At 46.2% G+C, this 288,358-nt stretch overlaps 1 protein-coding gene across 1 annotated transcript; it reads right to left on the bottom strand.

Moving 5' to 3' along the window:
* Positions 1-62,616: 62,616 nt before the first annotated feature.
* On the bottom strand, positions 62,617-228,696 carry RABGGTB (Rab geranylgeranyltransferase subunit beta). The gene is made up of 9 exons (XM_078668524.1): positions 228,581-228,696; positions 214,838-214,945; positions 188,646-188,843; positions 184,584-184,689; positions 167,688-167,740; positions 160,839-160,949; positions 157,593-157,718; positions 87,693-87,842; positions 62,617-64,059 (listed from the first exon to the last, which is right to left on the bottom strand). The coding sequence occupies exons 1-9, from the start codon at positions 228,581-228,583 to the stop codon at positions 63,919-63,921; spliced, it is 996 nt and encodes a 331-aa protein (XP_078524650.1). The 5' UTR covers positions 228,584-228,696; the 3' UTR covers positions 62,617-63,918.
* Positions 228,697-288,358: the final 59,662 nt, after the last annotated feature.

The raw sequence follows: 288,358 nt of genomic DNA on the forward strand, positions 1-288,358 counted from the left end.
ACCTGCGGCCCCGGTTCGGGCCTGTGTGGCACAGCCACAAACGAGACGATCTCCACGGGTCCGGCTGGAGTGTGCCCGCCTTTGTGCCGCCACCTGGGAGGGCTGAGAGCGGACCCAATCTGCAGAATCAGAGTGCCAGCACCCCGGCCCGACCGAGCGAAGCCCACTGCGAGAGGCCTGCGGGACGGTTGGGCGGCGCGGCCACACTGCGGAGCAACGACCACATGCTCAGAGGTGAGGAGGGGGGCTCTCGAGGGGCCTGGTGATCGTGCCCCTGGCGGGAGGAGAGCGGACACCCAGTCGTTATTCACCCCCCCTCGCCCGCTGGGACCTGCTAGAGGGGAGTAGACGGGCGGCAGAGAGGCCCGGGGAGTGCCACGTGGACACCTCACGAATTCCTGCGGTTGGCCCCAGAGGCGGTGCCATGCTTTGACTCACGCCGGTGCTCCCCGGCTGCTGGTTCTCCTTGGTGGCGGAGGAGGGAGTGGACTGACCCTCGCTGCCTGGATTGTCACGGCACAATGTCCAACGCTACCCGCAGAGGGGTCCGACCAATTAATGAGCTTCTCCTGAAGTCATCCACTAAAGGCGAGAAGCCCCAAACACCTGCGTCGCCATCGACATCTGCGACTACCCCAAACAAGTCCTCTGAGGAAGCCCCCATCACAAAGTCGTTCTTGGAAAGCCTGTTCAACACACTACGTGATGATTTCCAAACTTTGAAACAGGAACTAGTGAGTGACCAGAGGGAACTGCGCCGAGACCTGGATGGACTGGGGGAAAGAGTCGCGGCGGTAGAAGACTCCAACCATGCACGCGGTGACGAGCTGGAACACCTTCAACAAGAGGTCCTCCGCCTTCAGGAGCAACAGGTGGACCTCCAAGCTCACACGGAGGACCTCGAGAACCGCTCCCGGCGGAACAACATACGGGTTCGGGGAGTGCCATCGAAAACAGAAGGGAATAGCGTCACAATGTACCTCCAGGACCTTTTCCGCGAAGTCCTGGGAGAACCTGCTGACTTCCCCATTCGCATAGACCGGGCACACAGGGTGGGGATGCCCCGCCGGGCCCTGGCGCCCCCCCCCGGACATCTTGGCGTTCCTACCGGACTTTCCCCTGAAAGAAAGGATCCTTCGGGAAGCACGTAGAGCGCAACCCCTTCGCTTTTGAGACAGCCCTGTTGAACTTTACCAGGACTTATCAGCTATAACACTGCAGAAGCGCAAAGACTTTAGGGCGGTCACCGCATTCCTGAGAGAAAAAGGGGTGCCATACTCCTGGGGCCACCCATTTTGCTTAATCTTCAAATGGGAAGGAACCCTGCACCAGCTCCGTTCGCTTCAGGACGCCTGTACCCTACTGGGCCTTGAACTGCCCGACGACGCATCAGAGGGGTCCCCTTCCCCGGGATCCTCCAACATACCGGGACGCAATCTTCCAGAGACGGCTGGCAACAAGTGCGGAGACGTCGCACACCTAAGACCCGCCTCCGACCGGACCCGGGCACAATCGCCAAAGAACACACTGCGGCCATCGAAGCAGTGGTCAAAGACACCGCTATGAAACCCTGAATTTGATCCTGCTGGGGGTCCGCTCTTACTGCATGTTATCATAGTGGGGGGGGTGAGGGGCGGGGGGCCACATGGGTCGCCACTGCCACAGTCTCCTTCATCTTCTAAACCTACAGGCCTGAACTGACTCTGGATAGGCCTGGGACTATGACTTCTGGTTGGGGTCCTCAAGTTGGGGTTAGGGTGGGAAGGGGAGGAGGGTCTGGGGTGTTGTTCTCACTATCACTGACAGGGACTGTTTTTTACTTGTGCCTACGGTTTGCCTTTTGGAAGTTTGGGGAGGTTTTTGGGGTTGGGGGGGCTTCGAGGGCGGGAACCAGTGGACGGGATCCGGGAGGGGGTGCGCTGTTGTGGATGGGGCGGGGTGGGGCACTGGGGTGGGGACCAGTATGCCAAGGGACATCGTCGAATTTTGGGTGTTAACCATTGCTTGCTATGTGCCACGGCGGGCTGCGCTGCTCCGCTTTGCCGCCTTCATACTATCCCGCGATGGCTGACACGCTTAAGATATTGTCACTCAACATAAAGGGCCTCAATAACCCGATAAAACGAAGAGCTGTTATTTCATATCTAGAACACTCAGAGGCTGACATCTGCTTATTGCAGGAAACCCACCTTCTACCTAAAGACTGGCACAGGATGCGCTCCCGGATCTTTCCTCAACAATTCTTTTCTTCACTTCCATCTAAAAGAGCTAGGGTGGCCGTTCTAGTCTCCCGACGCTTTCGGGGCAGGGTGGGGGCCAAAACGGGAGAAATTAAGGGACGCCTCCTGGCTTACACCTTCCATATAGGGGACAATGCACTGACAATTGGCTCCATATATGCTCCAAACACAGGCCAGGAACCGTTCCTGGAAAACTGCACTCTCTGAAACATTTCAGTCACCTAACTCTCAGCTGCTCATTGGGGGGGACCTCAATTTGGTCATGGACACGAATAAGGATAGATCTAGGCACCGATATGGGGACACGGGAGCGCTATCTGCAGAGGGCGGGTCATGGCTGCGAGAGAGGGGTCTGGTGGATCTCTGGAGGACGGCGCACCCCACACAGCGCGCTTCACCTTCTATTCCCACGTACACCACACATACGCGCGTTTAGACCACTTCTTGGGCTCTTCGGATCTGGCCCCTCAAGTCACGGACGTTTCTATTGTCCCTGCGGCCCTCTCTGACCATGACGCGGTAGAGTTGACGCTCAGTATGCCCAAGACTCCACGCATCCGTGGTTCATGGCGGCTCAACGAACCCCTTTTGCAACGGCCGGCCGTTCATAAACAAATCCATCAATGCATTTTGGACTACCTTGCTATAAATGATAGCCCCGCGACCTCGGTGTCGGCTCTCTGGGGGGCCGTGAAGGCCGTGGTCAGGGGGGAACTGATCGCCATTGCGGCTGCTGACGCTAAGATCCGCAAAGAAAAAAGGGATGACCTCACAGCACAAGTAGCTGAATTAGAGAGAGCCCACAGCCGCACCTGCGCTCCGAGAACTTGGCGTCAACTGAAAGCCGCTAGGGCTCAATTGGCCAGCCTGGATACTGACAGAGCGGAATTCGGCGCCCTTCGAATTCGCCATACCTACTATGTAGGGGGCAACCGCACCAGACGCCTCCTGGCCAGTACCTTAAAGGCCAAGACCCAACGCTCGAAAACCACCACTTTTCTAGACGACTCCGGTGAAACCCTTACCGATGAGTCGCAGGTCGCCGATGCCTTTCGCTCCTTCTACGCCTCCCTGTACAGTGAGGATAAGGTGTCACCTGCCGCCATCGACGCATACTTGTGCTCGGCGGACATCACGTCACTGTCCCAGACGAACACAGAGGCCTTGGAGGCTCCTATTTGCCTGGATGAAGTCCTGGCCGCCATCTCACGCTTACGCCCGCTCAAATCACCTGGACCTGATGGATTTTCATCAGGCTTCTATAAACTCTTTCGCCAGGTACTAGCTCCGATACTCACGAGGTTATTTAATTCATTCGAAGGCCCGAGCTCCATACCCCCGAATATGCTGGCGGCAGAGATAGTGGTGTTGCCCAAACCGGGCAAGCCCCCGACACACTGCGCGGCGTTTTGCCCCATCTCCTTACTTAATTTAGATCTGAAACTGTTCACGGGGGTATTGGCGGCCCGCCTGGGCCCTTGCCTACCGGGTATCCTCGAACCGGATCAGTCGGGCTTTGTCCCGAACCGCCAATGCAGTGATAATACTAAGCGGTTGCTGCTACTCGTGGACAAGACTCACTTCCAGGACTCGGACTCGGCGCTACTGGCAATCGACGCGGAGAAGGCGTTCGACCGAGTCGACTGGACCTATTTGCAGAAAGTCCTACAGCATTATGGGCTGGGCGACCGATTTCAGGCCTGGATCGCGAGCTGCTACCACCACCCTATGGCCCGAGTCCGGTTAGGCAGCCTTAAATCAGAACCTTTCGAGATACAACGTGGCACACGCCAGGGGTGTCCTCTCTCGCCCCTCCTGTTCGCCCTGTAAGTGGAACCCCTAGCGCAAAAAATCCGGGACAACCCCTGCATCAGCGGCATTACCTTCGGCCGTGAACCTCACGCGGTGGGGCTTTACGCCAATGATATCATTGCCGCACTTGACCGCCCGTCCCACTCTATACCGGACTTCCTGGAAGAGCTGGAGAACTTTGGAGCGATATCTGGCTTCAAAATCAACCGGGGAAAGTCCTTGATCTTGCCGTTGGGTAGCAACGCCCGTCTTCACACCCCGTCACCGGACTTTGGTTGCGACTTACAATCCTCTCCGCAGCTCCCATATTTGGGGATCACTCTCACCTCCTCCACAGACTCGACGGTGACCCTTAACTATAAAACACTCGCTTCCCAGATCTGTGCCAACCTTACGCGGTGGTCGAAACAACCCCTCTCATTGCTAGGCCGCATAGCGGCAGTTAAAATGTCAGCATTACCTAAGATCTTGTATGCCTTCCAGACTCTCCCAGTGCTACCGCCCCCTGGCGCACTTGCTGACCTGCAGACCGCTTTCCACCAGTTCATCTGGGAAAAGAAACGCGCACCACTGCATAAACAAAGGGGGTCTCGGGATCCCCAATCTCCTACAATACTTTCAAGCCTCACTACTCCGCTACTTAGTGGAGTGGTACAGACCCGAGTCCGAGAAGAGATGGCTCTTTCAGGATAGAGCGATGGCCCGGACGTCACTGTGGAAGATCCCATTCCAAGGCCGCCAGCATAGACCACGATATCTCCTCCGCTCCCCCATCACGCGCACCATTATGAACACCTGGGACACGGTGGCAGTCAAGAGAAACCTAACAACTTTCCCCTCCCCACTCACTCCACTCTTCGACAACCCGGCATTCCCGCCGGGCACCGATCCTCAAGCCTTCCCACAGTGGCGTGGTACGGACTGCCATTCTGCCGGCCACCTCTTTGACTTAAACGGCTTTCTCCCCCTCACCGATGTCACGCAAGGCTACAGTGTCACCAGGCCCCACTTGTTCCAATACTTTCAACTCCGCCATTGGCTCACGGGCCCGGATTACGCCCCCCTAGTTAGTTGGCAAATGACACCATTCGAAAAATGGCTGGTGACAAAAGACTCCGATAGGCACCTTATTTCGGACCTTTATAAAATGCTATCTCCCGTGGCCGGCCCAGGTAAGACAGCGGGACAGAAGCGCTGGGAGGCGGAACTTGGCAGAGCACTATCGCCCAAGGAGTGGGAATTCATATACTACAGGGCTGCACACACGACTCGCAATACTAGCGCCAGAGAGGCGGCGGTGAAATTGGCCATGTACTGGCATCTTACCCCGGCTAGACTCAATCGAGGCAATCCACTTCGAAGTGCGCTGTGTTGGAGGGGCTGTGGTGGAAGAGGCACTTTGACCCATATCCTGTGGAACTGCCCCGCACTGCAGACATATTGGAAAGCAGTTCTGGACGACATCGACTCCACCTTTGACACTGAAATTCCGCGCTTCCCGGCATACACAATCCTGGGGCTGCCCAACGCACTTACATTCCCTTTGAGATCTCCTCGCGGCAAACAGATGGGCGTTGCCATGCAAGCTGCGTCACAACATATCCTGTCACTCTGGGGATCCGCCACCACACCCACCCACACCGGCTGGCTACATAAGTTATGGTTCACTTTAGGCATGGAACGCATCCAGGCCACGCTCACACACACAGCCGACTCCTATCAGAAGGTCTGGCAACCACTTCAGTCCCTCTTGTCCAGAGAATTTCATGAGATAACATGCCCAAAATATCTCCACATTCTACGGCTCACGGGCCCACCGGGAGAGCCCCATTGAGTTTACACACCCTGAAACACACCACTCTGAGCGTATCGCTCCAGAAGTTCCAGACAAACGGCATACTGGTCGGGGAGGGGGGAGGAGGGGGGAAGTTGGGTACAGGGAGGGGGGTTTGGTTCTTCTTCTTTTTGCTTTGTTTATTGGACTTTCGTACATGGCATTTTCACCGCAACATCGGCAGTGACTCTCTATGTTGGCATATTTTACTTGCTTCTTTGACGACTCTTAGAGAAGACGTGCCTGTCTGTCTCGCTCGCTTTATATGCCTGCTACATATATACTGTCTTGCTTGCCTTTTTTTTTGCCCTTAAAGCCAATAAAAACAAATTTGAAATTAAAAATAAAATTCTTTGAGTGCCAATTGACAGCACTCCATTATCATGTTTCTTGGTGTCTGATAATCCCATTCAGTATCGACTAAGACGTCTTCTATGATATTTAGGGTCTCATTGTGGGGAAGGCTTGTGTATAAGCTCTCCACATCACAACTTATCAATAGTTCTTTTTCTGGATTGAATGGTTGTCCTTCTAGCAGTTACAGGGCGTCTTTAGTATCTTTTAGATACATGGATGTTTGTTGTACTAACGGCCTTAAGAACGTGTCTACAAATTGTGAGTACCCTGTTCAAGGATGGATCCAATCCTAGACACTATTGGGCGGCCAGGCGGTGAGACCTGGTTTTTGTGAATTTTTGGTATAGTGCACAGGTAAGGTGTTTTTGGTGAGCTTGTGATTAGAAAATCTCCTTCCTTTTTAGATATCCACCCATGTGAGTGTGCCTCTTCCACCATGTTTGCTATTTTTACTCTTATTTTCTCAGTGGGGTCTTGGTTGAGGATTTCATAGTTCCTTTCGTCGTGGACGAGACGTTTGCACTCTTGGTCATATTTTTCAGCAAATTGTATTACAATTGCCCCTCCTTTATCAGCTGGTTTTATTACCAATTTTGTATTGTTTGCTAATTCTCTGAGTGTCTAATTTTCTTCTCTGGTGATGTTGTGAAAGACTTTTTTGGTTTCTGAATCCATTACTTCTAGGTCTTTCATCACAGCCTTTTCAAAGGCGATCAGTTCCACTGGTAAGTTGGCATCAGGTAGGGTGAAGGTAGATTTTGGTTTAAACCTGGTGTCTCCATCTTGCTGGTCATATCTTTGTTTGTCTTTAAAAAAGATTTGTAACTTGAGTCTACTCATAAATTCCTTCATGTCTTTGCATAATTGGAATTTATCCAATTTAGCTGTGGGTACAAAGCCTAGCCCCTTTTCAGGGACTTTGATCTGTGCCGGTGTTAGAATGTGATCTGAGAGGTTCACCACTAGATTCATTTCTTGCTGGTTGAAGCCCCTGTCATGCTCCTTGTCGCCATCCGGATGTGTTCTTCGTTTTGTTGAGCCCAGTTGACATTGTTCCCTCTCCGGTTCCTCCCTCTGTTTCTCCCTTGGCATTGCCCTAAAAAATGGGGCTGCTCATAGTAGGGATAGTCTTGCGGGGGGTAGTTCCATTGTGGGTAAGTGCCTTCTTGATGCGGGTACATTGGAGGTCCTAGGGGGTGTGGTGGGTATTGGGGTGGGCCTTGAAAGGGTCCCCATCCTCTTTGGCCGTGGAACCAAGGATGTCTGTTGTTGCCCCTCCAGCCCCAATATGGTTGGTATTTCCCTTTTCCTGAATCTGATCCACTGGATCCTGAGTCTGATTAATCATGACTGGGAGGAAGCCATTAAAAAAAAGTATGTGAATACAGGTTTTTCCCGCATTCATCCACTGGGGTTTCTTCTTTCACACTGTTTAAAGGGAGGATGGCTAGTACTCAGGTCAATCCTCTCTGGGTCACATCTAGGAGAATGGAAGTTGGGGGCCTGATTGACCGCACTGTGGGAATGGAAGGATTGAGAACTACAGAAGATGGAGAAAAGGAAGCTGGAGTTTGATATGAGAAAAGCTGTGAAAAAGACTATTGTTCAAGTTGGAGACTGGATTAGAGTAAGACTCCCTGAATGAAGGGTTGGCAAGTCAAAGTTTGGACAACCAAGAAGAGTTAGCAAACTTCTGGGGAACGCTGTAAAAACTCAAGATCACAGAGTATGGAATCTTAACAGGATTGTTAAGTGTCCTTCCAAATGTGTTGGGGAGAACTCCTCCAGTGGGCCATCTGCTCCTCCTGCTGCTCCTCCATGTCCTGTGGAAAGGAGACCTTGTAGGGTGATAAAAATTCCTCTTCATTTAAGAGATTACAGTTAGTGATTTTTGTGTATTTATTGACTGTATTTTATATTTTTTATTAGTTCATTAACTGTGCATCTTTTTCTTTTGTTGGTGAAAAGGGGAGGTGTTGTGGTGTTCTTGTCCTTCCCTGTTATGTATAGGCTATATTATGTATTCCTTCATAGGCTATTCTATGTATTCCTTCCTATTCTGTTTCCCAGTTCTATGTTGTTACCATGGAGCTGGATTCCTAGTTAGAATCTAAGAATGTTTCTGCTTGAATAGATTGTCAGTTTCTTGTGTCGGTTGTAGAATGAGGTCTGATGATATGGAGCTGTAAAAAGATCTTACCTAAGAGCCTACGCCTGCCTGTCTTTCTTCGGTGTTGGTCATCACCTCACAGTGTTCCTTCTTCACACTGTTCATGAGTATCTGCAGCCAACAAGATGTCATCGACATATTATATGAGAGCCACCGCTTTTGGCACAGGGAATGAATCAAGCTGTCTTTTCAATGCTTGGCTGTAAATGCTAGTACTCTCTGTATTCTCTTGTGGAGCTCTACAAAATCTGAATGATCGATTATTCAAAGTGAAGCCGAACAAATAATGGCTGTGAAGATGAATAGGTATCGAGAAGAAAGCATTCTTTAAGTCGATCACACTGAATGCAGTAGCAGTGGGAGGAACCATAGTAGGAAGTGTCGTGATGTCAGAGACTACTAGATATTGAGGCACTACAATCTTGTTAACCTCTCGCAAATCAATGATAAACCTGTATATTTTAGTATCAGTGTCTTTTTTCACAATTGGAAGAATAGGACTATTACAAACATTGTAAGGGGCTTCTTCTACAACACACACTGCAATCAAATCTTGAACAATACGAATTAGTGCCTCTTCACCTTCTCAATGTATATTTTATATTGAGGCACTCGTGGTAATGAAGCACCTTCCTTTACTTGAATGTGAACTGGGGAATAACCATTTGCCCCACATCAGTGTCGGACGTAGCCCACAAAGTACTAGGTAGTGAAGCCAAAGCAGTATCCTCTTTAAAGAGACAAGATCTTTCGACAAGAGGGTAATTGTCATTTAAAATTACTTGCACACCTTCTGGGGAACATCGTATCGTGGCATGAAAATGTTTCAGCATATCGAGACCCACAATATTATCTGGTGTGTTGGGAGAAAGCAAGAATGGACAAGCAGCAGTGAATTTACCAACATGGAATGAAAGCGGTTGTGACAGTGGGCTAAGGGAAGGTGTCCCATCGAATCCGATCGATGTTATTGTTAAGCTAGACAGGGGAGCCCTAGGAACCAATTGTTTAGACAGGGCACTACGAGTAGCTCCTGTGTCAACCAAAAAACAATCAGTAGAACCCAAAACGTTTGCATTAACATAGGGACCCTTCTGATCAACTGGGATTTCAACTGATTCCTTACCTCATCCTAGGCATTCCTATGCATAGTTAGAATCCTTCAAATCATTGGGCAAATAATCAGACATTTGATATTGATTACTCCTATCAAAGGTATTAGAAGAATTTTGAGCATGCTCTACTGCCTCAAACCTTGCACGATTATCCAGACCTCCCCTATTTCCTAAGTTCCCTGGGCAGCTTCTCATTTGTCCTCTACCACGCTGCTACTGCAGACCGTGCAAAAACCTACACTCAGAGCGCCGATGTCCAATCTCCTTACAATAAGCACACTAATCAGAAGACAAAGTAGCTCGAGGAAGAGAGGGTGTACCAGGACGAAACATCGCACGTCCGCCTCTTCGACCACCTCTATAAGATGGACCATAAACCTAAGCTAACATAACTTTTGTTTTTTAATTCTTAGTCTTTTTATCCTCCTTGCCCTTTTCTTCAAATTCCTGATGTTCATAATACTGGGCCATAGTCAAAAGAGAAACTGGGGAAGACGTAGTCCATGAACTCTCGCTGGCCTTTAGGCGACTAGCTATTTCTGGCAACATGTTTGCGACAAATTTGTCAACTAACAGATGCTTGCCCGTGTCATCTGTCAATGATTGCCCACTAAAGTCATGGAATGTCTCTTCAAACCGCGTAAAGAAATCAGAAACCGACTCATATGCCTTTTGCTTACAGGATGCTAACTTAGTCCAGTCTATCTTTTTAGGAGGTATAAGGGTTTTCAACTTAAAAATGATAGCCTTTGGGAGGTCTAATATCTCTTGTGGTTTTTACGCAGGGGCCCTTTCTGCATCTTTTCTCTCTATTTCTGTTCAAATATCTCCAAAATGTGTCTGATCATCTACTTTCTGAAACAATCTCCAAATATGAGGGGGTAAAATAAGCCCAAAAAACATGTTGATATCAGGCAAAGTCATAGTGCAGGAACTAATAGCCCCTTCAACTTCTTCATAAAAGGCAGCCAGATTTTTCCGTGGGTCAGGCAAGCGGCTTTAAGCGCCATGACATCCGCTCTACTCCAAGGAGTATAAACCCAATACTAAACAAAATATTCATTTGCATCAGCGGAATCTTTATTATCACTTGTTCCCGCACCCGTAGGAGGGACATATAAAGGCGCAGCTTCCCCCATTGGTTTACCATGGACTACAGTATCCTTATCTGTCCCTGGAACTTCCTCCTGTGGCACAGGGGTCTGAGCTGTTTGTTCAGCTGCAGCAGCTGCCTTTTTCTCCTCTCTCAAATGGAACGCATCAGTTCACACGTCTAATTAAACCGGCCACCTGGGAAGGGAGAAAAAGACTGTCACTCAATTGTTTATGATCATGTTTTATATCAACAGGCTCTAAATCTGTGGAATGTTTCCTAAATATTGCAATTACTTCTCTAGTAAACAACTGTGTAAAATATAAGTGCTCTGAGTCTAGCCATTGCTGAACATCTGCTATAATGTCTAGAGCAGAGGCATCACCACGAGCAGCAGATCTGAGAGTGGCTGCACGGTCAGCAGTCAAAAAGGAGCGAGTATGTTGTTTAGGGTCTAACCCTGTCCCTGTGTGATCTGGGGAAGATTTATCATCATCAGAATCATCTTCGGGGGCAGAGGGAAAAGTATATGGCGGCGGAGATCTACCTAACAAAATTAAATCATCTGATGGTTTATTAAGTAGAGGATAGAGAGGGTGCCGGACAAGGTATTGGCCATTTACCTGTAGACGGCGTTCCCTATCCTCTTTTTCTTTTATTTCCTTCATTTCTTTAGTTTTAATTTCTGCGCTTTTAGATAGATATTTGTGTGCTGTTCTTTGTCTGCTAAAGCTTGCTCTTTCCTAACTCTCTCATGTGCTTCTTTCATCCACATTCGCCCACAGTCAAACATATCTGATCACACTGTTCCACATACTGAATTTTCTAAAATCGAATGACCCATGTATTGGCCATCGTAAATCAGGAGCCTTCTTACTATATTTGTTCCATAGTGCACTATACATTATGGAAGAAATGCCATTGTTAATGTACATATCCCTATTTGGTGTCCCCTCAGGAGGAGCCGGCTGATTTAGTTCTAAATCCATATTGGTACCTCCAAGAAAGCAACACATCCTTCGAAGCATGCTTGAAACTGGCATGCCAAAAAATATTATAGTATATATAATATTATAACAAATGTGGTACTTAACATCAATATTGTAGAATTAAAAAATTCAAAATTGAGAGAAAAATCTCTTCATTACCTGCCTATATAAATTGCAATTTATATATACCCAAATCAAACCAGAATCTTTGGCCAAACAAACAAGAAGTGTCGCATTGAGCGACCTTCCAAAGCAAAAGTCTCCAGCCTCCAACTGCAAAGTTCTGAATCGACCAAACGGTCAATGTAAGATGAACCCCAAAAGGGATCTCAGTCAGAGACCAGCACCACCTGGAGGATCAAATAGGGAAAATCGGAAAAGCCCTTCGGCCTGCAAAGACAAGGGCCTCCTCATGCAGTGTACATGATTAGCGAGATTCCAAACCTCCGTTAAGACCACTCAGTCGGGCATCCGAGTCGCTGATGCGCTCCACGTAACGGGCGTCAATTTGTGGGGGTGAGCCTCTTCAGCAGCCCACCTGGTGCAGGGGTTCGCCCTTTTGCACACTGGTCCTTTAGACTGACAAAGTAGAGATTGGCACGGAAGTTGTAATATCAAAGGAGTATTTTATTAGTACTCATGAGTGGAACTACATCGATACAGAACCCTCAGGCAATGTATGAGTCAACACATAGAGTACAGAAACCATGGGCCTTTTATACTGTAGTAAGTGCAGTGTAAGCATGGAGGTTCAAAAAGAGGCAGTACAAGTGTATACACAAATAGATGTTCACTTACAAAGATACATGAGAATCGCTTAGTCAACAAAATGGGAGGAGCTGTAATACTGCTGACATCAGTTAAAATAGCCTGACAGTTAAATACATGACAAGTGCATCCTAACAGCTAAGGCCTCTCTGAGCAAGCGCAGTGCTAAGGTTCAGTGCTGCAGGAGCTAACTATAGATGATGACTCAGGCGAAATAGAGAAGCAGGCAAAAGCGAAGAAGGGGAAGCAACACGCATGACGGCTCCCGCTGATACATTTGGGAATTTGACGTGTGGAGTATGTTGTTAACCGGGCTTGCTCTTCATTGTGTGACCAGAGGCTCACCGTGCTAGCGCCATTTGTGCACACCAGGGTGGTCCTCTCTTTTTTCCACTCGCAGTGGCCCATCCAGCTGCAATTATTGCCTCTCTGAGTGCACCAACTCGGATTACCCTGATAATGTCCCATTTTTCTCCTGTAAGGTACCTTCACTATCGGTGCCTGTACAAGGGACAGACTGTTGAAGCGAGTAGCCAACCCTACTGGGTAAGCATTGCCTGCCTCATGATTTCACCTTGGCATCCGTGATAATGCATGCACCTGGTTGTCATTATCTCTTTATTTGATATTTTACCTTCCACATAGTTGTGGCTTTTATCACACCGAGTCCCTTGAATAAGTTCCACCCTCATTGGGTCCGGTGTTTCTAAAGGGTTTCTTTTGTCCAAGCACGTGTATATCCTTCAGAGGGTTCAGAAACATGACGTTTCCTTATGTTCTTTGTTTCCCCCTCTAGGTTTCCCCTCCGGAGCAGGACCGGCTGGCCTGCCTCGCATTACCCCATGGAAGGTAGTATAGCCCTTTCCTCAGTGTAGAACGACACTTAGGTCCTGATGAATTGCTTTAGGTAGCATGAAACATGTCGACCATTTACATAGGTAGTGGATACGGGACTGGATCATAACTCCAGTGGGTATCCCTCCTTCACTGTTTTTACTAAGGCAGGCAACCACACTATTAAAGTTTGATTGTGGATTACCTAACCTTTTTTATTTTTGCACACACTTCTCACGTCTACACCAATATTAGTGCCCTCATACCCGCATACAACAAATGGCTGGAACAAAAGATCTCCGATAAAGAGCCCCTTCGCGGGTGCCCGTCAGACATTGCAGCGCCAGTCTGACGAGGAGCAGAACCCAGATGATGAAGCATGACACCTAGCTCGCTGGGTGTGTGAGGGTTTTGGTTCCGAAAGGGGCATTCCCCCTTCTGTCTTTTTCACTTCCCTTTGCTTGGTACATTTTTATAATTCCCTAGGGAACTGTGTACTTTTTCTTGTCTTGAGAAGAAATTGTACCACCATCACAGATTTCATGATCCAAGCAGAGATCCTCAAGCACAAACGTATCGCCAGAGGATATCCGGCTAAAATTATAAAAGACTCTTTGAAAAGAGCGAGATACTATGATTGTGACAGCATGTTTACTGCCAATAACAAGCAACAGCAGGACAAACTGGTTTGTGTTACTAAACACTCTAACATCGATAGCAAAATTCGTCAAATCATCAACGCACAATGGCATCTACTTAACATCAAAGATAATGATCACAAATTGCCCAGGCCTCTCTTTAGCGTCAAGAGGGAGAAGAACTTAAGCAGTCACTTGTTTAGAGAAAAGAGAACAGAAAAGTAGAACTTCTGTCAAAAATCCATCACGGGGGATGACCCCATCAAAGACAACCACAAATGTGGTTCCTGTCAAACCTGCCCAAATGCCATCATGGCTGACAACATCAGGATAAATAATAGAACTGTGTTCCTCAAGGACATAACCAACTGTCGGCCATCCAACATCATTTATCTTATCATATGCCTGTGTGGGCTGGCCTATGTCGGCGAAACACGCTGTGAATGCATTCCGCTGCATTAGTCCATCACTGGAAGGAATTTAACCACACGGAGGGCGAGTTTAGGTGGAATATCTTGGAGAAGATAATATGCCAGTAGGGCAGGGACACCACCTCTATTCGTAGGAAAAGGGAAGTCTTCTGGATTTTCACGCTTCAAACTAAAGAAAAGGGACTGAATGAACAGGTCCTATGGGAAAATGTAATTCTATAGTGGTCCGCCCTCCTCCTCCTCTTTGGACCACCGCCCTATGTCCTGATGTGCGAGCTTGTTTGCCTTCCTGGTACCTGTGTTGTGGTAGGTACCATAGTGTTTGACCGCCCTTATCTCACCTTCATTTATCTTTTCATATTATTTTGTTTGTTGTAGATATGCCTGATCCACTGGTCTGGATCGTGCCTTGATCTTTGACCATCACCCTGAAGTGTGACCACTGTCTTCTCCTGTCCGGTCCCATGATTCTACTTTTTCTTTGTTGTAGGACTACCACACCCTGGTCTCCATCTTGATTACTTCCCGAAGTAGCCATCCCGGGCAGACAAGGTTTATGCCCCCCCCAGAATACTCTGGTAGGAGGCACCTAATTTGGCCCATGACCGGCCCGTTCCTGTTTCTATCTTTCTTTAGATGATTTATTACTTCATTTCTTCTCACTCCGATCATCTGGAGATTTGCATCATTGGGGGGCATTCTGTCCCTGCAGTATCTCGCTGGGTTATTTCTCTTGATGTTTACCCTTCTAAGATGGCCACACCCTCCTGCCCCCTGGATCTCTCTCTACCACCGGGTATTCATGACAGAGCGAGTTCTGCTCATTAAGGAAGGCAGGTTTGTTCCATGTGTAAATTTTGTATCCCACACGGTCTATCTTTTATTTTGACTGTGTTTAGGGGGTGAGCCTTCCCTTCTCTCGATACTCTTACCGTTCTTTGGTCATCATTTCAAGATGGCGCAATACATGTAGTGAGCTTTGAAGGTGGATGTTCCACTGTCCCCACATGCCCGGCACTATTTAAGGCCGCATGTGTGGTCTGGCGTCCGTACTTACAGGGGAGGAGTTCCTGCAGCCCCCGGTTTGACACTTCCCATGTATCCGTACGGGAACCACTGTATTTGTTCATCAGCTTCATCAAAGGTAAGTGCTGGGCTGTGTTATTTTAGCAATCTGCCTGCTGTTATAGCCCGGGAGGGTTACCTATGTACTCGCTGTCTGGGACGCCCAAGAATCCCACCCGTTAGGCCCCTGGGACCCTTTACATGGACTATCCTGGACTTTCTGTCCCTTTACGGTTTAGTTGTTAAGTCTCCTGATAGAGCTGTATGCCAGCGGGAACAGCTGCGCCTACCTGGCCCTTGCTGTTTGTGGTATTGTATGCCTTCCAGGACCATCCTCCTTTCCCGCTTTCTTATCTTTTTTGTTTTTATAGCAGGCGGGATGTAGATAGGAAGGTCCTCTTGTAGTTTTCGGTTTATTACCTATCACTGTCCATATTTCCTTCGGCTCATTCATCAGCCTGTGTAGACAATGTACCCTTCAAGCATGGAGGGGCATCAATATCTTTCTATTGATCGCTGCCTGGTCTTATTCTGTCTGGCTGCCTACCCCGCCCTCCCTCCATTCTTTATCACATCTTGGGGTCTTGGGATTCTTGTCACTTGAAGTGTATACCTCACAGTATCTAGCTTATTGTGGAGGTTGGACATTGATTCGTCCCCCCCCATTTTGTACTCCATGGGAGAATTTCTCCCCTCACCCCAAGACGGCTACTACCAGCCTGGACACGGTCATCACACCCCGGTCTTTTGGCTGACCCTGGTGGTCCCTAGTGGCAGACCGTCTTTCTTATTCAACCGCTTGGCTGCTCTTATCACGTCTCAGTAAGTGTGGGACAGAAAGAGAGGGGTTTTCCATGCTTGGCTAACTTTTGGTCAATAATACCGATTTCTGTGAGCAACTGTGTGTAAAAGATATTTTTGTTCTTTGTGTAGGTCTTCCTTTAAGGGACACCTTTTACTTCACTTTATATCCGGATGTCTACCTGGATCCTTGTTGTGTTGGATTAACTTTGTTAACTCAGGTATTGTCTATTGTTTTATAGATTCTTATTCACTTTACGGTGTACATGTGATGGTTAAGGTTTCTTATTCACGTTTTCTATTTCACTCGTTTTGGTTACATGTAGGTTAACTGCTTTCTGTCCTAGACACTATGGGATATATGCTTTTTTTCTTCTTTCGTTATCGTCTTATTCCATGCACGCCTTCGAATTCCTATTTTTTATAGTCATTTTATACTCTTGCGTCCACCCCTTCACATAATTTATTCTACAGTGTGGCTTCATTGAATATATCCTTCATTATGCTGTTTAGCCTTATTATCTGCTTTTCTCATGTTTTCCAGGCGCTCCTCCTTTTCTCACCTTGCCATCTTATCATACTGTGCCCTGAAGAAGGTGAAACCTACCAATTGGGGTTGGATACTGAAACATGCGTCGGCGCTGGAGTCCACTGGTCTTTATGTCTCCCCCAAGACTATTCAGCTGTGGCATCTATTGAAATTTGAAAATAAATTGTGTTAATAACTTTGCTTCACCCAATGAAATGATACTACCATAGGGTGATTCGATGTCACTATTATTAAACCACATAGTTTATTGTGGCCCAAGATAGTCGCCATATTGTTATTAGACTCTCTGGGGGGTGATCAATGGATGTGCTTTGAAGACTGTAGGACATGTGCGATTTTTATGTATGTGCGAATGAATGAGTATGAATTTGTCTGAGAATGAGTGGGTTTTTTGCTATTTTGAGATTTGGTTCAATAAATTTGATATAATTGTTTAAAAAAAATATGGTTTAAGTTTGTGAGCACCTCACAACATGTTTGGCCCTTTTGGCCTGTCGCACACTGTTCTGTCTACCCTGGGGTGAGGTGACTTTGCTGTTTTTGTATTGTATCCTTGACGAATAGCATTTTTTCTAAATACTTTTTCAGGCAGTGGGGTCCTTTCTAGTTGATGGCGCACAAATCGTGCCTTTCTCTATCAGCTCTGTCGTACAGTTTCCTAGCTGTCTAATTGTTTGTTTTTTGGTTGATTCCGGATATACAGGTCTTGAGGTTTGCATTACTCTGCAGAAGGGCTCAGGAATTGATAGCTTCATGGTAAGTGCCATACTCTAGGTGGAGTACTTTATGTATGCTATGTGAGCACTTCTAAATATATACATACATATGCTGAGTTGGGATTCTCAGCTTGTGCACTGTTAGACCCTCATTTGGGGGTACAGAGTTCCACCCTCTGTGTTGGGTTATTTCTCTGACGTACGATATAATACATACGTGAAGTGTGGTACGCCTTGTTAGGTGTTTATGAAATGTGTACCTCCATGGGAGTATCAGTATATATGATCATTGTTGGCCACAAGATTATCATATCATCTTCATAGGCCTCCGAAGTCATCTGCAGCGTCCCTCAAGGATCCTCTCTGAGCCCCACCCTCTTCAACGTCTACATGAGCCCCCTCGCGGCCACCGCACGCCAACACAACCTCAGCATAATCTCCTACGCCGACGACACCCAGCTGATCCTCTCCCTGACCAACGACCCCGCCACCGCCAGAGCCAACCTACACGAAGGGATGAAAGAGGTAGCCGACTGGATGACGACCAGCCCCCTGAAACTGAACTCGGACAAGACGGAGGTCCTCATCCTGGGCTCCTCACCCTCCGCCTGGGACGACTCCTGGTGGCCTCCCGCCCTGGGCACCGCACCCAAACCGACAGACCATGCACGCAACCTGGGCTTCATCCTGGACTCCTCCCTCTCCATGACCAGGCAAGTCAACAACGTCTCCTCGGCGTGCTTCAACATCCTACGCATGCTACGGAAGATCTTCTGGTGGATCCCCACCGAGACCAGGAAGACCGTCACCCAGGCCCTCGTCACTAGCCGACTGGACTACGGCAACGCCCTCTACGCCGGTACCACCGCCAAGCTCCAGAAGAGACTCCAGCGGATCCAGAACGCCTCAGCCAGACTCATCCTCGACATCCCACGACACAGCCACATCTCCGGACATCTGAGAGACCTTCACTGGCTCCCCGTCAACAAGAGAATCACCTTCCGCCTCCTCACCCACGCACACAAAGCCCTACACGACCAAGGCCCGAGCTACCTCAACAGCCGGATCAACTTCTACGCTCCCAAACGCCACCTCCGTTCAGCCAACCACGCCCTCGCCGCTGTCCCCCGCATCCGAAGAGCAACTACAGGAGGAAGGTCCTTCACCTACCTGGCCGCCAAGACCTGGAACTCCCTCCCGACCGACCTGCGCCTGACCCAAGACCACCTCTCCTTCAGGAAGAAGCTGAAGACCTGGCTGTTCGAGCAGTAGCGGCACCCCCCCCCCTCCCCTTAGCGCCTTGAGACCCTACGGGTATGTAGCGCGCTCTATAAGTGTCATTGATTGATTGATTGATTGATATTGTGAGCCTTCCAACACTTTGTGTTTTGCTGTTCAGGGTCTGTCTTATAGCCATTGGAATTTGATTGGCTCTTCCACCCCTTCTTGTAGACAAGGTAGGTGTGTAGGTCCCTTGGTCATGATTGTTTCTTTTCCTGGGTTTATGTCCTACTATTATTAGTCTCCAGGGAGACGTGTCTCTCCGTCGATTCTCCTCCTTCTCATATTAAGGGTACTTAATACTCATGACTCTTTTGGAGTTGTTATAATGCTTTGTGTTATTACAAAGATTTCTTCTTTCTAAAAGTAGTTTCCTTTTAATGAACTACCTTTTCTTCTCTCTTAAGGTATTCCTACACAGGGTCATGAGGGTAATAGGGGTCTGCCTTGTAGTTTTTTTTATAGATGGCTTTTGTTCTTTTCTCACTGGATCATTGATCTTCTAAGGGACAACTCTCCATCATTTACCTAAATCTAGCTGTTGTAGTTAGGTCAGCACACTGCAAACTGTGGTCCCTAGATGGCATATACATGTTGATGTTTATATTATAGATCGCTCAAATTCTTTTATTATGGAATTCTTTCAAATTCCCATTTCAGTTTAGGGATTGTTTCTACCTCATCTGTAAATGGGTCTCTATTCATATTTAAACATAACATAATAGCCTTTGGGTTTCATTAAGCTTCAAGGTTTCTTTTTCATACTTTAACTTATTTAACTTTATACTCTACTGCTTGCTGATGCAGTCTCAGGCAATTTGCATTACCCTGACGTTGTGGATGGCTGTTGCTTCCCTACATAGTATGATGGCCTTTATGATTTCTATACTATTATGTCATCATTGTCTGGCTGATTATTCTGCTTTGCTTTATTTCTGTGTGTTATATTTTCTCTTTTCTTTATGTATGTCATTTATTTTCTCCTATGTCAGTGTATTTCTTGGAGATATCCTAGCAGTCTTTATATTGTCTCTCTCTAGGGGTATGACTGCTTCTGTGCCCCTAGTTGATATTTTCAGGTCTGGTGTCATAGAGTTAGAGGACTATGCATCCATTGTAGGGGGCATGTGTTTAACCTTATGGTCTCAGGTTCATTATTTTTTTTTCATAAAGTTTTATTAACATTTGTAAGTATAGGCAGTACACTGACATACGTGGGTATCATTTACATTCAATTACCACATATTGACAGTGTGCTGACCCACATAGTCCTTTCCAATATAATGCACCTAGAAAATCTCATAAAACTAACCAGGATAACAATCTGCCTACTTAGTTTCTTGTGCTTTGGCATGGGCAATATTCCTAGCAGTGTTTGCCTAACATCACTGTGAATTCTCCAGCCCATGTCTCCCCTTAGACGTTTAAGTATTTCCTCCCAGTAAGGGAGCAATTGCGGACAGGACCAGACCATAAGGAGGAAGTCTGCCTCCTGCCTGTTACATCTGGGACACTCATCCCTGCGGGACTGGTAGATTATGTGTAGTGTGTGTGGTGTGAGGTACACTTGATGTATTAGATTGTATTGGAGGAGCTTAGACCTTGTGTTACTGCTAACCCTTTGTACCCCCTTGTGCACGTTCCTCCATTCGCTCTCTGTCAGGGGTTCCTCAACTAACACATCCAATTTTCGTTTAATTTTGTAAAAGATGGTATATCAGTTGTCTACCCCGTGCCATGTACATGACTTTCAAAATGTTAGTGATGGGAGGATACTCCGGGAACTCCGGCCAGAGTTCTCGAGCGACACTTGAGATTTTCCTGTATTGCAGAAATTGTGCCCAGTCCTAAATCAAAGATGTCCTGCGCTTCCTCCTGGGACATGAACCTCCCATCCTCATAAAGGTCTCATAGTGTCTGGCAGCCTCCCTACCTCCACCGGTGCACTAACATGGAGTCCGTGATAGCGGCGAATGGGCGCAGAGCCCAAAGGGGCATATCAGGAGTGAACAATGCATGCTGCACCACCCGCTGCACCACATTTTCCCATTCCGCAGCAACATGCTGTACAATATACAGGAATTCCTTGGGGGCTCCACATCCCAACATCAGCAGCTCTGCCAACGAGCAGGAGTATCTCCCAGTTATCCTCGGCTTCCAGCCAGTGAACCGCATGCTGCAACTGAGGGGCCATGTAATAAAATTCCAAGCGGGACACCTCCAGCCCTCTCTTTGCCCATGTCCTCTGTAGCATCGTTAGGCGCACCCTTCTGCGTTTCTTCCCCCCATAGGAGGTCCACCATTAGACTCTAGTGTGCGGAAGTAGTGTTGTCGGATTATGTAGAATGAGTGTTGCATTGCATAGAGACATTTTAATGATTGCAATGCACACCATGAGTGAAAATGGCAGGTCCGACCAGAAGCGAATCAACACTCGCAACCCCTCCACGACCCAACTAACATTAAGCTTGAGATATGTAGTGGCTGTATTCGCAAGGCGGACCCCCAGAGCTTGCACCCCCTCCTCCATCCATTGTAACTCAGTGTGCAGCAACTCCGACACTGGGACCATGGCCAGTCTACCAACAGGTACCACCCTGGACTTTCCAAGGTGAATGTGAAGTCCCGAAATGTCAACGAAGGTCCTTAACTCCCTGAGTAGCAGAGGTATAGAACTCTCCAGGTGTGTTAAATAGACCAGAGTATCATCTCCGTATAGAGAAACTATATGGTTTGTCTCCTCTAGCTTAACCACCCCAAGCTCTCCATAGCCATTGCAAATAGTAGCGGGGAGAGCGGGCACCCCTGACGGCAAAGGGTGAGCTGGCCAGACACCGTCCTACCAATTCAGACTCTGGCGACGGGTGCTGCATACAGCAGCTGCACCCATTTTTAAAAAAAGCTCACCTACCCCGAATCATTTCAGTACCAGCTATACGTAGATTATGAGCACTACTTCTTTGCAGAATAAATCCGGTTTGATATGAGTGGATAAGTTGTTGGATCCTCAAAGGACGTTCAGACATGATCCCACCGAGTATTTTTACATCAATATTCAAGAGGTGAACACACGATTTACGACTACACGTTATGTATGTTGTCTTTGACTCTTTTTTTTTTATATATAAAGCTTTCGTTATCCCCGGGTGATGGACCTCTCTTGCTGTTTCAGTGCAGGTCTGGCTTGGGTAGAACTCTTGTGGCACAGAGGTTTTCCTCTGTGACTTCACCTGCTGTTCCGTGCCTCCCAAGTATTGAACCTGCTGTTCGAATCTGGATATGTGAGACAATAGCTTTATTTTTGTAGTTTTTGGGAAGTTGTCCTACTATCATGGGTTAAGTTCTTCCTATGCCTCCTGTCTTTATGACCTTTCTTACTGCAGTTCCTTCCACAGTGCTTATGTAGTGAGCATGCATGTGTACGGATCCCCTTAAGGATTTGAGATGTCTATTCATCTTGTTGGTTTGCTTCTACAGTTGTCATGCTAACATGGATCATTTTATTACCATGCTTGTTTAATGTCTTTTGACTTTCCTTATCTGGGGGTTCTTCCACCGAATCTTTTGCTTTGTGCAGTATGTTAATGCTCACCTACATTATTATGGAGGTCCAGTCTTTTACTATGGTTCTAGATCGGTTTTATTATAGTTAGCAGCTTTTAGTGGTCTCAGTTCGCAAACCCTCCTCTGGGATGCTATGCTCTGGTATTTGATACTAAAATATGAAATCTGTGGCTAGATGTCTCGATCAGATGAACAAGTTACTTACCTACGGTACTGCTTTATCTGGTAGAGACAGGATCTAAGCACAGATTCCTAATGCCCCTCCCATCCTGCCTGCTCTCCAAACTGACTGCTCTTTGGTCTCTTTACTTTAATTATGAGACTTCACACATGGAACTAAGAACTCAGTGTTTATTGAGACTGAGCCCCTTTTAATCTCAATGTTTTCATTATTATATCCATATCCATATACAGAATTATATGTAGTACTTTTTTGACACAATGGTGTAGTGTAAGACAAATGTCCAACACGCATTCCTCTCCGCAAAGCAGGCATCGCAGAACAGGTAAGATGCAATCTTGCCAGATTGGTCTGAACGAAAGGAACCAAGTTGTGTTCAGATCCCTTAAACGAGCCAAGACAAGAATCGGTGTAATTCTCTCACGATACCTCATGGCAAGGAGGGCTTGTTCCATAGTAGTCTGGGTATCGCTGGTGACTGGATTTGCCATATCGGAGCAGAAAGAATAAAAATAGAATTCCTGCTACGAGTCCCAAGATGAGAGGCAGGCCGCCGAACAGAGTGTACGAAATTTGGAAAAATGCAGAGGACTGCTTCAAACAGTCCTGAAAAAATCGTCTTAAATACATGTGTGATGCCACTGGTATCAGACATATTTAAGATTTGACTTAACACTTCTGCGAAATGTACTGGGCAGTTTGTTGATAATAATGCATGTATCTCTGCAGAAGTCCTTGCAACTTGCAGATCATACGTTTCTCTAGACGAGGTCAGTGGCACAGTTTTGTGTAAAAGAATGACTTTCATTCTGCTTAAAGTATCAATTGGTATAGAAGAGATATTTAGTGAAGGCCATAACGCCGTCTCCCTTTCTGTCTTGCTTTTTGGATACAATACTTGCATACAACAAGTGACCCTGGATGACACACTAACTAGATACGCTTTTCCTGGCAACATGCCACAACAGCTGTGGTCATTGAGCATAACGTAACTGCCATTGGATAGCTGCCTGAAAATTGGTTCTATCATTGTGGAGGGTGAACCGTGCAGGTGGCATGAGAGATTATTTGCAGAACCTTCGCAGGCTCCGTGTAAATTAATACCTTGGCACAAAAGTGTACCACTTAGAGAGTTCTTCTAATTTTTATCACTAAGGAATACCTCCTTTCCCCCATTCCAACATTTGTGTATGTAAGGTGAAGTCCAGGTCGACTTAATGTATTCTTTACCCAACCTTTCATACAGGCCTGCTGGTATATGCTGTAGACAATACTGAAATTGGAAAATCGTCACTGGTATCATGATGGCGCCATGTATTATCCATTCAATGACAGGTTTCTCAGAAACTGTCAATGGTAATCTTTCCAGTTTCTCAATGCTCAGCACCGTATAGTCTGCTCCTTTTTGTGCCAAAGAGATTTGTTTATCTGTAAGGTTAAACACAGTAAACAATGACGTGGTATTGATTAAACGTCATGGCACGTAGCCTGAAAGGAGATTTTGTAACGTCCAGCCTAGCAGCATTATAGAACGTAATTGAGACTGGCCATGTTGTAACATTAGCACGTCTTGCTCTATTATGTCAATTGCAGAGGATACAATGCTGTCCAAAGAATATATTCAAGAGAACAGAGTCGTTAACCCGTTGTCCACTACAGAGAGGCTTTTCTCTAAATCAATACGATCAATTTCTCGTATTGTTTCTGCATTTTCCATTTGCGTTATTTTCCATGCTTCGTTGTAAGCAGCGTATATACTGGCGTTTATGAAACGTTTTTGACGTGGTTTGCGAAGGGCCCATTAAGAAATCTCGCAAATCATTGCGTTCTTTAAGTAAAGATAAGTGTTGTTTGATTTCTGGAAGTGTAGATTTATGAAGCCACTCAAGGCATAGCTTTCCTACACTGTAAGTAGTTACTATCCCTGGATGTTGTCTCTGGGAGTATCTTGGATCTGGCCTATTCACTGTGAACCCTTGTGTTTTGTTCAGGAATCTATCTTGACAGTTATTCATGTCTGTAGGCCAGATTAACCATTTTTTCCAATCAGGATTAGTTCTGTTTTGAATTAAAATCTGTTTTACGTCTACCTCCTCATCCCCAGAGTTATTGCGGTCAGGTGAGGGCTTTGGTATGGACGGTTTGTTTAAATCTTTTATCTTAGCCAGGCCAAGACAAGAAGTTTGTTGAACAGTGTCATTTAAAAACATTATTTGTTCTGGTATAAGGCAGGCTCTGAACAAAGCTTCTAAACCTGGCACCTGCCAATCTTTTGTGCCCCAGACAGTTTTTGTCTCAATGTTGTCTTTCCAAAAGTCAAAACCTAATGTAGACAGCTGAGCATAAAAGTTTGCAGAATAAATGTGTTTAGTATTGGTCAGCATTGTTTTCATTCCTGTCTTATTCTCATTTTTAAAATAAAACGTTTCTGGATTTGTAACATTAAACCCTGAGAAGTACGGAAACTTTTCATAAAATGTTTTTGAGCTGCCCTTTGGCGGCGTTGGACAATGTTCCCATTGATTGTAAGTAAAAACATTTCTAGGGTTTGCAGATTTATGCAAATAATGGTGACCATAATGATTAAAACAATACATTTGTTCATAATCTGATGAACCTTCTAGGTATTCATGTTATGTGAATTTAGCTGACATTTCTAAATCTCTCATCATGTTATTAACAGTTTCAAAGTCCCAATCATCAGAAAAGGTGCTGGTTAACAAAGTCACTCAAAGAAACCTTAAACTGGTGTGGAATCTTCAGCAGTCCCACCGGGCCATAGATGTCATAATCAGTTCTATCCCATGCTATACCACCAGGTACAGGGACGGCTGTGATGTTTACTGATGACAGGTCTCTTCTTTTACGATGAGATGATTTGTGAGGTTCCAGGAGCAAGTTGATTTTCTTACTTGCTGTGTCCATTGTACTGTATTTTCCATCTATCATCCTTCCCAAACTTAACACAAGTATGAGCCAAAGCAGGAGAAAAAGTACACCTAACACAATCCAAAACTCAACCCATGGTGAAACCAGATATGTTTTCTCAAGTTGATGAAAGAGTTCTGTTATTTTTTTTTGTTTAAGTTTTATTTGCTGGCGTTGCTTCAGGTTCACTGGGATCCTCAGAGAAGGTATCAAAGTTGATGAAATAGCCAGAGGCAGTTCTGTCAATTGTTGGAATAGCATCAGGATTGTTCGGAAATGTTGGCGCTGCTTCTTCCTTTGTAATATTTGTATAGTCAGAGGCTACATCATTGTAGACAGGTGTTTCTTGACAAACTGTTATTTGGGTATCCAGAGGCACAAGTTCCATGGCTTTGTTGCATAGTCCTTTTCTTACTGCAGGTTTATCAAAGGTGATAAGTCTTTCAGTTTGAACCTCTTGGATTGTAGCACGATTTGGTTGTCTGCTACATCTTGGGAGTCCACTGGGCCTACTACTTATTATCGGCCACATGATGTGGTTTGACCAGGTCGATGGACACAACTCTGTTCTCCCTTTTACCAGCAAGGGCCGGTAGTAACACTGATCTTGTTCCGTGGATAGCTAAGACGGGTACTGCTTTTCTGTAAGAAGGCCCAAATTCCTTCTTTACCGTGATCTTTTCCCTGACTAGATCCCCAATCTTTGGAATCCAGACAGGTCTTGCTGGGACAGGTGGTCTTTCTTCAGTGGTCGTTTGCTTCTGTATGTGTTACTCAGACTTCTTCTTGTTTCATTTAAGTCATGTAAAACAGCCAAACGATCTTTGACGTCAAAGGGTTTTTGTTCCACCACTGAAGTTTGACAATCGAGGTCTTCGATTATCATTCTAGTACCAAATAATAATTCATATGGAGTGATTCCCCCCAGAGAATTTCTTGGCAGATTGTTAAGACTACGTTGGACACTTATTAGATGTTTGACCCACCCATCACCCGAACCTAATACCTTAGCTGTTATGGATTGCTTTATGTCACGTTTTTTTCTTTCCACTACCGCATTACCCTCAGGATGGAAGGGACTAGAATACCGCAATGCAACGCCCAAGCTAGCCATGGCCTCCTTGTAAGCTCGAGAGCTAAACGCAGGACCCTGGTCAGAATGTAGTTTGCCGATTGCGTATGTACCGATAAAGACTTGCAAATCCTTTATAACAGTTCTGGCGTCAGCTGAGCGCTGGGGCCACATCCAAATAAATCTTGTGCAGGTATCCACTGCGACCATGATATATTTATAGTTACCATCCCTTTGTAAGGGACCACAGTGGTCCAGGTAAACACACGCTAGTGCTTTATCTGAAATCAGAAGGGGCGTCTGTGTAGGTCGTTTCACGGTTGAAACTTTAATTTGTTGGCAAATTTCACATTCTAGAACCTAATTTCTAGTTGGTTTCCTCATGTGCGGCCACTAATATCTTTGTTTTAATAATGATACTGTGGTGGAAATTCCTGCGTGTGCAGATGGCAGTCCTTTGTGTGCTGCTAAGATCAGTCCTAACCTATGTTCCATGTTTGGAATTGTCCTATCCCCCACTCCAGGGATTCGAGCAAATGGAACATTATTCGCATCAGTTATATACGAGTACTTTACTGGAAAGCCTTTCGGGAGTGTCCTACCACTGTTTTTAACTGAAGCAGTGACGTCTTGCATTATTTTTCTGTCTATTTTTGTTCTTGACCGAGTGATTGCAGCTACGGAAGCCGTTTGCACAGCTGCCTTCGCGGCTTCATCAGCCAATGAATTCCCTGCAACGTGAACGCCATCACGCTGATGACTCAGAGTATAAATCACGTGAGTTTTTTGTAGTTCTTTCTGAAACAGAACTACTTGTTCCCAAAGCATTTTATGCTTGATTGTGCCACCTTTTGTGTCTTTGAAACCGTTTTGAACCAAGTTCTGCCTATATCCATTGTAAGATTGTACGCAGTAATACGAATTGCACACTATGAGTGTGGGGAATTCGCGATCGGTATTTTCAAGCGCCATCTTGAAAGCCTGTAGTTCAGCTCGCTGAGCTATACAGTCTCCGAGTGATTGAGTTTAGGTGACCATAGGTCTAAATTTACCTTCGCGCCAGCGACCTTTAACAATCGCGCACGCAGCACTATATTTATTTATTTATTTATGAGTTTGTATAGCGCTAGAATCACTCCGCCAGGAGTATCTCTGCGCTTTATGCCCCGTAAATTAGCAACTACACAATGGAAGATGATTAAATTTCATTTTTAAACAGGATAGTTTTTAACTGTTTCCGGAAGGTTAAGTGCTCTTTACATAACCTTAGGGCCAGCGGAAGCTTGTTCCACATCTTGGGGCCCATAGTTGACAGGGCTCTGCCTCCGTGTCTAACTTTTTTAATATGCGGAACCACAAGGAGAAAATTATTGCTTGATCTAAGAGATCGTGCAGGAACATATGATCTAAATTTCCTTTCCAGGTAAGTGGGTCCTAGTCCATTCAAGCATTTGTGGATTAAACAGCATATTTTGAATTTTGCCCTTTGTCTGACAGTGAGCCAGTGCAATTGTTCAAAGAGGGGTTTGGATGCAGTTCTCGGGGGGGGCATTCAGAACAAGGCGAGCCGCCGTGTTTTGAACAACCTGCAGTTTATCCAGTAACCCTTCGTTGACAGAAAGTAACAACCCATTACAATAATCAATCCGGCTCAGGATAAGAGCCTGAACCAGAGTTTTTCTTGTTGAGTTGGGTAAGAGTGGGAAGATTTTCCGGAGTAAACCAATAGTGTGGTAGCATATCCCTGAAATGTAGCTGACATGTTGTTTTAAGGACAGGTCGTGATCAAGTCGAATTCCAAGATTCTTCACGACCTGTTTGGGTTCAGGGACTGCTCCCAACTCAGGTGGCCACCAGTCAGGGGTCCAAAGTATCTTGGCTTCCCCAAATAGCATAATCTCCGTTTTGCTGACGTTACATTGGAGATAGTTGTTGGACATCCAATTAGCCACTTCCTCCATACCAGATGAGAAGGAGTTCCTAACCTCAGCGGAAAGAGTTTTAAAAGGAAACAGGAGCTGTGTGTCATCTGCGTAAGATACGGGAACAAACCCGTATCTACGCAGCACTCCTGCCAGGGGTGCCACATAGATATTAAAGAGCGTCGGGCTCAAACATGAGCCTTGTGGCACCCCCTTAGAAATCTCTGTTTCCGCCGAGCGAAATGCACCCATGGTGACTGTCTGGGTGCGATCTGTTAGGAAACTCCTTATCCAATCAAGGGCTTTGTTCTTCAGGCCAGCGTTCGACAACCGTTGAGTCAAGATGGGATGTGACACGGTGTCGAACGCTGCCGATAGATCTAATAGAACAAGTATGACAGAGAAACCCTTGTCCTGGTAGGTGTGGAGGTCGTCGGTAACAGACAGCAAGGTGGATTCAGTACTATATCTGGGGCGGAATCCTGATTGGGATTCATCAAGGGCTTGCACTTGTTCAATGTGGATGGACAAGTGCTTGTTAACATGTTTTTCTATAACTTTCCCCAAGAAGGGTAGCAGAGAGATGGGTCTTAAATTACTCAAGTCAGACCAAGGTATGGTGGTATTTTTCCTAGTAGGTCTGACGAGTGCTCGCTTCCATTCCTTGGGGACAGTACCCGAAGTGAGTGATAGGTTTACTAGTTCTGTAACCAGTGGACTTAAATGTTCTTCCAAAATAGGCATTAACTTAGCAGGAATAGAATCCTCTGGACTTCCACTCTTAATCTGTTTTAAAAGGGTAGAGGTTTCTAGACATGAGATAAGGGGAAAACTGTCCAGGGATTGTGTGTCCACGATGGAATTCATGGGATCAGAGGGGAATGTCTCCTTGATGGATATGGACTGATTTGTACATAAAATCTTATCATAAATTTTATCAATTTTGCTAGTAAAAAAACAGGAAACTTCGTCACACAATTTTTGCGATGATATGTCAGGGGCTTCACATGCTGACGGTTTCGCCAGTGTCTGCACTATCTGAAAGAGAACTCTAGGCGAGTTCCCAGCCTCCTGTTTTTGGGTAGCAATATGTGCTTTCCGTGCACCCCGTATTGCTTTGTGATAAGAGGATAGGGCGGCCCAGTATCTTTCTTTATCCTCAAGAAGATGGGAAATTCTCCATCTTTTCTCCAGTTTCCTGGCTCCTTGTTTAAGAATTCGTAGATGGTCAGAGAACCAGACTTCATGCTTTTTTGCTGGCCTAGGTTTAAAAAGCTTTAGTGGGGCGATTTTATCAATAGTTATCCTTATTTCGCCACCGAATTTCTTGATATAAGCTTGTTTACCCCCAAATGCGGGCTGTGCTGATCCGTCTGTATAGATTATACATCCGTAATGTTCTAGAGGCAGAATCTCGGTCGGCAGAGGACATTCGTATTTGTATTGTAGGAATTCTTGTGTCTTCACGTAGGGGTCAAAGATATATTCAATGTCTGTTGCAGCAAGAAAATTAACCCATTGTATCCATCTCGGATGTAAAGCTTTAGCATTGGGAATGCTTGCTTTCGTCACTGCCTCTAGGGCAGGTACAGGTGTAACGATCATTATGCGTTTACCCTGTGTGAGAGCTCTCTTTTGCTACTGCAGTTTGAACCGCTGTCAGAAATTTTCCTGTAGAAGTGAATTTTATTTCAGCTTGTGTGTACAAGTGTGATTTGTATGCTATTGGTACCTTTTCACCTTCATTAAAGGTCAGGTATGTGAATCCGCATCTCCCTGGGATGTTTAGGATCATAAGATTGCGCGCATTATCGCGTGTTTCTAACTGTGTTTTTGCTAACATGTCTGTTTGCACTGAACACAAAATTTCTGCATGATTCTGAGTCCAATTTGTTGGTTTGAAATCAGGTTTGATTAGTTCGTAGAGAGGTTTAACCCTTTCTTGGTAATTCAGAACATAAGTTCTTCCGAAATTCAGGAAACCTAGAATTGACTAAGTTCTTCAGCGTCTTTGTAGGTTGGAGCAGCGCACATTTCTCTAGGAAGTTGGCTGCTAGGCTTTTGCCTTCACTTGATAATACGTATCCTAAGAATAGGACGTTGAGATGGACAATTCGTGATTTCTTAAAATTTAATTTGTAACCTTCAGAAGTGAACCCAAGTATTATGGTGTTCACTCTTTTCAAGTGCATATCCAAATCATCGTCTGTAAGATAGATGTCATCGACATAAGATAATGCCTCATCATCGTACATTTGTAGTAACTCTGTTACCCTGGCTGAAAATAACCCTGGACTATTCCTGAATCCTTGGGGGAGACGGCAAAATTGTCCTTGTGTCCCCATAATTGAGAAAGCGGTCAAATGCCTACTTTCAGGTGCAATGTTTTGACAAAAAATCCCATACGAAATATCTAATTTGGTTTTATATTTTTTAAGCACGATGTTATTCATCAGTGCTGCACTGTGTGCATTTTGTACTGCAAATGTTTTGCAACAGGAGTTTAAGTGTCTGTAATCCAAAACTAGACTATATGAATTGTCTGGTTTGGAGTCAGGAAACAAAGGATTGTTCATTGACGAGGTGCATGTTTCACTCATCCCTTGGTATTCACGTTGATTTAAAATCTCCCTGACTTGTTTTTTAGCTTCTTGCTTAACTGAATACTGCCTCTGTGCAGTAGGTTGATTTTTTTAACTGGATTTTATGGTGAGTTGTCATGTTTATGCGGTTGTCAGAAACTAATCCCTTCTTGTGAATTTGAGAAAGTTTCTAGTGATCTCTGAGCTAGCTGGCACTCACAATTAAGTCTAATAGATTCGATAGAGACCTAGTCGACCTCAGTCCTACGTCTAAACTACAGGATATATTATTCCAATGCGCAGAGCCTATTGGGAATATAGGAACTACACTACATGGCGCCCAACGTTTAGTAAGGTGATAATTTAACGCTAGATACTAGAGTAACTCAGTCGTACTTTTTACACAGTCCCCTTTTTCCCGTAAAATACTCCAATAGACGTCTGGAGTGGGTGAAAGGATAATATCCGCCAAAACTGAGTAGGACGAAAAATCCTATGTATTAGTTTTTGGTTTGTTCACGTTGAAGGATACAGTGTTCCAAAATATTGTGCACCTAATCTTTGTTTCCTTGAAACTTGTTCTGCAAACTCTTCAGTCAGTAAAATAATGATTACTGACGAAGAATTAGCTGCAGCTCAAGCAGTTTTAGAAGACAGAAATCTCCTACAGAATGACCCGGATGCTATAATCATCCCGGTAAATGTAAGAAGAACTATAACTTACAAACTCCTAAATAATGGAGTATCATCGAGAGGTGGTAAAGTAATATTTGTTATGGAGGCACATGAATATCGGCAGACAGAAGTGTTCTATTAATGGATTCACTTTCCTCCAGAAGATGGAGGGACACACGAGTTCCTCTACTACAAAGTAGAGGAACCTCCAACGGAATACGTTCCTTACGAGGACGTTGAAATTCCATTAAGTTACCAAGAGCATCAGCTCTGGATTTAAGGCGCCCTACAACATGAAAGTCACATAACCAGAATCGGTCCACTAGGTAGACCAGGAGCGACATGGCCGGTACTAGCCAGCTAAACACCACATCCTGACATTGAAAACATGACAGGTCCAGAACTGTTCGTACATCTAAAACGGTTAATTAAAATACATAGACAATTGGTTCAATATGTCATGTGGACCTTAACAGTCCAACCTACTGTGAGGATTCCAAAGCACACCCCTCACCAGGGGAACACAAACAAAATCACACCACAGACTATACAGATAGTCATTGGTAAATTGCCCGCAAAGAGGGAACAAATTCCGTTCTGGTTAGCTCAAAAAAATTACTCAAATTGAGGCAGCATTCCCTGATAGTACACCTCATGACAAACACAGAATTCTGACAATCTGTTTACCAATGAGGATAGCACCACATGCGGAGGACTGTGACACTTGGGGCACAGTCTTTGCTTGAATCTGCACAAAAACACATGGTGTTCCGTCCATGGCGGTAATACCAGACGTTCTGAGATAGATTCAAAATTAATACGGACCAGAACCTGCCTTAAATCTTGGTATGAAATTCCTAAAAGATTTCAAACAGGTCTCGGCTATACTATTAGCCAACATCAAAGGTGAAGCAGCATCCGTGGAAATCCGCCAAAAGCTAAAAGAAACAGGTATAACAGACCAACCATATGAGCTTGCAAGAATTATTGAAAAATCTTATGAAGAACTAGGTAGAGATAGTTTGGGTGGGAAACCATTAAAACCCCAACTAACAGAAAATCCTGAAAATATTTTTACTAAATATAATCTCACTACCCCTTAAAAAAAGTGGGAAAATGCTAAACACACACTTCCTAAAGAGAAGCGTTCTCAGTCCAGAGGAAGATCTTCCAAACGGGGAGGTATGTCTCCACAACGGGAGCCCTCTGAAAAAAGATATAACCTCAGAAATATGGATAATTTGAGAAAACCTAATAGATATCAAAATACTGATACACGTTCCTCTCGTACCTTTCATACTTCCTCGCAGAAATCAGAAAGGAGAGGACGATCAGAACAAAAAGACGAACTGCACGTTCCTACAAATAAGAAAACTCAATTCACCAAGAAGGTAGCAAGCGTAAAGATCAGACATGCCGAGGATCTTGAGGACACAACTCAAGAACGAGGAGTGGGCCAAGACAATGCTAGACAGCGCAGCAGAAGGATCAACTGGAGACAGTGGACTTGAATGAATGCATTTAAGTTGAAACTGCCAACACCAGGGTTAGTGTACCCCACAAGTTATATGAAATAACACTTCGGATGGAGGGGGACATGCCTAGAAAAATAAAAGCACTCTTTTGGGAGAAGCTATCTAAGGGTTATGACATTCTTCTAGCTGAACAAGACTGGCCACCTGAATTTGTCAGGGAGTGCCCACATGACGAAGAGATAATTATGCCAGCCTTCTCAAATCATCTTCGTAAAAAATACACATATGCCAGAAAATGGGATGTGGCCCAGGCTCCAGCATTATATAAAAATCATGTGGGATGGGATGAGTCCTCATCCCATCCCACATGATTTTAGACGTAGGACTGAGGTCGACTAGGTCTCTATCGAATCTATTAGACTTAATTGTGAGTGCCAGCTAGCTCAGAGGTCACTACAAACTTTCTCAAATTCACAAGAAAGACTTAGGACTGAGGTCGACTAGGTCTCTATCGAATCTATTAGACTTAATTGTGAGTGCCAGCTAGCTCAGAGGTCACTAGAAACTTTCTCAAATTCACAAGAAGGGATTAGTTTCTGACAACCGCATAAACATGACAACTCACCATAAAATCCAGTTAAAAAATCAACCTACTGCACAGAGGCAGTATCCAGTTAAGCAAGAAGCTAAAAAAACAAGTCAGGGAGATTTTAAATCAACTTGAATACCAAGGGATGATTGAAACATGCACCTCGTCAATGAACAATCTTTTGTTTCCTGACTCCAAACCAGAAAATACATATAGTCTAGTTTTGGATTACAGACACTTAAACTCCTGTTGCAAAACATTTGCAGTACAAAATGCACACAGTACAGCACTGATGAATAACAATAATATATCCTGTAGTTTAGACGTAGGACTGAGGTCGACTAGGTCTCTATCGAATCTATTAGACTTAATTGTGAGTGCCAGCTAGCTCAGAGGTCACTAGAAACTTTCTCAAATTCACAAGAAGGGATTAGTTTCTGACAACCGCATAAACATGACAACTTTATTTCCCAAGAATAAGAAATCAATCTCTAGAGTCGCGGAAACAATAGATAACTATTTTACTCAGTCAATCGTGCATGCTTCGTTTCACCAGAGGTGCTGAGAAATAGAGAGACGGGCGTTTTCAATAAAAAGTATTTATTGAACAGCCTTCTTTCTCGAGCATAAGAAATGTACTGCTACAATTGTAATACTGGTTATAAAGTACATGGCATATAATACGATAAGTATTATAAAGTAGTACTGTAAAAGCATGATATGGTTTCTAAGCCATAAAATACCTACAATACATACAGTGATAAAATAATGACTAAAAGTACTCAACTGGTGCTTATAAAATACGCCTACCCCGGTGTACCTAACCTAAGTCTAGTACAAGGGATAAAGCAAGTTTAGTATTCTTTGCCAAGAATTCTCTTAAGGTTCTAATCAGCTCCGTACCCTGGTTTTAGAATGAAGGAGGTCTTGTATCTGTCTCTCAGGACTCGATTTTCCAGAAATCCGCAAGGGTAGCCTGGAAACACTGGAGCTGGATTTCTCGGCAGGAGAAAAGACAGCGTCTCTCAGTGCGTCAGCTGGAGGGTCGGCTTCCTACGGCACTTGCTGCTGCAGGGCGTCAGGCAAGTAGTTAGTCGATCTGCTCCAAACCACCGTGTGTTTGTCTGGGCAAATGTAGGCATATTTATACCTTGAAGGTGCCGAGTTTGACGTATGATTGGACATAATAACGTCACTCAAAGACTCAGTTCTTTGAAAACTCCATGATTTCCTAGATAAATTAGTATTCAGGCGAGGGGGGAAGTCCCTAGCTGCTAAAGGCCGTTTTTTCTAAGAAATCGTTGTTGATTCTCAGAACTTAGTGGAAGTAGCCATGCCGTATTTGGGCTGCATAGGCTCAGTCTAAATATGGTAATGATTTCTATGCCTATATAAGGATCGAGTAATTTATACCTATATATGGGCATGAATCGGGAACATTACACTAGGGTCCTAGATTCCTACACAACACAATGCTTCAATAGGCAGTTTCTACATGTGGCTCCACGTTTTGAGAGAAGAAAACAGCCATAGCAGAAATGGATGGAGGGAGCTATATGGACTCCATCAACATTACATCGCATGAGAAAATCAATATGGAGTTGCGCAGCACCGACTTTCGACGCGCAGATGTGATGTGGGAAAAGTTTTGGGAACCAGTCTCATGCCTGGGGGAGGATTTTAAAGTACAGAATCTGCAGCTAGATCTGGTCTCTACCAGATAAAGCATTACAGAAGGTAATTAACTTGGTCCTTAGTGCATGTTCCTAGAGTAGCTAGGTAGATTCCATCCCCGAAACTTTGACTAGAGGCTAATCTCCGATTTTCTTGGACTTTTCTACATGAGAGGTTACTATAGCCATTTCCTTTACGTCTGCAGATTTATGACTGAGAATATTTTCCAGTCCGATATGCATAGACTTTATGCTTTAGCATTGATTCTCCCACCAGAAATTTTTATTGGGTATCTGAACCAAAATCTTTTTTCATTTTGTTCCAACAAAATTAAGATTAGGAAATGTCCTTTATGGAGAACACTTGTTGCAATATAACTACTATTATTCGGACTAAATTTTTATGACGTTATACTGAAATGTCAATTATTGGACTATGGTAATTTCTGATGCTATTGCCTACAAGATTCATCCTTACTGAATAACATTGAGATACTTGAGAACTTGAAAAATACAACTTTGCAACTCACACCAGTTCTTTTTATTGACTGCACTAATATCCTAAATGTTAGATTGTTATGTAGATAATCACTGCTTGTTTCCCTTTGTCGACGAACAAAGCTCCATACAACGAGTGGCAGGAGATATTTAATGATTATACCAGCAGACTGGCACATAGAAAACCCTGCTCCTTCTGTGTTGGATTTGTAAAGCGCACGGCTGCCCGTAAGCGTCCCGGCGCTGGGGACAGCTGGGGAACCCATCCTGGCTTTCCCTGTGAGATGGTCCCGTCTGGGTATCTCCAAGGTGAAACCAGACATCCCCGGCGTCTGTGGGGGGCCGTTGTAGAGATGAGGCAAGCTTAATGCCCAGAGTTGCCGAGTGTGATCTCTGGTTAGAGTAGGCACCGAGGCGAGAATTGTCGAGTCCGCTGACCCTGGTCCACGACCCTGCCGCGTCGGGAATTGAACCCTGGTCCCAGGCTGTTCTCTGCTTCCGGGTCTGCCGCCTCTAACCAGTGAGCCACACCACTCCTGTAAAAACCTAATGTTATAAAATCTAAAAACCACAGAAATTCACTACTTATAGTCATCTCAAGTAACTATAACTCATGGCCTAAAGGAACTATAACTTGCACACTTGTCTCTCAATAGATCTGGTGGCACGGGGCAGGTTCAGGTCCCTAAGTTCAAAAGAGTGCGAATGGGTGGACGGTCCTTTAGAGTCCAGACCGCCATCCAGTGGAACAAACTGCCAATGAGATTGAGATTGGAGACGTCAGAGCCCGCATTTCGAAGAGAGCTCAAAACAATTCTCTTCCCCAAAGCCTAAGACTCATACCTTAGAAAGACTCTACTTAGGCTGGATGTAAGCTATAGCTGAAGCGGCAACAGTTCAATAGCGTGGGGAAACACTTGCTAGTGTAACCATGCGCTTTACAAGCTGTATACAATAAATAAATAAAATAATTTAATTGCAAATGCTGCAGTGATATCAAATATGCCATAGAAGAGGTCGTAAGTGATGTAATTAAGTGGGGTAATTAGCAGAGTATGGCGACTGGGCAAGTTATAGTTACCTTACGGCACGCATTATAGTTACTTTTAGAAAACTATAACTGGGAAATTTCTGTGGTTTTTTGAGTTTGAAATGTTACGCTGCTACTGAACATTTCACCTAACTATAACCTTGCTTTAACCTTTTTTTTCCAGTGAATTACTAAAGTGATTTGAATTGCAAATACAGATATTATTTTCATACCTAACCAGAACTTAACTTTAGCAGTTGTTTTTTTACAGTGAATTTCAATATTTTTTTACGGTAAAGTAATATTTTATTACCATACGTAAAGCCAACTCCTCCCACCCCCCACGGGCGGAGGTTTAAATGCAGGGACTAACCCCCTCCTTTCCTTCCCTCCTCTACACCCAACACCCTACTTCTCTAAAAATTATGAATAATTGTTATCAAGTGTACATTTTAATAACGCACGCAATACAATTTTTTATTATTATTGATTACTTAAAAATATTTAATGTTTTTTTTAAACCACATCTGACTTTCTTTTTACATAGTTTGTATTACTACATTTTGGGGGTGAAAATATGAAAATAAATGGTCAGGGAAGTATAATGTTTTCTTTAAGAAAAACAATTAAACCAAACATGTCTGTGAGCCTACCTTTTAACATTTTACAATCCACAAAATGCAATCAAAGATAACCAAATAAAGGCCTTGTGTTTTATATTATACATCTACAGGCCACATAAAATGAAACCAAACAACCAGCCACACCAGCCCCTAGGAGGCACTGTAATCTCAGCTGTAGAGCAAAAGTTTCAGCCTGGGAAACGCTATAACAAATATGGTAAGTTCCCCTGGGGGGATGGCCTCACTAACCCAGGAGACCTTTTTTGTGTTGTGGGGGCTACAGAACTCCCTGCACCACCCCCCACAACATTAAAAATAATGTTGGTGATGTACATGTCCCTTTTAGGGACATCACCGAAAACAAAATATATGTAAATAGACCTTCTTGGGCATTTTGGGTTGCTCCTCGAAGGTGTAGTAAGTAATAAATGAGCAGCTGTGGCCACTCACTTATCACGTTTTGCTTAAAAAATAAAAAATATCTGGCTATCCGGGTGTCACCCAGGACACATTATTTTATTTTGTATAGGGGGCCACTGGGAGAGCCCCTGGGCCCCCGCTGGCTTCCTGGAAGCAGCCCTATGGAGTCGCGCAGGAGCTGAATTTTTTTTATTTATTTACTGGATACCCCAGTGCCCAACTGGGGCACCCGGTGCATGATTATTTATGGGGGCTGCGGGTGAAGCATGTCATGAGTGATGTAATTTGTGCAGTAATAGCAGTGCCTGCTGGGGCATAAGGTATAGTTAGTTCACTAAACATTAACTTTTGTATTCCAGTGTTTTATGTTTTTTTTTTAAATGTCAGATTGTCTCATTCCAACACCTAACTATAACGTCACTTTAAAAGTTTTTTGGTAGTGAATTTAATTTTTATTACCTAAATTAACATCTTAGCACCTAACTGTAACGTCACTCTAACCTTTGGGTTTTTAGTCTACATACCATTATATACTTATACAATAAATACATATTCCTAGCCCTTTTACAAACTGATGGGGGACATAAATGTTGTTAAACTGTTAATTATAAACTAAATATATATGCATATTTGTCTACAAAATGTTACTATTTTAAAATTAGGGATCTGTTAAGTGACTAAGAAAAAAATTACTTACCCTCTGTAACGCCTTATCTGGTAGAGACTATATCTAGCTGCAGAATCCGTACCATTTCCCCAGGCGTCAGACTGGATCTGGAAGATTATTTAATGAGCAGTCCCTCTACGCACAGGTAGATGGTGTTGATCGGCTCCGTGTCGGTCACTGTCGTTCTTGCAGGAAGTGACGTCATGGTACCTATATAGGGGCCACCCAGGCGTGCAGACGTCAGGTACTTTTCACAACTTTAAACACCAGAAGCGCAGAGCAATGAAGAACAATGACCACTGGTGTCAAAAACTAGAGCCCTGAAAAAAGGTCATTCCCGTCCCTAAAAATCTGTTCGTCGAACAGGGAGGATGAGTGGGTCAGTAAGCATAGTCTCTGCAAGAGAAGGGGTTACCGAAGGTAAGTAACTTGTTCATCTGATAAAGTCTTTTATCCGCAGATTCCTTACCGTACAACAGATACCCAAGCAATACCATCCCCAGATGAGAGCCTGCTAACCAATTTCAAATGAGAAAGTCCTGCAGGACCAAACAAGCAAAGTGCCCATCCCTGCGGACCGGACTGTCCAGACTATGTTTGATGAGTGTGTGCAAGGAAGCGTACATTGCTGCCTGGCAAATATAAGGGACTGAAACTTTGTGTGCTAAAGCAGTGGAGGCTGCTTCAGTTCTGGTGGCATGAGCCCGCAAATCTTCAGGTTGCTTCTTGGACAGTGCGTAGCAGATTTTGTTGCAGTGCACGACCCATCTGGAGATGGTGCGCTTCTACACAGCCCAACCTTTCTTAGAACCAACATACCTCACGAAGAGTTGATCATCCACTTTGTTGTCGCTCTAACTTGATCGCACATGAGAGCTCACTCTTTTTTGGGGCCAGACGGTTGAGTCACTCCTCTTCCTTGGAAGGATGTTGTCATAAGTCACATATATATGGATAGCTGCTAGCAGGATACACGACTCAACTGACAGCAAAGACATATATCATTCACATTACCCACACCCAAACACACCCACCACACAAAGACCCACCACACCATTCCTACACACCACACACCTGCACCTCCCCATTCACGCAAACCCACACCCCGAGCACCACACACCATGGCACCAAAAAAAAAAAAAAAATTCACTGACACCGAGTTAAAGGTTATGGTAGATGAGATAATCCGTGTCGAACCCCACTTATTCGGGGCCCTAGTGCAGCAGACCAGCATAGCCAGGAAAAACAGCATGTGGGACCGGATAGTCACCAGGGTGAATGCCTCCGGGAGCGTCCCGAGGACGAAGCAGGATATACAGAGGCGGTGGCATGATCTCAAGACCCGAGTGAAATCCATTCGAGCCAAGAACTATCTCCGGGCAAATCACACAGGCGGTGGAACCCCCCCGGAGCCCTTACCCTACACCGAGTGGGAGGACAAGGTGATGACCATCATCCACCCTGAGAGCCTTGATGGACTTGCTGAGGGAGAAGAGGCTGGTAAGTACAAACCAAGCACCACGACCACAACTACATGGTGTGCCTCACACAACTGTGAAGACACATCTCCCAGACCCCAACCCATGCATGCAGTCCACATACTCACCAACGTCGAAATCACTCCAACAGGCCCCCATGTCCATAGGGATGGCGGTGGTGGTGGTGGGTGGTGGGTGTGAGGGGACGGAACCACAACTCCCAACAGGCCCCCATGTCCATAGGGATGGCGGTGGTGGTGGTGGGTGGTGGGTGGTGGGTGGTGGGTGTGAGGGGACAGAACCACAACTCCCAACAGGCCCCCATGTCCATAGGGATGGCGGTGGTGGGTGGGGTGAGTACCAGTGCAGACAGAATCGGCAACAAAATGAAAACAACCTGTCAAGTCCACATTACTCATCCTCACATTATCGTTTTGCAGGTCATCCTAATCTGACAGCTGGAACCAACACCCGCCCTCCAGACTCACCACACACAGAAGTCTCAGGGGACGATTGGGCAGCCACCTCCGGGGCAGAGGATGATCCCGGCACAAGCAGGCAGCCAGGGCCATCTGGCTCCCAGGTCACACCTGCACCAACGACTACGGCCTCTGCCATTGTCACAACACCGGCCACTGTGACCTGCACAGCCACCACCAGCACCACCTCCACCACCACCACCACTACTACCACCACTTCTGCCCCTGCCACCCTGCCCAACCCACCGGCCAACGCCGTGCCAGCGCCATCCCAGCCACGCAGGGAGAGTGTGAGGCAAGGCAGAGATGCAAGGCCAGATCCGGCAGGCAGGAGCATAGGCCAAAGACGACATGAGGATACCAACACACACAATGCTGTGCAACAGTCATTGGAAGCACTGGCCAAGGTGGAGGTAAGCTATCAACGTGGTCAGGCACAGGCAGACCGGGCCCACCAGGACTTTGTTGACAACACTGCTATGTTGGGGGCCATTGAGAGGCGGCTTGGCCAACTAGTGGACATTTTTACCATGACAACCAACATGCGGATGCCATGTACATCCGCCAACACCACCCTCCCCACAACCCCACAAACAACGCCAACGCCACCGCCACCGCCATCGCCACCGCCACCGCCACCTGCGGCGGATGTGGTACCTGATGCGCCAGCGCACCCAGCTGACTCCGTACCGTCACAAAGACGGAGGGGCCGTCCGAGGCTGGAAGTGGGCGAGAGCAGTGTGGAAGCAGCTGGCACACGCTCCAAGAGGAACCGAAAATGACTATAACAGTACCTGAGCATGCCATTCACCCTGCCAACTATCCGGTCCCACCTGCCACAGGCCTGCTGCACTAGGCAGACACCACCCTATGTGGTGTCAGCACAGACTTTACATCTGCCATAACCTTCTACTCTCACTCCCCCACCCCTTCACTCATTTGTAAATATGCACCTACACCCATGCACAATTTGTAAATAAATGCCACTTACTCACTCAATCATGTGTTGCCTCCATGTTTATTCACATGAATGCATCAGAAACAGATGTTACTAGGTACAGGTATCCAACTGGTACAGAATCATGGCGCTGCGGGAGTGACCTAGGGAAAATAGAAACCGCAAAGACACGTCAGGAAACATGATCACACTCATCAGAACACACTGCAATGCAACATTGAACAACCCACACGCATCACAACAATAATGGATGAGACGACACACATCATGGAGACGTGCATAGACCAAAAATTAACACACACACACATGCATGCATGCATCACATTGCAGAACACAGAGATGAAGCACACCACAATGCCACAACACCAGCACACATTCACAGGGCATACCCAAGCAGCACAAGAGGAGCACACTCACAATCAAGGGAAGTAGCGATCAATGATCTGGCGCCTCTGGTCCACACCTTCCTCCTCACCACTATCCTCATCAGTTGACATGGGTGGGTCGGGAGGGCGAGGAACTTGCAGTTCATCAGGGTCCAAGAGCAGTTCAATGTTATTGCGCACAGCCAGGTTGTGGAGCATGCAGCACGCTATCACGATCTTGCATACTTTGCCTGGTGAGTAAGGCAGGGCCCCTCCAGTCTTATCCAGGCACCGAAACCTAGACTTGAGCAGGCCAAATGTTCGTTCTACCACTCGACGTGTCCTACCATGGGCATCATTGTATCTCATTTCTCCAGCTGTAGTGGGATTGCGTATGGGACTGAGCAGCCAAGGCCTGTTTGGGTAAGCCGAGTCGCCTGTGTTGGTGGAAGAGAGAGAGAGAGAAACATCACAACCTGCATTGTGGGGCACACCATGCCACACAGATATCACTCCTGTCACCACAGCATACTCACCAACAAGCCACGCTTGTGCCGGACGCAGATTAGCCATCAGTTGGGGGACAATGCTGCTCCGCATGATGTGGGCGTCATGTGCAGAGCCAGGGAATCTTGCACACACATGTGAGATGATGTTGTCGGCCTGGCACACCACCTGCACGTTGAGGGAATGGAAGTGTTTCCGATTCCTATACACCTGCTCACGTGCCCGTGGTGCAATGATAGCGATATGCGTGCCATCAATGGAACCCACAACATGTGGTATACGACCCAGGGCATAGAAGTCAGCTTTGACCGCTGCCAACTCCGCCGCCTGAGGAAAATGTATATAGTCATGCTTGTACAGCATCATGGCTGTCAGTACATCCCGGAGTACCGTGCTGAACATGGCCTGTGACATTCCCCCGGCATGTCCAACTGTGTACTGGAATGTGCCTGTCGCAAAGAAATGGAGTTCCGACATCACCTTTTGCGTGGGTGTCATGGAACCTGGATAGGTTCTTCGCAGCAGCAGGTGAGGAGACAATAGGGTCACAAGGTCCAACAATCGTCGGCGATCCAGCCTGAATTTCCGGATCACCTCCTAGTCCACCATATCCTCCAGCACAGTGTATGGGCGATGGACATTTGGAGCCCTCCTGTGTGGGAGTAGATGGAATGGAAGTCAATTCACATACAACGCATGTGTGTGCAACTCACTCACATGTCAACGCCCTCTACCAACATGTAGTATCCAGTGTATGATTGTCATATGTGTGACTTCTCTGATTGTCAGGACAACATGGATTGACGTAGCAACAATGTGCATCCACTAGCTACATGGTGTTTAGCAACATGTGCAATGCACAGTGTCTCACCTCATCATTACTGCCAACCAGACATGTGACATGACCCACATGTGTAGGCCCAACATCACATGCACACCTGCAAGTACATGCACACATACTAAAATAAACACCCCCCCCCACCCCCCATTTCATGATGCACCAATGGCAACACCAACAATGGTGGCCATACGGACATCACATGCATGGGGACACAATAGGCAACACACATGTACAGTACACAACAGAACCCCCACCATAGTCATCATCTGACACATACCACTCACTGACAACTGATTCACAGGTGCCCATACATATACGGGATCTACTGTGTAGATGTGAGGTACGACAAACTTGTGTAGGGTACTACCCGATGTGGACATGCAGACGTGATGGACACTTGTGGCTCACCGATGGCCATGGTATGGACACACATGGGATAGAGCATGACATGTGTAGCCACGCAATCACGCACACAACCGTCAGCAGGCAGCTGCAGACAATGGTACAAGGTGCATCATCAGCGAAGATTCAAACATTGACCCCGCCATGGCGGTGCACTGCTTCCGCTGTTTACGTCTGGGCATACGCGGCCCGCCTTCGACATTCACATTGTCTCCACGTGCACAGACCGTCACGCTCACACACCGGCAAGTGCATGTGCAAGGTTCCGGGACGGATGGTCGATTTGCAACAATGTTGTATCACTGGCGCCAACATGGCGGGGCACGTGTTCGGCGGGGGACGTGCAGGCCAACACATCCATTAGCTGATGTCAATGCACATGGCAGGTCATGCCCCCCCTTACAGTGACATTGCATCATCCAGCCTTCACCGGCCGGCCGGCCGGCCCTGCCCTGCCCAGGACCGCCGTGCCGGCCATGCCAACCACCGCCGTTGCACGGCCCTTCCACTACCGCCATTCCAGGCCCTGCCCAGGACCGCCGTGCCGGCCATGCCAACCACCGCCGTTGCACGGCCCTTCCACTACCGCCGTTCCAGGCCCTGCCCAGGACCGCCGTGCCGGCCATGCCAACCACCGCCGTTGCACGGCCCTTCCACTACCGCCGTTCCCTGGCGGACCGTGCAACGGCGGTGGTTGGCATGGCCGGCACGGCGGTCCTGGGCAGGGCCTGGAACGGCGGTAGTGGAAGGGCCGTGCAACGGCGGTGGTTGGCATGGCCGGCACGGCGGTCCTGGGCAGGGCAGGGCCGGCCGGCCAGTGAAGGCTGGATGATGCAATGTCACTGTAAGGGGGGGCATGACCTGCCATGTGCATTGACATCAGCTAATGGATGTGTTGGCCTGCACATCCCCCGCCGAACACGTGCCCCGCCATGTTGGCGCCAGTGATACAACATTGTTGCAAATCGACCATCCGTCCCGGAACCTTGCACATGCACTTGCCGGTGTGTGAGCGTGACGGTCTGTGCACGTGCAGAAATGGGAGGTGCGAACAAGGGCGGCGTGTGCCCAATAGAATGTACCGTATGCTGTGCAGCGCAACACCAGGGCCAGTCATTGGCCCATTTCCAAACACGCTTCTAGGGCTGACCAATGGCTGTCGCCGTATGCCTCTGACATGGCCACAGGGCCCTATAAATGTGTCATGTGCAACACCACACATTCCACGATGACCACCGACTGCTGCCTGTGACCATCACCTCCAACTGCTGCTGCGGAGCTGACCACCGACTGCTGCCTGTGACCATCACCTCCAACTGCTGCTGCAGAGCTGACCACCGACTGCTGCCTGTGACCATCACCTCCAACTGCTGCTGCGGAGCTGACCACCGACTGCTGCCTGTGACCATCACCTCCAGCTGCTGCTGCGGAGCTGACCACCGACTGCCGCTCTAGTGCCCTACTCCGTGACCTTGCCATGTCGAGAGTAAAAGAGATCCGGTCTCGTCCCTTCACCGCCGCGGAGCTGGATGTCCTCGTGGACGGTGTGCTCCGCAACTACGGACGCCTGTACGGCGCACCCGGACAGGTGGTAAGTGCAGTGGGGGACAAGTTGGTGTGCATGAGGTGTACCATGACACCTGGGCTCTGGGATCTTGGCGGTGTGATGTGGGACCAACACATGATTCGCAATGTGCATGGCTGCTGAGAGTAACGTGTTGCCCCAATCTGTGTGACTGGCCAACTGTCCACTAACTTGCACCCTTTTGTCTCCCATCATGGTAGGTCAAGCTGCACCTTCGCAAGGACGTGTGGAGGAGCATTGCACGTGATGTACGAGCAGAGGGGGTGTCCAATAGACGACATACACACTGCCACAAACGCTGGGACGACATTTCCAGGCTGAGCAGGAACGTAGCGGAAGTGACACTAGGGATGATTCCAAGAACGCCACGACTGGCCCGACGCTCAATGACCCCTCTCATGCACCGTATCATAGCTGTGACGCATCCTGCCCTGTCCGAGCGGTTGCGTGTGGATGACCAGCAACGTGGCGGTAAGCATACTGTCAGTGAATGTTGCTTGTGAGTGCAATGCATGTTATGTTGGCCAGACACATTAGTGACTTCCGTGAATCGTGCGTCTCGTTGCAATGCCATGTTGGTGACATTGGCGCAGTTAAAAGTCACTTTCCGGTGCGGCATGTTGAGACGGCACTCGCTAAGCAGTTGAGTGTTGATGCACATGCTGTAGTGCTCCGTCACCCCATGGCAAGACTGGTGTGCAGATGTAGTTGCTCATGCCCTGTCCGCATGCTGTACATGTCGCACGGACAACGCCACTTATTTCGTGTGAGGATGACTGGTAGGGGTGGCCCGTGTGCAGGTTGGGGGATCGAAGTACATCGTCAGCAATGGCAATAGGGATTCCGTACCAGTACTGTACGTCAGTGTGGCCGTGACTTACACCTCTTTTCTTTGAATTTCAGCTTTGGCAGAGGACACTCAGCCACAGACCGAGGAGACGTTTGAATCCAATGCATCCGGATCAGACGTCGGGCACACGCAGACTGACACAGAAGGGGGCAGCGCCGGAGAGGAGGACAGGACCGTCCCGGAGGACTCGCATGTGGAGACAACATCGTCAACATCTTCCGACAGTGTCGGTGAGTCAGCACTGTTGTCACAGACTGGGAGTGGGCAATCAACACCTTTGGTCTGGACACAGCACACAGGGCCCACCCTGCTGCCAACTGCACCATGTACTGTTCGTGCACGCAGGAGTAGGGGGAGCAGAGTAGCGTTCGGTGCCGGAACCGCTGCCCCGGCCTCCGTGAGCCAAAATTCTCTTTGTGCTGAGGCTGTTGATCTGCTGCGACAGCTGTGTGTGGGGCAGACCAATATGATTAATGCTTTCCAAGACCACGATAGGAAGTTGGGGCAGGTGGTAGCTTTCATGGAAGGTATGCATGGCGATCTGGCTGCTCTACACAGGACAGTGCAGTCATTGGGGAACAGTGTGTCGTCTGCCATTGTACAGTCGCAGGGACTGGGTGCAACTTCTGTTCCACCATCTACAACAATGGATGTCTCAGGGGGGAGTCAATTGTCTGACCAGGACTCGAACACAGGTCATTGCACTAGAAGCAGCGTCAGGCAGCACGTCAAGTCTCGGAGGGCTCAGACACCATCCCCTAGGTCAGCTAAATCTGTTCACAGAGACACCGTCAGAGACAGTGGAGTACAGACACGTGATCCAATAGAGGGTTTGGGTTCAATGGCTACACATGCTGCACAGGCATCCCACACACAAGGTACTCCCAAGGCAAACCTTACTCCCAGTTCCATTGACACTACCTTGGACATGGACAGTGAGAAGAGGAAGGCACCTCATGAGAGCAGGGACACTCCCAGGGGCAGGGAGACTAGGAAGGAAGGAGCCACTCCCAAGGGCAGGGAGACTGGGAAGGAAGGAGCCACTCCCAAGGGCAGGGAGACTAGGAAGGAAGGAGCCACTCCCAAGGGCAGGGAGACTGGGAAGGAAGGAGCCACTCCCAAGGGCAGGGAGACTAGGAAGGAAGGAGCCACTCCCAAGGGCAGGGAGACTAGGAAGGAAGGAGCCACTCCCAAGGGCAGGGAGACTAGGAAGGAAGGAGCCACTCCCAAGGGCAGGGAGACTAGGAAGGAAGGAGACACTCCCAAGGGCAGGGAGACTAGGAAGGAAGGAGCCACTCCCAAGGGCAGGGAGACTAGGACGGAAGGAGACACTCCCAAGGGCAGAGACAAGGACAGTCACAAGACATACGCATCTAAAAAGAGCACGGACACTCCCAGGGGCAGGGACACACACAGGGAGAAGGTGTGTCCTGGGGATGTGTACACCAAAAACAAGTCTGCTGCCTGGGACAGGGCACCATCCAGGGAACAGGGAAGATCCACAGACATCATTCCTCCTACGGAAATAGGACATCCAAGGGCAAAGGCATCTCCCATGGACAGTGGTGCTGTCAAGGACAGGCATACATCACCCCTTGATGCACTGCGGTTGCTGTTTTCTGGGAAACGGAATACAGATGTCTCCGCAGTGGAGTCACCCCTTACCTCCACTCCCATCAGGGCCCGTCAGGAGCGGATGGAGGTTGACCCTGTAGTAGCATCCCCCATGCCACATGTTGCAGAGGCCAGAAGGCAGCCACACAGCAAACGACAAGCTGGCTCAAGCACGTCCCCAGAGTGCATTTCCCCGCCAGCAGATGCACCTCCCATGGTGGGTGATATTTCTACCCAGTCAGGCCCACTTGCCAGTCCTGTCCTGTCCAGGGTGCAGTCACATGTCACCAAGAAACGGAAACACACACCATTGACACATGCCCAACCCGATGTCGGCCAATTGCAACTATCCCCCGCTCCCAGAGCCACCCTGCCTCCTGGCCCATACAGCCCTGTGGCTCATCATTTCAGTGGTCCCAGTGGCGCCGCTGCAGTTGACTCGCATGTGTCAGGTAGTGGCACTGTGTCTGTTGTTTGCTGTCATGCATCAAGTAGTGGCACTGTATCAGTTGTGCCTCATCCTGTATCAGGTGCTGGCAGTGTGTCTGGGTGTGTGGCGCATGTGTCGGTCACTCAGGCTGTGGCTGTGTCTCACACTCCTGTTTCAGGTGCTGGCAGTGTGTCTGGGTCTGTGGCGCATGTGTCGGTCACTCGGGCTGTGGCTGTGTCTCACACTCCTGTTTCAGGTGCTGGCAGTGTGTCTGGGTGTGTGGCCCATGTGTCGGTCACTCGGGCTGTGGCTGTGTCTCACACTCCTGTTTCAGGTGCTGGCAGTGTGTCTGGGTGTGTGGCCCATGTGTCGGTCACTCGGGCTGTGGCTGTGTCTCACACTCCTGTTTCAGGTGCTGGCAGTCTGTCTGGGTCTGTGGCCCATGTGTCGGTCACTCGGGCTGTGGCTGTGTCTCACACTCCTGTTTCAGGTGCTGGCAGTCTGTCAGGGTCTGTGGCTCACGTGTCAGTCACTACATCTGTGTGTCACACTACGGTTTCTGGTGCTGCCAGTCTGTCCGATGCGGGAACTTCACGCAATCCACCTGATAGTGTGATGTAAGGTGCTGTTGTCTTCACTCGCATGTAATTGGACATGGTGTGTGAATTGTCCATTGTACACAGTCTTCCACTGCTGTGGACCTTGTTACGGGTTGTTGGTGATTCGTACTTGTGGTGCCTCAGATACTGCTGTATGCCCTGTGATGTACTGCCTCTGATGTACCTGCTCTGGTGTCCACACTGCCCTGTTGCTGTTCTCATGCTGCTGTATGCCCTGTGATGTACCTGCTCTGGTGTCCACACTGCCCTGTTGCTGTTCTCATGCTGCTGTATGCCCTGTGATGTACCTGCTCTGGTGTCCACACTGCCCTGTTGCTGTTCTCATACTGCTCTATGCCCTGTGATGTGCTGCCTCTGATGGACCTGTGCCTTGCCAAGGACTGTAGGTGCACTTAGCCCCTCTCATGTGCTGCCTCTGATGGACCTGTGCCTTGCCAAGGACTGTTGGTACACTTGGGCCCTCTCATGTGCTGCCTCTGATGGACCTGTGCCTTGCCATGGACTGTTGGTGCACTTAGCCCCTCTCATGTGCTGCCTCTGATGGACCTGTGCCTTGCCAAGGACTGTAGGTGCACTTAGCCCCTCTCATGTGCTGCCTCTGATGGACCTGCTCTGGTGTCCACACTGCCCTGTTGCTGTTCTCATGCTGCTCTATGCCCTGTGATGTACCTGTTCTGGTGTCCACACTGCCCTGTTGCTGTTCTCATACTGCTGTATGCCCTGTGATGTACCTGCTCTGGTGTCCACACTGCCCTGTTGCTGTTCTCATACTGCTGTATGCCCTGTGATGTACCTGCTCTGGTGTCCACACTGCCCTGTTGCTGTTCTCATGCTGCTCTATGCCCTGTGATGTACCTGCTCTGGTGTCCACACTGCCCTGTTGCTGTTCTCATACTGCTGTATGCCCTGTGATGTACCTGCTCTGGTGTCCACACTGCCCTGTTGCTGTTCTCATACTGCTCTATGCCCTGTGATGTACTGCCTCTGATGTACCTGCTCTGGTGTCCACACTGCCCTGTTGCTGTTCTCATGCTGCTCTATGCCCTGTGATGTACCTGCTCTGGTGTCCACACTGCCCTGTTGCTGTTCTCATACTGCTCTATGCCCTGTGATGTACCTGCTCTGGTGTCCACACTGCCCTGTTGCTGTTCTCATACTGCTCTATGCCCTGTGATGTACCTGCTCTGGTGTCCACACTGCCCATGCTCGAGCCTACACTGTGATGTTACCCCGATTATGTGTAAATAAAGTTGTCATTCATGTGTCGTGGGTTGTCGGAGTCATTCTTAGCGCTGGGATACTCATGGGTGACTACGCGCTCAATAAAAACCTTAAATAAATAAAATAATAAATTCTTGCGTGTGTGATGCTGGTGTGTATTTGTTTTTCCTTCAAGGCAGTGTGTTCGGATAAATGTCTCTCCCCCCTACCTAGGTCACGACTCTTGCAGGTGCTGCCGACCACACGACTCAGTGGTTTCCGGTACATGTGACTCCCCCCTACCTGGGTGACGACCCTTGCAGGTGGTGCCCTCCACAAGAATCAGTCGTTTCCGCTACATGCCACTCCCCCCTACCTGGGTGACGACCCTTGCAGGTGGTGCCCTCCACAAGAATCAGTCGTTTCCGCTACATGTCACTCCCCCCTCTCTACGTCACGTCCCTTGCAGGTACTCCTCACCAGGCAGCGAAATGTTTGTAGCCTACCTGCGTCGTCCTCGATGGTGGGCCAAGACTAGGACGTGGTGGATCGCGTAGAGTATCGGGTATGCGTGTAGTGCAGGGTCCATGTCGGCGAGCGGCTCGTGGTGGGTATGGTCGCTGTGGTGAATCCGCTGTGTTCAGGCAGGTTGTTTTTCCGCGGCGCTTTTATGTGTATTTTCCGCTATCTTGATTTGGTGGACGGGCGTAGACGTCAGTCCGTACGGCGGCGTATCTGGATTGGTTACGTCCGCTGCGTGGTTGGGTGAGGTTGTGCGGCGGACCGTCATCTACCGCAGCGGACGGATTTTGACCTCTATTTGCTATCCTGATCTGGCGGATGGAGTGTCCGCGACGGGCGGACGGAGAATAGGCATGTTCCGCATACTCCGGTGCTGCGGAGGCACTTCCGTCCGCCATCCTAATGACCCCCTAAGGCTTTAGTCTAGTATTAACTCTATCTCTCAAGGTAACACCTCACAAAAGCTGTTCAAGTCCCACCCAACCTTTAGTTTTGTTGTGCTTTTGTTTTCATTTAAATTGTCCGTGGAGGCTCCTTTATCAAAATTTTAGAAATTGTAGTAGGATTGCAGCAACAAACACATAAGCACATTTGGACAGGTTTAGGTTCACCCAAGTCCTCTCTGGCAGAGCCCTGCCAACAGCATGTAGAAGTTGAACAAAATTGCTGGTTACCTTTGTTTGCAGCATGATGTTGCGACTGAGCGCCACGCGTAGTAAAATCAAGTCTGTTAATGCGTCTCCTTTTCTTCTTGTTCTTTTTTCCATCCAGGTGTGAGACCAAAGCGGGACGTTCTTTGCAGTGAGTTCGAAGCGAGAGGATCCAGTGAGCTGGCAAGACAGAGTCCTGGAAGCAGGGAAAAAGGTAAATGGCCGTTGATGAGGCTAAGTGAAGGGGAGGAGCGTGGACGGCCTTTAAAACGTTCATAAAGGTTTCATTCTAATTGAAACAAGGAACAGGTGCAGATACTTGACTTAATGAATCTATCTTCTAAAAGGGGTTTTAGAATGTTCACCAAGTTTGAGTTCTAATTGCTCATAGCAAGGAACAGGTGCAGATGATTAATTTGACGAGGCTGTCTTCTAGAAGGTGTGTTAGAATGTTCACAAAGGTCACATTCTAATTGCTTATAGCAAGGAACAGGTGAAGGGGATTATTTGAGGAGTGCTGTCTTCAGGAAGGTACACGTTGAGGTCATATTTGCCGGTTGCTTGTTGCTGATTCTGGTGGATTTTCTGGATGTTTCAGTGGCACTTTAAACCTTACTTGCATATGCATGATAAAACATTTGTAAAAGCTATTAAGCCTTTTCAAGCGAACTGGGGCACACCAGCTGCAGCTAGCTGTTACCAACAGCATGTAATATGGTCAAAGGTCAGGGTACAAGACTTTTGTTCCTCCTAAGTGTTGGGAGAAATGATATGAGTCATATCAGTATATTGTGATAGTCAAGAGAGGTGAGCTGTGGCAGAAATCCTGACAGATGTGGAGAAGCATAAAAGGTAGCCAAGGTGATAAATTCGCCTACATGAAAAGGGATGACTACTTTTGCTAGAAAGGAGGTCCTTGTGCGAAGCACCACTTTGTCAGGATAGATTGAGAGGTAAGGCAGCTTAGATGACGAGGCCTACAGCTCACTTACTCTGCAGGCAGATGTAATTGCCACAAGAAAGGCCGTTTTCAAGGTGAGAAGCCTTAGGGGACAATTGTGTCGAGGCTCAAAAGGAGTGCACATGATCCGTGAGGAACCTATGTACAACAGGTGACTTGAACAAAGATGGTTGATCAAGCAACAGGATAAAAGAGGAAATGACAGATCGCTAGCCCTTAAGAGTGCCCAGCGCAGAGCCCTGCTGGGCAAAAGAAAGAATGAAAAACAGAACCTCAGAAAGAAGGGCAGAAAAGGGAGCAACAGATTTTTCTGCACACCACGCCACAAATTATTTCCAATGGCAGGCGTACACCATCTTGGTGAAGGGGAGCCAGAATGCCTAGATGACATTACATACTTCGGGAGGAAGGTCAAAAGCAGTCAACTGTCACTGCTCAATCTCCACGCAAGAAGGAGAGTGCACAGGATCAAGTGGAGAACCTTTCCCTGTTGCTGTGACAGAAGATCCTCCTGAAGGAAATTGCTAATCTGCACCACAGCAACAGAATATTTGACCACCTTCATGTCCCATGCTAAATAAATTGTTCTAATTATCAAAATAAGAAGCAAACTAAATGGAATAATTACTACCTTTTTTTATTCTTCTTTTGTTTGTACCCAGCTCACATTTATTTATGTCATTATTCACTGCTATGTAATGTGAAAATATAGTCTGCTGAAATATATTCATGATTTTCTGTATGGATTGAATTCCCTTTTCATGATTTTCTGTATGGATTGAATTCCCTTTTCCGGTGATATTTTTTTAATAATGTACAAGTTTTCACAAAAGCTGGAAACTTCACATCTCTCTTTTTTTAAAATAGGCAGTTTCACAAACTGCAAGTGAATTATACAAACTAAGAACAGAGTGTAATAAGATAGAGAGGAACCTCATACCAGAGTCTTAAGATAATGGCCATACATATCTGCAATCATCTGACAGATTCATTTACAGATGGCAACCTGGATGTACATTTATCCTTTGCTCAGAAGGCTTACTGGCATTCCTAACAAAGCAGTCAAGAATAACACATGCTGTCACTTTGCTGAACTTTGGATCTATTGTTCAGAGATGTGCAGGTATGAATCATTTTTGAAACTCGAATTTGGCCTATTTTTGCTGCCAAATACCTTTGCTTATTTAGCAAAGAGAAAAGCGACTGGGTTGGAGATGTTATAACAATCCAAATTTGTAAAGCGCACAATCACCCGTTAGGGTCTCTTGGCGCTGGGGGCCGTCGGGAAGATTAAGCAAGCTATTGCCCAGAGTCACATGGTGCTGGGCTAACCTGCCACCGGCGCTGGGGATCGAACCGTGATCCCCAGATTCCAGCGTCAGTTGCCCTGGCCGCGGCGCCACACCTCTCCCATTATGAAGAACGCTTTAGGATTGCACTACAATGTTACCATATGTTGCTTTATTGACCTTTTGATAAACATCATTGCCACTATTTTGATGATTTGTATAATGGTTACTGTTAGAAATTGGGTTTCTGGTTGGCAGAGATATGCATCCTGTCCAAACAGAACCACATTCCTAGTCAAGATAAGTCAGATACACACTTTAACCTCACCCTCTCGTAGCTAGGCACAGAGCAAGCAGGCTTAACTTAAGAGGCAATGAGTAAAGAATTTGTCAATCAATGAATCAGGATTTGTAGAGCATAGTTGTATCACCCGTGAGGGTCTCAAGGCACTGGGCCATCTGCTGCCTGTTCTATTGGTTGAACATCCAGGTCTTGAGGTCCTTCCTGAATTGCTGGAGTTAAGGTGAGGCTCCGAGGTGTAAGGGGGTGTTGTTCCAAGCCTTAGATGGCCTTATGCAATACTTTAAACAGTAACACAGTGAAAAAAACTACACAAAGACTCCACACTAGTTTAGAAAAGTTTATGATTAAATACATAAAACAAGACCAAAAATCCAATGAAAACTTGAGATATGGATTTTCAAAGATTAAATGTAAATATAGCACTTAGAAGCAATAAGCACCTATGGGGTTTATCTGGTCACGCTGGACCGAGGCAACGTCCAGCGTTCAGGCTGAAAGCGATGGAGCGCGGGCCGGATACAAGAGCCTTGCAAGGCCTGCTAAACAAAGTACCTTGATCCTGTTTAAAACAGCAGGAAGCAGGATGCAGCCGAGCGATGTGTCGGTGTCTATCCCTACAGTTCAGGTGATGCATCAATTTTCTCCACGCAATTATGACTGTGCACCAGCTGTGAGAACTTAACGCTGAAACCAAGATATATTGGTTCTAAAGCTAATGTGCCAGATTTGTCCATGCAGTCGAGGGGATGCGTCGAGCTTCTCACACTGCAGCCAGGAAGATGCAGTGGTTCGGATGCTTTGGTTCTGGAGGCGAAGTTTTGGCTCAGAGTGTGATGTGCCCGTTCTTGTTCTTGCAATAGTGCCGATGCATCAGTTCTGCTTCATGCAAGAGAGGATGCATTGGTTCCACTGGAACAAGCCCCTGCATCCACTACCAGTGGACCAGGCAGGGAGTAGGAGGTCAGACTTTGATATCCCAGAGTCTCAAAATAGAAAGCAAGCCAGCAAACCCTTGGAGATCACTCTGGGGTCAAGAAAAAGTCCAGTTTTTCCTCAGCGGGGGCAGAGGGAAACAGGCAGAAGGGTAGCACAGCAGAAAAGCAGTTCTTCCAAAGAAGCAGATTTGCAGTCCTTGGAGCAGCACAGCAGTCCTCCCCACTGGCAGGGTTTCTTGACAGATCCAGAAGTGTCTGATTTGGTGGGGTCAGAGACCCAGTACCTATACCCAGTTGTACCTCTGAAGTGGAGTGGACTTCAAAGAGGGGCTCTGAAGTGCAGAGAAGTTTTGGCCCCAGACTCACTACTGGGGGAGGGGGGTAATCAACTGTCCATTCAGGTGTGTCAGCTCCTTCATCTCATCCTGTCCAGGAAGAGCCATCAGGATGCAGAAGGGCACTAAGTCACACTTATCCTTCCTTTATGTGTGGCTGTCTAGAGGGAATGCACAACGTCCAGTTGCCACCCAGGCGTGTATTGGAGACAGGCTGCAGGGACACTGCGCTTTAAGAGCAGAGAAATGCCATCTTTCAAAAAGTAATGGACAGAATGCTGAACAATCCCAAACACTCACTGCCAGTCAGGCATTTGAGCCTAAATCCATCCTTTCCTTTCTCACCATGCCATTACAGTTTGGACCCAGCCATATGCAAATCAGTCTTGACTGTTTCCCCTGGGAACATTCCAGCCGGAACTGCTTGACCAGGTGCTTCCTAGGACCAGTTTCAGGGTATCACCCCTCATCAGCCAGGTTAGCTTGAATCCAGCAACATGCCAAGGATGAGACCCACATCTGGCATACTCATCCCACTCGAGGTGACAAATGCAAAAAGAACAACTGATGGACGGAGTGCTAAACAATGTTGTCAAACACTCACCCCCAGTCAGAGATTTGGGTTTATATCCATTGTTTTATTGCTCACCACGAAATTCCAGTTTGGACTCAGCCATCTGCAAATCAGTCCTGACCATGCTCCCCATGCAAACAGTCCAGCACAAACTGAGATGGATTTAGGCCTAGATCTCTGTACTGGGGGTGAGTGTTTGACATTGGTCGGCATTCCGTCCATCAATTGTTCTTTTTGCATCTTTCTAAAAGTGGCATTTCTAAAATAGTAATGTTAAATCCAACTTTACCAGCAAAGCGATTTATCATTACTATTTCAATGATGGCAATAATGACAGAGCTACTCCTCCTCTTATCAGGAATTACAGTTTAGACGTATAATAGGGAATTCCCAATGTTAACCTAGGAGAGGGGTATGCCTACCAATAGTGAAAAACACTAGTAATGTTAAATCCAACTTTGCCAGAAAGGAGGAATCATTCCTTTTTCAATTATATTAATCATGACAGAGCTACTCCTTCTCAATCAGGAATTACAGCTTAGAATTAAATAAGGAATTCCCAATGTTAACCGAGGAGAGGGGTAGACCACCCAGTAGTGAAAAACCAATGTAGGTGTTTTTCACCATCGTGACATTCAAAACTTAAAAGTAAACGCCCTACCTTTTAGTTACACAGCACCGTGCCCTATGGGCTACCTACGGCCTACCATAGGGGTGACTTATATGGAATAAAAGGAGTTTAAGGCTTGGCAATGGGTTTTAAATGCTAAGTCGACATGGCAGTGTAAAGTGCACACACACAGGCTCTGCAGTAGCAGGCCTGAGACATGTTTTAAAGGGTTAACTGTGTAGGTGGCACACTCAGTAAAATTTGAATTTACAGGCGCTTGGCACAGGTAGTGAACTCTACTAGGTAACTACAGATAAATTAAATATATCAATTGTGGATAAGTCAATGAAGCCTGGACGACAGTGTTTGCGGCCCTGCTGCTACCTAAAAGAGCGATGCGACCTCGGCCTGCCTGTGTTCCTCTGTGTGCTGCACCCGGCCGGGGATGGCCATAGAGAGGGTCCTAACAGGACATTTACCGTGGTACACATCAACGTCGAGGCTCGCAGCACTGCTCTGCTTGTGGCCCTTCTGAGGGTTGTGGTTGCCTGGTGCGACCGTCGCGGCACACGCATAGGAGGTGGTGTGAATTATCGCAGGCCAGAGCCTATTGCTGGAAGTGTGAGTGTGAGATGGATAGTTTCTGGCAGATCGTACTCGGTTGGGCCGTTGGCCCTCCCTCGTACGAAGCATCTGTCCTGAAGCCTCTGGTGGAGGCATTCCACAACCCAAAAGACTTTCTACTGCAACCTCCTCCAAGATGGGTAGAGACAAACCCAGCACAGCGGGCCCCAAACAGGGCACCCTGTACCAGTTCACCACACCCACTGGGGGCTCCAAGAATTGCGAGTAGGCGAGCTCGACACCTGACAACGCGGCCCTCCTAGCGGCGATAAACAATGCCAGAGACATGCTGGATGCCAAGATTAGTGCGGAGGTCTCTTTCTTGCGCCAGGATCTCAGTAAGGCTGTTGATCAAATCAGAGGCAGAGACAAGGGTCTTGACAGTAGATGACAGTTTCCACCCTCCAGAAAAAAAGTTAACAAACTTACTGTGGTGTGTCGCAGGAGCAGGCCTCCAGATTGGAGGATGCGGAGGGTCAGGGAGACGCAACAATGTACGCTTTGTGGGCATGCCGGAGGGGTGTGAGGATGCCTCAATGACCCACTTCATCACTCGGTGGCTAACCGACTTCATGCCAAGTGACCTGCTGTCCTCGGCCTTTGTGGTGGAACATGCCCACCGGGCCCGGACTCAAAAACCTCCCCTGGAGAAAATCCCAGACTGGTTATCGCCAAAATACTGAACGATGCAGACCGGGATGCAATCTTGCGTTATGCCAGGACAAACAAAGACAGCATTCAACACAAGACTCGGTCCATCATGGTGTTCCCGGATTATACGAGCTGGGTCCAGCAGCAACGCCAGTCCTTCTCAGCTGCGAAACGCAAGTTGCACAATATGAACTTACAATATATGCTTTTATATCCAGCCCGAATGGGAGGGATCTTCAACTCCAAGTCATTTTTCTTTGACACCCCAGAGGCCGTCTTTGGCCGGGCAGAAGAACGCCCCTGACTCCGGCCAGGTTCACCGCCGCTACTGGACTTGGACTCATCACGCGGCTCACTGTGTAATAGGTCTCGGAGGACCAAATCCAAGAGGCAACATGCTTCCGGGTCAGTTCCAACACGTAGCGCATAGGACAGATCCCTGGGACAGATTCCTATTCGTCACAGGTATGCTATATGGTGAACAGGTTACTATAGGCAGCATATATACACCTCCCCTCCCCCCCCCAACTAGGGACTGCATTCATTGACAAGATCTCTGGAGTCGGGGTGGGGGGACTTCCCTGAGGGTTTGACCCTTCTGGGGGGTGAGTGGAATGATACAATGGGGTCAATAGATTGGCAACGCAATTCTGACCGCCAACCATTACTAGGTCCCACTAAATTGAGCAAACTGGTTTCCACCCTGGCTTGGGCAGATGTATGGCGAGAATATCACCCCACAGAAGACAGCTACACGTACCTGTCCGCAGTGCATGGGTCACAATCTCGACTAGATTACTTCTTCATCCCTCACGTATTTCTTCATAGATTCTCACAGATAACTCATCATCCTTGAGGGATCTCTAATCACTCCCCAGTTACCCTACAAATTTACACATGCTCTTTCAAACCCCTCTTTTGCTGGCGCATGTCTCCTTGGCATCTCCGGTGTCCCGACTATCAAGATATGCTCTCCACGGGGATTACCACGTATCTAGACTCCAATGGCCCCTCCGCCCGATCCAGATATATCTTGTGGGAAGCCCTCAAGCCTACTGTTCGGGGTGCCGAAATTAGCTATCGCACTAAAGAAAAACACGCGCCGTGGGAGCAACTGGTGGCTCTGGAGTCGCGCCAGATGGCCCTAGCACTACAGCTTAATCAAGACCCTAGCCCTACTGTCTGGCACAACATGCTGCAGGCACAACAAGAGCTGCAGCAATATTTAATGGGAGAGGCCAAGTAAATTTGGGAAGCGTCACAACATCGGGTTTATCAATGGGGGGACAATTTAAGTAGAATACTCCACCGGCTTTGCCAGGCTGATAAATCTCCGGCGATTGTCCCCAATATACGAGACGCGGACGGGTCTTTATGCACATCACCAGAGAGCATGCCCAGGGCATTTGCACGACACTTCACAACCCTATATGCATGACGCGAACAGATCGTGGCCGATCTAATTGTGGAATTCCTCACAGATATTCCACCGCAGAAGCCTTCTGACCACTTGCGTGCAGAATTGGAGGCCCCAATTACGGTGGACGGACTGACAGGCGCCCTCAATGCATTACACCCGGGGCGTGCCCCAGTTCCGAACGGATTCCCTATGGAATTCTTGCGGCCCAACATACACTTATTAGGCCTCCATTTATTAGCGACAATCCTGGAGGCCGTGGATTTAACCATATTGCTTCAGGATTGGCAACATGCGGAAATAGTTTTATTCCTCAAGCCCGGTCGCCGTCCGGACGACGCGTCCTCTTACTGCCCCATTTCCCTCATTAACTTTGAGCCAAAATTGTTAGGGAAAGTCCTTGCTGATCGCTTACGAACATGCATCTCGGATTTGATCCATCCCGATCAGTCGGGATTTATGCCCCAAAGGGCCACCCGTCATAATATCCAGAGGGTACATAATGCTATGGCAGCAGCCCCAGCGCTAGGCAGACTGGCTGATATGTGCTTGGCCGACATTTACAAAGCTTTTGACTCAATAAGTTGGGTCTACCTCATTCAATTGCTCGAGGCAATACATTTTGGTCCCTGTTTCCTTGCATATGTACGCCTGCTCTATACCAACTTAAAGGCGTCAGTACGCATAGCCGGGCACTGCTCCCACCCCTTCCCGATATAAAGAGGCACTAGACAGGGCTGCCCGCTGTCCCCACTATTGTTCGCCCTAGCGGTGGAGCTGTTAGCAGCTTGGGTTAGAAGTGACCCGGTGCTCTGTGGCTTCGAATGGTCCCAGTGGCGATCGAACTGTATTGCGTTATACGTGGACGATGTCCTATTTTTTATGAAAGACCCCTGGTTCTCGGGGCCCCGTATATTGGAAATCCTCAGACTGTTTGGGGAAACTACCGGTCTACACACGAAACAAAAAATCCATGCGGTTTCCAGTGTGTGACAGATGGTTTCAAATATCTCAGCATTTTCGTGTCACCATGCCCCAAAATCTTATGGGTGCACAATATCACTCCATTGCCCGCAAGTCTCAATGGTCAAACTGAAATATGGTCCTCCCTTCCCTTATCCTTATATGGGCGTTCGGCCATCTAGAAGATGGTGTCACTGCCCCGGATTCTAGATCGCCTCCAAAACTTCCGTCATCCTATTTCTGTATTCTTGGTTCACACAGGTCATGCCATACAAAACAAATTCCTCTAGAACAGTGGGGTGTCAGGGTCGCTCTACGTATATGTGCACAATCCACATACTGTGGGGGGAGGGAGAAAATCGCTGCAGCGGACATCTACTCTTACTACGGGGCGTCCCATATACTCATGGTGAATGAATGGTGGTACAACTCCCCCACAGACCGGGCATATGCGATCGATCATGCGGCAATGGAACGGACTCATTCACCTCCTATATAATGCCACACGCCTGGATCTCATGCCTCCCACGGGTAAAGTCGTGATACAGCGGTGGCGGGCTAAAGTCAGACAGATGGGTTGGAATGGGAAACTTACCAAGGCAACCCAACTATGGCAGTGTACATACCTCTGCCTCGTGGCCACCTTGGGAAGGGTTACGGGGATGGGTCCTAGTAGGAATATCAACCCTCGGTGATGTGATGCAAGGTACTGCACTGAAATCCTTCTAGCAACTACAGGCGGAGTATAACTTACACAAAACACAATTCTACAAATTCCTCCAACTCCGTCATGCACTTACTCCCTTGATCCACATGCTTGAGACCCTTCCTGAATTCCACCCATTAGAAGGCTGCCTGCTTATGGGCGATTTCGGCCTCCACAAGATCAGGCAACTATACCAGACCCCAACGACCCACACACCGACAACGCTTGACAAGACTCGGCTGGAGTGGCAAGCCGACATTCCCAATTTGACGAACGACGACTGGGCTGAAGCTCTCGCTAGCCCACTGTGTGCGGCTGTCTCTACACGATACTGCCTGATACAGTTTAAATATTTGCACCGGGCATACTATACCTGGACTAGACTGGCAGATGGGAGTTATCCAGTCCCCTACATGTCTGCGGTGTGGCCGGGAGGAGGGGACATTCTTGCATACAGTTTGGAGTTGAACAGCGTTGAAACCCTTTTGGCGCAGAATTCGGTCCTGCCTCAACAAGGTATTTTCGACCTGCGCCTTCTCCTCTTACACAGCACAGACGATATTGGGGGTAATAAGTACAAGCAGCATTTACTGTTCTTAGCTCTCACTATCGCCAAGAGGGACATTGCACAACAGTTGAAAGGGACGTCTCCCCCCTACCCTGGGCAAATGGAAGACCGAACTAGATAGATGTATGGGGGCCAAAATTGCAGTCTTAATAGCTCATGGTTACCCTGCTAAAAACATAGGAAAATTTGGACTTGATGGGCGTCATATCGCGGAATCGAGCTTCCTCCCCTGCCACCCGCAGACCCCTGATCAATGCCCCCTATTCCCAATGCCCCTTGACCGGCATATCCCGCACTGTTTGAGAAAGGATCCCTATGCTAATATATCATGCACCCATGTTGTGAGATCGAGTAATGTCTGCTGTTTGTTTCAGTTGTACCACCTGCATGTTCGGCAGGTGTTTGAAATTGGTAAAAATGCTGGTATTTTCGTGCTATCAATCCTTTTCCTCCTACAGGTCATTGTAGGGCTGTCGCCCGTCTTTCAAAAGAATAACCAAATAGAATTTGTAAAAAAAAAACATCTCTGGTATTCCCAGCGTTCTTGAGTGTGCCTTTGCATGGTGAAAGCGGGTTCGAGGTCCTCTAAATATTGATGTTATAGCTCATAATATTGATTGTTACCTACAATGCATCTCATTCAAGGAGCCCTCAGTGGGTCCAATTGACTTTCTTTTCTATGGTTGGCACACTGGCAAAGTCCTTGGGATGTCGTGCAACGAAAAAGCTTAAAACCAGGCTGTGATGTTGAAAAACAATCCAGTAAACATATCACAACCATCGTGCCAGGACAACCATTTTCTGGACAGTGAATATCATGTCATGCATGCCCACAATGTGCACCCAAAAAAAATACAACAATTTTGTGAGGGCAAGCAATGTAAAAAATTACCATCAATTAGCAAGGACCAGTATGTTAACGAGAACAGAGCTATGAATGTCATTACATGCATGCCTAAAAGATGTCAATAATTCCTACCACCATGTGACTTTCAGTACTTTAACAAGGGCGCGGGTATGCTTAGGCACCTGAGAGCCATTGGGAGGTTGCTGGGGGCTCTACTACGTCCTCCCAGTGGGAGGACCTTCGGCTCTTCTAGCAGCTCTTTTCTCAACAGAATTCCATTTTTTACATATTCTCTCCTTGAAAAACCTAAACATGCCAAAAGCAGAACGCAAAGGAAAGAGGGGAATACAAATAGAGTTCTTGCTAAACATACATGCTATTTCACATTACAAGTTACAACAAATATTCTTCCCCAGTAAAGAACTCAGGAGATTCCAAACACAGCAAACAGCTTACCTTCAAATAAATGACACACTAAGTAAAACTGTCCGATTGTAATAGCAGGCATGCCACTTTTCTTTTTAGCACTAAAATGTTAAAATCAAAAGTTCAAATTCTGCATGAGCAAATCCATTGCTTGATATTTCCCGCTTAGCTGTAGTAGGACTGTTGGAATTTGCATGATGATAAAAGTACAGGAAATGTTCGTTTTGGCTCTTTAAACTATTCTACTGCTGTCAAAGGAAAAGGTTAAAATACAAAACACTTACCTCTGAATAAAGCCTTCAAAAGTCTATATCATATAACAGCTGGGCTTTTTATTTTGCCATGGCCTTTCAAGTATTCAGTCCAAACATGAGTTTAATTTGTTATTCGTCACAATTCTGGAAAACTACACAAAGAATATTCATGTGAACCCCAGGACCCTATTTTCTCTTAATGATTTGTCGCTGATGTTGAGTTTCATGCGCTCCATGAAAGCAGCAACTGTAAGACACCAGGCACTGAGAAGCTGCACTGTAACACTGTAGCATTATTCAGCACTTATAATCGTACCTGAAATGCCAACCACTTGAGTTTGTTGAGACCCAATCTCAATACTTCTTAGATACAGACATTCCAGGTAACAGTTTGGAACTCATGGCCCCAGCGGCCTACCTTCAAAAAGACATTATTTACCCAATTTACAGCCTCTTGACTAATGACACCTTATTCCAAAACTATGGATTTATCCATAATGCACCGATAAGCAAGCCTTACAACTAGCAATCTTATTATCTTGTGAAAGTAATCCATAATGCTTTTATAGTAATACAACAATGTATACAGAACGTTCACACAAAATCTATGTGCATAATATCCTGGTAGAGACTGCGTAATCTTACTTATCCAAGTGCATTCATGACAATTACAAAAAAAAACAATGCAGAGGACACGTGGAATTCATTTTGATTATATGTTTTCCACATAATTGCAGGTGCTTCCGAAATTCTATTTTTAACAGGTGCTCAAATAATTGTTTAGAGTTCATGATAGGTGCCTGATATAGTTTGGAGGACTGTTTACTTTGTCACAAACATGCCGTCCGCCTTGTTACAAATGCATTATATCCTATGGAACTTGTAATAAGGGGATATAACGGAGTAACCTGCAGGTAAACCCTAAAATCAAGCCCTCAATCCTAGCTAAGACAGTTCATGTGTACCAATGTTTGTTTTCTAAGAATAAACTCAGAGGGGTGCCTGTTATACTGAACATATTTCTCTTGCACAAATACAAGTCAAGATTTAATTCAACTTCCAAAAACGAATACAAATTGGCTTTCTTTAATATTAGGCAAGATTTAGGTTAATGATGCTGAACATTATTGTATATTTTTGGAAATTCCAAAATCTGGTTTTAAAGTATTCTTTAATATACAGCCATGATGTTTTAAATTAACACGCGAACACAACCCTAAAATTGGGCTGATAGTGCAATTACTCTTTTGTTCCAGTATGCACCTGTTTTGTTTCATGGGAAACAAGTAGTCTCTTAAAAATAAACTATTCCAAAAAATAAAATCATAGAACAGCAATGTTTTGTTTTCCAGTGAATAGTCTAGCTTCCAAGTTCTGGTTGAACATGTATTTTTCGTAGTACATCCTCAGGCATGCAAAAAACAGGATTCACTGCTTTAACTCTTTCTTCTCCCAATAAAGACAGTCCAGCAATTCCAAATAATGTGTGAAATGGATCCACCTAAAACACAAATAAAACAGATTTAAACACTTCATTTAAATTCCTAAATTGTCTCACCTCTAACCCCATTAATATCAAACAACTCCATAGCACATACTTCTCTCCCACACCTGCCCGTATCTCTTTGGATAAGATATTAGGGGAGAATACCAACAAACAATTTCCACCAAAGTAGGATACTTATCTTTATTATTATTTTAAGGGCTTCACAACAGAAGCTAACAAGATAGCAACAGAACACGCAGAACATTTGTAGGAGAAAGAGGTAAGACATTACATAAAACTAGTGAGGCATATTTGTGTTGTGTGCCAGTATAAGCGTAGGGCATTTGTAGTCAGCAGTGATTTAACATATGTAAACAGTAGCAGTACTGTTGAAAGGCAGGTAAGATATATATATATATATCCGTAGTTCTAGTTTTTGTTTGGTTTGCTAATAACTTTAGCACCGTTTGACAAATCATCATAAAACAAAAGTCTCATCCACCTCAGCACCTTCCTGTAAAGTTTTGGGGTGATTCATCAAACAGAGGCCGAAAAAAGGGGCATTTCAAAACCCATTTTCCAAATGCAATGTCCCAGAGGATCATCATACATAACAGCTGAATGTGAGAACACCAAATCAGGTAGAAACCTAGAGCTTTACTCAGAAATAATACTTTTTGTGGTTTGGTGTAAATTCGTTCAGTAGTTTTTAAGAAATTAAGGTTAAAAATGTACAAATATTTCAGGCTACTGAGGATGCGTGGACCGAAAAGATCGGGATTAGATCTGATTGGCTGCCATAACATCAACAAAGATATTGTGCAGCAGCCATTTTAGGACTTGGGGACTCAGTCCCACTGTCATGAAAATGTATTAAAAAAATATTTTAAAAAAGGGGCAGGATAGGGATACCCAAAACCCCAAATACTGCTTGGGGATAGGGTTGGAGGCAGCAGGGGGAACCTCCCAGGGCCAAAATCACTTATTCAATGGCACACTCATGACATGTTCAATAACTGCATTGATAACATCCCTAATGACATCTAAAATTACATCACTGTTAACACTGTGCATGGCGAGGACGTGTGTTCTAGATACTTCAGATAACAATAACTGGCTAATTTTAGTGGTTTTGTTAGTTTAAAACATTTATTTTTAACTCACAATTTAACATAACTATGTCTCTTTAACCTTTTTTTCTGTGAAAATATACATACACATATATACATAAGTGGAGAATTTTGTGAACAGCATACATGTGAATAATATGAACTTACATTTTACTGCACACATTGATAAGGCCACTACCATTTTTTTTTTAGACATCACAGTGTACATTAAGCAAGGTAAAATCGAAACTAGCCTGTGTAGAAAACCTACAGCAGTCAATACAGTGCGACATGCAAACAGTTTTCATCAGCAGCACACAATTGCTAGCATTCCTTACAGCGAATTCCTCCATATTCGGAGAGCATGTAGCTCTAAGGAAGATGTCTACTATCATCAGATGGAAGCCAAAAATAGGTTCCTTGAACGAGGGTACAATGCTAAAACTGGATGTAGCAATAAGGAAAGCTAACAATAAAGATAGACAGGGGATCCTTGAATGTAATAGCGAAGGAGCAGGCAAGAATGATAGCCAAACTATAGCTACTACTGATAATGATAATATACAGTGTAGACTTATTAACAACCTTAGTAAACAGGCTAACAAAATCAAATAATTGTCAATAAGCAATGACCAACTGTTCTTACTGATACTATTTTGAAACAAACTCTCCCAGCCAAACCTACCTATACCTTTAGAAAAGCATACTCCATGCTCAATGACCTCGTCACAACCAGTCCGGAGCTCAACAACAAAACATGCCGGTTGTCACCCAAAAAGGGCTTCTACAAGTGTAGCACTTGTCGTGCGTGTAAACTTGGCACTAACACCACAACATACTTCACGACATTCTCTAATACCAATATCGAACTTAGAGGTTACTTTACCTGTAGAACAGAGTATGCCGTTTATGTACTGAAATGAAAATGTGGGTTGCCGTACATAGGCAGTACAAAATTTCAGGTGTATATGCGTATACTACAGCCCCTTTGTGCTATAGTTAATTCAGACACAGCTTACACAGTAGCTAGGCATTTTAAACTGGAACATGACAACAACTTCAACTGTCTTCAATATTTTGTTATCGATGCGGTTCCAGCCAATAAAAGAGGGCGGAATACAGAAAAAAGCTTTGACAATTAGAGTCGAGATATATTGTTGACCTCGATACCAAGTCCCCTCAAGGTCTTAATATAGGAGAAGATCTGCACAATTACCGGTAACAGAACTACAATAACTACCTGTGATTATTCATTATATACTATTTTAGTTTACACCAAATGAATAAGTGATCTAGATGTCTAGACATGTTTAGTAGTACATATATACATTGTTTTTATATATGTATTTTTTAAGGGGGCTCCCACAACATGACTTAATGTAATTGAAATATTTTAACACTAGGCGTTCTTTCGGCTTTGTATTTTATGCCGCAAGATAATGTATTTACTTTATACATAGGAGTATTAGATTAGTTTCCACATTTACAGTTTACTTCCACTATAATGGCACTTTAGACACATGCACTGTTTGCACTTTTGCATCGATTTGCACGATCAAATTTGCACTATGGAGTATTAATTGGCGGCAGTGAATACATTTAATACAATTTACAAGGTCTATATATGCAGTTATCAAAGCAAATTTGCACAAGCAGTATTTGTAGCAAACAATTATTTATATATTTATTCATCAACACGAATTTTAAGCACATTGTCATTGTACTTTTACAGTAGGGTACATCTACATAACTTTTTAGCAAGAAAAGAACTTTGTTGTTTTTATAATTTGCTATGCACTTTAATTGCTGTTAGTTTATAATATAAATTTAGATCAAGTTGATTATTTAGACATGTACCAATACTTAGAGGCGCTCTAAGTTCTAAATGTGGACAGTAGAGGCTAATAGACACCCACGCTATTAGCAGTATTTGTACAGAACATATGATGTTGTTTAAATGTTTAACTTCCACATTTTGAGCAATGAGCTATGTTAATTGAAATGCCGAAATTTTCTACACCACCAAGTCGACGTATGGGCTTTGACAAATTGCACACGTATTATCTACTGTCTATGCACATTTTTAACTATAACTTACTCTAAACTGCAAAGTAGTGATGCATTATACTATTTTTATAATAACATTCATCAGCTAATTAGATGTACCTGAAGCAAATACAAAACCAATGTACTGCAGACCATATGCACTAGTTGTGCCGCAGAGTATGTTCTTTATTTCCATTAGTGCTCCGGAAATGTGTCATGTGACGTGATGTTTTCTTTTCAAACCCACTAAGCACGTAGCGTTATCATGTGACCCAGGCCACAGAAGGGGCCGAAACGCGTCAAGGTGGACTCTCACTGAAAACTTCAATAAAAGTATTTACTTGAGCACCAGCACATTAAGTTGTCCGTATCCTGTCTGTGCATGAATGCACGTGGAGTAGTAACAGGATATATTATATATATATAAATATATATATATATATCCAAAAGAACAGCGTTCCTTCGAAAACGCAGCACGGGCCACACCAAACATGCTTAAAAAAAAGATTCTTTACTTCAAGACTGGCATTATGCATTTCGAGTCAACGACCCTTAATCATATGCTCCTTGCTGTTTTTGTCAGTGGGTTAGTTTGTTCTTAAGTAACGTGGCTAATTGGACATCAAAGGAGGACACCGTCCATTATCCCAGTTAATGGTGCAGTTCATAAATGTTCTTTAAATCGCCATTAGTAGGTGGTGTAAGAAAGGCAAGTACAAGTTCTTCTCTAAGGTTTCTGTAAACCCCCAAAGTGGCACTTGGCACTTTATCCATGTTTCCCTTTGTTGCCAATAACTTTACAAACCATCACATTACATGTGGGGACTCCAGTTCCCAAAATGTATCGTAATTGCACCTTTTCTCTTTCATACTGGTCTTCGAGGTCGATTTTGGCAAAACCTCACTTATACACTTGCAATTGAGTGCAACAATGATTCAAAGGCTAGTACAAAATCTCTCTATATAAATATATATTCACTGCAAAAAACATAGGTTTCAGGCATGTTATAGTTAGAAATTAGCATTTAAAAAACCTTTGAAATTCACTGAAAAAACCATAGGTTTTGGGGCATTATAGTTAGTTGGACATTTCACACTTACAAAACCATAGAAATTCCCCCGTTATAGTTAGTTCAGCTAACTATAACTTGCGCCCCCGCAATGCACTACTGATGACGTCACTTATTACATCACTCATACTCACAAATCACCGATTTGTGTTTTGTAAAAAAAATGCTTTTTTTGGCCCTGGGGGTCCTTGTGGGACCCTCCAAGCAGGCTAAGGGGGGGTCAGGGTGTTCCTACCCTACACACTTTTCTTTTTTTCACCTTTGTTTCCCTGTTTTCTTGTGATTTGGTTCTACCGAGTCCCAAGATGGCTGCAAAAACTTCCTGGTTTGGAGTGTTGACAGCCAATTAGAATAAAGCTCGTGGTCGGGAGGGTCCACGGATCCACTGCGCCTCTAAATATCAAAACGTTACATTTTTTTTATTTTCTCAGCAACTACTGAACAAATTTAAACTATACAAAAAAAAAGGGCACTTTTTGAACCAAGCACTACCTTTTTGCCAAATTTGGTGTCATTCCGTTCAGCATTTCGAGCTGTAGCCGTGTCTAAAGTTACCTATGGGAAAATCATTTACCAACCTCTTTTTTTTAATTTCCCAGGAACTACTGAGCGAATTTACACCATTTAACAAAAAGAGTTCTTTCTGAAACAAGGGCTACCTTTTTGCCAAATTTGGTAATTCCGTTCAGCAGTTCGGGCTGTAGCTGTGTCTAAAGTTTCCTATGAAAAATAACATGGAGAAAACAGGTTTTGGGACCCCCCCCCTTTTTTCTCAGCCCCTACTTACCGAATCACCCGAAAACTTTTAGGATAGGAGTTGACCAGAGCGGGCCACAAGTTTTGAAAATTTCGCGAAGATTCTTCAACTGGCACCAAAGTTATTGGGAAAAGAAAAAACCCTTTTCCTATGTAAACTAGGTCCTAACTATAGCTATCTACTGGTGACTGCCACTAGATAATAAATATATAAATACACATACATACATAGAAAAAAATCAAAGGTTACAGGGACGTTATAGTTAGGCTCAGATTTCTCTCATACAAAACCATAGAAATTCGGCAGTTATACTTTTACCTGAGCTAACTATAACTTGCACCCCCTTAATGCACTACTTTTGACCTCACATATTACATCACTAATGACATGATCAGTGAAATCACCGATTTCTCGAATGACATCACTGATGACATGTCATGAGTGCGTTTCGTAAACATTCGAGACTTAAAGGTATATACTAAGCTACAACATGAGTTAAATTACTATTCTTTCTGTACTAGTAATTAGTCATACTATTTTCAACATATCTCAACTGAGTGGCTGTGGCTATCAGTGTGTGAGTGACTATATAGATGTCTCAGTGGCTATGTGAGTAGCTGTATGGGTGTGTGAGTGGCTGTATTGGTGAGCAAGTGGCTGTATCAGTAAGTTGGTGTGTGTGTGTGGCTGCATGGATGAGTGATTGGTTGGGCGAGAACTGGTATGGGTATATGAGGGATTGCATGGGGGTAGGAGAGGCACTATGGGGGTGAGAGTGGTTCTGTGGACGATATCATCAGGGATGCAATTTGAGATGTCCTCAGTGACCATGTCCTAAGTGATGTAATTTGCGAGGTCATAAGCAGTGCATTGCAGAGACACAAGTTCTAGTTAGCTCATGTAACTAGAACTGCTGAATTTCTATTTGTTGGTTTTGTATGAGTGAAATCAGAGCCTAACTAGGATGTCCCTGTAACCTTTGTTTTTTGACTGAATTTGTAAGATTTTTAATTGTATTGTCTAACTGTAACCTGAAACCTTTGAGTGTCTCAGTGGATGTGTGAGTGCCTGAATGTCTCAATGGGTGAGTGTCTGAGTGGTCCTGGGAGTGGCTGCATAAGTGTCTCACTGGGTGTGTGAGTGGGTGCATGAGTATTTAAGTGAATGTCTGAGTGGGTTTGCGAGTGCCTCTATGTGTGTGGGAGTCAGTCCGTGAGTGAGTGCACAAGTGTGAGTGGGTCGGAGTAGGTGCATGAGTCTCTGAGTGGGTCTGTGAGTAGATGTGAGGGTGTCTGAGTGGGTTTGTAAGTCCTTCCATGAGTCTGAGTCACTGTCAGTGTATGAGTGGGTCTGTGAGTGGGTGCATGAGTGTCTGAGAGGGTGAGAGTCTGTGAGTGGGACTGTAAGTGAGTACATGAGTCTCCGAGTGGGTCTGTGAGTGGATGTGCAAGTATCTCAGTGGGTAAGTAACATTGCCTATACAGGTATTAGTGTTCATGAGTTTCTGAATCGGTTTGTGAATTGGTGAATCTCTGTATGGGTAGGTGAGTCAGTGTGACAGTATCTATCTGCATATGAGTGGCTTTCGAGAGGGAGTGGCTTTCGAGAGTGGATCTAGTGCGGCTCAAACACCCCCTTTTTTTTTGAGCCTCACTAGATCCACAGATCTCCCGCGGAGTCAAACAGGGGATGCACTGAGCCCCACAAGTGATCCGTAGATCTCACGAGTGGCCCAAAAACAAAAAGGAAAATGCTACTTCCCCAGTATGCATCTGTTTTTGGCATATAGAGCTGTAGAGTCAGATGCTTTAGCATAGATCGCCATCTGGTGTTGGGTCCAGATGTTTGTACTTTGTTTTTGTTCAAAGAAGTCTTGTAGTCACGAGGTAGGTGACTCTTCCTTTAGGTGATAGTGCGCATGGGCATCAACTCCATCCTGCCATAAAGGGTGATGATGGAGTTAGTGAAGTAAGAAAATAGATGTCCATGTAGATTGTATCTAAGTAAGATATTATTGCAACACGTAAAGGTACCCGGGGAGGTGGGTGGGCGCATATGACTCTATAGCTCTATATGCCAATAACAGATGCATACTGGGTAAGTAGCATTTTCCGTTCCAGGCATACGAGCTGTAGATCAAATGCTTTAGCGTAGACTATAAAGCAGCTCTTTGAAAGCAGTGGCTAACCTGTAGCTGTTACAGTGGTTTGAAATGGTGTTCTTAAAACTGCCTAGCCCACACTAGCCTGTTTTGCTAACACATCCACACAATAGTGTTTTGTGAATGTGTGTGGTATAGACTATGTTGCAGCTTTGCAGATGTCGTCTATGGGTATATTTCCTAATAAAGCCATAGAGGCCCCTAATTTGCATGTAGAATGCACCTTACGGGGAATTGTTACCGTGCTTTTAGCTTTGCGGTGGCATATTTGGATGCACTTAACTATCCACCTTGCAATGCCCGATTTTGAAATAGGATTGCCTTTATGTGGTGGATCAAAAGCCACAACGTTGTTTAATTTCCCTAAAGGGCTTCTTCTTTCTATGTAATAAAGCAGTGCTCTTTTTACATCTAATGTGTGTAGGGCACGTCTGCCACTGAATCTAGTTGAGGGAAAAAGACAGGCAACTCAACAGACTGGTTGATGTAAAAGGCAGAGATTACTTTAGGTAAGAATTGGGGTTAGTCCTATGGACCACTTTGCTTTGGTGTACTTGCAAAAATGGCTCCTCTATGGTTAATGCCTGATGCTCACCCACTCTCCTTAGAGAAGTGATGGCTACAACGAAGGCTACTTTCCAGGTAAGAAATTGTATTTCGCACTTGTGCAATGGCTCAAATGGTGGGCCCATGAGTCTTGTAAGGACTATAATAAGGTTCCATAATCGGAGAAGGTGGAAGTCCGGGAGGAATGAGTCTTTTGAGTCCTTCTATAAAAGCCTTAATAGCTGGCACTCTAAAAAGAGACAAGTGCTGTCTATTTTGCAGATATGCAGCTGTTGCAGCGAGATGTAACAGTATGGATGTGTACGCTTAATTAGAATGATGCAGGTGTAATAAATAACAAATGATGTTTTGTATTGAAGCATTTAGTGGATTAATGCAGTTGTTATTGCAATAGACAACAAATCTCTTCCACTTTGCTGCGTAAAATTGTCTTGTGGTAGGATGTTTAGCCTCTTTGATAACGTTGATACAGTCTCGCAGAAGATTACAGTAGCCTAATTGTAGGACTTCAGGTGCCAAATCGCAAGATTGAGCGGATTGGGATCAGGATGTCTTATCTCTCCATGGTTCTGAGTTAGGAACTTGGAGACGTTTAGTTTTTGGTGGGGTACTACTTAGAATTCCAGCAGGGTTGTAAACCAGTGTTGTCGGGCCCATGTTGGAGCAACTGGGATAAGTGTCAGGGAGTGTTGATGGAGTTTCCGAGCCACTAATGGAAAGAGTGGGAGAGGCGGAAAAGCGTAAGCAAATATCCCTGACTAATTCATCCATAGTGCATTGCTTTTGGACAAGGGGTGTAGATGTCTGGACACAAAGTTTGGGCATTTTGCATTTTGGTGGGTGGCCAACAGGTCTATGTCTGGGAAACCCACGTTTGGAAGAACGGCAGGAGAACTTGAGGGTGAAGTTCCCATTCATGTATCTGCTGTTGTTGAAGACTGAGCAGATCCGCCACTTGGTTGTGGTGTACTCCTGGAAGATGTTCCGCAAGGAGATATATGTTTTGCGGTATGGCCCATCCCCAGATGCTCTGCGCTAACTGCGACAGCTGTAGAGAATGAGTCCCTCCCTGTTTTTGTATGTAGTACATAGCTGTCATGTTGTCTGTGCGGACCAGGACAGCTTTGCCTCCTAGATGAAATTGAAAGTATTTCAAAGCTAGAAAAACTGCTAGCAATTCAAGTGGTTTATATGGAGTTGTTTTTGTTGTAGAGTCCACATGCCCTGAATGTTATGTTTTCCCATGTGTGCTCCCCAACCCGTAAGGGATGCGTCTGCTGTTATCACTATCTGTGGAACAGGATCGAGAAATGGCTGTCCATTGGAAAGGTTTTTTTATGTTCCACCACTGCAGAGAGCGATGAGTACAGCCATCTATCAACACCAGATCTGATAACTGACCTTAAGCCTGGTTCCAATGACGGACCACGCATTCCTGTAGGGGACACATTTGGAGTCTTGCATATGGAATGAATAAAATGCAAGAAGCCATCATTCCCATTAGTTGCATGAACACACTGGCTGGTAGTGAGTGTTGAGGCTGAAATTGAGACATTAGGGCTTGCATGTTGTGAATCCTGACTGGGTTGGTGTAAGCTAAAGCTTTGCAAGTGTTTATTGTCGCTCCTAGATACACTTGCGTGTTGGACGGTTGGAGGTGAGACTTTGCGAGGTTTACTGTGAACCTATAAGTCGTGAAGCAGTTGGACTGTCTTTAGAGTGTGATGTATGTAGCTTTGTTGTTATCTGGCTTTTATTAGCTAGTCGTTTAAGTAGGGGAAGACATGAATGAATCTTAGAGGAGCTGCGACAACTGCGAAGCATTTGGTGAAAACTCTGGGTGCTGTAATTACTCCGAATGGGGGAACTTTGAATTGATAATGTTGTCCGTCCACTAAAAACTTTAGATATTTTCTGTGAGCCGGGTGAATAGGAATAGGGAAATAGGTGCTATTTAGACAGAGTGGATAGAAAGTCGCCTTGCTGAAGTAGAGGGAGCACCTGTTGGAGTTTGACCATGTGGAAGTGGTCTGACTGTATGTAGAGGTTCAGCTGTCTGAGGTCTAGTATAGGCCTGAGAGAGCCGTCCTTTTTGAGGCTTAGGAAATACAGAGAGTATACTCCCGTCCATTGGTGTATTAACAGAACAGGTTCTACAGTGTGCTTTTGCAACAGAGATAGAACCTCTAGCTTTAAGAGAGTGAGATGTTCCGGTGACATTGTATGTGCTCTTGGAGGAATGTTTGGTGGAGTGTTTATAAGCTCCAAGCAGTAATCATGTTATTTAATAGACATTTTCATTGAAGGGCTACACAGGGACTTCAAAAAGGACTATGCCACCCTAGTACAAAATACCACATTTTATTCGTTGGTACCATTTACTTACTTTAATAACATACATTATATCAGAAAGACTGTTTTAATATTTCCTTTTAACATGGCACCATCATCTGCCAATCAAATTTACTTATGAGGGCTAACTTATTACTGGTTCAAAGTTAGTACCCTTCACTTATCTTTTTCCCTTTGTGTATGTTAGTATATTTGATATGTGGTCACATTAATGAATATTGTAAACCAGACGGTTTGTCTTCTATTTTATGTCTGAACTTTTGTTGATGCCTTCCAAAATGTATATAGCTTTGCAATTGTTGAGGATGTAGAAATGCTGTTGTGGTCGATACACACCTAAACATATCTGAATGCCACATGGGAAAGATATTTTTGTCATTTGTGATCACTCGCAGTTTTGCCTGGAAAGATAACATAAGGGATAAGCAGGCTGGCGACCCGGTGGCACGGGGTCCACGCCTGTTGCTGAAGGAACAGCGGAAGACTTTTAATGTGCTTGGACAATTGTACTTTGCTCTACACGCGCTCTGCTGAAATAATAGCAGAGGCGCGCTTTTAAATTGGGAAAATTTTTTCTTCGCCCTAATTCTTTCCTGGAACTGTCAAAGCTCAACAGGACACTCACTCACCTCCTTCTCACTCCCTGGGAGCACCGGCGGTCGGCTGGGTGCTGATTACATCGGCGGGCTCTCGGCGGCCGGGGGCGCCATCTTGGGCTGGGTTGGTCAGGCGAGTGACATCATCGCCACACCCCCCGAGATCCTCCCCTATTTAAACAGACCCCATGTGTCAGCGCAGCGGACGAGCGCAGCGGGCGCGACGACGGCGCGCCGGAGTTGCGCCAGAGTTAAGCCCGTCTGCGCCCGTCCGCGGCCGACCGGGGCAAGGGGCATGTCACTCTGCCCGTCCTTTTATATATACCCGTTCTGCCCTTGTTCATCTCCATGATCCTAAGCTTCCCCCCCCCGAGCCCTCCGCTAGGCTTGCCTCACTGGGTCTGCTTACGACTAGATCGGTCTTCCCTGAGATTACTTATCTCTCAGGCGTCACTAGACCGGCCGCTCCGGTCTCTAGGTTTAGCTCCCTTCCACCTGGCAGGTGTCGTAATTTTAATCTATCAGTGATTTATCTAAACACTCGCTCTCTGGTCAGCCATCAACTGGACATTTTCCATCTTCTAGGGTCCGTGCAACCAGATATTTTATTTCTTACCGAGACCTGGCTTACAGAAGACTCTTCCCCCGACATCCTGGCTGCAATCCCGCCGGGCTATTATATTCTTCATGTTAATCGCCCCTCAGGCAAAATAGGCGGTGGTGTTGCAGCCATTATCAGGCACCCGATCCGATTTTCTTCATTGGTCACCACTCGCATTCCTATGACAGACTGCTTGGTGCTTAGATCGGAGCAGTCAGGCTCGTCCCTTATATGTGTTCTGGTCTATCGCCCTCCCCAACCTATGCCCTGCTTTGCGGCCCAGTTTGGCGACCTCATCTCTCAACTCGCCATTAACAACGCCAATATCTTGGTCCTTGGCGACTTTAACTATTGGCCCTTTGATGCTCATGAAACCCCCTGTTCGCATGCCTTTTCTGACCTTATGTTAGGCTTGAACTGCACCCAGCACATACTCTCACCTACCCACACTAAAGGCCATATTCTGGACCAGGTCTGGACCTCTTGCCTGGACATCTCCACTCCTCTTGTTCTTCCCTGTCTCTGGTCAGATCACTCCATGATCACGTTTACCTTGGCTATGCCCTCCCCTGTTATTCATTTAATAGAAACCAACTTCTCTGCTCGCAACTGGAATAGGGCTGACCCGAATAATTTTACCACTTTACTTAACACATCTGTCCCTCCCAGTACCGGGCCTATTGACTCACAAGCCCAGGCTCTGACTCTCTGGCTTACTGCGGCATCTAATTCAGTGGCGCCTCTAAAACTGGTTAGAGCCAGGCGCCGTCACGACGCCCAAAGATGGTTCACCGACGACTTTAGAGCCCTGAAACTTGGGCTCTGACAAGCCGAACGGCGCTGGCGCCGGGGCTACTCCCCAGAAACTAAATTGATATTCTCCACTCGACTCAAAGAGTACAAGTCAGCCATATCCTTAGCTAAGTCCTTATACTTCTCCCAAAAAATTCTGGACTCTGGTAACAAATCCAAGGATATCTTCTCAATAGTTGAGGAGCTGTCCAACCCGGAAAGAGTTACTATCGCACCCCTTCCCTCCCAGTAGCTCTGTGACTCCCTCAACCAATTTTTCATTGATAAAATAGTTAAGATTAAAAACAGTATCCCTGCTCAAATCATGCTCGCTCCTCTTCAATCTGTCGCCTTTTGCCCTTTACCAGATTTTCATATCCTAACTCAGATCCCTCTCATGTCGATGGAAGGCTTTCTTGCCCTCCTGCATAAAGTCTCCTCTGGTTCACCCAGCGACTGCTGCCCTCCTACTGTTCTCCGTGAAGCCTTCACTGTCTGCCCTGAACCCCCCCTGGCCCTCTTGAACAACTCTCTTGCCATGGGTGAGGTCCCTCGCTCTTTTAAGCAGGCAGAGGTAGTGGCCATCTTAAAAAAAAACTCGGCAGACCCCTCCATCATGAGCAACTTTCGCCCCATATCCCTTCTCCCTTTTCTCAGCAAGGTTTTGGAGTCACATGTTACTCATATTCCTGGTTCATTTATTGAGGAATCTTGTTTTGTGGACTCCCAGCAGGCCGGGTTCAGACCTGCGCACTCCACAGAGGCAGTTATACTCTCTGTTATGGAGGAACTACGCAGAGGGGCCGACGCGAACATCTGTCAGGCCTTGGTGCTTCTGGATTTGTCGGCCGCCTTCGACACGGTCGACCACAATATCCTGGTCGACCATGTCGGAGAGGCCGGCATCCAGGGCACCGCTCTGGACTGGGTTCGCTCTTTCCTGTCTGACCGCCAACAGGCGGTTAAGACTGTCCCAGTTTTCAGCAGACCAGGTCGGGCTGACCTGTGGTGTCCCGCAGGGTTCCTCTTTGTCCCCACTCCTTTTTAATTTATACCTGGCCCCTTTGATCCGTTCTCTCCGTAGGTTGAATGTCACCGCGTTTAATTACGCGGATGACATTCAACTGGTCTTCACCATCGACACATCGGATGAATCTATTTCCACCTTTCAAACCACCCTTTGTTTCATAAGTGATTGGATGAGCCTTAACCATCTTAAGCTCAACCCCGACAAGACCGAGTTGGTTCTTGTCGGGGGTCCCTCCAATCCTTGGCAACCCTCTTTTTGGCCGGCTAATCTGGGCAGCCCCCCTCGCCCAGTGAGCTCGGCTAAAAGCCTGGGGGTTATCATTAGTGCTGATCTCTCTATGAAAACTCAGATCAGTGCGGTAGTTTCCTCTAGTCACTTCCAGCTTAGGAAGATACGAAAGATCTCCCGCCTCCTTACAACAGAAGCCCTCATCTTGGTGCTGTTAGCGCTAGTCATTTCAAGACTCGATTATGCAAACGCGCTTTATGTAGGCATTCCTGACTATCAAGCCAAGAGACTTCAGCAGATCCAAAACCAGGCCGCCCTTCTCATTTTCCGCCAACCCAGGTATCAACACGTCCGTCCCCTTTTGAAAAGTCTCCATTGGCTCCCGGTCACCGCACGCTGTAAGTTCAAACTGGGCTGTATAATTTTTAAATCCCTTGCTGGTGGAGGCCCCTCTTTCATTTCCTCCCTCCTCCACCCTTATCTCCCTTCACGCAACCTTCGTTCGTCTCAATTGGCTATGCTATCAGTCCCTAGATTCAAGAGGAAGAAACATGGCGGTCTCAGGTTCTCCTTCTTAGCCCCTTCCTTCTGGAACGCCCTTCCCCTCTCTCTAAGGTTGTCCCTCCCCTACACTAGGTTTAGATCTCTCCTTAAAACTTTTCTGTTTACTGAAGCTTACAATTAGTCCTGACCTTCACCTTCTTCTCTCTTTTCTCTGTTTCCTCAGCACAAGCGCCAAGAAACCTTCAGGTGTTAGTTGCGCTATAACATTTTTTTTAACATAACATAACATTTAACAGGAAAGTTCAGCACTCCCAGTGTTTTTCTTCACTTTGAGGAAAAAGTTGCTGTCTCCATATGGAATGACAGTGGTCTGAAATCACGGTTTAAAAAATAGTTCAACATGAAGTCCTTCAGCCCATTCTGGCACACCAATTCTACGGGTCCTTCCCTCTTAAATTCTAAATAACGGACACGTTATTGGAATTCCATGACTTTGCAAGACTTTTACTTTATTCAGTCAAACTCGGAAAATCTACTTTAGTGTACTCACTTTTTGTCCCTTTAAATTGGGGGCTATGTTTGTCAGGAGAAGAAAAGTGCATGTGCTTTCATTATCGTATAATTTTACAGGAAATGGAGTGCAACATAGAATGTTTTACATTTCACTTTCCATCTTATCACTCGGTAGGTAGAGGTGCAGTACTCCTAGGCAATTGTGTTAAGAATTTTGTCTGGAGTAATGAAGTTCTTGTGTCATCAAATTAGTGTACGTGCACCACACCCCTTCCTCACCTCTCCCAGTGTTCTGTTCCTCTCACCTGTCAAGTTACTGTGTCACCTCATCACAGTTCCTCATCAGACATCCTAGTTTTTAAATCTCATGCACCTGGGTTGCATTACACATCACCTTGTCAGCGCTTGAACAGGTTTCTCTGATCTTAGCCCCCAAACCGCAAGTATGTTTTCTTTCCTTCCACTGTTGGGCCCCGGTTCCAATGGATGCTCATTGCTTTGGGAAACCAGAATGTAATTGCTTGTGTGCGTTATGCGAACAGTTCACATAAGCATCACACTTTTCATATAATATCTGAAAGCATCACCAAGATCACCGTATCTCCTCTCCATCTTTACTGTGTCATGCCATTGTAGTGATGGTCCGTCGTTCAGGCTGGATTCATAGAAATAAACCTGACTGCAGACTGGAGATCACAAGCACTACATCTTTTCAGCTATGCCGTCAGTCATATGAAATGTCGTTGCATTTTCCTCGCTCGGACAAAAGAGAAATCGGTCTACTACCTAGTCTCTCTGATATCACAAATCTGGCACTGGGTATCCACAAAGATTGTTACAAAGATCCCATTTAACAGACTGACCACACTGTGGGGCTAAAAACGTATTGGTTGGATTTAGAGTGGATGTAAGTGAATGGGTGATGTATGCAATGGCTAGCTACTCTGCACCTTTGAAATAGCTTGAATAAAGATTGGAGTTTGAGGAAGACCGTTTAAAAAAACAAAAAACAGTTTATTGGGTTTTATTGGATACATTAAATACACAGAAAAACAAAAGGGCAATATATGCAATGATTCTAAGAGGGCAGTTTTCATTGTATGCATGACTGTTGAGGGAAGCTCTGGTTACATGGGAGGGACTCACGTGTAGACCTCCACGATTTGATACGCTTGAAGAGCTTCCATTTTCGAGCTCAGTGAGGGAGATCTGTCATCTCTTTAAAGACCACTGTGGCTCTGAGGTGAAAGCTCATAGTTTACTCAAAATAAAAAGCACGCTAGAAAACAGTTGATTGATGATGAATTGGGTAGGGAGAAGTTACATACAAAATAAGGTTACAGTCATGTCTGATTTTGCTGCATGAAAATTAATTGTTTTGGCTGAACATATCTCATCCTACCGTTTTACACTAAATAGACAGCATGGTACCAGGAAGCCACCCAATATATAAGTTGGAGATGGCAGATTGGATTTACATGATCTGTTCCTGTAGAGCTGAGCTGGTATTCTATGTCAAATGGTCATACAACTGCACAAGTAAATTGCAAATGATTAAGCTAGACATTAAGCAAACACCCACAAAGAAAACAATGTATTGAATTGATGAATGACTGCCCTGGGCCTTCTGTTAGCAAAAAGGAGTATTGCTATTCATTGAAAGAAAGTAAAGGGTGTTTGATCTGTGGTGCAGGGAAAAGGTCCTAACAGTGGAACTCGGAGTGTTGATGGTACACACCTACTCCAAACTGGAAGAGGACTTGAATGAATTGTGTACTAGAAAGGCAAATTTTGGAGCTCTAGAGAGACTAATTAAATGACTGCTCGGGATGTATGGAAATAACCTTCATTAGGATTATGATCCTAGAAGGGGCGTGGCTTGCACGCCGGAGAGCTATGGCGGATCCTGAGTGAGCTCCGCGGTGTCGCGGACCTCTTCAATCGTTTGAGCCTCCTCCAGCGTCTACGAGGCAGGAAACCATCTGTGTGATCGTCGGAAGATGTGCTGCACCGATCAGCAGGTTTTTGCAGGTGTTCGTGCTATACTTTGATGAATTTGATCTGTCGGTGATTCAGACTGGTCTGAGGCGCGGGCGGCCGCCATTTTATGGCCACTGAGCCTGTGCTTCTCGCAACTGTTTTTCAACTACTTCAAGCTTACCGGTATGCTTCTTCTCACCCTATTTACTGCGTTGCCTCTTCACAAATCTCAGCAAACCTGATGGATATCTAACTTATTTCCCATTCTTGGCTATATTACAAATGCTGTCTACTATTTGGACATTGCGGCCGCCATTTTAGCATATTTGCGCTAATCTCTTCAGAGGCAGCAGACTCTTTTTGGGCCATTCCTATCTATACAGGCGCTTACGTATTCATCAGATTATCGAGAACAATATTAGTTTTTGATTATTTTTTCCTCATTTTAAGCTTCCTCTATACATTACCGTTTGTGGTGCCTGCTTTGTCTTTTTGAATGCAGGTTTTTGACATAATGTATCTCCTCTTCATACAAACATGAATGCTGGCGATTTCATTTGGTCTGTGGTGCGAGCGACCATTGTCCGATGTTGCCGAGTCCACGTTTCCTTCAACTTTCATGTTTTATTACTGACATAATCCCGTTCTCAATTGCTACAAATGAATAAGTCACTTCATCAATGCCTTTTTTGATGTGGTACTTGCGGTTTACTCCTTGTGATGGTGCTCTTCAAACTCTTTCTACCTACCTACATTGAAAGTCAAACACATCATCTCTCTGGAATTTTTGCTAGTCAAACTGGTATGCATTACCTTCTTACATAAATGTTGGCATTCAAATGCATATGTTCCTCTGATAATCCTCTCTAATGTCTTGTGGATGTTCCCGTAAATATTATATTAAGCATGTACCATTTTTGACCTTCTGGATCTAGATGTGGCACTTTGAACGACATCATTTTTGCCCCGATAGCCTTGCTTTTTCTTGACGTGTTCAGGGGGTGAACGGCCTCTTAATTGACCGCTGAGCTCATGCCCCATACATATTTTCATAACAGCTATTGGTTTTATGTATATGCTCTGCTTATTATATACATAGCAGTACCAGTGCTTTTCCTGAGGCATACAATTTGCGCACATTCTGCAAGTACCAACTACTATCTTCCTATTACAATGGCAGGTGACTCACTCTGCTAGATTCTCTATTACTGGCACAAAACCAAAACACCACAAGAATGACCCTCCATCACCTATTCTATCATCACCGAACCCGGTAGTGGATTCTTTTCTGGATGAGGTGCGGGGACTTCAACCCTTCATCACTGCTACAAATGAAAAGTTAAAACAGATAGAGGATAGATGGATTATTATGGAGAGCAAAGTATTGGATCTGGAACAACGTGTCCGTGATTTACAGGACATGTCTACTAAAATCCCTACTCTAGAATTGGAACTTCATAAATTGAAGCTCCATACTGAGGACTTGGAAAATTGTAATTGTCGTAATAATCTACGCTTATATGGTCTTCTGGAGAATGTTGAAGGTCCTGACATGGCCCTGTTCCTTCAGAAATTTCTGCCTGACCTTCTCAACTTGCCTTCTTCTGGTTCTCCACTCAATATTCAGAGAGCTCATCGTTTGGGTCGTCCTACTACAAATCCTGCTAGACCTCGTGGCATCATTATGCTTTTCCTGGAATTCACTGAACTAATGACTATTTTGAAAGCTGTTCAGCTCAAATGTCGTCTCATTTGGTCTGGTCACAACATCTACATCTCTCAAGACATCTCTAATGCGACTAATGCACGCCGGAAAGAATTCCTTTCCCTAAGACCTCAAATGCGAGCTCTCAACATGCACTATGGCATACTTCATCCTTGTTTATTGAAAATTACTCATGACGGTCGTTCCCGATCCTTTGACGACCCTGGAAAACTCAAACTTTTCCTCCAGTCCTTTTCAGCTACTGGGATGGACACTGAACCTGGATTCAGTTTCTTTTTTTTTTGTTCCTACTTCCTTGCCTCTTTTCTATGATTCTTCCATGTTGTATTTCTGATACTTGTTCTCTCCTTTTTTTAAAAAAATTTCATCTACCATATACATTTCCTCTCCTTTATCTCACCTATCTTCCCTTACTTTCTTCTCCTTTTATTCACGCAGCTCTTTCTATCATGGCTCTTTTTTCTCTATTTCTTGGTTGTTTTTTCGTAGTCCGCCTTGCCTCGCGCCACTGTGCTCCCTTGTAATTGTTTTTTCTTTATCTCTCAGATCTGGCTATTTAGCTTTGATCTGTCTCAGTCTTTTCATCACTACTCTATCTTTCATCCTCTTTTTTCTTCTTTCCCACAACTTTCCTCCACGTTTTCCTTATTGTTTCATTATTACGGTATTGTGAGTCTTTTTGTAATTTTTTCGATATGTAGTTTCTTCTTGTGTAGTGTTTTTTTTTTGTTGCAGATTTACAATTACAGTGTCTTTGCTCCAACTGTGCTGTGGCACGATATGTAGCTTTCTTTTTTTTTCTTTCTATTTTCTCACATTATTTCTTTATATGTATCTAATGATGTCTCATTTTTAAATTTTTTTTTCCATAGATGTACTCCTGATGTATCTCAACTCCATATGTATTTTACCCTCCTAGCCCTCCACTATGTGTAAATTCATTACGTGGAACGTTCGTGGTCTTGGTCACCTCGTGAAACGTCAGAAGGTATTATCTCATTTATCTAAACTTGACTCTCAAGTTTATTTTCTTCAAGAAACTCACTGTACTGATGCAGAATCGCTTAAGTTGAAGAGGAATTGGGTGGGACAACTTGTATATTCTCCTGCATTAAATAAAAAAGGGGGTGTAGCCATTTTATTTCATAAGTCATTATCTGTACAAATCTTGTGTACACAATGTGATGATGCTGGACGATGGGTGATGGCAAAGGTTGTTATCCACAACAAAACCCTTGTTCTTTTGAACAACTATGGTCCTGTCACACCAGACCCCAAATTTTGGGATGAAATCAAAATTTTGATCTCTTCCATTGATTGTCCCGATATTGTTGTTGCTGGTGTTCTTAACCAATGGATTGACCCTTTTTCAGATAGATTATCTAAGTGCAAATTTAACCATGATAAATCCCATAAAGCCTTTCAATCGGCCATCACCTCTCGGTCACTTTATGATGTTTGGAAGACATGTAATCCTGACTTGCTTGAATACACTTTTTTCTAATGTTCATCATACTCTATCTAGGATTGATTATGTTCTAGTTAGTAAATCTCTGCTTCCTTCTATTCAATCCTCAGAAATTGGCTCTATTTTTATTTCTGACGATGCTCCCGTACAAACTGTTCTTGTTCTTTCCCTAGCCTCTCTTCAATTCAGTCGATGGAAACTTAACCGTTTTTTACTATCTGATACTACTTACATTACAGAAGCTAACACATTCATTAATGAATTCTTTAATTTTAATAATCCAATAGACACTTCTGTCTCCAATAACTGGGATGCTTTTAAAGCCTCTTTTCGTGCTTTCACTATATCCTATGTCTCCGCCAAGAAGAAGACTATGCGGAAAAAATATTCTGAACAACTACACCATCTCAAATTATTGGAACACACATATTACACCTCCAAATCACCTTCTATTCCCCATGAATTATTTAAGGCCAAATATGAACTTAATAAGCTAGCTACTATAGAAGCTTGCAATATTCTTCTCAAAATTAAATCCAAATATCACGGTGGTCAAAATAAAGCGGGTAAAATGCTTGCCTTTACCTAAAAGATAAATCTGAACGTAAAAATATTGGCCCAATTCTCAACGATTCCACTAAACAATTAGTGTCATCAGATGAAGACATTGCAAAAGTTTATGATGAGTTTTTTAAATCCCTTTACTCTGATACATTTCCCTCTAATAAAAATTGACATACTTTCTTCTCATGTCTTCCTTCTCCCCCATCTCTACCTGATAAATGTATTACTTCTCAAGAAATAATTAAACACTATTAATTCTCTAAAAAATCAAAAGCTCCTGGCCCTGATGGTTTATCCATTGAATTTTATGCCACCTTCACCTCTATTTTTGTCCCTCACCTTCTAACACTCTTTAATTCTTTTATTAAAGATGCCAAAGCCTCTGGCTCCTTTATGGATGCCTTAATTGTTATCATCCCTAAACCGGATAAAGATCATACTCAATGTAAAAATTACCGACCTACATCTCTAATAAACTATGATTGTAAAATATTTGCCAAGATACTTGCGTTAAGACTTGAAACGATTATTCCTTTATTAGTTAAAACTGATCAAGTCGGATTTATTAAGGGTAGATTGGCATCAGATAATGCAAGAATGTTCTCCAATATGATTTCATATGCAAAAAAATATATATCTCCCCTTGCCGCATTATCCCTGGATGCCGAAAAAGCATTCGATCGGATCAATTGGCAATTTATGTTCAAAACTCTTCAATGGTTTGGGTTTGGTCCTACTTTCATATCTTATATTACATTATTATATTCCTGTCCCCGAGCTAGTATTTTTGTTAATAATCATTTCTCACAATTTTTCTCCTTGTCTAGAGGCACAAGACAGGGGTGCCCCCTTTCCCCTTTACTTTTTGTGCTTTGCCTTGAACCTTTCCTGGAACGTATTCGTATTAATTCACGTAAATCTGGCTTTATCCATAACTCTATTGAGACCAAAATATCTGCTTATGCAGACGATATCTTAATTTATATGTCAAATCCTATTGACTCACTCCCGTCCTTTCTAGAAGAGATCCAGTTATATTCCAGTGTTTACGGATATAAGTTAAATCTCTCAAAAACAGAAGTTTTACCACTGAACTCCATCTGTTATCAATTCATGTTTAATAATACCAATTTTACTTGGTGTCCCTCTAAAATTAAATACCTTGGTATTTGGTTCTCCTCCTCTCTGCATACCACTCTTAAATACACGTTTAACTCTTTACTTACGAAAATTCAATCCCTTCTCCACACCTGGTCTCCTTTATTTCTTTCCTGGTGGGGCAGGTTGGATACTATAAAAATGATGATTGTCCCTCACGTCCCATATACTCTATCCATGTTGCCCATTCGAATTCCTCTCTCTTTTTTTCCCAAATTAATTCCACGTGTACAAAATTTTTGTGGAATAAGAAGTGCCCACGTATTCCTCTTCTGAGGCTTATTTGTCCTAAATCGGAGGGTGGTGTCCGTTTCCCTAATTTCAAAGCTTACCACTCAGCCTTTTTAATTAAACAAGCTTTTGCTTTATCATATGACTTTGCTGATTTCTCTATCCCTAGATGGATTGTTTATGAACGCTTATAAAATGATTTTTCTTTTTCAAATGTACTTTTCATGTCCAATAGCACTTTCCTGTCACATAACCCTATCTTAAGGTACTCTCAGAATTGACTATATAATACATTCTCTAATGATCTCACTCCCTTTCAATGTTTCTTATCCTCCACAATTTGGTATAACAAACACCTCAGATATAAAGGTAAATCGTTCTACTACAAATTTTGGAAGGAGAAGGGATTTATTTATGTTCACCAATTGCTTTTCCAAAATTCTATTATCCCCTTCTCCACTCTGCAGTTACAATATCATTTACCTGATTCTTGTACTCCAGTATATAAAATAATTTCCAACGCATTACAATCTCAGTTACATACGTTTGTTCTCCCTGACGTTACACCTTCCCTTACTCCATCCTCCCCTCTATATCTATTATTTCCCACACACAGACCTAAAGCTGCTCATGTATATAAGTTATTGTTATCTCGTGTTAATGAGAGACCGAAGTCCCCTGTTGAAACTGCATGGAAAACGGATTTGTCGGTTTCTTTTTCTGTTGTAACTTGGGATAAATTATGGTCTAAATTGTTTTCAGTATCTGCTGCTGCTCGTATTACTCAGTCTTTATATTTCATCTATAATAGAGCTATTTTGACCCCAGTTGGGATTTCTAAGTTTTCTTCCTCTTCCTCTCCTCTATGCTGCTCTTGTTCTACTGTTCCTGGTGCATTGACACACCAACTTTATGAATGTTCTAATGTTTTTACCTTTTGGAAATTTGTTTGGTCCACCTGCATGAACATTTTTAAGTGTAACATTAATTTAACTTTACAAAATGTATTTCTAGGTTCCTTATCACCTGACATTGACTGCTCTTCTACTGTTTCTTTGTTATTTGATCTTTTTATTACATTAGCTTTCAAAGTTATCTTGTTCTCCTGGAAGGATAATTCTACATTATCATCTGTCACTTGGTGGAACTTTATGTGTGACGAACATAGAATTGCTACAGTTTCCTCTATATCTATCTCTCAAACAATAAAATCTGATCTCTTGTGGCTTCCTTTTTCTTCCTATCTATCTACTTACAATCCTGTGCATTAATCTTTTATTTCCTCTTTCTTTTCTATCATACCATTCTTCTTTACTTGTTGGCTCCCTTATATCTCTTCATCTTTCTTCCTTTCTTTTCTGTCTTTCTCTTCCTTTCTTTTCTGTCTTTCTCTTCTCTCTCCTCTGCCTTTTCTTTCCCTTATTTTTCTCTGGTTATGATTATATTGATCCACTATGATATGTTATTTTTCCGTATTTTACACATATTATGCTGTATTACTATATCTCCTTTGTTTTATTACTTGTATTACTTCTTGTACTTCTTCTGATTGAAATCTCAATAAAAACTCGTAAAAAAAAACAAAAAAGGATTATGATCCTAATGAAGATTATGATGATGTAATTAAATAACCAGTCTAGGTTCGCACTGCACTTGTCATTTGGCTACTTACTTTGCATTACAAAATTAGATCTTTAAGTTGTTAGCATGCACATCATAATCAAATGGGGAAATGTATTTTATTTGATGACGAGACATGCACACTACTGATTTAAGGGACAATCTATTAGACTCAAATGTGCTCAACAAATTAGCTTGGATAGCAAATTAACTGAATTTGGATCTATGTTATTGTTGCTACATATGTGTCTGTTTCTAACAAATTCTGAAGATATATTTCAGAGACAAGAGGTGGAATTAGAAAATGTAGTCATGGATGTAATGAGCAGCCATTGTATAAGAGATTTCAAAGGTGACTGCTCTTTTTTTCTTTCATTCCAATTTATACTAGCTGTTTAAATGAAGCCTATTTAATTATATTACAATCAACTGCATCTCAGATTATTGCGACTCGTGCTATAGGCAGTCCTCTGATACTGAAATCACATTATTCTTCCCCAGGTTGAAACTACAGAAAAGACCCTTAGCAAACAAACGCTAATTACAGAACAGTATGTGCAAATTTAAAGTCTTACCATATCCCCTGGCCGATCGGCAAATCCACCTGTTTCTTCATCCTGACAAGCCAAGATAAAGTGCCGCAGTTTATCTCGATCAATCCAATGGAGCCGTTTTATTATTTTCAGAGATGCTAACACCCACCACGAATAACAAACATCAGGTAACTGGAAAAAACAAGAACATTTATGATGACTACAAACATATATTAAAGATCAATTTATTAAAACAGACTGCTTAAAATTGGTGTGCTGCAAATATCATTTTAACATATGGTTGAATAACACCTGGTTGGCCAAATATTTTTCCAAATGTTATTAAGTTCCAGATTTGGTAAACAGACTAGCACAGCATAAACCAGTACGGTAAATATTTACTTTTATATTATGTGTCCTCCTCACTTTTAGCAGTGCAATGGGAACATCAAATAAAGTCAGATAAACGAGCTGGTTTGATTTACATTTCTGTGCAGCAAATTTCTTACGTAAAAACAATGTTATCTGAAATAAGCATTTAATGATCAGTAACTTAAAACTATGCACCCTAGTAAAATATGTCTGCATACCTATTATCAATTAAACAGCAGTAAACCCTTGATTTAAAAAGTCTTACATTTTTTAGTATCCTCCCTAGGTCACAAACTCAATGATCAGAGCCAAAAACACTATGTTTAAAAGCAATACATTATAGACCTCCGTACAAGAATTCTTTCAGGCAACTTCTACAGTTTTCAATACTCTTCTCTTATAATTATTCCTGAGAAATGTGTTCGATGCGTACCTATTTCCTCTATCTGGAATACTTTTGAATGGAATGTTGATAAGCAAACATATGTGCTGTATTTATCAGGTATTTAAAGTATCCCGTTGTCTTCCTGGGACATGTCTCTTACCCAATAATTTACTTTAAGTATAAATGTTACTCAACCAATGCACTTGTGTGTGTGGAACAATCTCCTTCGGTCACACAAACAGACCCAAACTGCCTAGGTCTGAAACGGCAATCTGTAACATACTGGTAGAGCGGGTTTGGCGCTAGACGTAGTTACCCTGGAGCAGCTAAAGTCTGTCCATGATGAACTACTTGGACACTTCTGAGCATGCACCATCAAAGACCAGACCCAGGACCATGCATGTCAAATGCAGACCCAGTCAGGAGCAGTGCATGGTGCACTACAGGGACAAGAAACTGAACATGCTCTGCCTTCCATTCTGTAGATCACACCTGGGCGAAAAAAAGGAAGCAGTGCAAGAAAAGGGGCAATGAAAAAGGAACTATACTGTAGAACATTTTGAACATCAGGTTATTCTGAGGGTTTAGGGTGTTAGCAAGGGTTAATAAGATGTCAATGTATACCAAAATATCTGCTGGTCTGACAACGGGAATAGCAGAGAAAGCAATGTCAACGTATAACAAAAGCTATGCCCACATTAAAATGTTGATACCAATAAATGCAATGTCTATGTATTCCATATTCTACGCATGCATAACAGTGTTGATACCCGTAGAAACAATGTCAATGTATGTCATGATCTAGGCACACAATGTCATCAGTAATCGATAAATCTCGATGTACGCAATGACAACTGTAGGCACAATACTGATAATATCTGCAAAAATGATATCAATGACCACCACATTATATGTAGAAGTTCTAACGAACTTGTATCCTTGCTGTTGGATTCACCCAAGGTGGCCTCCCTATCACCCTGTGTCAGAGATACGTGGTCAGACAGGCCCTGCGACTCCAACCCACGCCTATTGAGTGACCGGTCACCGGTGGGGTCTCACTTAGCCCTAAGACAAACGTGCACCCAGTGAAAACCCTGATCCATCCCACAGATAAGCACTTGCACCACAAACCAGTCGGAGGAAATTGGCCCCAATAAAACACGTTCGGCCATAGGTGCACATTCCCCTGAAATACCACAAAGCTAGATGCCACATGTAGTTAGGAACTCTAAGCCACTCAGGACACAACATGCACAGCACACATAGTGATCTCGTGCTCCCCACACCAGACATCTGGACACAAACATTCTGGCCGACACTAGCTCACCTTGAGGTCAAGAACCACCTGTGTCCACTTATCAGATCACTATACTTGTTATTTACGACTAAGATGCTTTTCAAAGAAAACAGAATTGGTTTATTGTACCTTACAAGACGTATATATTGTCGGCCAAAACTCTGTACAGCGAGATACTTTCTTCAGATGCAACGCTGTCAGTACTCTTCCGGCCACTGCGTTTAATTAAACCAATTTGTTCCTGTTTTGTCAAATGCTGCTCATCTTTTCATTAGATGTAAAGTAGAGTGCAAGAGAGCAATGCCCATGGTCCACTGCAGACAAACCAGATAAAGTGCACTGCTCATGGTCCACTGCATAAAAGTTAAGTTTCACATAAAGACACTACTGCATTGGTTCATATCCTGTGGTACAGGAACCTCTTGGGTTCACCAACGCCTAATCGTGATGTCTGCGACTGCTTAGAAAAATAAATAATATTAACATATTAATTAAGTGTATGTAATTAAAGGAGCAACATGTAATATTGTAAATTTTAAAAGGTTGAGTAAGTCAGAAGGAATTTACATTGAAGACTAATAATAAGTAAATAAAGTTGCTACCCACAGAATGATCCGTGGGAGCAGTGCACATGCATCAAGCAGACTACAGTATAGACAATGGGTTGCCTCAGTTAAATTAAAAGTCACAACCTTCCCATTAAAATGTACATTTCAATTTTTTTGCATTAGTTTGTTGTTAGACCTGGCACCATTGGCATGGGTCTCCCTTCCATTTTTCGCTGTTGTCTCCTCTGTGTAAATATGATTGTGAATTGGTATATCCCTGATTGGCTTATTTGGTTTACCTGTTAGTCCCTAGTAGTGTGCCTGCCCAGGGCTGGTAACCCAAATGCTTCTGGTGGGCCTGCAGCGCTGGTTTGCGCCACCCACAGAAGCAGCTTCTAAAGTGTTCCTCAGATGTGCCACTGCAGTGTCTGCGTGCAGTCCAGAACTGCCATCTTGGCTGAGAAGTGTCCACACTTCCCAGCCCCTGAACCTTCCCTTAGCATCATGTCAGTCACACCTATGATAGGTGCATTGTGTGTGTAAGGTAGGACATGGCTTGATATGTGCAGCATGTCCTGGTAGTGAATTACCCTCCATTTATTTTTTTCACTGCTGCAAAGCTACCTGTTCTCCATAGGCTAAAATGGGCAGACTGGCTATTACATCTTCTAGTCCTATCTGACTCAGGGAACATGGTAGAAATTAGAGTTTAGTATGCCTGAACTCAGAATGATAAAATACATATTTTAGTGAAGTTGGTTTTAACATTCTGCATTTGAAAATACCACTTTTAGAAAGTAGGTATTTTCTTGCCTAAGCCTTCCAGTGTGCTCTGCTGTTATGTGTATTGGCTGTCTGGGTTTAGAGGGGCAAGGCAGGCTGAGTCAGACCTGGGTTGAATAGAGAGATCTGCATTGAGTGCTGGGGAGGGGTAGCTCCTTGACCTGAATAGGGCTGTGCCTGGCAAGGTGAATGCTGGCTCCACCTCCTACTGTGCGTCTGATGGCAGACCCCCTCTTCCTGAAAGGAAGGATGCAGCCTGGTAAACAAAGTGCTCCAGGCCTGAGCTGAACTGGTTCAGGCTGGGTTCAGTGACTAGAGACTTTTGAGAACAAAGATTTTTGGGGTGTAATATCTGTGCCCAAACCCCTGATTTTTGTATTGCTCGGCAATGTCAAGAGGAACCTCTGTCCGTGTTACTGAAGGAATCTCAAGAGGACTGTCCTTGTGCTCGTTTGCGGTTTCTAGGATTGGCCTGCAGTAATTCCCCCTGGACTTGGAAGAAGAGGGAAAAGGACTTTTGAGACACTTATTTTGCTAAGCAATCACCCAAGGTCTAGAAGAGAGCTAGCCTCCTGCTGGAGTCACAGGCACATCTGACTCTCCCATCAGCCTCCTGATTCCTCCAAGCGAGGATTTCCATCTGCAGATGAGGCCCCTGTGAGGTCCAGGGCTTCTAGTCCTACTACAGGGAAGAGAGTGCTGAAATCTTCGCTAACGCCCGTTTGCGAGCCGCTGCAGCTGAAGAGCGTAAGAAAAATTATCGCGCTGCTGCCGCCGAGCGCTCGCAAACCAAAGATGATCGCATCGCACGCTCGCGGGCCAAAAAGTGCTTTCTAACCCCCGAGATGATCGCATCACACGTTTGCGGGCTTGTCGAAGGCTCGCTAACCCCGGATCATCGCACCAAGATCATCGCATCACGACATCGCAGAGCGGGCGCCGTGCGTCCACCATTTTCCTTGCATCCCACCAGGATCGTCGCTCCCTCGCGGGGTGCCATTTTCTTTTATCGCAACAAGATCGCACAGGCAACAGGATCAGCGCATCATCCTCCCTTACGGCAAGGATTCAATGCATCGCAGGCCTGGCGTGAAGAAGTCTGTTGCTTTGTCCCACACGCACCCGCAGACCGGCGCATCATCGTCCCTTGCGGCAAGGATTCAATGCATCGCCGGCTTAGTATGGGGAAAATCATCGCTACAGCTAGTTTGCGACATTTTGCTTGTTTTGCTCCGAAATCCAGGTACTTTGTAAGTAAAAGGGTCGCAGAGACCCCTGCTTTGAACTGAACCCCCATTTGAACATTTTGAACTCTTTTTCCAGCTTTTCAAGAGTACCCCCATTTTTCAGTATTGTGGTTTTTTACCATTATTGGTCTTGTGTTAAGTCTATATATAAATAAACTTACTTTTTTATAACTACTTGTGTGGTGTCCCTTTGTAGTGTCCTACAATGTGTTACTGTGTATGATCATAAATGCTTTACACACTGCCTCTGAGATAAGCCTAGCTGCTCGTGCTACGTTACCACAGGGTTGAACAGGGGTTATCAAAGGGTGTAGCCCCCTTACTCTGACTTAGGAAGAAGGGTCCCTACTTGGACAGTGGCCAGCCATTGCCAACCAGAGACCCCCATTTCCAACATTTGTAAATTAAACACAATATTCTATCATTTGGGTTCTCTCTTGTTGACTCTGCGGGAGTGCTGTTCCGGTGTTCCCTGTTGTTTCTGGCTGTTACGCCACACCTCGCGGCCCCCGCTCCGCGGGTGCCGCTCGAAGGAAAAAGACTCTGCTGGGACTTTGTTCTTGGGTCCCTGTCGTGCATTGTAGCACCAACGCGCCTGCAATTTTGATCATCCACTGACCAGGGCTAGAGGCGGGACTGCGAGGACCAGCCTGCTGAGCGGCGCTGAACGGCCGCAGCTGGTCCTCTTCCCGCCCCCTCCACCCGTTAAAAACAGCGCGAAGTGAGAGCTGCCTTGGTTCTCTCTTGTTGATTCTGCGGGAGTGCTGTTCCAGTGTTCCCTGTTGTTTCTGGCTGTTACGCCACACCTCGCGGCCCCCGCTCTGCGGGTGCCGCTCGAAGGAAAAAGACTCTGCTGGGACTTTGTTCTTGGGTCCCTGTCGTGCATTGTAGCACCAACGCGCCTGCAATTTTGATCATCCACTGACCAGGGCTAGAGGCGGGACTGCGAGGACCAGCCTGCTGAGCGGCACTGAACGGCCGCAGCTGGTCCTCTTCCCGCCCCCTCCACCCGCCCTCATTTCTCCTTGATAATCAGTGCCAGTAAACGCGCACGCGGGACGCGCACGGGGCAAAGGCCGGGGCGAAGCCCGGGCAAAGGGTGGGCCGTCTGTGGCCGTCCGGGGACGATCGAGGACGGGACGGGCCACCCCCCTAACAACACCACCCGAAAAAAATTGCGCCCACCGAGGAGACAAACTATCGCAAACTAGGTAACTCCCTCTTTTCGATTTAAGCGTCACATCTCCCTTAACTGAGCAAGGGGGGTTTTTGTCTTGAGTCATACATCTTACTGGTACGACATTCTCCGTGATTTAACTAGTAAAATTACTAGGAAAACTGTAACCGGAAAGACAAATGGGTTTAAAAAAATTACGTTCGCGTACGATATTTATGAAGCGAATGGAAACGGAGGAAGCAGTAAGAAAATCTACAGACAAGGCAATAAAACCTGGTCGAAGTACCTTAACCCCAGCAATTAACGAATATTTTTCTTCTCTACCATCAAAAAAGAAACTTGATAAAGGAATGACTGGGATGGAAAATGAACCACCTGGGAGTTTAGGGGATATAACGTGTCTATCTGAATCCCCCAATTTGTCTAACAATGAAAGTGACAAGGCGCCTATTAACAAGTCTATTCACTCAATATATGATCAACAATCAAAAGACTGATTCTACCGCTCTAAAATCATCAACCCCTATAAAAGGCAATGAGAGAGTGTACAAATCAGAGGCTCTAAGCATACTCAATCACAAGTCAGAACAAAATAGTTTGATCTCTAAAATAATCACTACAAAGGACAACGTGACTCTACAAAAATTGGAGGATTCAAGTATATTCCAACAAAAAGCAGAAGAAAATATCTCTGAAAAAAAGTTTCACAAAACAGATACAAAGAAAAAATCAATACAAGAACAAGATTCCTTTCTGGACCCCTTTCTAACTGAAAATAACAATCTCGATAAATCTTCAATGCCTCTATCTAAGGCTCTCTGCTCCTTACAAGAAATACTAGAATCGGTTCTCTCCTTCTTGGGAAACATCCTCGAAAACTCAGACCAAACTCTTGATGTCCAAATTGGTATTCTAAAATTTTTAGTAGAAGAGAAAAGGAAAAAGGAGTCCTCAAAAATTATAGAAAATCAATTAAAGGATACCACTAAACGAAACGAAAATGAACAAAAGCAAAACAATTGTCACTCTTCTACTCAGACATCAGAAGGAGCTCTTATAGAAACCTATAAAAGGAAAAAAACGGAACCTTTCAACGAATCTGCACTCTATTCCTTAAAAAAACTGTTTAGTGAAAAATCGCAAAAAAAGCCAAAGCAATTTCCGATCTTTAACAAACACGGAGAAAAGGACAGTCACGACAAAGACCTTACAAAGGAAGATGAAGATTCCTGTACAAAAACTACGTTAGAACCGTTAATAGGTGATATAACTGCTAATAAACCTAAGGAAGTTGAGCAAAGAGGAAAAAATAAAAAAAGGAAAAAACCTTTCAGAAGGATCCCTAAAAAGAAAACCCGTAAACTAAAGTTCCAAAAAATTAATATGTCGCAGGAGAAAAACAACGAGAAAAGTACGCCACAAAATAGTAAAAAAGGAGAATTCCTCAAAGGAATAAACACAGATACAAAGCCAATACTGAATCCAAGGGCGGAAGAATATTTCCCAACCAGGATAGAAATGAAGATAGAACATGAAAATATTGACGTCAATAGAAGTAATGAGAAGGAAAATAAATGTTGCGTTGATATACAATGAAATGAACTCCAATTTGAAGAACTTTTCCCCACCGATAATACTCCACTCAACAGAGGCAGGATACTCAACCTCTTGCAAAACATAAAGCCTCTTCAACTATTGACTAGCTGTGAAATAGATCTAGTAACCTTTCCCAAGAGAGGTCATAATAAAATCGCCATGGTCTCCTTTTGGTCTCCCGTAATACCGGGGATCATACTTCGAGAAAAGGAAACAATTCACAGATTTGGATATGATGTAATCGAGAAGGTCGAACTTAAAGGAAATAAAAACTATAAAACCGTAAATAACAACATGCAATCAATCTCTAAAACATATCCAAACAATGGCCCTAGATCTACCCTGATATCTGAAAATGCAGGGGCTAGCTATCTTATAGATAAGCGACAAGGAGAAGATATCCTGAAAATTTGTGTGAAAAGAGGGGAAAGGGAAGTGTGGTACTTGGAACCTAAGGAGAATAAAGTTACTGAAGTCGATATTGAGAAATCATGGACCTGGCTACCAGGGACGCTGAATTGTAATAAAAGTTCTAGCCAACTGAAGTATCCAGTTTAACCAAGGTCTAAAGTTTATATCGTGGAACATCGCAGGGAGAACAACAAACAAAATGAAGGAAGTCCTCAGCAATCATCCAGATATTCTTACCCTGCAAGAAACTTGGGCAATAGATCCCTTCTCACAAAAAGGCTACTATGTTTATAACATATCTGCAAAAGCCAGTAATCGGGGTCATGCCAAAGGAGGTTTGGCTATTTTAATAAGAGAGGATTACATATGGGCACAAGAGATAGTAGAGACTAATAGTGACAATCTGCAATGTATTAAGCTTTTTCCACAAGGAGCAATGTTGCTCTTTAATATATACGCCCCCCCTGGAAAAAAGTATGACACCTTATATGAAGATTCGCTGGAAACCATCATGCGAATAATAGAAGTCCATCTGTTCCCATCTTACATAATCATGGGTGACTTCAACGGGAAAATTTCCAATCCCGAAATAATAAAGTGGGGAAGAATCTTTGAAGAGGAAAGCCTGGAATTATTTACTCCCCAATTCCCCAAAGACATTCGATCCAATAAAAGGGGGAAAATATTGTTATCAATGTTATTGAACATAAATGGAGTAATCCTGAACGGGAACATTGAAGGAGACATCCCGGCAACATACACAAGACAGGGAAACGGGAGATCTTCGATAATAGATTATATTATCTGTGGCAAAGATCTATTTGAAACTATGTTACATCTTCAGTCCAACTTCACATCAGACAGCGATCACGCCATGATGCAACTATGTACCAACTGGTCGGCTCAATCTGTAGAAGAAAGACCGATGATCCTTGATAGAAATGAAACTCTGGTAAACAGCGATCAGAGACGTATCTTTTGGAATCCATCCTCTATGAATAAAATAACAACACTGGTTGAGCATAACCACCTCTTAAAGAAACTGTATTCGGAAGATTCTATAGTAAACTTTGAGAATACGCTCACCGAACTTAAAGAGGCTCTAATAAAAATGAATCCCCAAGGAATTGTTGGTAATAAAATGAAGAACAACTCAAATAAAATCTGGAACACAACGATAAAGAAAAAACTAAACAAAATGATACGAGCTCAATATCTACACTACTAAAAAGAAAGAAATAAATACATTGAAAAACCAACTGAGAAGAGAAAAAAATAAGTAAGAAAAAAACCATTCAAGATCGTAACTGGGTTGATCTACAAATTGCTGCAAAAGAACCAAACCAGAGAACATATTGGTCATTAATAGCTAAAATCATAGGAACAAAAAAGAAACTATTAGCAGTACCGGTTCCTCCGAAAGAGTGGGATATTTATCTGACAGACCTCTATAAAACAAATATGGTCAAACTACAAGAAAACTGTGCAGATAAAGAAGAGGAAAAATTGAAAACCTTAATTCCTAAAACAACAACTATAATGGTTGAAACCCACATTCGGAAGGCAAGAAGTACAGGTGCCTTCGGCCCCGATCAAATCCCTATCAAGGTCCTACAGATGAATCCTAAGGAATGGAGTTTCTTTCTAACCCCGCTCTTTAATCATATTTTGACCACTGGACAAGTACCAAAATCATGGCAGGGGAGTATCATCATCCCTATTTATAAAAAAGGTAGTAAAACGGTAGCAGGAAACTACCGTCAAATAGCATTGATGGATGCTACCGGAAAAATCTTTGCTGCTGAAGTATTATTGCAATTAAAAAACTGGGCTTTTTCGCTGGGTCTGATACCTATGTTCCAGGCTGGTTTCAGACCGAAGCATTCTGTCACGGACAATATTGCAATTATTCAGGTTATTCTTGATAAATATGTCATACAAAGAAAACAGACGGTCTACATGGCATTTATTGATTATTCGACCGCATTCGATCGTGTTGATCGATCTACATTATGGAATAAACTGAGGAGTTTTGGAATTAATGAATATTTGCTACAGGTAATAATAAGCCTTCATACTACAACTTGGTGTCAAGTCCAAATGGGGGGCGAAAAAGGTTTAACGAAAGTTATAAATACAGAAAATGGTTTAAAACAGGGTTGTCTATTAGCCCCTATGTTATTTTCATTATACCTCAGTGACTTTCCAAACCAGTTACAGAAGGGCTCAGGTCTGCCTCCAAAAATAAGCAAACTAAGTATCTATTCATTGCTATATGCGGACTATATAGTTATCTTTGATCTTACTCCATTCGGTCTGCAAAATTCTCTCGATATTTTATATCAATATTCAAACGAAAATTATTTAATTCCGAATGTGAAGAAAACAAAAGTTGTTGCCTTCTCTGGGAGGAAAAAAAGTGTAAAATATAACTGGAGGCTAGGAGGTGAAAAGATTGATGAAGAGAAAGAATATATATACCTCAGCAGGATTCTCTCAAAGAATCTAACAAACACAAAGCATATAGACAAATTAGTAAAGAAATCTGATCTACATGCAGGAGCACTTTTAAGACTCTACAGTGCCACGGGGAGCAGGCATTTTTCTACATTGTTGAAAATATATAAGGTGAAAATTCCTGCAGTCCTGTCATATGCTATGGAATATATTCCTATAAAACAATGGGGATTCATGGATCGCCAAGAGGGAAAAATTTTGAAAAGAATGATGAAGGTCCCGGTTGCGACACCGGTACAGGTTTTAAGGTTAGAATATGCAATTACAAGTGCTTTTGCTACGGCCGTGGCTAATATCAGGTGGGCCTATAATCTTCTTCATGCAAAGGAGGGAACACTTAGGTTCCTGCTACAAAAAGAAACCTTTGATACAGAAGCAGTTAAGCAAACCTTTCTAGTGAATATGTCAGCTGCATTTCGAATGGCTGAAATTTCTAAAGACATTTTACTGACCTGGACTGCATCGCAATTAAAACTCTTTCTAAAATGTTTCACACCGAGGCTGAGTTTTGATTTGGACTATGCATATAGTAATAAACTAAAATCATTCAAATTATATACTGAACGTATAGAGTATAAACATATGCAACCCTATATATTGTTTTCCATTACTCATAGTGCAAGGAAGGTAATCTTGATGCTACGAATAGGGATCTTACCTGTTGAATCCTATAAATCAAGAAGGTCAGCTGGTGAATCCTCTTATTTGTGTTCGCTATGTCAAGGGGGCGTGCAGACCGTGGAGCACCTATTATTTGTTTGCCCTAGCTCAAAAACAGTAGCAGCTCGTGCTCAATATATTGATCCAATATATAGAATCTGCAGGTTAACAAAGGAAAAAGAACTATTAACAGTGGGCATAATGCCTCCGAACGAATTTGTATGTTACAATTTCTACAATTTTTTTAAAACTATGCTGTTTTTATATTAATCTGTGATGCATTTACTTTAGTTATTTTTTGTATTTTATGTTATATTTGTGGTCCTCTGTCGAGTACCAACACAAATAAAATCTTTAGACTTTGACTTTGACTATCATTTGGGTATTTGTTTAATGCATGTTTCTGTTATTGTGTGCATTGTTCTGAGGCTCATATCATCAAAATTGCTTAAGCCAACTTCCAGTAATGACTCAGTAGGGTCAGGGTATTCCAATAGTGATTAAGTAGGAATCCCTGGATTACATCTCTGATTAAGTGGGGGCCAACAGATGGCAAAAGGTTAAGAACCACTGCACTAGTGGGTCAAAGACTGCATACATAGAACTAGAAAGGCGTAGTGCAAAAATGCCAAGAAGCACAATACGTAGTTGGATACAGCATACTTTACTACTTGCATTGAGGATAATATGTGTGGCAGGCACTAGAGAGGAAACGCATACTGCCAAACTCCAGCTGGAATCCTTGAATGTGGAGTAGTGGACTTGGATGTGCAGAAGGCACTGTAGCTGCCAGGTGTTTCTAAAGTTCCGGGCTGATCTGCTCTGTCTGCAAACCTAGTTTAGCGCTGACCGGTTCAATTGGCACTGTTTTGGATGCTGTATATTTACATTAAGACAACAAACTCCCTAAATATGTGGCCGTGTCAGTGTGCTCCAGAACTGCAGAGGGCCGGACTAATCTGTTTATGCCTGCAGGCCTGGGACAGCAATAACACCTATCACAATTACCATGTTTAGGCCCAATGGTGCATTATGATTTACAAGAGATGCCATGGCTAAGACTCACTCCTATGCAGTTACTGGGGAATATTGTAGCATTGCTTCTACTTCAGCCAATTAAAGGTACTAATCTGTGCAAAGCAGATGAGAACATTGTGAATTGGACTGGAGGTGATGAGACTCAAAAAGACAAAGACATTCCTGTGAAAGTCAAGCCAGAAGTAGCCAAGGTTGTCCAAGAGGAGCCATCACTGGAGATTAAGTGCATGGTGACAATTTCATCTTTGAGCAGAATGTCCAGGTTCTTGGTTTACCCACCTTCACAAAGGTGGATGATGATACTTTCTTATTGACACCGGATATAAAATATTTGAAACTCCATGGTCTGGTGCCTACAGCATTCAAATATTCCCTTATCAAAGGGCAGCGTTGATTCATACGGTCTTCGGTCTATGATGTTTGCACACAAATCCCACCCCCTCTCCTGATGTCCACTTTTCTCACATGCTGGTTGTAAACTATAGTCATATCCACCTGAAAGGGTAGTATTCCCGAACATCATGCTGGGTTTCAAGTGTGTTGGAGGCCACAGAGGGCAAAGAACTGACTGGAGCAGATGTACTTCTCATATAATGTAGTCAAGTGTATTTATTTCACAACAATTGTCAAGTGCAAATACTGTGATGTTGTCGTTTTGAAAACACAAAGTCCAAAAAGTTGTCCTTTCCCGATTTTTTTATTGTGTTTTGAGTACATAGTACCTGGTTTAAACTTGTAACCAACATCACATCTCAATCACTGCCTTTGCTTCAACTCCTTCGCTGCGGCGGCTATTCCGCCGCAGCGCTAAGGGGGCGGGGCGGGGCGGCCGCGCGGCAGCCGCATGCTGGTGACGGAACCGCTCCGTCACCAGCCGCGGTTGAGCTGTGCTGATGACGGAGCGGTTCCGTCATGGTCGCCCCGCTCAATAGAACGCTCAGCGCAGGTGCGGAATCCGCACCGCGCAGGCGTGCCGAGCGGGCCATGACGGAACCGCTCCGTCATCAGCACAGCGCCACCGCAGCTGATGATGGAGGGGTTCCGTCATCAGCATCGAAGGAGTTAAAGAGCCCTAATATGTAAGGGGGTACCTTTGTCCCAGAATCATATCAGTGGGCAAACTGAGAATAAGCTAGTTCTTTCCACCGGGGCTAATGAAGATTGACAGCCCTGCCCTAGTTTGTTTGTAAAAATGTATCACTTTTAAATGTATTTTTAAATACATGGCCAAGATTAAATTATTTGAAAAGAGTTCCATCCTTTATACATCATTTACCTAGACACTGCCCATCTCCAACACAGTGCCACCACACGGCTCCAATTATCAACATTGCTTTTGTCCCAACTCACACTGTGCTACCCCAGACACAGAACCCTAGCCTCTTAATCCTCACCTGATCATATCCCTCACCGAAGACCACCACACCGCCAAAGCCAACCTCCACAGAGGAATGAAGGCCGTCGCCGAATGGATGAAGGACAGCAGGCTGAAGCTGAATTCTGACAAGACGGAGGTACTCATCCTCGGCCCCACCCCCTCAGCCTGGGACAACTCCTGGTGGCCAACATCGCTAGGAACAGCCCCAGATCCCACCGACCACGCACGCAACCTGGGGGTTATCCTCGACTCCGCCCTCTCCATGACCAAGCAGGTCAATGCCGTCTCTGCTTCCTGCTTCAACACCCTCCGAATGCTCTGCAGGATCTTCAAATGGATCCCCTCTGACACGAGAAAAACCGGCACCCAGGCCCTTGTCACCAGCAGACTTGACTACGGGAACGCCCTCTATGCAGGATAACAGCCAAGCTCCTGAGACAGCTGCAACGCATCCAGAACGCCTCGGCACGACTGATCCTCGACATCCCCCGACGTGGCCACATCACACCACACCTTAAAGGCCTACATTGGCTCCCCGTCAACAACAGGATCACCTTCAAACTCCTCATCCACGCACACAAAGCCCTACACAACGCCGGACCAGCATACCTCAACGACTGACTCCGCTTCTACACCCCCACCCGCAGCCTCCGCTCTACCACCCGCAGCCTCCGCTCTACCAACCTCGCCCTCGCCACAGTTCCACGTATCCGGAAAACCACCGCCGGCGGCAGATCCATCTCCTACCTCGCCGGCAAGACCTGGAACACTCTCCCTACCAGCCAACGACCGACCCAGGACCTGCTGGCCTTCAGAAGACTTCTCAAGACCTGGCTTTTCGATCAGTAGCAGGCGCCCCCCCCCCCCCCCCCCCAAACCAGCGCCTTGAGACCCTCACGGGTATGTAGAGCGCTTTACAAATGAAATGATTGATTCCATGCACTCGTCCATTTTATCTAGCCAGCCATGCAGTCACTCATCCATGAATGCACTCACTACTTCAGCCTCACTCATCCATTCATCCATGAATGCACTCACTACTTCAGCCTCACTCATCCATTCATCCATGAATGCACTCACTACTTCAGCCTGACTCATTCTCATTTCCACCCACTCACCCATCTATACATCAAACACGCTCACAAATCAATGAAAACAAAAAACAGACCTGTATGCGGATACTGGGACATTGCCAATATTCTTGATTTGGAACTCTAAATGGTGACTACACAGTTAGCTTTATCCAAGTGTCAGTTTTGTGTTAACTATTTAAAAATTATTTGTACTAGCAAATGAACACAGCAGTGTTTCAAGAAGTATTGTACGACTTAAAACAAAAATCACCCTTTCCTTAAAAAAAGCACACCTAAACAGAAAATACAGGGCTTGTAATAATTCTCCAGAAAGTGGAGGTTAAACAATTCTAGCCGGGTTTAGACTACCATAAGTCCATTAATAATATATGGCTTCCTTTTCTAACATATAATTGAACCGAATTGGTCTCAATAAAAATCAGTGACAATATCAGTAGAATTCTAGAATTTGAACATTTAGCAGGACTGGCCTTTAATACATACCTACTGCCCTCATCGAAAGACTGCAAACAATTACAGGAATCGAAGACTTGGCTCTATTTTGCTTCAACTAATTTATGACCATTTGGTGAACAGTAAAAGTTTGCCTTTACTTTTTTTAAATTGTTTTTATTTATATTTCTTTTATTGATTGTGTCAGCATGTCATGGCAAATTCATATACAAATAATACATTCATGCTTTTATATTATCTTAACAAATGATCAGAGAGACACCAAAAGAGACAAGCATTGGCATAGCCAATAGTTCTCGCCTTTGGGACCTTATAAGTGTTTAGCCATGCAACAGTTGGTGTTGTTGCACTAAGGATATTGTGCTGCATAATTAAATACTTATAAGGTCCCAAAAGCAAGACCTATTGGCTATGCCAACGCTTGTTCTCTTGGTCAAAGAAGTTTAATTGGCTTTTGGGAAGATGCCTTCCCCGCTTTCCAGACATCGCTTTATTTAATGTATATCTTGTCTTTCAGAGGCTTTCCATGCGGACACCTTCTGCCTGACGTCTTGTAAACTTTCCTGACCTTTTCCTAGCTCAAATAAATAGGGATTTCCCTTCTATGGGAAAACGGAGTCTCCTATGATTTATTTTGAGACAACTTTATAACAGTCTTTACATTTATGTTTTGGAATGCTTTGTATTATATTGGCTAATGCATTCAGGCAATGGCTATTGCCTTACAACTCATTTGATGATTTGAATTTGTAACTTTGCTAATCTTTTTAGTAAAACCTTCATGCTTTGCAAATCCAATAATCTTGGTCATCTTTGTGGGTTCAAACATGCTTTGCATTAATTAATTGTATTGATTGCTGTGACAGCCTCACACCGGAACTAAAGATCCATCAGAGGGCAGCCTGGACCTGAATGTCCACAAAATATGTACAAGGTGCAAAATGCTGCAAGAACTTTCTTCTCGGAAACAGTCAGATGGTGCATGGTGTCCACAATATGCTGCTACATGCTGGACAGCCTCTCACCAGGAAGTAAAGCTGCCACAGGGGCACTGGCAAACTAATTCTTCACATGCCTCCTCTCATCTTGCCACTTTCTTTCTCTGTCTCCCACAGTAGTTGTTTCCACCACCATTGTGTTCACCTTATCAGTGACTTTGGAACAGAGAAACAGGCCACCTGAGAAAAAAGTGCACCACATTGTTTGCCACAGTGTCTTTCGGCTCAGTGAAGTTTGTATTTCTCTTTAGTGGTATGGTTAGGGAAACTGGACCTCTTCTGAAATGGATGACTACATTTTGCTTCAGGGTTGACTAATTCATGCAGCAGGATAAGGCAGATGACGTGGCGCAATGTGGAACCTGTGGAAATTGTTACATTCACTATTTTGACATTTTTGAACGTTAGTACACTTTGGACAAAAGTTTCACCTTATTAGTATCGATTTAATAAGGCGATACTGCAATCAGCAACTAAACACTGACCAGTTAACCTTTGCAGAGGGTCTTCTACTGCACATCACCAAGTGGGGCATTTTTTAATACCTTTTGATCAGTTTGAGCTACAAGTAAAATGTGTTTTGTTGAATTTTGCAAGCCATGAATCAGATCATGGTCCATTGATTAGGTGGTAAGTTAGGCGAAACCATAATTACGTGTAAAACGCCAGGGCCACAGGACTGTATAATTTCCGTGGACCTGGGCATGGCGTTTGTCTGGGCAGTCTGGCTTTGTGGTGATGTGTGGCTCACGGGGACAATAGCAGGGCTGGTGAGTTGCTTTGGGGGTGAGTTTTGGCTGTTTTACTGCCCCAGAAAACACAAAAGTCCCTGTACTGAATTCAAAAGTGGCAAAAAGACCTACCCCTGGACCAAGTGTCAGTGCTACAGTGAGGATACTGGAATGGCAGTTGTTCTGTGGTGATTACCAAATGCAATATACACGAATCCGGCACTCAGATTTGCTAGGAAATTACACGAAATTATCACAAAGTGTATATATCAAATTCAGCACTCATAAGAACATTTAAAAACATTGTATTTGATTCTAGGATTGATCAATAAAACAATTTAGGACAACTGCCTAAAGGTGCCTCCCCAAATGGTTTACAATCTATTGCATACACATAAAAACACTATTTTTAAAAAAAAGTCGACGCAGCGTTTCGGTGATCTTTGTATGTTTCACCTTCTTCAGGACATAAAAATAGTTTCATGAATCTTTTATTCAGTAGTACTCTTTGTGGGGGATAGCCCTCCAACATCATCAATAATCCTAGCTTCTAGATAGGCCTAGTATCTTCATTTGGCCGGTTTCTAATATCCGCAAGAGCCACCGTTGTTGTGTAATCATTAAAATATTTTTTTTTAAATACATTCTTAAGCTTCTCTCGTAAAATTCAGTTTACTGTAGGTTTTATTCAATTTTCAATCATGCTGGTAAAGCTTAGCTGCGTGTAAAACTCAATTAAGCTGTTTTTCACTTTTCTTTAAGACGCCCAACCAGTCAATGGTCGACCACTCAATACAAAGTTGGCCTCCCTGCTCCTGCGGATTTCCCGGAAGTGACGTATTGGGGTAACTCCCTTTTGTTTGAGTAGTTTTTTACTGCCCCCCAGTTCTACTATTCTGTGGGGCATGTCTTCATTGTGTATGTCAAGCATGCGGAACACCACGTTTCGGAGTTTCGCAAGCACAACTACGAGTCATATTTTTACGCTGCGTAAAATTAAATGTATATTAATCGCCCCTGATATGCACGTACAAATGACTAGGCGGAATGACGCATGCCAGAATGCATCGACTACTTAACGGGTATTCTTTGGGTATTCTGAAATTGCGGAATTTTACTCCTGTTTACGCATGGGTACGTTTTCACTCGGATTCTTCCCTTTGTTAAAGGGGCTATATGCATGTGTGTGAGCGGTCTCTTGTACATACCACGTGCGACGGTCCTATTACTGACCCTCCTGAAAGGAATCACATGTCAAAAGAGACAGATCATTTCTCGCGCTTATATGGCAAGAGCTCAAACGCCGAAGGTGACTCGGTCGGTTGAATGCTTGCTTTTGAAACAGTCTGTAAATTGCAGTTGAAATGTGGAGCAAGTTCAAATCCCCGGCTCATCCTGCCATTGGATACTATTAAATTGGATAATGACATTTACAGTGCTTTTAAAAAGGCTGGTGTGTGGTCTGAGGCGCTATATCAAAAAAGAATAGTAATTTACAGTGAAGTGCAGAAAACTTAGTGGGTAGACTGGTTAATTAGGACCATTCGGTGAAAAGAAAGGACCCTGAACTCTAATATCAACTCTGTGACAAAAACAACCAACTACATATAGCAATAATTAAGTTATGTCATCAGTGTTCAAAGCTACAACCATGTCTTGCGGATATTTGGACCTGTATGCGGATACTGGGACTTGTATGCAGAACAAAGGTCTCTAATTAAATGAAAATAAGACTCAAGTAATACTCTTTGAAGAAACCCAGTTCAAAAACAGTCTCTTCAAAGAAATAGTTCCACTATTGATTTACCAAACCATTTTTGGTACCAGAAACGTTAAAAACCTAAGGGTCAACCTAGATTTATGTAGTCCAAAGTGGATTACATAAAGACTGAGTACCACAAAGAATACCAAATGCAGCAGTCAATCAATTACTGCACTCGCCTACGTAAACATTACTTCAGCACTGCAATCATTCCAATGGCTACAAATGGCCAGATGCTCAGACTAGAACCCTACACGGTTGACTGACAGCCTTACTGGTCGATCCACACTTCAAGATGATGTGCATTGGTCCCGACAGCAACATTGTGGAGCTCTCTTACAGAAAGATAAAAAACATCCAACATCTGTGACTTACAGAGATGGTAAGTATCAGCATATGCCATTACATCTTACTTTTCTTTGCACTCTCTGCAAACTTAAATGATAATATAGGATTGCAGTGGCATGATAAAAGCACTACTCTAGCAATCACACATAACACCAAAACACTTCTCACATAGGCCACCAGACACAATCACGCTATGTAGGAGTGTAAGCCACTATCACTCATCTACACATGCAATTATAGTAAAATTAAATACCTCAGCTGCCAGAAGGGAACTTTTAATAAAATCCAAAATTATTTCACGCAAGATTCTAGTTCTTCAACTGAATTATGAAGACAATGACCTGAAAGAATTCTGGAAAGTCTGACGTGTTTGCCTTGAGACAATCCCGCAAAACACTGTACACATGGTTTTCTGGTCTGCACAGGGCTTCCACAACGATTTCTGCAGGGATTACTTGCACAGTGCTTCCACTTTCGTATTGGTTCCATCCATGAGAAATTAGACTTCTGAATGCTTTTAAATGAGACAATTAAAATAAAAAGTCCACTTAATGATTAAGTTAACCAAGTGCCACATTTACAAACAGCAGGCATCTTGCTCCCAGTGGCTGGCAGAGAGTGCCATATTTATAACTGAAAAATATAGTATTTTCTCTTAAATGGGAGAAATTTAAAGTGAAGAAAAATGTTTTTTTTAAACATTCTCTTAATGTATTTCTCTACTTTAAATGAATCCCTAATGTTTATGAGGCATGTCTCATCACTTTAAATTTGTCAAAGCAAATGACTGAATATGGTACTTATAAATAGTGAACCAGGTCTACAGGCCACTGGGAGTAATATGCCTGCTGTTTGTAAAGACACATTGACAAGGGTGGAAATAAAAATGGTGAGTTTTATGTAATAAATATAAACAAAGTTAACTCTTCAGTTGAATTGTATCCCATTTCAAAGTGTCACATTTACACACAACAAGCATCTTGCTCCCACTGGCTGGTAGACTTGCTGCCATTTTGATAACTAAAAAATACAGGCTTTTTTTTTAATAGGAGAAATATAAAGTACAGAAAAAAGTCCCATCAAGTGAAGAAAAATGTTCCTTATTACGAACATTTATGCAGAACACTTTCTGCACTATATATTTCTCCCATTTAAAAACAAAATGGTTGTATTTTTGTGTGTTGTATTTGTAATGTGCTACATATGGCGAAAGGCATGTCCTGTGCCACAAGTTCATATGATACAGCCTCTCCGTCACCCATTCACATATATCCCATTCCTTCAAACACATTTTCATACACCCCACACACCATGCACTCACTGATGCACATGGCAGCCCTAACATAGTACCCATCCCAGTCACAGTATTTTGCTCAAGCCATTGTATCAGGTTCCATAGACATTACCTTTAAAGTCCATGACGATGGGCGAGGGAGTGCCTAGTAATAATGCTCAAGGTACTATGCCTTCAGTAGCGCTAAACGATTTTCACTTATCAGAAGTAGCTCTCATTACAGAAAAGGTTGGAGACCCCTGATGAAAAGTAGATTCTGATGAAAAGAAAGCAAAACACTATGCCACCCTTGTTTCATTGATCCAGCGCCTAAGTAGCCTGATCAGTGCCCTAAATGACAAAATAATTAGCTACCCTAAAACAGAAATACTAATTATTTCAGATAATACTTGGGTATTACATAGGTGACAATTATAATGGAAAGGTTCAGATAAAGACCTCTGTGATAGAGCATGAAACAAACGATAAAGACCTACAGTGTCAAAATAGTGTCTCTGGTCAATATAAACTGTTAGGAGTCAGTGCTACTAGTACATATTAACTTTCCTAAAACTGCTGCAAGACTTTAACAGCATTGACTAACATGGCTATACTTTTAATTTAATGGAATACATTTCTGACGAGGAAATGAGTCGGTAATAACATACAACCATAACGGGAAATGGCCACTACAACGCGGCCGTTTCCACGGAAACATTAACTACGCATGCATTACAACGCATGCGTGGTTACCACGAAAGCCTTTACCACGCATACCTTTACTACGAGGTACGTAGTAAAGGCATGTGTGGTAAAGGCTAACATTAAAAAAGGGGGCTTGGGGGGGGTCTCCCCCCCCAAAGAAAAAGAAACTCACCTAAAGTCACTCGGCGTCGTTTAAGAGGGAACAGAAAGAAAACCGCTTCCTCTTAACGACGTACGACATCGCCACGAACAATTAGAGGAAAAGGTTATTCGTTGAAATAGCATTCCGTTGTAACGCATGCATGATAAGGGCATGCGTTGCAACGGAATTCATTGTAATAACATACAACCGGTAATAACAGAATGAAGAGCACTGCATACAGTAGTGTCAACTAAAAAACGTATGTGTTTTAGTGCAGTTCACAGAGCAGTTCAGAAACATTTTAGCTCAATTTGTGCAAAATGGAAGTGCCTTACTAATCCAGGAACACTCCCAGTTACTACTTTGGGGTTGTTTACCAGCATAGTGGTACTTTTAAGCATTAAAAAAAATAAATGTATATAGAGTTCTTTTCCAAACACACTGCAAGCAGTAACAAACAGCAAGTCAAGATCATTAATAATTCTATTCTATTCTTTCCAATATGTACAGACCAATGCCTGTTAAAACGTATCCACTTTTCCGTCTACCCCGATGCCTATTCATAGTCCTCTTGGATCAATAACAAGTTGTTCTTACATGCAGCATTAACTGTATGGTGCACCACTCGTTTTCTCACTTAACTTTCTCCATTGAAAATAAGCCTAGGCGTAATTTAAATGAAACCAGCGTAATTTCAAGGTACACTTATTATGGAAACTCCTGAAATTACACCATTATGCCACCTTTCGTAATTACGTGCCATTTGCGGTAACAATTTACCATGAATGCCCAATTTGCTGTAAAACTTTACTCCACTGTGTAACATCCCAGGTCCCGGGCAGGGGCACGCAGGACTAGGCACGCACTAAAGCACCCTCCGGTGATGAGGGTGTTGGGCACAGACCTAGGCCTAACAGCAGAGCACACACAAGGAATGTCCACACTGATACTCTGTCCGTGCGGTCAACCACGTGCGCTGACGTCACCCTTCATTAAATACTCCCTGGTCCGCGCCCGGCCCAGGGAGGTGCATGCAAACATTGTATTGTAGTGGCCGGGTGGCTCACCACATCCCATCCAACCTGGCAATTTGAAAACAGAATGTTCACACAGTAACACGGCCAGTCAAATGGCAACTAATGGGTAGCAACACCCGTGTTTCATCTGGCACTACTCTTGACCAGCCTCCCTCCAATGAGTCTTACCGCACCAAGTCCCGCAGTCTGGTGTTCGGCACTGGGTTGTTGCGGAAGTCATAACAATGGTGTTGGCTCCTCCCTTCTCCGCACTCGGCCCCCTCCTGAGAGCTGTCACCTCGGGGCACAGCTTTGCTTGTCTCGGCCATCTCGTCAGATCTTTCCGGGGTCGCTCCCATTGTCTGGCTCCCGCCCCCCGGCACTTCTGCTTCCTCTTCTCTCCACATTTCCACCTCGGGTTCCGTTGCAGGCGCACTCGGCCTGGGGACTTTCTTGAACCAGGAGACGTTGCGGGTTATACGTTGGTGTTCCTTCTCGGCCACTAATAGAGTCCCTTGGACCCGCACCACTCTCCAAGTGTCAGGCTCAAAGGGTGTGCGAAACTTTGATCCCGGGTGTCGATCTTTTCCCACCACCTAATCCCCGACCTGAATGTTGTCCGGTCGGGCCCCTCTTTTCTGGCTGGCCCGGTCATTATTATTTTTGCGGCGGGCGTGGTATCGTTCCACGTCTATAACCGCCGGGGCCCATGATTTACTGCTGGGTATTCCATCCCTCACTGCTCTCTTTAGCAGGAGGTCATGGGGAGCACATTTCGTTGTGCAATGAGGTGTTTGGCAGTAGGCTCTCAGGAACTGATGTAAACACGTTTCCAAATTGACACCCTGGGCTACCCGGATCCGTAGAGCCTTGTTCAGTGTCCGATAAACCTTTCTACATCCTCATTGGCCTGCTGCCACAGTGGCGTTATTTTACGATGTCGGATGCCATGTTGTCCGAGGAATTCCTGAAATTCCTGCCCTTGGAACGGCGGTCCATTATCTGTACGGATCTCCACCGGCAGCCCCAGCAAGGCAAATGCCTTCTCCAGTGCAGGCTGTAAACATTCAAATGCCGTCGAGGCCACCAACCTCACTATCGGGAACTTAGAATGGCTAACAACCAACACTGCCATTTGCCGGCCATTGGGGAAACTCCCGCAATCCAAACTCACTCATTCCCATGGTGACAGGCTGAGCCCTTCGGTGACAATGGGAGCTTCTGGAGGATCAGCCCCAGTTATGATGCATGCATGGCATTGCCAGACCTTGTCTTCCACCATTCAATCCACACCCGGGAACCATACCTTTGTCCTCAGACTAGCCTTGGTCTTCTCGATTCCCTGGTGTCCCTGGTGCGCTAACTCGATTGTGCGCTCTCAGAGAATGGCAGGTATTACGATCCGTGAACCCCGCAGAATTACTCAGTTTCCTGCCGCACTCAGCTCTCCTCAACACCTCCACATGCTCTCCCAGTATTCCTTCTCCTCGGCCATCCTTCGCTCATTCGCGCTAAGGAACCACTTCCATTGGTGATCTTGCAGCATGCGGCCCACGATTTGTAGGCATTCATCTTCAGCTGACGCCTTCCGGATGTCTTCCAATGGCAACGCTTGTGGACGAGCATCTTCCAACAATTGCTTCACGTACAGGGCTCGACGAATCATAAAAAATGCTCTAGACCTGCAGGTCTAGTAAACTACAAAATCTTCGACCTAACTTAAATGAACTTGACCTCAAACTCTGAAAACTGAGCAAATGTGACAAGTTAACAAGATTTAAAAGCATTTTTATTGTTCATTTACTTTGTGAGCAATAAAGATGCCTTTAAATCTTCCTATCTTGTCACATTTCCTCTGCTTTCAGAGGCAGAGTTCAAGTATCAAGTTTGTATTCCTACTCGCCAGAAAGGGCGAGTGGGACCTAAAAATAGCTCGTCCTTAATCAATCTCACTCGCAAATGCGAGCGGTCGAGTGAATTTGTCCAGCCCTGACGTAGATTTGTGCACCCTCGTCTACCTCCGGCCCTTGTGCTCCACCAGGAGCCAGAGGGTGTCTTGACAGATAATCTGCTGTGTTGCTTGCTCCTGGACGGTAAACCACCTCAAACCAATACTGCTGGATCTGGACAGCCCACCTTTCAATTTGCGGTGGTCTGCTTCGTGCCATTCCCACGAAGAGGGGTACCAGCAGCTTGTGGTCAGTCACAACAGGGAAACGGTGCCCACAGAGGTTTATGTGAAAGTGTTGACATGCCCACCAGATGGCTAGTGCTTCTCTCTCAATTTGCGAGTATCTGGTCTCCACCACCGTGAGTGACCAACTGGCATAGGCAATGGGTACCCACTCCTCCTGGTCTGACCTCTGCAGGAGCACGGCCCCCAATCCTATGGGGCTGGCATCCACTATCAGTTCCGTGGCCGCTCCCGGCCGAAAATATGCCGTGACCCCTTTAGTAGTGCTTTCTTCACATCAGCGAACGCTTGGTCATCCATGTCCGTCCACTGCCAGGTAGTGTCTTTTTGGGTTAGTTGCCACAAAGGTTCCGAAAGGGTAGCCAGTCACGGAATGAATCGGCCGCAGAGGTTGGCCATCCCCAGGAAGCTTCTCACTTCTGACGGCGACTGAGGGATGGCCGCCGCTCTAATGGCTTCTACCTTGGAAGGATCCACCTGTAATCCTTTGGCCTAGAACCAGTATACGAAGAATTCAACTTCCGTGGCATAGAATTCGCACTTTCCTTGATGCAGTGTTAGGCCTTGTTCCACCAGCCGCCTCAGAGTGGCTCTCAACCTCATGTGATGCTCCTCCAGCGACTTCGGGAAGATCAGGATATTATCGCTCACACTGATAACTCCTACTAAAAAGACAGCGCTTCTCTCACAGCCTCTTGGAACACCTCGGCTGCCTAGGACACCCCAAAGCTCAGTCTCTTGAAACGGCGCAGCCCCACATAGGTGGAAAACGTTGTGATGTACCTGCTTTCTTCTGCCAACATCAGTTGATGGTACCCCGAGTTCAAGTCTACCTTCAAAAACCACTGTGCCCCATTCAAATCAGTCACAATCTCATCAATAGTTGGAGTGATGTGCCTCTCACAGTGAATGGCTTTGTTCGGCATCCGCATGTCCACGCACAGCCGGATGGCCCCTGGCTGCTTCGGTTTGGGGGCTATCACCAAGGGGGACAACCACGGCATGGGTCGTCGACTCTTTCCTTTTCCAAACAATCTAACTCCGCTTCCACCAAGGGTCTGAGATGGAACGGTACCCTCCGGTGACGAATTGCAACAGGCTGGATCGACTAGTCAATGTGGAGTTGGACCTCCACTCCTTTCAGGCATCCAAGTCCCCTGAACAGCTCGGGGAGTCTTCCAGGATTTAGTCTGCCTGGGATTGATGAATGTGCCTTGCGAATGTCACTAGTCCCAGATCTTCGGCTGTGTGGCAACTTAATAACGACCCAGCCCTGTCGCAGGTAGCATAGAACAGGGTGGCCGTGACTCTGTCTTTGTATTTCACCTCAGCGTCAACTACTCATCAGTCGGGGTCTCGGCTTGAGTCTCTTATACTGATCCGCATCCAGTATGTTGACCGACGCCCCTGTGTCAATCAGTGCCCTTATGCAGGATTCTCCAATCCATAATTGGCAGGCAGGGGGTGGTCTCTTAGTGGTGTTTACTCCTCAGATATGGGAAATCACGAACACGTTGTCCTCCTCATCCTCAGTCGTTGACGACTGCTGCCCGCTACTGTCCACCTCTCCTTCTTCCTGCACCTTCTTGGGTGACTTGGTGGGCCTCGACCCCTGAGGTCTGCTGTCGCCCTGTGAGTTACCCTGTGAGTTACCACTCTGACATACTTGAGCGAAATGTCCATACTTGCTACAATTCAGGCACTGCCTCCCTTGTGCTGGGCACACTCTTGAGCATGCGCCCCCATGCCACATTTTCGGCACTCGCGCCTCCGGTGCCTCTCCTCCGTCCTGGCCCCATTTCCGGCCCCTCAGCCATACGCCTTCTTCAGCGCCTCAACTCTTTCTTCCTTGATAGGAGTTGTAAATACAGGCTGACCCCCAAACGATTTCTTCGCAAGTGCCTTATCCATTTCACCTGCGCGTGCGTCCGCCAATTCATGTCACCTTCCCAGGACCAGTATTTCTTCCAACGTGATCCCCGGTTGGCAGAGAATCAGCTTGCGTAGTTCCGGTGACTTGCATCCTGCGATCAGTTGGGCCCTCGTCTCGAAGGCTCAATCAACCCCACTACAGGTGCTGACCAGTTTTCTTAACCTTGCATAGTAAATGTCGATCGACTCTTCCTCCCACTGTTTGGCTTGGCGCAACTTGAAATGTTCAAAATCGAGGTTTACTTGCGGATCAAAGTACCGGTTTCAGGCCTGCATCGCTTAGTCGTACTCTCCACTGTCTCCGGCAGGTCCTGGAACAGCTCATATAGTTAATCGCCACCCATAAATAGCATCACCGACCTCTTCACCGTGTCGTCTGGCTCTCATGTAGCAACAAAGTAGTTTTCCAACTGCCATTTCTTCCATCACGGTGCTGCTGTTGCGGGGTCTGCCAGCTGACTAAATTCCTGGAGAGTTTTTCCGGCCACGCGGCTCGGCCGCCCTCCAGCCACCCCCGCTGCAGCCGTTCTTTCCGGTCAGTCTGGCATGTCCGCCTCGGTTCACACCCCACCCTTCCTTTTCCAGTGGGAATCCAACGTCGGCCACCGTGCTTCAGCTGCTCGCATGCTTACAAGGCCAACCCACGCGTCAGCCACGTGGTTGCTCGCGGAGTCTGATCCCGCCTCGTCGCCAATGTACTAGGCACGCACTAAGGCACCCTCCGGTGATGCGGGTGGTGGGCACAGGCCTAGGCCTAACAGCAGAGCACACAGAAGGAACGTCCACACTGATGCAGTCAGCCACGTGCGCGGACGTCACCCTTTATTAAATACTCCCTGGTCCGCGCCCCCCGGCCCAGGGAAGGTGCATGCAAACATTGTATTGTAGTGGCCGGGTGACTCACCGCACACTGGAGCAACAGAACACAAGTGACTGTTGGTAAAGGTGCTTTTGTTTAAATACATTTTTTTGCCAAAAATGTTTCAAGTCACATTTCATGGTACATTGTAAGGTAAAATAGCAGACATGCATTGAAATTATGCATAATTAAGAGAAAGCAAATTATGCAAATTTTGCACATCCCTTCTTCAGAAGTCAAGGGCCTTGTATTTGCCCTATATTGTTTATAAAATTCAATTTAAAGCCCACACTAAATGTAGTTGCCATCTACCATACTGCTTCTAAAAAACCTAACCGAAGAATCAGCTGATGAAGGCGAAATAATCACATCTACCAAAGAATCAGCTCTGAATTTACCATTTATCCAATAAACCCTAAAAAGACTATCCTCGCATTAATATTTGCTAGTATTGGAAGAGTCCCACATCCTGTGACAATCCCCATAACTAGCCAGCATTTAGAACAGTAAATACTATAAAGATATTGAAGCTCAGCACATTTCAAGAATACATTAATATCTTCAACTTCCATCGACGTCCATAAATCATCTCTTCAAGATTTCAGTGCTCCCAGAACTATTTTCAATTATTTTCTCCGATGATCTCAACATGTACACATTATTTCTTGATGTAAAAATTCTACAGTGAATTGAACAAATGCTCACAAAGGAGTTACAGGTCCCCCAGGTCATATCCGTAACAATCTAAACTTCATCCATTAGGCAGTTGTGCCACAAGCCTTGGCAGTTCGGGCTGGACTGTTCCCATGAGGCACAGGGTCAGACTGATTTGCATATGGCCATGTCTGAGCGGGGTGGCAGAGTGGGCTAAAGAACAGTGATGGATTAAACCCAGATCTGTTGACTGGGTGTGAGTGTTAGATTGGTTCAGATGCTCCGTCCATCACCACCCCCTTTTGTACCATTGTGCCACAAGCCAGCAGATAAAGAGTGGGCTCTTTGGATGTGCACAACTCCATTAATTAACCATGCCATTTGAAGGACCATGGAGGTCACTAGTGTCTTACCTTTCATTTATGAGAATCTGCTGTTCATACTACTTAAGTGATCTAACCTTTAGTTTTAGACACTTGCACTCATTCTATTGTGGTGGTAAATCGCAGCCCACATCCACTGTCAATGCATTGTTTTGCTTGAACCTAATGAAACATGTGCCCCTTTAATTCCGGATTTGAAACAATGCAACAATAACATTTATTTTATGGGAACAATTCTGTTATTCTGTGGTAGAAAAGTTTTGAAAGTCCAATTGCTCCCAACTCTTAATTCCACCGACGTTCGGCTAAATTTGGGTCTTTGCAAACCCTCCAGTCAAGACACATTAACTATAACTGGGTCGCCTGGTTGTTCGGTTTGCAAAAGCATTCCCAGGGATTTATTTTCAAATTTCTTTCACATCGCCTGTGAAGAAAATGCCTGTCCAGATGGTGAACACACTTACCTGAGATAGAATTGTGTCTTAATACACAATGGGCTTCAGGGTGATGCAAGGATGAATCACTGGAGTCATGTCTGAAACCAAAGATTTTGAGGAAAACAACTTGTATCTTTCCAGACCCTACACTGCATGACAAAGGTATGTGCACACATTATGCGAATAATGAAAGAGCTGGGGAAAAGGTATGGACAGCTACTTCGGTTAGGAAGTTGAGCTGGTGTTTTATCTACTAATTATTTAGGTATGCATGCCCTGCCTGCGTACTAGTGCAGATATCAGAGTAAAGAATATGACAAACAGGTTTTGGGTTGACCTCAATTTGAGGGCAGATCAATGAACTGCCAATGTGTATGCGCAATTTCGAGGTACTGAAATTTTAAGTACATAGAGAAGTTAAAAGGAGATGTCCTTTAAGTTAGGCAACACATGAATACTCTTTGCTGCAGTTTTAGCATAATATCCGCCATTGCCCCTCCAATGAGAATTATTTGCAAATGATCTCATACTCAACCACTTTAGGAACAATCAAGTGCAAACTGCCTTGCGCCTGACATTGCATTTAATATCACTCTACCAACCAAGTTTTCAGGCAAAGGGCTGGCAGTTGCTGAAGTGGTAACCCCCACTAAGCTGAAGCTTCCACTGTAAATATGGAAACATAATGTGCGTAATAAACCTCACTCTAAACAAGCTGGACAGAAAAATCTTTATTAATTTCATTTCTGCAAGCTCTCCTATCTGAGCCTATGTGTAGTTCAATACCTTTATTTCCCACAATTATAGTAGTCTAGCTGTTGGTTTAGGTAGTTAGTGAAGAGGTGGCTACATGTCCCCCTAAAAATGTTCTGAGGCATAAAAGTGGTCTTCTCTGGAAAATCCACCCTTAGTTTTGAAAATGTCTCTGGCATTGTGACCTGTAACACATTGTTCACATTCTTTATAAAAAGCACCATAGCCTCGACAGGCATGTCTAGAACGCGTACTCCTTACCTTTCTATTGTATTTGTGGCAGAATCCACCACTGTGACGGCCTTAATAGCAAGCATTTACAATGCAAAAGGTCTCGCTTTTGCGAGAGTTTATGCTATTGGCATTGTAAATGACAATGCCTTTTATTTATTTGTTTATAAAACCAACACATTAATAAAAGGCATTGTAATTTACAATGCCAATAGCTCAAACTCTAGTAAATGCAAGACCTATTGCATTGCTAATGCTTGTTATTATTAATTGTGAAGCCAGCACGTGTAAAGGCCTTGTGCAAACTGACTGCGTGTTGCCGATGCATGAACTTGCTTTGTTTTTCATTGGAAAAGTAGTGCTTGTGCTTTCAGGAGCGATTACTGTATTTGGCCCAAACAAACAAATAAATATCTTTAAATTGCTGTCTTTGTGGCGCCAGGGCGGAGTGAGAAGCTACTTAACCGCATGCGCGCTAGCGGTTTTCCCGCTGCGCGCTGCGATTTAAAAAAAACCACGTTACGTGACGAGCTCAGCTCGTCATCCGCGTAGCGCAGGTTACGCCCATGGCGAGCTGAGCTCGTCATCCGCCCCGAAGGGGTTAAGGAAGAGTGCTTGCAGGCTTTGGGGCATTATTGAAGAGCATCAGTTCTTGTAAATATGCCCCAAAATCTGCAAGCACTCTTCCTCCTTAGGTCACATCTGACTACATCCTGGCGCCACAAAGACAACTCTTCACCTCATACAAACTATTAAATCATACCTTCTGAAACCTTGGGTTTCTTTTCAAACTTTTTTTTTTAACTGTCTGGCTATTTAAAAAAAAAATCAGTGAGGTGATTTTGTTGCAAGGCAGCTTCTTTTAAAGTAATTTATGAATTACGTTGCAAAAAAGCTTTTGTAGTCAGCGCATATAAAACTTGCATTCAGTGGAGGTCAGACCCCGGAAGTGAGGATAACCTGTTGTAAATGGTCGGACTAGCGGAGCCACTTAAAACGTAAAGCAGTTCGCAGCGCAAGTTAAAGAACTTTTCCCAAGCAAAGGTTTCATGTAGCTATCACATGGAGCGTGTATTTTGTTTTACACTTATGTTTGGACAGTAGTAGTAGTAATAACTTTGCTTTGGTGTCTGGCTTTTTAGCAAGGGAGGAGGAGGAACGCATGTCGGTGCTGGGGAACTGCTGCCAGGGCCGGTTGTGAGCAGGTGAGTCGCGCGAACAATTCAAACCCTGCACTATGTCCGTAGAAGGGAGAGCGAACTGTACAGCGCTGTTGGGCACGGCGGTGTAGTTTCCTGCAAGTGCTGCAGCTGCACCGGAGTACTCCTTCAGGATTACAGCGGACACGGGGATGGTGTGTTCCCTCTGAGCTGCTGTCCTTGTTTGAAGCAGCTTCCATTACTACAGCAGTGGAATTGACTTGCGCACACGAGGAGGTGAATACGGAACCCTGGGTGCGAGCTTCTCGGTCTGTGGATGGTTAAGAAAGTTGGACACACAAACCAGAAGAGCGGACGGAAACTGTAGTTAGGCGGTGCTGCTTCCGGAATAACCGGAAGTGACACATCGGATCTACAGCCAATTATATGCCCTATAAATAAAAGAAAAGCAATGCCAGTGTTTACAAACGGCAAGCTGCAGGACAAATTCCCCGGCAAAAGGTGAGTTTCACCCCTTTAACAGATTACTTGATGTCAAGGAGAGACAGCGCATGCTCGCTGCCTAGGCAAGAACTAAAAACTACTGAGGAAAAAAGAATTGCCATAGCCGAAGGTGGCAAGGCTGCGTCAATTTTGCGCAACTTATCGGGCGTGTTCGATACGGTCAACCACACTTTGCTGGTTGATCAACTTCAGACCTTAGATGTCAAAGGAACAGCACTTAGCCTATTAAAATCATTTTTATCAGAACACACTGATAGTAGCCTTCGGTCCTTATGTTTCAGACATACTTCCTCTCCCATGAATAGTTCCGCAGGGCTCCTCCATCAGCCCGATGCTGTTCAACATTGGTCACCTCTGTCGCGCCATTGATTAAATCATATGGCTTTGATCTTACTTCTTATGCGGATGACACGCTGATAGTATCAGCGGCAACAAATGACATACTCGTATGAGAAAGATTTCAAGGCTGCATGCTTTAAATTAATAATTGGATGAACACAAACTGCCTAATGCTTAACTCAGCTAAGACTGAGGTTATCCCTTTTGGGAACCAGCCCAGCTTTTGGTCCCAGTCTTGGAGGCCGGAGGAGCTGGGCTTCCTCCCTGTCCCAGTCAATTAAGCCAAACATTTAGGAGTTACGGTGGATAGCAAACTAACCTTTAAAGAACAGGTGAATTCAGTGGTCTGCATCATTCTATACTCTAAGAACTATTGAGAAAATTCTTCCCTATTTACCTTAAGATACCAAAAGGACAGTAGTCACTGTCCTAACCTGATCAAACAGACTATTGTAATGGTTTGTACCTGAATATGTAAAACCAACATCTGTATAAACTGCAAACACCGCAGAATGCTGCAGCCAGGGTTCTAATGAAAATTCCTAGATTTGAGTCAGCCGCACAGGTGATGTGCAAACTCCATTGGCTTTCTGTTAAACAGTTGACTAAATTCAAGGCTCTTTGTATTGCCTTTAGGGCCCTGAATGGTGGTGGCCCAGCATTGGTAAGACTTAGCTTAAACAATACAAGCCACCCAGATATCTGTGCTCCACTGGGCCCAACAACTTGGTCATCTCTAGGATACGCAGGATCAACAGAGAAGGTAGAAGAAGGGTTACTGCCAAACTTTGGAATTACCTCCATCTATTAGATCCATGCCACACCTATGGGCTTTCAGAACGGCACTGAAGACGTGGCTTTTTGTCTGAATCAGGTTTTCTTGTTCTAGCCTGCAACCATTTGTAATTGGAGTTAGCACCTTGATGCCCCCGGGTATTTGCGCACTTAAGAAATTTATTAACGCATAAGTTACTTACTTGGGTAACAATATATCTGTAAGAGACATTAGTTTGTGATAGATTCCTTACCTTAGAATATCCCCAGGCGTGAGACTGGATCCTGAAAGTTTTTCGTCAGCAGTACCCCTGCGCGCCGGAAGGTGGGGTCTTGTGGCTCCGTGTCCGTCGCTGGCGTCGTAGGCGACGAGATGACGTCAAGGAGACTATATAGTCGCCACCCACGCGCCCGATGTCAGTTCTGTACACAACTTTCCGCGCCAGGAACGCAGAGCCATGCAAGAAACTGACCACTGGTGCCATGAAACTAGGGCCCTGAAAGGTATGACCTTAACCCTAGAAATCAGTTCGCAGAAAGGGGAGTATGGGTTGGGTGGTAAGGAATCTATCACTAACTAATGTCTCTTACAGATATATCGTTACACAAGTAAGTAACTTGTGCATCTGAAAGAGACACATTAGTGATAGATTTCTTAACTTAGAATAGATACCCCAGCAATACCAACCCCGGTGGTGGGTCTGCGAACAAAGATCACACCAGAAAGTCACGGAGAACCAAACGGCCAAAGAAGCGGTCTCACCGGACTGGACTGTCAAGGCAAACATGCCTGGTAAACGTGTGCAGCGAGGCCCACGTAGCTGCCTGTCAGATGGGATGTATGACATTACAACGCATGCTTTTACATCGCATGCTTTTACAACGCGGTTTTTACAACGCATACCATTACAACGCATAGTGCTTTTAGGCGCTGGATAGTGAATGGTTTAATTTACTATTTGTAACGGGGTGACCCCGACAGCGGTCCCAATGGCAGTCAGTGGACCCGAGTGCTCCCCTTTGACATTGAGACCTTGTACAACCCCTCCCTCTTGTGTCCCTCAGCAGATGGATTTCAGAGGGACTGGATCGGAGACCGCCTCAGGCCGAGACGACGAACAGAGCTGGCCCTTTAATTGCCAGAACGAGGACGAATGGGCGGAGATTCAGGAGGGAGGATCGCCGTCAAATGCGGAAACAGAGAGAGAAGAATCGTGTTTGTTCACCTGGAGAGGAGACGGGGAAAGAGTGCGAAGAGAGACGGAAGCGAGCTGGACGAAGGAGTCGCCTGCTGGAGGAGAAGACCCCTTCGGGGAGAGAACGCCAGGAGGCCACCGGTTCCACGCGTCGCCCAGCCACTCACCCAGGGGAGGTGTGTGGTTTAACCAGGTGCGTGACCGTATCAGAGGCTGGGTGGGCCGGAAAGGAGGTCCCGTTGTAAAATAGCCGATTCCCGGGTTCCCGGTATTCCCCCTATCCTGAACACACACCCCCCCCGTATTGTTCACCGTCCCCGAGTGTACATAGACCCCGAGCACGGGTGCGTTTACTCCCTCACTACCTTTCCCCAAAGTGGTCTGTTTGATTAGGACATCGGCCTCACGAGCTGCCCTTTTCTTTTGTTTCCCTCTGTTCTGAGGCGAGACGGTGTCAAGACGGATCCGGACGAAGTCAAGCCCCGAAGAAGCCAGACCGGCTATCGGAGGTCCCCGCAAGAAGAGAAGAGCCGACCTAGGAAGTCCCGAAGTCGTTCTCCACGACGCAACACCCTTACCAGAAAGACTTGTTCTGACTATTGGTTTAGTTCAATAAAGCCCGTGGTTACCCGAACACGACTACTGCCTTTCTGTGAGGTCCGCTCCCGACCTGCCGAGGTTACACTATTCCAACTCCAGTCCCCGTGGATAGTAGGGAAGGTGTTGGATAGTACATTAAACCTATTCCCTATCCTAGAGCGCCCCCCAGCACAATGCGTTGTAATTGTTTGCGTTGTAAAAGTTGCGTCGTAAAGGCACTGCGTGGTAAAAGTTGCGTTGTAAAGGTTGCTTACCGTCAGATGTCCTGCAAGGGGATGCCGCGTCCCAAGGCAGTAGTGGCTGCCATTGCCCTGGTAGAATCGGCACGCAGCCCTACAGGAGGCTCCTTCTTAGCCAACGAGTTACAGGCTTTGATGCACAGAACGACCCACCGAGAGATGGTCCGTTTGTGCATGGCCCGACCTTTCTTGGCGCCCACGTAGCGAACAAAAAGTTGGTCATCAACCCGGAACTGTTGTGTGCGCTTCAAAAGAAATGAGAGCGCACGTTTTGGGTCCAGACGGTGGAGCTTCTCTTCCTCTTTTGAAGGATGCGGAGGCGAAAAGAAGGTAGGCAAAGTGATGGTCTGCACGATGTGGAAGGGCGTGACCACCTTTGGCAAGAAAGAAGGACAAGTCCTTAAAACCACCTTATCTGGATGAACAGAGAGAAAAGGAGGTTTCGAAGACAGAGCCTGGAGCTCACTTACTCTTCTGGCAGAGGTGATAGCTACCAGGAAAGCCGTCTTTAGAGTGAGAAGAGGTAAAGGACAGTTATGAAGTGGCTCAAAGGGAGCGCACATCAGATTAGTCAAGACAAGATTTAAGTCCCATTGAGACTTTATGAAAGGCACGGGAGGAAATGTGCGTGTAATGCCTTGCACGGGCGATTAACAACTGGGGACTTAAAAGAGAAGGCTGATCTGGAAGCCGTAGAAAGGCGGAAATGGCAGAGAGATAACCCTTGATAGTGCCCAGAGCAGAGCCCTGCTGGGCCAAAGAGAGAAGGAACAGAAGAACCTTAGAAAAAGGGGCCGAAAGGGGATCCACAGCCTTTGCTGTGCACCATGCCACAAATTTGTTCTATTGGCAGGCGTAAACAGTCTTAGTGGAGGGACGCCTGGCTGGCAGGATATCACGGACTTCGGAAGGAAGGTCGAAAGCCGTCAGCTGTCGCTGCTCAATCTCCACGCATGGAGTTGGAGGCTGGATAGGTTCGGGTGAAGGACCGTCCCCTGCTGATGAGACAGAAGATCCTTCCGAAGAGGCAGTCGGATCAGGGGATCGATCGCCATGCTGAGTAGCTCAGGATACCAGTATCTTCGTGCCCAATCCGGAGCCACAAGAATGACTTGGGCCCAGTCGTGCCGGATCTTCTTCAGCACTCTGGGCAGAAGTGGTATAGGCGGAAAGGCGTACAACAGACCGCAGCACCACTCGTGACTAAAAGCGTCGCCGAGCGAGCGCCGGCTTCAAAATTATAACGCGCAGAACTGATGGCATTGAGCGTTCTGTTCACTGGCGAATAGATCTAACCAAGGCTTTCCCCACTGCAGAAAGAGACCTTGCGCCACGTCTGAGTTAAAACGTCATTCGTGATCCATCATGCACCGGCGGCTGAGTTTGTCTGCCCTGGCGTTTAAAGAACCTGCCAGGTGTTGAACCACCAAGGAAATGCCGTGATGTTCCAGCCACGTCCAGAGGTGGAGAGCCACCTGACATAGGGTCCACCACCCCACTCCGCCCAGTTTGTTGCAGTACCACATGGCGGTGGTGTTGTCTGTGAACACCTGCACTACACTTACCCGGACAGAGGGAAGGAATGCCTATAGTGCAAGTCGGAGAGCCCGAAGCTTCAGAAGGTTGATGTGGAGCTGGGACTCCGCCGGAGACCAGACGGCTCTGATCTCCGCCTCTCCCATGTAGCCGCCCCATCCCAGGAGGGACGCATCTGTCACCACTGTGTGCTCCGGCTAGGGAATTGAGAGGCATCTGCCATTGATCCAATTGCGATTCGTGAGCCACCACTGCAATTGTCGTGTAGTGCCCTCTGAGATCTGGATGTGATCTGACAGGTTGTCCTGATGCTGTACCCATTGGAAATTCAGGTCCCACTGCAGAGCCGGCATATGCCATCTGGCATGTTGCACTTGCAGGATGCAGGAGGCCATTAGGCCCAGGAGCCGGAGGGTCATACTGACTAAAACCCAGTATAGAGGCTGAAAGATCGGAATAATAGCCTGAATAACCCGGACTCGCTGATCGGGAGGATAAACCATAAACAGCGTCAAATCCAGAACTGCTCCGATGAAGGGGAGCTTCGGAGAGGGACTCAGGTGTGACTTCAGCACGTTGATGGAGAACCCCAGCAAATGCAGGTTGTCAGCCGTAGTCTGGAGGTGGGGGGACGACTGCCTGGGGCGATACCGCCACCCCTGATCTACGCAGATGAGCTGTGACCACCGCCATCACTTTCGTGAACACCCGAGGGGCGCTGGTAAGGCCGAAGGGGAGCACTGCAAACTAAAAGTGGTCTTGGCCTACTGTGAACCGCAGGTAACGCCGGTGGGTCGGCAGGATGAGGATATGAAAATATGCGTCCTGCAAGGGCAACACTACCATCCAGTCTCCAGGGTCTATAACGCGCTCAATGACCCCCTTGGCCAAGAGGGCCTTGACTTCCTGCTGGAGAAGTGCAAAATGGTCCCCGACCTGTAGTGGAACTGAGGTGGCATGGCTGGAGGGGCAGTCTCGAAGGGGAGGGAGTAGCCCCTTCGGACGATTTGCAGCACCCACCTGTCCGAGGTAACGGAACGCCAGTGGGGAAGGTGATGGCGAATCCTGCCTCCCACCGGCGTGGGGTGCGCCCCAAAGCTCGGACTAGGAAGGCTTTGAGGCAGATGCTGTGGGAGCGGAGGTGGACTGACCCGTCCGCTGGCCCAGTGTCCAGCCGCGGCGGGAACCACGTCCGCGGCGAGGTTGGTACTGCACAGGCTTGTGGCTGAACAAACGTGTCTGGGTGCCCCTTCCGTGGCCACTAAAGGGACGAGAAGCAGACGTGGCCGGGCGCGTGGCGTAGAGACCTAAGGACTTGGCCTTAGCCAGGGAGTACTTAAAACGCTCCAGCGCACTGTCTGCCTTATCACCAAACAAGCGAGTGCCATCAAAGGGCATGTCCATAAGAGAACTTTGTACATCCCCTGAAAAACCAGTGGACCTCAAACAGGTGTGGCAATGGAGGGCCACTTTCGTGGAAATCGCCCTTACCCAGTGAGTCCACGGTGTCCAGTCCACACCTGATGGCGAACTCTGCTGCATCTTTCCCCTCAGAAACAGCTTGGGAAAGCACTGTCCGAGCCTCCTTCAGACACCGAGGCAGCACCTGCGCAACCTTGTCCCATACAGTGTGGGAATAGCGGCCCAAAAGGCAGTCAGTGTTCAATGACTGCAGCCCTAAGTTGCCAAACTGTTCCAGCTGTTTGGATTCCTTATCCGGCGGAGCGGTAGGGAATGCGCTCAGGGAAGTTGAAGCCTGGATGACCAGGCTCTCCAGGGTTGGGTGGGTAGACAGAAAAGCAGGGTCGGCCGGACAATGCCGCCTGGCTACATTCCTATCCACGGGAACCCCTGTGGCTGGTCTAGGCCAGGTACACATCAAGACGTCAGTTAAGGCCTCATTAAATGGCAGCAGGGTATCCAAAGAGCTTGCCGCCAGCTGAAGCACTTCAGTGAGGAGATTGGTCTTGAGGGTCACTGAAGGCAGGTCGAGGTCAAGGGCCTCAGCTGTTATGTAGCCACCTCCTCCATGGCCACGGCAGGAGGAGAAAGAAAACCAGGGTCAGAGGCGAGGTCATGGCCACCGGCATCCTCTAGCTCTTCTGTCCATTCCGGTTCCGGCCCACACTGCCGTGCGAGAGGGTTCTCAGACCCCTCCCAGTCGTCCCCTTCCTCCACTGCCCGTGGAATAGGCTGCGGAGGTGGGGTAGGGACTGGGGAATACAAATTGTCGAACGGCGCCGGGAGCGGCATCGATCTGGCTCTGTGACCCAATTAGGGTCCCAACAAGGGGCAAATTGTTCAGAAACCCAGGCAAAGGCGGTGGCGGAACAAACGGAACTCACTGCGGCGCCGGGATCGGAGCCGCGGGTGGCACCGGGGCCTACGGCAAGGGAGGGTCCTCAACTGGGACCGCGGGGCCTGAACGCGTGCCGGCAGGAGCCTGAGGCCTGAATATGCGGTCCATGGCTGCAAGAAAATCTTGCACCTGGGCAGGAGTCGCTGATGGACCCGGATAGGACTCAGAGGCTCCAAAGGAGCCGCAGGGTGGGACCCCGGCCCCCTTGTCTGTGTCCGGAGACCAGCAGGGGGAAGTCTGAGAGCGGAAACGCTTCTTCAACTTCTTAGGTTGTCTCTTACCCAATTCCGAGTGTGAAGACTTCGACCCCGAGGAGCAATGATGATGGCTCCGCGATCGGTCCCTCGATTGACCCCTGGACCTCGAACGGCGCAGAGACGACTGCCGGTCCTTTAGCAGCTTACGGGACCGGTCCCGTAAGGCCTTCGGAGCCACGGCCAGACAATTGGAAAATGACGGGAGTCATGGTCGCGCTCCAGACAATAGAGACAGACGCCATGGGGGTCGGCCACCGACATCGTGTGGCGACAGGCCCCGCAGGACTTAAACCCAGACATCCCTACGTGGCACCAGGAGTCAAAGACTCAAAAGGCGAAGACAAAAAGTCTCAAAAAGATAGGGTACGTGCTCTAATCGGATCAGCGCTTGCTGGTGCGGAAAAAGTAAGAACTGACGTCAGCGCGCATGGGTGGCCCCTAAGTAGTCTCCGTGATGTCATTTTGGCGCCTACGACGCCAGGGACGGACGCAGAGCCGTGTGAAGCTACCTTCCGACACGCAGGGGTACTGCGGACGAAAAACCTTCTGGATCCAGTCTGACGCCTGAGGATATTCTAAGGTAAGGAATCTATCACTAACATGTCCCTTTCAGATATAACATTTATTAACAAAACACTTGCAAACGTTGTCATTGCATGTTTCAATGCAACCCTCCTCCTTTTCTATGACAAGTCAGAACTGGGATATTAGTTTAGATAAAATGTTAAGTTAATTTCTCCCTTTGCCATCTCTCATAATTTAGCAAAAGAGCTGCAGCATTTGCTGAAGTGATTGACAGAGAACTGTTTATCCCATGCTTTACAGCTCCTTGCCTGGTGGCAGTAGGGCTATATACAATGGCGTAATGGAGTGTTGACTGGCTGATGACACTAGCAAATCCGGTTTAGGCACATTAACTGCCAGTGCTCAATCTCCATGCATGGAGGAGGAGGTTGCGCTGGCCCAGGTGCAAGAACCTGCTGTGATGCTGTACCAGAAGATCCTCCTGAAGTGGCAGTCTGATCTGAAGACTGATGACCAAACCAAGAAGTTTCGGGTACCAGCTCTACTGGCCCAATCCGCAGCCAAGAGGATGAGTCAATAGGTTGGCTTGGGCCTGGTTGTTCCTGATCTTCTTAAGAACTCTGAGCAGAAGAGGTAGCAGTGGAAAGGCATACAGGAGTCCCATGCTCTTGTGTTCCATTTTAGGCGGAATACATATCCAAGTGAGAGCTTTCATGGGACCTCCAACATGCGTAAGTGTTGACACTGCACGCTCTCAGCGGTGGCGAAGAGATCGAACCAGGGTTCACGCCATTACTGGAAAACACCCTGTGCCACCTCAGAGGCTAATTGTCAACAGTAATGCACTAGGTGTAACTGGATGAGCTCTACTAACCTGATTTTCAAATACCCCACCAGGTGGTTCACGATCAGGGAGATGCCCAAAATGCCCAGCCAGGTCTAGAGGCACTGAGCTTGCTCTCAAAAGACCCAGTACCTGACCTGACCCCACCCCACCCTGCTTGGTGTAGCACCACATGACAGTGGTGGGTCTGTGAGAACCTTCATCAGCCTCCGTTTGATGGTTGGCAGGAAGGCCTTCAACACCAATCTATCAGACCACAACTCAAATTGATGTGCAAGCGGGTCCCTGCAAGAGACCAGAGTCCTTGGATCTCCACCTCTTCCAGATGGCTTCCCCAACCCATCAGTGACACACTAGTTACTACCATTAACTTTGGGTTGGGCAGGGAGAAAGGTCTTCTGCTATTCCAAATGCAATTGAGCAGCCACTACTTCAGATCGTTTGCAGTCTCCTCTGCAACTTGAATGGAATCTGACAACTTTCCTTGGTGAGGAGTCCCCTGAGACTTTTTATATATACACATGGCTACAAAAGCATCCTTCACTCTTTATTCCAAATGTTATTTTGGTTTCCACATCAATTACTTGAACTTTGACTCCTCCAGTGTTAACTTTAGATCAGTTGACTTAATGCCTTCATCATTTTGATGTACAGTAAATGAAAATGAATTCATAAAACCACTCAAGTTCCATATATTGGGAATAAAAGGATCACCCACAGAACAAATCCCACAATTTACTGAGTTTGCTATTAAATGTGTGACTGGTTTGCTGTTTTACATTCAGAACACAAAGGATCTCTTTAATAAACTACTTAATAAACTCAATGAGTCTTGTACTTTTTGATGTTTGCCTCCTTTACACCGATATCCCTACACAATATCGTTGGTTAGTTCCAACACATTTTCTACAAAACAAACCCACTACAAATCAACATCTTATTATGAGCTAGAGAAAACAGAGTCCATTACTGTTTCTTATTGAAAATGAGCGATCTAAAAGGATACCTATAAATTGGGCAGAACAGCTCTAAGCGAATCAATCACTTCATATACGTAGGTAACTTCTAGAGGAAATCATCCTCCTAAGGTCCATTGAAGGAATTAAGAGGCCTTTTCTAGATTCCTCAACGACAACCTATACAATCTACAATGCTATAAAATGAATCAATTATTAACTTTTTGGATGTCACTATTTATATCAATGATTCCAAGATTTAAAATTAAGCAAGTTATTCCGCAAGCCTACTGCATGTTTTGCATTATTACATGAGGTTAGTGCACATCTCAAAACACAGATACAATTAGTAACTTTGAGAGACCACTAGATTCTTATGTAATTGTAGTGGAGAATGAACTTTCTAAGTTGAGTGACAGTAAATGAAAAAGCCATTTCTCATCAGGGATTAGAATACTAATATTTTACACTGCGCTAAACAAAATTCCACAGCCATACAAAATCTGCTGAACCTAAAACTAACAGAGTGCCTTTAAAAAAAAGGTCTCTAATAATTCCATTTAACAACAACATCGGGGGCGTGGCTGGGAGCATCAAGATGGAGGGCGCACTCTAAGAGATCTCCGGACCCCTCTGTCATTCGCTCAGCCATCCTCATACATCGTTGCGAATAAATGCGATTTGGTACCTGCTGATTCTCTTCTAAACTGGCTACGGGCATCCTGACGAGCTGTATTACCGCTGGAGAGCTGAGGGGGATGCCCCTTGATGGCCGGGCTGCCTCAATGCACAAGATGGTGGTGGGGCCTGCTGAGTGACTCCTCGAGACCTGGCTGACTGCGGCGAGCTCCAGCTGCCTATATTGATGGGGACTCCATTTGTTTAGAGCAACTCCTTGTGGCACTGTGAGTCGCCTGAACGGGCTGCCCGGACTGGTAGCAGGGACGGCTCGGGGGCACCGCAGGAAAGACCCAGGCCCCTCGCGGCCTCCCTGCAGAGCGGTGCTGAGAGGCGACTGAAATTGGGGCAGACCTTGCCCGCACCCAGATCGGAGCGTGCCGGCCGATTACGGTGTGGACTAGACGTGGCCAGACCTCAATCATCCTAGACCCTGGGCCACCTGAAGGGACCATCACCGACCCCCGCAACTGTGCACGCCGTGTTGGCAACTGAGGAGGTCCCGAGCCGATAGGGTGATGCGGGTGTGGCGGACTGCATACGGTGCTCCTCCTCCCCCTAGGCATCCTGCGGTTGGCTCCTCGCTCAGAGTGGGCTCCACTGCTGCAGGGGGCTGCACTCGCCCCAGGGGGCTGCTGCGCGGGCTCGGATTCCAGCGCTGAAGCGGCTGTCAACGGCCTACGAAGTCTGCTTGACCTTGCCTGGGCCCCAAAGCATGCAGGTGCTAGTGTCTGGAGAGAGCACACATTGGACCCAGCGTCAAAAGACCAGACATCCCAGTGGCTGTGGGACCATGAGGAAACGCCGACTCGGGACTTGCTTCAAGGACGGGAGGAGGCCAATACGTTTACCAATTCTCCCGCAGCGATCCAGTAAGCTAACGCAGGGGCGGGACCCAGAAGATCCCGGACTGCCCTCCTGCACCCACGGCGTGGTCAGCCCCACTGGTTGCCTGCGGACCCTTTCAAGAGTGCGTCTCCTGGCCTAGTCCGGCCGCACAGCTGAAGAAGTCTTCCTCCCTCCCTAGCTTTGCGCCTTTCATCGCGGGGCTGGCAGTGGGTAGAGCAGCGAGGGGCCGCCATCACGGCCCCAGCGCGCATAGTACCTCCCAATGGCCTTCCCACATGTCAGAAGGACCTTGATGAGACGGACGTCTTCCTACATCGAGAAGCGCAGGATCCGTATGACGCATTTCCGGCGCAATCAAATTCAAGCTGCCAACCAGCACTGACGAACAGGGCAGATACCTTTGCCACCTTCTATTAAGTGTTTATCGTTGTTGCAGTGAAAATACACAAAGATATTCGCCCAGCACTCGCCTGTAGAGTGTTCCATGATGAACGCTTAGAGCGACGAGGCATCACTGGGTAACATTACGGAACCACACATCACGAGTCTTCATCTAACTTTCTGAGAGCAAAACATCCCTTTGAGCCGCTACTATACCCTCTAACAGTACTCAAAAATACATGAAAATACAGAACTCCTGAGGAAGGCCACACGCCGAAACGCGCTGATAGGAACTGGTTTTGTATTTGTCAACAACAAACAATCCCCATTTGTGTGCTAAAATTAGCAAATGCATTTATCATTGTAAATAGGATGCTATAGAATTTATTGTGGATATTTGTATTGAATTTGATGGATATGTATAAAATGTATATGAGTTAAAAAAAAGAGGGGGAAAAAAAAGGAAGGGAAAAAAAATTCATCAAATATTTATGAAAAAGATAATAAAATAGATTTTCATACATTTCTTCACCATGTTGTCAATTAATCTATAAAACAATTTGTGACGCATTTTAGATAAAACACACACATAACCCGGTGTATAGATCTCTTTTTCAAAAAAGTGCAATTTCCCTACTAGGGTTTATCCAATAAGGTAGGGGCCTCTTTCTTCCAAAAACACTTCCCACATGTGGCAACTGATGTGCTCCGATGACTCTCTGGTGGGCCTGGTTCCAGGAGCCCCCATCCCCCCACCGCAACATCTACTGGCCCTTCTATCCGCCGTGGTCCCTCCTGAAAAGTATCCCCTGGGCTCTCCGGCCATGCACACCTATAGTCCCTCTTCTGGGTCCTCCTTCTCTTGCTGTGAGCCTGCAGACGGCGGATTGGGCATCGAAGAAGCGGTGAGGAGCAGACATTGTGGCCTGGGCTACATGCGCTCCAATTTGAGGCAGAGGAGAGGCCCCGGGCCGACCGTCTGCCTGGCCCTGCGGAGTCCAGGACGTGTGAGGTGAGAGGCAGCATTGCGCCCTGCTGTGTCCAGACCTGGCATTCGACTAGCTGTGGCATGCCAAACAGAGGGGCTGGCCTGCAAACCGAATCGAGGCTGAAGGGAGGCCTTGCGATCACCCACTCCCAGTCATCGCCTCCCCTGCCACCAGTGATCCGACTGACTCTCCAGTGGGCTTGATTCCAGGGGCCCCACTCCCCCACCACGACACCTAGAGGCCCTTCTGACCGCCGTGGTCCCTCCTGGAGAAGTACCCCCTCCACACCTATAGGCGCTCTCCTAGGTCCTCCCTTTCTCACTGCAAGCCTGCCGACGAGGGACTGGGAGCCGAAGAAACAGTGAGAGACAGACATTGTGGCCTCGGCTATACGCACGCCACCTTGGGGCTGAGGAGAGACCTTGTAGCTGCCTCCCCTTGCTCCCCAATGACCCGGTAGGCTGCAGAGTGAAGCCAATTTGGACGCTGCAACACCCACACCCCCACTACACTACCAGTCCTCCTACAGGACTGTGGACCCTACTGGAAGAGCACCTTCTGGCCCCCCAGGCCCAGCACAACACTGATCAGTCTTGGGACCTCCTCTCTGCTGTGTGCCATCACTGCAGATTAGGACTTAGAGGGAGATGGTGGGGGACAACCACTGCTACCTGGAAACATACACAGCCCACCATAGGCCTTCTGATATAGCACATTGGCTCGTACTGGCTCGGCTCCCTCTCAGCGCCTGTTTAGGCATACACCGGTGGCTTCCTGGGCGACTGCGATCGGGGAGTGCCCACACAGTGGCTGCGCCCTGGGCTGACTCGAGGCCTGCTGGACGGCCAACTTCCAGTACCACTAAACAATCTGCCTGGATGATCTAGGGAAGAACAGACTGCGGGAACCAGCTTTCCTGTGGACCGTCCTTTCCTGTGGACAGTCCTTTCCTGTGGACCGTCCTTTCCTGTGGACCGTCCTTTCCACGCGACGCTAGTTAATGGATGGGCTATACCGCGTCCTACACAACCATACTCTGTGCTCTCCTACCCTGCCTGACGCCAAAGTCACAGAGATATACATCATCTCTACTATAGAGATACTGCACCATACCCTGCGACTCTAGGCGCATATAAGATACATTCCACAGTACCAACATGGGAAGAGACCGAAGCCCTAAACCTCCCCCAATGCAGACCAAGATGGATACATTTACGACTAACGACCCCGGAATGGCGAATTGGCCTGCCCGGGGCCTCTCCTCTGCCTCAAATTGGAGCGCATGTAGCCTCAACACAATTCTGCAAGCAATTAACACTTTCCAAACCTTGGTTAAAAATAAAATTGGCGAGGTCCGGGTTGAGATGGCCCTCATTCAGCAAGACCTTCGCAATGGGACAGCCTGGATTACGGAAACTGAATCGCACTTCTCCACAGTTAAAGACAATGTCTGCCAGCTGAAAGGCCAAGTTGCACGCCTACAAACCCACACCCAGGAGCTACACCACAGAGCAGAAGATGCTGAGAACCGATCAAGACGTATTCATCTTCGCCTGGTGGGATTTCCGGAGGACTTGGAGGGTTGCCAGATGGGCACCTACATTGAACAATGGATAAAATCTTGGGTACGGATGGCTGCCTCTCCACCTGGTTTGAGATTGAGCGCGTTCACCGCTCTCTTGCTCCGAGACCCCCGCCGTGAGCACCAAACAGACCCATCATAGCCAGGGTTCTCAACTTCAAAGATAGACCCAATCCTTGCTGAGGCACACAACCAAAAATCTCTATCATTTCAAGGCCAGTCAATTATGATCTTTCCAGACTACACAAGGGAAGTCAAAGCCCAAAGACAATCCTTCACTGAGGCAAAACAGAAAATGCGTGCACTGGGCCTCCAATACCAGCTGCTCTTCCCGGCCGGCCTCCAGGTGATATTCCAAAACAAATCCCTCTTCTTTGATTCTCCAAAGGCGGCCTGTAATTGGCAGACTGAAGAACGACCACTTAAATTAAATCCGCAGGCTCAACACTCCAGAGCCCGAGATGGAGATACCTAAACGACATCGCTCAAACCCACCGGGAGACACACACGCTCCCGTAAAGGACAGTGAACGCGCCGGGCCAGGTCAGATTCACTCGTGAGCCCTGGATTATTCCCCAGAGAAACTGCCCAATTAAGCAGACCCCACTCCCTCCACAGATCCGAATCAATACTCGCTCAGAATCGGACGACGCCTCACCCAGGGCTCCCCAACTGGACTCCATTGACTCGGACCTCTCCCGCAGCCCAGCTGCTCTAAGGTGGACACTTCCAGACGCTCTGCAGTAGATGCCTTCGAAAGCAGACAACTTTCACCGTAATGTATAACCATTTCACACTGCAATGGTAGCTATCCGTATGTAAGGAGGGGTTCTCCACGCAAATCCCTGCCCAAGCATTTTAGTTTGGTTCTTCTCTTTGTTTCCACTTGGGGCAACAGATGCTTCTGTTCCTAAAGTATAGGGTTGGGGGGTGGGGCAGGGATGGAGGGGGGACTGTTGTCCCGAGTTCCAGTTCTCACAGGATGTTCACTATGTTCACTACACCAGCAACTTCTTTCCACACCAACTCACTCTTGAATACTACACACAACCCTGGGAGATGCCTACGACCCTGCTGTTCATCCACAACCCGGGCAATGGATTTTACTTTGCCCCAAATCCATCGGAGGCCCTGCTAAAAATCTTGGAGTCTGGTTTAACAATGACCTCAGATTCGAGGATCATTTAAAAAAACTCACCGGGATCTGCTTTTCTACACTTAAAACTTTACGCAGGTTCTTTCCACTCCTCCAGAGAGCAGCCAAAGAGACCGTCATCCGTGCCCTTATATTATCCAGACTGGATTACGCAAATGGCCTCTTCTGCGGCCTTCCTGCCTATCTGATCCATCGCCTCCAAGTTATACAAAATGCCGCTGTGCGGCTTTTGTTTAATATCCCAAAAAGTTCAAGTGTCCGTCAACCTCTCCGCACCCTACATTGGCTCCCGGTTGCCCACAGGATTTTATTTAAAATCCTTGTCCTCGTCTATCGAGCTGTCCACCAAGCTGGTCCAGTTTACCTGCGGAAAAGATTCTCCATATATGTTCCCAACCGCCCCCTCAGATCAGCTAATCTGCACCAAATGACTGTCCCAAAATTCAAATACAGCAGGCTCGGCGGCCAATCCATCTCAGTCAGAGCGGCGAGAGCATGGAACACCCTCCCGCAGCAGTTAAGAACAGCTCCATCCATCATTCTGTTCAAGAAGGGATTGAAGACCCACCTCTTCAACATCAATGTATAGAGTCCCCCTCTGCCTTGCCTCTCACTTCCTTCGCGCCAGGATACTATTTTCTTAGTAACAGAGCGCGCTATAAAAGCCTATAATAATAATAATAATAATAATAATAATAATAATAATAATAATAATAATAATAATAATTCTACACTCAGGCCACATCACACTATTCTCTACCTGTGCCTATACCCACCGTGACAGACTCGCATAACACCATACACTCTCTACGCATCCTATCATGGAATGTCAAAGGGTTGCTAGACAAGGTTAAGCGGACAGCAGTCCTGCGCTATGCCCAATGCCAAGCGGCCGACATACTGATGCTCCAGGAAACGCACCTTATGGGCACCAACTGCCCCTTTCTAGTGCGGTATGGGTATGACAGAGCCTGGCACTCAGGGTTTACCCGGGGTTCACGAGGTGTAGCAACCCTCATGCGCCGCAGTCTTCCCTTCACACTGACAATGATCACTACCGACCCCCAGGGATGCTTCATAGCCCTTAGAAGGTCCATGGGAGGCGCTGTTCTTAACTTGATAGCCATATCCTGCCCCCCATCACTGTTCCCTTCGACCCTGCAGCGCACCACCAACCTTACCGCCTCACTATCCCCAGGACTGACAAACATTGGTGGGTATTTCAACGCAGTCATGCACCTGGCCCTTGACGCCACAAGCCCACCAACTAACACAAGATCCACCCACGCATGGCTCCTTACTAACTGGGCAGACACACTTGCCATATGTGACACCTGGAGAATCTGGCACACCCAGACCATACAGTACACCCACACCTCGACTGCGCATCACACACATGGGTGCATTGGCCACATCTTCAAGCCAGCGCTGGACTACCCAGGAGGAGATCAGCGACGCTATATCGCCCTACGCTGTGGGCAAAACCCTGGGTACCGACAGCCTCCATCAGGAATACTACGCCGCCTACTGGGAAATACTTATCTGGTCCAACTATACTACTTGCATGCTATCTACTTATCGCCCAAACAGCTCTTCTGTGCCGGTATAAAGCCAAATGCATCTTGTGCACGATGCGCTCATGACCCGGCGGACTTCTTACACATGGTGTGGCCCTGCCCGATTATCACTGGATATTGGGATTCCATAGAAAAATAACTCACAGAGGTCCTGGGTTGGGAGGTCCCGCACAACCCCTTAAATATACTCCTGGGAATCACAGATGGCCTGGATGGCTCCCGGCCTGACAAAGAATTCCTTACCACTGCCATAATGGTAGCTAAGTGCGAAATCGCAGCTAGCTGGATAGACCTGAAATTCCTGGCATATCGAAATGGCGCAGAGGCGTAGACTGGTGCGCAGCACAAGAGAAACTATTATTTGAGGTCAGAGGGTGCCCAGCTAAATACCACAAGGTCTGGGGCAAATGGCTGGGGCAGATCGGTTAAACGTGTCTCCCTGTTAATGTGTAAATTATGTAAGACCTGCAAGACTGTGTAATGCAAACTCTTCTCCCTGACTGTGCATGTAAATGGTAATATCAGATGAATGTTGTGATGTATTGTATTTGACTGCTGCTGGTAGTTTCTGTTTGAAAAACAATAACATTGTATATCAAAAAGAAAAAACAATAACAACTGTTAAAACGGAAAAGTCCCACACATGGTGATGGACATGCATTCCTGCCCAGCGTGTCCCATGTGCAAGGCTATATGGATCCCTGGTGCTGAATAAAGCATGTGCCCGATGACATAGTTCTGTCTCAGGGATTGCAGTCTTGTTGGAACTGGAGCGGAGCCCAAAATGCTGCCCTCATGGTGGTGAAATGCTGCTGCCTTCACCAGAAGTAAAGTCGCGCGAAGGCAGTGGTGGCAGCATACCTCATAATGATCAATAAGAGTGACCAGGCCTTTTGCTCCTGCGTCATGTAAAGCTCTGCTGCTGAGAACCGTTGGCTGCTTTTGGCAAGGAATTTGGAGTGTTGATTGTCTCTTATGCCGATGACATACAATTGGTTTTTCCCGTTGCTCCAGAAAAAGGATCTCAACATCGGCTAGCCCCTTGCCTTGAAAACGTGGTGAGGTGAATGGCGAATTGCTTGCTGAAATTTAATGGAGACAAAACCCACTTTATGTTTGTGGGGAATAACTCAACCCCACGAGCAATGTTAGGTTGGCCGGACTGCCTGGGAACTCCATCTCCCTAGTCCCCCATAAAAAGTCAGGGCAGGTGGCTGGACAGTTCTCTATCCATGTAAGCCCAAGCAAAAAGACTGGTTGCCTCATGCTTTGCTGAGAATTTTATGTTAAATCCTAGATCTACTACCTACACAATATAGGAGAATTGTAGTACAGGTGCTCCTTCTCTCACTTCAAGATTCCAGGAATTTCCAGTACTTGTGATCACCCAAATCCGTCTTTTAGACAATCCAGATAGTTCAAAATGTCACTACAAGGACCATTTTTAAGCTACCTGAACATACCTTAGTGGCACTTGCTTCCTGTGGAGGAAATAATACAATTTAAGGCAATATGTCTCGCTTACAGGGGAATTAACCATTTGGGTCTGTACCCTTCCACTTGCTCCCCTCGAATGGGGCTCTTCTGTCATCCTATACTCCTGATAGGATTTTAAGATCTTTAAATGTGGGTCTCCTGAGGGTCCTGCGTATTCAAAGAACCAGAGGGGGTAGCAGATCTTTTTCTTACCTGTTCCCCAAACTATGGAATGCAATGCCAACTGAACTAAGATGTGAACCCAATGAGATCAAATTCAGAACGCTGCTCAAAACCTGGCTCTACTCCCATTAGTCCAGCTTATTATTGCCTTGGAGAATAAAGGATTCACTCTTTCATTCACTCACATACCGCTGGGAAGCCTTCTGGTAGTCATGTGCTTTATAAATTTGTAGAAGACTCACCCTTGGCCTACCTCAATTTAGTATGTAGTGCTGTGCTGCAAGCATGTTGTTGCAGGTATGTGCTGTGTATATGTGAGTGGTACAATGCATGGAAGAACCTGGGTTCAATTTTGGGAGACCCAGGGCTTACTGGAGGAGGAGGTAGATGACTCCCCCAAGACAAATTTCTGGATTTCGGAGAACTGGGTGGGACACACGCTGAAGGAAGGAAGGAAGAGCCAGGTTCTTCAGTACATTTCAAAGTGTGCTTTTTGAAATACACCGAATTCTCAAACGGCATTCGAACATGTTCACCTTTACACCCGATCTCCAATTAACACCTAGCATTATATATAAAAGGGGACACAATCTGACAGATGCACTGTGACAGTTACCTACAACCAAAAACTGATCCATCCACTCCCATGGGGTTATGTATTTGTGTAATATGTAAAATGTGCAAATACAGAGTCAAAAAGAAATATAAAACCGGTTACAACAAAATAAAAATACTATATTCTAAACTTCATAGATTACAATACCATGTGTTGTCTATGATATCAAATGACAGTGCAGTCTGTGGGCTGTAACCTTGGGACGCCCGAAGAAATGATACAGAAACACCTCATACCCATCACCAAAGAATATCTATCAATGGAACATACCACATGGTTCAACACCAAGGAGCTCCTGACCATCTCAATCCATGTTTGAGGACGTTCTGTAGGTATAGAAAAGAATGGTCCTAGACTGATTTCCTTAGGAAGGTATTCGTTAAGTCAAAATATATGAACATGGTACACATAGACCTCAAGTTGGATCATAAGTGTACCCCATTAGTTTCTCAATTCAATTAAGTATATCCTCAAAATGACACACAATCACCATAGATAGCTTCAATAGTGACCGTTTAATCTCAGTTATTATCACAGATCACTGTAGAGAACGTTTCAGGACAGAAAAGAGGATTGCTCCAAGGGGAGTGTGAAAAAAAGGATTGTGTTTGTGAGAATAGAACAGATATAGAGGGAGGGAAATCAGAGAGTAGTTAAAACAATCAATTACACATAGTAATGTCTATAGTAAACTGGTCGTGGTTTGCAGTAGCACCAGTTTTACAGTGGTGCCTGTCTCACATGAATTTCAAAGTACTTTTCCGGTTCTTGATTTTGTACAGAGTGTGCTCATCTGTAAAGAGGCAGGGAAGGGGTGAAGTAGGTACAGGCCCACTAAGGGAAAATGTTGACATTTCTACCCTGGTGTATAGAGGGTGGTTTGTAACCTCTGTGGGCAGGTCTTCCTCAATGACGGGGGGAGGAGGAGGGGGGGGACAACCTGTATCAAGGTGAAGTCAGGATTACAGCCACTCAGGTGGCGGTCCGTATAATTGCAGTGGTGAAAGGGTATTGAAAAATCCAATGTGCATAAATCAGGGCAGCAATGTCGAATGAATCTTAACACTGGTGGATTAAGGCATCTCAGTAAAGTCTCAGTGGCGAGTCCCGGTGATCAGCGCTGTACTCCTCGAGTCATTGTTGTGTAGTTCCCCACTTCCCAGTAGGAACACCGCTTTTGTTGGGCAACATAAACCTAGGAATGGTGCAAGACTGATTCCACGCACCCCCGTAGGATATGTCATCCTAGAGACCATCAAGCCCACAGTGCCACCATATGCACCCTAAACTTTGACAGGTAGCAGATGGTTTGGAAACCACAGAACATGACAACCCTGCGCTCTGCCAGGGATCATGATAACAGTCACTCATGCGCTCTTTCTCTCAGAGATGTATACAAGGAATACACAGTGGGGCGTTTTCAATACTTATTGTACCAATATGATTCTTGTATAGAATATATGTGGTGCAATGATCAATAGATAGAAGCAGATGAAAGTGAAAAGCAATATAAGGACAGTGAACAGAATGAAAAGTTCCACCATCTTGCTAAGATAATGTATATATGCAGGCATATAAAACAAGATAAGATATATTTATATCGTACTCCTACTATGTGTTCCCTATGTGTTGGATGATCCAACCCATTACCTGATTGGGAAGAATGTGAGTCCCCATCATGGTCACAAGTTGGACATCTCTCACAGAGGGATCAGCAAGCAGCTAGGCTGAGGTTTCAGTGTGTAGTGACAGAAGTGCCCCTGTGCGCCAAACTGACAGTCTCTCTCTCTCTCTCTCTCTCTGTCAGTCTCTCTCTCTCCGTCAGTCTCTCTCTCTCTCTCTCTCACTCAGTCAGTCAGTCTCTCTCCGTCAGTCAGTCTCTCTCCGTCAGTCAGTCTCTCTCCATCTGTCAGTCTCTCTCTGTCAGTCTCTCTCTCTCTCTGTGTGTCAGTCTCTCTCTCTCTGTGTGTCAGTCTCTCTCTCTCTCTCTGTGTCAGTCTCTCTCTGTGTGTCAGTCTCTCTCTCTCTGTGTGTCAGTCTCTCTCTCTCTGTGTGTCAGTCTCTCTCTGTGTGTGTCAGTCTCTCTCTCTGTGTGTCAGTCTCTCTCTCTGTGTGTCAGTCTCTCTCTCTGTGTGTCAGTCGCTCTCTCTGTGTGTCAGTCGCTCTCTCGGTCTCGGTCAGTCACGCTCTCTCTCTCTCTCTGTGTCAGTCGCTCTCTCTGTGTCAGTCTCTCTCTCTCTCTCTGTGTCAGTCAGTCTCTCTCCGTCAGTCTCTCTCTCTCAGTCAGTCAGTCTCTCTCTCTCTCTCCGTCAGTCAGTCTCTCTCCGTCAGTGTCAGTTTCTCTCTCTCTCTCTCTCTGTCAGTGTCAGTCTCTCTCTCTCTCTCTCTGTCAGTGTCAGTCTCTCTCTCTCTCTCTCTCTCTGTCAGTGTCAGTCTCTCTCTCTCTCTCTCTCTCTCTCTGTCAGTGCCAGTCTCTCTCTCTCTGTCAGTGTCAGTCTCTCTCTCTCTGTCAGTGTCAGTCTCTCTCTCTCTGCCAGTGTCAGTCTCTCTCTCTCTGTCAGTGTCAGTCTCTCTCGGTCAGTGTCAGTCTCTCTCGGTCAGTGTCAGTCTCTCTCGGTCAGTGTCAGTCTCTCTCTGTCAGTGTCAGTCTCTCTCTGTCAGTGTCAGTCTCTCTCGGTCAGTGTCAGTCTCTCTCGGTCAGTGTCAGTCTCTCTCTGTCAGTGTCAGTCTCTCTCTGTCAGTGTCAGTCTCTCTCTGTCAGTGTCAGTCTCTCTCTGTCAGTGTCAGTCTCTCTCTGTCAGTGTCAGTCTCTCTCTGTCAGTGTCAGTCTCTCTCTGTCAGTGTCAGTCTCTGTCAGTGTCAGTCTCTCTCGGTCAGTGTCAGTCTCTCTCGGTCAGTGTCAGTCGCTCTCTCTGTCAGTGTCAGTCGCTCTCGGTCAGTGTCAGTCTCTCTCGGTCAGTGTCAGTCTCTCTCTCTGTGTAAGTCGCTCGCTCTCTCAGTGTTAGTCTCTATCTCAGTCAGTGTCAGTCTCTCTCTCTCTCTCTCTCTCTCGGTCAGTGTCAGTCTCTCTCTCTCTCTCTCTCTCTCTCGGTCAGTGTCAGTCTCTCTCTCTCTCTGTCAGTGTCAGTCTCTCTCTCTCTCGCTCTCTGTCAGTGTCAGTCTCTCTCTCTCTCTCTCTCTCTCTCTCTCTCTCTCTCTCTCTGTCAGTGTCAGTCTCTCTCGGTCAGTGTCAGTCTCTCTCTGTCAGTGTCAGTCTGTCAGTGTCAGTCGTTCTCTCTCTCTGTCAGTGTCAGTCGCGCTCTCTCTCTGTCAGTGTCAGTCGCTCTCCGTCAGCCTCTCTCTCTCTCTCTCCGTCAGTCTCTCTCTCTCTCTCCGTGTCAGTCTCTCTCTCTCTCTCTCTGTGTCTCTCCCTCTGTCAGTGTCAGTCGCTCTCTGTCAGTGTCAGTCGCTCTCTCTGTCAGTGTCAGTCTCTCTCTCGGTCAGTGTCAGTCTCTCTCTCGGTCAGTGTCAGTCTCTCTCTCTGTGTAAGTCGCTCGCTCTCTCAGTGTTAGTCTCTATCTCAGTCAGTGTCAGTCTCTCTCTCCTTCAGTCTCTCTCTCTCTCCTTTGTGGAAAAGTAAATTTTGCCATGTTCTGTGTCCCTAACGTGTCATCCATCATATGTTATGTGTGCATGATTAATATGCATATGTATTCCCCATGTTCGATTAAAGGCGCACTTACAGTTGTGTCCACCTCTAGTATGTCAGTTTCCAGTTCTCGTGAATACTACGAATATCAGGCCTATGTAAAGTTACGTTGCCACGTTTCTCAGTGTGCACGTTATTCCATTATAAAATCCCCGTTTCTAGGCCTCAAAAGGGCCCGGACACCAGATTCAGCTCCTGTCTCCTGAAGCCCTCGCTGAGGAGCGATACAGCCCCCACCTGTATCCCCGACCCTTCACTTACTTCCTGCCTCACAGTGCCCGGTTCAGCCTGGCTCTGCCTCTGAGTCTGCCAAGAGTATGTTATGATCCTAGTTATCAGTCCAGCCCTCCTTCTCTGCATTCCTAAGCTACTGAACCGCATCAATAGTTTCCGTCATTGTCTAGCCTTTACGTCTCCATGTAAGAGAAATACTGTATTTATGGTCATTTAATATTCTTCATCATGCACTACATGTAGAATAATCCATGCTCCAGTCTTAGAATCAAGTTAGCCTTTCCCCTCCTGACTTCTAGTTTATATCAACATGTTCTCTAAACATCAGATACTAGATACTGTTTAGGTACATGTCGCCCTGACTCTCCAGACTTCAGTCTCTGCTCCTAGCACAGAGTTCGTAGCCCCCAGCTTCTCCTAGTAACACGTCATTGCCAGTTTGCGCGCACCATCAGGTTAGAGGTCCCGGCTCCTTAGGTAGCCCCCTCCATGTTTCCGCCCTATTCATGACATATTCTGTTACGTTTGCATCACATGTCTATGTATACGCCCTGTTACACCTACTTTCACCCTTATCTTTCGCGACTGCTACGCGTCACACCCTTTGCTCCACCCACTGCTCCGCCTATCGTATGTATTGTAATGCAACTGTTTTAGTATATATGATCGTGCACTGTTATTAAATGTTACGCCGATTCCGATCCTGCCCCCGGCAGCGCTGCCATCCTATTCCTGTGCAGGTTGTCCTGTTCCTGTCCTTATGCTGTATTAAACCTGCAAAACTCCTACTACCTCGAATCTTGACTCTTATTTATTGAGCTATCTGTTATTCATTTATCCATTCAAAAATAGAGGTATTATTTATTTATTTACCACATAATGGCGCCCGAATAGGGACTTGCCCTTTCCCCACGCGTCGGTGAAGCCACGCCGACCCCCTGACCCTCTGCAGTCGTGACGGAACTCTTCTGCGCACCGGCAGATATTTCTGCTTTAAGTATCCCTCAGGCCCACGGAGGAGACGGAGGAGGCGGTCCAGCATCCAGACGAGACGGTGGAGGAACGCGGCGAGTCCCGACCAGAGCCCAAGCCGAGAGTCCAAGGTCCGAGGTATCCGGAGGCCCACCCGTAACAGAAGTCCGAAGTTCGTCCGTCCGGCGTCGAAGCAGTCCAGTCCAGTCCGAGGCTTTCCGTTCTTGCTGCCCGGTGAGTACCGTTGCTGGGGTAGTATCTAGACAGGGTCAATCTAATTGACTCTGGTCCGTGGGTTGGTGGTACACAGACCCACAAAACGAAGTGTCCATTTCGGTGGATGCGGGTCCTGACGTGTCTCTGTATGAGACCGGTAAGTTTCGTACTGTTCCAGCAGTGCATCTAGTTTCTGTTCTAGTCAGTTCTGTTCTCGAGAAAATTCATGTATTCTGTTTCCCGTATTCCAGGTAGTATTCTGTTCGAACTGTTGTTCTGAATGTTATTCATGTATTTTAATGTCGTGGTATGAGTGTGAAGTAATTATCGTGTTTATTGTGTATTGTGTTGTGTCCAGATTATAGTTCAGTTATGCCGCTCTTTTCAAAACTGCGTCAGTTAAAAACCAGAAAAAGTCTGCTAGAAGCAGCAGTTCCTGTTCCGCCTAGGGACAGTCCAGGTCATTTCATGTATCAGAAGCATGGCATAAGCGCCATATTGTATCTAGATTTATGGGTAGAGTATACCAAACAGTTAGAAGAAAAGTATAGATGGCCCGTATCGGGTACATGGGATGCCGAGTGCATCATGAGAGTAGAAGAAGCATTATGGAAAAAGAAAGCCAGACAGTCACAGAAAGATGCCATTGAGTTATGGCGCAAAGAATCTCATAAAAGAACCGAAAAAGAAACCAGAAAGTCAGAACTAAGTAGAGAATCCTTAGAACGAGCCCAAGAAAGGGAATTAATCGAGATTGGTGAACGAGTTAAAACCGAACAGTCAGACAGACAGAGGCATGCTCTTATTAAGGGTATGTATCCTCTTCTTGCCGAGGGCTTGCCAAAAGCGACCCCAGAGGCATCCAGTAATTTCCCGCCACCATTAGTTCCGACCAAGCTACGTCACAAACCGACTGCAGCTGATATTTTCATTTCGTCCTATTTGGACGACACAGTCCCAGAATATGCAAATCCTGTTCCTGCTCCGCCAGTCCCTGTAAATCAGGCACTTCCCGCTCCTCCAGACACCGGAGTACCTGTTACGGTACCCCCGGTCCAGCCCGCCATACAAGTCCAGCCTGCATTTCCATTTCCCACTCTGCCAGGACGAAGAGCATCAGTAGACGACTCTAGTTTAGGGGCCGCAAGGGGAGGTCCTCCTCAGACCCCGCCGCCACACAAGCGTTTAACGTTAGCCGAATTACATGTACAAGCGTCACAGCGTACGCCCAGATATCAGTCTGTTGCAGAAATAAGAAAAGCCCTTAACGAATGTGGCTATGATCCAGTCCCAGGCGAGGATAATATGGTTTTATATTCATTACGCGTGAGAAAGGTGACCGAGTATCTAGTCACCCTACCAGATATGAAAGAAGATCTAGACAGAATATATCGTTTCATCCGTACAGGGAATGATCCAGAAAGTATTAGTGACGTCATGTGCCAAAGAAAAGTTGAAGTCCAGCTCATGCTATTAAAGTTTCTGATTAATTGTTTAATACGAGAACAAGATTATCCGACCAAAGATCGAGCCGAAATGAAAGTTCTGACAAAGTGGAGTGATAATATAGCCGAGGGTAAGCATAAGACTATCGGTAGTATAGAGAGTATGTACAAGAAGATTCGTAAAGAAATAATAAGGATACACGAACAACGCAAAGAAACACGAGTAAGCGAGAAAGAAAGTAACTCTGATACTGAAGAGGTAGAGGACGAGAATTCTGACAGAATAGCGTATGTAGGAAAATCTAGATTTCCAGATCGCCATTTGCGCCTAGAACACAAGTCAGTTTTTCACCATCCAGCACCAGAACAAGGTTCTCTAGAACAAGTATTTCAAGCTACCGATCACATTCTGAAATCACGAATCGGTTACAGTGAATTAAGTACTATGCATGAACAAGAACTAGTCCGATCAGCAGTCCGATGGATTACTGATTCTACCACTTTTCCAGACGAAATAGTGGCACAACTGTTTCTGAAATTGCCCCCAGCCGAGCAGCGACTGACGGGTATGTATATGATCCAGCACCTCATTACATTGTATGAGGGTCAACATTCTGATCCAGGTCCGTTACACGATGTCCTGAATGAGTTACTCCAGTATAGATGGAAAGGTTTAGGCACCGATTTGATTAGTGTCATTCTAGAACAGCGCCACAAATACAGAACGTTTTTGAACCCGCATTTTGTTCATGTCTCACCTCCAGAAAGTAAACCCTTTTACATAGACAGACAGAATCCGTTACGAGAAGTGCATCCAGTTAAGACAGAGGGTGGTGAGATGCAACGAGTGTTTGTTTACACCCCGATCACAAAGATGGAACTCTTAGAGATGAAAAAGTTAATTCCCTGTCACGATAAAGATCCAGCAGGGTTCCACCGAGAATTAAAAGACATGCTGCGTATGGGAGAATACACGTATCCAGACATAATTAAAATGTTAAAGGTCCTGTTGCCCGCAGGGGTATATGAGAAACTCAAGGAAAAAGAATGGGAGGTGGGAGAGAAAAAGATCGATTGGGCAGTTCTAGAAGCTGAAGATAAGGCACGAGTACCAGGTACCGGTCTTGGAGATAAATGTAAAGAATTACCTGAACTGTTAATACAAGTTTTGCCCAGACTATTAGCAACTAAAAAGGAAGACTGGGATGCGATCTCAGCCTGTAAACAGAAACAAGATGCAGATATTAGTGATTATTATTCCAGGTTTGAGAAATGTTTTACCATAAACAGTGGCCTCAAGACGAGTAGTGAATCATACCCTCATCTTTTTGTTACTAAACTAGTCGAGAATTCAAGCCCACAAGTTAAGAACCGAGTTTTGAAAGTCGAAAGTACCTGGCAAGCTAATACCCCGTCCCAAATGTTACAGATGCTTCAATATCACCAGAATAGAATCAGAGAAGAGCAAGATCACGAGAGAAAACGTATGAAAGACACGAAAATGAAAGTACTAGTTGCACAATCCGTTCCTCAAGACAGTCAGAAAAGGGGTCCGAATCAAGCCAGTCATCCTGCAGTTCCCGTTAAAGGAAACTGCAATTATTGTAAACAGCCAGGTCATTTTATAAACGAGTGTGCAGTTCTGAAACACAACATAGCTACCGGTAAGACTAAAGAAAGACCACGTCCGCCTAGACAAGAACAAGTTACACAGACTCCTCAGTCACAGAATGCACCACAGACAGTTACAGCACCGCAGCCTATCGCTGCAACACAACATGTTACACAGCAGATGTACCAGTATGCTCAGTCCGAGTATCCAGAGTATCAGCCATATTCATGAAACAGCCTAGAGAGGGAGGTAGGCTTGCCTCTCATCGAGATACCTGTAGATCAAGAAGGTCCCTATGTCCACAGTCAAGTACTAGGGAAAGACAGAAAGTTTCTGATTGATACAGGGGCAAGTAGGACCACCATCAGTCACGCCGAAGTTCCAGGGGCTCCGCTCTCAGGCTCAAGAAATGTTTCCCTTGGATTTTCAGGAAAACCTATCGTAAATGAAATTTCAAAGCCAGTTACTCTAGAAGTAGGTCCATTGTCCCGCACTACTGATCTGTTACTTACTAAGTCATGTCCAGAAAATGTATTAGGCATTAAAACACTGAAAGAGTTAGGTGCAGTTATATGCTGTTCCCCAGAGGGAATACGATTGTTCCTACGTGACTTCAAGGGTCACTATGTATTACGAGATTTTGATCCAAGATTGTCTAATGTTCCGCAGCATCTATGGGCGCAAGGTCCAACTGATGTTGGCTTTATGCAAATCACACCCCATCGTGTGACTCTCAAGCCAGGTGTAGTCCTGCCACGAATCAGACAGTACAGATTGCCACCTGAGGCTGTAGCAGCCTTATCCAAAATTATTGACGAGCTCATGGCTCAAGGAGTAGTTGTAGAAACTGACTCCAATGTATGCAATTCTCCGATCATTCCTGTTATGAAACGTACTGATCCGAATGCACCTCCAGTATATCGTTTAGTGATTGATCTCCGAGAACTTAATAAATGTATTATTCCCCAGTACCCAGTTGTCCCAGATATCTCTTCCCTATTGACAGCCATTGATTCTGAAGCCTCATTTTTTTCAGTCATAGACCTCAAGAACGCGTTTTTCAGTGTCCCCATTCATCCAGACAGCCAGTTTCTTTTCGGATTTTGTTTAAATGGAAGGAGCTATATGTTCACACGCGCTCCTCAAGGTTTCACAGAAAGTCCTAGTATTTATAGTCAAGCACTCAAGAGACAACTAGACAACATTCACATGCCAACTGACACTGCCCTGCTCCAGTATGTCGATGATCTCCTGATCACAGCCCGTTCTGAATGTGCTTGCGAGCGAGCATCCCTTACAGTCTTGTATTTCCTAGCCGAGATGGGACACAAGGTGCCCCCTTCGAAGCTTCAATTCTGTGTCCAGCAAGTGGTCTACTTAGGACACTTACTGTCCAAGAGGGGTAGGCAGTTGACACCAGACCGTATCCAGTTAATAGTGAGTCTTCCTCAGCCCAAGACCCAGAAGGAGGTACGTGCTTTTATTGGCCTCACTTCTTATTGCAGACAATGGATTCCTCAGTATGCATTTCTAGCTAAACCACTGATACAGTTAACGACACAGGAGGCAGCCGTATCGACTGTCCTCCCTTGGACATCTGAACATACACTTAGTTTTAATGAATTAAAGAAAGCTTTATGCCAAGCTCCAGTTCTAGCTACACCGAACTACAGTAAGCCTTTTACACTTTTCGTTACTGAACGCGAAGGTACAGCATTATCTGTTCTCACACAAGATCAAGCAGGACAATACAAGCCCTGTGCTTATTTTTCGAGCACATTAGATCCTGTAGCCCAGGCTCTGCCTGCGTGCCTTAAGTCAGTTGCAGCCACAGCACTAGCTATCAGACAAAGTGATTCCATAGTCTTAGGACACTCCCTGACAGTACAAGTTCCACACTCCGTGGAAGTTCTTTTAAACCGAACACAAACTCAGCACTTGACAATTGCACGTTTAACAGGTTATGAATTGACACTGTTCCAGCCACACATAGAAATCAGACGCTGCAACGTTTTAAATCCTGCTACATTGTTACCATCAGTTACTTCGAATTCTGCCACACACGATTGTGTGGAAGTAGTTAACATCATGACAAAGCCAAGACAAGATCTGACAGATATTCCATTACCAGATCCCGACCTGACACTTTATGTGGATGGTTCATGCATGAGAACAAGTACAGGTGAACTAGTAGCCGCGTATGCAGTGACTACTGACACTGAAGTTATAGAGACACACCGCATTGACACCCTGTCTGCTCAAGCAGCAGAGCTAGTTGCTCTGACTCAAGCCTGCATACACGCTAAGAACCTGAAAGTTAATATTTACACAGATTCACGTTACGCATTTGGAGTCGTACACGACTTTGGAGTGCTCTGGCAGGAGAGAGGTTTCATGACTTCTCATGGAACCAAGATTCAGCATGGTCTCCTTATTCAAGTTCTGTTAGATGCCATACATTTACCGACATCCATTGCTATCATGAAGTGCAAAGCACATACGAAAGTTACTGACATTATTTCCCAGGGTAATGATTTAGCAGATCGCACAGCCAAGCTTACAGCACAGACTCCAGACATTTCAGTTAATCCGATACAGACACACACTCCAGATCCGATTACATGTATGACAGTTAAGGACCCCACTCAAGATGTCATAGATATCCAGTTACATGCTACTCCCGATGAAATCAAGAAATGGTCCGAACAAGGAGGGGTCCAGACAGATCAAGGATGGTTAACAAAGGGTAGAGCCACATGGTTTCTCCCCGACTCTATGGTTCAAGTCATTATTAATACCGCACATAGTCCAGCACATCTAGGAGAGAAAGCAATGTTAGACAGTATCCAGAACATTTGGTTCAACAAGCATTTACGAGCTGCAGCCGAGCAGAAAGTCCGTACCTGTATGATATGTTGTCAGTTTAATCCAGGTAAAAGTGTCCCGGTGGAACAAGGTGGTTTCCAGCCTCCTGACCACCCTTTTGAAGTCCTCCAGATGGATTACATTCAGATGGAGCGATGTCGAGGTTTCAAGTATATCCTCGTAGTTGTATGCGCTTTGTCCAGGTGGACGGAGGCATATCCAGTCCCAGATTACACAGCCGCGACCACTGCCAAGCAGTTGGTTCGTGAGTTCTTCCCCCGTTATGGACTCCCTAGAGTCGTATATTCTGACAACGGCCAGCCATTCTCATCTGAACTCATGAAACACGTGTCCCTTTTGTTAGGGTACCAGTGGAAGTTCCATTGTGTACGCCATCCTGAAGCAGCCGGTCTCGTAGAGAGACATAATCAGACCCTGAAAATCCGCATTGCAAAAGTTTGTCAAAAGAAAGGTGTGGACTGGCTAGTAGCTCTGCCGGTCGCCCTGTTCTATATGCGCATGGTCGCACATTCCAGATCAGGTCTGTCCCCGTATGAGGTCGTTTTCGGCCGCCCCCCTAACATGTGGGGTACTCCTAGACCCCGAAGTATTACCGATGTTTCAAGTAATATGCTGACAGATTACCTAGCTTCCTTGATGTCTGCCCTCAACTCTTGTCGTTCACAGGTTGCCGCCGCATTTCCAGACAATACCGAGGTGGCACCGCATGAAATCGTTCCCGGATCCATGGTCCTAGTGCGAAATTTCGATCGCTCAAGTCCGCTGGAGCCTCGCTGGAAGGAGCCCCGACAGGTCCTCCTGGCCACCCGTAAAGTTGGAGGGACGCAAAGGCTGGGTGCATCTTTCGCATATCAAAAGGTTTTATGGATTGAAGCCAGTTTCAAAGAACATTTCCGAACATTTAAAAGACTGCCAAAGTACTATTCTTAAGGACTGTCCCGCAAAAGACAATGTTACTGAACCCTCCCTGTTAGAGACAACTCCGCAACAGGAGTATAAGAAAAAGCTAAGGTCTAGTAAAATAAGTCAGCCAGTTTGATTGTCTAAGTCCTCCCCTAGGTGAAACGGTTAGACCGGTTTCTGACATGTATAAAATAGACCCCCATAGTGAGAGAGTTAGTCAAAACTCAATCCGATGTATCGTTTTTCTATGTTTCATATTATTTCTCAGTATTATGATTTCCTGCACCAGTTATGCATTTTACTTGTATTTTTCAGTTCCTCATGTAAATAAGTCTTCTAATGTTACAGTAGAGCACACGTTTAGTGATCTGCCTCCTCATGAACTCTCTTACCGCCTCGCTATGCGTAACAATTCCTTTATCCGCATGTTACATTATTCACACCAGACCAGCAATGCCACAAATTGCTGGGTGTGTGGTCGACTCCCCCCTTTCCAGACCCCGAAGGGAGTTCTGCCACTCTTTCCTTATCCATTTTCACATAATGGTTCGTGTGGAGCATGGTCCACGTTAACGTCATCCTCAACAGATATGTCTTTTCTTAACAGTACATGTTTCCCAGAAAAGCAAGGTCTCCCCCACAGAACAGGGTTAGATCTAGAAAACGAAGTTTACAATTTAGGTAATTATTCTTCGAATTTTATGGTCTTGAATGTTCAGTCTGATTCCACTCCAGACTTACCTGCTATTTCAGTACTACCAGTCAAAGGCGAATTATGTGTCCGAAATAATGGTTCCGTACATGTAGGACATAGCGATTGTACTACTATTGTCAAATATAGTGACAGTGGGAAATCTATTTTCAAAGCTTCACGTCATTCTTATTTTATTTGTGGTCAAACTGCATATGTTCGTCTGCCCCTCGATTGGGAGGGAACCTGTTACATTGCCTTCCTACTGCCACCTGTTTTCCTAGCTCCATCTGATTATCACAGAAACACACGTCTAGTACACATTAGACATAGAAGGGAGATTGAGTCCCCAATTGTCGATTATACTGAAACTGCTCTAGAACAGTATACAGATTTCAATAGAGGTTTCTTCTTCTTTATAGGACCTATCCAGAATAGTAAGCTAATCCGTAGGTTAACCAGAACCCTTGAAGCTGTAGTAAATGAGACTGCCTCTGCTCTAGGTAACTTAACTGAAGAGCAATCTGCTATGAGATTTGTCGTTTTACAGAATCGTCTCGTCCTTGACGTCATATTGGCCGATAGGGGCGGGGCCTGTAGAGTCATCGGATCTAGTTGCTGCATTTTCATTCCAAATAACGCGCCGTCTGTTTATTCAGCTATAACCAGACTCCATAAAATTGCCCATCTGTTACACCAAGATCCAGGCACATGGACATGGTCCAGTTGGTTCTGGAATATAATTTCCGCTTGGGGATGGAAAGTCTTGTCCTTTCTAGGTATTGCAGTAGCGATCATATTCAGTTGCTGCCTCTGTATACAATGTGGCCCTGCGATTTGCGGCATTTGTGCTACCTCTTGTATTCCTAGTCCCAAGTCCCGTTCTAAAACCCGTTCCCAGAAAATTCGAGACGAGCAAATGATACTGTATGAAATGATAGATGGTATCATGAATATTGATGTTTCCTGATGGAAACGTAGTGACAAGGAGGGAATGTGGAAAAGTAAATTTTGCCATGTTCTGTGTCCCTAACGTGTCATCCATCATATGTTATGTGTGCATGATTAATATGCATATGTATTCCCCATGTTCGATTAAAGGCGCACTTACAGTTGTGTCCACCTCTAGTATGTCAGTTTCCAGTTCTCGTGAATACTACGAATATCAGGCCTATGTAAAGTTACGTTGCCACGTTTCTCAGTGTGCACGTTATTCCATTATAAAATCCCCGTTTCTAGGCCTCAAAAGGGCCCGGACACCAGATTCAGCTCCTGTCTCCTGAAGCCCTCGCTGAGGAGCGATACAGCCCCCACCTGTATCCCCGACCCTTCACTTACTTCCTGCCTCACAGTGCCCGGTTCAGCCTGGCTCTGCCTCTGAGTCTGCCAAGAGTATGTTATGATCCTAGTTATCAGTCCAGCCCTCCTTCTCTGCATTCCTAAGCTACTGAACCGCATCAATAGTTTCCGTCATTGTCTAGCCTTTACGTCTCCATGTAAGAGAAATACTGTATTTATGGTCATTTAATATTCTTCATCACGCACTACATGTAGAATAATGCATGCTCCAGTCTTAGAATCAAGTTAGCCTTTCCCCTCCTGACTTCTAGTTTATATCAACATGTTCTCTAAACATCAGATACTAGATACTGTTTAGGTACATGTCGCCCTGACTCTCCAGACTTCAGTCTCTGCTCCTAGCACAGAGTTCGTAGCCCCCAGCTTCTCCTAGTAACACGTCATTGCCAGTTTGCGCGCACCATCAGGTTAGAGGTCCCGGCTCCTTAGGTAGCCCCCTCCATGTTTCCGCCCTATTCATGACATATTCTGTTACGTTTGCATCACATGTCTATGTATACGCCCTGTTACACCTACTTTCACCCTTATCTTTCGCGACTGCTACGCGTCACACCCTTTGCTCCACCCACTGCTCCGCCTATCGTATGTATTGTAATGCAACTGTTTTAGTATATATGATCGTGCACTGTTATTAAATGTTACGCCGATTCCGATCCTGCCCCCGGCAGCGCTGCCATCCTATTCCTGTGCAGGTTGTCCTGTTCCTGTCCTTATGCTGTATTAAACCTGCAAAACTCCTACTACCTCGAATCTGGACTCTTATTTATTGAGCTATCTGTTATTCATTTATCCATTCAAAAATAGAGGTATTATTTATTTATTTACCACACCTTCAGTCTCTCTCTCTCCTTCAGTCTCTCTCTCCCTCGCTCTCCTTCAGTCTCTCTCTCTCCTTCAGTCTCTCTCTCCCTCTGTCAGTCTCTCTCTCACCATCAGTCTCTCTCTCTCACCATCAGTCTCTCTCTCTCACCATCAGTCTCTCTCTCTCACCATCAGTCTCTCTCTCTCTCACCATCAGTCTCTCTCTCTCTCACCATCAGTCTCTCTCTCTCTCTCTCTCCGTCAGTCTCTCTCTCTCTCTCTCCGTCAGTCTCTCTCTCTCTCTCTCCGTCAGTCTCTCTCTCTATCTCTGTCAGTCTCTCTCTCTCACCGCAAATCTCTCTCTCTCTCTCTCTCCGTCAGTCTCTCTCTCTCACCGTCAGTCTCTCTCTCTCACCGTCAGTCTCTCTCTCTCACCGTCAGTCTCTCTCTCTCACCGTCAGTCTCTCTCTCTCGTCAGTCTCTCTCTCTCCCTGTCAGTCTCTCTCTCTCCCTGTCAGTCTCTCTCTCTCACCGTCAGTCTCTCTCTCTCACCGTCAGTCTCTCTCTCTCACCGTCAGTCTCTCTCTCTCACCGTCAGTCTCTCTCTCTCACCGTCAGTCTCTCTCTCTCACCGTCAGTCTCTCTCTCTCACCGTCAGTCTCTCTCTCTCACCGTCAGTCTCTCTCTCTCACCGTCAGTCTCTCTCTCTCACCGTCAGTCTCTCTCTCTCACCGTCAGTCTCTCTCTCTCACCGTCAGTCTCTCTCTCTCACCGTCAGTCTCTCTCTCTCACCGTCAGTCTCTCTCTCTCACCGTCAGTCTCTCTCTCTCACCGTCAGTCTCTCTCTCTCACCGTCAGTCTCTCTCTCTCACCGTCAGTCTCTCTCTCTCACCGTCAGTCTCTCTCTCTGTCATTAAGTCTCAATCTCGCTCAGTCTCAGTCAGTCTCAGTCTCAGTCAGTCTCAGTCAGTCTCAGTCAGTCTCAGTCAGTCTCAGTCAGTCTCAGTCAGTCTCAGTCAGTCTCAGTCAGTCTCAGTCAGTCTCAGTCAGTCTCAGTCAGTCTCAGTCAGTCTCAGTCAGTCTCAGTCAGTCTCAGTCAGTCTCAGTCAGTCTCAGTCAGTCTCAGTCAGTCAGTCTCTCTCAGTCAGTCAGTCTCTCTCAGTCAGTCAGTCTCTCTCAGTCAGTCAGTCTCTCTCAGTCAGTCAGTCTCTCTCAGTCAGTCAGTCTCTCTCAGTCAGTCAGTCTCTCTCAGTCAGTCAGACTCTCTCAGTCAGTCAGACTCTCTCAGTCAGTCAGACTCTCTCAGTCAGTCAGACTCTCTCAGTCAGTCAGACTCTCTCCGTCAGTCTCGCTCTCTCCCCGTCAGTCTCGCTCTCTCCCTGTCAGTCTCGCTCTCTCCCTGTCAGTCTCTCTCTCTCTCTCTCTCTCTCTCTCTCTCTCTCGCTCCCTGTCAGTCTCTCTCTCTCCCTGTCAGTCTCTCTCTCTCCCTGTCAGTCTCTCTCTCTCTCCCTGTCAGTCTCTCTCTCTCTCCCTGTCAGTCTCTCTCTCTCTCCCTGTCAGTCTCTCTCTCTCCCTGTCAGTCTCTCTCTCTCTGTCAGTCTCTCTCTCTGTCAGTCTCTCTCTCTCCCTGTCAGTCTCTCTCTCTCCCTGTCAGTCTCTCTCTCTCCCTGTCAATCTCTCTCTCTCCCTGTCAATCTCTCTCTCTCCCTGTCAATCTCTCTCTCTCCCTGTCAGTCTCTCTCTCTCCCGGTCAGTCTCTCTCTCTCCCGGTCAGTCTCTCTCTCTCCCTGTCAGTCTCTCTCTCTCTCCCGGTCAGTCTCTCTCTCTCTCCCGGTCAGTCTCTCTCTCTCTCCCGGTCAGTCTCTCTCTCTCTCCCTGCCAGTCTCTCTCTCTCTCCCTGCCAGTCTCTCTCTCTCCCTGTCAGTCTCTCTCTCTCTCTCTCTCTCTCTCTCTCTCCCTGTCAGTCTCTCTCTCTCCCTGTCAGTCTCTCTCTCTCCCTGTCAGTCTCTCTCTCTCCCTGTCAGTCTCTCTCTCTCCCTGTCAGTCTCTCTCTCTCCCGGTCAGTCTCTCTCTCTCCCGGTCAGTCTCTCTCTCTCCCGGTCAGTCTCTCTCTCTCCCGGTCAGTCTCTCTCTCTCCCGGTCAGTCTCTCTCTCTCCCTGTCAGTCTCTCTCTCTCCCTGTCAGTCTCTCTCTCTCCCTGTCAGTCTCTCTCTCTCCCTGTCAGTCTCTCTCTCTCCCTGTCAGTCTCTCTCTCTCCCTGTCAGTCTCTCTCTCTCCCTGTCAGTCTCTCTCTCTCTCCCTGTCCGTCTCTCTCTCTCTCCCTGTCCGTCTCTCTCTCTCTCTCTCTCTCTCTCCCTGTCCGTCTCGCTCTCTCCCTGTCCGTCTCTCTCTCTCCCTGTCCGTCTCTCTCTCTCCCTGTCCGTCTCTCTCTCTCCCTGTCCGTCTCTCTCTCTCCCTGTCCGTCTCTCGCTCTCTCCCTGTCCGTCTCTCGCTCTCTCCCTGTCCGTCTCTCGCTCTCTCCCTGTCCGTCTCTCGCTCTCTCCCTGTCCGTCTCTCGCTCTCTCCCTGTCCGTCTCTCGCTCTCTCCCTGTCCGTCTCTCGCTCTCTCCCTGTCCGTCTCTCTCTCTCTCCCTGTCCGTCTCTCTCTCTCCCTGTCCGTCTCTCTCTCTCCCTGTCCGTCTCTCTCTCTCCCTGTCCGTCTCTCTCTCTCCCTGTCCGTCTCTCTCTCTCCCTGTCCGTCTCTCTCTCTCTCTCCCTGTCCGTCTCTCTCTCTCCCTGTCCGTCTCTCTCTCTCTCCCTGACCGTCTCTCTCTCTCTCCCTGACCGTCTCTCTCTCTCTCCCTGACCGTCTCGCTCTCTCCCTGTCCGTCTCGCTCTCTCCCTGTCCGTCTCTCGCTCTCTCCCTGTCCGTCTCTCGCTCTCTCCCTGTCCGTCTCGCTCTCTCCCTGTCCGTCTCGCTCTCTCCCTGTCCGTCTCTCTCTCTCCCTGTCCGTCTCTCTCTCTCTCCCTGTCCGTCTCTCTCTCTCCCTGTCCGTCTCTCTCTCTCCCTGTCCGTCTCTCTCCGTTTCTCTCTCAGCCAGTCAGTATCTCTTCCTCTGTCTCAACCTCTCTCTCTGAGTCAGTCAGTCTCTCTCTCCCTCAGTCAGTCGCTCTGTCAATCAATCTCTCAGTCTCTCTCTCTCGGTCTTCCTTAGTCAATCTTTCTCTCTCTCTCTCTCTAAATCAGTCTCTCTCAGTCAGTCAGTCAGTCTCTCAGTCTCTCTCTCTCTCTCCCCTCTCTCCCTCTCCCTCGACTCTCTCTCTCCAATCTCTCTTGCACTCTCTCTCCAGACACTGGTAATATTGGGTAAAAAATAAAGGTCCGCGGGCCGCCAAGGAATGCCTACCGGCCCGCGGACCGTACTTAGAGTACCACGGAGCTAGACACAACTTCTCTCACTCTAATAAGATGTAGAACCTAAGTTGTCCGACTCAATACAATTATAGAAAAAGTCTGTTTGCTGTAGCAGGCTGCAGTAACTTGGGCCTGTACTACACAACACAGAAAGCTTCCATCTCTGCTCCTTCGATTTCAAGATATCAGGGAATTATTAACAGACTAGACATCCTTCAACGTCTAGGTTTGTTAAAAGTTGAGCCGTAAAAATGCAAAAATTAACGCCAGTGCGTTTATTTTTAGCACAGAAGAACATAAGGAGGGTGTTCCATAAGCATAAAAATCTGCATATAGTAATCAAGAGTGTGATGGAAACTATTAACAAGGTAAGCATATAACCACACAGGGGATGGGGGTAGCAGTGGAGGCTAGGAAGATGATGATAATATGATGATGTGACTGGAGGGTTGCAAGGAGGAATGGTAAAGGAGTGGCAAAGAGATGCGACCAGGAGGAAATTAACAGGGAAGTAGTAACTGGGAGCCGAAGAGGTGGAGGAACGAAAGGGGGAGTGTGGAGGCAGGGAAAGGATAAATTAGGAAGAAGGATAATAGGGAAGCAAGAATGCTAGGCAGGATTGCACGATGGAGAGATGATAGAGTGAAGAGTGAAGCAAGGAGGTGGGGAGGAACAGGAAACCAAGGATATTAAGTGAGGGAAGCAGTGATGAAAATTGTGGAGGAAAGGATGATGGAGGAGGGGAAACAAGTAACTGATGTGAGAGCAACCGGAAATGAGGACTACTCAAAGCTTTGCCCTCGGGCCAAAACAGAGTGGGAACAGGACGGGACTATGAAACCTTTGACGACATGCCATGAAGGCTTGAAGGACAGACACCCTATTGGCTGCCCTTCAAGGCAAATCCTATAAACTACAGATCAGACACAGACACACACACACACACAGTGCTACTACTTGCATGCCATTTTTAAAGTATTGTCTGTAGAAAAATTTAAAATGGACATCACAAGAAAAGTTATTTGTATTAAATTTAAAGACAGCTGTTCTGACTGCTGAAATCTGCCAAAAAGGAAAGGAGTATATTGAAGCCTTGGACCCACCATAAAGACCCCTGCTCAATGAATCACCTTAGCATATAGGAGTGCTCAACTGTGTTGAAAGCTGCTAACCAACCTAATGAAATCACGGTCACAGTAACACCATCAACTGCTTGCATTTCAAGTCAAGGATCGAAACACTGATTCGTAACTCTTAAAGGAAAAAAACCTACACGTAGAGGAAAGAACTGGATTGCATACCAGAAATTAATAAAGTCTAATATAAATATTCAATACTGCTCTATATAATTATAGATACTAAATCCTGCAGTACATAACTCAACATATAATGTTTGTGTGACAACTTTCAGCAACAGAGCGCAGCAGACAGAGCACAGAGAGAGTACGCTCAAAGCCTCCAACGTTATGTTTTATGAGCTATGTTAGTGCCAATTCTATGGCTCACATTATGCCATCGGTATCGGCTCTCAGCACGGCACAAGTTCAATAAGTAACAAGCACAGGTAACAAAACTGTAGCCCAACACATACCTTCTCTGGCCGCCCATTCAGTCCTCCAGAGGGTAACTGCCGCTCGCAAAGCCACCACCCTAGCAAGTCAGCATTGATTTGATGTAGCTGATCCGTTATGGCCAAGAATCCTGTGCAGCAATAAATCTACAAATATAAAGTTCCAGTTTAAACTTTTAAAATATGAAATCTAGGTTTATTTATTCATTCGTCATCAAAAATAAACAACCCCAAGGAACTGCAAAATTATTCTTTACATACATGTTTGGAAATACATGGTGAAAGATATTATGCTCATCAAGCATTAATACGGACACACTTTAGGAACAACAAAAAACAAAAACAAATATTGGCTTCTAATAATGAGAAAATATACAGACATGTATATATATTTATACCAATGTGTCAATTATAGAAACATGGAAAGACATGAGACAAATCCATACATTTACAAAGTTATTTTATGAACAACCTGGAATATCTCCATCTCTCCTGCTCATTTACTTTAACGACATTTATTTAGTGAAGGTCTTACAACCTTCTCGACATTCTGGTGTAGAGATGTGCAACGCCACAAACAAATATAATGGTTTGCACATGGAGCTCAACCCATTGGCAGAAGCGGTGTCAAGCATTACATCTTGCTACTTCAGCAAAGTGATGCACCCCTTTGCAGCCTGATGTATGCACTGCAGACCCATCAGCATTGTGTACATTTCAGCAGCACCACAAGTATGCTGGTGAACCATTTGGAGGAGAGAGGCATGCTGGTGAGGCTGTGATGAGGAGGGAGGGCACACTGACTCACCTTCTTTGGGACTGTAAGGAATTGACGGGATACTGGACTACCGTGCTAGACGACATCGACAAACAATTTGAGACTGAAATACCCCGCTTCCCTGCCTACACACTCCTGGGGCTCCCTAACCCAATTACATATCCACTGAAGTCGATCAAGGGGACACAGATGGGCCTAGCGATGGGAGCAACTATCCAACAGTTCCTCTCCCTATGGGGCACACTGACCCGACCGACACACACAGGTTGGCTACATAAATTATGGTATATCCTTGGTATGGAAAGAATCCAAGCCACTGTAACGAATTCAGCAGAATCATTTAGCACCACCTGGCATCCACTATTGTCCCGGTTAGCGTTGGAATTTCAATGAAGTAACATGTCCGAAATACCTCCGCCTTCTTCGGCTCACCGAAGCTCAGTCGGTAGTCGTGGCCAACTAATCTGTTGTACGAAGTTGACCCTTCAAGTAGAGACCTAAAGAGGTATAGATCCAGCACACCGGTTCAGGGATGGGGGGGGAAGAAGGAAGGGTGGGGTGGGGGGTGAAATCGCACTAGGGGAACTCACTGGGGCTCCCACAGGTATGATGTGGTCTGGCCAGATTGGGGGGAGTGGGGTGATCCGGTTGACGAAATATGGGAATGCCCGTTGTATGTAATGTGCCTTTTCATTGGCCTAAAAATCAATAAAACAACTTTATCCATAAAAGTTACCCAAAGAATCCGCCCGGGTAAAAAACCCGCCTGCCCGGATAAAAACGTTCACATAAAAAAAAACTATCTAAACAGTACATTTAGCATTAAAATTTCTCCCCTAAATTACACGATGTGCGATAATACCATAACGGAGTAAATTTCATTATGTGGAATTACCAAAATTACCCCAGAATGGTGGCGTAATTAACATTTCGTTCATGCCTATTACCCTTATTGCAGTGCTTGCAATTCCTGACTCTGACTCCTATTGTGTCCTGTACGTAAGCAACGTTTTTCTGTACACAGTGTCTTACCTACAGTTACCTGAACTAGAGCGATTATTATGTATGTTTCCTGGTGCTTATTCAAAGATTTCAGCTACACGTCCTGTATTTTGGCAAGAATGGTTACTGAGATTTTTGCGTTTAGTGGTTGCATTTTTGGGGGGGGGGGGGGGGGGGGGGGATACCAGCCTTTTCTATTAATCCAAAGTGGTCATGGTAAATGGGTCCTTTGTGAGCATCTATGAGTGTTGACTTCCAAACTCCTTGTTTACAGTGTACTTGTGGTATGCCATGCAGCACTCTCTGTGGTTTGGGAGGTCCATTGTTAGGGGTAGGTCTGGGGTGGGGGAGCGAGTGGGTGTGGAGGACAGATTGAGGATCATGGAGGTCACCAGTCCTAGTGAGTCCACTCAGTCTGCTTGGTGCCCCTGAATCTGTGTGTGCTAATAAAGTGTGTGTGTGGGGGGGCACAAATCTTGTATTTCTATCAAAAAGATTACAACACATATTGGACACAGGACTTTCTCTCCATTTTTACTTCAACAAATTTGAAGACATCAAGAAAATCCAAGCAATTGTTTGCTTACTGTGGTCACAATCTTCTAGGCAATCAATTTACAGATGAATATTGACCCTGAAAAGCTTATGCTAACAAAACACTAACATGTCTCAGAATCCCATGAGCAAAGTCCACAGGAGGGAAAGAACTAAAGAGAAACAGCCTTATTTTTCCATTTACCAAGGTGCACCCTGACGGTCTATTCACATACTTATCAGTGTCTAATACTAATTGTACTCAAAGTCTAGGACAAACATCCACGTGGAACCTGCAGAACATGTTGAGTAGATTAATTTATCTTTTAGGAAGACTGTCACCATTTCGCTATTTCTTTCACTTTGGGTTGGGGTTGGGCTTGCTATGTGATTTATCATTCATGAAAATGTTACATGTTAGTTCTCCGCTTAATGAAACGTCAATGTCCAAAAAGAACTGAATTTAGTGCTCAGTGGTGGTATCAGATTTGTAATGCCTTTGCTGTCAGGACCCGAAGTGTTGTTAAGAACTGAAACAACTGCCAGCACAGAAAATTAAGGAGTATAGAAGTTTCCAGGTATGCTAACAGTGCAGTGCTGAATATTCCATGTTGATCCAGTTCCCTCACTTTCTTTCAATGGTCTTTTAAAGACGCTTATGAAACCAAATCCATCTCCCCTCCTTCCCATTTTCACAACAGTGTCTCTCTTTCCAACGTTTGCATTTGTTTTAATTAGATAAAAATGATAACATCTCAGCTCACAGACAGCCTTGATAAATTAATGTTAAGTAGTGTAAAAGTGCTTCAGGATTAATGGCATGACTATTTGGGGTTTAAGGTTTCAATTAAGATCCATGACTGAGTGATAGGTTAACTAGTTATTTTTATTTCATGGCCACAAATGAAGGCATACTATAATCTAGCATCACCGTATCAAATAAAGTTTCTTACCTGGCCTGCGTGGGATTCAGATCCTGGCCTACAACCAAATCCACCATCGAAGTTCATGCAGGATAAAACAAATTCAATAGCCTTTTCTAAATTAATGGCATCCAACTTCCCCTGAAATAAACAAGACAAGTTGCCATGTACATGTGTATTATGTAAAAATGTAGCTGCTGCTACGGGTATTAATTACATGCCAAACACACACACAACTGCATTGATTTTGTAATGTTGAACATTCAATGCATTTTGCTAAAATGGCTACATCAAGGGAAACCATCAAGTATTCTTTCCTGGCTTTTCCCTTCTACAATTATTCAGAAGTTATCTTTACCTTTGCACTTTCCGACATATCTACTTTTACTTCATAAAGTATAAATAATTCAGTTGTATAGGATTATCTTCATGCAAATACACTGTTGTTACCAAAAACAGACGTGCTGGATCAAGGACTGTCAGAGTTTTATGATGTTATGAGAGAATCTCCCCTACCCTTTCATTTATTCCAAAAAAGGATCCAAAACTAATTTTCCCCTGTAGCAATTGTGTTCTATTCCCTTAATCCCCCTGGATTTTCACTGTTGGTCTACTACTTAAGCGAGTCTCACTCACTGTAAATTCTGTGAAGATGAACAGAGTGCTAACTGCTAAAGTCCACCAATTAATATACAATGCCCACTGCTGTACAGCCAGGGTAAGAGGCTCTGGGCTTGTTACACACAAACGTGAGCATGTATACAAAGATAACTTCTAGCTTAGCTTGATATCTGTGCACAGTTAGTCTGTCGTAGAAAGGACCCTTCGGGGATTAGTGCTGATCTGGCACAGGCCATATAATTTGAGTGGGAATTCACAGAGTGCATCTGTAATGATTGCAAGTATGCTTTACTGATTTACATATTACAGGCAAAATCTGCGCCACAGCAGAGTTCTGCCATATTTAGCCCCAGACATAAAAGTCCGGTATCAATTCTATGTTGAGCATATATCCAGAGTGCAGATTCAAAGTCACTTTTTAGGTTTCGCCTGCACAGCGCTTGTGAAATTTATTGTTTTTAGTAGATCTTAAAAGGGACTTAGATCCCGGCGTCACTTTTTATTGGTCAGTATGCTTGCCAGTTTTCTTTTCTCCGTTTCTATTGGTTGTAGTCTGTTTTCCCTTCTAAGTCGCTCTTAGTTTCCCATGGCCTAACTACTCATTCCCATCCGCGTTGGTGGTTTGAACTTTTTTTTCTTTTGGTTAACGCTGCATACCGTATACATTTGGTTCTTTTTCCCTTTAAACACCAAAAATTGCTATATTTAACTACTAAACAGGTATTCATCAGTGCAGGTACCTGGCAGGCACTAGGGTCATGATTTAAATGGTGCAGCAAGTGCAGTTACACTGGGGCCCAAACCTCTACAAACCCCTCTAAATACCAAATATTGCTATATTTTACTACTAAACAGGAAGTCACAATTGCTGTTACCTTGTAGTTAAAAGGGGTTTGATTAACTGGTGCAGCGGCACTGCTGTCAAAAGCTCTACGGACTACACTAAACAAATTGTTTAGTAGTACAATTTAGCAATTCACAGTCACAACTGCAATTATCTATCAGGCACTAGGGCCAGGAAAACAATGGTTCAGCAGGTTCACTAACACTGGGACCAACAGCTCTAGGCACACCACCAAACACCTAATATTGCTACATTTTACTACTAAACAGGCAGTCACAAGTGCAGTTACCTTGCAGGCAATAGGGTCATGATTTGAATGGTGCAGCAAGTGCAGTGGCACCGGTGGCAAAAGTTGCCATAACTCCTCTAAACAACAAATATTGCTATATTTTACTATTAAACAGGAAGTTATAAGTGCAGTTATCTGGCAGGCATTTCAAAAGTGAAGCAAGTGCAGTGGCACTGGGCCCAAAAGTTGTTGAACTTTTTTTCTTACGTTAAGGCTGCACAGCATTTACACTCATCTTTCCCTGGCTGCATGTATTTCAAATGTGCTTGTTCCACCCTTTAGAGGGTGGAACTTTCAATAAAATGTTCACATTCTTTAGGATATTGTTCCGCTTATAAAATAGTTTTATTTTCCTGTGTCATGTGTTTGTTGTTGGGGCATTATGTAGCGTAACCCTGAACTAAGTGATTGCAGTGCTTTACATGAGCACACTTTGTGGTGCTCTGAGGAGGTTTTAACCTACTTTATCCGTTGGGAAAGTTTCTGTACAACATTACAGCATCAGATAACTGCTGCAGAACCTTGAATTGTAAACATGGTCATGTGCCTTGTTCTAAAGGTATTCCTCAAGTGTTGGGATTGCAGCCTGTTCCTTCTACTGGCCGGGAAGGGAAGCTGCATAGTTTCAGTTTAAAGAGCATTGAATTCGAAAATTCTAGCTGCTGGGCATAAAAGCTTGTCTTTGCGAGCAAGTGTGCTTGGTGACTGAATGGGATTTGTGCTGCTTTTATTTTTTCGGAGGGCATCTATTATTTTGGAATACTTTTCAATTAAAAAAAATGTTTTTTCTCTTCTTTGGTGTGATTTCTCCACTTTATCACCGAGTGTTCAGCTAGGTGATAAGATTAGCTTTTTTTCCTGACTGGCCTTTACTGTGCAGATAGTATTGTTTTAGCACTGGAAAAATGTTATATCGTTTGTTGTATTTTCCGTTGGTGATATAAATAAGCAACGTGGTATTTGAGCGATACTCTGTTGAGTACAAACTGTTGAGAACTCGCTGGACCTTGGAGACGCTAGAGCCATGCCCAGTTGGAAGGAGAAGTCACCTGACTCCACTGCAAAGGACTTTGACTGCAAGTGCCATCCAGAGGCTGGGAGTGTTTCTCAAGGGTAGTATGGCTGGCTCCCATATCCCTTCCGAGGGACAACAAAGGGCCAGACTTGACTGGGGGAAGGAGGTGGGAGACTGTGGGGAGTTCCCCTGGAACGTCTGTGGTCTGGCCCCATATATTGGTGACCTCCATCAGGAGGGGGCCACTGACTCTGCTGCTGACACATGTGCCCACCAAGACAACAATGGGGCCTGAGGATTGCCATAGAAAGGATACTGTGCTGGCAGGCTGTGGGGGAAATGCTGATAGCCCCCAAGCGAAAGCAGGTGACAGGAGCCAGCAGCAGAAACTAAGCTCCATGAAAGAAAGAAGGAAGAAATTTAGAGGACTGAATAATCCCCTCCTGGTGGAAAGCTCTCATTGCTAGGATCAAAAAGACATCAAATCTATGTAAAATCAGCTCTACAGGGCTTAAGAAAACATGGAAGCAGTGGAGATGACTACAGGATGGACAAGTGGATACTCCCAGGTGGTAGCTTCACTAGGGCACTATATTCCAGACCAAACAAAGACTCTCCGACAGGCCCCACACAGCTTTCAGTGAGGCACACGGTAACCCGCACCTTGGGGGTGCGCTAAAAAAAAACAACTCACGCTTGCCACTCCACTATGGGACTCTGAACCCCTGGGCACGCTGGGTCGAACTAAGTGTTTTGACAAATGGGAACGAATAGGAATCTCCTGAATTGGGGACCTCTGGGGCACAACGGAATGGTCTCCTTTGCCTCACTACAACAGACACACGAGTTAGCCGGATCAGAATAGTTTATATACATGCAGGTTAGGCACTCTTCAAGCTAACATCCCGGCGGGGACCCACCTACCGGAGTCCTTCCCTCTAGAGGACAGACTACTCGATGGTCATCTGCCAGACAAAGCTATCTCTCTCACATACAAAAAATTAATATGCAATATTCCAGATCCTCTATCATTGAGGGAGAAATGGGGAGGGACGGCTTGGAGTTGGATGATGAGGAGTGGCAGGAAGCACTCTCCTCGCCGAAGGAGGTCGCCATATCAGCAAAACTGAGACTGATCAAATTAAATATCCTACATCGTATTTATATATATCTCTGGTCCTAGACTATATATCTCTGGTCCACGTCAGCTCGTACTTTAGGAGTAATAATAGATGACAAATTGACAATGCGTACCCAGGTCACTAAAACAGCATCAGTCTGCTTCGCCATTCTCAAATGGTTGAGAAAAATCTTGTGGCAACTCCCGGAAGGGGCACAGAGAGCGGTAGTGCAGGCCTTGATTGGGTCAAGGCTGGACTACGGTAACATCTTGTTCCTGGGGGCCAACAAGGAAATTACACGCCGACTTCAGGTTGTGCAAAACGCGGCAGCCAGGATACTTCTCCATCTACCTAGGCGAGCACATGTATCGGAACACCTACGCAAATTACATTGGCTCAAGATGGGCAACAGAGTTAAATTTAAGGCGCTATGTTTTATGTACAAAATAAACATAGGAGAAGCACCAGCATATCTTTGCAAACTGGTCCATAAATACATCCCGGCTCGGAACCTCCGATCTATCCATCAGGAGAGATTTGCTGTCCCTAGATTCAGGCGAGCAAGACTAGGACGCTCCTTTGGATACTTGGCGCCAGCACTATGGAACTCAATCCCGCTCAATCTGCGCCTTGAGCATAATTATATGAAATTTAGGAAAGGTGTCAAGGCATGGCTTTTCAACCAAGAATGATACTATGAATTTATGACCCTCTGGAATGTTTGATCCAAGGTGCCGGGAAACCCCTCAGGGTAGCTTTTGCGCCATACAAATGGAATAAATAAATAAATAGACTGGCATAGTTGGGCAGGAGCGAGGAGGGGCTGTTTAAAAGACACTGTGGACTAGAGGGATCCTTCCTACATATTATCTGCGAGTATCCGTTAGTACACAACTATTGGAAGAAAATCCATGAATGTACGAGTGTTGTATCGGGGGTGGAAATGAGGCTCGAAGCTAAAAGGTGTCTCCTGAATGTTTGGGAACCCACGGATCTGAGCACCAAGGGCAAACTTTGGACAACACGTGGCCAAATGGTAGCTAAGCAGAATACTGCCTGCCTATGGGGAGCAGCATCGCCACCAACACTTACAGATTGGAAGACTGATATGGACTGGTGTATGGTGCGGGAGAAAACTCTATATGTAGCACGTGGCTGTCCCCGAAAATGGATAGCGCTCTGGAGGAAATGGCACATTTATCGTGGGGATATATGTGAGCCCCCATATGTCCCCTCCACAGACGAACCACAGACACCTTGATATGTGTAGCTAACTGCTATCCTCTTTCTTTCCCACTGTGATAATGTACGAAATAACTATCTGAACTGCGTATATGTAACAAGACTTTAGTTAATGATTCACTGTATGCATTGACCACTTCACCTGTGCTGTTTAATAAAAATAATGTTTAAAAAAAAGAAATAAAAAAAAAGAAAACAGGGAAGGAAGCCGGTCACCTGCTAGTTCCCCTAACATCACACTTTCCAACACCCCCTCGCACTAATCCCCTCTATTGAATTCTCTTTTGTTTCTTTCAACTACTCCTCCTCGCCTTTTCTTTGGTTTCTTCCATGAATCTTGTACTGTTTTTCTTTGCCCCAGAGTTGTCTAAATCCCCACCTCCTTTCCCTGCATAGTCTGGAAAGAGAGAGAGGTTTTTATCTTTTTCTTACTAAATCACACCTTTTTTGGATTAAAACAAAAAAAGTGGTTGAAGTTATTGGAATTAACGTGGGTATACCATGTTCCAGTAACGCAATCACCACCAATGCATCTACGCAAAGTGCGCAGATTACTCTAAATCATAGCAGGTTGCAGTCCTACACTCTATCTCTATTCATAATACTTTTTTAAAATGTTACATAATGTATACAACTGGGTACTTAATATTTCCCAGTACTTAATGTGATATCCTCATACCTTGGATGATCAGTATGTAACTTGATCAAGGTGAACGCAGTTGTTGATAAATGCTACACACATTACTGTAATCGTTAAAACACAAAGTTGCTTAGCTTGTCATTTTTTGTAATAAAAGAGGAAATTTGATGCAGCATCATGTGTAACAAAAGCTGTTGTTCCTGTGTTCTGCTGGTCTTTTGGGACACTTGCATTACATGCACCTTTGTGTGGTGGTTATAATGTAGTGATATTAGAGTAAAATACCTATTCAAGCCAGGTGTCAGTAACTGGAGGAAACGATTTACAAAGCACGGGGCTGCTGGAAAAACTTTGAAAGATCTGTCTGTCGACATGAATGTGCTGTGTGCTCTGTCTGTTTACTCCATTTTGCTCTGTATAACATTTGGTTATTAATCAAATATACATTTTTAAGCTTAAAAAGACCTCCGCCTGATGACTGAACTTTTCCAATTTTGTTTTTTCTTCTCCCTCTAGGACTTTTATTTCGAAACAACATTAGTTTGACTCGTATTCAGTGCAATTCAAATTAATAATTTGTTTTAAATTTGCTCATTAAAACTTAAAATGTAGGAAAGTGCAAAAGTAAATAAACAGCATCTCAAAACAGTGCCAAAAGGGGGCTAACTTCCCATGAAGCGTTTTATTGGAAACATTTCAAAATGTTAGGGATAAAAAAACACTACCCAGCGTATTTCATTGTTCAGAAAGAAACTGGTCAGCTGGAGGGTATTCATTCACAACATGCTTAAGCACTTCTTGACTGAAACATGAATGGTACCCATCTCATTACTAAGGTACTCATGTAAAATGCACCCAGCACGTTTGGTTCCATCCAAATAATATAACACACCATAACCTTTATAGATGGTGAAGGATTTCTTTTTATAGTCGTTATTTTGTGAGAGAGGGAAGGAGACAGTAAAATTATACTAGACTTGTCGGAAGGACTGTATCCCATTAGTTTCTTGATGTAAGTATACCTAGTATGTTCAGTGACATGTGCTACAAGTATGAAACCGAATAGTAGGTAACATTTTGAAAATAAAAAACAATTTTGCTACTTACCAGAAGAGCGAGGGTTGCCACAGCACAAAACGAGAACCGTGTATCTATTTCTCCTGGAAGAAAGACACCATTTTATTGTGGCTATAACACCAACTGTTTATAATGGGCGTACTAAAACCTGATCAATTATGAATGATGTAGACTGAGAAAAAATTAAGAAACATCTTGTAGTAAGAAAAGAGAACTAATAATAAAAGCAAAAATATCTGATGAGAACCATCAATGTTTAAACAAATTAAATGGACTGACTTTTCTCTAGAAACTCCTTTATAGCAACATTCTTATACACTCTAACTGGGATAGAACATTTTGAATATCAAACTGCAAGGCATATTAGTCTGCATTCTTTTGATCCAGACGTGATCTTTGTTAGGACGTCAAATGTGCAAGACAAGACATTTTCCTGTCAAGACATGAGCATGAAAGTCTTATGCCATATCTGGTGCCCAACAGAGATGCCTATTCCAATACTCATCGATATCAAAGGGGATGATGGACGGAGTGCTTGAGCAAATCAGTCCCAGGATGCTGGTTTCCGGTCCAGTGAAGACATGGCTTGGCAGTTCGGGGTGGACTGTTCCCATGAGGCACAGGGTCAGACTGATTTGCATATGGCCACGTCTGAACTGGGGTGGTGGAGTGAGCAAAAGAATGACGATGGATTAAACCCAGATCAGTTGACTGGAGGTGAGTGTTTGATTTGCTCAAGCGCTCCGTCCATCATCCCCTGTGGTATCGCTTTGTTCGCCCTTAGTTGGCAGGGTATGCCCAGACGTGGGTCCCTTGCTCACTTTGCCATTGGATTCAAGCTAGCCTGGCTGATGACGGCTGATTAGCCAGAAACCGGTCCCAGGATGCTCGTTTCCAGTCCAGGGAAGCCATGGCTTGGCAGTTCGGGCTGGACTGTTCCCATGAGGCACAGGGTCAGACTGATTTGCATATGGCCACGTCTGAACTGGGGTGGTGGAGTGAACTAAAGAATGATGATGGACTAAACCCAGATTAGTTGACTGGGGGAGAGTGTTTGATTTGCTCAAGCGCTCCATTCATCATCCTCTTTGGTATCGCTTTATTCCAATACTCATGGCACCTATGTCATGGAGATCACTTGTACATGGCAATTCACCTGTACGTTTTATAAACAGATGTTAAAATGTATTTGTTTTATTCTGGCCAAGCTTCCCCACATTAAAGTGAATCCACTCTGGCATGTTTAAACTTTACTTAAGAGGCTACACCATAAACAGCATTCCCAATGGTCCTTTTCAAAGCTAGTCAGGTGGATGCCTTGGTCTTCTGAATGCAACAGAGGCTTTTTCGTGCAGGTCAGCAAACTCCGACCAATTGGTTTACTGGCCTTGAACCGGTTTTCTGTCTTTAATAGATTAGAAAGGAGTGTTGTTGCTTTCAAATGGTGATAGTATGTCCCACAATGGCCAAAAGAACAAAGAGGGCAGACTCTAGATGTTCCTTTTTTTTCAGATTAGATCACTTCTCTCTATGAGGTCATGGAAAGTTTTGATGGCTGAATCTTTCTAATCAGCGACGGATCATTTAATGGGGATTAGAAGCAAGAACTATACACAGACTGATCCTAGAAATGCGCAGACGGGACAGGTTTAATCTCAGCTGGTGTCTAACAAGGCTGCCAATTTGGGTTATTTTTTAGTTTCTCGAGGGTGCAGCACTTGGATTTGCCCTTGTCCCATTTTGAGGCACCACACCTCTGCCCTATGTCTTGACCCCTTCTTCAAGTGTACCAGGTGCATTGTGGCAGTTTGCTAGCTCCAGCTACCACACTGAAGTACAGGTCGCCCTGCACCAGTTCCTTAAGTTCACTTTTCTGTGGTTAACATTGCACTGTGCCAGCTCTCCAGCGCCCAATCTATCCCCTCTGCAAATACTTTGCAGACTCGAATGGCTCTTTGCCACCACTCGTTTACATTAAATTTGGGTCATTGTGTGTCAGACAGATGTGTTGTAGCAGCATCCCTGGTAAGCCTGCTACTTTCTTTCTGCCCACCGATTAATAGGCTACTTTTCTATTCTTCTATGTCCCATAGCTGGGCTGCGATGGGCAATTTGGAGTGGAATACCTTCAGCAGATGTATATGTCTTTCAGTCACAAATTCTGAGCCCCTTGCTTGGAATTTGTTTTGTGTGAATGAATTTTTAAAACTTGACTGTAACTCAGTCACTTCAATTGGTCTGAAAATAAAGTCTGGATCACCCTCCGACCAGCTCTCACCTAAAATATTTTCAATACTTGCCCCAGCGTTTGCAGAACATCTGACCAACCTTTTTAATAAATCACTTTCAGAAGCAATATTCCCCGAAATATGGAAAACAGCAAAAATTATACCAATCTTAAAAAAGTCCACAGCCGACCCGAACATCTTGCTAAATTATCGACCCATTTCACTGCTTCCATTCTTGGGGAAAATGTTGGAGTCCTTTGTCAATACTCCGCTCGTGAATCATCTCGAGGAAAATGGACTCCTGGATACGTCGCAGTCTGGTTTCAGGGCACTCCATAGTACGGAGACAGCATTGATAGAGGTCGTTGATAACATCAGACTGGCATTGGATGACCATCAATCAGCTATCCTCGTCCTGCTCGATCTGTCCGCGGCCTTCGACACCATCTCCCATCGCATTTTGATACAACGGCTGTGGGAGATTGGTGTCAGAGGAAAGGCGTTAAAATGTTTCTCCAGCTATCGATCCGATAGGTCTACTGCTGTTCAGATCAACAAATATAAGGCAGGAAAACTGTTAAAATGGGGGTGCCACAGGGCTCAATTTTGAGCCCCACACTCTTTAATGTCTATATGACACCCTTGGCAAGAGTGATCAGGGCCTATGGTTTTGATGTGCAGTCTTATGCTGACGACACTCAAATTTTAATCATTCTGGGACCTGATGTAAATGACACAAAATTACGGTTTAAAAACTGCCTGATCCACGTTGAATCATGGATGAATGTTAATCATCTGCAGTTAAATGGTGGTAAATCAGAGGTTCTACTCTTTGGCAAGGCAGCCGAATACTGGACTCAGGATTGGTGGCCAGCTGAACTAGGCAGTTGTCCAACACCGAAGGAGTCAGTTCGAAATTTGGGCTTTCACATGGATAATAAACTGTCCATGGAAAGCCAAATCAATCATAGGTTAATGCGCAGTTTGAGAAAGATCTTTAAGTGGATTCCCGTAGAGGCCAGGAAACCCCTGGTACAGGGTTTAATTATTAACAGAATGGACTATGGGAATGCGCTCTTACTTTCTATAAACAAGCATTACCTGAACAGACTCCAAGTTCTCCAGAATACCGCCGCGCGGCTGGTACTAGGCCTTCCACGACGATTTTCAGCCACCGTCTGTTTGAAAAATCTTCACTGGCTTCCGGTAAGGAAGCGCATTCTTTTTAAAACTCTATGCCTGGTGCACAAACATATGTACAAAAGCGGTCCAAAGTACTGGTCTAAGAAACTGAGATGGTATAAGCCTCAAAGAGATCTTAGATCCAGCAAGGAGTCTCGGCTGACACCCTTGAGAATACAAACCTCGAGAAATGGTGGTCGTGACTTCTCCTTTCTTGCCCCTTCCCACTGGAATAAGATGCCCCTCCATCTTCGCACCATTCCTGAACACAGCCTCTTTCGAAAAGGTTTGAAGACTTGGCTTTTTGCTAACTAGCCACCTACCTTTGTTTTTTTTATTATCTTCCATGTCAGAGTCGTCTGCTAGTGCCATGAGACTCCTCCGACGTGATTTGTGCGCGATACAAATGCCCCTGATTTGATTTGATTTGATTTGATCCATCATATAAATCTAGTCATTAGAAATGCAGGATACATGTTGAATATCTTCGACATGCAGTTTCTCAAGTCCAGCAACGGAAAGTAGGGTTTATATTAAACCCCCTTTGCTGGAAATGAGATTATGGATCTGACAAATGGCTAGAAACTTGTCAGACAAACAGGAGGTGCAAAAGAAAATTCCAATAGGGCCAACATGGAGGTAATCACATCATCAATGACCTGCTGGACTTCAACTAATGAAGAGTCTGTTGTGCTGGGATACAGGAAGGTAGTTATAAAGGAGCTTCACTGACAAATCTAATTGGACAGTATGTCCTACAAACAAAACAACTATTACTTAAGTACGGACACTGGCAATGGCCGTTTGCAGCAGACTTTCCTCCGCAGACTGAGTGCACAATTTAATTGATGCTGTGTGGAGAATGATAGAGTCAGCTGGAGGTATCCAATTCCCTCGTTTGGCAACCCAAAGTAGGACCCAAAAGAGATGTTGCTCTAATGAGTTCAGGTTGATTGTTATATCACAAGCTAAGGAATGGCAGGTAGGCTGAATGAAGCACACTCATGCATGCTGAGGTATAGCATAGCAACTACATTGTTGGTCATTACATGAGCATACTTGCTGCGCCATAAAGGGGGAACACAATTAAGGCCCATTACTCATGGATTTGTGAGTAAATGTGGATGCTCTTGCATAAAGTGTGAGGGAAATTGAATTCAAAAAGTTGAAAACATGCACATTTATGCAACACTGACCAGGAAGTCAAGTTCAGTGATGGAAGGCTTGGATGAAATATCCCAACTGGCATTCTGCAGAGCAGATGGCCCTTGCAGAAGTCTCTTCTTGTGATAAAGATCAGGACTCCACCTCCAATGATACTACTTAGGAGCAACTACATTTCTCGATTGGATCTGTCTGAAGTAGAACGGAGAAGCATCAAGAAATCATCTCAACCAAGTCATCATCATAAAGCGTTCACCAGGGCGCCGCCATCACACTATTCTGTAAACATCCTTTAAATATCCTGCATTTGCATCTACACAATGCTACACAACGTACCTTGACTGCAGCTGGTGTTGGAGGGGCACGTGGGTGCAACGAGCCGTCTCCGGCCCCAGAACACCCATGCACTACTGGGTGGGCAGACGAGGCCTGCTGCAGCTCCACAAGTGGCTGTGATCCCCGGCCTGTTGTAAAGGAGGTGGGGGCGGTTCGCGACTCTGCGGCCGCATTGCTGCCTGAGGTCCCAGTATCGGGAGCAGCATACCAGCGCAACGAGGGAGCTGGATGCAGCGGGCTTTGGCCATTGGAAGGGGAAGAATCGTGCAGTCCCTGGGGGCTGTGGTTCCGAGTCCGCACCGGATGCACCAGTGCGCTGCCTGAAGGGCCTGCCGTAGCGCCCGAACCTGGAATTGCCCCGGCGGAGGCTTTGCACCGGGAAGGTTTGCAAAATTCCTGTTTGCGGGCGGTGGCCCCCTGGTGCGCGTGGGGAAGACGCTAAAGCAACCCTGATATCTGAGGCGCAGTGAGTACCCTGTAGGGCTGGCGGTTGAAGAGTAAACTCAGCTATAACGCCGGCCTTCTTAAACTACCTGCGAGCGCTAAGGACTGCCTGGGTGCCAGACGTGATATTGAACTTCACTGGTCTGGGGTAACAGAGCCCGGGAGAGCGAGAACGACCTGCCAGTGCCCCGGTTCAGACTGGTGCTAGATATGTGCTGGAGTATTAGTTTTGGTGATTGAGCCGCCATCTTGCTTAGCGTGCTGAGATACTGGAGCAGCACAGGGGGCTGCCTGGCGCTGCTAGCAACAGGCGAGCCCTCCATTGCTTATCCTGGGGGCTGGGTGGGCCCAGACTCACACTCCTGTGGTGGTCCCCCTGTTGTGTCGATTTGCGACTACGGCATATGAAGAAGTTCTTCTCTTTGAGCAAGGCATGGCGTTTGAAGAAGTTCTTCTCTTTGGGCAAGGCATGGTGTGGTGACGCATGCCACACACGCTAGCTAGGAATATATGCTGGAGCCTCAGTTCGATCCCCGGTGCGGCTACTTGGATCGGAGCGCCTGGGTGTCATCGGAGGTCATGAGTGAAGATTGGAGGCCTTAGCAGGGGAGTGTGCGACTGGCCCTCTGAAAGGCGGTGTACCTGCGAAGAGACGACGACGATGCTGGCCTTAGCTGGCCTGTACCTTGGTACGAGGCTGTGGTTGGAACCACAGGCAGGGCCTCGAAGAGTTGCTCTTTCTGGAAGCTACCTACCTCAGTGCTTGGTGGATTTCTGCACTGGTTGTGGCTACGACCTGACCACGATGGTCAGAGTTGACAAAACCCAGACTAAAATCACTTTTGAACACGGGAAGACGAAGGTGCGGGAGAACGCCGCTGACGATGGGGACAACGTGCATGATCAGGTGTAGGAAGATGTGGACGGTGACATTCGCACCATGCTGGCTGCTATGGAAAAAGTTTTGAGGGCAGCCTCTCTGTTTTGGGTACTTAACTGGACTCCCTCTTGTACCGGATGGACAGAATGTGAACGTATCGATAAGCATGCAGAACGGTTGGACAAGACGGAACGCAGGGTTGCAGAGGTGGAGGAAGCACAGACAACAATGGACACAGACCGTAAGCAAATGAGGAGAGTGCTGCAGGTGTTGCAAGATAAGGCGGAGGACCTGGAAGAGCGTTCCGGCCGCAACAACTTGAGGATCACTGGCCTTCCGGAATCGACTATATTAGTGTTGGAAAGAGCTCACCGCTCCTTGCACCCACCCCTCCCCCCCACCCCAAGACCGATAATAGCGAGACTGCTGAACTATAGGGACAGAGCCTCGGCTTTGCGAGCTGCCAGAGACAAACATTACAGTACGAGGGAGCCAACATCTCTATGTATCTTGCTTTTCATGCCACGAGTGCAGGAGGCGCGCAGACAGTTCGCGCCACTGAAGCACCAGCTAAGCGACCAACACATAAGACTACGCTATGCTATATTCGGCTCAACTGCGTGTAGACCGACAGGGTCACTCATGGATCTTCATTGACCTGAAGGAATGGTCCAAATAGTTAGGTAGCATTCAGGAGCGTATTTCCTCGGAGGGAGCTGTTGGAGGTCAATTGGACGATCAGGACTGATCTCTTGTCCACACGAGTAACAGATAAGAGCATTACAAAAGGGGGTGGTGATGGACGGAGCATCTGAACCAATCAAACACTCACATGCATATAGCCATGTCTGAACTGGGGTGGCAGAGTGGGCTAAAGAACGGTGATGGATCAAACCCAGATCTTTTGACTGGGTAGGAGTGTTTGATTGGTTCAGATGCTCCGTCCATCACCACCCCCTTTTGTACCACAGAGAAGAGCCTGGCACTTGGGGGAGACCTGGGTGGGAATGGTATTGATCTGCATGGACCCACTGACTGAGCTGCAAATGACCGGAGGGTGCCACATGACTTGTTGGGATACAGTGTTAATTGCAATGGGACTAGATCTGGGTGGGAATACTGCAAATGTATATTCTGATTGAACAGGTTTTAGGATGTAGATGGTGGATTTGTTCTATTTAGCATATGCACTTTCTATGTCTGATGGTGGGCGGGTTAAGAACTGTGTCTGGTTGGGACGCATAACCCTGCTAGGTGAGCAACATCCACCCAAGAGTGAATTACAGTACTTGGGTACTGATCTGGAGGGGTAGGGGGGAGATCCTGAGTTAATGATATGTTGGTTTGAATTGCTAAACATTCAGAAGACGCACAGGGAGTTTATGGTGGAATTTCGTCTGGGCACAGTTGGGGCAGGCCTGACATGGGTAGGGGAGGGTGGGACATGCGACTTGAAAAGTATGGCATTTCGAACGTTGTATTCATGATTACACTCGGCGAGCGCACAAACTATCTGTTCCATTGGTTGGCTTGGCGAGACAGGCAAGACACACCCCATGATGGCCCCCAGTAGAACTTGCAGTGACACAGCTATTGACACACTCCGAGCACTCACTTGGAACGCCAGAGGTCTTGACTTACCCGAGGAGACATGAAGTACATATTGCGTTGCTACAAGAGACGCATCTCCCTCTCAACAGTCCCATGCTGCTTTGTAGAGGTTCACATGGTAACATTCATGCGGCGGAATTCACCACACACGCAGGGGGTGGAGGGGGGGGGGGGGGCGTTCTTACTTGGGAGAATCCTAAGACCATCCTCAAACTCTAACCATTAGACACAGACAGGGAAGGTAGATTTGTGATCACCAGGTGTAGAGGGAATGGACCTACTCATAGATAACATCTACGGCTCCAATTTTGATAAACCTGATTTTTATACCACACGTTCAGACAAGGTTGGCTTGCGGGGGAGGGAAAACAGCTCTGGGGTGGGGATCTCAATTTAGGCAGGAACCCACTGCAGGATAGATCTGGGAACCGGAGAGACACATCACGGCAGCAGCTAGAGCAGTGGACTGCGCAATGGTAAGGTTTGACTTGAGGGATTTACGCATTACTCAGCCTATTATGACCTACACACCCGAATAGATTGGCTGGCAGCTAGGCAGTGAAATGAGAGAGCTCGAGCTTGGGAGGTGCTTCCCCGTACATTTTCGGACCATTCCCCAATACGGTTAGTGCTCGATGCACCCAGGAAGGCTATTCCCCCCTTCACTTGGAGGTTTCCCCCCTTGCTCGATGCGGTTTTTAAAGAAGAAGTAACTAAAGCAATTGAAACGCTTTTTTGTGACCAATGTGGTATTGGTGGATAGCTTTCAGGTGGTCTGGGAGACGTTCAAAGTTTATATCCGCGGCTTTACTATGACCAAACACTCTGGCGTCCTTCGGGCGATCCGCAAACGACTCACTGACTTAAAACAGAAGCTAGCGACCTTAGAAAAACGACTTCAGGTTGGAGCAGATGACGAATTCGTGCAGGAGTCCAAGGTCCTGTTTGGGGAATATCACGAGGCCGCTGATGCTGAAATAAATCACCTCGGTAAATACGCCACAGCTCGTACACACGGAGAGAGCGAACAGCGGGGGCGACCCTAGCCCAACTACTCAAAAAGCGGCGGGAAAAAAAAGTGGTCGCAAAGATTAAGTTGGCGGAGGGTGACATTCCAACTGAGGAGGCAGTTATTGCTGGCAGGTTTCGGCAATACTACTACGAGCCCTACGTTACTTGTAGCGGATTTTCGATTACCTCACGCATATAAAGCTACCATGGCTTACAAACACACATCATGAGTTTCTTATGAGACCCCTTGAGAAAAAGGAAATTATCTTAGCACTGTCGAGCATGAAAGCAGGGAGTGCGCCAGGAGTGGATGGCCTCACTGTTACCTTTTATAAGGCGTTCCTGGATTGATTGGTGTTGCAGTTAGCTACACTCTTTGACGAGATGTGTGTATCAGGAACTGTGCCGCCCTCGATGAGGGAAGAAATTGTTGGTATCCTGAAAACGGGCAAGCCCCTATGCGCTTCTTATCGTCCTCTCTCATTGATTAATGTCAATACGAAACTATTTGCAAAGATCCTGGCGAACCGGCTGGTCCCTTTGATTCTGCTCCTGGTCGATACGGAGCAGGCAGGATTTGCTCCAGGCAGAAACCGGACTTATAACTTGCGTACAGTGTTTGGCACTCTACAACACATCCGGCCGGAGTCACAGGCAGTAGCAGTATTTCTCGATATGGAGAAAGCTTTTGACGCTGTTGAATGGCTCTTAATGCGACAGGTTTTAACTAGGCTGGGCTTGGGGCCGGTCTTTCTTCAACTGATAGGGGTATTGTATAGTGCTCCCACAGTCAGAATTAAAATAGATAATCTAGTGACAGACTCTATACCTATTACCAGAGGTACGCGACAGGGTTGTCCACTGTCTCCAATATTGTATGCGCTGGTGGCTGAACCTTTAGCCTGTGCACTTAGAGAATAACAGAAGGCATTAGGTTCCCGGGCTATGAATTAATTGTATCCACCTATGCGGACGATATGCTCCTATACATAAGAGACCCTGAAAGTAACCTCTCCCCGGTCTCGTGTGAAGTGGTGCACTTTGGTGCGGTGTCAGGACTACGTGTTAACCAGCCGAAGTCTATCATATTTTCTCTTACCCAGGCCACGATCCCGTTCGAACCGGACTACCAGTTGCAGTGGTCAACGGAAGCGTTGAGATACTTGGGTATACGAGTGCACAGCAACCCAGAGGTTGTGTTTAGGGAAAACTATAGAGTGGCTATCAGCAAACTAGAGGATGAGGTGGACTGTAGGATCAGACTCCCACTCTCTCTGATGGGTAGAGTTTCCATTATGAAAATGGTCGTACTGCCTTGTTTTTATTTCTTTTTTCCAACATTCCCATCGTTCTTCATTGCGCTTTGTTTTGTCAGCGAACACTGATGGTGAAGTTGGCTTGGGCTAGCAAATAGGCACAAGTCAGATGGCAGGTTCTTACGCTACTGTGTCATATGGGAGGGTTAGGAGCGCTCGAATTTTACTTATATTGCAGGGCAGCGTAAAGTGCGCATGCTTACCACTGGATGCACGGTACACCGGACACACCACATCTCCGTATGGAAAATGTAGTGGCTGCCCCTCTCCCATTGCCAGCTTTGATGTTTGGGACTGCTGATCGCAAGACGGGGATTTTAGATTCAATCAATGCGACAACGCATGCTTGACACTATCTATTACAGTTACAGGCGGGTGCCATTCTCTAATATCCGCTCGCTCCACTGGACTGGCGTCGCTGGCTGCCCCAGTGCAGGGATAAGGGGGTCATGTGTGCGCTCAATTCGCTGGGACTACATAACATAGGCAAATTATTTGAAGATGATATGGCAAAGAGCTGGGGAGATTTGGAGACTGGTGACCCTACCCCCACTATTCTTACAAAATTCCAATTTCACAGAACACGACAAGCGTTGTTGCATATATTAGGGAGTGACTTGCTGGAACCTCCTGAGCTGCCTGCCTTGTCCAATGTCAAAGGCAGAGACGCTTTCCAGGATAGTATCCAGAATCTATAAACTATCCATGTCCTATAGAGAAAATCACTACACTAAAGCCCGTTTAGCTTGGCAAAGAGATCTGGGTCGGGACATAGCTGACACTATGTGGACTTACTGCTGTACCAGCATGAAGCGCATCTCATTACATGGTAGACACAGATTGATTCACTTTAAGTATCTCAATAGGGTCTACTACACCCCAGAGAGATTGCATAAAGAGGGCCTAAGAGAAGGGCTGAACTGTGAGCGTTGTAATACGCAACCAGCTGATTTTCTGCACCTGGCCTGGTCTTGCCCTGGGATATTCAACTTTTGGGATTTGGTCTTTAGGGAATTGGGAAAGGTGGTTGACCCGACACTCACTCCAGAGCCCGCTCTCGCCCTGCTGGGCTACTTAAAACAGATGCCTAAGGGAGTGCATAGGTTGGGAGACATGGGCCTGCTAATAGCCAAACGCAGGGTGGTGATCTGTTGATCACGAGGACCGACTCCCACGATCGCCCAATGGTCAAGGGATATGCTATACTGTTGCACCCAAACGGAGAATTTTAGTGACGTTCTCCCACCACAGAACAGACCTAAAAACTTTTGGGAATTGTATAAAACCTACCTAGCAACCAAGGAGGAGGGCACTGTAGTCGCTGAAAGGGACCCTCAGGAGCTGACTGGGACTACTCTTGACACATAGTTACTTGACGTTAGCCCTAGGCTGATACAATGGGAAGTATATATATCAGTTGTTTTTCATGATTACATTGCAATGGGCCTAATTTGGGGGGGGGGGGTGGGTAGGGTTTGGCATATTGGGGGGGGGGGCGGTGCGAATTGATAATGTGCTGACACTGGAAATAACTGTCTGCTGGCCTTTGCAATTCTGCTGTAACATCTTTGATCACCGTGTGTCATTGATATTGCCAATCTGAGGTATTGAGTCTCATGTTTGTCTTGAATACAAACCTAATACATCTTTAAAAAAAAAATAATAATAAGTGTTCACCAAATATCCACTGGAGCAAATAAATAGCTTGTAGTCAAATGTTTCATACGATTGTCAAACCCCAGATACATAACATTTTGAGATGAAGAAAGAATGAATGCATGCATGCACTTGCAGGGCTACTCAGTGTCCTGGAGCTGAGGCAAAAGAAGCAAAGGAATACACAGACTTATAGGCTAAACAGATGGATTTTTAGTTTCAGAAAGCGGTTTCATCTGAAATGAATCTAAGCTGAGAAGGAAGTTTCTTCCAACTCCTGGCAGCTAGTATAGAAAAGGCAGAGCACCTAATCTCTTCCTCTTAATGCAGAGGACATTAAAAGCATTGCATTTTGCAAGTGCAAGGCCCTAGAGGGGCAGTATTTTTGCATCCGATCAATCAGATATTTTGGTCCAACCTTGCAATAGTCAGAGTTTTAAAATAAATTATTTTACTCACCGGCAACTAATACAATTGATTGCAAGGGTGAGACACCAAGGAGCGTTTAGACAGTTTAAACAGAAGACCGGTTAAAGTGTACTGTACTACATGCAAATCTATGTATTATGAAACTCCAAGTTAGAGAATGTTAGAATAATCCAGCCTGGACCAGTTATTTTTGTGCTTCCCAAAGAAGAAAATTCAAGTATGTTCTTACCATTTTTAGTATCCAGAAGCAGGATTTCACTACAGAGGAAATCTGGAGTTGAAAAGAAAGATGATCACCAACCACCACCCCCAGGTTCCTAGCACCTTCCGTAGGTGGGTGAGGCAATGGACAACAGTTTGACCAAACACCTATCCAACCTGGTAGTGGATGGGAACCATAAAGCAAGAATTCTGTCTTATCCGAGTTACATTGACTGCAGTTAACTCAGCCATTTCATCACCTCCTCTATGCATACTGAGGATGTTTGCGCATCTTAGGCAGGATCACCCTCATAGGTAAGTAGTAGCCATGTCATCTGCGTGTGAAACAATTTTAATGCCAAATGATTCCATTTAAAAAGACAAGTGGAGACGTTAATGTTAAAAAGGGTGCAGCTGTATGCAGAGCCCAGCAGCACACCACATCTTAGATTATTTACCTCAGAGTAAAAGGGCTTCATCCACACAGCTTGTTTTCTAGGATTCTGAAAAGATCTTAACTACCTTAATACCGCCCCTCCCACACGAACTGATTCAAGGATATGGAGCAGGATTTCATGTGAAACCGTGTCAAACACTGCAGAAAAAATCTAACTAAATCAAGGCGACGTTAAGACCAGAATCAAGATTCATCTTAATTTGTCAGTGATTCCCAACGGGGCAGTCTCTGTGCAATGCTGTGCTCTAAAAACTGCTTACGATGGGTGCAGAATTTTAAAAATATCCCAAACGTAGACCGTTATAAAGAACCCTGGGTCTCGTCCGATGAACCACCTTCAGGTCCAACGTGTTTATCTGGCATTTAATTTCTTTTCAACCATAGGATCAGAGATGACAAACCCTAAGTTGTTAGGTTGTCCAAATGAGTACTTCAGCATTCCAGAAATGCTTCCTTATCTCACATTTGAAAAATAATAGTTGGGTGAAAATGAACTCCATGAGGTAGAATTTCCACTACCACCACTGCAATTACTGCAAGACTATGGATGACATCTGCAATTTGCCATCCCAATTCCCCGATTTGAGGCACCAAACGTCATCCAGACTTTCCTGAAAAAATTTCACATTCAGCTTTGCATCCTATACCAGAGAGAAGGCAAAACTCAAGGGCCAGACAAGACATAACTTATCTAATTTAAGCTGAGTAAGCCAGACTAAGTTAAAAGTAAAAGGCAAAAATATTCTTTCCTGCAATTGGCTTTTCCTTTTGCCGTATTCCACTCCACTCCCAAGCAGCAAATGGAGGGTTCATTGTAGTGCTGATTTCCGACAGCATTTGCAGATCCTGAAGGAGCCTTTGATGTGAAGAAACCTTCGTATGCCCATTGAGTAAATAAGGGTATATCAAGGCTGAGAAAATGGCCATACACTGTAAAAAGACTCTGGAATCAAGCTTTAGACAAAAATGCAGGACACTGTACTGAAAACGTCTCTTGCCTACTTTGAAATAGAGAAACGTACCTGCAGTTTGTACAAGTTGGGAAACTAAAAAAAAGGTTTTGTGCAGATCTAGAGCAAATATAAAAATCCACTTGATAAAGAATAAAATATTGGTGAATAGCCAATATCCTCAGGTTTTCCCTCTTGGCATCCGTTTGTTCTTATGGTCAAGGATTGGATGCATTTCCTATCCGAGACTTTCTTTATAAGGAAACAGGAAGAATACACTCTACTGTTCCAGTTAGGTCTCAGAATGGCTCTACTGCTCACTTCTCCAGCAGGGAGTCTGTTCTAACATCAGAGAATTCATCCCATTCGGTTGAATCTGAGGTGGGGCAAACTTGTAGGTACAATTTCATATCCTTTCCGAACAATATCTGGCAACCACATACACATTGTTCTTTTCATCCACGCTGGGAGATTGCTGAAAACGCGTGCTCCCGCTGGGGTGTAGTTTGGTGGAGACAGAACAATGGAATCAAAGCTTTGGCATAAACTTTCAGTTAGAAGGCAAATAATGTTATCCATACTTCTGCCACAGAAGGCTTGCTTAGGATTAGGATCTTGTTTCCTGGAGCAGACATTTCTAAAAGGGCATACTATATGATGTTTGTCTTTCCCTAAACCTTTGAACATAACTCTGTGAATTTCTTTTCTCCAAAGCCAATTGATATTAGTGTATCCGCACAGTCTTCATCATTTGAATATCATTAGAATGAGAACCCAAATGTGAGGAACCAGTGACTGAACCTCCAATACATTCTGCAGCACCACTAGTGTACGAGATGAGAACCTCCAACCAAGAAGAGGGATAAGCCATGTCAAATATCAGCAGTGGCAAGGGGTAACTATCTTTTTCCACTTCAATTATATAGCTGACATTATTGTTCCCACGCTAAGGTTTTCCTGGAGAACAATCCCCCTTCTTTATAGCGAGAAATTAAAAAAAACGGATTACTTATCTTCAATGCTTACTGCAGACGCCTAGATGAGGTTAGGAACTTTGAATCCTAAGAATGCCACTGGGTGATTGGCAGACCTTCTTTCCCAAGAGATCTCATATCCTGCTTTTCTTCCCTGAAGAAGGAAATTATGTGGATTCAAAAGCATGAAACTTCTTTCTTGCAGTCAATATGGTAAGGAAGATATTCCTTTTGAAACTTGGATCTGACTCAGCAGGTCTGAATGTCTATTTTCGAAGGCTTTTTAAGAGTTGTGAAGAAAACAGATTTGAGAAAGCTGCTACCTTAGTTTCCAAAAGCCTGGAGAGAATGGAAAAGGATAAGCCTGGGGTTTTGACTGCATACTTTAAAAAAGATGATGTATAAATATCATGAGATGTTGTTTGGAAAAAGAATCTTGGAAATACAGCAGGTAATCAATTGAAGTCTTACATGTCTTATGATGAAGGAGGTAAGGCACAATAGTCAATGGATGAATAATATTTAGAGCAGTTGTGTTGAGGAATCCTGTATCTTATGGGACTATGAGTCACTTCAACAATCCCACGAGCAATGCTAGCAAAAAGCTTCTTCAGTAAGCTCAACATCTCAAGTTTTAAGCATCAGTAGCCTGAAAGTCTTACAGCACTGGTAGAAGCAGTGTGACAAAGGGAAGAGGAACTCGCACTCTTGCCTCCAAGACCAATGTAGAGGCTACTGTAGAAGTTCTTCTGAGTATCGCCACAGTACTGTCTTCAGGTGCACAACTTCCCCATAACTCAGCTTCCTCTATACCATCTTTCTGCAAATGTTACACCACTTGATGGAGTGAGAGTCAAAAAGATAAATCACCCAAACATGGTAATCTTTCCTAAAACATACCTACAAAAAGCACTTGTCAAAAAGTTAAGACATCGTGAAGGAAACCAAAAAAGGCGAACACATTGCGACAAAAATTACTTATTTTACATGGTTGCGTAGGGATGACCTAGCAACGTTGATGACTAAGTACTTTTCAAACAGCATGAAATACATATACAATGCAGCATAGTCATCAGATCAAGAAATAAACAAAGGTAACAGAGAAAATGTGTCAGTGTCAAGTTCTTTTTAGGGGGATATCACAAATAGGCCATAACAAGTACATCTGATGGTTTCCAAAACATGAGCAGATTATTTCTTAAAAGCTTTAGGTTTCCTAAAGTCTTGGATTTTTCAAAAATGTGTGCATGACACAGCCTGGCACCACTTGGGATCTATTGTTGAGGGGGAATAACGTTTCTGAAGAGACCAGAATCTGTGGGGGAAAAAGGCAGCAGCTAGAAGAAAGAAACAGAGGAACGCTGCCTAATTCGGCTGCATTTCTAGTTAAGTGTGACTGAATATAAAATTACTATTTTTAATAGAAATACATTGCAGAGGTATTCTACCTTTCCGGAATATCGGAGAGAATCCCATGATGAATAATAGCTTAGCTTTAGCTCCTCACTTTCAAAGCAAAAGTCTCTTCTGCAAGTAGTGAAAGAAAATGCGAGGTTTCAAAATCCTGCTAAATACTTACAAATAGAGGAATAATTAATTTAGCTTGAGGTAGTCTAGAAGGATGAGTAACAACTTGATATACCGGTAATAGTACTGGTTAGAAGCACAGTGCTATGTATTAGTGTTATCACTCTACTTTGTCCCCATGTTCCTCTTTATAGTTTGGTTTTTGTGTGGCAGGAGGATGCTTATGAACCATGGCTTGGACAGTGTCAAAGTTTTCTAAGTGACAGAAGTTTTTCTACTTGTTATGCAAGTGGTGCAGGTAATTCTCAACCAGAGAGGAAGAAGAGGGAGAAGGTTGCAGAGAACTATGTTAACATAAATAAGAGTGCATCTTCGATTAAAGTATTTCCTCAAAATAAAACCTTTATACTTAAGTGGTGCACAAGTCAAATGTGGGAAAAAAATGCTAAACTCGAACCAGTAAACAGTTACCAATGAAGACAAATTATCCCATTTTTAAAAGCATTTATAAAGCTGACAATTTACCTAAAGGGAAAATAAGACTAGATTAAATAGGTTACCCCATTTGTCACCAGCAAACGACCCGTCTTCTTGCTGTAAGCCCTTCACATATTCAACGATTTGTTTTACATCAATAACATTAAGACTATCATACAAAGTGAGAATCTGCAAAGAAAAAGAAATACAATTCATAAGATATAGACTATACTTTTTCCTTTACTATATTTTACCATGGACTTTACTGAATAAGGCACTGCACGGTACATTATTATATAAGCACATTTTTATAGCGGAGTTCTATTTTTGGATGTGGGAATTTGGGGGTAGGAGCGAGGGGACTTGTTCCTTGGCCCAATGGCACACTGAAATGATAACCATCTTTCTTATGTAACATCAAGATATGACAAAAGTAGAGCACCCAAGCACATTTTATGTGAAAACACTTAAATATGATTGTAAAAAAGTTCCATAGTGTGCTCAGAATCAAAAGCTTGCATTTCAAAAATATGAATGAACATATACATGAACAGAAAATGAATGATTAGATGGAGTTCAAAATCAAAGTCTAGTTTAACCAGGGATGTGAAATTCCTATAGCCCGACGCCCAGGACATATTGTTTGGGGTCAAGGGCAACAAGTTTTAATGTGCATTTCGTCCTTGGGAGAAGTAGGCCCAAACCCCTGCAGCACAAACCCTTTGGTTGCCAGTTTGCAGTAGAACATTAAGGATCAGGGAAGGGCACTGTCTGCAGTGAAGTTATTATTTGTGCGCATATGTTAATGCTGTTCAAACTTGTGTTTATGGTTCATTAATTGAAAGCCTTTATTATTAAGGTGAGCGCTGTAAGTAAATGTAAGTTCTGACTGCACTAGTGACAGTGGTTCCAGTTTAAAAATGTGTACACACGATTTCAAATTTTAGCAATATGAGGCTATGCATAATGCCCTCAGAATACTTTCTAATTATATGCAAATATTTGCAGAAGCTTGAAAGCAAGATTAATGATTCTTTGCTTTCAATATCAAGTGTTCCTAAAAAAAATGAAAGTAGGAATTTGTTTGCTAAACTACTGTAAAATTTCAGGTACGGTTTCTTTGCAGCATCATTTAGAAAAATGTGATGAGGCATCTAGTATTTCCCCCAAAATAATCATATTGAGAAATCAGTGTAACCAGTTTCAATAGGATTATGCGAAACATACAAATAAACAAGCATTGGAAAAGCCAGTAGGTCTGAAATGGGCGGTCAGCATTTTAGTTTTGGCAATGCGTGACTTGTTTTGGCATTAGTTACTGGCACTGAACAAAACTAAGAGGAGGAGAGATTAGAGAATTTAAATAAACAAAAAAGGTCATGGTTAACGCCAGACCAAATTTGGGGCCCAATTATTAAAGAAAGTCTCAAAAGTGCACCCTTGGTATATGTCCTTGCATTAAGTGCAGCTATACGGCTTTCGTGATATGAGCCCTGGCATAATCTGAGAGGCTATACAAGAGTTCTTATATAATGAGATTGCTGCCATAATTTGTCACCACACTGCATGGCACCAAAGAGACAAGTGGATTTTGTTATAGGACAAGTAGATTTATAAAGCAACCTGCCCCATGGACAAGTAGATATTTTAATACATTCCACACCCCTGGTTTACCGTTACAAGCGTTGTCAGCCGCATACATTTTGGAGCCTTTTTGACAGGGGACAAGTGCAAAATTATAAAAGTCTACTAACGAGGTAAAGCAGCAAGAGCAAGCAGAATTCACAATTCCCAACAATCCACAGTGTGTAGACGTTGCAGAAGAGAAAGTTAAATGCCTCTGTTAGGTCGTGGGACAACTGTTAATTAAAGAAAAGCTGGTCATCTCTATACTGCAGGAAACCTCCGTTTTCTTGAAAGAAATATGTCTAATAATGTAAGTGCCAAAAAGTCCCCATAAGTTTCAACAACCATACTAAAAACACAGTGCATGCGCACTGGTCCAGGGACAAGCCTTTTATGGTACATCATGAACGAAGATCATGCTGGGGTCAGTGGGTCACAAAGCATCACAGCAAGTGTCATGACCAAATACACCACCAACACCCAAGTCATTTTACAGTGAATATACTCTGACCACGTTTTTCCTATTTCTACCATGAAAATAAATGATCTTTTCTCGCAAAACATCTGGTTTCCCAGATGATCCTTGTCCTCCTAAAGTGCTGCAACTGGTGCCAGACCCTATAGCAGCCTTCTTGGAGAAGGATAAATAGCCAGATTCTCGTGACAGGTGTGCTTGAAAGAGGCAATTGTTATCCATCTTGGAAAGAATGGAAATGAGGGCCCTGGAGACTTTTTTAAAAAATATACGCCCAGTTCTGCACTGCCTACACTGGAAAAGATTTTTGAGAAGAGTATTAACCAAGAATTATTTGTTTCTCACTGATCGTGATCTTCTGGACCCTTCTCAGAACAGTGTCTGAAGTGGCCATAGCTCCGAATCAACACTAATAGCTGCAGCAGATTCTATTTGTTGTCAGGTGGACCAGGGTGGTGCAGCTACCCTGGTTATGCTTGATTTGTCTGCAGCCTTGGATACGATATGCACTCTCTGCTTGGTGCAAAGATTGCAGCAGGTTGGGTTGAGGGACTCTGCTTTAGGTCTTGTAGGATCCTTCCTGGAGAACAGGATCCAAATTATCAGCTGCGGGGGCTGCAGGGCTAAACCCTTCCTTCTCCCTTGTGTGGTCAAACAGTAATCCTGCCTCAGTCCCAACCCATTAGACCTATATGTGGCTCCATTAGCAAAACTGGTGCAATCCCAAGGGTTCCAGGCGTTGTCCTATGCGGACGACACCCAAATGATTGTTTCTATATCTGACAATTGGGCACTGGTGGCGGACAAGTTTAAATCCTGCATGACTGAAATCAGCACCTGGATGAAGGAGAACTGGTTTAAATATAACGTCGAGATGATGGAGATTGTGATGTTCTTTGGGGCAGATAACTCGGTTTAGTTGGAGCTCTGGTGGTCTGAGACTTGGTGTGATTTTTTTACAACACCCTTACTTTCAACTCTCAGGTCAACAGGACGGTGAGTGCCTGCTTCTTCATTAGTAAGATATTGAAGAAGATATTTCCCTATTTACCTAGGGAATTAAGAGTCTCAGTAGTCATAGCCCTTATTACATCTCACCCTGACTACGGTAACACTTTATATTTAAATGGCAACCAGTACTCCCTAAAGCATACACCAGATCATCCAAAATGTGGCTGCATGGGAGATCTTGAATGGCCTCAAACATCTTTCTTAGGGAGGAATTGCTTTCGCCACATTGATTACCCATGAGAAAGCAGGTGATCTTTAAACCCAAGTGTTTGGTTATCAAAGCTCTCCATCAGCGGGGATCTTTGTACTTGAGAACCGCTTTCAACTGGTATGTGTCAGACAGCTTTGATCTGCAGCGCGGAGGAGGGTTATCACTCTCAGGTGGCGGAAGGCAACATGGGGTAGTCGCGCATTCTCTGTGGCTGCAGTCACTCTATGGAATAAGTTACTGATACATATTGTGAGTCTTAATTCGTACTCTGTATTTCGTGAGCATCTCAAAACTTGGTTATTTTCTCAAACTTAAAAGGATGCTCTTGCTGTCTTTCCCAGGCTGTCTTTCTGACCGTTGCTAGTGCTTTGGTGCCTTTTTGCTTTAATGCACTTTATAAATACAAAAATACAAAAACAATATACGACATTACTAGGGTCAAACAAGAACCTAGATAGTAAGGTCACAAAGATGGGGGATTTTGTTATTTAATAACACAAAAGAAATAGTTAAAGTTCAGGAGGAAGAGTAGATTTGTCAGCAAGTTTCATGTCTCTCGTGCAGTTTTCCATCTTCAATGTTATCTATATACTTTATTCTGAAATAAACAAATTTGACATTGTAGTAGCTTTAAATGCATGTATTCCGTCATAGATTCTTACACTGTTAAAGTATGATGGAGACAGACAACAGAATAGCAGAAGACAAACCAAAAGCTTATCTACCAATTTCAAATTTAGATGTAAAGGTGTGCTTCTATAAAGAAAAGGACAGAACAACCACTGTGTAGCAATTCAGCTACTTTACGAAGAATGTATTTACCTGAACAGCACTAAGCGTATACAGAATATGGGGATCGTGACCAATGCTGGCACTCAGACCACCACATTCATGTTGACATAACTGGATGAATTCTAATATTTCTTCCTTGTTCATACGATGTAGTTGATCCATGAGATCCATAACGGTCAGTCCCCAGTAAATGCCACTCATCCTCAAATACTCTGACATACAGTACTCCTAAAATATTTTGAAAGAAATGTATTAGGTCAATCATCAAAGGTGCTTACAGATCTATAAAACAACATCTATATAATAGACATTCGGGTCACAAAAAGCATCTGTCAAGGTGCAAGAAAATGTTTTGTGATTTTTTGTAGAAAAGTGGTCTGCTGACAGAAATACCTCATGGTCTAATATCCTGATAAAACAAATTACATCTTGCCTGATCGCCATTCTACTGTTATGCAGTAAAATTAAAGTACTGGTGTTAATCAGTTACCCAGAGTCAAGTAGGTATGCATCTCAAATGAACACTATGAGCTTGAGACAATTTCAAACAAATGGGAAAATTACTACAGCGAATATCTATAAATTATACTACCGACTGCTGGTCACCAGTGGGTAGTTAGGATGTAGTTTATATAGAAAAATAGTTTTTTTGTTTGCCAATAACTTTGGCATTGTTTGATGAATCCTCACAAAATATTCAAAACTAGTTTACCACTCACGCAAGATGCAGTCTAGGAAGTTTAGGGGTGATTTGTCAAGCGTTGGTCAAGAATAAGGGTGGGGTCCCAAAATGCTCCCCCCCACAATTTCCATAAGAAACTTTAGACACTGCTACAGCCCGAACTGATGGACGGAATTATACCAAATTTGGCAAGAAGGTAGCCGCTGGTGTGCGTGCACGTACATGTGTGTGTACACACACACACACACACACACACACACACACTTCAGTTGTATCACCGTCTGTACCGGGAGTTTTGCCCCTACTTCATTTACTCTCTATCAAAATACAAGAACATTTTTAAATAGTTTTAAGTCATGGAAAACCCATGTGCAAGTTGGGACATTCGAACTGGCTTACAGCAACCTTAAAACTGGAACTATCCTTCATGAGTCAGCCACCACCTGTATTAAACATGTAGTATACTTGTTAATAAAAGGTTTGTGTTAATCGTATTGTTGCCTTGAGTTTTTAGGTAGAATTTGATCATACTTTAGCTGCTCTTCAGGCACCTCACCTTGTCAAAATGTGCAGAGTGGATTGGAGGATGACGAGCTCCCCAAGTTAAACAGGAGGCCATAATCATTTCTCGGTCTAAACATCTTGATGTTCAATATACATTCACAAATACTCTGTAAGGTCTTGGCTAATATATTAGAACCTTACTTTACTACTGTAATACGGGACGATGAAAATCGGTAGATACCTACAACTCAATCCTAGGAGACCATATATGGTACTGGATGAGAGCAAGGCTGGCGAGAAGCAGGGAGCAATGGTGGTGTCTGTGGACCTCGAGAAAGTTTTCAACAGCCTGCAGTGGGGTTACAATAATTTAGTAATGTTGTGTATGAAGATGGGGAGAGGCTGGGTCCTCTGGATTACACTGCTGTATTCTAATCCTGTAGCCAGAGTGAAAACGGATGGTCCTATCTCCCAGCAAGGCCACATTTTCAAAAGGACAAGACAGGTGTGCTTTTAGTACCCACTCCTTTTTGCTGTAGCAATGGAGCCCTATGCTGCAGTGGTCATGGCTGAGGGTCAAATGAAGGACATCTTATTGTTGAAGGGGATTTATGCCATCTCCTTATGCAAGGATGGTACACTACTATATTTGAAGAACGGAGCTACGCATTGAACACCATCGCTACAGTTCATGATGAGCTTTGGGAACAGCTCCGGCCTTAACATTAACTGGTCCAAGGCATGCACATTCACATTTACGCCAGATGATATAGAACAGGAACTGGGTAACCAAGGGATCAAATGGTGCCATGTATTTCAAATATTTGGGAGTGAATATATATCACAAGGTGGAGGATGTCAGGGCGGAAAACCTTGGAGCATCGCTGAGAGGTAATGTAGCATTCCCTTAGATTTTCCATCATGGCAAGTCTCACTAAAATAACTATATTACCCAGACTACTTCTTTATGAACTTGCTGGTGTGGGTCCAGATTGGCTGGTTTAAGCAAACTGATGTGTTAATCAGGGACATGATTTAGAATGGACACTGCCAGAGAGTCTGGTTAAAAGCACTTCAAATGTCCATCATGGAGGGTTGCTTTGAGTGCACCCCATTATGAATTACATTACTAGGCATTGCAGCTGCAATGGAATGCAAGATGGCTAGATGGGGAGTGTAAGGCAGAGGTTAGTTAGTAGGAGAGGGTACCCAATCAAGTAGCCCGGACAGTTTTACTGTTGGGAAGGAAGTTACCCTGGTCTCCTCAACTTCAGGGACCATGACACGATCTTACAACAGGTCCATGTGAGAGGCCCAACAAACTTTGAGGGGCGACTCATATATCTGTCTTTCCAGACTACACCCAGAAGTCCAAAGTCAGCACAAAACATTCTTAGCCATCAGGAAGAGACTGCACACCCTCAACCTGCGCAATAGCCCGATGTTTCCGGCAAATCTACGAGTGGACATGACGGAAAGGTACACTTTTTCTTCGCAGCAGATGAGGCCTGCAACTGGGTGGATACGCTGGCTAGGAACCCTTCCTTGAGATCGGAGCACTCTGGAGTGCCCGCTCCAGCTGTGCATAAACAATCGGCTCACAGAAGGAAAAAAAACTGAGAGGAGCAGAAGTTCGGACACCTTAAACCTGCCGGGCTGAATCGTGGTGTGCTCTGATGGCACCCTCAGAGACACAGATGTAATACCAGACTTATGAGACTCCATTTTGAGCCAATGGAGCAGCCTTGAGTCTGGCACCGACAACCCGGATGGGGGCCGGACCAGAATTCTGCATGGATTGCAGTGAGTACAGACTCATCGTAGTGATGCAGTGAGAGACTTTTTGCTACTGTAGTACCTGTAGGCTTACGGCTGTGCATATGTACCATGGAACTATATGTTGGGGGCCTCTGCTCCTAGACAATGACGTTGATGTAGCCTAGATGATGGGATGGTGCTTGGGGTGGCTGAAGTCACCGTTTGTCACCTTTATATGGGGGGGGGCTTTCTTTAATAAGTTTCCCTTCATTTTGCAGGGAGGGGACCAGAAGGGGACAGCATAATGGATGCCTGATCACTTGCATGTTAAACATGACAGCATGGGCTGGCAGGAGGTGTAGGGACCAGGGGTCTAGGCACTGGAGTGGCTGAACTGGGACATTGCCTCACGGCCGCTGCAGGGTACTAATCTCTAGCGAAGTGTTAAGTTGTTTGTTTCTTGTATTCTTGGTTTGATCAGCATACAGAGCAATGGGGTGGGAACCACATGTTCAAGCACTGCCTAGTAATAGATAGGCGTGTAGGAGTTAATGTCCATGGAGTGGAAGACATGGGAGGAGTTGACGTTTTGTTCTTTTCACTGTTCAAGGGGATGGTTAGCTGCTCCTGTGAATGGATGCTGTGGTATGTAGAGTGGCTGGGCTTTGACACTCTGAGCTGGGACCGTTTGCCCAGAAGCCCAGATTTCGCGCTAGTCGTGAGGAGCGCAAATGATGGCGGATGAGGTATTTATGTTCCTGACTTGGAAGGTAAGGGGATTGGCGCAGTTGGAGAAACGGCACAGGGTGTATGCTTACCTCAAACGAGATTACATATCTGCGGTCTTCTTACGGGAGACACATGTGTGGCGAGACTGTGTCCCAAGTTTGCACAAGAGGTGGAGGGGACAGTTCTATGTGACATAGTACTCTGGCTATGCACGGGGTGCCATGATATGGGTGGGTCCTGGGGTACTCATCATAGGCGGCATGTACTGGATCCAGAGGGCTTCTTTGTTATTCTGTATGGAGATTCAGATGGATGGGAGATGTGCTTCCTGAATGTACATGCTCCTGCAGGGATGTGGAATTTAATAAAATATCTACTTGTCCATAGGGCAGGTTGCTTCCTAAATCTACTTGCCCAGTAACAAAATGCACTTGTCCCTTTCGTGCAGAGTAGTGAGAAATTATGACAACAATCTCATTATACAAGTGCTCTGACATAGCCTCTCTGATTTTGCCAGGGCTCATACCTTAGTAGAGTTTGAATGCTAGCAATGTCCTTATTTTGCCACCTTTCCACAGATCTACATACTGGGGCTGAAGGTAGTGGGAAGCAATAGTTCCAGGATTGCAATGCCCATCTGGGCCTGTGCAAACCTACTAACTTGCATGTTTTAAGGGTTTTCACCAGCTTTTCTCTAATCTTTTCCAACACTGAGAAAGGTTGTAAAATTACTCTTGACAAAGGCAGACATAAAACTTCTTCCAGGGTTGGGGAAAAGTGGATGGAGGTAAAATAAACTTGCAAACGCTCAGAAGATTTTCGCAAGAGCAAATCTACACATGCATTTTTGCTCATGCGAAAATGCAGTTCACAAATATTTTATAGGACTATAATTTCTTGACCTACTATTAGTGCAGTTTTGTGTCTTTCACAAATTCACAATAATTTGCAGTAAATATACCATGGGTATACTTGAGATTTCTTTAATACTTGGGTGGAGAAAACTGGGGCAGCTCAAGCAGCACAGCGCATGACTGGGATGAAAGTGGCGCTGAGAAGGATTGGTTCAAAAACCATGTATGGTGTCCGTCAGCAGCTAGCTCGAGATCTGACTAGTACAGAATCCAAACTACTTGACATAGAACGAGCGCAAAGACTTGGGGACTGGCAACACACCCAGAGTGAACTATTAGATGACTGGCGCAGGCTGGAAAAACATACTTATACAGTGCACCAGCAGGCATCTGGTAAGACAGCAGGAGTCCCGGGAACAGATGCTGGTGTTATGGGATAGGAACGGTAATTTAGTCAACTCCCACATGGCAATTAATGAGGTGTTCTGGGCTAGTCTTGATGGGGTGTATGCAGTGCATGGGGAGGGACCCGATGACCATGGGGCGGTCTTTATGGCTGAAGTAGAACTCCCTAAGTTAGGTGCAGAGGGGAGGGAGGATCTGGAAAAGTACATTACAAAAGAAGAAGTACTTGCAGCACTGCGGTGACATAAACCTGAGAAAACGCAGGGAGGCGATGGCCTACCAACTGAAATTTACCACAAATTTGCTGCTGTAGTGCAACTGAAAAAGTGGTGTATCAGAGTCGAGGATGCTTGCAGAAATGGGATAAGGCCAGGGGCCACTGGGTGGAGTATAGGGGCTATAGAGGACTTTTGTGGTCACATGATAAGAGTGGGCGGGTTTGATACCAGAGGGACCAACAATGCTATGTATTGAGAATAATGTTGAAAATAATTACACTGCTTCTGTAACTGGAATTACAATACTGAGGAGACGGTAACCCTTATGATTGTCAAAAAAACCTCTGTGCAAGCATGATGTGTTGCTTAGCTTTTGTTAAATAAAAAAGAATTAAAATACACACTATATATATATATATATATATATATATATATATATATATATATTCACTGAAAAAACCATAGGTTATAGACCATATATAGTTAGGAATTAGCATTTAAAAAACCTTATTTTACTCACACAAAACCATTGAAATTCCATATATAGTTAGTTGCACTAACTATATATCGCGCACCCGCAATCCACTGCTGATCATGTCACATATTACATCATTCATGACATGGTCAGTGACATCACTGATGACATAACTGATGACAACATCCAGTGACTGTATGTTTCTGTAAAGTTAAAATATGTCTTACATATTGAAGAATGAGTGGATGTATAAGTGTCTGGATGAAGGATTTAGTAGGTGCGTGACTGACTGTATGAGTGAGTGATTAAATGTGTCTCACTGAATGCATGGGTTAGTGACTAAACTGTCTTAATTTGTGCATCATTATGTCTGTTGTGATGTAAACTGCTGCATGTGTTGATCATTAGCTATACGAGAGGCTATATGTGTTATTAATTGGTTGCCCAAGTATTTCTATGGGAGATTGAGTTTGTGTGGGGGTGGCTGGAAGGTGTGTGACTCTATGCATAGATGTGTGAGCAGTTTATTCACTAGGTGTAGGAGTTCAAGACAGCATGTGGAAACAGCTACATGGGCAGTTGACTGTGTGCATGAGTATTGATGAGTGAATGGATATCTCAATGCTACATGTCATAGTAAGTACATATGTTAAACACAGTACATGTGAGAGTTGGCATATATAAATAACTGTGCATGAGAGCCACTGAATGAGTGAGTGGTTGTATCGATCATTGTGAACTTGTATCAGGGATTGTATAAGAGAGTAAATATGTGTTAGTATATGTTTCAATAAGTAAGGTGTGTTTAACTGTATAGTTGAAGAAATGGAGGTGAGATTGTTTCTTTGCATGACTGACTGGGTGTGTGAGTAACTCCATGGATGAGTGGCAGTGTGTGAGTGTCTGTATACACTGAGTGTATCTAAGGTTATATTAGAGTCTGAAGAGGTTTATCGTATTAGCACAAGAATGATGTCAAATGAGATGTCATCAGTGATGTCATCAGTGATGTCATTTGAGATGTCATCAGTGATGTCATCAGTGATGTCACTGACCATGTCATGAATGATGTAATATGTGACATGATCAGCAGTGGATTGCGGGTGCGCGATATATAGTTAGTGCAACTAACTATATATGGAATTTCAATGGTTTTGTGTGAGTAAAATAAGGTTTTTTAAATGCTAATTCCTAACTATATATGGTCTATAACCTATGGTTTTTTCAGTGAATTTCAATGGTTTTTTAATAGCAAATATCATAAGCTGTCGAATGTCAAGTACGTGGTAAGTAAAAACATTTTCGTGTTTATGCACACTGATCTGCTTTGAATGCTGCCCCCCACCCCTCATTTCTATTAGGAGTACTCTCTCTTTGCAGATAGTGAAGGGTAGTTAACGCAGGCCTTTGCCCCCGTTGCCCCCGTTGTAATCCGTCGTGCCCGCTTCTCTCTCCATTTGATTGATTGTTCTCTTTGGTTCATTCTCTATTTACAAACAAGAACAGAGTCGCAATACTCTGTTTAGTCTTTGCAGATAGCGAAAAATCGTGTAAAAAAACAAAAGGAATCGAGCAAAATCAGTAGGCCACTAATGGGATCTCTTTTTGACCTACCTAAAATAGAAACATTAGGAACAACCTGTTGATAATACCAATGTGTATGTACATAAGCGGCGTTCATTTGTGTTCACAGTACCCCTTGTTGATTGTTTGAATCGAGCATTGAATTGTTCGAAGTTGATTCTCTTAAGAATCTTCTCTGCCTGCAAACGAGGAAGAATAGGAATATTCTCTCTCCCTTTGCAGATAGTGAAGGGTAGGTAACGCAAACCTTTAACACGTCGTGCCTATTTCGTTCCTCATTGATTGATTGTTTCCCCAAACATTGACTGTTTGGGAATTGGTTCTTTTTTGCAAATATACGTAGGAAAATCTTTGCAAATAGTGAAAGGGTACGTAATGCGGACCTTTCTCCCCCGTTGTAATCTGTCATGCCTATCTACTCCCCACTGATTGATGCACCTGTTTCACCCGGACCATTTACTAGAGATACGTCATCTGGCCCGACCAGAGAGCACCCCTAGTGAAAAGGACATATGCAATAATAACGAAGTGATCACTGTATCCTGTCAACAGAAACTTTAGCATGAAACAACCTGGAAAGAAAAGAATAGGAAAACGAAAATCAGTAGGCCACTGATGAACATGAACTTTTATTAAACAACGAACAAAGAAACGATAACATAACGTAATGATAAAACCTATTAATGTCCTAGAAACAAGAAAACGTTAAAATATGCCAGTGGTGAGAGACCAGAAAAACAGTAAGAGAAACCAAATCACCCCTCGCTGTCCCACCGCCTGCCACGCCAAAAAAATCGATAGACTAGGGAAAATGCAAGTCAGTAGAACATCCGCCCCCACTCTGGAAACTTCCAAGGTGGGGCAGGGTTGCGGCTACGCCCAGCCGGGAGCAGCCCATATAAGGCGGGTCCTGCTGCCACGCCTCGGCCAGGAGATCCTAACGTAGGGTGTAGCCGGAGGAGAGGCCGAGGCCAGCGGGACCCGGCCAGGGGATTGCCTTTACAATGCTGAACAGTTGCAGGGGGGGGGGGGGGATGTCTCCTCGACCCTCCCCTCTCTCTCCCAGTCCGGCCGCGGTGGCCCTTGACAGTTTCAGGTAGTCCCGCCACATGCTCTTCCGGTCCGGCCACCAACGGTCGGGGGGCCGAGGCCGACGGGATCCGGCTGCAGCCGATAAACCAAGAAACCCGTTCATGGGGCCAGAGCCAGGGGCGTCCGGCCGACATCTACCGGAAGCCCGGCCCGAAGACGGACGGGACACTTCTTCTTTCTTGAATAATGGCTGCGACAACACTGGGGGGGGGATGTCTTGCAAATGCCTCCGACCCCCCCCCCCCTCTCGTCCTCATCGCCTGGTCCGGCCATAACAAATCTCAAGCGAGACGCCGTGGGGTGCACTGGGAGGGAGAGACGGTGCGAACAGGCCTCTCCCGCCTCCCCAGGTGGAGGCTTCCCAGCTGCACCCTCAGCGCTCCAGGCGCCCGGAAAAGGGTTCTTCCACTGTGGCCATGCTGCAACGTCTCGCCCGGCAGGGTGGAGCCCGTCCGCTCATTTGACCCCGCGATCGCCAGTAGCTACCGAACTCTCAAAATGGCGGTCGACCTGGCAAGAGCGGGCCCAGCATAAAGAAATGGCCCGGTCACTGGTTGACTCCACCACCGAAGTCCTCCACGACCTTGAAGATTCTAGAGGAGCCGCGGGAGTCTCCGACCCCCGATGGGGAATGACTGCCATGATCGCCCGTGGAGTGACGAAACTGTATCCGCGGGACGTCGGCGCTCCCATGCTGGCGCCAGCCTCACTTTGAATTACTAGAATCCTGCAGACCTCAGTTCCGGTGAAAGCACAGTGTGACCCGGTAGGAAAAATTGTTGCACCCCCTCCCCTTTTTGACTGATAGTTCAAACCACCGATCCTTTCCTTTGCCCTTTTAACGGAACTTTGGACTGCCTCCCCCTCTTTTACATTTTCTAGAGAAAACAAAACATTAACCACTACATTAGCATAGCAGTTGACACCAGAACTGTATTCAAATTGAAAACCAACAACATCTTCAACAGAATCCTTTTTGTTTCTGCTGTGACCCTGCTACAGCACAGGCATTGTCCCCAGCAGTAATTCTGCAATGCCGGTAAGAATAGCTGTGGTGCCTACTGGACTCACTCACCCCCGCGGCGCCCCACGCCGTTATTTGCTGGGCGGCAACTTACTAGACATCACTTTCGTGCCATCTAGATTTCAGCGCGTTCTGCTGCCTTGGAACTATTCGCACAACAGACTGCTACTGACGACCCACCCCCAGGCAACATCTTCTGAATTTTCATAATTTGAAAGAACTAGTAACATGTCCTCATCAGGAATTCAAAAGAAATTGCCACGGTCTCTTCGTTGTTTAAATGTTTTTACTGTTTTTGTTTTGTTGTATATATTTATATGTTATTAAAGTTTTATATTCCTACTACTTTGTTGGAGTGCTATATATTTTTAATGTGACACATAATTGTAAAAACTTTGATGTACAAAGAGTCATTCCTGGAATCTTCCGCTTCAGGCTCGGTCCCCTCCCCAATCACAATACAGGATGGTTTTCAGATAGTAGGAACACGTGTGGTGTGACGGATCTCATCGGGTGTGGGCCTTGATCTACTATAACTCCTTTGAAGAGGGGTGATTCTTTACAGCTGGGGCCATAAACTACATCTGCAGGGCTAGGTGATAGCCTGGACAATCGGACACAGAGGAAGAGGAGTGTCAGAGGGTGCGGTAGTGAATAGGGCGAAAGGGAGGTGTCGGGCGGGCACAGAGTGTGATTTTCAGGGAAGAGCAGCGCAGATGGGGGGAGGTTTATTGCCGATGCATAAGTGTGGTCGTGGGGTGTCCGCGGGCCGGTAAATCAGGCAAGGAGGCCGGAGATAGTGTGCTATAGTTAGGGTTTTTATTTGAAATACAACAGTCTCGCAAGAGGTGAATACAGTGGTCTCTGGACGTTCGGATCCGGCGTCTGTGTGATGTAGCTTCCTTCTTATGGTCCTTGCCAGGCTCTGGGTCGTCGATGTTGGTGGGGAGACCTCGGAGGGCAAGAAGAGAGAGAGAGGACCGTTAGTCCGAACAGGGACTTGGCGAGTATGCCACTACCAACACCGGGAGGTGAAAGGGTGGAGCGGATGGAGGTGAGGGAAGGAGGGAACGGGGAAGAGGGACGGAAGGCAAGGACAAAGAGAGTGTACCAGCAAGGGTGTTCAGGACGTGAGGGGGGGGGGTCGGGCCGTGCACGGTGCAGATGCTGTACAATACGGTTACAGTGTTACTTCTAAGTGATTGGTGCCTACAAGTGCGGAGAGTATGTACAATATATACAGAGAGCACCTAGCGCGCTCCAGGGGCGGTTACAGGTACTCACGCGGTCTGCCGTAGCTCTCCAGGTGAGCTACGGCCGCTCTTCAGCTTCCTCCTTAAGGGTTCCACCACTCCTCTGACCACTCGTCTGCTTCGGTTGGCTCCTCTCCTCCGTCCACGGCTCCAGCCTGAGTATCCTGCCACGATTCTCCGACACTGCCTATTCCGGTCGGGTTGCTTTTCACTGGTTCTGACGCTGCCTCCGAGGCGGGACTTCCGGGTTCACGGCGTAGTGCTTCCGGTGCTTGCAGGTCCGTGATTGGCTCCTGTATTGGAGAGAGAGGCGGGGGACTGTAGGTCACTGGTATTGTACCGGCTCGGGGGCGGACCCGAGGGATTGGCCGGCCTGAGTTTGTGTGGACGTCCCCGGGATGAGGTAAAGACTCAGGGGGAAAGAATCCAGGGGGGGGGGGGGGGGACACCGGGACTCCGTCACAATAAGACAGAGAGCGGGGGTGACCAGTGCCTGGGGAAGATGCTTGCGAGGGTGGGGAGCCATGCTACGAATCGACAGCGTGCAGAGAGTGGGTCTGGTCAAGGCATCTAAAATGGCTGCCGTGTACGACAAAAGTGTGGCATTTCAAAAAAGGCAAGATGGCGCAGACAATGTTTTTCAACACTTCCTCATTTCCTTCGAATCGAACGTTAACAGACGTTGGTGCATATTACCAAAGTTAAGCGATATTTATCGCTAACGATGCTTACCAACGAATTTTTTACCGCTAAGCATCGTCAGAAATTATCGAAGATAAACCTTGCTATTATCAAGGTTTATCGCAAATGCGATAATAAACGGCCGCAATGCATGAATATCGCTAAAAAGTCAGCGATATTCATGCATTACCGAGCTAATGCTCTTAGCCATGTTATCCACCTCCCATTGGATAACATGGCTAAGAACTGCTCAGGGCAGGTGTTACTTTTTGGAGATATTCGCGCTTAGCGCGAATACCTCAAAGTTGGTAATAGGAGATAGATATCTTGCATGTTGTAATGCAAATTATTGTTGTATATGGAACTCATACCATAATCTCTCAGGAAAGCAGAAACTGATCCTTTTGGGACCGCCTAAAAAGGCCTAGGGGGTGAGGGGTACTCTACTTTGCCCCCTTTTCACGTTCCGAACTATTTTATTTTACTCTCTTCTGTAATTACACAAAATAGCAGCGATAAGATGCATCGGAGACACACAGTGAGAGAAAGGAGGCCGGAGATGAAGAAGAGATGTCAAATACACATTGGAGATAATATAGTGGCAGAAGGGAAGTAAATATGAGTAAACTTACCATGTAACATAAAAATGTTGCACTCTATACTATAAGTCTCATTTTATACTACAATCACTTTGCTACAACCTCATAAATTAAAAATAAAAATGAATAATGTCTCAAACAATTTTTGATTTCTAAATATAAATTTATTCTTCAGAATTTTCTAAATTTGAAAGAACTAGTAACATGTCCTCATCAGCAATTTCCTCATGAAAAGTCTGCAATGATGATTCTTGTAACTCTATGGTCTCCAAACATTCGATAAATTCGCCATCAACAGATTGATCAAAAAAATCATTCAAGTCATCTCCTCCTTGTGACAATATTTCATTATTGGTGCTGTCAATTTCAATCAATGTAGTGGAATCATTCAAGTCATCTCCTCGTGACAATATTTCATTATTGGTGCTCTCAATTTCAATCAATGTAGTGGAATCATTCAAGTCATCTCCTCCTTGTGACAATATTTCATTATTGGTGCTGTCCATTTCAATCAATCTAATGGAATCATACAAGCCATCTCCTCCTTGTGACAATATTTCATTATTGGTGCTCTCAATTTCAATCAATGTAGTGGAATCATTCAAGTCATCTCCTTGTGACAATATTTCATTATTGGTGCTGTCCATTTCAATCAATCTAATGGAATCATACAAGTCATCTCCTCCTTGTGACAATATTTCATTATTGGTGCTCTCAATTTCAATCAATGTAGTGGACAATTCAAAAGAAATTGCCACGGTCTCTTCATTGTGAGCCATTTTATTTTGAAATTGCTTGCTGTAAATTGCAGAAAAAAATAATCACTTTCATTTATCGTTTTTAGTAATACATAATATAAAACTAACTTTATCAAGTATTTAGTATAACAGAAGGACTGCAAATAAATAACAGAAAACATTTTTCAAATTATCTTCAAGTGTACAACATAGTTCCCCTTAAAAATTAACAACTCACCTTTTTAAAAGTAGGAGAAGTGTTAGTACTGTGTAAATCAAACACCAGAAATTCACCACCAAAAATTCCTCACAAATGTACCTCAGACAGTAGTATCACAAAATGGCTGTGGTTTCCTCTCATTTGACATATATACATAACCAATTAACTTTCATCACACACAAATACAAAACCAAAGTAACATTTTAATTGGTTCTAAATTTCAACACTTTCAAATGTGTTTTCCCCATGCAATTTTCCATAGGACATTTACATACGTCTACAGCCTGAATGGCTGAACGGAATTACACCAAACTTGGCAAAATGGTACATCAAACCTAAGAGGTCAGGAAGGATCTACTATGCCCCCTTATGGTCATTTCCCCCTTCGCTTTGGCCTCCTCTTGTCTCTCAATCCTACCGAGAGACAAGATGGCGGCCGCTACGGACTGTTTGGAATGTTGACAGACGCCGGAGAACCAATCAGCTTCGCAAAGCTCCGTAACGCGAAAAGTACGCGAAGCGGAGCGCTGTTACAGATATATATCTTTTTTTGAACGTTAATTTCTCAAAATCCACTGGAGCACACATATTGAGACCTAGCAAAGGCACATCGGGCTACCAGTCCCTAATATTTTACCAAGTTTCGTGCAAATCCATTCAGCCGTTCGATTATTATTATTATTATTTTTTTTTGCCCCGCGGGCCCTTTTAAAACCTCCACATCAAACCTAGGGGGTCAGCGAGGATCTACTATGCCCCCTTATGGTCATTTGCCCCTTCGCTTTGGCCTCCTCTTGTCTCTCGATCCTACCGAGAGACAAGATGGCGGCCGCTACGGACTGTTTGGAATGTTTACAGACGCCGGAGAACCAATCCGCTTCGCTTCACAAAGCTCCGTTGCGCGAAAAGTACGCGTACTGGAGCGCTGCCCGGTCCGCTGTTACAGATATATATCTTTTTTTAAACGTTAATTTCTCAAAATCCACTGTAGCACATATATTGAGACCTACAAAAGGCACATCGGGCTACCAGTCCCTACAATTTTGCCAAGTTTCGTGCAAATCCATTCAGCCGTTCGGGCTAAAAGTGAGGCCAACCGCCCTATGGAAAACTCAATGTTAAAAACACGTTTTGGGACCCCCCTTTTTTCTCGACCCCCCCTGGACGAACCCCCCCCCCCAATTTTCAGGGGCTGCTCAGAAACAAAATGTGCCATTTTCCTGAAAATTTCAGCCAATTCCGTCCACAAACGCCAAAGTTATTAGACATAGAATTTTCAAAAATCCCATAGAGAAAAAATCCTAACTATATATACCTACTGGCGACCGCCAGTAGGTAATATATATATATATATATATATATATATATATATATATATATATATATCCAATACAGACAATCAATCTAACATAGAGCTAACAGCAGCGGATGCCAAGGACGTTCCTTACAATGCACCAGCTTGGGCGGAGCAATGGAGCTTCAGATGGGAAGGAAACATCAACTCAACAAGAATTAACTGAAGCAGCCATCTTGCAAATTGGAGCTAACACAAGCCCATTCAAGCCAAAGTCCAATTTCATGCCAAATATACCCAAGGACGCCATTGATACTGTCCAAGACGCAATAGTGGAAGATTTGAAAAAATTGCACCACAAAATCAAACAACAAAAAAGATATAAAAGTGAACAGGTAAAGGAATATGCATCTCTAATCAAACGATTAAACAATGACCATCAAATTATTGTCACTACATCGGACAAGGGAGGCAACATTGTAATTTGGCCACAAAAAGAATATATCTCAGAAGCGCAGAAACAACTAAGCAATCCTTTAGGTTATGCAAAATCCACTCTCAAACAATACAATGTTGCCAGAGACCAACTCAAAAAAATACTTTTAAAATGGAAAAGAGAGGGGGATGATCTTGATGCAAGAATTTCAATTTCTACATGTAGATAATCCTGTCCTACCAAGGTTATATCTAATACCCAAAGTGCACAAAGAGATATTACCAGTTCCCGGGCGTATCAGCCATACAAAGTGTTGCGGAACACATCACTGAATATATTGACTATTTTTTACAGGACCTAGTAATAAGTTTGCCAACTCACATTAAAGACACTAGAAAAAAAAGATCAAGAACATTCCCTGGACAGAAGATTTGATATTCATTACCCTGGATATCGAATCTCTTTATACCAGTACAGAACATCACACTGGATTAAAGGCATTGGAACATTTTTTGGGAACTAGACCATTACATTGTTATAGTCATAACAAAATGATTATGGAACTAGTAGCCTGGTGTCTGAACAACAATTATTTTATGTTTGGCAACAAAATACATCTACAGAAGAGGGGTGTGGCGATGGGGACCGGTTTCTCTCCCAGCTACGCGTGCTTGCACGTGGGTTGGTGGGAGGAGCAGGTCCTCTGCGTACACACAATTTAGCTTTTAATGGTCATGTCTTGCAATCGATGCGTTATATTGATGACGTTTTTGTTTTATGGAACGGGGATGAAGCAAGTGCTATTGAATTTGTCAGAGAGATGAACATGAACCACGAACATTTAAAATTCACATCTAATATTAACAGACAAGTTGATTTTTTAGATGTTAGCGTCTTTATTTGTGAAGGACAAATAAAAACCAAACTCCATAGGAAAAGCACTACTGGAAACTCCAAACTACATGCCAGCAGTGCTCACCCCAAACATATCATCAATAATATTCCATTTTATTTGCGTTACTCAATTTTGATTATATGCTTTGGATTGTTTCAGCCCTGACGAAGTTCCTAGAGAACGAAAAGCGTTGGCTGAGGAGTTTGTTTTGATTGGAAATTCAATAAAGGAATTATTTAAAACGAATTGGACCTTGTGGATACTCTTCTCTGGTGCACCGTCCCTTTGTACATGAATATTTCATATGGGGAATTATTAAGGCTCAAGCGAATATGTAGCACAGAAGAAGATCTAGCCATCTGTACCTCACAAGCACTTGAAAGGTTCAAACAAATAGGTTACAACAATGCGATTTTGAGTAAAGCTGTTAAGAAAATGCAGGCTAAGTCCAGGGAATCATTACTGAGAGATGCAGAAATCACAAACACTAATACAGTGGTAACTGACTCAGACTCTGCCCCCAGGTTTGTAACAACCTATAATCGCCAGGAAAGAAAGATCAGGTCCATTTTAACACAAAGCTGGCCCATACTCTTAACTGATGCAGTTTTAGCTCCCAGACTCCCCAGCACTCCGACCATTACATTTAGGAAGGGGCCTTCCATGAAAGCTCAAACCAGTAAAAGTTTTCCAGAGTTGAGCAAAGACCAAATGTGGCGACAGCCCCAGCCGGCGTTTATCAAATGTTCCAGCTGCAGGGCTTGCAGGTTTGGAACAAATACCACACAATATGCCACCCCATTCATTCCAGAAATGGTAAACATCAAGGAGACTTACAACTGTAAAACCGAATATGCTGTCTATGTTCTGACATGCACCTGCGGCTTAAGATAAGTGGGTAGTACCAAGCTGCAGCTGCACGTCAGAATCCTCCAGCATCTTCGGGCAATCGTCAATAATGATAGCTCGTACCCAGTGGCCAGACATTTCAAGTCTGTGCACAAGAATGATTTGCAGTGCCTGTAATAACAGCAATTCCTAAACCACGAAGAGGAGGAGATAGAGACAAGATGCTGAGAAGGATGGAATCAAAAATAATTTTAGAACTAGACAGCAAATTCCCCAATGGACTAAATACCACATTGGACTTATATAATTTTTTATAGTTGAAGGTATCAATAGAGAAATAATCAAGTTTCTGCACATATCAAATGAGGCAGTCACCCTGCCGCACTGTAGTTTTTTCTATATTTATAAACTTTTCTTAGTCTAAATACACATTAGGTTTAATTTGGGGGATTTTTCCTAATTTTGCGTGGATCATACACTTTACTGTTGCACTTTACACGCCGATTCATAGATGAGTGTACAACTTTTCTTTTTTTAACATTAAAGGGAAAAATATTTTTTACCACGTTGAATGCAATGTAGCAGTATAGGGTCACATCGAATCATTCAGCATTTAGGCTGGACATTGACGTCTGTCCTGGACTACCATGATATACGAGACAATAATTGTATAAAATACAGAATAATCGAAAGATTGCGTAATTTACACAAGTTGAATAAAACGGTTTACAAATTTTGCATAATTTTGCACAAGAAAAAACAGATATTTGCACAGGAATATTCCAATTGCGTAATTTGCACATATTGTGAAAAATGTTGGCTTAATTTTGCACGTTAGCGATATTTGCACAGGTAATTGGAATATATTTGCACATTTGTCTGCAGCATAGGCTATTATTACGTATATGGATTGGTTTTGTTATTCCTATGTTATTGTGAGGACGAAATACAATGAAAGTAGTAATAGATTGTTGTGACCCTGGTTAAAAAACCTGTTACTATATGAAAAAATTGCATTCATGCAGATCATTATTTATTTATTTATTTTAATTATTTTTATTAACTTTGCTCACAGGTACATAACATACATAGCAGCATACATTTAGCAGGAGATAGTTAGCGATCTCTGGTACATACATTGGGCAGGTCAAAACAATTCCCAATACCACCACCCGCTTCACACCCCACCCGCCTCTCCCCCGGATCCTCTGTATTTCCGCCAGGGGCCCCAGACCTTCCTCCACTTCTTCACACACTCCCAGGCCTTGTAAATCGTCTCCTCCGCCCTCTGTCACCAATCCGAATCTCGCCTCCACTGGTCCCATTGTGGGGCCTCCTGCGCCCCCCATCCCGGGGCAATATTCATTTCGCCACCCCGGCTGCCAAGGCCAGCCAGATCTCCTCGTACCTTGACCAGTCAGTCGGCCCTTTAATCATTAATAAAAGCCATCTTGGCTCCACCGGAACTGGCGACCCCACAACTATCTAAATATCAAGTTTATTTAAAACAAAAACATCTCTTTGTTCAAATTAAATGTCCGATGATATTTGACTAGGACTAAGAAAGACTAACCCATTTGAAAATGCAAGTGAGAAACAACTTGTGCACAGTATGTTGTTTATGTCTATTATTTCACGTCGTGTACACACAGCATATTTTAAAAAGTGGTGGGCCATGAACTGGCGATTTGTGAGCAAGGGCAACCGCCCGAAACGCGTCAGGTTTTGCAGCTCTTAAATAAATAATATACCCGTGCCTGAACTTTGGGATTCGTGTGGTCTTTGGTTGACCGAAAGGAAGTGCTGAGACAGCGTGTATATATATATATATATATATATATATATATATATATATATACATACATACATACACATACAGGACACTTAAAAGGCGGGGGCGGAGCTACATTCGGACTAACAGCGGCATCTGAGGAAGGCCACATCGCAGAAATGCATCATGCCCATGCTGTTTTTAAATAAAGGTTTTCTTGTTTGTCCCCGAAGTGGCCTCTTTCCTTCCTGACTTGGATTGGTGGAACTTTGATTTCTCTATGTGCCGGCCAGTGGCGTGAAAGGGGCCCCGTTCCTTTCAAGTGGTAAGAGTCTCTGGCATTAGCTGTTGCAGCTTGTTCTTTTCTCCAAGACATTGGATTACTCCTGCCCACCTTTGTGTTGGACGCCGCCAGGGATGCTGTTAGGTGCAGCCTGTGACTTCACGGGGAGCCGTTTGCACGGTCAAGTCGACTCACAGCCCGGTGGATCTATACGCACAGGTTGGGAGCGTTTAGGGGACCCAGGGAAGCCTCATGTTAATATTGCTGTCTGGACTGCACATCCCCTCATAACACGCCTTTTCCCTGTCTTCCGTCTCTCGCATCCCACAACCTGAAGCACTGCTTTCTGGGACTTTGAGTTTCGCTTGGATCGCGGTGGCAGTGCGACCATGTGATTTGGGGGTTGAGCTTCACCCACCAATGGGGAGAATACAGGACACTTAAAAGGCGGGGGCGGAGCAACATTCGGACTAACAGCGGCATCTGAAGAAGGCCACAGCGTCGAAATGCATCATGCCCATGCTGTTTTAAAAAAAGGTTTTCTTATTTGTCCCCGAAGTGGTCTCTTACCTTCCTGACTCGGATTGGTGGAAATATATATATATATATATATATATATATATATATATATATAGCTCCACGGCACAAGTTCTTGCCGATCCGCCAGCGCACTCAGTAGCGGGTGCTGGAAACGCGACGGCAAGATTGCGTATAATCCCAACGCTCAAAAGAAAACACCAGCACTCTCGGGGGGGGGGGGTAAATCCTAGTATGGATTTATTTGGCACAGAGAAATGATAACAAACGCGTATCAGCACTGACGAAGGCGCACCGCTGAAACACATTTTTTTCCATTTTTCTGCGCCAAATAAATCCATACTAGGATTTACTCCCCCCGTCCCTCGATTGAAGAGCGCTCTTCATATCTGACCAGTTCTCAAAGTCCCATTCAATTTTGGCGTTATGAATAAGATTTTTATAAATCACTCGCCTGATCCTGATCTTACTAGGACTTTCCCGCTCTTTGAGGGACTTTAAGAGTTCTGCCTTAGCTCTCCTACACTCAGCGTTGAACCAAGAAGCGCGCATCCCCCTTTGATTCCTAGTTTTCGCTATTGGGTTCAAGACTTCAGCTAAGTTCGTGACCAGCTCCTGATGGATACCTGCCAATACTCTGTGTCCCTCCGAGGACGGTAGCCCGGGTAGTAATTTTTCCACTTGTTCTAAACTTGGAACCAGTATATTGTACAGTCTCTGGATATCATCATGATTCCCCACTATTTTGGGCCATCTAATTCGCCGCCTGTTACTGGCTGCTATTAGATCTGGGGCTAAGTTCGCAATACACTCCTGTTCCCCGGGTACTACCCCCTGCACTTCAAACCTGAGCGCCAACGCATTGTGGTCGCTGTCCGTTCTAGTAAGTACCTGGAAGTCCTTAACTTTTGCCCAGTCCCTGGATTCCACCAGTATATAATCTATTCGAGACTCTTGCCCTGGTTTATTATAAGTGGGCCTTGGTGGTATGTCCCCTTTTGTGCGCCCGTTACAGGCTCTCAGTGAGTTGGCCAAAATAAGTGAGGTGATCTGCACAGCCAGTGGGGACCATGCCTTTGCTAATGGGCCTGCCGGGGGTGGGATTCCCCAGGCATCATCCTCATCAATTGTGGCGCCCTCCAGAAAGGTCGGCAGTGGCTCGAACTGACTATTAAAATCCCCTCCCACTAGGTAGGACGAACAGTGGGAGGAGGATTCCAGAAACACCGCCAGGTCCTCTATTGTACCCGAGGTCCTTGCCAATCCCACTGGTCGTGAGTACACATTAACCAGCGATAATGATTGGCCAGACCCCCAGTCTAATACAACACACTGGAAATCCTCAGAATTTGTATGCAGAGCCCTAGCCCTACATCCTAAGTGGGTAGCAACCTATATCAATAACCCTCCGGACGGGCATCCCTTTCCCCCCCCATTTGGCTGGTACTGAAAATGTTGCATAGCCTGGTCGCAAGTTACTTCCCCGTGCCCAGGTTTCTTGTAAAAGGCAAATGTCAAAGGACTCTATGAATGTCTCCCATTCAGGGGAGTCCCGTTTATTGGACAGGCCAGCTACATTCCACGAAAGAATAGACACCAAACCTGGTGCCACCTCGCCGTTCGGTGAGGTACTCCTGTTTTGGTGCACTATTATATTGTTATCATCGGGTCTTTTATCCTGGCCCTGTGGATGTACTAGACCCCCAGGGTCAGTGCTTTCTCCAAGTGTGGATTGACCCATTCTCGGTGAAGTTGTACCTCGTACCTGAGCGGAGTCTACCTGATACTCCACCGGTGGAAGTGATGTAATACTCCTACTATCATCAGATAATTCCCTGTCATTTGTTTGCTTTACCCCAGCGCTACAATCCAACAACTGTCAGTCCACTGCATCCAAGCAGCCAAACTGATTGGGATGTGTGAATTGGAAGTAAGGGGAACTGGGGGTAGGGTGATTCCAGCCTCCCCTCCCAAAGGCTCCCCCATGGGGCACCGACCTAAGTGCAGGATGTAGTCTTCTTGGGGGAACCCATGACCAGCCCTCATTGGCCCCTTCCTCAAACCGCTCACGTTTGTCAGGATAGAATGCCCTGAGGGGCAACGCTTGAATAGACGTCATGGGTGAAGAACCTTCCCAATTGCAGATAAAGCTTACTGTCCTTGGGTCTCTAAAATTTACCAACACACAATCCCCGGTACCCCTTTTTGTTGACTCGCCCACCCAGGGAACTCTCCTTGCAAGGATAATTTCGTTGTGCATCCCTAAAGGTAATGGTCTATATCTATTAAGCCAGCTGATTACCTTATTCTTTAAAGAAACTGGGTTTTCCCTGACCGCATCCTCAAGTTCTGGTACACCACTGAGGACGACTACATAAGGGGCCGCTCCCGGGGGGAGGTGTGCTGCTTTCCTATTTCCGCTTCCGTCTTTCCCTCGGTGTGCTTGGCGCAGCTGTGCCGGGGCAGATGTCTTCCCCCTAATTTGATTAGGGGGTGGATCATGGGGTATAATAGGAGGCGGTATGATAAAGGGGTTTGATGCAGGAAGAATACTACCACCGTCCAAGGGTAAACTTGTGGTACTAACAGAAAGGATTGGTGGGATAGCGGAGTCAAGTGGTAAGAATGGATTATTATTGACATTAATTCCCATCCCCCCCCGCTGCAGGGGCCCCCGAGGGGCCAATAGTTCCACCCAAACCTCTATTCCCTTGCTGCGCCTTGTCAGCCTGGACATAGCCAAGTAACTCTCCCAATAACCCCTCAATTTTACCCAGCCTATCTTCAGAGTTCCCAATACGTGCTGTAGCCTCCCTCAGATTGCTGTGCGCAGCCCCTATGGTTTCTACAATGTTGGTGATACTGTCCTCAATCCTAGTTAATCTAGCTTCTAAGAGATCTATCAGGGACTCCATCAATGAACTTAAGTCCCTGCACCCTCCTGATTCCTCACCCCCCCCTGTGGTGCTATAAAGAGTTGTCATGCTATCAGAAAGCGACAGGTGGTGAGCTTCCTCTGCCACCAGCCGTGATTTAGGGGCCCCTCCTTTTGCCCGTATTACCCATTCTAACGGGTTGTTGTTGATCTTTTTTAGGGACCTTTGGCTTTATTCCAGAAGCTATTTCAGGACCAAACTTCCTTTTTTTTGTGGCTCCTTGCCTGTGGGCTTCATCTATCAGTATTTGTTGGACCCCTGCCTCTACTATTATGGGGGAGGGAGGTGAGGTAGTGATCATGGTAGTTTCATGGGTTGGAGGGATAGGTGGGTCGAGGACAATAAGATCATCCCCGAGGTTTGAATGAACATTAGGTTGGGTAATCTGTACATTTATATGCAGGGGAGGTTCCTGCCTAATTGGAGAAAGGGCTTTAGCTATACTTCCCAGAGAGGAATGTTTAGAGTTAACGATTCCCTGAGAAAGTCTACGTTCCAAGGATGTTATTTCATTATTCAAGAGTGAACTAGCACGCACAATGAAATTATCCATAGTCCCCACTAATTGCGTGCCAGTCTTGGAAGCAGTACTCCGTGTTTCGCGGCCCGACATTAGTGAGCAAGGGTCCAATGTACAATGAATACAAAATGTACTTGCGGATCAAAGAGGGATGGGCCGGTCCGGACTCCACCGGGCTCTAACGGGCTACAACGGGCCCGCTCTTGGCCCGGTCTTCGCCCGCGCTTCACCCGCGCGCATCCCGCGTTCGCGTTAGTGGGCAGGGTTAAGTAAGAGGAGGAGGGGGCGGGAAGAGGCAGCAGGTGTGCGCGATGGCCTGGCGCAGTCACCTGTGGGCCTCGCAGTCCCGCCCCCGTTGGAGTATTCCTCTAAGCACGATGAAGCAAAACCCGGTATGGAGCACGCCGGCTCCCGCTGAGGCAAAGAGTTCCACTGGGGGGAGAGCGTGAGCTTCTGGTGTTCAGGGAAAACCAAGGAATCCAAATTGCTGATCCTGGACCGGTCAGAAGGCGACTTCGAGCGGCGCCCGCAGAGCGGGGGCCGCGAGTCGTATTTCAGTGCTTGCTGGGAGGAGGGGGCGGGAAGAGGCAGCAGGTGTGCGCGATGGCCTGGCGCAGTCACCTGTGGGCCTCGCAGTCCCGCTCCCGTTGGAGTATTCCTCTAAACACGATGAAGCAAAACCCGGTATGGAGCACGCCGGCTCCCGCTGAGGCAAAGAGTTCCACTTGGGGGGAAGAGCGTGAGCTTCTGGTGTTCAGGGAAAACCAAGGAATCCAAATTGCTGATCCTGGACCTGTCAGAAGGCGACTTACTACCAACTACCAAAGTGTTTTATGATACCATACTACCATACTAAGGGCAAATTTTGCCCAGTAAACGTGGTAATTAAGAACAACAACTATACTAGTTTACCTATTCATCGGCTGGCCCCCTTAAAACCGTCCTAAGTCTAGATTTCTCCCTTGGGACTTTTAAGTATTTTTAAAAACATGCGTTCATTATTTCAAGAAGTTTAAGTTTGTTTGTTTGTAGAAGGCTTTATTTCGAAAAACTTTTATCTTAAAAGCATCACAATAAAAACAATCTCACAATACAAATTCCACAAAATAAAACAAATAAGGAATGGTCATACATAGTATAACATCCAGTTATAAAAATTTGGAATACACATTAGGATTATGATCGGATTAAACATTTTTATCATTTGTCTTAAGCCTTCTTGCTCTAATAATCCATACCCAGCTAAGAAATTTGGAGATGGCACAAGCGTATATTAGCCGAGTATCTGACATGAGGATTCGTAAGGCCATAGAGTGAGACCTGGTACCCATATTCCTGCACACTGGTTTCAGCCACCTAGATCTCTGAAGTTTATATGCAGTGCATTCAAATAAGATATGGGGCACTGTTTCCAAGATCAGCGGACAGAATGGGCATGAGCTAAGGGTACTTGGGGACACGCTCCAGCGTGCTGTAAACTCACCAAGAGGAAGGGTGCCAATCCTAAATTTAAAATACAACATGCGATCCCGCGGTTTGGTAATAAAATCAAAATAGGGCTCTAACGAGGGTACATCCTTTAGAAGAAGATAGTTGGAAACAATCCTGCCATTTTTTGGGTTTGAATATTTTTTATTATACACCCAGCTCCAGTAAATCTGCTTCAATTGGGATTTTGGCACAGCAGATCGAGTTGTCCATGCCTCCCCCAGCCCAAGCTCAACAAGTAAGGATTTTACATTACGCAGCAAACTAATTTTTGTCCAGCCAGACATAGACAGAATTTCTGCCAGCCCTTCCGCATAATGAGCAAGTTCCGGGTCTCGCCATAGACGTGACCAGAGTAACAATGGGCGGAGCTGGGCCTTGTCCTTTATTGGACAATTCCCCAAATCATACAGTACCGGAATCATAGGTGTACTTTGGGGAAGGAACAACAATGACCTAAGAAATGTATTCTCTGACTGGGTAAGCTGGGCAATGTTACAGGCACCCCATAATTCTGCCCCATACAGGGACCCACTAACTGCTCTTGCATTGTAGATCTCTACAATAGGGGAGATAGGTTTTGTAGTAGAACTACGCTGTTCTTTGAGAAGTGTGCCTGTTACCCTTTTAAGAGAGAGGATCATTTTGTTAATATGAGGGCCCCAGTGCATTCGATCGGAGAGTCTGATGCCCAAATAATCGAATTCCGCCACCCTATCCAGCTGCACACCGTTCAGGTTTGGCGGGATTCCCATTTTTTTTGCCGGATTTAATACTAGGTATTTGGTTTTACTGGTATTAATTACCAGTCCCCTAAGTGTACAGAACACATAGAAGCTATCGAGTAGCTTCTGTAAGCCCACTGGGGACTTCGAGATGAGGAGGGTGTCGTCTGCGAATAGCAGGGTCGGGATGAGTTTACCCGCCAGGGAGGGAGCATCTGCAGGTGTTTTTAGCAGATGCTCCACCACTCCATTAACATAAAGTGAAAATAGAGTGGGGGCTAGCACACAGCCCTGGCGGACGCCCCTACTCACAGCTATTCTAGATGTTTTTTGGCCCTGACTGCCCCACCTCACCTGGGCGAAGTTTCCCTCGTGAAGCTTGATTAGGATACTCAAAATGTATGTGGGCATACCCAAGTCCTGGAGAACCCCCCAAGAAGTTTAAGTTTAAAATGCAAGCTCACTGCTTGCAGTACATTGGATGTATTATACTTCATTTTTCTACAGCCTTGCTACAGTCATTAGGAAGCTGTCGGCTACATATGTTATCTTCTTTCCATTGAAAATATAGAGGAGCACGTTTGAAATGTTGGTATCTATTTTTCCGGAGTAATCCACCAGCTATTTAACTGGTTCAGAAACCCGTTACACACATCTCTGAATTTGCTACCCCTCCACCCCCCACCACAGTGAAGCTGTAATTTTTTACTTCCATAGATTTCCCATTAAACTGTAATTAGAAGAGCTATTATTACCATTGTCATTTGCAGAACTAGTATAGGTTGACAGAAGAACACTATTAGTACAATGTACAAGTGGTTGGGAGTTGCTCCTTTTGCTTCAAGAAACTATTACAGTTTATGTCATCTTTCACGAATAAAAATTCTTATTTCATAGTAACAAACTATGTTATGGCCAAGATTAGGCTACGGCACTAGTAGGGAGCTGCTATGGTTAGAGCGGCAGACCCTGATGCAGAGGTCTGGCCCGGGACAAGGGTTCAATTCTCGCCTCGGCGGCTCTTGGACTCAATCTCCCCGGACCGGATAATTCTCGCCTCGGTGCTTAGTCTAATCATGGGTCCCACTCTGTGACTCTGGGCAATAGCTTGCTTAATCTCCACAGCGGTACCAGCAGCGCTTGGATGCCTGGCTTCACCTTGGGGGTGCCCAGGAGTGGACATCTCACAGGAAAGCCAGGAAGGGTTCCACAGCGGTATGAATACAGCGCTACGAGACCTCTGGGTAGAAGTGCGCTATATAAATACAAACACATTTACATTTAAATCAACTAATATTTAGCTTGAAATGTATGGAAAAGGGGAGCCGGAGGTAGTTATGAGCGGCAAAATGAAAACAGCCATTTTGTCTGTAACAAAAACAATATTGTCAAATGAAAACATAAGTCATAAAAAAAATTACGACGAGGATAACAGGTGATTTAGGCAACCCTGTGGCAAACAGATTACGTTAGATGAACTACAAAGTCAGACGGAAGCAGATACGGATCACAATATGATATTCTATACTGTAGGAGTGCTGTATTCATGTTGGTAACAAATTAAAATGGTTGTATCGATATTTTTTGTGACAAACTTTAATGAATTTATAAACACTCTTTTTTCGATCAGAAGTTAGGATTAGGATAAAACACACCAGCTCCGGGATACTTACATAATCATCTTTCTTTGTTCCATATGATGCTATGTAGTCTGCATGTTTTTCAAGGAGTAAAGTATTCGGCGCATCTGGCTTTATAAAGACATCCTTCTGAGGCGTCCCCTTCAAACACAACGGGAAAAATAGATCACTTTTCTAAAAGTATTTAAGAACAGCGAAGGGTTTACACAAGGAATACGACATCAGTTTATATGCAAGATAGGTATTCTAAAGTAACTTTCGGACAGATAAGCGCTTTTTATGAATCTTGGATGTGCTGTTAATCTGAAAGGCATAAGGAACAGATTTCAGTGTGCCCCAAGGGCTGTACATGGAGTAAGAGAAAAAAGCAATGGCGGATTAAACATTCTGCTGATCGCTTTCTGTCAAACCAGTTTCCTCACATTTTTTTTACCACAAACAGCATTCAAAAGACTAATTTGGTAAATGTAAATGTAAATGTAAATGTATGAAACTTATATAGCGCAGGACTTACCCTGGGGCATCTCCGCGCTTGCTTAGGGAACCCATCCTGGTATTCCCCTGTGAGAAACCCCGGCAGGGTATCCACAAGGTGAAAGCCAGGCATCCCGCCGCGAGGGGCCGATGTGGAGATTAAGCAAGCTATTGCCCAGAGTCGCAGAGTGTGACCCCGTGAGTCGAGTAGGCACTGGAGCGAGAATTGTCGAGACCGTGGAATTTATGAGCCCTAGACCCGCCGAGGCGGGGAATCGAACCCTGGTCCACGGTCGATCTCAGATTCCGGGTCTGCCGCCTCTAACCACTGAGCCACACTTCTCCACCCTTGGTTAAAAATACTTTACTCCTGTTCACTTTGTCCTGACTTTTGCTCTTTTTTTCATTCACAAGTGGGTTGAACAACCCCTGACCCTCACCTCCAATCCCTTCTTCCACTCATACACGGATGGCACACCTATCCTTATTAATTTGAATCCTTAATCGCCTCATCTGGCAACAAAGCTGCACGTGTGCTTGGGAAGCCCTTCAGCATCAGATTGATCTTAATCCTAACAAAAAGAAGCTATTTCTTTTTGGCAGGAACAGACTGTCCTGAGATAATAGTTTATAGCCCGATTCAATGGTAAGTCTCCAAGTCCCCAGGGGAAGGTGCTGGATGATAACCTGGCTCTCAAGCAAGAGATTTGTACAGCGTGTACCTGCGTCGACTTGTTGAAGATCCTGTGGAAAATGCTCATCTTCCTCCTATAAGAGCAGTAGGCACCTGTACTATCATCTTACGTTACGCCCAGATTGGACTATAGCAACTCCCTTCATCTTTTATGGCTTTTACAAACTCCAGAATTATGAGGTGAGAGTGTCTCCAAAATTCAACAAATATAAGTACTAGCAGCTAGAACGAGCCTGAGTTGTCTACCTATTAATTTAAGAATCAAGGTTAAAAGGTTTTCCTGGTGCATAGAAATTGCACACCAGACTGATCCTGCCATCTGAAGCATTGCAGCCCAATCAGAAAAACAAGATCCACAGCACTGTTCGTGTAGCAGGTTCTAAGAACAAGCACTGGAAAAGCAAATAGGTCTCCCTTATGGCTTCGCTAATGTGTTTTAGCCATGTATTATACCAGCTTGGATACTGTTCAGCATGGCTAAACGTTAGTGGCATAAAGAAGCGCCGTGGAGTGTTGCAGAGTGGCACAGAGTAGAGTGGAGTGGTGTAGAGTAGCAGAGTAGAGTTAAGAGGCGTAAAGGGTTGTGAAGTGATGTGGAGGGAGAAGAGTGGCGTACAGAAACGTAGAATTGCGTAGAGAGTTGCGTAGTAGTCTGGCATAGAGGGAGTTGCGCAGAGAAGAGCGGCGTAGAGGGAGTTGCGTAGAGACGAGTGGCAGAGTGGCGTAGAGCGGTATAGCGTGTCGGAGAGTATGTGCATAATTAATGAGGCTTAAGCTTTTCGGAGACAACCCCACGTCATCTTTTTTTTTTTTTTTAATTCTTTTTATTGTTGCATCAGGCGAATTATAGGTACCAGGAACAAGACATCGCGGGGGAGCGTCAACATTCCGCTCTACCCGCCTTTACGCAACTTTTGAAATAGTCATTTACATTGCATTCATCCTGACGAACTTATTTTTCATTTTCACCCCGAACTCCCCTCCCCCCCCATCAACTATAAGTAAGGGTAGTAACTGAGAGACCTCTCCTCGAAGCCCCCCCCCTACCCGCCCTCCCCCCCCTCCCCAGCAGCATGAACCCTTCCAACCACTCCCCCCCCCGACCCTCATGGCTCTCTCGGTCCTCTAAGACGTGTGACATTGAGTATAAGCAATCCCCATGGCCCGTAGCCTTCAAGGGTACACATACTGGAATCAGCAACATACGCACCATCTCCGTGCTTCATCCTACCACCCGCCCACTTCCCCCACCAGGTCCCGCCCACCTACTCTAGTCCATGGTAGTGCCTCCACTTGGCCCATATTTTTCTAAATTTTCGGGGGCAGCCCCTAGCTTTATACGTAACTCGTTCAGCAGCCATATACATATCTAGACCTCTTCTCCATTCCTCGAGATTTGGTTTCCCAGGCGCCCCCCACAATCTTGCAATGTCCCTTTTTGCGACCACCAGGGCCAGCAGCAGAAAAATGAGCAAGTATCTCGTGATATCCACCTCCGTGGACATTCCCAAGAGCGCCAGTTTGGGGTCCCTGGGTATCTCCACCTCCAGTATCGCACTCAATTCATTGAAAACCTCGTCCCAATATTCCTGTATCACTGTGCATTCCCAGATGATGTGGAAGAAGTCGCCCGTTTGGTGCTGGCATCGTAGACAGGTGGTGTTGTTAACCCTCCCCATCCGAAAAAGCCTCACCCTGTCAAAGTATGCCCGATGGAGGACCTTAAACTGAATGAGGCGAAGCCTCGATTTTATGGCCACCTCTCTGGGGTGCATGAGTATGAGTTCCCAGTCCAGGTCCTCCAGCGTGCCCACATCTGCCTCCCACCTCTCCCTAAGGGCCTGCAGATCACCCAACATGTTATTTGTCAGTGTTTTGTAGGTCATGGATACCGCCCCCCTCTGTATCTGTTCTTGCAGTAGGCGGCCCTCAAGTGGTGCAAAGTGGGGAATGTCAGTGAGAGATATGTGTTGGGCTCCCCATGCATGTCGCAGCTGTATGTATTTGTAGTATTGGGTTCTCTGGAGTCCAAATTCCTGCTGCAGTGCTTGGAAGGTTTTAAGTTCCCCCTTTGCTATGACATCCCCAACTGTGGAGATGCCAATGTCATCCCACCTTTGAAACCCGCGCAACTTGTTCAGTTCAGTCAGCCACCTACATGCCCACAGGGGGGTTTGGCGGGTGAGCCTTTCGTGCCAACCCATTCTAACCGACGCTCTGCGCCACGCCGTCAGGGTAATCCTAGTCGCGGGGAGAAGCCGGCGGCCTCCCCTCCCACCATATAAAAAGTGGAGCACCGTCTTATTGCCCCATTTAGATCTCTCTAGTGCATAGGTGGGGTGGTCAGCCGGGGCGTGTATCCAATCGTTGATCGGGGTGAGGTGTTCCGCCCAGTAATAGGCCTCCAAATTAGGCAATGAGAGACCCCCACTATATTGGTGGCGCTGCATAGTCGTGAGTGCCACCCGGGACTGCTTCCCCAACCACAAGAAGGAGCGGAGATCGGTGTGGATTTTCCGCAATGTCAGAGCCGGGAGGGGATAATACTCATTTTGCAGGGCGTATAAAAACTTTGGGAGTAGGATCATTTTATACAGGGCAGCCCTGCCCAAAATGGTGAGCGGGAGCGGCCTCCACCTATCCATCTCCGCCTTTGCCGCCACCAAAACTCTATCGACATTGTCCGTGTAGGAGCGCCGCTTATCTCTGGTGATAAAGACCCCCAGGTACCGGAAGCCTGCCGTGGTGTGAATGAGCAGCTCAGGCAACTCCTCCCCTCGCGGGGCACCTTGTGGGTCGTATAGGACCGACTTATGCCAGTTTATAGTATGTCCGGCTACCGCCCCAAAGTCGTCCAGTTCCCTGAATAAGGCCGGTATCGTCTTAGCCGGGTCGGTCACGTACAACAGCACATCATCGGCGTAAAGGGAGATCTTCTCCTGTTCAGTGGCCGATTCCCCCCAGTGGAAGCCAGTCACATCTCGGTTGAGCCGGATACGGATCGCAAGGATCTCGATCGTGAGGGTAAAAAGGAGTGGGGACAGCGGACACCCCTGTCGCGTCCCCCGCTCTATCGCGAACTCTCTCGACATTCGCCCATTTATGCGCACTCTAGCCCTAGGTTTCGAGTATAGAAGTTTCACCCAGCGCTGGAACTTGGGCCCAAACCCAAACCGTTCAAGGGTCCCCATCAGGAAAGGCCAGTGGACCGCATCGAACGCTTTCTCTGCGTCCAAGGAGAGGAACCAATGTGGCTCCCTCCTGTCACAGACCTCTTGGAGCCAGTTGTGGGTGCGCCGCAGGTTGAGTTTGGTGGCCCTGTCCGGCAGGAACCCGGACTGGTCCGGGTGGATCAGGCCCGGAATTACCTGTCGTAAGCGCCGTGCAAGAATAGTGGCCAGGATTTTAGTCTCAATATTTAGCAACGAGATTGGGCGATAGGAGGAACAGTCTCCACGGGGCTTGCCTTCCTTGTGAATCGGGATTATGGTAGCTAGGGCCAGGTCCGGCGGGAGGTCTCCGGAGGCAAACGCACCTGCATACAGCGACTTCATGTGGCGCGAAAGGAGGTCCCCCGTTCGTTTGAAGAACTCTGCCGGGAAACCATTTGGTCCCGGGGCCTTCCCCGGTTTCAGGGCAGCCATCGCCTCTGCAATTTCATCTAGGGACAGGTCGGCTTCCAAGGCCTCGCTATCCTCAGGGGTCAACTGCGGAACTTCCACACTACCCAGGAACGATTGCACCACCTCGCAGTCCCCTAGGTCCCTCGCCCTGTAGAAGTCTTCGAAATAGGTCGCAAAGGCCTCTGCTATAGCGCCGTCTGTGGACGCCCGCGCCTTACTAGGGAGCTCAACCCAATCCACCCACCTGGCAGCTCTCTCGCGCCTGCTCAACCATGCCATGAGTTTACCAGATTTATCGCCAACATCGTATAAGCGGTGCAGGGTGGCCAGCGCCTGTGTACGCGCCTCGTCCGTGCTTAGCTCTCTATACCGCCTTTGAGTGTCTAGCAGTATTCTGAGATCTACCTCCTCCTTTGTTCTGTGATATTCAGCCTCTCGGGTCAAGATGTTTGCCTCCTCCTTCGCTATGGCTTCCGTGCGTTTCCTTCTGGCCTCCCCCACCCTGGATTGGAAGCGATCCCTCAACACCGTTTTCATGGCTTCCCACAATGTCACCCCGGACTGTACCGATCCCTCATTTTCGGCCAGAAAAACTTTGATATCCGCTCTTATGCCCCCTAGAATTTCAGGAGTCTGTAAATCCCATGGCGACATATGCCACTGTGCCTGACCTCTCCCCCTACCCCGACCTATATGTACGAACAGCGGAGAATGGTCCGAGATACCCCTCGCCCTATAGTCTGCCTCGTCTCCCGCCGAAAGCTCCTGTCTCGACGTGAAAATGTAATCTAGCCTAGAGAAGACCTTGTGGGCCCCAGAGTAAAATGAGTAGGCCACGTGGGTAGGATGTAGCCACCGCCAAACGTCAGTAAGACCGATCGTGGCCATTCTGCGCGCCAAAGCCGTCTCTGTAGCCACCGTGAGGGGGTTCCCAGATCTATCGCGCGTCGTGCACATCACGTCATTGAAATCCCCCCCCACAATCTGTATCGTGTCCGCTGTGTCTAGCAGAATGGCCGTGATCTCCTGCATTGTTCGTGTTTGTAATTTGGGTGGGGCATATACCGACAGTAGAGTGTACCTGCGCCTCCTCCATGTCCCCTGCACCCCGGCAAACGAGCCCTGTGGACCCAACCATGTACGTGTGACTGTGAAAGGTGCCGTTTTCCTAACTAGTATTGCCGTGCCCCGTGAGTCCATGGTGTATCCCGCGTGTGCCAGAACTGTGTACTGCCCTCGCGCTAAAAATGCACAGCGGGTCCCCCTCAAATGTGTTTCCTGAAGGAAAATGACATCAGGTGCCACTCGCTTAATATATGCGGTAACCAGGCTCCTCTTAATTTTGGAACCCAGTCCGTTTACGTTCCAGGTTAGCGCCTTAACCCCAGCGCCTTCACCGTGAGGTGTAGCTAGTGTACTCGCCATTGTTTCACCTGAGGACTATCCAGCACCGGGCCCCAGGGCCGGGACGGTAGCAAGGGTAAACTTTCCCGAAGTCGCTGCTGCTGGGGTTTGACGAACTTCCCCCCTCCCTCCCCAACACTCTCAACAACCCCAACGTGGGGTAACATGGTAACAGAACCCCATCCCGCTCCCCCCACCCCACCTCCCTCCCCTTCCAGTTGCATCCCCATCCGGGTCTCAACTATCCACGGGAGTAGGAACCCCACGTCATCTTTGGACATGAACGTAACTAGGTAAGAGGACAGTACTAAGAACCGTTATGTAGTGTAATGTAGGGAGAATATAGGTGAAAGGTTAGGTGACTACCTGAGCCTATATTAGGGTACCTATATGGTACATAAAAGCGGTGTAGTGCGATATAGCGTGTCGTAGAGCAGTGTAGCGTGTCAGTAGCGCATTGTTGAGCAGTGTAGCGTGTTAGTAGAGCGTCATTGAGCAGTGTAGCGTGTTGGTAGAGTAGAGCGGCATTGAAAGGTGTAGAATGTAGTAGAGTAGACCGGCATAGAAAGGTATAGCATGTCATAGATTAGAGCGGGATTGAAAGGTATAGCATGTTGTAGTTTAGAGTTGCATAGAAGGTTGTAGTGTAGTGTAGTATCGCATAGAGTGCAGTGGTGCAGTGGCAGAGAGTGGAGCAGCGAAGCAGCAGAGAAAGGAGGGGCGGCAGTGCTCGGAGCAACAGTGCTCAGAACGGCAGAGCGGCAGAGCAGCAATGCTCAGAACGGCAGAGCGGCAGAGCAGCAGTGCTCAGAACGGCAGAGCGCGGGAGCGGCAGTGCTCAGAACGGCAGAGCGGCAAACGGCAGAGCGCCAGAGCGGCAGTGCTCAGAACAGCAGAGCGCCAGAGCGGCAGAGCACAGACACAGAGCGGAAGAGCACAGACACAGAGCGGCAGAGCACAGACGGGGGAGTGGCGAGCAGGGGGGGCGGCAGAGCGGGGGGGGGCAGACAGCAGAAAAGGTGGGGGCGGCAGAAAGCAGAGCAGGTGGGGGCGGCAGAAAGCAGAGCAGGTGGGCGCGGCAGACAGGGCAGCGGCAGACAGGGCAGCGGCAGACAGGGCAGCGGCAGACAGGGCAGCGGCAGACAGGGCAGCGGCAGAGCACCATAGAGCAGGGCACCAGAGAGCGGAGTGTCATGGCAGGTAATATAGTGGTATAGAGTGGGGGCTTAGAGTGGCAGACGTAGTTGTGGATGGCAGGGTTTAGTCAGTCAGAGTGTACTTTTGCAAAGTAGAGTGCAATGGTCTGGAGCAGAGAGGTACAGAGTGCATTGGCATAAAGTGCAGTGGTGTAGAATAGAGCGGCATAGAGTGCAGCTGCGTTGAGATAGTGGTTTACAACAGAATAGAGTGCAGAGGCTTGGAGCGCAGTGGTTAGAGTGGTAGAGTGGCTAAAGTAGAGTGTCAGATTGTGCAGTTGTGTAGAGTAGTTTCAGAGTAGATCCTTAATGTTGCGCAGGGTATCTGCTAAGGCTTCAATGGTAGAGCTCACTGGATGACTTAATAAATTCTTACTGCAGCAATAACATAATTGCTGGTAGGACGTCATGCCTGCTTTGACTCTTGATAATGCTAGATTTTATTTCTGCCGCTTGCTCATCAGCCCAGGGCCTGTAACTTTCTATTTGCAGTTTATTCCAGTAATCACCTTATCCTCTAGTAATGTAAATTGTCAGCAATGAGTGGATACTTGCTACATTTAAAAGCAGAAATAGCTAATGCCATTTACAAATCTTCAAAACCGCAGAGATGACCACCAATGGGTTTATATTAGTATCTATAGTTTTAAACATCTGAAAATGTACGTTTCAGTCCTCACTTCCCAAATCCCGTTTTGCTAAGACCATGGAAAGTAAGATGCTTAGCAGCCCACTTGCTTTACATGAATATATATGTGAATGTTTACATGCATGATACACCGAAGCATTACATGGTTTTCTGTCTGGACAGGCTGTGTGAAATGTATTTTATTTGTAGTGTGCAAACATAATCCCTCTGACTTTTGGAACCATGGTTGGACAGGGACAGAAAGGAGGCCCAGGCAACAAAATATTAGTGGCCCTCATTAACGAATTAGATAGCTAAAAAGTGTCCCATGTTTGCAAGTAGGGGCAGTTCTAAACTAGTAAAGACACATTGTACACGTGTTTTGCAAGGTACGGCGATTGCTTGGATTGGAGGTTGCTGCAGGCAATGTTTGTTATAATATCCGGAAAATTATCAGCCAAAACCAGCCCAGCAGGCCATAAAACAGACCCACAAACTGCTAGAAAACCAGCACGCACACTGATCTGTCAGACAGCCCGTTACACAATGCCAGATTGCCCTATGGGACAGTGCGACTCAGTTTGGAACTTTACACACCCCTTTGTTCTGTTATGTTAAAAATAAATAATAATAAATAAAACCTTTCAGTATTAAATACGGTGCGTGGTGTGAGCTATGCCTGTAGTCTTCAAATCCACAATGGTAAGACTCTCACCTACCAGCACTTTCTGGCCATTCTATTACGCCAATTGATCTGGCTTTAACGTGCTAAGACATTTTAGTCCCATTTATGCATGTTTTAACATACTAAGACCTCAACTGCTGGCTTTGCCAATGCGTGCGATTCCTAGCAATATAAAGCCCATGCAGCCTCTAGGAGGCCAACATTCTTTTCATGCATATTGCATACAAATGCATGTGCTACTCTGACAAACTAAGCTAACTTTACACACTACAGCACATACTGCTTTCTGTGTTCTTGATCACGGATAATCAGATACCAACACAAGACAATGTGTGGGTTTGTGAAATAGGATTGTATTCAACTAAGTGTTGGACTTACCCCTTTTAACAGGGTTATCCCCAACTTTTTGTTTCTTGCTCCTATTTTTCCTGACAGTTTTTGTTGGCTTCAGGAACTTGAGCACTTTACCACTGCTGATCAGTGCTTAAGTGCATGTGCTCTCTGTGCAAATTTTGATTATGATTGCTTATACCTGAATGGCTTGTAAACTAAATGCTACTAGTGGGCCTGTAGCACTGGTTGTGCCTCCCACATAAGTACCCCTTTTTCAAATTTGACTCAGACCTGCCACGGCAGTGTCTGCGCGCAGTTTTACTGTCATGTCAACCTGTCAAGTGCCAGGCCTAACCCTTCACTTTTACCTCAAGTAAGTCACTCCTAAGGTAGGCCTGACGTACCCCCTTGGGAAAAACGCAGTGTATGTGAAAGGTAGTACATGTATTGGTGTGTGTTACAAGTCCAGATGTTGAAATATTTACTGTGCATTTCTTTTTTTCACTATGGAAAGGTCTAGCTCGCCCATAGGCTATCATTGTAGCTGCCGTGTAACGTTTTACATGCGTGAGTTTCAATTGGGAACAGCTAGAGATTTGGAGTTTAGACTCTCTGAACTCTGAATTTAATAACCCACCTTCTAATAGAGGTGGTTTTGAAATTATGTGTTTCAAAATGCCACTTTTAGAAAGAGGTCATTTTCATGATTAACAATTCTGTGTGCCTCTACCTGTGTGTGTATTTACTGTATGGTTGTGGAGTGACAGGGGCTGGGAAGGTGCACTCACTCTAGAAAGTCACAAGTAGGTTGTGGTGTGCCCTGACTTTCCTGGGTGACTTGTAGCCAGGCTGAATAGACCTTTCTGTATTTAGAGTGGTGGGAGGAGGTTTCACTAGCACCAGAATAGGTTGTGTCTGCTCTGCACAATGCTGTCTCCACCTTCTGTGGTCAAGCTGGAAGAGGGAGGAAAGAGCTGGATTTAGTGAGCTCACGGACTCTGAAAAAGACTAAAAAGAGAAAAAGGGGTATTAATATTAGACCTTAAACCACAGAACTTTGGATTACTCTGAACTAAGGAACACGCCAGGAAGAGTTGGAAGAGCTGAGTGAGAAGCGCTGCCCTTTGATGTGAGGGGTGGTTTAGGCTGCTGTTGCTGCTTCCTAAGCAGAAAAAAAGGACTAGGACAGTTCTTTCACATTCTAAGTATCCCCCAGGGCTTGATACAGAGCTTGCCTTCAGTTAGAAGTCTCAGGGAAACCAAAGACTTCAAAAGATTACTTCTGGAATCAAGAAGAACCTCTGCCAAGATGAAGACCTGAAGAGCTGTGAGGACTGCCCCTTTGCTGTGTGTTGCTTTGCTGGGTTGGCCTGCAGTTGCTGTGTCTGCCAAGGAGAGGACAAAGACTGAATTTTACTGTGAATCCCGCTTGAAGTAGAGCTCACATCCTGTTCTCAAGTCTCAGGGACACAAAGACTTCACTTGCAGCATTCCTGAACTCCGCTTCTGGGAGTTCTGACCTGCCTAGTAGTGCCTCTCCTAGTTCTGGACCATTGGAGGTGTTCGCTGGACTGCAGACCCCAAGAAGAAGATTTGCGACGACTTCAACATCATCATTGAGGCCGCTTAATGCAACTGGGCCAAGGGTATCGCTAGTGGACCACAGCCCAGCGCCTCCCCTGCACCATCGCGGAGTCAATAACCGACGTAGGTGACTGTCTGATTCCGCATTGTCGTAAGGAATGGACGCACTGCCACCGCGCCACCTCCAATGCACAGTGAGGAACCGATGCCTCAGGTACCAAATCACTCCCAGACGCCGTGCTCTGCCGTTGTTTGGATCATCACAAAAGGTACTGTTTCTCTGGGGGTCCGTGTGACTCTGTGGCCCGCCCACGGTCAGCGTTGTACTTTGGGTTTGTAACAGTCACGACATCAAGATAGGAGCTATGGTCTTCTAAGAGCTATATATTTGCAAGAACCCTTTCATAAGTTATGATTTAAGTTGTGTATGTTGAATTTTTGCCTTTTTGGTCGTTTGGTTTAGATAAAGATACTTTCTTTTTCGAAAAACTGGTGTGGTGTGCATTTGTAGTATTTACACTGTGTTACTGTGGGTTATATATGAATTCTTTATACATTGCCTCTGTAGTTTAACCTGACTATGCCAGGCTACCAGAGGGTGAACACAGGCAAACTTAGGTGTGTACTTCACTCATCCTGACTAGAAGGAAGGGTTCGTACTTGGACAGTGTGCAAGCTACTGCCACTAGAGACCCCATTTCTAACAGCAAGATTTGTATCCACATTTGTAAGTTGTTCAAACCTGTACACATGGGTCACTATTGCAAAGCCTTTACTATTGGGTGAGTGTACTAAGGAAATGCTGTGAGCTCAGCTTGCAATAATCAATCGTGTTCACGTTTGCAAAATTGCACAATTTGACACTGCGTATCATGCTCCCTGCGTGTATGCAAATACACGCAGAAGCCTGAAAGTAAGAATCGTGATTGCTTGCTTTCAAAAGAAAATGTGCATTAAAAAGTGTCTGCATCTCGAAAAAACGTTTTGATAAACGATTGTACAACTTTAGATACCACTTCTGAAGCATACATTTAGTAAAACATGTTGCTGCATGCAAGTATTTAAAAAATGCATATATAGCAATGGAAAATCAGAGAAATTCAAGGACCTTTTGCTGGTGTTCGTTGCGAATTGGTTGCTCTCGCTCAGAGGTTGAAGTGTGTGGGGATCTCTGGGGCACAATGCACATGTACGTTTTTAATTTAATATAAACAGTTACCCCTACATTTTGTTAAAAAAATAAAACCGACCCAGAATGGTCAATTCCGACAGTAGGGATGTCTTAGCAGATGTGGAAAGGAGGGAAAGTTCTGTTGCGTGAAGCAGAGGAACAGACAGTTAATAAAAAAGCCTTTCCAGGGTGTTTGCTTCTTGAAAGCGTGATCTTCTAAACCATTTGGGACATTCCCATCAGCTGTCCTTACGTGAGCTTCCAACTCTCTTGCGCATCTAAAGCTATATCTCACGGACGGTACAGAACTTCTTTGCCCACATCACAGGCATATGACTTTCCAGCAGATCCAGTACACCCCCCTCCATCCGGAGGTCTGACCTGGACACAAAGTAGCTTGGGCTCAAGCACCCTGAACTATTGAACTGAGAGCTTTTAGAACTTTTCACAACTTATTGAAACTTGTCACATCCCTCTCTGTTAGATTTATCAAGCGAGACATTCTGAAATTACTGTGGCTTTCCTGATGAAGGAGTCGAGCATGCCGAAACGCGCATTGACATTAAGAAGATCCATCGTTAGCAACTTGACCTAATTGTTCACCCACCAGAATTACTTTGTATTTTCTAATTACTTATTTTGCACACCTGTCATTATAATTTATCATTATATTCAGTGGAAACGTGCATGTCTTTTTATTCTAATTTATGTTGTTTTGTTAAGTCATGCAGAGATGTTGTTGCACTTATGCTTTCTGGAAATTGTTGGAACACTTATTAGGATGATTGTAAAGAATTTTGTATCAAATAAATGAATATTTTAATGATTTGATTTATACACTGAGTCCTTAACATCATGTCTGTGTTCTGCTAGGTCTTAGATATTACATAGACCTTTAGTTGGCTAGGGGTTTCTTTTCAAGTCCTTAGGTCGAGCCTGCTCTCTCACTCTAGTCCCAAGTGGCTCCCACGTCTTGGAGAGGGTAACGCCAGATAAGACTAGAGTCCTACCTCCAGGATTAAATCTGCATTTTCTGGGATGAGGGAGTGGGGTGCAGGGAGTTTGTTGGGTTGCTAATCTGACCAAAGATAGACACAGAGTGGTCACTATCCTAAGGCAGATTTCTTGAGGTAACAACCGCAATACTTTTAATATGGTCTGGACTAGTGTCTCCCGGTATAGTTTCACGCCTCATACGAACCTTGCACTCAATCTATGAGGTGTGTGCAAGCTGAAAATCATGCATCCGTTAGACAAACAAAATGTTTTTCCGACACACATACATAACAGTAGCACGCTGTGATGAGTTTTAAGGAAGGACGGTCAACTGTATGGTTCCCGCATTGCACAACTGCAAAAAATATGAAACACCAAATAAAGCATTAATAAAATAAAAGGAGTTTGTCCTATACCTAAGAAAGATGTTTCAAATAGCGAGGTTCACGGCAAACATTTCAATCAGGCTCAGCCAATAACCCATGAAAACAAAGATTCTTTAACAAAGTATATCTGAGAAAATACACAAAATCTGGGGTTTTCTATATTTCAATTTCATATGAAGAAAGTACAGACTACAAAGGGTTTCCTATACTCTAGCAAGTACTTCTTAGTCCAGGTGCAACTCTTTAGTTCTGTAAATGGTTCAGCAGCACAGTCAGGTGTAAATGAAAATAACCACAAAAACAGTTAGCGGTCAAATATACATTATCAGAATGCTTCTCTGTTACTAACCACCAGAAATTATCAAACGGCAACCTTTCTAGCGAATTAATTTCCCATCGTTACCATCCCACTGTGACAACAACTGAGGGCAGTCAATTGCCTGGATTGCTTTGTAATGAAAGCACACCTCATGACTCTGGGCAGGTTTTATCTCTCCTGTCTCAACGGGGTGAAACACATGAGCTAAGGAAGGGCGTCTGTCCGAAAAGGAACGCACGGTTAGCATAAACTGCATGCACTGCTCGTTTGAGGATATTCTCACCATGTTTGCAAAGTGCTGTAGGTCCAATCCTGGTGACAGCCCGCATCCAGCATCCGGCACAGGATACTGCCAACAGTCACGTGACAAGCACGTAGTTCTTTTAAGCGCGTGCGCAGTTACTCTAAGTCTAAGTCCGCCCTCTGTCAACAGCGCCTGTGATAGATATTGGGGCGCGTTTGGCTGGTCTTCAGAAAGATGGAAGCAAGTTAAACAGGCAAGAGAACGACTCTAAAGTAACACGCTTGGAAAAATCCCGTCCATCTCATGGTCTGCGTTTCACCACGCATCCTGGTTCCTTTTTCATAGAATATATTGGTAAATAAAAAACAACAAATCGTGAATTCAGATTGCGCCACGCCTCTTGGCTATAGGTGGCCAATTGGAAGTCGAGTGATAGATTAAAGCCCAGTTTCTTTATGGGAGTTTTATTCTGATTGGGTTTGGACTCTGAATGATTTTGCTTCCGGTGTTTTACCTACGTCCTCGAAGGCATTCTAAACAAGCATTAGCAAAGCCAACAGGTTTCGCCCATGGGGCAAGCTATTCAGACCCCCCAGGATATAGCGGCATGGATTAGCAAATTTAGCGGCACGAAAATGGACATTTAGCGGCACAAATATGGAAATTTAGCGGCAATTTTGCGGCATTTTATGTGGCCATTTTTCCTACAACAAACACAGATATCTTAGTTTTTTTTAGTTATTTAACAACATGAAGCTATGTATATTTGGTTTCTTTACAATGTAGACACTTTGGGGCAGATTTACAAGCCCCTTGCGCTGCTTTTACGCCACCGTTGCGTCACTTTTGTGACGCAGCGGCGGCGCAAAAGATGCACCATGGTGCGGGGTATTTACAACGTGACGCATCTCCCAGATGCGTCACGTTGCAAAGCCCTGCGCCAGAAGAGGCGTACCATTGCAGGTCAGTTTGTGTCTTGCAATAACCTTAGAGCTTGGTGCCACTGTACCTGCTGCACTAATGATGGCTATACCTATCGCCCCTTTACAGTGTATTTTGAACACGACCTGATATCCCACCGGATGCCCGTTCGCCAGATCTAAACACTAGAGAAAGAGCAGTCAAAACCGCCAAGTGGTCACTTGTTAAACAGTAGCGAACTGCATGTTGGTACTTGTAGTTTCGTTGCAAAATGTCAGCCTGCAAATCGTCTCCGATTTAAAAGCGGGGACTGGTTAAAGTTGACACCCATGACATGGGGCCACTTGACGCCCGTGTTAAATTTCTCGCCTCTAGGATTTTTCCCATGGCTCACTCCCAGGGGGAAATGGTCTGCAATAGGTGAGCTCAACCCTCTGACTTCATCCCTTGTCCAGCGCGCCTCTGCAGATACCCCGTCCCGTGTGCGGCTCAGCTCTCTCGGCTGAGTGGTTCTGTCTGTTTATCTTGAGGGACAGACATCTCTGCACGGCGCTCCGTCTCCAAGCCCGCGATATAGGGTGACCAACTGGCATTGGTGCAAATTCAGGACGGTGAGTGTAAAAATTCAGGACAAAGGGTCAAAATTCACTTCACAAATTCAGGACAGGAGGTCAAAATTCAGGACAAAACTTCAGGACAATAGGTAAGTTTTACAGACACATCAGAGGTCGCGCAATAGTATATAAGTAAGCCCAGCCATTTCCAAACATATTCAACCGTTTGCAAACCTATCCATCATGTATCCTTCCATCTATCATTTCACTCATCCATCCCTTCATCCATCCCCTCATCCATCCTTTCACTCATCTCCATTATCCATCCACCCTTTTACCCTATCCATCTGTACACTTATCCATCCACTCTTCATCCCATCCATCCATTCACTCATCCATTCAGCCATTTACCCTTTCACCAATCCAGCCATCCTTTCACTTACTAATCCTTCCACCCATCCACTATTTTAGTCATCCATCCATCCTCTCTTTCTCTCTCCATCGACCCTTTCACTTAGCCATCCTTCCTTCCATCCATCCTTTCACCCACCCACCCATCATCCATCCTTCCCCTCATCATCCATCCATCCATCCATCCATCCATCCATCCATCATTTCACCCACCCATCCATCCTTCCCCTCTATCCATCCCCTCATCCATCCATCCATCCCCTCACCCATCCATCCTTCCCCTCTATCCATCCCCTCATCCATCCATCCCCTCACCCATCCATCCATCCATCCTTCCTTCCTTCCCCTCATCCATCCATCCCCTCATCCATCCATCCTTCCCCTCATCCATCCACCCATCCTTCCTCTCATCCATCCTTCCTTTCATCCATCATTCCCTTCACCCTTCCACCCATACATCCATCCTTCTCCTCATCCATCCATCATCCAGCTACCCTTCCACCCATACATCCAGCTATTTACATTTTCTCTCCATCCGTCCCATCTCATCAATCCATCCATCCTCTCTCATCATCCATTTATTCAATCTTTCATTCATCCATTCACCCTTTCACTAATTCATCCAGCCATTCACCCATCCCTTCACTTACTTACATATATGTATATGTTTAGATGTATCCATACCTGTAAAAACGAATGTATGGTTTATTTAAAAAAAATATATTTATTTTAAAGCTTCCACCTCTAGCTTTCGCTCCCATCTTGAATCATCCCAAACCTTTTGGACTAGTGAACTCCCATTCTTTCACAACTTTTCTCTATTCCTTTCCAATTCATCCAACTAACAGGTGCACAAATGTGGGTGCAGTGCTAGCTGCTTAGATACAAAGGTCTGTGTGTGGGAAAGCTGGGAAGCGTGTCACAACCACTCAGACTTTGCCCGATGCCTACTGTGGGAATGTAGAGAGGTGTGAAAGCACGGGTTGAAGGGGGAGTTTGGGGAAGGGAGGGGTCTGTTCCGGAAAGCAAGTGCTCTGCAGGTGAGAGTGAGCTGCTGAGTGTATGTGAGTGGTGTGACAGAACAGGTTGGGGAGTTTGGGGTAAAGAGGAGGGTCTGATCTGCAAAGTCTGTGGCCTGCAACCGAGTATTGAAGTGTGAGGGGCCTGGAGGAAAGAGGGTGGGGGCAGCTCAGGAAAACCCTTGTCTTGCAGGTGAGAACGGGCTGGCACAGCCTGCTGGCCGGGGTGTTTGCTGGGGGGGATGCGGTGATACAGTGCAGTACATATATTTTAACTACAATGACTCCGCCGGCTTCTGAGGCCTGCTTGGCGATTGTAGTTTTAATATCGAGGCCTCCTGTGAAGAGCCGGGGTGTCCTGTGTGCAGGAGATATACACTGCCACGCTTTCTGTTCCTGCCAAGCTGGAAATAATAATTTAAAAAGCGGGCTTCTGAGATGCATATACCTCTGCATTAAACAAAAAAACTTGAAGAACAGCGGATCTGGTAATGAAAAATTCGGCGGAAGGAGTGCAGAGATTGTTTTCAGGAAGAGATGAGGAGATGCTAGACAAACGGGAGGGAATAATCGGGACGAAAAAAGAAAGGGGAAGGGCTGCTGAAGCGGTAGAGCAGAAGTGAGGAGTCCTATTCTTTCTCTGCACTTCCGCCCGTCCCCGTGGTGGGATCCTCATTTTTTTTTACATTCTTTTATGGGCCTGAATACCAGCTCAAGCGCGAGTTAAACCCACAAGACCATTGCACTTCTGTCTGTTTTGAACAGCTCAGAGAGGCCTGCTGCGGAGGCTAAAAGACACACTGCTTGCAATATTAATATATATATTAATATATAGAACACAAACATCTGTGCTGTACCGTTTATCTTTAACCTGCGGTGAAAGGCCGGGAGATGAGCCTAGCAGTGGATGCCTGGAGGAACCAGCTAATCAATCGAGCCTCCGATGAAATCTCAAATTAGAGCTCGGCTCTACAGTGTGGCGCTTATTTTTTAAACGTGCCGGTTGCTTCGGAATGAATGTTTATAATGAGGCGGATTTGTAAACAAACACTCAATAATACGGCAATTAAAGGACAGCAGTCGAGCCTGCAAGCTGGAGCGCAGAGAAGGAACACTTTCCTTTTCTCGCTCGCCTTCCAGAAATAGTGTAATGGAGGAAGCAGGCAGCTCTCACGGTTGTACAGCGCCGTTCACGTGGTGACGTAGGCGCTTACAGCCAATAAAAATGCTTGATTGTTTTTGACCTGCCGGGAGACCTTTTTTTGCGGCCGGTTTGGTAAATATCGCGGCCATCGCGATTGCAAGCGGATTTCGCGATTTTTTCGTGAATCGCGAAATCGCGAAATGCTGGAGGGTCTGGCTATTGGCCTTACAAGTCGGATGGGGGTGGCTAACGTGATGATTTTTAAAAAGCCATATAAAGCAGTCAGTTCGGGCGCTTTTTCGATCGGGTTTGCAGCCACGGGGGCGGGTGGAAGGGGAGAAGGACAGGGAAACGATGAGAAGAAACAGGGAGGTGGTAGGGTTAGTTAAACAAACATTTGCAATGCAATTGGCCTCGCATTTGCAAGAGTTATTGTCCTTGTGTTTTGGTTTGGAGCAGAGTATGTAAGTGGTGTATAGTGGAATTATGTGGGTTATTGCAAAGCTGCTAAGGTTTTAGATTCAATCAATCAATAATTTGTAAAGCGCACTGCAAACCCGCCAGGGTCTCAAGGTGCTGGGGGGGGGGGCGCTACTGATCGAACTGCCAGGTCTTGAGTATCCCCCTGAGACTCCTGGTCTCAGGGGGACATTGCGCGTCATGTAATGAATAAAAAAGTATTCTGTGGGGGAGAAAGACTTTAATTTAGGGAAATGCTTCCGATAAAGCCTATTCAAACAAGAGAGTTAGGAGGGCCTTTAAACCAGCATATGATGCGGAAATAATCAACCTATTGAGGATAATTACAGCGAGGCTGCCTATTTCCATTCTACCGAATATTTTAAACTTTAAAGGATACACGACTATGAACACAGCCCAAATACGAATGCATGTACAAATAAGCTCCCCTCGAATTGTAGGTAAAAAAAAAATGAAAAGGGGAAATAAGAGGCACATAGAATGTAGTCTCGGTCCAGTCGTAGGATACATTATGCATCTCTAGGGGAAGTGTATTGCACATGATTAATTACGATTTTGCAAGACAGACAGACTATCTATTTCCATTCTAACACACTGTTTTATAGGTACAAATGTGGCTGAACATGTATATATAAATGTACATATGATGTATACACAGCTCTCACGAGATTCTAGCAGGACAATCGGACACACAAAGTAAATGTTTACCTGGAAAGGCAGAAAAAGCGTGAAGACTGGTATGGAAATTCTACCGCAAGGTGTTCAGTTCTCCCAGGAAAATAGACATTGATAGGAAGAAATTAAGTCAGGGGCAAGGCAAGCCAACTGTGCATAATTCAAACCAAAACAGGGGATTAAGGCTGCTCTGCCCTCACTGGTGACAAAGTCCCTATGATATGTAAATGTGTAGGTGCAGGAGGTCTGGGACACAATCCCCTAGATCCCAATAGTAGAAAGCCAAAAACTTTGGTTTTCAAATCAAATTGCACATGGTGACCCCGCACACTTCAACAGAAAATATGATGATAATACAGTGTCAATAATGATATACATATAGTTCTATCAGCTTTCCAATTGTTCTCCCAACAACTGTGCATGGCTGGCGTCCAATTTCTTGAAACCATATTGTATAGAATCTAAACGGTACATCCATTTGCACTCTCTTACGTTTAGAATCGTCTCAATGTTGCCACCTCTTACTCCGAGAGTAGCTTTTTCCAATATTAGCCACTTTTTATCTTCTGGCTGGTGTTTTGCTTCTTTGAAATGTTCAACCAGGGGGACACCATGAACCTCACATCGTATCCTGCTGCAATGCTGGAGGATGCAGGCTTTTATCTTCTGTTGAGTTTGTCCTACGTATATCTGCATATCTGCATGGACAAAAGATCGCATACATCACATTAGATGTGTTACAGATGCTGGAAATTTTGAGATCGATCTTTTGGTGCTTATAGGTGAATTGTTTGGTCTGAATTGTCAATTTGCAGGCCTTGCAGTGGCCGCATTTAAAGTGGCCCAGTGTAGGTGGTAAATGCCATAGTGACTGGATGGAGGGTTCCTCTGGTGACTCAAGGACTGAGCGTACAACATGGTCCGTGACACTCTTTCCATTTTTAAAGGAATGCATAGGAAATTCTTGCTGTTCTAGGTCATCTGATATTAGACCCCAGTGGTGGTTTATGACCTTCTTGATTGCATTACTCTGAGTTGAAAAGGTGGTTACACAGATCCTTTTCTGTATGGAGTCATGTTCTCTTTCTCTTGGGGTTAGTAATGTTTCTCTAGTGGCTGCATGGTTTGGTGAGCAGCTACATGAGTGTCTATATGGGTTAATGATTGGTTGTTTGAGTGCCTGAGTGTCTGTGTGGGTGGGTGGGGGTGTGTGTGACTCCCTGCATGGATGTGTGAGTGGGTGATTCAGTGGGTGTATGGGTCCATGAGTGGATCTGCAAGGCGCTGTATAGGTGAGTGAGTGTGTGTATGGCTCTGTTGGTGAGTGAATGGATGTCTCAATGGTATATGTGTGAGTAACTATATATGTGAAAGGCAGCATATGTGAGTGTTGGAGTATATAGGTGGCTATATGTGAGAGTGAGAGTGATTGTGAGAGTGGCTGTATGCATGAGAGTATACTTGTGTCAGTGATTGTAGATGAGAGTAAGTATGTGTTTTCGTATCTGTATGAATAAGAGGAGGTGTATGTCTAGCTGTAAAGGTGAGTAAATGGCAGTGTGATTCTTTCGGTGAATGACTAGGTGTGTGATTAACTCTGGGTGAGTGGTGGTGTGTGTGTGTGTGTGGGTGTATGAGTGCATATATCAGTGGCTGTATTGATGAGTGACTATATGGGTGAGTGAATGGATGTGTGTGTGTGTGTAGACCTATGAATCAGTGCGTGGGTATGTACTAACTAGGATTGGTGTGTCTATGGTTTCGAGAATGGTAGTCTGTATTTTAGAGTGGGTGTATGAAAGGTCATATTAGGGTGTGAGGAGGTGCATCAGATATTAAGTGGATGATGTAATCAGTGCTGTCATCAGTGATGTCAGTGACCATGCCATGAGGGATGTAATATGTGACGTCATAAGCAGGGCATTGCAGGGGATGAGTTATAGTTAGATCATCTAACTATAATGGCTGAATTTCACTGGGTTTGTACGAGTGAAATGTCAGCCTAACTATAACGTCCCTGAAACCTATGTTTTTTTCAGTGAATATCTAAGGTTTTTTAAATGCTGAATCCTAAATATAACGTCCCTGAAACCTGTGGTGTTTTCTGTGAATTTCTAAGTTTTTAAAATGCTAATACCTAACTATAACGTCCCTGAAATCTGTGTTTTTTTCATTGAATTTCTAAGGTTTTTTAAATGCTAATTTCTAACTATGCCTACATAGGTAGAACATGTAAAAAAGAGGCAGAAAGACACAGAAATAAGCAAAAAAAGTGCAAAAAGAGGAAAGAGAGGTGCAGAAAGAAGCAAGAAAAATGCAGAAAGCGGCAACTGAAGTCCAGAAAGAGGAAGAAAGGCGGAGAAAGAAGCAAGAGAAGTACATAAATAAGCATAAGAGGTGCAGAAAGAGGCCTACTTTAACTGTACCTTTCCACAAACTCATACAAAGTAGCCTAATCACTAATTCTTTTCCCAAGATGGCTTAAATCTCACTTTTCTCTTGAAGGTTCACTGTTCATCGACTGCTCAGAATGTTAGGCCTACCAATGTAAACCAGCAATCCTAAATGTAAAACAGCATATCACTGAATTTCATTCTGCTCATAATACAGGGCACATGTGTATTCAATAGTATATTTGAGGGACTCTATAAGACCGATATACATAAGACATATCTGCCTGTGCAAGCGAATGAAAGAGCAGAACTAAGAAGGTTTGACCACCTATAGGAGAAGCTACTCACTTTTTAAGCTACCATCTTCAGTTGCATAACACATGAGAATATATGTACAAGCAGACAAATACCACGAGAGCACACAGACCTTTAAACTTGACAGCTTGACCTTCCTATTTGAATACAGAAAGAGGCGAGAGAAGTACAGAAATAAGCAAGAGAATTGCAGAAAAAAGAGAGGTTCAGAGAGAGTAAGAAATGTGCAGAAAGAGGCAAGAGAGGAGCAGAAAGATACAAGAGAGGTACAGAAACAGGGAAGAGGGGTGCAGAAAGAGGCATGAAGGGTACAGAATGAAGCAACAGAGGGCATAAAGAGGAAAGAGAAGTGCTGAAATAAGCAAAAGAGGTGCAGAAAGAGAAGTGCAGAGAGAAGGATCAGAAATGCAGAAAGAGGCAAGAGAAGGTAAGAGAGGGGCAGAAAGAAGCAACAGAGGTGCACCAAGAGGCACGAGGGGTGCAGAAAGAGGCAAGAGAAGTACAGAAAGAAGCAACAGTAAGGCAGAAAATGCAAGAGGAGTACAGAAAGAAGCAAGAGATGTGCAGAAAGATGCAAGAGATGTGCCGAAAGAGGTAAGTGAGGTGCAGAAACAGGCATGAGGGGGAAAAAAGGCAAGAAAAGTGCAGAAAGAAGCAACAGAGGTGCAGAAGGAGGCAAGAGAACCACAGAAAGAGGCAAGAGCATTGCAGAAACAGGCAATAGATGTGCAGAAAGAGGGAACGGGGTGCAGAAAGACACAAGAGGTGGAAAACGTGGGAAGAGAGGTGTTAGACCTGTCAGCCTTAGGGTGGTCTCCCCTACATTGTTGCCCTTTTTGCCTCCCATTTTCATCCTATATTTTGTTGGACTTAGGACTCTGGCCACCTCACCACTGCTAAACAGTGCTGAGGTGCAGGTGCTCTCCCCTAAAACCTTTGAGGCTGGCATATGAGCCACAAGCCACTGCTACCGCAGTAAGGCTTAATCCTCCATAGGCTAACATTGGGAACCTCCCCTTATGGACTAACTTCTGACAGGGACCTAATAAGTCTATCATGTTTGGTCTTGTTGGACTCGGGGCGTGGAACCCTTTCCAATGATATATAGGGTTTGGGCATTACTACGCTAGGGATCCCACTTTATAAAGGGGACTTTTTCCTGCCTACACTTAGATTAGGCTGCAGACTCCCCCCTCCCCTCTGCATACTGATAGCCTGCCTGGGTTGGGAGGTGGGAGTGGTGATTCACACCTTCTTCCCTGGGATGAGCTGTGATGGGCTGCCCACTGTAGCCTTAACGGCCTGTCTCTCGTCATTGTGACAGCTAGGTCAGGGAAGGCAGGGAACATACCAGAACTCCCTGGATTCTTCCAGAAGCCCCTGCCCCCCAGACCCTTCCAGAGACTTCCACCACTTTCTAGCCCCTGGACTGTAGAATTTATAAGGGAGGGTCCTGGCCTCACATTCTTGTTACACTGCTGGACCTGGAAGAATCCCTGCTGGAGTGAGGACTGCTGCGCAAGAGGATTGCCTCTGGGAAGGAGGCTGACTGCTCCAAGGAACTGCTGCCCCACAACCTGCTGAGCTGCCCTACTGTCTGCTGATCCTGCCCTGCATGGGAGACTGCAACATCACCACCAGAGTGTCTCCACAACATCCCAAAGGAACTACTTTTCTTTGAACAGCATTTTAAAGAGTCTTCAACCTTTTAAAGATTGCCTTTTTGAGACTGCACCCTTTTTAAGCTAAAGGAAACTACCTGTCCTTGGACCACAGCGTTTTAAAGACTGCCCTTTGGAACAGCAACAACACTCTCAAGATTTGCCCTGCAACGCTGTGCCTGCCGTCAGCACTGCTTGCCCCGTGATCCTCCCAAGGGCTCTGTGATTGCCTCTGCTTCTGGCGCAAGCCGACTGAAACTGGCCCTGAGGTCACCGCCACTGGGACCGGAGCGCGCTGTGTAGCGCTGAGAAGCGAAGCGCTGTGTGGCAGGAGGCTCCGTCGTTTCCAGGACTTGGAGGCACTGTTAAGCGCTGGGCTAAAGGAGCGCTGTGTGGCTGTGACCCCCACCCGTGCAGCGCCTGCTGAGGCCAAGGCCCCAGGGGGAGAGGAGCCTCGCACCCGCGCCCGCAACCACCACCCCAGGTAACGCCTCAGTGCAACCAGGCTGCTGTGAGGGGGCGGGTTGCGGGTTGGCCGGGTACCTGGAGTGTGAGCTTTGTGCTTGGCTGGGAACATAATTTCTATTTATTTATTTATTTTGGAATTTTATAAAGCGCTAAGTTACGCTCACCGGCGTGTCCCTGCGCTGAATTGCTTAGTAAGGGAGGGAGAGTGAAGGAAAGGAACTAGGGCAGTGCTAGACGGAACAGGTGAGTTTTGAGGGATCTGCGGAATTTGGACTCAGAGGGTTCCAGGCGTAGTTCAGTCGGCAGTAGGTTCCAATTTTTGGCTGCAAGAAAACGGAACGATCTCCCACCCATGCGGGCTCTGCGGATTTTGGGGACAATGACCAGGCCAGTGTCGGAGGATCTAAGCATCTGCTTTGGTCTGTAGGGGGTAATAAGACCATTCAAGGGGACAGGTGCCTTGCCTCCTAGGATACGATGGCAAATACAGAGGGCTTTATATTTGATCCTTTCACAGACCGGTAGCCAGTGGAGAGATTTTAGGGCCGCTTTGGAAGAGGTACGTCTCGGGAGCCTTAGCACCAGCCTGGCCGCTGCATTCTGCAGCACCTGGAGACGGTTCATACTACTGACCGTACTACCCAGGTACAGGAGGTTAGCATAATCCAGTCTCGATGTTACTAAGGCATGCACGAGGGTCTGTCTGTCTCCAACAGGGAGCATATCAAGGACCTTGCGCAGGGTTTTGAGTACTCCGAAACACATTCCCACAACCCTGTTGATCTGTGGCGTAAATGATAGCTCGGAGTCAAATAGAACCCCCAGATTTTTGGCCTGTTCAGCTGGCACAGGAGTAGGGCCTAAGCAGTTTGGCCACCATGCTGAGGACCACACAGACGGGCCGCTCCCCACCACGAGCACCTCAGTCTTGGAGCCGTTCAACTTCAGGCAGTTGTTGGACATCCAGGAGGCTAGCTCCTGCGTGCAGGCACTGAAGTTGGCGGCTGCGGTGTCGGGCGCCCGTGATAGGGAGATAGCCAGCTGCGTGTCGTCAGCATAGGATACGAGTTGGATATCGTATTTCTCCACAATAGTGGCTACAGGAGATGCATACAGGTTAAACAGGGTGGGGCTAAGAGCAGAGCCCTGGGGAACTCCTTGGTCGAGATGGAATTGCTTGGAGTAGCATTCACCCTGTCTGACCTGGAAGCCTCTTTCCATCATAAAAGATTGTAGCCATCTAAGTGCCCTCCCTTTGATTCCTCCCTTATTGAGACACTGTAGCAAGATGGAATGTGCTACAGTGTCAAAGTCCACCATAAGCGTGGAAGGGTATACTCAGATGTGAGTCCCTTGCTCATTGCACCATCAGGATTCAAGCAAGCCGGGCCGACGAGGCTGAAATGCCAGAAACCGGTCCCCGGTAGCTTGTTTCCTTCCCAGTATAAGAATTGGCTTGGTAGTTTGGTTTGCCCTGTTCCCATCATGCACTGGGACAGGAACAGACTAATTTGCATATAGCCAAGTTCTGAGCTGGGATGGTGCAGTGAGCTAAAAAACGGTGATGGATCAAGCCCTGATCTTTGGACTGGGTAAGAGTGGTCTGCTTAATTCAGGCACTCTGTTCATCACCACCCCCTTTTCTGAATCATTTTGTCCACCATAAGCGTGGAAGGGTATACTCAGATGTGAGTCCCTTGCTCATTGCACCATCAGGATTCAAGCAAGCCGGGCCGACGAGGCTGAAATGCCAGAAACCGGTCCCCGGTAGCTTGTTTCCTTCCCAGTATAAGAATTGGCTTGGTAGTTTGGTTTGCCCTGTTCCCATCATGCACTGGGACAGGAACAGACTAATTTGCATATAGCCAAGTTCTGAGCTGGGATGGTGCAGTGAGCTAAAAAACGGTGATGGATCAAGCCCTGATCTTTGGACTGGGTAAGAGTGGTCTGCTTAATTCAGGCACTCTGTTCATCACCACCCCCTTTTCTGAATCATTTTGTCCACCATAAGCGTGGAAGGGTATACTCAGATGTGAGTCCCTTGCTCATTGCACCATCAGGATTCAAGCAAGCCGGGCCGACGAGGCTGAAATGCCAGAAACCGGTCCCCGGTAGCTTGTTTCCTTCCCAGTATAAGAATTGGCTTGGTAGTTTGGTTTGCCCTGTTCCCATCATGCACTGGGACAGGAACAGACTAATTTGCATATAGCCAAGTTCTGAGCTGGGATGGTGCAGTGAGCTAAAAAACGGTGATGGATCAAGCCCTGATCTTTGGACTGGGTAAGAGTGGTCTGCTTAATTCAGGCACTCTGTTAATCACCACCCCCTTTTCTTAATCACAGTGTCAAAGGCGGCACTAAGGTCAAGCAAAATGAGTGCCATAGTTTGACCCTCATCAACTCCCTGCCTGATAGTCTCGGTGGCCAAAAGTAGCGCAGACTCTGTGGAATGGCGAGGGCGGAACCCAAACTGCGTAGGGTGAAGAAGATTGGATTCGTCCACAAAGGTCATAATTTGGGAATTGACCACCTTTTCCGCCACCATGGCCATATAGGGAAGAAGGGAAATGGGTCTCAGGTTGTCCAACCTGTCCCAGCTAAGGTTAGCTTTTTTTTGGAGTGGGAGTACGATTGCTTGCTTCCATTTTCTGGGAACAGTGCAGGTCTTGAAAGAGATGTCAAGAACATCTCTAATATAGGGTTCTAAAGTTTCAATGCTTCGACCGAGAAGTTTCGGCGATGCTGGGTCACAAGGAGACCCGGATTTAATCGAACGACAAATCCGCTGCAGTTCATTAGATGATGGAATCTCAAAATTGCACAAACTATCTGTCCCTGCATCTAAGTTAGGAGATTCCCTAAACTCAGTTGCCTTGTCCTTTCCCCCTGCAAAAGCAGAATAGATATTAGCCACTTTATCGGAGAAGTAGGTCGCAATACGGTTGCAGGACTCAACTGAGCTTAGTGAGGGATCAACAGAGGAGCTGCATATGGAAATGTCCTTGTAGATTTTAAATAGCTCCTTTTTTTTTTTTTTTTTAAATTTAAATCTGTTTTATTGAAACACTTGATATACAGTTACATTGCTTGTGTGTATAATTCAAAGGGGAAACAACGATTTGAGTAGCTCTTACATTATCTGAGCGAATGTTGACGACGGTTGAAAACCCAATAAATGCACTTATTAGCGAATAACACCAACATTTGAAATGGGTACAGTCTCTGCATGCACCATAATGGACACTTCATCATCGTATTACAACTGAGTTCGCAGTGCCGACCCCACCAGAATATCTGGTTCCACCCTTCTATACAGGCATTCTCGTGGCCAGCTGTACCCCTGTTGCCCACAACCCTCCGGCCAGTGATACAGTGAGTTGTTCCTCAATGGTGTATACGTCAAGCAGGCCCGGTTCCGGGCGATCTATATGAGTGCCGTGGGCGGCTAGCTCGTTCAGAGTGGCATCGCGGTGTGGTAGAGGGTTGCGGCAGGGGCCGTCATGTGTGCTACAATCTCGTGTTTGGTCGTCGTGTGCAGAAAGGTAGGGAAAAAAAAAAAAAACCCTGGTCTGAGAAAGGCAGATCCAACTCAGTCAGTCGCTACAATTAAAAAAATGGCGTCTAGTGTTCGTGGGGCGACGGTGCGGGTGGTGTGTGGAGGCTCTAGGGCGCGGGGCGGGGCCACGCCGTTGGAGTCAGCCGTGTGTGTGGTCCCTTCCGACTGGGGGGGGTGGGGGGAAGATGTGGGAGGAGGGGGGGTGCCGGGTGGGGAGGGGAAGGGCCGAGAGAGAGGCTGCGGGGGTGGTAGCTCGTGTCTATATGTGTATGGCTCTAGTCTCTCCTTGTTGCTATGCATCATTCTACCCTAATGTGTCTTTTCATTCCATCGGGAGGGAGGGGGCCGAGTGGGTTAGCATCTCACATTACCCCTTTGTCGTGGCAGGCCCTGGTGAATGCCTTTAGGAAGCACTCCCAAATCTGGGCTATCGGGATGGCCCTCCGTCCCGCTGTTTCCTCCCTGCGCAACACCGTGCCCTCCGCGGTCGCCCAGTATATAAGGGAGGCACTCCAGTGTTTCGTCTGTGGTGGGTCCGCGGCTTTCCAGTGACGTGTTACGAGCCTTTTGGCGGTTATCAGTCCCAGATCCCAGAACCTCGTGTGGGCTTTATTGTGTTTTGTTCTGGTAAGCAGGCCCAGCACACAGGTGTCCCAATCGTGATGAAGTTCCATTGCCGTCCCTTTCGTCAACAGTGCAGTGACACCGTGCCAGTACGTCCGCAGTTCGGGGCATGCCCACAGCATATGTAGGAGATCTGCATTTAGCAGCGCGCATCGCGGGCAGCTGGAGGTATCTAGGCCGAAATAACGGTTGATCTTGTCCGGGGACAGGTATGCCCTGTGTATGATGTAGAACTGTATTATTTTGAATCTCGAGTTGCGGGGAATGTGTCGTGGGCCTTCCAGGATCCTCTCCCACTCCTTATCTGACCAGTCCCTCCCCCTATCAGTTGTCCACCTGTCTCTTAGTGACTGTAGTGAGCTTGTAGTGTGGGTCCGTAGCGCTTGTGTTAGCCAGTGTATAACGTGCGACCCTGCCCCCATAACGTGTAAGTATTGTATCAAGAGGTGTGTCTGAGGTTCCTCGGACATGTCGCCCCAGTGTTTCATTAGGACCCGGATCAAAGATGCATAGAACAGGAACTGTCCAGCTGGCAGTCCGGGATTCTCTACTAGCCTCTCGAACAGGACCAGGGCGCAGTCATCATATAGGTCCGCCATTGTCTCTAGTCCCACCCGTACCCAGTCGTTCAGGTGCGCTGCAGTCACCACACCCCCAGGTCTAGGCGTTCCTTCCAGCGGAAGGGCTGGGGCGTAGGGCGCAGTCTCCTTAGTTAATTTTAGTGCACGTTTGTAGCATCGCAGTGCCACTGCGAGGTGCAGTTGCTTCCCGCGAGCTGCGCCGTTCAGGGGGTGGAATATAGCGAGAGCCTCCGCCTGAGTCAGGGCCGGGGTCGCCGAGGCCGTGTCGTGCAGGTTTCTTCCCGCGAGCCAGGCTACCACCCACTGGAGTTGTGCGGCGAGATAGTAATGTTCCTGGTTCGGGACCGCAAGTCGCCCTGAGGACGTCGGGGCATACAATTTCTTCAGGGCCACCCTTGGTCTCCCTACATTCCATATGAGTGTTCGCACTAAAGTCTCCAGGTCTTTGAAGACCCGAACTGGGACATACACCGGTATGTTCGAGTAATAGTAAAGGAGTCTAGGTAAGACTATCATTTTCGACAGGGTGATTCTGGCCGGGACATTTAGCGGGAGCGTGCTCCAGAAACGTATCTGGGCCCGCAGGGAGTTGATGGCCCGAGTCAGGTTTCCATCCAGTATATCCGCCGTATTCCTGTAAATGTGAATGCCCAGGTACTTGAAGGTGTCGGCATACCAAGACAGCCTTGTGTCCCCTAATTGCACTGCGCACTCCTGCATATCTGGGTGGAAGGGGTAAACCCCAGATTTCCCCCAGTTAACCCTCAGGCCCGAGTGGGTTGTGAATGCTCGGAGGGCACCGGTGAGACCCAGGGGTATCTGCGTGAGGTCTCTGACGTAGAGGAGCAGGTCATCGGCATATAGCGAGACCGCGTGTATGCCATCCGTCAATGGGATGCCCCACTCGGTACCCTGCATCCTCAGCAACTCCGCCAGTGGCTCCATAGCCAGCGAGAAGAGCAGAGGCGACAACGGGCAGCCCTGACGCGTGCCCCGCCTTACCTGTATGGAGTCCGATAGGAGGCTCCCTATCCGGACACGAACGGTAGGTGTTTGGTATAGGAGTCCCACCATGGCCAAATATGCGTCACCCAGACCAAACTTCTGCATAACCGTTCTGAGATACGGCCACTCTACCGAGTCAAATGCCTTTTCCAGATCTAAGACTATACAACCCGATTGTGGCCAAGGTCCCCTCGCGTATTCCTGCACCCTGAACAAACGACGGATATTGAGGGAAGTGCTGCGTGTAGGTACGAATCCGTTCTGGTCAGGGTGGACCAGGGCAGGTGTATATTGGGCCAGTCTCCTCGCTAGCGTGGACGCCAATATTTTATAGTCAGTGTTGAGGAGGGCGAGTGGTCTATACGAGCCCAGTAGTGACCCCTCCTTTCCCGGTTTTAAGAGGGAGACCAAGGTGGCCTCACTCAGAGAAGGAGGCAGAGAGGAGTCGTCCAATGCCGTCTCGTACAGTTTAACGAGCTCAGGGATCAGGAGGTCCGGGTACGCTTTATAGAACTCCGCTGGGAGCCCGTCGGGGCCAGGGGACTTTCCGTTGGAAAGCGCCGCTATGACCTCCCGGAGTTCCTCAGAGTCAATGGGCGCCGCTAGGGCCGCGCATTGGGCATCGCTGTGTGTCGGCAGCGGTACCTGACTGAGATATTCCTCCGTGTCCGGGGCGGGGGTGGGCAGGTAAGAGCGATACAGTGTTTTATAATGTGCGGTAAATGCTCCATGAATCTCCGATTGTGTGTGCAAGGGCGCCCCATCTGCGTCCAGCACTTTCGTGATTGGTTTCGTCCGTTCCTCTCTGGCAATAAGCCATGATAACAACTTACCGGGTTTGTCCCCCCTGTCGTGGGTGCGTGCCGCGTGCGCCGCATAATTCAGGCATCTGAGCCTTTCTAGTAATCTTTCGTGACTCGCCTTCGCAGTTTGGAGCCCAGTGATGTTCCCTCTAACCGAGTCCCATTCATGTCCGCTCAATTCCTCTTCTACCTTCTGCAGGTCCCTCTCCACCTGTCGTTTAAGATTTCCCTGCGTGCCCAGGCATTGTCCCCTCATGACTACCTTGAACGCCTCCCATTCTATTTGTGGAGAGGTGGTAGAGCCCGCATTTTCCTCGAAGTAATGTACGATATGCGTAGACAGTGAATCACGGAAGGGTGCATCCAGTAGGAGGTCTGGCTGTAGTCTCCAGTTGGGGACAGGGGGACGAGCGCTTGTCCATGAGATCGTTAGCATGTGTGGATTGTGGTCGGAGTGAGTCCTACCCATGTAGTGTGCTTCTGTTACTAACGGGAGTAAGTCATCCGTGAGCATGTATCTGTCCAAGCGGGTGTGCAGGGTGTGGGCTCCTGAATAGTACGAATACACCTTGGCGGTTGGGTTCCGGTGGCGCCACACATCATACAAGTTCCAGTGTGAGGCCCAGGCTACAAGAGCTTTCATGGCGCCCACCACCGGTGCATTGGGTAGCGGTGGGAAGGAGCGGTCCAGTGTGGTGTCTAACACGCAATTATAATCCCCCCCAGTACCCAGGGAATCCCATGCCACTTTGCCAGAGTTGTGGATACTCTCTCGAGGAAACCCTGCTGATCCGTGTTGGGGGCGTATAGTGACGCTAGCACCAGCGGTTTCCCATCTAGGCGTCCCTTCACTGCCACCAACCTCCCCTCCTTGTCTATGTGTGAATCTTCAACGTCAAACGGGATCCCCGGTCTTACCCATATCAATACCCCCCTGGCGTAAGAGGAGAACCCCGTCGCGTAGACTTGGCCACGCCATCGCCTACGGAGGGTGTGCACCTCAGGGGCTGTTAGGTGTGTCTCCTGAAGGAATGCTATCTGCACTTTGTGCCTCTTTAAGTATGAATATATCATTTACCTGCGTGAAGGTGTATGTATTCCGCGTACATTCCAAGTACATATTTTTACCTCAGCCATCAGTATTCAACAAGTCAGTTACACTCGCGCTCCCCCCCGTTCCGCACACCCCCCCAGGGAGTTTTCCATCATCCAATCCCAGAACCTCCCCACACTCGTCCGTATAACACCAGAAAGAGTCTAGCGAGCACCACATCAGACCCTGTATGCAGCATATCACAATAGGGAGAAGGAGGGTGAACATGAACTGGGGAAAATACCATAGGGTCGGTTGCCGAACGTGCAGCCGTCCAAACATTCTACAAAAAGTATGTACAATCCAGTCTGGGGGGTTGCTGCCCATCACGCAGGTTAGGTGGCTAATGAGTGTCAGCTGAACGTGAAAGCGTGAGTGCCCATTCAGGGGGGGAAGAAGTATAGGACCAGGCGGCCGTCGGACTGGCCCACCGCCAGTTACGTTGTGTGGTCATAGAGGCATGAGGACACAACGCTGTCTAGGTTCGGAGCCGGTGACCATTGCCCACCCAGAGGGACCCTTGCCATGTCGTGCCCCATGAGGTGTGAGTGCCACAGGGCGTTCGTTTCGCGATAGGCTACTGTGAGTGTGGCACAGTCTCAACTTACTGCGTGTTCAGCGTTCACCTTCACCGGGAGGAGCTAGGTCAATGCTCCCGCTGCACTCGGTCGATCAATGTCTCCCGGTCAACTCCCTCCAGTGCTTCAGGACCGTCGATTCGCAGGTGCAAGGGCAGAGGGTGGGGGGGAGAGTGGAGCAGGACTCTGAGAGTGCCGGGGGTGCGGCACTCCATTAGCCAAATAGGTCCGACGTTTGTGGGGTGATATCTGGCAGCCCACTCGAGATTTGTGAGTCCGGAAGACCATAGATCGCCTCGTCGTCGCTCGGTGACATCCTGGGGCTGGTGGCAGTCGGGGAGCGCTGGGACGGGGAGCCACTGAGCTCCGAGGCCATCCGCAGTGCCTCCTGTTGTTCCCGGCGCATTTCCTCCTCCGGTGGACTCGCACTGTGCTGAGTGTCACTTGCCGCAGGGGAGGGTGACCCGGCACCACGTCTCCTTTTGGATCTCCTGCGTCTCCTTGACCTGTTCGGGTTTCCTGATCTCCCCGTGTTCTTGTCCGTCCCGTTGTCCAGCCAGGCTTCCACGTCTTCCGAGGAGTCAAAGAAGTGCGTTTTCTCATTCGCTATCACTCTTAGTTTCGCAGGGAAGAGGAGGGAGTACGTAAGTCCTAGTTGGCGCAGCCTCCGCTTCACTATCAGGAAGGAGTGTCTCTGGCGCTGCACCTGAATCGTGTAGTCCGGGAAAAACATTATATTTGCATTTTCCACCTGTATGGTGCTGAGTTTACGGGTTTCTCTCAGGACAGCATCCCGGTCTCTGTAGTTCAGGATGCGGATGAGAAAAGGACGCGGGTTAGAGCCGGTCTGGAGTGGCCTGGTCGGGACTCTGTGTGCCCGTTCCACCACGAAGTGCGGCGAGAGGGTGCCTTCCGGCAACAGGGTGCGTAGCCAGTCCTCCACATGTGTGGCCGGATCCCTTCCTTCCCATTTTTCGGGCAGACCCACTATGCGGACATTGTTGCGTCTCGCCCGTCCTTCTGCATCCTCCGCCCTGTCCTCCAGGAACTCCACCCTGTTGAGGAGGTCTTTTATCTGTTTGTCTGACTGGACAACCCGAGGCTCCAGGCCAGTCACTGAGGTTTCCAGGGTTTTGGTGCGCTCTGCTAGCTTCTTGTGGTCCTCCTTCAGGTGCGTGAGGTCTATGGCGACTCCGTCTATTTTTGCCTCCAAGGACATCCGAGTGGACTGGACGGAGTTCTCCAGGCGCTCCATGGCTGCCAGCACCGAGTCCAGTCTGGCCGTCACCGGGTCCGCATCCGTTTGCTTCAGTGACTTGTCCATTTTGCCCTTCTGGGACGTGTTCCCCACTCCTGTGCGTTTCCCTGCGCCTCCAGACATGGGCAGGATCTGGCGCGCGGAAGATCTGGTTGGAGTGGTAGTCAGTGGCTGCGCTGACTGCCAGCGCCTCTAGCGGGGACGGCGTCAGCGTTCCCAAAGTGAGAGGCGTCGGAAGTGTCCTCCGTGAGGCTTCCCTTGGGGTCTAGCTGCGCACGTCGCTGCGTGGTTCAGTGGTAGCTGCGACTCCGCTCGGTTTTCGGCCAGTGTAATGCACTATGCTGCTCTGCCTCCGCGGATGTATAGCGCGGGACTCGTGTCGTCTCCTTGCCGCACCGTCCACCCAGTGATGCCGTGACCCTGAGGGTGTCGGAGTCAACAAGTGTCCAGCCGTGTGTTTCGGTGGCGCATGCGGTATTCAGGAGGCAATGTCCCCCCTCGGCGCCCTCCTCATTGGGTAATCCATATGGCTCGGGGGACGTGTTTAGCAGTGGAACTCCCCAGCGAGCCTCAGCAGTGGCAGCAGGCGCGGTCAGTCAACTCCCCAGTCCACCAGCCGGTCGATGGTGCCCCCTGGTGCTCCTCCACTGCTGCCTTATGGTGTCAGCGGTTGTATCGGTCGTGTGGTGCTGCGAGTGCCGGGGTCCGTTGGTTCCTCAGCGTCAGGGGGGGGGAAACCCCGCTCGGTGCCGACTGGGCGGAGGGCCCTTCGGATATGTCCCGCGTCGCTTCACTCACCGCCCAGGGCCGTTGCGGGTGGTGTTGGAGGGGCCGATCCTCGATCCGGGGGGGCGCCCGAGTCCTCCGGGTGCTGCTCCGCGGGACCCGGGTGGGCAGTCAGCGCACTGGGTGTCCAGACTTCCCCTGGGTCCGCTCTCCTCAGTGTCGATCCGCTCCACATGCACAGGCCGAGGGGGGGGGAGGGGCTCCTCCTCGCGCCCGATTTGATCGTGGCAGCCCGGATGGCGACCCCAATCCGCCGCCGGTGCGCCAGCCTCCCGTCGCTTGGGAGGTGATAGTCAGGTCTCCGCTACCTCCCCGTGTCCGCCGAGGACTGGTCACCGCTTGTGTGTCCCAGCGCCGCCACCTCCGTCCAGCCTCCCAGGGCGCCTCGCCCGTGCGGCCTTCACTTCCGGTTCCGACCCCGGACTTGCCTGGCGGGTCCCGCCGAGTCCGCGATCTTCCACTCGGCTTCGGCGGATGCACAGGTGCCGGTGCGGTTCCGGGGCTAGTTGGACCTCCAGACTCGGTCCGATGCTGGGTTACCGTCTCACGGCCACTCGCTGCAAGTTTTGGCCGGCCAGGCAGAGAATTTGCCGGATAATTTATCCCCAGAGTGTGGGATCACGCCGGAGCTCCGCTAAAGAGCAGCCAGTCTCGCTGCGTGCGTAGCCACGCCCCCGTAGATTTTAAATAGCTCCTTGGTGGAGTTTTGGGCTTCTCCAATCCTATCTGAAAAGTACTTAGTTTTGGCACGTCTGATGAGAGTGTGATATTCCCTGCTTCTGGTTTTATATTTCAGTTTGGCTTGCTCTAGATAGGCAACCCTCCATTGCCGTTCTAATTTCTTGCATTCCGCTTTAACTAAGCGGAGTTCTTCACTAAACCAAGGGGCCGATTTGTGCGATCTACTATAGGGTGATTTTTGACAGAGTGGAGCGGTGGCGTTCAGGGCCATAGTTATACGCTCATCCAGTATATCAGATGCAGTATCAGCATCTTCCCCACCTGGTCTACCACCTATAGTAAGGGCGGAATCAAATTTCGCTTGGGAGAATGTAGTCCATTTCCGACTAAGGTATTTAGTACACTGTGGTTTAGGTGTATTGACAGCTGGGACAGATAATGTGAATGGAACAACAAAATGATCGGACCAGAGCACAGGGATAGGGGAATGAATAGTTACACCATCCCAGTTGGCAAATATTGGATCCAGTAAGTGGCCTTTTGAGTGAGTAGGGGCTTTGGATTCAGTGGATAGTTGGAGGGAGGAAAGTTGCTGATAGAAATCAGTAACTGCTTTATCAGCTGGGTTATCTAGGTGAATATTGAGATCGCCTAGGAGCAAGAATTTATCTCTACGTAAGGCAGTTTCTGTAATACCGTCAATAAGACGGGTAGTGAACTGGGTCGAGGGACCCGGGGGACGGTAGATTAGTAAACCGTTAACCGTATTCCCCATATTGATTTTAATAGTGAAGGCTCCTATCTCGCCTTCAGCTATGGGGAAGGGATCAAGTTGGCATGTCAATGGTTGTTTAAAAATTACAGCTATCCCCCCGCCCCTTCCCTCAGTCCTATCCAGGTGAGCTATACTGTCGGGAGAGAGGCAACTATATCAGGGCCAGAGTTGGAATCCAACCAGGTTTCTGTAAGAAACAATACGTTGAGTTTCATTTCTAATAGTAGATCATGAATATCCAGGCAGTGCTTCCTCATAGATCTGGTATTCAGTAGCCCACATAGGAGCCTGGTATGCTCTTCTCTGGGAGAGGGTCTGGTCTGCCACGTATAGTGGCAGACTTTGCAGCTATTGGTTTCCTCTACATTGAGACTGTGAAAACAGCCTTTAGCCAAACCGGGACATATATCTCGTAGTTGCTGAGAAGTCCAGCATATTCTAGTTGTGATTTGACCAGGGGGACTGGCCCCTGTCCCCGGCCGTGCGCGGATGGGCGCAGACGGGCTTGCCTTTGGCGCGCCGGCGCGCCCGCTGTGCGGACGGGAGGGTGTCATCTTTTTATATGGTGTGAGGCGGGTGGGAAGCGTCCAACTACTGGACCGCAGCCCTCCTCCTTCCCCCAATATGGCGACCCTCGAAGCCTGCCTACGTCAGCCTCAACCTCGGCTGCACCGGTCTGGAATGGAGACAAGGGGCCTCGGAACAACGTTAATCTTGCCCCGAGGGGACAGAGATGCAAAAAGGTAAAAATGCGCTGTTGAAATATTTTACATGATTAAAATATTTCCTGTCTTTGAAATTAGTCACTCCACAATATCATCAAGTACTGCCCGTGAGCAACAAGGGAAAGTGAAGAGAACCCCCGGCTTTCCGCCTCAGGGGTGAAAAAAAGCAATTCTGGAGCCTGCCTTGAGCACCGGGATTAAATACCTGGTCTGGGCGGGCGGGCGGGAAGCGTCCAACTACTGGACCGCAGCCCTACTCCTTCCCCCCAGTATGGCGACCCTCGAAGCCTGCCAGCGTCAGCCTCAACCTCGGCTGCACCGGTCTGGAATGGAGACAAGGGGCCTCGGAACAACGTTAATCTTGCCCCGAGGGGACAGAAATGCAAAAAGGTAAAAATGCGCTGTTAAAATATTTTACATGATTAAAATATTTCCTGTCTTTGAAATTAGTCACTCCACAATATCATCAAGTACTGCCCGTGAGCAACAAGGGAAAGTGAAGAGAACCCCCGGCTTTCCGCCTCAGGGGTGAAAAAAAGCAATTCTGGAGCCTGCCTTGAGCACCGGGATTAAATACCTGGTCTGGGCGGGCGGGCGGGAAGCGTCCAACTACTGGACCGCAGCCCTCCTCCTTCCCCCAATATGACGACCCTCGAAGCCTGCCGGCGTCAGCCTCAACCTCGGCTGCACCGGTCTGGAATGGATACAAGGGGCCTCGGAACAACATTAATCTTGCCCCGAGGGGACAGAAATGCAAAAAGGTAAAAATGCGCTGTTAAAATATTTTACATGATTAAAATATTTCCTGTCTTTGAAATTAGTCACTCCACAATATCGTCAAGTACTGCCCGTGAGCAACAAGGGAAAGTGAAGAGAACCCCCGGCTTTCCGCCTCAGGTGTGAAAAAAAGCAATTCTGGAGCCTGCCTTGAGCACCGGGATTAAATACCTGGTCTGGGCGGGCGGGCGGGAAGCGTCCAACTACTGGACCGCAGCCCTCCTCCTTCCCCCAATATGGCGACCCCCGAAGCCTGCCGGCGTCAGCCTCAACCTCGGCTGCACCGGTCTGGAATGGAGACAAGGGGCCTCGGAACAACGTTAATCTTGCCCCGAGGGGACAGAAATGCAAAAAGGTAAAAATGCGCTGTTAAAATATTTTACATGATTAAAATATTTCCTGTCTTTGAAATTAGTCACTCCACAATATCGTCAAGTACTGCCCGTGAGCAACAAGGCAAAGTGAAGAGAACCCCCGGCTTTCCGCCTCAGGGGTGAAAAAAAGCAATTCTGTGAGAGGCACACTTATTACGCTACAAGGGAACTTTGGCCTAAGAACCTTCCCACAGTGAATTTTGACCATAAGAACGTACCTCAAGTGAACTTTTGCCATTCAAGGACACTGTGAGAAAGACATTACCAGCAGGAGCCCTTGGGACACATGAGCTTTTGGTGATTTGATCAGGCCTGGGAACTGGATTCATTCTTATTGATTATTGATCTTGCTTGGAAACTGGAATCCTTTTTATTATTGATCAGGCCTGGGAACTGGAATCCTTTTTATTATTGATCTTGCCTGGAGCTGGATTTACCTGCTTTTGGTTCTCACATAATTTTTAGATAAATAAATTCTTATTCTTATGCAAAACTGGTGTGGTGTTCCTTTTGTGAGTGTTTTTACTGTGTCGTCGCCGTTGTGTGTTGCACAAATACTTTACACATTGCCTCTGAAGTAACTCCTTTGCTGCTCTGCGCCAAGCTACCAAGTCGGAAGCGGTGGTCCCTTCTTGGACTAGGGTGCAAACCCCTGCCAACTAGAGACCCCGGTTCTAACAAGAGGTGTAGAAGCAGGCAAGAGAGGTGCAGAAAGAGGGAACAGGGGCACAGAAAGAGGCAAGAGAGGTTCAGAAAGGGATGAGGGATTCAGAAAGAGTATGTAACAAACAACAAGACAGAAAGGGAGAGAAAATCACTCTTCCCCTCATAAATACTAATCATCAACAAAAGAGTGACTGTTGGTGTAAAAACAAATAAAGTAACAGAAAAGAGAGGGGCTGGTGTGATGGAAAAAACCTCTATTTTTTAAAAGAACCCTAGTTGGTGCCATGCTTCATCATCGGGTTCTCACCAGGGAGACCGAGTGTCTCCCTGGTGTGCTTCATTGCCTGAGTTACAGCAAAGCTGGGTTTCTTTGACAGTGTGCTAGTGCAAAAAAAGAGGGGTGCAGTTTTAAAAGATGGCAAGCTGCACCCGGAAATAATTTTAATAACAGGGCAGTTTACAATCGTTAAAAACAGGTGAAGCGGACACGTGCTGGCCTTTACAATGAGCCAACTGTATCCTAGATTTTAAAGTGAAAAAGTGGTCGACATGTTTCTGCTTGTGACTGCTATTTTAGCTAAGCTTTCATCAGGACCAAAAGACTCCCCGGCGGTATACGCACGCTAAGGTGTACCCTAACCTGAGGAATATGTGTCTGTGGTAAAACTCGATTCATAAAGGGGGTGGTGATGGACAGAGTATCTGAATTAAGCAGAACACTCCTACCCAGTCAAAAGATCAGGGCTTGATCCATCACCGTTTTTGAGCTCACTGAACCATCCCAGCTCAGAACCTGGCTACATGCAAATTAGTCTGACCCTGGCCCAGTGCATCATGGGAACAGGGCAGACCAAACTACCAAGCCAATTCTTTACTGGAAAGGAAACAAGCTTCCGGGGACTGGTTTCTGGCATTACAGCCGTCTTCGGCCCGGCTTGCTTGAATCCTGATGGTGCAGTGAGCAAGGGACTCACATCTGAGCATACCCTTCCACACTTGTGGTGGCCAAAACGATTCATAAAGGGGGTGGTGATGGACAGAGTATCTGAATTAAGCAGAACACTCCTACCCAGTCAAAAGATCAGGGCTTGATCCATCACCGTTTTTTTGGTCACTGCACCATCCCAGCTCAGAACCTGGCTACATGCAAATTAGTCTGACCCTTGCCCAGTGCATCATGGGAACAGGGCAGAGCAAACTACCAAGCCAATTCTATACTGGAAAGGAAACAAGCTTCCGGGACCGGTTTCTGGCATTACAGCCGTCTTCGGCCCGGCTTGCTTGAATCCTGATGGTGCAGTGAGCAAGGGACTCACATCTGAGCATACCCTTCCACACTTGTGGTGGCCAAAACGATTCATAAAGGGGGTGGTGATGTACAGAGTATCTGAATTAAGCAGAACACTCCTACCCAGTCAAAAGATCAGGGCTTGATCCATCACCGTTTTTTAGCTCACTGCACCATCCCAGCTCAGAACCTGGCTACATGCAAATTAGTCTGACCCTGGCCCAGTGCATCATGGGAACAGGGCAGACCAAACTACCAAGCCAATTCTTTACTGGAAAGGAAACAAGCTTCCGGGGACCGGTTTCTGGCATTACAGCCGTCTTCGGCCCGGCTTGCTTGAATCCTGATGGTGCAGTGAGCAAGGGACTCACATCTGAGCATACCCTTCCACACTTGTGGTGGCCAAAACGATTCATAAAGGGGGTGGTGATGGACAGAGTATCTGAATTAAGCAGAACACTCCTACCCAGTCAAAAGATCAGGGCTTGATCCATCACCGTTTTTTAGCTCACTGCACCATCCCAGCTCAGAACCTGGCTACATGCAAATGAGTCTGACCCTGGCCCAGTGCATCATGGGAACAGGGCAGACCAAACTACCAAGCCAATTCTTTACTGGAAAGGAAACAAGCTTCCGGGGACCAGTTTCTGGCATTACAGCCGTCTTCGGCCCAGCTTGCATGAATCCTGATGGTGCAGTGAGCAAGGGACTCACATCTGAGCATACCCTTCCACACTTGTGGTGGCCAAAACGATTCATAAAGGGGGTGGTGATGGACAGAGTATCTGAATTAAGCAGAACACTCCTACCCAGTCAAAAGATCAGGGCTGGATCCATCACTGTTTTTTAGCTCACTGCACCATCCCAGCTCAGAACCTGGCTACATGCAAATTAGTCTGACCCTGGCCCAGTGCATCATAGGAACAGGGCAGAGCAAACTACCAAGCCAATTCTTTACTGGAAAGGAAACAAGCTTCCGGGACCGGTTTCTGGCATTACAGCCGTCTTCGGCCCGGCTTGCTTGAATCCTGATGGAGCAGTGAGCAAGGGACTCACATCTGAGCATACCCTTCCACACTTGTGGTGGCCAAAACGATTCATAAAGGGGGTGGTGATGTACAGAGTATCTGAATTAAGCAGAACACTCCTACCCAGTCAAAAGATCAGGGCTTGATCCATCACCGTTTTTTAGCTCACTGCACCATCCCAGCTCAGAACCTGGCTACATGCAAATTAGTCTGACCCTGGCCCAGTGCATCATGGGAACAGGGCAGACCAAACTACCAAGCCAATTCTTTACTGGAAAGGAAACAAGCTTCCGGGGACCGGTTTCTGGCATTACAGCCGTCTTCGGCCCGGCTTGCTTGAATCCTGATGGTGCAGTGAGCAAGGGACTCACATCTGAGCATACCCTTCCACACTTGTGGTGGCCAAAACGATTCATAAAGGGGGTGGTGATGGACAGAGTATCTGAATTAAGCAGAACACTCCTACCCAGTCAAAAGATCAGGGCTTGATCCATCACTGTTTTTTAGCTCACTGCACCATCCCAGCTCAGAACCTGGCTACATGCAAATTAGTCTGACCCTGGCCCAGTGCATCATGGGAACAGGGCAGACCAAACTACCAAGCCAATTCTTTACTGGAAAGGAAACAAGCTTCCGGGGACCAGTTTCTGGCATTACAGCCGTCTTCGGCCCAGCTTGCATGAATCCTGATGGTGCAGTGAGCAAGGGACTCACATCTGAGCATACCCTTCCACACTTGTGGTGGCCAAAACGATTCATAAAGGGGGTGGTGATGGACAGAGTATCTGAATTAAGCAGAACACTCCTACCCAGTCAAAAGATCAGGGCTGGATCCATCACTGTTTTTTAGCTCACTGCACCATCCCAGCTCAGAACCTGGCTACATGCAAATTAGTCTGACCCTGGCCCAGTGCATCATAGGAACAGGGCAGAGCAAACTACCAAGCCAATTCTTTACTGGAAAGGAAACAAGCTTCCGGGACCGGTTTCTGGCATTACAGCCGTCTTCGGCCCGGCTTGCTTGAATCCTGATGGAGCAGTGAGCAAGGGACTCACATCTGAGCATACCCTTCCACACTTGTGGTGGCCAAAACGATTCATAAAGGGGGTGGTGATGTACAGAGTATCTGAATTAAGCAGAACACTCCTACCCAGTCAAAAGATCAGGGCTTGATCCATCACCGTTTTTTAGCTCACTGCACCATCCCAGCTCAGAACCTGGCTACATGCAAATTAGTCTGACCCTGGCCCAGTGCATCATGGGAACAGGGCAGACCAAACTACCAAGCCAATTCTTTACTGGAAAGGAAACAAGCTTCCGGGGACCGGTTTCTGGCATTACAGCCGTCTTCGGCCCGGCTTGCTTGAATCCTGATGGTGCAGTGAGCAAGGGACTCACATCTGAGCATACCCTTCCACACTTGTGGTGGCCAAAACGATTCATAAAGGGGGTGGTGATGGACAGAGTATCTGAATTAAGCAGAACACTCCTACCCAGTCAAAAGATCAGGGCTTGATCCATCACTGTTTTTTAGCTCACTGCACCATCCCAGCTCAGAACCTGGCTACATGCAAATTAGTCTGACCCTGGCCCAGTGCATCATAGGAACAGGGCAGACCAAACTACCAAGCCAATTCTTTACTGGAAAGGAAACAAGCTTCCGGGGACCGGTTTCTGGCATTACAGCCGTCTTCGGCCCGGCTTGCTTGAATCCTGATGGTGCAGTGAGCAAGGGACTCACATCTGAGCATACCCTTCCACACTTGTGGTGGCCAAAACGATTCATAAAGGGGGTGGTGATGGACAGAGTATCTGAATTAAGCAGAACACTCCTACCCAGTCAAAAGATCAGGGCTTGATCCATCACTGTTTTTTAGCTCACTGCACCATCCCAGCTCAGAACCTGGCTACATGCAAATTAGTCTGACCCTGGCCCAGTGCATCATAGGAACAGGGCAGACCAAACTACCAAGCCAATTCTTTACTGGAAAGGAAACAAGCTTCCGGGGACCGGTTTCTGGCATTACAGCCGTCTTTGGCCCGGCTTGCTTGAATCCTGATGGTGCAGTGAGCAAGGGACTCACATCTGAGCATACCCTTCCACACTTGTGGTGGCCAAAACGATTCATAAAGGGGGTGGTGATGGACAGAGTATCTGAATTAAGCAGAACACTCCTACCCAGTCAAAAGATCAGGGCTTGATCCATCACCGTTTTTTAGCTCACTGCTCCATCCCAGCTCAGAACCTGGCTACATGCAAATTAGTCTGACCCTGGCCCAGTGCATCATGGGAACAGGGCAGACCAAACTACCAAGCCAATTCTTTACTGGAAAGGAAACAAGCTTCCGGGGACCGGTTTCTGGCATTACAGCCGTCTTCGGCCCGGCTTGCTTGAATCCTGATGGTGCAGTGAGCAAGGGACTCACATCTGAGCATACCCTTCCACACTTGTGGTGGCCAAAACGATTCATAAAGGGGGTGGTGATGGACAGAGTATCTGAATTAAGCAGAACACTCCTACCCAGTCAAAAGATCAGGGCTTGATCCATCACTGTTTTTTAGCTCACTGCACCATCCCAGCTCAGAACCTGGCTACATGCAAATTAGTCTGACCCTGGCCCAGTGCATCATGGGAACAGGGCAGACCAAACTACCAAGCCAATTCTTTACTGGAAAGGAAACAAGCTTCCGGGGACCAGTTTCTGGCATTACAGCCGTCTTCGGCCCAGCTTGCATGAATCCTGATGGTGCAGTGAGCAAGGGACTCACATCTGAGCATACCCTTCCACACTTGTGGTGGCCAAAACGATTCATAAAGGGGGTGGTGATGGACAGAGTATCTGAATTAAGCAGAACACTCCTACCCAGTCAAAAGATCAGGGCTGGATCCATCACTGTTTTTTAGCTCACTGCACCATCCCAGCTCAGAACCTGGCTACATGCAAATTAGTCTGACCCTGGCCCAGTGCATCATAGGAACAGGGCAGAGCAAACTACCAAGCCAATTCTTTACTGGAAAGGAAACAAGCTTCCGGGACCGGTTTCTGGCATTACAGCCGTCTTCGGCCCGGCTTGCTTGAATCCTGATGGAGCAGTGAGCAAGGGACTCACATCTGAGCATACCCTTCCACACTTGTGGTGGCCAAAACGATTCATAAAGGGGGTGGTGATGTACAGAGTATCTGAATTAAGCAGAACACTCCTACCCAGTCAAAAGATCAGGGCTTGATCCATCACCGTTTTTTAGCTCACTGCACCATCCCAGCTCAGAACCTGGCTACATGCAAATTAGTCTGACCCTGGCCCAGTGCATCATGGGAACAGGGCAGACCAAACTACCAAGCCAATTCTTTACTGGAAAGGAAACAAGCTTCCGGGGACCGGTTTCTGGCATTACAGCCGTCTTCGGCCCGGCTTGCTTGAATCCTGATGGTGCAGTGAGCAAGGGACTCACATCTGAGCATACCCTTCCACACTTGTGGTGGCCAAAACGATTCATAAAGGGGGTGGTGATGGACAGAGTATCTGAATTAAGCAGAACACTCCTACCCAGTCAAAAGATCAGGGCTTGATCCATCACTGTTTTTTAGCTCACTGCACCATCCCAGCTCAGAACCTGGCTACATGCAAATTAGTCTGACCCTGGCCCAGTGCATCATAGGAACAGGGCAGACCAAACTACCAAGCCAATTCTTTACTGGAAAGGAAACAAGCTTCCGGGGACCGGTTTCTGGCATTACAGCCGTCTTCGGCCCGGCTTGCTTGAATCCTGATGGTGCAGTGAGCAAGGGACTCACATCTGAGCATACCCTTCCACACTTGTGGTGGCCAAAACGATTCATAAAGGGGGTGGTGATGGACAGAGTATCTGAATTAAGCAGAACACTCCTACCCAGTCAAAAGATCAGGGCTTGATCCATCACTGTTTTTTAGCTCACTGCACCATCCCAGCTCAGAACCTGGCTACATGCAAATTAGTCTGACCCTGGCCCAGTGCATCATAGGAACAGGGCAGACCAAACTACCAAGCCAATTCTTTACTGGAAAGGAAACAAGCTTCCGGGGACCGGTTTCTGGCATTACAGCCGTCTTCGGCCCGGCTTGCTTGAATCCTGATGGTGCAGTGAGCAAGGGACTCACATCTGAGCATACCCTTCCACACTTGTGGTGGCCAAAACGATTCATAAAGGGGGTGGTGATGGACAGAGTATCTGAATTAAGCAGAACACTCCTACCCAGTCAAAAGATCAGGGCTTGATCCATCACCGTTTTTTAGCTCACTGCACCATCCAAGCTCAGAACCTGGCTACATGCAAATTAGTCTGACCCTGGCCCAGTGCATCATAGGAACAGGGCAGACCAAACTACCAAGCCAATTCTTTACTGGAAAGGAAACAAGCTTCCGGGGACCGGTTTCTGGCATTACAGCCGTCTTTGGCCCGGCTTGCTTGAATCCTGATGGTGCAGTGAGGCAAGAGAGGTGCAAAACAGGCAAAAGAAGTGCTGAAAGAGGCAAAAGAGGTGCTGAAAGTAGCAACAGAAGTACAGAAAGAAGCGACAGGTGCAGAAGGAGGCAAGAGAACTGCAGAAAGAGGCAAGACACTTATGGAACCAGGCAAGAGAGGTGCAGGAAAAAGGAACAGGGGTGCAGAAAGAGGCAAGAGGGGTGTAGGAAGAGGCAAGAGGGGCGCAGAAAGAGTGAAGAGAGGTGCAGAAGGAATCAAGAGCGGTGCAACAAATCAAGAGAAGTCCATAAAGAGGCAAATGAGGTGCAGAAAGAGGGAAGAGGGGTACAGAAAGAAGTAAGAGGGTTGCAGAAAGAGGGATGAGGGGTACAGAAAGGGGCAAGAGGGGTACAGAAAGAGGATAGAGGGGTGCAGAAAGGAGCAAGAAAGATACAGAAATAAGCAAGAGAAGTACAGAATGAAGCAACAGGGGTGCAGAAACAGGCACGAGGGGTACAGAAACAGGCAAGAGAGGTGCAGAAAGGAAAGAGGGATGCAGAAAGAGGCAAGATGGGTACAAAAAGAGGCAAGAGGGGTGCAGAAAGAGGCTAGAGAGGTACAGAAAGCAAGAGTGGTATGGAAAGAAGCAAGAGAAGTGCAGAACGAAGCAACAGGGGTACAGAAACAGGTATGAGACGTTCTGAAAGAGACAATAGAGGTGCAGAAAGAGGGAAGAGAAGTGCTTAAAGAGGCAAGAGAGGTGCAGAAAGAGAGGAGAGAAGTGCTGAAAGAGGCAAGAGAGGTGCAGAAAGGTAAGAGGGGTGCAATAGGAGGCAAGAGGGGTACAGAACGAAGCAAGAGAGGTACAGAAAGAGGCAAGAGGGGTACAGTACAGAAAGTGGCAAGAGAAGTGCTGAAATAATCAACAGAGGTGCCGAAAGAATCAAGAGAAGTGATGAAAGAGATAAGAGAGTTGCAGAAAGAAAGAGGTGCAAAAAGAGCCAAGTGAGGTGCAGAAACAGACAAGAGGGGTGCAGAAAGAGGCAAGAGAAGTGCAGAAAGTAGCAACAGGTGCAGAAGGAGGCAAGAGAACTGCAGAAAGAGGCAAGACACTTATGGAACCAGGCAAGAGAGGTGCAGGAAAAGGGAACAGGGGTGCAGAAAGAGGCAAAAGAGCTGCAGAAAGAGGGAAGAGGGGTACAGAAAGAGATGAGGGGTGTAGAAAGAGTGAAGGGAGGTACAGAAGGAATCAAGAGAGGTGCAGAAAGAAGCAAAAGCAAGCAGAAAGAAGCAACAGAGGTGCAGAAGGAAGAACCAGAGGTGCAGAAAGAGGTAAGAGGGGGGCAGAAAGTGTGAAGAGAGGTGCAGAAAGAAGAAAAAGAAATGCCGAAAGAAGCAACAGAGGTGCAGAAGGAAGAAACAGGTGTAGAAAGAGGCAAGAGGGGTGTAGAAAGAGGCAACAGTAGTGCAGAAAGAAGCAAGAGAGGTGCACAAAGAGACAATAGAGGTACACGGAGAAGGAAGACAAGTATAGAAAGAGACAACAGATGTACGGAAAGAAGCAAGAGTGGTACATAAAGAAAAGAGAGAAGTACAGTAAGAAGCAACAAAGTTGCAGAAAGAGGAATGAGAAGTATTGATGCATGCAACCAAGGTGCAGAAAGAGGCAAGAGAAATGCAGAAAGAAGGATCAGAAAGAGGCAAAAGAAGTGCAGAAAGAAGCAATAGGAATGCAGAAAGGGGCAAGAGAAGTACAGAAAGAAAAGAGAAGAGAAGTACAGCAAGAAGCAACAACGTTGCAGAAAGAGGACAGAGAAGTTTAGAAAGAGGCAAGAGAAGTGCAGAAAGAAGCAACAGAGGTGAAGAAGGAGGCAAGAGAACTGCAGAAAGACGCAAGACACGGAAACAAGCAAGAGAGGTGCAGAAAAAGGGAACAAGGGTGCAGAAAGAGGTGCAGAAAGAGGGAAGAGGGGTACAGAAAGAGTGAAGAGAGGTACAGAAGGAATCAAGAGAGGTGCAGAAAGAAGCAAGAGAACTGCAGAAAGAAGCAACCGATGTGCAGAAAGAAGCAACAGAGGTGCAGAAAGAGGCAAGAAGGGTGCAGAAACAGGCAAGAGAATTACAGCAAGAAGGACCAGAAAGAAGCAAGAGAAGTGCAGAAAGAAGCAACAGAAATGCAGGAAGGGGCAAGAGAAGTGCAGAAAAAAGCGGTACAGATAGAGGCAAGAGAGGTGCACAAAGAAACAAGAAAGGTGCACAAAGAGGGAAGACAAGTGCCGAAAGAGACAACAGGGGTGCGGAAAGAAGCAACAAAGGTGCAGAAAGAGGCAAGAGAAGTGTAGAAAGAAGCAACAGAGGTGAAGAAGGAGGCAAGAGAATTGCAGAAAGACGCAAGACACTTACGGAAACAAGCAAGAGAGGTGTAGAAAAAGGGAACAAGGGTGCAGAAAGAGGCAAAAGAGGTGCAGAAAGAGGGAAGAGGGGTGCAGAAAGAGACAAGAGGGGTGCAGAAAGGATGAAGAGAGGTACAGAAGGATTCAAGAGAGGTGTAGAAAGAAGCAAAAGCAAGCAGAAAGAAGCAACAGAGATGCAGAAGGAAGAACCAGAGGTGCAGAAAGAGGCAAGGGAGGGCAGAAAGTTTGAAGAGAGGTGCAGAAGGAATCAAGAGAGTTGCAGAAAGAAGAAAAAGAAATGCCGAAAGAAGCAACAGAGGTGCAGAAGGAAGAAACAGAGGTGCAGAAAGAGGCAAGAGGGGTGTAGAAAGAGCCAACAGTAGTGCAGAAAGAAGCAAGAGAGGTGCACAAAGAGACAAGAGCGGTACACAAAGAAGGAAGACAAGTACAGAAAGAGACAACAGAGGTGCGGAAAGAAGCAAGAGTGGTACAGAAAGAAAAGAGAGAAGTACAGTAAGGAGCAACAAAGTTGCAGAAAGAGGAAAGAGAAGTATTGAAAGATGCAACCAAGGTGCAGAAAGAGGCAAGAGAACTGCAGAAAGAAGGATCAGAAATGCAGAAAGAGGCAAAAGAAGTGCAGAAAGAAGCAACAGAAATGCAGGAAGGGGCAAGAGAAGTGCAGAAAAAAGCAAAAGCGGTACAGATAGGCAAGAGAGGTGCACAAAGAAACAAGAAAGGTACACAAAGAGGGAAGACAAGTGCAGAAAGAGACAACAGGGGTGCGGAAAGAAGCAACAACGGTGCAGAAAGAGGCAAGAGAAGTGTAGAAAGAGGCAAGAGAAGTGCAGAAAGAGACAAGTGAGGGGCAGACACAGGCAAGAGAAGTGCAGAAAGAAGCAACAGAGGTGCTGAAAGAGGCAAGAGAGGTGCAGAAATAGGCAAGGAAAGTGTAGAAATAGGCAAGAGAAGTGCAGAAAGAGGCTAGTGAGATGCAGAAAGAGGCAATAGATGTGCAGAAAGAGGGAAGAAGGGTGCAGAAAGAGGCAAGAGAAGTGCAGAAAGAAGCAACAGAGGTACAGAAGGAGGCAAGAGAACTGTAGAACGAGGCCAGAAAGTTGCAGAACTAGGCAAAAGAGGGGTACAGAAACAGGCAAGAGAAGTAAAGAAAGAAGCAACAGAGGTGCAGAAGGAGGCAAGAAAACTTCAGAAAGAGGCTAGAGAAGTGCAAAAAGAGGGTACAAAAGTGCAGACAGAAGGAATAGAAATACAGAAAGAGGCAAGAGATGTGCAGAAAGAAGCAAGAGATGTGCAGAAGGAGGCAACAGAAGTACAGAAAGAAGCAACAGAGGTGCACACAGTGTTAAAAAAAAGGGTCAGGCAGATCGGGTCGATTACCCCTTTTCAAGATTTGCCCGGCGCTAGCCGCCTCTTCGCCCAACTCACGGTTACCAAAATAAAGAGGCAGGCGCTGGAGACTGGAAGGCAGGAAACAGGAGTTTATTCCGACGGAGCAGAACACGTCAAATCAGACAACAGGGTATCTTCTCGAGGTGCTCTAAACGCATCCTTGAGGCCTGGCCTCTTATACACAGGTTTATTGCTTTATTACATGAAACACATTCTTGTCAATACTTTGATGTACGGAAAGACATCCTCGGAATCCTCACTTTGGGCCTGTTCCCACACACATTTACAGTAGAAGTCCCCACCCCGGTCACAGTAGGTGATGACTATCGCACACCAGGGCATTCCGTAGATTCCCGGAATGTGTGTCTGATCGGATCTCATGGGGTGGGGGGGGCTTTGATCAGTCAGAGATCCTTTGAATCGGGGCAGCTGCTTACTGCAAGGGGGCCAACAAATGGTGTCCGCAGGGCCAGGTGGCGCCCTGGGAACGGGCAGGACGATTGGGCACAGAGGAAAGGGGGTACATCAAAGGATGGGGAGGTGTTGGCCGGGAGCGGAAATGCATTTCCGAGGCAGAGTCGCGCTGGAGGGGAGTTCTATGGTTCAGGTATGAGAGGGCGGGGGCTATCAGCGCGTGGGGGATTCTTGCGAGGTCAGAGGGAGGGATGCGCTGGCTAGCGGCGCTGGGCAGGGAGACCATGGTTTTCAAAATGGCTGCCACTTACGCGCACGAAGGGGGCCTAAAAAGGGACAAGATGGTGTGGCCGATGTTTCATGATTTTCACTTTACGCTCAACAGTGGCTATGGTGAACATAAATGAACGCCGCTTATGTATACCGATTTTAGTCATTTTCCACAGTCCCCAGTTTTTATCATAAGTTAGTTCATTTCTGTTCGTTTCTGAGGTAAGGACGTACAAGCTGACATTTAGTTATACTAATAAGGGAAGTATGTGGCTGGGCTGTCTATTGAGGTCTTCGGTAGCCCATATGCGTTACGGGCAGATGGAAATAATCCTGCTATCAATGCTGACGGAATCGTACATAACCACATGTAGTCAATGCGATAGGCGAGGAGGCAGTGCATACAAAATTACATTAGCTGTGTCATACATTAGACCTTGGAGACGGGGACATTATTTAGATGATGTAGGAAATTCGTTCGAATACAAACATGATGTCATAAAAAAATGTTCTGGTAGAATAAGGGCTATTATCACTTGAGGTCTGGACTCCATGGGAATCAAAACTGGACAGTATGCTCATGTGCATAACTGGTGTTCTACAATCATCATGATACAGAGCTAACGCTTTCTTAGTTTTCCATGTACAGTTGAAAGTGACCGATGTAAGGTTTCGAAAGCTCAATTGGGTGATTAATCAATACAAAGTGGTTGGGAGAGGAATTCAAATTAATACAAGTGGCAGTCAAGGGGTGGTAATGTTCAAAAAAGGTTCGTCTTTCCAGTGTCTTAATTACAGCGAGCCATCACTGGTAGGCTTTCATTGTTGTTCTTCTTTCGTTGGCACTGTTGAGCACCGGCGGTGGAGCTATGCGTCCAGCTCGGATTCAGATTTCGCGTTGCAGGGTGTGGCCACTCTTTGCTCTCGGACCACAGTCCTGTTTTTCCTGTTACCTAACTAAGCTACCATAGGTACTTTAGTCGGGGTACCCGTATCCCGTTCTTCTTTCCGGGACAAACCCTATTCTATCTTTTGTGCAGTGTTTTTTTCTTTAAGTCAAAGTTCAAAGAAAACTCCGTATGCAAAAAAGGGGCGATGGGGGCGTGCTTTGGGAGGCCGAGGGAAGAGAGGGTGGGGTGGGATCAGATCTGAAACGGACCAAGGAGGGCAGAAATTTCAAGCAAGTGGGCCCATCGATCGGGCACAATGGGCTGGGACTTTCGGCACGAGCTCATCATCGATGCAGGGGCTTCCGGACAGCCATTCTTTCCTTCACTTTCCACGTTGAGAATGGTGCCTTGTCCCGCAACTCTTTGCTCTGTGGCTCCACCTTGGTCGAGGTCATAGATATTCCCCGATCTGCAGCCAGGCTGTGCGTCACATCCGGCCCCTCTCCTCCGTCGATCGCACGTTATCCTTAAATGAGTACAAAAAACAAGTTTTTAGAGAACTGGCAGGGGAAGATGTTTATACACTTTAATTTCTCTCCCAACCCCAAGTAGTTGGGGAAACGTTTATTGGTCACGATAGGGTGGATGCTTAGTAACCCTTACATCGGTGTATGCTGTTAACTCATGCATCATGGCTGTGGTGCAGGTCTGCAAGTATCTTTCTATTTTCAAACATCATGTCTTTCTGGTGTCTATTCCTGTCATATTCGCATCGAATCCAAACCGGCTCCTCCAGTAGAGACTTGTGTTTTACTAAAACAAATCTTGTTGAGCTATACCTTTCTTCAAGGTCTGCTAGTTCATAAAAAGTGTGAGGTGTTTATTATCATGGGCTTACAGCTACCTTTTCCAAGGAAGGACATACGTTAAGCATTTTTCTTTTCTGACAGCAACGGCTAACTTTTATCAGTTTTTGGACGATTTATCTTTAAAAACAAGGTCATCAGCTACAGTCTTTAAGATTTTCTGGGGCGGCTGGTTACAGAACTGGGACGATTCTGGAAAACGGGGACGTTTCGGACATTCTACTTAAGTGCAATGGGCGGTGGTAATCCGAATGAATGAGGGTGGAGTTACTAGAGCACTAAAAACAAAAGCCACTGACATATAGTTCCCTTTTAAGGGTCAGATTAGGGGACATTAGTCATCTTACCTGTCCTTTCTTTCTCAGCCAATTGAGTTCCATCATTTTACAGAAAGGAGAGGTAGTAACATGGCAAAATACGATTGTTTTGTTTCTGTCAATTTGCTCAAACACTGCCGTGTCTAAAGCCAATTATACCTGTGCCGGCGAGGCACAGTGTCATCGTTTATTCAAAAGGGAGCAAGGGAGCCCTCAGAGAGAGAGAGAGAGCGTCGTGTGCACCAAATAGGCTATTAGTACACGTACTACATAAAGAGAGAGAGAGACGTGTATAATAATAGGTTATTCAGTGTACACACATATAGAACAGTACGGGTTGGTTTCACGTATAAAACACAAGCTGAGAGAAAACATAAATTCATAGTTTACATACACACAAATACCAGACAGGGTGCGACAGTACATACATCAAGTACCGTAACCTAAGACAAAACACAGAGCTATTTTGGGCAAAAGGACTTTGTCATGCATGTTGCGTATTCTCAGTATTCTCTTCAATTCATTTTGGGGGTCGAGCTCTTTGTTCTCCTTCCTTACTAATAGTAGACAATTTTTGTTGGTAACCCCGCTTCAAAAATACTTACTCCTTTTTAATTGGTCAGACACTAGTCCAGTCGTGCTTATACTCACGGTTGGGCCTTCCAATATCTAGCAAATGATGATCCAAGCTGAGGTAAAGGGGGGGTATCAGTCGGACGTGCGATGGTACAATTCTGATTTTTCTATGAGGGTGGAAGAAGAATTGGTAAATCTAAAACATAACAATATCCCTAATTTCTGGGCTGAGGGGGATTTGGGATGAACCCCAACCCGGGGTACTCTTGACTTCTCTTATTTAGTCAGCACGCAAATTGACTCACCGGTGCGCATTATTTTGGGTGTACATTTGGGATATCGGTTCGGGTCCGAGGTACTACAATAACCCTTCAAGTTTCTGGTGTAGGCCACTCTCCCATTCACTAGCTCCAGAGAGGGAGAGAGTCGTTCCTAGGTAAGGTAAGTGCTATATTCCCTTTCGCCCTTCACATGCAGGTACCATGTTCGGGCTTATTTTTCTTACTCCATTAACCGCTCGATCAACACCTCCGTCATACAAAAAAAACATTCCTTTATCGACCCAGACGTGCGCCACACATACGCATTCATACCGTACAAATCAGGGCCCATGCGCACATTCATACCATACAATTTTCATGCTCTCAGAGATAGCTCCTGCATATAATGTACCATCTCACAGAGCTGGCCTATTTTCCTCACGTGGAGCATGGTGCGTTTTAGGTCCTTTCCATACTTCAGCTGAATTTCCAATGTAACCTGCAGAAAAAGAAAAGAGGGGAAGGGGGCAGTCTTCAAAGCACATCAGCGCGCATAAGCATAAAAATGTTTTTACCTACCACGTACCTGACTTATCTCTGTGGGATGCAGTCCCTTTTATCTCAGCATTGAAGCCCAGAGGAACCGGTAGTGCGGAAAAGATAACCAATGACAGGCTGTTCATTACATAGGTCGCCCGAGGGCCGTAGTACAGACCGCGTGTAGGGAGGGGTCAAAAGCCAGGGACATTCGGTATAAGGTGTGGGGGGGGGTGACTGATTCATGTTTTCATTCGAGGGAAAGAAAAGGTTTACGGTGCTATAGGGTCGTTCCTGTTCGCAGAGCATGGTATTTTTAAAAACAACCCTATCAATCTAAATGACTGTTACGATGCTAGCTCCATATATTTTTCTTTTAAAACCTTGGTTGTAAAAAAATGTCAGTATTCAAGTACAGGCCCCCAACCATACAGGCCGGCCATGGGGCAGACGGGAAACACATGAGGTAAGGAGATATTACACTGTAGTACAGGAGTACGTAACGAGTTGAGCCATTTAATTGGAAAAACTAAACGTGACAAACGGTTGCAGAATCAGTGAAGGTTGATTTTATAATTGAAAGTGAAACAGGATCAGTTACAATAAAATCGTTCATACGCATACCATGGGTGAGCATCATGAGTAACATTTACTTCGAAGTTTAAATAATACAATAATTAATAGTAAATAAACTTGACATTAATAGGGTTGTCCGCATGCTAAGTCAGTACACTTCCCCACCCGCCATGTGCACAAAGACGCATACATCCCCCATAACATCAGGGCTAAGTAACTAGAATCGTCATAAGGAGTTGCAAGTCCCGCCTATACTGGCGCCATTTTGGGGTGAGACCGGGCGGGTCCAGAGTATAGTCCAAATACCTCCAACAACTAGCGGCCGGACCAGAATCCCTTTCGGCAGTTCAAAAAGTTTGTTAGTGCCAACAGAAAGAACAGGCTGCATGAACTGTGACTCAAAGGGGGGGGGGCAAAAAATCTTCCCTACCGGGTCACGCTGAGGTCCCACCGGAGCTGATCGAGTGTCTCTTGGTAGTTCAGACAAAAGCTGGCGTCATCATGAGAGCACCATCCTCTCGCGGCAACGTCGCGGCCACTCCGGGGAGCGGGACAGCAGGCGTATCCCTCCACCGATGCGCTGAATCAGCCTCTCTCACGGCACCAGATGGGGATAAGGCGGTGGTCACCCGGGGCAGTGGCATATCCATGGGGGATAGTCGAGCAACAGCGGCGGTTGCCCCCACCGGAAGCCCGCGGGAGTCGAGGGCCAACAACTCTCGTAGAATCTTTAAATCTTGGACAATGTCTTCAAGAGTGTGGCTCGTGCCCGAGCAGGCAAGCATTCGAGTTCCAGAGTAGTCCAGAGCCGTTCTAGTGGACCAAGCCCAAATCCAGGGAGCCGGCCGCCATTTTGAGCGTTTCCGCAGCAGCAGCCGCTCTTCACCCCGGCCACCGGAGCGGGTCCCCCGGCCATCCAACCGAGTGGAACGCCAATGGCAGTCCTAGTGCAGCCGTCCGGTAGGTGAAACGCTAATGGTTGTCCTGCTGCAGCTGACCGGCGAGTGAAACGCTAAGGGTCGCCCTGCTGCAGCTGACCGGCGAGTGAAACGCTAAGGGTCGCCCTTCTGCAGCTGACCGGTGAGTGAAACGCTAAGGGTCGCCCTGCTGCAGCTGAGGAGCCTCCACCTGGGGAGGCGGGGGAGGCCGTTTGCGTCGCCTCCCCCCAGGGCACCCCACGCCATCTCTTGGCGCAGCATTATAGGATGGCTGGACCAGGCAACGAAGGGGGGGGCCACCAGCAAGGCATCCCCCGCACACAACTTGCTGGACATCACCTCTGGATGATCCGGGGACAGGTCTTGACGCGTTGGGTAGCCTCCGGCCTATTCGCACAACGGGCCGCCACCGACGCTACCTCGCCGGCTGATGGCTTTTGTAGACTTTTTTATAGCCCAAAGCCTACTAAAAAGTAGCTCAAAGTAGCCCAACAGGAACAGCGTCAAGCAGACGGCAAATGCATTTGGGTTTGTTGTTGCAGCCGGCTGCCATGTAAATAGTTGTTTAATAAAAAGTTTTAAATAGTTGCTTAATAAAGAGTTTTAACATGTTACTTTGCTGGAGTGTTGTATATATTTATAATATTTGCATAGGGTTTGTCGTTATTTGGGCGGGGTGGGCGATGGATCCGAGCTGTCTTGCAGCCATCATGGCGTCTAGCTCGGTTCTTCTCACTAGTTTCATATTTCTCATGAGGGGTTGTTCCTAATGTTTCTATTTTAGCGGGGTCAAAAAGATCCCATCAGTGGCCTACTGATTTTGCTTGATTCCTTTTGCTTTTCCTAACGATTTTTATGTTATAGTTTGCTAGCACGATACAGCGGCTAATCCGCATTTTTATATATATGTCCTTTTCATTAGGGGTGTCCTCCAGTGGAGCCGGATGGTTCACCTCTAATAAGCGGTCCGGGCTGAACCAACTACCAACAAATGGGGCGAAGATAGGCATGACGGGTTACAAAGGGGACAAAAGTCTGCACTACCTATCCTTCACTATCCGCAAAGACTAAACAGAGTATTGCGACCCTGTGCTTATTTGTGAATAGAGAATAACCCAAAGAGAACCAATTCCGAACGATCAATGTTCGGATAAACAATCAATCAAATGAGGGATAAAAATAGGCACGACGGATTACAATGGGGGCAAAAGCCTGCGTTACCTATCCTTCACTATCTGCAAAGACTAAACAGAGTATTGCGACTCTGTGCTTGTTTGCAAATAGAGAATGATCCAAAGAGAACCAATTCCAAAACAGTAAATGCTTGGATAACAATCAATCAAATGGAGAGGGAAGTAGGCGCGACGGGTTACAACGGGGGCAAAAGCCTGCGCTACCCACCCTTCACTATCTGCAAAGGGAGAATACTCCTATCCTTCCCCGTTTGTAGACAGAGAATCTCTCAGAACCAAACAATCAAATGCGTAATACTAGTATTTTCCAAATGACAATCAAACAATATATTCGCAATTCGTCGTGTTACACGACCTTACCCGGACCGCATGGCCAGTTTCTCGTCTTCCGCTTCCAGCGCCTGATCGTCCTCTATTGTCCGTAATTGCTGTGGCACTCCTGATGGTTCCCAGTCAGGACCGTAGATCACTCGAGAGAGCTCTGTTCAGAACCGGTGAAGTTCGGATGATCGGCTGCCAGACGAGGGTCTATCGGGCAGGAGCTCTTCCCGATCATTGCAGTTGTTCACACTGTCGTCGGGACCTCTCCCACTGGATCCACGTGTTGCTGATGGGCCCCACGTTTGGGACGCCAATTGTTAAAAAAAAGGGTCAGGCAGATCAGGTCGATTACCCCTTTTCAAGATTTGCCCGGCACTAGCCGCCTCTTCGCCCAACTCACGGTTACCAAAATAAAGAGGCAGGCGCTGGAGACTGGAAGGCAGGAAACAGGAGTTTATTCCGACGGAGCAGAACACGTCAAATCAGACAACAGGGTATCTTCTCGAGGTGCTCTAAACGCATCCTTGAGGCCTGGCACAGGTTTATTGCTTTATTACATGAAACACATTCTTGTCAATACTTTGATGTACGGAAAGACATCCTCGGAATCCTCACTTTGGGCCTGTTCCCACACACATTTACAGTAGAAGTCCCCACCCCGGTCACAGTAGGTGATGACTATCACACACCAGGGCATTCCGTCGATTCCCAGAATGTGTGTCTGATCCGATCTCATGGGGTGGGGGGGCTTTGATCAGTCAGAGATCCTTTGAATCGGGGCAGCTGCAAACTGCAAGGGGGCCAACAAATGGTGTCTGCAGGGCCAGGTGGCGCCCTGGGAACGGGCAGGACGATTGGGCACAGAGGAAAGGGGGTTCATCAAAGGATGGGGAGGTGTTGGCCGGGAGCGGAAATGCATTTCCGAGGCAGAGTCGCGCTGGAGGGGAGTTCTATGGTTCAGGTATGAGAGGGCGGGGGCTATCAGCGCGCGGGGGATTCTTGCGAGGTGAGAGGGAGGGACGCGCTGGCTAGCGGCGCTGGGCAGGGAGACCATGGTTTTCAAAATGGCTGCCACTTACGCGCACGAAGGGGGCCTAAAAAGGGACAAGATGGTGTGGCCGATGTTTCATGATTTTCACTTTACGCTCAACAGTGGCTATGGTGAACATAAATGAACGCCGCTTATGTATACCGATTTTAGTCATTTTCCACAACAGAGGCAGGACAAGTGCTGAAAAAACAACAGAGGTGCAGAAATAGGCAAGAGAAGTGCCGAAAGAGGCAAGAGGGGGGCGAACTTACAGCCTGATTCATGAAGCGAAATTGCGCCCGCAATGGCTGCGAAAATGCAATTGCGGGTGCAAAACACGGAATCGGCATTCAAGTACAAAATAGCGAATTCGCAAACACAGAATAGCGATTTAAATAGCGATTACGCTATAATAGTCGCAGAGTCCCGGTAGTCGCGCATTAGCGATACGGAAATAGCGACCAACCACGGAATCTGCGAAATGAATAGCGAAAAGCAATTTATTCTCAATCGGCATTCATGAAAAAGAAACAATAGCGGAAAACCCCAAAATCGCATTTTTGCGCGGCGCAAATTAAGGACAACTCAAAGCAGGTGGTAACCATAAAAGCCATGATTAAGTAAAATTTGAAAAACAGTTGGCCAATCACCAACAGGTCCAGGCCTGACCAATCACACATAAGGACATTCAGCAGCAGCATTAGGCGTTCCACAATGCCAGGAATGTACATGGTGGTGAGGCGGCGAAGGCTACAGCGAGCAGCACGGAGGAGACGCATGAGGCAGGAAAGGATTTACCGGCAGCGGGTCACCTTGCTGGGCCAAACCAGAGAACAGATTTATGCCAAATACAGGCTGAATGGGGAAATGATCACCTGGCTGATACAAGAACTTGACCCCCTCATGCAGCACCCAACAAGGCGAAACAATTCTGTGCCTACACATGTGCAGGTATTGTGCAGCCTGCACCTCCTGGCCTCCGGCAGTTTCCAGGGCATAGTAGCGGCTGCTGGGGGGATATCCCAGCCCACCATGTCACGCTGCCTCCACACTTTTGTTGACGCCATGCTCACCCAGCTCCACCGCCACATCACATTTCCCACGAGCCAACAGGAATTGGACCTGACAAAACTACAATTTTACAATGTAGCCCATTTTCCCCATGTCCTCGGCTGCATCGACTGTACCCACGTCGCCATCTGCCCACCAGCTGCCACGGAGTATATGTACCGCAACCGGAAGTCCTACCACTCCCTCAACATACAGATGGTCTGCAATGCCAAGACCATCATCACTGACATTGTCGCACAGTACCCAGGGAGTACCCATGATTCCTTTATCTTCAGGCACAGTGGACTCCACACACGACTGCTCAGAGGAGAGTTTGGGGAAGGACACCTACTTGGTAAGTACACTTTGTCGACAATGTCACATTGCAATGAAGTCACTGCGCTGCACAGGCAATCAACATCTGCTCCTCTCATTCAGGTGACAGTGGCTACGCCCTACGGGAATACCTCCTGACCCCTTACCTCAACCCTGCCACACCTCAGCAACGGCGCTACAACGTTGCGCACATCCGGACAAGGAACTGTATAGAAAGGACATTTGGCCTGCTCAAGAGCAGGTTCCGTATACTGCACAAGACAGGTGGGGCCATGTATTACAGTCCTGCTGCGTGCTGCCGCATTGTGGCTGTCTGTGCAATGCTCCATAACATTGCAACCAAGCGCCGGATACCTGTTGACATCTCAGGCAGTGAATCTGAAGGGGACGACCGGCCACCAGCACATGTGCACCATGCACGCGGGGAGAACCCAGCTGAAGGCCACAGACGTCGCAACCACATCACAGTGAACAATTTCTAGCCCACCCTCTTCCCCCACCCCACATATCACAATTGCATGCAAAATGTAATGATTACACAAGGCTAATGTGTGCAGCAAAAAAAATATATTTGTTTCATTCACAACAAAAAGGTAATCAGTCCAACTATTTACAAATACCAGTATTGCGTCATACTGCAGTGTGCATGTACTTGGCAGGCTTAGCGTCAGCCTGTGCCAGTGTTATGCAGACAGTGTCAATGGCGCCTCCTGCGCGTAATGCCCAAGCGCCTCTGAGGCTCTTCCTCTTCATGGGCTCCTGTACCAGGCGTTGCCCTGGTGCTGCGCCTAGGTGGCGGGACCAGTGTGGCCGATTGGCTGCTCACGCTGGAGGCACCCTCACTGGCATCGTCGCCCCCTACAGTGGCCGGTAGCGCAGGTGTGTGTAGTGCCGTTACGGCGGTGGTTAGGTGCTCCAGCACCCTGGTGATGTCCTCACAGCACTGCACTAGTTGGTGCTGCTGGGTGAGAGAGCGCCGCGACAACTGGGTGGTGGCATTTGCTGCCACATAATTCGACCTGCTATAGGCCGACAGCCGGCTCATCAGCTGGTGGTGGCGCCGGCTCGCTACACTGCGGTGCTTGAGCAGCGCAGCTGTGTTCTCCTCCATGGCTGCAGTCATGCGGCCCATGGCCGTCGTCATGCGGTCCATGCGCTCTCCAACTCCCGCCACATTGCGCCCAATTTTGTGCAGCTGGAGCTGGATGGCACCTTGCTGCTGTGACTGGCGCTGGTGGATACGGAGCATGCGTCTCTCAACGCTCATGCAGGCATAGCGATGTCCATTGCCCCTCCTGCTGATTGCCCACGGTGTTGCCGCTGTCGCAGGCCCAGATCTATTGGCACCAGCTGCAGGTGGTGTTGCAGCAGGCGTTGCTGGTGCGGCAGGGACTGGGGGCACATTTGTGGGGTGCCTGGCTCTGGCTGCGGGTGGTGCGGCAGATCCAGATGCAGCTACGGTGTGGGGCCTGGCCTTGGCTGCGGGTGGTGCGGCAGATCCAGATGCAGCTACGGTGGGGGGCCTGGCCTTGGCTGCGGGTGGGATGCTAGATGCAGGGGCCACAACGTTGGTGGGGGGCCTGGCTGCTGGTGTTGTTTGAGCGGCAGGGGCTGGTGCCTGGCTTTCTGGTTGTGATTCCTCCTCCTGGGCCTCCTCATCTATCAGCAGCCTCTCGCTGTCACTGCTGTCTGCGCCACCTGTGAGGGTAAGTGGATACTCATTAGTTGCATGTGACTGTCAGACGTGCTGATGTTACATGCATGCTGGGTGACATTCCCTGGATGGCAGTGGATTTGCGTAATTTGGGACCTGTCTGGCTGCATTGGGGTACTACTACATTGTGGACATACTACATCTCCCACAATGCTTCAGGGCATTCCCTGATGCGCAACAAAGGCATGACTAAGGGCCAATAAGTGAGCCTATTTGGTCAGGGACGGTCATAGGGGACAGGGTCGCAGTCGCATGCCACTTACCTTGGGTGTCTTGGGTGCGGCGGGAGGAGTCCAGAGGGGTCACGCCAACGCACGCCTCCCTCTCAAGGGTGTCCTCGACCTGGTCCTCCAGAGGTGTGTTGGGTGGGACTGTCGGTCCGCCACCTCCAGTGCCCGATGCCTCTCCAAGGCGCTCCGCCACCCTCTCCTTGGCACGACCTCGGAGGTCGTACCAGCGCTTCTTTAGCTCCTCCAATGACCTATCGGCCACACCCACCGAGTTCACGCTGGCAGCTATACCCAGCCAGATCCTCCGCTTGTCTTGCTCTGGGACCTTTCTGGAGTTGGCCCCAAAGAGCCGGTCATGGTTGGCCACCACCCCTTCAATGAGGTTCTCGAGCTCCTGCTCTGAGAACTTGAGCTTTCGCTTTCGTCCTGCGCTGTTGCTGGGGCCAGGGACAGCTTCCTCAGACATGGCAGTGGATATGTCGCTATTTCAGTCGGTAGAGAAGTCGCTATCGCTGTTTTAGCGTCTGCTTCCGACTTGCTCCCTCGGAGGTTTGCCTCGCTGTGGTGTTTGGGGGTGGGAACTGCCTGCTTCCTGGTTGTGATGTCATCACTGTGCTCGGAAAGCGACTTCCCGTTTTCCCGATCGCGCGAGAATGCGAGTCGCATTCCCGATCGCACGGGATTGCGAGTTGCTATCCCGATCGCACGGGATTGCGAGTCGCTATCCCGATCGCACGGGATTGCGAGTCGCTATCCCGACGCAGGTAGCCGGGAATAGCGATTTTTCTGCGATTTTTGTTGGTCGCTAACGGATTTAGCGCCCGCGTGCGAGTCGCTATTTTTTCCCCGAAAAGTACATGAATGCCGTTTTGCGTTTCCTCAATAGCGAGTCGCTATTACTCGCTATTAGGGACACGCAAAACGGCCCGTACATGAATCAGGCTGATAGGCAAGTGAGATACAGATTCAGGCAAGATGGGTGCAGAAAGAGGCAATAGAAGTGCAGAAACAAGCAACAGAGGTGCAGGAAGAGGCAAGAGAACTGCAGCAAGAGGCACAAGAAGTGCAAAAAGAGGCAAGCGAAGTGCAGAAACGGAGCAGGGTGCAGAAAGAAGCAAGAGAGGGGCAGAAAGAAGCAAGACAAGTGCAGAAGGAAGCAAGATAGGTGCAGAAAAATGCAATAGGGGTGCAGAAAGAAGCAGGAGAAATGCAGAATGATGGAACAGAGGAGCAGAAAGTGGCAAATGAACTTTAGAATGAGGTAAGAGAGGTGCTGAAAAAAGCAACAGGGGTGCAGAAATAGGGAAGAGAGGTGCAGAAAGAAGCTATAGAAATGCAGAAAGAGGAATGAGAGGTGCAGACTCAGGCAAGAGGGGTGCCAAAAGAGGCAATAGAAGTAAACAAAGGCGCAACAGAGGTGCATAAGGAGGCAAGAGAACTCAGGGAAGAGAAGTGCAGAAACAAGGAATAGAAATGCAGAAAGAGGCAAGAGATGTATAGAAAGAAGCAAAAGAAATGTAGAAATAGGCAAGAGAGGTGCAGAAAGAGGTAAGTGAGGTGCAGACTCAGGCAAGAAGGGTACATAAAGAGGCAAAAGAATGCAGAAAGAAGCAACAGAAATGTAGAAAGGGACGAGAGAAGTGAATAAAAAAGCAAAAGAGGTGATGAAAGAGGCAAGACAAGTGCAGAAAGAAGCAAGAGAGGTGCAGAAAGGAGTGCAGAAAAAGGCAATAGGGATGCAGAAAGAAGCAGGAGAAATGCAGAATGATGGAACAGAGGAGCAGAAAGAGGCAAAGGAACTTCAGAATGAGGTAAGAGAGGTGCAGAAAGAGGCAAGAGGGGTTCAGAAAGAGACAAGAAAGGTGCATCAAGAAGCAAGCGAAGTGCAGAAAGAAGCAACAGAAGTGCAGAAAGAGGCAAGAGGGGTACAGAAATAGGGAAGGGAAGTACACAAAGAAGCTACAGAAATGCAGAAAGAGGAATGAGAGGTGCAGACTCAGGCAAGAGGGGTGCCAAAAGAGGAAATAGAAGTAAACAAAGGAGCAACAGAGGTGCATAAGGAGGCAAGAGAACTCAGGGAAGAGAAGTGCATAAAGAGGCAAGAGAGGTATAGAAAGAAGCAAAAGTAATGTAGGAAGAAGCAAGAGAGGTACAGAAAGAGGTAAGTGAGATGCAGACTCAGGCAAGAAGGGTACATAAAGAGGCAAAAGAAGTGCAGAAAGAAGCAACAGAAATGTAGAAAGGGACGAGAGAAGTGAATTAAAAAGCAAAAGAGGTGATGAAAGAGGCAACACAAGTGCAGAAAGAGGCAAGAGAGGTGCACAAAGAGACATGAGAGGTGCAAAAAGAGGGAAGACAAGCGCAGAAAGACCACAGGGGTGCAGAAAAAAGCAAGAGAGGTACAGAAAGAAACAAGAGAAGTGCAGAAAGAAGCAACAAAGGTGCAGAGAGAGGCAAGGCAAGTGTAGGAATGGGCCAGAGAAGTGCAGAAAGAGGCAAGAGAGATGCAGAAAGAGGCAATAGATGTGCATAAAGAGGGAAGAAGGGTGCAGAAAGAGGCAAGAGAAGTGCAAAAAGAAGCAACAGAGGTACAGAAGGAGGCAGGAGAACTGCAGAAAGGTCAGCAAGTTGCAGAACTAGGCAAAAAAGGTGCAGAAAAAGGGAATAGTGGTGCGGAAAGAGGCAAGAGGTGTACAGAAAGAAGCAAGAGATGTGCAGAAAGAAGCAAGAGAAGTGCAGAATGAAGCAACAGAGGTGCAAAAAGAGGGAAGAGAAGTGCAGAAAGAAGCTACAGAAATGCAGAAAGAGGTATGAGAGGTGCAGACACAGGCAAGAGGGGTGCCAAAAGAGATAAGAGAAGTAAAGAAAAAGCAACAGAGGTGCATAAGGGGGGAAGAGAACTATAGAAAGAGGCCAGAGAAGTGCAAAAACAGGGAAGAGAAGTGCAGAAAGAAGGAATAGTAATGCAGAAAGAGGCAAAAGAAGTGTAGAAAGAAGCACAAGAAATATAGAAAGAGGCAGGAGAGGTGCAGAAAGAGGAAAGTGAGATGCAGACTCAGGCAAGAAGTGTACAGAAAGAAACAAGAGAAGGGCAGAAAGAAGCAACAAAGGTGCAGAAAGAGGCAAGGCAGGTGTAGAAATAGGCAAGAGAAGTGCAGAAAGAGGCAAGAGAAGTGTAGAAAGAAGCACACGAAATGTAGAAAGAGGCAAGAGAGGTGCAGAAAGAGGAAAGTGAGGCGCAGACTCAGGCTAGAAGGGTACAGAAAGAAACAAGAGAAGTGCAGATAGAAACAACAAAGGAGCAGAAAGAGACAAGGCAAGTGTAGAAATAGGCAAGAGTAGTGCAGAAAGAGGCAAGAGAGATGCAGAAAGAGGCAATAGATGTGCAGAAAGAGGGAAGAAGGGTGCAGAAAGAGGCAAGAGAAGTGCAAAAAGAAGCAACAGAGGTACAGAAGGAGGCAGGAGAACTGCAGAAAGAGGTCAGCAAGTTGCAAAACTAGGCAAAAAAGGTGCAGAAAAAGGGAATAGTGGTGCCGAAAGAGGCAAGAGGTGTACTGAAAGAAGCAAGAGATGTGCGAAAAGAAGCAAGAGAAGTGCAGAATGAAGCAACAGAGTTGCAAAAAGAGGGAAGAGTAGTACAGAAAGAAGCTACAGAAATGCAGAAAGAGGCATGAGAGGTGCAGACTCAGGCAAGAGGGTTTGCCAAAAGAGACAAGAGAAATAAGGAAAGAAGCAACAGAGGTGCAATAAGGAGGCAAGAGAACTATAGAAAGAGGCCATAGAAGTGCAAAAACAGGGAAGAGAAGTGCAGAAAGAAGGAATAGTAATGCAGAAAGAGGCAAGAGAAGGGTAGAAAGAAGTACAAGAAATATAGAGAAAGGTAAGAGAGGTACAGAAAGAGGAAAGTGAGGTGCAGACTCAGGCAAGAAGGATACAGAAAGAAACAAGAGAAGTGCAGAAAGAAGCAACAAAGGTGCAGAAAGAGGCAAGACAAGTGTATAAATAGGCAAGAGAAGCGCAGAAAGAGGAAAGAGAGATGCAGAAAGAGGCAATAGATGTGCAGAAAGAGGGAAGAAGGGTGCAGAAAGAGGCAAGAGAAGTGCTGAAAGAAGCAACAGTGGTACAAAAGTAGGCAGGAGAACTGCAGAATGATGCAGAACTAGGCAAAAGGGGTGCAGAAAAAGGGAATAGTGGTGCGGAAAGAGGCAAGAGGGGTACAGAAAGAAGCAAGAGATGTGCAGAAGGAGGCAACAGAAGTACAGAAAGAAGCAACAGAGGTGCACACAGAGGCAGGACAAGTGCTGAAAAAACAACAGAGGTGCAGAAATAGGCAAGAGAAGTGCCGAAAGAGGCAAGAGAGGGGCGCACATAGGCAAGTGAGGTACAGATTCAGCCAAGATGGGTGCAGAAAGAGGCAATAGAAGTGCAGAAACAAGCAACAGAGGTGCAGGAGGAGGCAAGAGAACTGTAGAAAGAGGCAAGAGAAGTGCAGAAAGAGGCAATAGATGTGCAGAAAGAGGGAAGAAGGGTACAGAAAGAGGCAAGAGAAGTGCAAAAAGAAGCAACAGAGGTACAGAAGGAGGCAGGAGAACTGCAGAAAGAGGCCAGCAAGTTGCAGAACTAGGCAAAAGAGGCGCAGAAAAAAGGAATAGGTGTGCGGAAAGAGGCAAGTGGTGCACAGAAAGAAGCAAGAGATGTGCAGAAAGAATCAAGAGAAGTGCAGAATGAAGCAACAGAGGTGCAAAAAGAGGCAAGAGAAGTGCAGAAAGAAAATACAGAAATGCAGAAAGAGGCATGAGAGGTGCAGACTCAGGCAAGAGGGGTGCCAAAATAGGCAAGGGAAGTAAAGTAAGAAGCAACAGAGGTGCATAAGGAGGCAAGAGAACTATAGAAACAAGCCAGAGAAGTGCGAAAACAGTAAAGAGAAGTGCAGAAAGAAGGAATCGAAATGTAGAAAGAGGCAGGAGAGGTGCAGAAAGAGGAATGTGAGGTGCAGACTCAGGCAAGAAGGATATAGAAAGAAACAAGAGAAGTGCAGAAAGAAGCAACAACGGTGCAGAAAGAGGCAAGGCAAGTGTAGAAACAGGCAAGAGAAGTGCAGAAAGAGGCAAGAGAGATGCAGAAAGAGGAAATAGATGTGCAGAAAGAGGGAAGAAGGGTGCAGAAAGAGGCAAGAGAAGTGCAGAAAGAAGCAAAAGAGGTACACAAGGAGGGAGGAGAATAGCAGAAAGAGACCAGAAAGATGCAGAACTAGGCAAAAGAGGTGCAGAAAAAGGGAATAGTGGTGCGGAAAGAGGCAAGAGGGGTACAGAAAGAAGCAAGAGATGTGCAGAAAGAAGCAAGAGAAGTGCAGAATGAAGCAACAGAGGTGTGGAAAGAGAAGTGCAGAAAAAAGGAATAGAAATGCAGAAGGAGGCAACAGAAGTACAGAAAGAAGTAACAGAGGTGCACCCAGAGGCAAGACAAGAGCTGAAAAAACAACAGAGGTGCAGAAATAGGCAAGAGAAGTGCCGAAAGAGGCAAGAGAGGTGCAGAAAGAGGCAAGTGAGGTGCAGACTCAGGCAAGAGGGGTGCAGAAAGAGGCAAAAGAAGTACAGAAACAAGCAACAGAGGTGCAGGAGGAGGCAAGAGAAATACAGAAAGAAGCAACAGAAATGCAGAAAGAGGCAAGAGAAATGCAGAAAGAGGCAGAAGAACTACAGCGAGAGGCACGAGAAGTGCAGAAAGAGGCAAGCGAAGTGTGGAAACAGGGTGCAAAAAGAAGCAAGAGAGGGGAAAAAAGAAGCAAAACAAGTGCAGAAAGAAGCAAGAAAGATGTAGAAAGGGGTGCAGAAAAAGGCTAGAGGGGTGCAGAAAAAAGCAAAGGAAATGCAGAATGATAGAACCGAGGAGCAGAAACAGGCAATAGAACTGCAGAATGAGGTATGAGAGGTGCAGAAAGATGCAAGAGGGGTACAGTCAGAGGGAAGATGGGTGCAGAAAGAAGCAAGAGAGGGGCATAAAGAAGCAAGCGGAATGCAGAAAGAAGCAACAGAAGTACAGAAAGAGGAAAGAGGGGTGCAGAAACAGGCAAGAGAAGTATAGAAAGAAGCAACAGAGATGCAGAAGGAGGCAAGAAAACTGCAGAAAGAGGCAGAGAAGTGCAAAAAGAGGGAACAAAAGTGCAGAAAGAAGGAATATAAATGCAGAAAGAGGAAAGAGAAGTGTAGAAAGAAGGAAAAGAAATGTAGAAAGAGGCAAGAGAAGTGCAGAAAGAGGATAGTGAGGTGTAGACTCAGGCAAGAAGGGTGCAGAAAGAAACAAGAGAAGTGCAGAAAGAAGCAAGAAAGGTGCAGAAAGAGGGAAGGCAAGTGCACAAATAGGCAAGAGAAGTACAGAAAGAGGCAAGAGAGATGCAGAAAGAGGCAATCGATATGCAGAAAGAGGGAAGAAGGGTGCAGAAAGAGTCAAAAGAAGTGCAGAAAGAAGCAACAGAGGTACAAAAGGAGGATGGAGACCTGCAGAAAGAGGCCAGAAAAATGCAGAATCAGGCAAAAGAGGTGCAGAAAAAGGGAATAGTGGTGCGGAAAGTGGCAAGAGGGGTACAGAAAGAAGCAAGAGATGTGAGGAAAGAAGCAAGAGAAGTGCAGAATGAAGCAACAGAGGTGCAAAATGAGGGAGGAGAAGTGCAGAAAAAAGGAATAGAAATGCAGAAGGTGGCAACAGAGGTACTGAAAGAAGCAACAGAGGTGCACACAGAGGCAAGACAAGTGCTGAAAAAACAACAGAGGTACAGAAATAGGCAAGAGAAGTGCCGAAAGAGGCAAGAGAGGTGCGGAAAAAGGCAAGTGAGGTACAGACTCAGGCAAGAGGGGTGCAGAAAGAGGCAATAGAAGTACAGAAACAAGCAACAGAGGTGCAGGAGGAGGCAAGAGAACAGCAGAAAGAGGCAAGAGAACTGCAGAAAGAGGCAATAGATGTGCAGAAAGAGGGAAGAAGGGTGCAGAAAGAGGCAAGAGAAATACAAAAAGAAGTAACAGAGGTACAGAAGGCGGCAGGAGAACTGCAGAAAATGCCAGCAAGTTGCAGAACTAGGCAAAAGAGGTGCAGAAAAAAAGAATAGTGGTGCGGAAAGAGGCAAGAGTTGTGCAGAAAGAAGCAAGAGGGGTGCAGAAAGAAGCAGAAGGAATACAGAATGATGAAACAGAAGGGCAGAAAGAAGCAGAAGGAATACAGAATGATGAAACAGAAGGGCAGAAAGAGGCAAGAGAACTGCAGAATGAGGTAAGAGAAGTGCAGAAAAAAGCAACAGAAATGCAGGAAGAGGCAAGAGAAGTCCAGATAGAAGCAACAGAAATACAGAAAGAGGGAAGAGAAGTGCAGAAAGAGGCAGGAAAACTGCAGCGAGAGGCATGAGAAGTGCAGAAAGAGGCAAGCGAAGTGTGGAAACAGGGTGCAGAAAGAAGCAAGAGAGGGGCAAAAAAAGAAAGACAAGTGCAGAAAGAAGCAAGAGAGATGCAGAAAGGCGTGCAGAAAAAGGCAAGAGGGGTGCAACAAGAAGCAGGAGAAATGCAGAATAATGGAAGCGAGGAGCAGAAAGAGGCAAGAGAACTGCAGAATGAGGTAAGAGAGGTGCAGAAAGAGGCAAGAGGGGTACAGAAAGAGGGAAGATGGGTGCAGAAAGAAGCAAGAGAGGGGCATAAAGAAGCAAGCAAAGTGAAGAAAGAAGCAACAGAAGTGCAGACAGAGGAAAGATGGGTGCAGAAACAGGCAAGAGCAGTACATAAAGAAGCAACAGAGGTGCAGAATGAGGCAAGACAACTGCAGAAAGAGGCAAGAAAAGTGAAAAAAGTTGTAACAAAAGTGCAGAAAGAAGGAATAGAAATGCAGAAAGAGGCACGAGAAGTGTAGACAGAAGCACATGAAATGCAGAAAGAGGCAAGAGAGGTGCAGAAAGAGGAAAGTGAGATGCAGACTCAGGCAAGAAGGCTACAGAAAGAAACAAGAGAAGTGCAGAAAGAAGCAACAAACGTGCAGAAAGAGGCAATGCAATTGTAGAAATAGGCAAGAGACGTGCAGAAAGAGGCAAGAGAGATGCAGAAAGAGGCAATAGATGTGCAGAAAGAGGCAAGAGAAGTGCAGAAAGAAGCAACAGAGGCACAAAGAGAGGCAGGAGAACTGGAGAAAGAGGCCAGAAAGATGCAGAACTAGGCAAAAGAGGTGCAGAAAAAGGGAATAGTGGTGCGGACAGAGGCAAGAGGGGTACAGAAAGAAACGAGATGTGCAGAAAGAAGCAAGAGAAGGGCAGAATGAAGCAACAGAGGTGCAAAAAGAGGGAAGAGAAGTGCAGAAAAAAGGAATAGAAATGTAGAAGGAGGCAACAGAAGTACAGAAAGAAGCAATAGAGGTGCACACAGGCAAGATAAGTGCTGAAAAAACAACAGATGTGCAGAAATAGGCAAGAGAAGTGCCGAAAGAGGCAAGAGAGGTGCGGAAAGAGGCAAGTGAGGTGCAGACTCAGGCAAGAGAAGTGCAAAGAAAAGGAAGTGAAGTACAGAAAGAAGGAATAGAAATTCAGAAAGAGGCAAGATAAATACAGAAAGAAGCAACAGATATGTAGAGAGGCAAGACAAGTGCTGAAAAAAGCAACAGAGGTACATAAATAAGCAAGAGAAGTGCAGAAAGAAGCACGAGAGGTGCAGACTCAGGCAAGAGGGTTGCAGAAAGAGGCAAGAGGAGTGCAGAAAGTAGCAACAGAGGTGTAGAAGGAGGCAAGAGAAGTGCAGAAAGAAGCAACAGAAATGCAGAAAGAGGCAAGAGAAGTGCAGAAAGAGGCAGGAGAACTGCAGCGAGAGGCACGAGATGTGCGGAAAAAGGCAAGCGAAGTGCAAAGAAAAGGAAGTGAAGTACAGAAAGAAGGAATAGAAATGCAGAAAGAGGCAAGAGAAATACAGAATGTAGCAACAGAATGAATGATTATATATTTATATAGGGCATGGCTACCCGGAGGCATCCCAGCGCTTAAACCATGTTCATTCTCAGAGTCTAGGTAAACAGGAGGGTTTTCAGCATCTTCCTGAATCTAAGATGGTTTTCTTCCATTCTGATGTAGTCTGGGAGATTATTCCACAGTTTTGTGGCATGTAAAGAGAAGCGTTGGCCACCCATGCGCACTCTCCTTGTTTTGGGGACTGCTAAAAAGTTCTTATTATTAGATCTTAATTCCCGAATGGTATGATACGGGCAGAACATTGATTGAATCAGTGCAGGTCCTGATTCATTGACTGCCTTATGGGCCGTGGTCAGAGCTTTAAACTCGATTCTCTGTTGCACTGGAAGCCAGTGAAGCTGACGAAGTGCAAGTTTGGCAGAGGTTCTCCGTGGGACGTTCAGCAGCATACGTGCTGCACAATTCTGCACGGACTGCAGAATCTTAATTGTCCCCTGAGGAGTGCCTAGGTATAGTGCATTAGAATAGTCTAGGCATGACAGTATCAACACCTGCACTAAAATCCTTCTAGCTGCGAAGGGAAGGAGCCTGATGATTTTTCTAAGTAGCCTAATAAGGGCATAACATGTGGCTGCTACCTTCCGGGCCTGCACTGAGAAATTAAGAGCTGGGTCCATCCACACCCCAAGACTCTTAATTTGCGCTTTAGGCTTAGGCGGATGGCCGAGACTATCCGGCCACCAGTCCTCCACCGTGGTGGGTGCCTTGTGTCTCAGCATCATCACCTCTGTTTTTGCTCCATTAAGTTTTAAGAAAGATTCATCCATCCATTCACATACTTTATTAAGACAGGTAGAGAGATTTTCAAAAGGGGCATCCTGAGTAGTTAAGGAAATAATGAGCTGTGTGTCATCTGCGTACAAGTTGTACTCCACAGGGAAGCACCACCTCAGCCAGAGGCCTCATGTAAATGTTAAATAAGGTTGGGCTGAGGGACGAACCCTGGGGCACACCGCAATGAAGACACATTTGGGGGGAGGAAGCCTCGTTTTCAAAGACCACAAAGGTCCTGTCGGACAGAAAAGAGTGCAGCCACTTTAGCGCGCGGCCTGAGACACCAACTTCTCTTAACCTGTGAATCAAAATGGAATGATTCACGGTGTCGAAGGCCGCGCTGAGATCTAAGAGTAGTATGGCTGCACGGTTTCCATTGTCCACGATCTTCCTTGTTTCCTCAACCACCGTAATAAGAGCTGTTTCAGTGCCCTGATTTCTTCTAAAGCCTGTCTGTGTGGAGTGTAAGGAGTTGTTATCCTCCATAAAAGCGGCAAGTAGAGAATTTACATGTTTCTCCGCGAGTTTGCTGATGGTAGGCAAAAGGGAGATGGGGCAATAATTTTCCCAATCTTCCGAGTTGAGGTTGGGTTTCTTCAACAAGGCCTTAACTCTTGCCTGCTTCCAGGCAGAGGGAACCATGCCTGAGGCCAGGGAAGCATTGATCACCTCCTGAATCACTGGAGCTACAGTGTCTGATACCAGGCTCAGTATGACAGGGGGTGCAGGATCAGCTGGAGAACCTGACTTTAGGTTCTTTAAAAGAAGCTGGGTTGTAGGGACATCTAAAGGAGCGAATTCCACGAGTTCAGTTGCAGCAGTGTTAGAGGATAAGCTTAGTTCGGTACAGATATGCAGAGAAGCAAGACAAGTGCTGAAAAAAAGCAACAGAGGTACAGATATAGGCAAGAGAAGTGCAGAAAGAAGCTACAGAAATGCAGAAAGAGGCACGAGAGGTGCAGACTCAGGCAAGAGGGGTGCAGAAAGAGGCAAGAGAAGTGCAGAGAGAAGCAACAGAGGTGCAGAAGGAGGCAAGAGGAGAGCAGAAAGAAGCAACAGAAATGCAGAAAGAGGCAAGAGAAGTGCAGAAAGAGGCAGGAGAACTGCAGCGAGAGGCACGAGGAGTGCAGAAAGAGGCAATCAAAGTGCAAAGAAAAGGAAGTGAAGTACCTAAAGAAGGAATAGAAATGCAGAAAGAGGCAAGAGAAATTCAGAAAGAAGCAACAGATATGCAGAGAAGCAAGACAAGTGCTGAAAAAAGCAACAGAGACACAGAAATAGGAAAGAGAAGTACAGAAAGAAGCAACAGAGGTGCAGAAGGAGGCAGGAGAAGTGCAGAAAGAAGCAACAGAAATGCAGAAAGAGGCAAGAAAAGTGCAGAAAGAGGCAAAAGAACTGCAGCAAGAGGCACGAGAAGTGCAGAAAGAGGCAAGCGAAGTGCAGAAACGGGGAACCGGGTGCAGAAAGAAGCAATAGAGGGGCAGAACGAAGAAAGAGAAGTGCAGAAAGAAGAAAGAGAGGTGCAGAAAGGGGTGCAGAAAAAGGCAGGAGGGGTGCAGAAAGAAGCAGAAGAAATGAAGAATGATTTAACAGAAGGGCAGAAAGAGGCAGGAGAACTGCAGAATGAGGTAAGAGATGTGCTGAAAAAAGCAACAGAGGTGCAGAAATAGGCAAGAGAAGTGCAGAAAAAAGCAACAGAAATGGAGAAAGAGGCATGAGAGGTGCAGACTCAGGCAAGAGGGGTGCCAAGAGAGGCAATAGAAGTAAAGAAAGAAGCAACAGAGGTGCATAAGGAGGAAAGAGAACTACAGAAAGAGGCCTTAGAAGTGCAAAAACGGGGAAGAGAAGTACAGAAAGAAGGAATATAAATGCAGAAAGAGGCAGGAGAAGTGTAGAAAGAAGCAAAAGAAATGTAGAAAGATACAAGAGAGGTGCAGAAAGAGGAAAGCGAGGGGCAGAAAGAAGCAAGACAAGTGCAGAAAGAAGCAAGAGAGATGCAGAAAGGGGTGCAGAAAGAGGGAAGATGGGTGTAGAAAGAAGCAAGAGAGGGGCATGAAGAAGCAAGCAAAGCGCAGAAAGAAGCAACAGATGTGCAGAAAGAGGAAAGAGGGGTGCAGAAACAGGCAAGAGAAGTACATAAAGAAGCAACAGAGGTGCAGAAGGAGGCAAGAAAACTGCAGAGGCAAGAGACGTGCAAAAAGAGGGAACAAAAGTGCAGAAAGAAGGAATAGAAATGCAGAAAGAGGCAAGAGATGTGCAGAAAGAAGCAACATAGGTGCAGAAGGAGGCAGGAGAAATGCAGAAAGAAGGAATAGAAATGCAGAAAGAGGCAAGAAAAGTACAGAAAGAGGCAAGAGAACTGCAGCAACAGGCACGAGAAACGCAGAATGATGGAACAGAGTAGCAGAAAGAGGCAAGAGAATTGCAGAATGAGGTGAGAGAGGTGCTGAAAAAAGTAACAGAGGTGCAGAAACAGGCAAGAGAAGTTTAGAAGGAAGCTACAGAAATGCATAATAAGGCATGAGAGGTGCAGTCTCAGGCAAGAGGGGTGCCAAAAGAGACAAGAGAAGTAAAGAAAGAAGCAATAGAGGTGCATAAGGAGGCAAGTGAACTGAAGAAAGAGGCCAGAGAAGTGCAAATACAGGGAAGGGAAGTGCAGAAAGAAGGAATAGAAATGCAGAAAGAGGCAAGAGAATTGTAGAAAGAAGCAGAAGAAATGTAGAAAGAGGCAATAGAGGTGCAGAAAGAGGGGTAAGTGGAGTGCAGACTCAGGCAAGAAGGGTACAGAAAGAGGCAAAAGAAGTGCAGAAAGAAGCAACAGAAATGTAGAAAGGGTTGAGAGAAGTGAATAAAAAAGCAAAAGAGGTGATGAAAGAGGCAACAGAAGTGCAGAAAGAGGCAAGAGAGGTGCACAAAGAGACATGAGAGGTGCACAAAGAGGGAAGCCGAGCGCAGAAAGACAACAGGGGTGCAGAAAAAAGCAAGAGAGGTCCAGAAAGAAACAAGAGAAGTGCAGGAAGAAGCAACAAAGGTGCCGAAAGAGGCAAGGCAAGTGTAGAAATAGACAAGGGGAGTGCAGAAAGAGGCGAGAGAGATGCAGAAAGAGGCAATAGATGTGCAGAAAGAGGTAAGAGAAGTGCAAAAAGAAGCAACAGAGGTACAGAAGGAGGAAGGAGAACTGCAGAAAGAGGCCAGCAAGTTGCAGAACTGGGCAAAAGAGGTGCAGAAAAAGGGAATAGCTGTGCGGAAAGAGGCAAGAGGGGTACAGAAAGAAGCAAGAGATGTGCAGAAAGAAGCAAGAGAAGTGCAGAATGAAGCAACAGAGGTGCAAAAAGAGGAAAGGGAAGTGCAGAAAGAAGCTACAGAAATGCAGAAAGAGGCATGAGAGGTGCAGACGCAGGCAAGAGGGGTGCCAAAAGAGGCAAGAGAAGTAAAGCAAGAAGAAACAGAGGTGCAAAAGGAGGCAAGAGAACTAAAGAGAAAGGCCAGAGAAGTGAAAAAACAGGGAAGAGAAGTGCAGAAGGGAGGAATAGAAATGCTGAAAGAGGCAAGAGAAGTGTAGAAGGAAGCACAAGAAATGTGGAAAGAGGCAGGAGAGGTGCAGAAAGAGGAAACTGAGGTGCAGACTCAGGCAAGAAGGGTACATAAAGA

Source organism: Lissotriton helveticus, chromosome 1_2, assembly GCF_964261635.1.
Source record: "Lissotriton helveticus chromosome 1_2, aLisHel1.1, whole genome shotgun sequence".
Taxonomy (NCBI): domain Eukaryota; kingdom Metazoa; phylum Chordata; class Amphibia; order Caudata; family Salamandridae; genus Lissotriton; species Lissotriton helveticus.

Excerpts from the sequence above, each read along its gene's own strand:
- RABGGTB (XM_078668524.1), bottom strand. Across the intron at positions 188,844-214,837 it reads GAACAAAGAAAGATGATTAT|GAGTACTGTATGTCAGAGTA; the intron begins GTAAGTATCCCG and ends AAAATATTTTAG. Across the intron at positions 167,741-184,583 it reads GTTTGCTGGTGACAAATGGG|GAGAAATAGATACACGGTTC; the intron begins GTAACCTATTTA and ends TCTTTCTTCCAG.